The sequence below is a fragment of the Sorex araneus genome, chromosome 8, assembly GCF_027595985.1.
Source record: "Sorex araneus isolate mSorAra2 chromosome 8, mSorAra2.pri, whole genome shotgun sequence".
Lineage (NCBI taxonomy): Eukaryota > Metazoa > Chordata > Mammalia > Eulipotyphla > Soricidae > Sorex > Sorex araneus.
The window spans coordinates 278,746-483,782 of NC_073309.1; the positions used below are offsets into that span (position 1 = coordinate 278,746).

Here is a 205,037-nt window from a genome sequence, read left to right on the forward strand (position 1 = left end):
CGGCGGGCAGATAGCGCGCCTCCCCAGGGCTCCTTGTTCCAGCCGGCGGGAGAACCCTCCCCTCAGCCTCGGGCCTCGCGGCTCCTCATCTGACTGCACAGGGGGGCTCTGGCCCAGTGCCCCAGTGTCCTTGTCCCCTCGGGTCAGGGCTGGGTCAGGGCTGCTCGCTGACCGGCCAGCAGGGCTGGAGACGCAGCCAGGCAAGGGTCCTGCTAGAAGAGGCTGACCTCACCCTCAGGTGAAGCAAGGGCTGGAGACAGAACCCCAGGGGTCCCCACTGCCCGTGGCGCCCACCTTGGCGAGAAGGAGATGGGGGGACTCTGAGGAGGAAGCAGACCCCGCAGGAACACTTCTGGGGGCCCTGCTGAGGGCGTGGTGTGAAGGGCCGGCCACAGGCAGCTTCCCCCCGCCCTGGCACCCCTGCACTGGCCCCTGGGACTCGGCCGTCAGGTGCATGCTGGAGACAGGGTGAGAGCCACACGGCTAACCCTGCACACGCATCAGGCGCTGCCGCAGTCCCTGCAGCCCGACTGTCCTCTGGATCCACCCTCCGTGGCCCTCCCAAGGCTTCTGGCACAGAGAGGCTCAGAACCGGTGCCCAGGAGGTGCTCGCAGCCCTGCCCTGCGTCCACCGTGGCCAGTGCTGCAGTCTGTGACCACGTCCGGCCCTTTGCGGAGTTCCTGCCTTTGGGCTGGGCGGGGGTGGGGGGGTCAAGATGCTACTGCCCAGACCTGGGCCTTGCCCTCCCCTGCTACGTGGGGGCCAAGGAGCCAAGGAGGCGCTGGCCTCCGCTGCCCCCTGCCAGGGGCTTCTGCATAGCCTCAGGGAACTGCCTGGGGCCTTTGACGCAGTAGAGCTCGGCCCCAGAGCCAGGCAGGGGTCCTGATTATCTGTTGCTATCTCCCACTGCCCCACCTATGGGTCCTCGTCTGACCTGGCACAACCTAGGGTGTGGACCCCAATTACAGCAGGTCCTACAGGGCAGTGAACCCGGGTCATGTCCTCAAGGCTGACGGCCTCAAGGCTGGGCAGGGCGTGCCTGGTCCATCTGGGAGGGAGACGGGGCCAGCGGGCAGTGGAGTTCCCGCATCCCACTCCATGGCTGCAGGGCATTTCTCATGCCCCTCAGGTCTGCCCATGCTGCCAGGGCCCGCTCCCCCGCCCTCGCCCAGACTGGGCTCTGGGGTGTTGTCAGCAGGGTTCTGGGCTCTGGAGCCCCTGAGCTGAACCATCGCTGCTGGCTCCGAAGCACGTCGCCAGGCACTGGGAAGCGTGTGGGGCAGCAGCAGGACCTTTGTCGGCCAGAGGGAGCCTTGGCAGACAAGGTCGCAGCCTGCAGCACCTGTGCATGGCCAGGAGGAGCACCAAGCCTAGCACTGCCTGGTGATATTGGCTTGTCCCCGTCCCGTTGCTGGGGTCTGAGAACCCAGAGAGCACATTTACCTTTGTCTGCCAAGGGTCCTGGAGAGGGCGTGAGGAACCACTTCTGGGAAGTTTCCGGCCAGAGCAAAAAAAAAGTCTCAGTGAGGGATCGAAAGCAAGAGTGTGACCGATTTTGGCTCAGGACTTGCTCCTGGCTCTGTGCTCAGGGGCACTCCTGGTGGTGCTCAGGAGACCATATGGGGTGCCAGGGATTGGACCCTGGTCAACAGTATGCAAGGCGGGTGCTCTGCCCACTGTACTATCTCTCTGGCCCCCAGAACACGACCTTTGTCCCTGAAGTGTAGGAGGTGTGGCCTGGCCTCTCCCCAAGGAAAAGCACCCACACTGTGGGTTCATTGACAAATGGTTCCCTGCCACAGGTTCCCCCAAGGACTGGGCAAGGCTCAGAGCTACTGGAATGTGGCCACAGCAAGTGGACTTTGGACGCAGTGCCACCCCAGGGCTCTCCTTCTCTGACCTGAGGCCTTGTAGAATGCTCCAAGCCCGGCCTCTTACGCTGGACAGCCCTACTGGGCCCTGGGGTCTGGCTCTGCCCCCCTCTGTAGAGGGTCACAGCAATTTCGAGGCACCACTTCTAGATGGTGGGTGAGGGTCCTTGGGACCACCCGGCCGTGCACCGTGGGAACTAGCCCAGCAGCAGCTGCCACCCCAGTGTGTGAGGAGCAGAGGGGCCTGCTGACCAGAGTGGGCTCTGAAAGGGCAGTGCTCCGGGCGGCAGTGGCCTCGGGGGCCCGCTGCACGGCTGGCTGGGGAGCTGTGGGGGTGGGGGCACCTGCCAAGCAAGGAGGTTGCTGGAGCAAAAGCGTTGGGTGAGACAGACTGCGGAGAAGGGCTGGGTGGGTGGAGGGGGTTTGCCTTTGACATGCAGGGTACAGCCACTGGGTCTTGTAACTGCTCTGTCTCTGCTCCTTCTCCCAGAGAAGGTTCCCCTGAGCTAAACCCACGTTAGAGACTCCTGCCCGTGAGCCACGGAATGGTTGAGCCAAGTACAGGAGGGTCTTTGCCTACGGCTGACCTGGGTTTGATCCCCGGCATCTCATAGGATCCCCGAGCCCTACCAAGAGTAATTCCTGAGTGCAGAGCCAGGGTTATGGGTGTGGCTCAGAAAACAAAATAAAACAAACAACCAAAACACGGTTGAATCTGGTTAGATTAGCATAGCCGGGCAAATATCTGTGTTGGCCCTGATCTCCTGAGGAATGCTGGTTTAAGACAATGTGGGATATGCCAGAGAATCCGGTTTCAGTCTGAAGCAGGCAGACAGGGAAGGACACGCCCCTCCATGCTAATAAGCATGGGAACTAATAAAACCATTTAATAATAAAACCTAAGGCTGCCTGGATCCACCTATGAACATAGGAATGAAGGCCTGATAAGGCCTTCACCTGGGGAGGCAGAAGCGGGGATGAGTCTCTGTGTTCATTCGCAATTCTCAGGTTCTTCAATATTTTCAAGAATGAAAATATTGAAAAACAAAGCTGCTCAGACTCAGAGTTGAAAGTAGAAAAGTTTATCGAAAGGGAGCTTCCTAAGTGGGGAGGGCTTAGTACAAGACTAAGTTAAAAGAGAGTTTTGCATAAGCCTTTTTTTTTTATTTTTGTGTCACACCCGGTAATAAACAGGGGTTCCTCCTGGCTCTGCACTCAGGAATTTCTCCTGGCGGTACTCAGGGGACTATATGGGATGCTAGGAATCAAACCCCAGTCGTGTGCAAGGCAAACACCCTACCCACTGTGCTATTGCTCCAGCCCCTTGCATAGGCCTTTTTTTCCTATTTATTTTTTTAATTGAATCACCATAAAAAAAAGTTGCAAAGCTTTCAGGTTTAAGTCTCAGTCATACAATGATCAAACCCCCATCCCTTCACCAGTGCACATGTTCCACCACTAAGAACCCCAGTATGCCTCCCATCCCACCACCCATCTGTGTGACTAATGACCTTCACTTTATTCTCTCTATACTTTGAATACATTCAATATTTCAACAGAAAACTCACTACCATTATTTGGAATTTCCCCCCAACAATCAAACCTGCTGAAAAGGCATCATTTAATAATTTGTTTTCCATTGCTGAGAATGGAGAATATATGAGCTCGCACAGCTGCAACAACAGCCGCGCGATTTTGGATTTCTGATATTTAAGTAATCAAGTCCAGAGAGATTTCTGCCAGCAGGCGCGTCACTGCAAGCTCGTACCTCTGGTTAGTGGGCTCTATAAGATGGCAGTTGCCATGTGGCCACCGCTGCCGTCGTTGAAAGAAAATACCGAGAGAGAAAAACCTTTCCCCTCCGGGGCGGCGTGGGATCGTAGCTCAGTTCACAGTCTGGATGCATTTCTGTAGGAGGCCGCTGGGTGCCAAAAGTGGTCAGTAGGCCTCCGGGATCACAGTCTTTTAGGAGCAGAGGAGCTGTTTCATGTGCGGCCACTCTGGACCTCGTCTGGGCAGTCAGTGCACAGGCCTTTTAAGGACTCCTGCGTCCCTTATCCATTGGCAAGTGTTTACAGAAGATGCCAGAAAATCACAATGATGTCTAGCTGGTCTAAATCTCTCTGGGCATTTCCCCCTTATCTTAGCCTCCCTGTCAGCCTCGGCTCCAGGTCAGAGTTTTACGGTCCTGGAAATCTCTATGACCACTGAGGCAGGATTTGGGGAATGAAATCTGTGTCAGGTGAATGGGAGAAAGGTGACAAGGAGGAGCCGTGGCTTCCTTCTTCACTGGAAAAAGGAAACAAATCTTACAGGCCTTGTGGGCCTTGTGTGAACACACAAAAAAGAGGAGAGAGGGGGTACCACACTGCGGGCACAGGGCAGCGGGGCTCTATCTCTCCCGCCGCCCGTGTTCGGTAGTCTCCAGCCACTTCCCCCACCCCAGGGAGGTTGATGGCGATGATGAGGCAGGCGAAGGAAGGAACGGAGCCAGGCTGGTTGGTCTCAGGTGCAGTTTATTCCATTCCCATCTCCATTCTCCTCTGATTCTCCTCCTGCTTCTTCTTCCCCCAGGCTACTTCATTCTCCTTCTCTGGATCTGGATCTCAATCTAGCTTCTCCGGATCTCGCACTGGGACTCGCCCCCAGCCCACTCTTTCGGCTTAGTTAAATCCCCAAGAATGAGGGGTTGGGGCTTACACACAGGTGTGGTCACCATCAATAGGGGTAAAGTTCTTTCCCTCAGGGGATGCTGCTTCCAGGACAGATTCTCTTTTAGCAGGACACCCACCCAAGAGCAGAGTCCCATGGGTGTGTTTCTCCTCTCCTTGTCCAACTAACATATAAGCATTCATAATATTCATCATTTTGTATGGACATAGCAAGAGATGCATTAAGCTTATAGAATTACTTTCCTGGGGTCACCTCGATCTCAGACTACAGTGCTCAGGCCAGATTAGTCTTTCCTATCCCTAGTAGAGACCTAGTCTCGTCATTGCTTTTGGATCATGACATGACATGTCCATGACCAAGCTCTTAACATATAGTTAAGCATTAGGCACTTTGGCCAGGCCCATCTCGATGCCAGGGTAGCACATAACTCACCGCTTGCCCTGGGTCCATCCTGTCCCTCGTCGGGACCCTGCTTTTGGGGATGCTAGGAAGTAAGGGCAACTGAGGCTTAAGTCGGGAAAGCAGATACCCGGGAGTGAATAATATTCAAAGCCAATTAAATCCCATGTTACCAAAGCATATTAACAACTGTCTTTCTTTGTCCATACAAAAAGGACATTGTTTTAAAGTAAACTATTCAAAAGACACAAGGAGAGGAGAAAGGCAATATTAACTTACAATGCAAGTTCACTGTCCTAGCAAGGTCTGACCTTACAAATTAACAGAGTCTGATTAGGGGGGAAAGCTGATTAACTGGTTGGGGAAGAGAGCATAGAGAAGTGATTACAGATAGACAAAGGAATGGGAGTGACTCGGGAGCACTTTGATGGGTGTGACCCGGTAAACCTAAGCTCCCTATAGCAAGGGGAACAGGACATACCAATGTTGTCTAAAATTGTTTAGAGATTATTACCAGATAAACCCAAACTCTTTGTGACAAGGCAGAAAGGACAAACCAATGATATCCTACAAGGCCTAATTGCCAATTATCTTAGTTTTCCCGTCAGCCTAGACTCCAGGCAGTTTTATGTTCTGGGAACCCTGGGAGTGCTGAGGCAGTCTTGGGGGCGGAAGGCGTGTCATGTTGATGGGGGGCAGATGGAACATCTGGGGAGAGAGAGCTGTGGCTTCCTCCTCACTGGCCAGGGGAAACTGAGGCTTCTTCTCCCACCATCTCAGACCCAGAAGATGCTGAATCCCCCTCCAAGAGAAGTTCCAGTGGAATGAAGGCCAGGAAAGGAATTTCTAAGAGACCCCACTCTACCTTTTGGCAGCCCCCCTAACAACAGACTCTTAACTAAGTAGAAGCCCACGGGGCAGTGAGGGAGAAAGCCGTAAAAGCCAACTGGAACAGAGGAAGGGCACAGTCGTGCTGCCAGCCCTCCCGAATCTCCCCTCTTGAGATGTGGACTTTCATTACAATGCTGAGATGTGTGCGGGGGCTACCTCTTCCCCACACACGCACAACCTCTCAAAAACTCCCAAATAAATGCTTGTTTCCTCCTGAAACTCTTTTCTGTGTGGCAAAGGCAGGAAGCGGAGAGGCCTAGGTAAAATCCTGCCGGGTGTGAGGCTGAGCCTGGACACCCCTGCTGTGCCTTTGGTGGGGTGGAGGGAGAGGGAACGGCAGAGCCCTTTCTCAAGGTTGCCTCTCTCCTCCCCACCCCCAGCAGTCACCGGAGACCCCAGGGCACGAGGTTCCTGAGGCTGTTTGCTCCCTGACTCCAGAACACCTGCTGCAAACCTGTTCACGGGCGCCGAATCAGGCAGAGAGAAGGGTACTGGCTCGCAGAGTCCCCACTTAGGGCTACCAGGTAGCACCCCTGCACTCCCTACCCTGCTTTGGCTATGGGGGGCAGCCCTGAACGCGTCACCTGCAGGGTCCCGTTGGTGAAGGAGCTGGGCACAGGGTGGGGGAGGGAGATGATGGTTTTGGGGTGAGCTGAGCCGGGTGCTGGTGACCTGGGGCCTTGGGGAGGTGATTGGGCGCTTTCTGGCCACCTGGCCTGGCCCAGTCACTTACTTCTCTGGGCTGAGGATGGGGCGGTCTCTCTCACTTCCTGGGAGCCGTGGGACCCCCCCACCGCTACGTCTGCACACCTTCAGGGGGCCGCTGGGAGCTCCCGCACTGGCCTTTGCCCGGAGCTGTCCAGCCTGGTTTGAGCCTGTCCTGCCCTCACTTCAGGGACCCACTGCCAGCTGTTCTCGTCCGTCCCTGCGACTCCCAGCACTCAAGTGGCCGTGGCTGTTGCGGAGAAGCTTCTGGGCTGAGAATAGCTGGTCCGGGCAGGTGGGCGGGGGAGGGAGGCGACGAGCTGGTTTTGCCTGTGCCAGGGTGTGCCAGGGTGTGCCAGGGAGAGCGCAGGCACCGAGGAGCTGGCGTGCACCAGCCCGGCCCCTGAAAGGGAGACCAGGAGACAGAGTGCCCCGGGCAGGCTGCAACCCGGGCTTCTGTTCACCCCAGAGGGCCGACCTGGAATAACCCCTCAGCCGTGCTCCCTCGAGGCCAGAAGGAAATTCTTATTCCATTTTCTGGGTTTTTGTTTGTTTATCTGCATTGCTAGGAATTGAACCAGGCCTCACACACGTGACACTCGCACTCCACCCAACCCCGACAAAACAGACTTTTCTCCTGTTTTGAGAACTCTCTTGGCACGCAGAGTCCGGATGTTGATGGGGCCCCAAAGGCCAGGTCTGAGCGCACGAGCCTCAGGCTCATTCCCTGTTGTGCCATGGAAGACTCATTGCCGTGGCCTCGCTGACCACCACACACAGGCTGGCTGCAGGCCCTCCTGCCACGCTCCCCACACCGCGTGGCCCCCCACTGCATGTCCACCCACACTGCCCACACTGTGTGTCCACCCACGCTGCCCACACTATGTGTCCACTCACGCTGCCCACACTGCGTGTCCACCCACGATGCCCACACTGCGTGTCACCCACGCTGCCCACACTGCGTGTCCACCCACACTGCCCACACTGTGTGTCCACTCACGCTGCCCACACTGCGTGTCCACCCACGCTGCCCACACTGCCCATCACCCATGCTGCCCACACTGAATGTCCATCCACGCTGCCCACACTGCGTGTCCCCCACGCTGCCCACGCCATGTCAGGTGACCTGCTATGGGCTTTTGTGGCTCTGTGTCCCACAGGCCTGTGACTAGGACTTGGACCCATCTGCAGGGTGGGCAAGAACAGTCAGGAAGGACAAGGGTGCGGGCGCCTTGGGGGAGGGTGGACGGGCCGCAGTGCCGCTCCTGCAGGCGGACAGCCCACTCCCAGGCAGCCTGCCCCCAGCAGCAGGAGGTGGGGTCCTGCAGGTGAGCAGAGGACTGGGGCCCAGGGCTGCTCTTGGTTTGGGCTTCAGCTTGGAGCACATCCGGCAGTGCTCCGAGCTGACTCCTGGCTCTGTGCTCAGAGATCACTCCTGGCGGGGCTCAGGGGACTCCAGTGGCACCAGGGATGGAGCCAGTTCAAGTATGTGCTGGGCTCTTACCCCTTGGCCCCTCTCCCCTCTCCCTGCTCTGTCCCTCGCTCTCCCTCCCTCCTCCCTCCCTCCCTCCTCCCTCCCTCTCTCCATTCCTCCTCTCTTTCCCTCATTCCCTCCCACTCTCCCTCTCTCCCTTCGTCCCTCCGTCTCCCTCCCTCCTTCCCCGCCCCCCCTCCCCCCCCCTTATCCTTCCAGTCACAAGGAGAGGCCACCAGCGCCACCTTTAGTGGGGTTTGATGTCTGCCTCTGACCCCAGCCCCTCCACGTGGGACTGTGCTCTGCCCCCCTGTATTCCATCTCCTAATGCACAAAGTGGGGGTGGGCTGGAAGCAGATCAGAGCCAACGCAGTCACAGGGATCAGCATGGGCGCAGCTCCGACCCAGACCAGGGGCCCGGAGGTCCCTTCCACAAGGGCTGCCCCAGGGGCCCGATTCTGGGCTGGAGGGGCCGAGCCAAGGCTTGTCCCACCCTCAGAAGGACAAGGGTTTGTGAAAAGGCCTGTGGGTGCCGGAGAGACAGCCCGGCCCCCGGCTGCTCCAGCCCTGTCCCCCACGCCTTGTCCCGTGAGCTAGACTGTCCCAGGCCTCTTCCTCCAGGCGGGGATCGCAGGAGTGGGGCCTGGGCTGGGGCTGGAGCCAGAGCTAGCATCTCCGGGAGCGTCCCCATGGCCGAGTCTGACTCCAGGGAGCAGTGAGGGTCCGGCAGTGCTCTGACGGCCATCTGGGAGACCAGACGGGCCAGCCGAGGGCTTCGTGGGCGTGAACACACGCTGAGGTCCAGCTGGAAGAGGCTCTCTGGCCAGAGGCACTGGCAGCTGCAGCCCAGATGTCCACCAGCTTCCTAGGAAGGGCAGCCTGGGCCTGGGTACACCAGCAGGGCCACCCCCCACCCCGCCTCACTCCCAGCTCCCCTGCACTAACCCAGGCCTGCCTGAATGTCCTGTGGACAGTTTTCCACAAGTCTTCCAGAGCATTCTCCAGGGACTGTCGGCCACCAAGCTGCTCCCCCTCTCCTGACCCCGTGTCATCAGGCCAGTTAAGATACGCATGTTACTCAGGGCCCCATGCAGCTCACGCAGCCATGATGCTGGCAGGACTAGCATTTGGGAAAGAAAGACATCGGGCTCCACAGAAAGGGGAGGCAGCCTGCGAGCGGCCCCTCCGTTGCTGAAGGCCCATGATCCCAGAGGCCAACTAACTACTTTCGGCACCAGCAGCTTCTTGCAGAAATGTCTCTAGACTGTGAACTAAGCTGAGGCCCCATGCCGTCCTGGGATGGGAAAGGTCTTTCTCTCTCAGCTTTCCCTTTCCCCAGCGGCAGCGTGGCGACCGCCATCTTATAAGGCCCACTAAAGAGAGGTACGAGCTTGCAATGATGCGACTTCTGGCAGAAATTTTCTGGACTTAGTTACTAAAATACCAGAAATCCAAAACCTTATGCTCTTCATTCTCAGCAATGGGAAACAAATTATCAAATGCTGCCTTTTCGGTAGTCTGATTGTTGGGGGGAAAATCCAAATAAATAATAGTGAGATTCCTGTTGAATGTGATCAAAGTATAGAGAGAGTAAAGTGAAAATCATCAGCCACACAGGCGGGGGTGGGGGTGGAATGGAGGTATACTGGGGTTCTTGGTGGTGGAACATGTGCACTGGTGAAGGGATGGGTGTTCGATCATGGTATGACTGAGGCTTAAGCGTGAAAGCTTTGTAACTTTTCACATGGTGATTCAATAAAAAAATTTTTTTTAAAGAAGGGGAAGCAGACTTTGTAGATTTGATATGTCTCTCAGCATGTGTGTGCAGGTGGTGAGTCTGTGCCTGTATGAATGCATGCACCTTGCACATGTGTTCCATGCCATAGCACATACATGCGTATCCCTGTTGGTGAACACATGTGTACATGTGCATCTATGTTTGTACACACATGTACACATGTGACACTATTGGTGTCCACATGTATATGCATCCATTCTTTACACATACATGTATGCATCTGTGCTTATGAGCATGTATGTACACATGTATCAGTGGTGCATATGTATGTGTGCATCCATGTGGCCTTGTATGCACATGCATGTAGAATACATGACGACACATGCAAATGTGTCTGCACATGAATCACTCTTCGTGCATACATGTACAAATGTGCATTCTTATTTGTGCACATAATTACTTATGGGCATATATGCACCTGTGCGTATGTGTATCCATAGATACACAAGCATGAACTGTACACGGCATGTACATGGGTATGTTCATGTTATTTCACAATCATGTACATCAATGTTTCTGCACCTACACATATAGGTGGTGCCCATGTTGATGTACATACATAGCACATGCCTATCCATGTTAGTTCACATGAATGCACATATGTGAATCTGGTTGTATATGTGCAAGTACACATGTATTCTTGTTAGTGCACACAATATATGTGTGACCGATGTTCTTTGTACTGGTATGTGGTTTCTGCGTACATAGTGTGAACCTGTGTTTCTGTACATGCAAGACTGTGGGTCTTTATGTCTGCATGTTTCCCAAAGTCACAGACAAACCTTTGTCATGATGGAAATTTATTATATGTATCTTTGGTTTTATAATTGATTTACAGAATGTACTTTAAAGAGATGATTTTCCTGTGAGTGGAAAGTTTTAAAGATGCCACTCTGGGGGCTGGAGAGATAGCACAGCGGGTAGGGCGTTTGCCTTGCACGCGGCCGACCCGGGTTCAAATCCCAGCATCCCATATGGTCCCCTGAGCATGGCCAGGGGTAATTCCTGAGTGCAGAGCCAGGAATAACCCCTGTACATCGCCAGGTGTGACCCAAAAAAAAAGCAAAAAAAAATAAATAAAAGATCCTTAATTTTGAGTAAAGTCCTTGGCCATTTGTAGAACAAATTGCCACAGTCCAGCTGAGGCAAAGGTTCAGGACCCCTGAAGGTGGCTGATGCAGTCAGTGAAAGGACACAAACAAACCTTTTCTTTTCTTTTCCTTCCTTCCTTCCTTCCTTCCTTCCTTCCTTCCTTCCTTCCTTCCTTCCTTCCTTCTTCTTTTTTATTCCAGGCTTTTTTTTTTCTTTTTGGGTCACACCCAGTGATGCTCAGGGATTACACCTGGCTCTGCACTCAGGAATTACTCCTGGCGGTGCTTGGGGGACCATATGGGATGCCAGGAATTGAACCCAGGTCGGCTGAGTGCAAGGCAAATGCCCTCTCCGCTGTGCTATCACTCTGGCCCCACAAACTTTTTCAGGTGTTTTATTCCTTTTTGTGTCTATATTTATATTCACTTTCTACGTATGCATCTACGTATGGGCTGGAGCGATAGCACAGCGGGTAGGGCATTTGCCTTGCACGAGACCAACCCAGGTTCTATTCTTCTGCCCCTCTCGGAGAGCCCAGCACGGCAGAGCCTGGCAAGCTCCCCGTGGCAAGCTCCCCGTGGCATATTCAATATGCCAAAAACAGTAACAACAAGTCTCTCCATGGAGACATTACTGGTTCCAGCTCGAGCAAATTGATGAGCGAGGGGATGACAGTGACAGTAACAGTGACATACGCATCTAATTTATGACTTCACAACAGCAGGAGATTAGACAAGAAGCTTTCAGTCTCGCTTGCTGTGGTTGTGCAGAGTTAAAAATAAGTTGCTCAAGCATAGCATGCAGGGTTCACAAATACAACTCATAAATTATGTCAAATTAGCACAAAGCACTCATTAGACATTGGTTTATAGCTAACTGTATTTTGAATAATATTTTTCATTCCATATCCTAGGAAACTTTTTAAGGTTTTCAGGAAATCGGGTCCCTTCTTTCTTGTTAAACTGTAATCAACTCTTTCCCCACCAACAATTCTTGCAAGATCAATCTTTTGTTTTATATTTAACAAACACCACAATGGCCTCCTGCACCTTGTTCTTTGCCAAAGGTGTGTCACATATTTAGTCATTATGAATTCGGGGTTCATAGGGGGATTTTTAGTTTCTGTTTATCTTCCACTTTCTGGTTGCCTAACGCACTGTCAGGTGTTTGTGAAATGTTAATGCACATCTCTGTAAGCCACTCACAGGTTTCCTCATAGACCCATCAAGTTTATATCCCGTCACATATTTTGCAAGGGCCGAGTCTCCAAGCATCATTGCTCTGGAACTCCAGGACTAAACATGCAGACACTCACGGAAGTACAGTGACTCCAAGAATTGGGGGGGGGGGGCAGGAGGCCGTTGCCTTGTTCCAGGAAGAAGCATTCTCTGAATGTCCTTCCACCATGCGTGGACCTTGTCACACTGCAGGGCTGCTAGACATGGCAACAAGTCTGAGGCTTCATGTACATAGAGGCATGCAACAACAATAACAATCAGAAGAAATACTTCAACCAATACTCTAGAGTACAGCTTAGTCATGCAAAATGAAAGATCACGCTGGTGCCTGAGATCTGGCTTTTGTCATTCTTGAAATGTAGGTTTTTATTTCTGATTTACAAGTGTTTCCTGGCTTGTGCTTGTGTTAGGATTTGAGAAAAGGTGGCTCTGAAGCAGTCCTTAAGTACCTATATTATTATAACTATGCCATCAAATATCCAGAAAATGGAATAAGAGCCTTCTGTCAGACTTTGGTGTTACCAGACAGCAGCCCGACACAGGCTCTCGCAGAAGGGGCTCCCCTGAAGGAATAAAAGGGAACAGCATTAGTCCAGTCCCCAGGAGCAAAACCTGGGCGAGAGTTTGAAGTTGCTGCTCCCTCCTGCATATGCCTTCGTGCCTTTGCTGCTCACACAACCGCCTCAGCAGCCGCCTTTCTTTGGGGGAGTGGGAGCTAGAAATAATGAAATATTACTGCCTTATGCCAATTAGAATTTTGAAGTTAGAAAGAACTAAAAGTACTGAATCCTTCATGAGTTGAGAATACCATGAAAACAAAATATGTATTTATTCTAAAAAGAAAATTAAGAAATAATATTTTGGTATAATATTTTGGTATAATACTAGGATTTGACCTTTAATGAAAGAATGATATTTGACCTTTAAAGTGAACATAAGTAATCTAAAACTTTATCCTTTTCTTTAAACTATGTTATTTTTTTTTCTTTTTGGGTCACACCCGACGATGCTCAGGGGTTACTTCTGGCTCTGCACTCAGAAATCACCCCTGGCGGTGCTTGGGGGACCATATGGGATGCTGGGAATCGAACCGGGGTCGGCCGCGTGCAAGGCAAATGCCCTACCCGCTGTGCTATCGCTCCAGCCCCTAAACTTTTTTTTTTTTTTGCTTTTTGGGTCACACCTGGCGATGCACAGGGGTTACTCCTGGCTCTGCACTCAGGAATTACCCCTGGCTGTGCTCAGGGGACCATATGGGATGCTGGGATTTGAACCCGGGTCGGCCGCGTGCAAGGCAAACGCCCTACCCGCTGTGCTATCTCTCCAGCCCCAAACTATGTTATTTTTAAGGATTGATTTAAAGACAAGTGTTGCGAACACTTTTCAAGGCTTCTGCTGCATCAGCCAACACTGCTGCTCTTCTCTCTTTGAAGTCTTCCTTTATCACTTCTCTGCACAGCTTTGCGAGCTCGGACGTTAGCTTGTGGTTGCGTGATATTCATGCCAAAACACACTGGCGAATGAGCTCGAGAGTTTCCAAAGACAGGCGTCTGCTTGTGGCTTTCCCACTCTCGGCATTCCTCGAGCAGTCATGGAGGTGCTGAAACAGTCAATCGTATTCCTCGTCGATGTTGTCAACGACGACATCTTCCCACGTTGCCGCAATAGTGCCAAAGAGCGCCCAGTTGGTGGTCGTTCTAGGAGTTCTCTTCTTAAACTTAAACTTTGCATTCCTTTCTCCCCACTCTGTAAAGTAGAATTTTGCACAAAGGAGACGGTGGTCTGATCCCATCTGGAATTTTGGGACAACAGTGACATTGGTCAGGCAAAACCTTTGATTGAATATGATGTGGTCAATTTCATTGTGGAACTGTCCACCGGGTGACACCCATGTCCAACGTTTAGATTCGGTGTTCTGGAATTGTGAGTTACCATGGATGGTCTTGGTTGACATGATGAACTCAGACAGTCTCTAACCCTATTCATGGGTCCCAATGTGGAGTTCTTCAGGCAACCTTCTCGGTCCTATCTTGGCATTAAAATCACCAACAGTGATCTTGTAGAAGGTGTGTTCTTCTTTGTAGAACTTCTCCAGCTCCATGTAGAACTTCTCAATTTTTTCTTCATCGTAGTTGGATGTTGGTGCGTAGACGATGAAGAGAGAAACTGCCAGCAGTGAGCCACATCTACTCAAGTGTAATCGTCCTATTCTGGTTGTTAGGCATTCGAATGAATCAATGCTCATGGCCAAGTTTGTCTTGACGAGGACACCGACACCACCAACGCCTCTGTTGTCACAAGTTCCGAGGAACAGTTCTTCTACAGTGTCAAAAATGGCGTGATTCCTTCCTTTTAGGCGGAAGATGAGGCAGGCACTGGGTGTCGCTTCTGACTCACCGCTGTTCTCTCGAGCCCGGGGACAAACTGGTCAGGAAGCCGCAGTGCAGCCATGGCCTTCAAGGACACAGGCAAGACGCCGGTGGAGCCCGAGGTGGCCATCCACCGCATCCGCATCACCCTCACCAGCCTCAATGTGAAGTCACTGGGGAAGGTGTGCGCCGACCTCATCCGCAGCGCCAAGGAGAAGAACCTGAAGGTGAAAGGCCCGGTGCGGATGCCCACCAAGACGCTGTGCATCACCACCTGGAAGACGCCATGCGGCGAAGGCTCCAAAACCTGGGACCGCTTCCAGATGCGCATCCACAAGTGCCTCATTGACCTGTCCCAGTCCCGAATCCCGGAGCCATGTTAGTTGCTGCTCAGTGTCGCCAGGGCTCCATCTGGAGAAGGTGTGCAGGCGGCACCTCCTCCGTCCGGCTCCCCGGTGTTGGACCAAGCTCATTGAGGCTTCGTGAGAGTTCAAGATGCTGCTCTAATGTTCATTGATTTAAAGAAGGCCTTTGATTCTGTTGAGACTGAAGTGGTCATCAAGGCCCTAGCCAAACAGGGCGTTCAAACTCAGTACATCAAGATCTTCTGCTAGCTGTATGACAGATTCACCACCAAGATCTTACCATTCTACAATGAAGTGATTGTTGACATAAAGAGAGGGATTCGGCAGGGTGATACTGTAGGATGACATTGCTTTGTCCTTTCCCCCCTTGCCACAAGGAGCTTAGGTTCATCCCAGTCACACATATTAAGGTGCTCCTGAGTCACTCCCATCCCTTTGTTTAGCTGTAACCACTTCTCTATGCTCTCTTCACCACAGTTAAACAGTTTTTCCCCTTAATCTGACTGTTAATCTGTAAGGTCAGACCTTCCTAGGACACTGAACTTATATTATAAGTTAATATTGCCTTTCTCCTTTCCTTATGTCTTTTGAATAATTTACTTTAAAGCAATGTCGTTTTTGTATAGACACAAGAAGACATTATTATGCTTTTGTAACTTGGGACTTAATTGGCTTCGAATATTATTCATTCCTGGGCATCTGCTTTCTCCACTTACACCTCAGTTGCTCTCAGTTCCTAGCACCCCAAAAGCAGGGTTCCGATGAGGGACGGGACGGATCCAGGACAAGCAGTGAGTTATGTGCTACCCTGGCATCGAGATGGGCCTGGCCAAAGTGCCTAATTCTTAACTATAAGTTAAGAGCTTGGTCATGGACAAATGCTGTCATGATCCAAAAGTAATGATGAGACTAGGACCCTGCTAGGGATAGGAAAGACTAACTAGCCTGAGCACTGTAGTCTGAGATCGAGATGGCCCCAGGAGAGCTATTCTATAAGCTTAATGCATTTCTTATTGTGTCCATACAAAATGATTAATATTATGAATGCTTATATGTTTGCTGGATGAGGAGAGGAGAAACACACTCATGGGACTCCGCCCTTGGGTGGATGGTCCTGCTGAAGGAGAATCTGTCCTAAAAGCAGCATCCCCTGAGGGAAAGAACTTTACTCCTATTGATGGTGACCACACCTATGTGTAAGCCCCAACCCCCTCATGCTGGGGGGATTTAACTAGGCTGTAAGAGGGGGCGAGGGAGGGGAGCGAGATCCAGAGCCGGGAGAGAAGCAGAGAGAGAGAATGAAATGAACTGATCGAGCAACCAGTTTGGCCTTCTTCCTTCCGTTGCCTGCCTTTGACCAACAGCCACACACAGTGGCTCCAGAGCACTGAACGCGGGCGGTGAGACAGAGCCGCCCGGAGAGCCCGCGAGTGCACACACCCGTTGGCGTGCTATAGTTTTTTACATGATACCATTTCTTCACTGAAACTCTTCAGTGCCACCCTCGAGAACATCATGCGATGACTGGAATGGAAGGAATGAGAGTGAAGACAGACAGTCGGCAACTACACCACCTCTGCTTCGCTGATGACATTGTTCTAATAACACCAAACTTGTCCAAGAGGCACAAATGCTGGCCGACTTTGACCACGAGTGTGGAAAGGTCGGACTGCAGCTGAATCTCACCAAAACAATGCTCATGAAAAACGAACTAGTCCCTGACATTCCATTTGCTCTCAATGGAATGAACATCTCTGAATGCAGCAGCTATGGGTACCTGGGTCAAGAACTCAACATGAGGGGCTGGAGCGATAGCACAGCGGGTAGGGCATTTGCCTTGCACGCAGCCAACCCGGGTTCGATTCCTAGCATCCCATATGGTCCCCTGAGTACCGCCAGGAGTAATTCCTGAGTGCAGAGCCAGGAGTAACCCCTGTGCATTGCCGGGTGTGACCTAAAAAGCAAAAAAAAAAAAAGAACTCAACATGAGGAATGACTTGGCGCCAGAACTGCGCAGGAGGAAGAGAGCACTCCTTCAAGAGCGTCGAAGAAGTGGTTAAGAGGCAAAAGAACCTCCGGCTCCAGGCACATCTTTTTGACTCCACCATTCTTTCTGCACTAACATACGCCTCAGAGACCTGGGCCCTATGAAAACAGGATGAGAACATTATTTGGGTAACCCAAAGAGGAATAGAAAGACATATGCTTAGAGTATCACGTTTCACTCAAGTGAGAGAAGGAATTCGGAGTTCCGACCTCTGTCAATGATCAAGAATCAGGGACGCTGTCTCGCTTGCCAAGGCATCAAAAATCAGGTGGGCCGGACACGTAATACGATTTAGAGATGACCACCGGACTGGAGCTGTTACCAACTGGATTCCACGGGACGTCAAAAGACCACAAGACCACGTGGTCGCCCACCTATGAGATGGTCAGACTTCCTCATCAAGTCCCTGAACGAACGGTTTGAGGCTCTTCGTGTTCCTGGAGCGAGCAGATACCAATTGGGCTACACTAGCACGCTACAGGGATGAATGGAAACATTACTGGCACCCACTCGAGCAAATCGAAGATCAATGGAATGACAAGTGATACAAGTAGTTTTAAAGACATGTCATGTCTATCCTCACAGACCCCCCCCCAACTGTCTTCACAGACTCTTTGGCTCTCCTCAGACCCCAGTCTCCTTGCAAATACCCAACTCTCTTCAGCTCTCATATATCCCCAACTCTCCTCCTCACAGATCTCTAGTTTTTCTCACAGACCCCCAACTCTCCTCACAACACCCACAATTGTCCTTGAAGACCCTCAGCTCTCAGCTTTCCTCACACACAACCCAAATATCCTCAAACACCACAGTTTTTCTCAGAGATCCCCCAATGTTCCTCAGTTGTCCCCCCAAGCTCCCAATCTCCATATAATTCCTAGCTCTCCTCACAGACTTCCCAACACTGATCACAGATACCCAGCTCTCCCACAAACCTTCCAGCTTTCCTCACAGACCCCTAACTGTCTTCACAGATCCCCAGATCTCTTCACAGATCACCCAACTCTCATCAGTTACCTTCACAGACCCCTAACTCTCACAAATTCTACTCTACCCCAAAAACTCCTCACAAACCCAACTTTCTTCACAGAACCCCAACCCTCACAAAGACCTCCCAAATCTCATATACTCTCCAGTTCTCCTGACACAAACCTGCAACTCTCTTATAGACCCCAATTCTCTCTCAAAGACAAACAGCTCTCACACAGACCATCAACCATTCTAAAAAAACCCAAAAAACAAAAACCACCTTTCCTCACAGATCTCAGCTCTTTTCACAGACCCCCAACCTCTCCATGGCTCTCCCCACAAACCCTCAATGTCCACACAAGTTCCCAACTCTCATCAAAGTTATCCATCTTTCCACACAGGCCCCGAAGCTCTGATCAAAGCCCCCCCAAATCACACCACAGATATCTCCAGCTCTCCTCACACAGACCTGTAAGCCTCCTCACAGACTTCCCAGCTCTCTTCACAGGCCCTCACTCCAGCTTACACGTGAATGCCCAGGTGCTGCAGGGCTATCTGGTGCTCTCAAGCAGCCCCCAATGCTGTGTGGTCCTGATTTGTGGGCAGAGCCCCAGGGTTCGGCCATAGGGGGCAGGAAAGGAACAGCCCCTGTGGCCAGCAGGCCCATGTGGCAGAGCCGCTGGAGAGATCCTAGGCCCCTAACCGGCCCTTGAACACAGAAGGGTCCTTTGAGATCCCATAGCCTGTGCCCACCCCAAGGCCTCTGCTTCACAAGCGTCAGTATGCCTGAGCCCATGGGCACATGCGTCCCACCCGGCTGACCCTCACACCCTCCAGGATACATGGCAGGCGGATGCAATGTGACTGGGGTCAGGGAAGCAGCTGGGGACAGGCCCCACCTATGAGTGAGCAATACAGACACACAAAACAGGCCCATGTGCATGCACACTGATGTGCCTACATGTACACGAAAGCACATGTGTACACACGTGGTGTTATGGTGCATTACGTAAACATGCGTAGTAACATGTGCGTGTGTGCAGACACACGCACGCATGCATGTGGGCTATGTCATGCACTGTGTGGAACACGTGTACTGCACCGTAGGTGTGTACCCGTGTGCAGCGGCACGTGGGTTGCACGTATCTGCGGGCAGAGTGGGCGGTGGGCCCCGCTTGCAGTTCCCCCATGCCTCGCCAGGGGGTGCAGGCCGGTGGCGCCTCCGCACGTGTCCGCGGCCTGCCTCCCACCCAGTGGCGTTAGCGGGGCTGAGTGGTGGGAAGGGACACGGGAACGCGGGCCCACCTGTGTCCATAGGCAGAAACACAGAATGACAACTCTGACTCATAGCAGCCCCTTGCCTGCACCTGGGTAGGCCTTGGTGGGGTGAGGCCAGGGGTCTCTGCAGGCCACTGGTGCCCAGAGTCAGTGTCCAGCAGGGTTCTGTGGCCATGCCTGGGCCCCAGACGAGCCTCATCTCAAGGAAAAGGCAGGCACCGGGGCAGGGATGCCAGCACCGTGTCCGAGTGGCCAGGCACCGTGTGATACGGAGGGGGCCTGGTTGCTGGCCACCTGAATACCTGCTAACTACCCACCTGCCCAGCATCTGGGGGGCAGCTAATCCCGGAGGTGCCCCTTATGTCTCCTCTGGGGACACTTCCTGCGGCGGTCAACATCTGCAAGTCCTCCCTGGGGTCCGGCTGGGTACCCAACCAGAACCACACTTGGGTAGTGTGGGAGACCCTCTAGACCCCCAAACCAGGCCCACCCAGCTGCCCCACTGCAGCAGAGGGGGACGGGTCAGACACTCGTCCACTGCCCCCTGCTGGCGGCGCTGGTGCACTGCATGGCAGAGCCGGCCAGGTAGGGCCAGTGAGGTCTGGGTGCAGCCAGGAAGCAGCCAGCTGTCCGCCCGGAGGGGCTGGGCAGTGAGGCTGAGGCAAACCCACGCGGTGCAGGGCCCGACCTGGCCCTCCCCATTTCAGCTGCTGGGTCCTGGACCCTCCACCAGCCTTCCCGCAAGGCTGGCTGGGCTGGTGCGTGGCGGTGACAGCCCACTGCCCCTGCCTCGGGCCCAGCTGGCACAGGTGAGCAGCTGAAGGGCAGAGTCTGTGGGACCCCATATGCTGGTTCCTGGACAGCAAGGAGCCAGCTCCACCCTCCTGGACCCTGTTTGGGAGCCCTGGCCTGGTGCCCCCTGATCCTGGCAGGGGACCCTCCCTCTTCTCACTCCCCTAACCTTCCCCCCTGGCCCCAGACACAGCCAGAGGTGGGGCACACTGCTGACATCTCCATGATGTCCAGAGAAGAGACAGCTGCTGTCCTCGGCCAGTGAGACATTCAGCCCTCCTGGAGTCGCGTGGTGGCCAGGTTACCATGGTGATGCCTATTATCTCTGCCTAACGGGAGATGAATCAGGAACTAAAATTAGCCCGCAGGGAAGGAGAATGGGCTTGGGGGAAGGGGCTGGATCAAGGCCGGGATAGCCCCCCCAGATGGAGGGTGGTTGGGTGAGGAGACGGGGCGGGTGCCTGGTTTTCCCCCAGAACTCGCAGTTGAGGAGAAAACTCTAGAATCTGCCCAGGTCTGGAGACTGCAGGAAGTGCCGGGCCTGCCCCCCTGACACGGCTGGGCAGCCATTCCTCACCTGTCTGGGCAGGGCTGCCTCAGGCCTGCCTTGCTGAAGCGGCTTCAGATCCCTGCATGGGTGTGTGGCCACACAGGGTCAGGACAGAGAACAGACACCAGAGTTGCACACACACTTTATTAGCTGAAGCAAGTAGGTCTGGGTGTTTGGGGAGGGGACACAGACAGGCTGTGAGGAGCAAGCTGCCCTGGGGACCCCCTAGCATCCCTGGCTGGGGCCCCCACATGTCCAGTCCCTTCCCTGGGGCTCCCCCAGGACTGAGCAGACAGCAAGCCACAGGGGTTAGGGGTGGGCAGAGGCTGTGGGGCTTGGGCTACTGGGAGGTGGGAAGTGGCCGCCAGTGGCCCCTCCGGCCCCCGTGTCCTCCATGGCCTGCATGCGGAAGCCACGGGGTGGCAGCCCTTTGTGGCTGTAGAAGTCCACCACCTGCTTGGGCACCTCGGCCAGCACGCACTTGGCCAGTGCGGCAGGGGACGCCTGCAGGGAGGGGACAGCGGGCACAGCTAGGAGTCAGGGTCTCCTCGTCCCCACTGGGGAGACCCCAGCTCATCCTGATGGCCAGAGACCTGGTGGAGGGTCCACAGCCCACAGTCCTGCCAGCAGGGAACTGCCGTCCGCACTGACCCTGGGACTTCACCCCAGAGCTTCAAGCAGAGGCAGAAGCAGGACCCATCCCCACATGCAGCGAGACCACATGTGTGAAAATGTGCACACGCCTGTATATGTGTACATGCATGAATAACCTGTGTGCGCGCATGTCTCTATGCACCTGCATGTGTGCAGTACCACCCTGTGCTTGTGTACATGTGTACACACATGTCTATGTAGCTGCATGTGCATATATGTGTAACTCATGTACATATGTGTGCATGCATGCCCTGTGCACGTGTCTGTGTGTGCCTGTGGATGCACATGTGCTCACACATGCATGCATCGCGTCATGTGCATGTGTGTGGGTGCAGAGTTTCGTGCACACATATGTGTGTTCTGATAGGTCTGCATGTGTGGCCCCACAGGCAGCCTGCGGGCCATATCTGCATGTTGTGTATGCCACACTCTGCCACCAAGAAGGCAGGGACTGCAAGGGCCAGGCCTCCTCCCTCAGTCCTGACCGCTCCCGACAGTGCTCTGCACTCACGTTCTTGAGCTCCCGGAAGGGCACGAACTGCACGATGTCTCTGAGCGCGGGCTCGCCCCGTGGGGACCGCAGCACACCGTCGTCACCGTCCAGGATCTGCATGTCCGTGAAGTCAGCGTTCCCCACGCCCACGATGATGATGGACATGGGCAGGTGGGAGGCGCGCACGATGGCCTCCCGGGTGTCCGCCATGTCCGTGACCACGCCATCGGTCAGGATGAGCAGGATGAAGTATTGCTGGGGGCACAAGAAGCAGCGGCTGCAGCCCCCGGCCAACAGCAGGACCCCTGCACCCCGCTGGCTGGGCGAGCTCAGACTTGCAGCCTCTTCGGAACGGCCACCACCCACTGCCAGTCACCTGCAGCCTGTCTGGCCCTGAGCCACTCACTCCCAGGCCAGAGTGCTGGGGTCCTGCCGAGGTCAGCGGCCAGATAAAGGGGGTTCCCTGAGGGCTAGGGCACTCCATGCCACACAGCCTGGACTCATTTTAAATGCAAATGCCTCCTGAGCGCCCCACCCCATGTAGATGATGAATAAAGGTACTTGGGGGTGTTTCTACAAACCTTAACCCAAAGAGAAAGACAGGCTACGGGTGAGACCCAGGCCGGCTGCCCACTGGCTCTGGCCCGCTGAATGGACCAAGCCGCATAGGGCCCAGCAAGGGCCAGCAGCCTCAGACCTTCCTTCTGCAGGGCTGCCTGCCTCCCGCACCCCTCCAGTTCAGTTCCCTGGACTCTGGCTCCAGCACCCACTGGGGGTGCCAAGCTCTGCTTCCTGCCAGCCTCCCTGCCCACAACATGTGTGGTAGCAGGACACAATCTCATGGGGGATGCGAGGCCTCCCTGTCACCAGCATGCCCCAGGGGTGACTGCTCAGGGACCCTCCAAGGGCTTCTGAGGACATGAGCACCACCGGCAAGGGCCTAACTCCTGCCTACGGGACACACTGCAGCAGAGACCAGCCAGACACAGCAGTGGCACTGCCACTGGGGCAGGGAGGCCACAGGCTGCCAGCAGCAGGGCACCGTCCTGTCGCGTCTCGGAGGAGAGGGACTTGTCCACTCCAAGGTGCTCTGGGGCCCTGCTCATCTCCTGGGGGATTTCAAACTCACATTGACAATGAAACTCTGTCTGGGACTCGCCCCCCCCCCATGAGCACTGGACACGCTGCCTGAATGCTGTCCCTGATGGGCAGGGCTCTGCGCCAGGAAGAGTGGCCACAATCATTAATGGCAAGAAAGGGAGCTGGAATGTACTGAGTATCCGAAGGCTCTCGGTGCAGATTTCCTGAGGAGCCAACGTGACAGTATGGCAGGTCGGGCACTTGCCTTGCACACAGCTCTCATGAATTCTAGCCCTGGCATCTCACATGGTCCCCTGAGCCCCACCTGAGCCTGCCAGGAGTAATGCCTGGAGCACAGTTGGATATGGCCCAAAAAAACAAAACAAAGCAAAAGTTAAAGAGAGTTCCAGTTTCAGAAGGGATTGCACAGCACTGTGGATTTTCTTAATGATACTAACGCGTACACTTCACAATGATTACAACTGGAAAGTCATGCTGTATGCGTTTTACCACATTACAAATAGTTGCCAAACTTGAAAAAAATGCATGTAGGGGCTGGAGCGATAGCACAGCGGGCAGGGCGTTTGCCTTGCACGCAACCAACCCGGGTTCAATTCCCAGCATCCCAGATGGTCCCCTGACCACCGCCAGGAGTTACTCCTGAGTGCAGAGCCAGGAGTTAACCCCTGTGCATCACCGAGTGTGACCCAAAACTCAAAAAACAAACAAAAAAATGCATGTAAAGTCACAATAGCCACGGAACAGTGGAAGGCAGACACGCAGACCGAATACAGGACACATGTGGCGGAACATGGGACATGAACATGAAACACAGTGGGGAAGCAGCTAAAACCAGCAGCGGTGCGGGGGACCTAAGCAGAGAGCACTGAGGGGAGCTGGATCCCACACCACCACACGGCCCTGTGGCCCCCACGCGGGGGGCGAGATGGGGACTTGAACCCAAGGCGGAGAGTCCCCAGGGAACCCTGAGCAGGGGCAGGGCACAAAGACCTTCTGACGCCCAGGTCGGGCCTGCTCCCAGGCCCCTCCCCAACCTCGCCCCGCCCCGCCCGGCCACGCCCACCAGCCCCGCCCCCGCCCCACCACACGCCCGGCCACGCCCTTCCCTGCCCCCGGCCCGGCCCGGCCCCGCCCAGAGACCCATCCCGCCTAAGCCCTGCCCCCGCGCCCAGCCACGCCCCCGCCCGGTCCCCGGACCCGCGCCCGCCCCGCCCAGCCCTGCGCCGGGAGCTGCGCCCGGCACTCACCGAGGCCTCCCTGCTGCACTCCTCAGCCGCGGCCGCGCGGGCCACTTTAGAGATGATGGGGGCCACGTTGGTGGGGCCGTAGAGCTGGACCCTGGGCAGGCAGTTCCGGTAGGCGTCCACCACACCCTGGATGCCTGCGGGGGCGGAGGGTGAGCCCGGCCCGGGGGGCGCCCCGCCCCCGCAGGCACGCACCTTCGCACTCGTCGTCGTCAGGGTTGAAGTTGATGGCGAAGTCGTGGGACACCTGGGGGCACAGGCAGCTGCCGTGGGGGCGCCTCCCACCGCCGGCCCCGGGGAAGGGCTGCCCCCCGCCGGCGGCCTACCTCGTACTTGGGGGGGATCCGTGCTCCAAACCCCAGAGCAGAGAACCTCTTGTCACTGTGGAGCGCAAACGGGGAACCGCTGAGTCAGCCCCCCCCCAGCTCTCCCCCTCTCCCGCCCACGTGCCCCACGTGAGACCCCACCCAGTACTGCATCTCCCCACACAAGACACGCACCCAGTGCCATGCGCCCCACCCAGCACCGTGCTCTCACTGGGTGTCTGCACAGGGTTGAGAGCAAAGTTATGCCACGGAGAAACTGAGGCACGAGCCACGAGGAGAGCCCCTGAGGGGTCGGCTCCTACCTGTCACACTATTGGGAGCCCCCAAGGGTGGGCTCAGCCATGGCCAAAGGCATAAACAGGCCACACAAGAGTGACATGAAGGGATCTCTGGGGTCAGCCCTCCCACAAGACCCTCTGCTGCTGCCTCACATGTGGGTGTGGGGTGTGGGGTGTGGGCAGGGTGGGTAGGGATGTGGGTGTGGGGTGGGGCTGTGGGCTGTGTAGGCTTGGTGTGTGGGGCTGTGGGGTGTGGAGGGCTGTAGAGTGTGCTGTGGGCTGTGGTGTGTGTGGTGTATGGGCTGTGGTGTGTGGGGCTGTGGTGTGTGGTATGTGTGGGCTGTGGTATGTGTGGTGTGTGGGCTATGATGTGTGGGGGTTGTAGGGCTTTGGTGTGGGGAGTGGAGATGTGTGGGCTGGGGGGTGTGGGCTGTGGTGTGTGGGCTGTGAGCTGTGGTGTGTGGGCTGTGGTGTGTGGTGTGTGTGGGCTATGTGGGCTGCGGTGTGTGGGGCTGTGGTGTGCGGGCTGTGGTGTGTGTGGTATGTGGTGTGTGGCGCCGTGGTGTGTGGGCTGTGGTGTGTGTGGTATGTGGTGTATGGGCTGTGGTGTGTGGGCTGTGGTGTGTGGGCTGTGGTGTGTGGGCTGTGGTGTGTGTGTGGTATGTGGTGTGTGGGCTGTGGTGTGTGGGCTGTGGTGTGTGTGTGTGGGCTGTGGTGTGTGGGCTGTGGTGTGTGGGCTGTGGTGTATGGGCTGTGGTGTGTGTGTGGGCTGTGGTGTGTGGGCTGTGGTGTGTGTGGTATGTGGTGTGTGGGCTGTGGTGTGTGGGCTGTGGTGTATGGGCTGTGGTGTATGGGCTGTGGTGTGTGGGCTGTGGTGTGTGTGTGGGCTGCGGTGTGTGTGTGGGCTGCGGTGTGTGGGGCTGTGGTGTGCGGGCTGTGGTGTGTGTGGTATGTGGTGTGTGGCGCCGTGGTGTGTGGGCTGTGGTGTGTGTGGTATGTGGTGTGTGGGCTGTGGTGTATGGGCTGTGGTGTGTGTGTGGGCTGTGGTGTGTGTGTGGTATGTGGTGTGTGGGCTGTGGTGTGTGGGCTGCGGTGTGTGGGGCTGTGGTGTGTGGGCTGTGGTGTGTGTGGTATGTGGTGTGTGGCGCCGTGGTGTGGGGGCTGTGGTGTGTGGGCTGTGGTGTGTGTGTGGGCTGTGGTGTGTGTGTGGGCTGTGGTGTGTGGGCTGTGGTGTGTGTGTGGTATGTGGTATGTGGGCTGTGGTGTGTGGGCTGTGGTGTGTGTGTGGGCTGTGGTGTGTGGCTGTTGTGTGGGTGTGGGCTGTGGTGTGTGGGCTGTGGTGTGTGGGCTGTGGTGCGTGGGCTGTGGTGTATGGGCTGTGGTGTGTGTGTGGGCTGTGGTGTGTGGGCTGTGGTGTGTGTGGTATGTGGTATGTGGGCTGTGGTGTGTGGGCTGTGGTGTGTGGCTGTTGTGTGGGTGTGGGCTGTGGTGTGTGGGCTGTGGTGTGTGTGTGGGCTGTGGTGTGTGGGCTGTGGTGCGTGGGCTGTGGTGTATGGGCTGTGGTGTGTGTGTGGGCTGTGGTGTGTGGGCTGTGGTGTGTGGGCTGCGGTGTGTGGGGCTGTGGTGTGTGGGCTGTGGTGTGTGTGTGGTATGTGGTATGTGGGCTGTGGTGTGTGGGCTGTGGTGTGTGGGCTGTGGTGTGTGGGCTGTGGTGTGTGTGTGGGCTGTGGTGTATGGGCTGTGGTGTGTGGGCTGTGGTGTGTGTGTGTGGTATGTGGTATGTGGGCTGTGGTGTGGGGGCTGTGGTGTGGGGGCTGTGGTGTGTGTGGGCTGTGCTGTGGGGTGGGGTGGGGGGCTGGTACCTGTCGTAGTCCTGGCAGACCTCACCCACGGCCACCAGGGCCTGCAGGTACTCGTTGGGCTGGGTGGGGCTGATGTGGTGCAGGGAGCAGCTGTTCCGAGGGTCCCCGTTGGATGCTGTGAAGTCGATGGCCACCTGCAGAGCCACCACCGTAAGCCTGGGGGCAGCCAGAGTGGGGCCCCTCCCTCCTGGAGAGCGAGTGCAGGACCAGCTTCGTCCTGCCCCTGGCCCTGTGGGGAGCCTCCTGCCTGGGGCGACTCAGGGACGCAGGGTGCAGGGGAGGGCGGGTAGCTGTCTGTCTGTCTGTCTGTCTCCGCCTTCCTCCAGCCCTGCCCGCCCCCGGACACCCCTGCTGGCAGCTCGAAGCCAGTGTCAGGAGAGGACCCAGGAAAGCCCCCCACCTGAAGGTGGTCTCACTGTGCCCCCAGTGCACACCCACTCGCCCCCGCCCTCCCTCCCCTGCAGACCCCCAGGACCCCGCTCCATGGCTGGGCTCACCGTGCAGTGGATCTGGCAGCCGCCCATGATGTAGTCCAGGAAGGAGTGGACCCTGTGCAACTTCCAGACAAGGGTGTCAGCACAGCCTGTCTCACCAGGACCCCGGGGCCCTGACCCTTCCCCCGGACCCCCAGAGAGCAAGGGAAGGCCTGGAAGTCCGGGAGTCCCCTGTCTTCAGGCCGGGCTTCACTCACCTTCAGTTGGGCCAAGATGACCACCCCGGAATTCTTGTAGTGACGCTTCTTCTGCTTGTACTTGGGGTTCACGCAGCCCCACTGCGCCTAGGGGTGGCAGGAACAGGGCCCAGCCCAGGGGGTCTGGGGGTGGCAGGAACAGAGCCCAGCCCACGGGGGTCTGGAGGCAGAGCCCGCCCACGGGGGTCTGGCGGGGCAGGGGCAGAGCCCGCCCACAGGGGTCTGGGGGGGGGCAGGGGCAGAGCCCGCCCACAGGGGTCTGGAGGGGGGCAGGGGCAGAGCCCAGCCCATGGGGGTCTGGGGGTGGCAGGAACAGAGCCCAGCCCAGGGGGTCTGGGGGTGGCAGGAACAGGGCCCAGCCCACGGGGGTCTGGAGGCAGAGCCCGCCCATGGGGGCCTGGGGGGGCAGGGGCAGAGCCCGCCCACGGGGGTCTGGAGGCAGAGCCCGCCCACGGGGCCTGGGGGGGGCAGGGGCAGAGCCCGCCCACGGGGCCTGGGGGGGCAGGGGCAGAGCCCAGGCCCTGACTCTGGGGCAGACAGAGCCCCCGGGCTGTGGCAGGTGACCTCACCTGGCCGCCCTGGAACGCCTGGTGCATCTCCTCAAAGGTGGTGGTGAATTCCCCAATGAAGTCGTGTTTGCCGCGGGAGTCATAGTCCCACACGAGAAACTGGAGAGCGAGACCCTCAGAGTCGCCTCTGCCCCGCGCGCCCCTCCCCGCGGCCCGGCGCCCACCTTGAGGGGTCGCGTCTCCTGGCAGCTGCACAGGGAGCTGAGGGTCACCTTGAATGGCTCCCACTCGGGGTTCAGGTCGTTCTTCACCACCTGGGGGGAGGGGCTAGCTGAGGGGCTGGGGGAAGCAGCCCAGCGAGTGGCGGGTGCTGGCCCCGTGGAGCCCACCTCTGTCCGATACACCAGCTGCTCCGACCCATCATCGTTGACCCTGAAGAGCTCCAGGAAGGGGTCCGACTTGCTGAAGAGGTCCTGGGGGCAGAGCAGCGTTGGTGAGGGCCCGCTGCCCCCTCGTCTCTGTGCACCCCTGGGTCTATGGGTGCGAGTGTGGGAGAGCAGGAGACACTGGGGACAGCCAGAACTGACCTGGCGGGGGGGGGGGGGGAGCCTGTCCACCCCGCACCCTCCCGTCCGCACCTTGTCGTCCAGCTTGCTGGCCCGGAAGCAGAATTCCACAAAGCCGTTGTTCCCAGATATGTCCTCTGCGGTCACCTAGATAATGTGGGGCTCAGCAGGGTGGACAGGCCTGTCCTTGCTCGTCCCTCCCTGCCCTCCCTGACCACGGCAGGCCCTGTCCGCACCGTGATGGTGGACTTCCCAGCCTTCCTGCCGAGCTTCAGCAACAGCGGGAGGGTCAGCTTCTTCTGGGCCACGATCTGGGTCAGAACACGGGTCTGAGAAGGGACTCTTGCCTCAGCCTCCCTACACATCCCTGATCCCCAGGGCCACTCTGGTGACACGGGGGTGCAGAGAGGAAGCAGAAACCCCCAGTCACAGGTCAGCAGGCAGGTTGGGTCAGCCCCCACGTCACACACCACAGCTCACTGGAGTCCTCTGTGGGGAAGTGGGGGGCAGCTTCGAGAGTGTTACTTCCAGCAGGGGCTTCCCCAGTGCGGCCCTCCAGCCCCCAGCGAGAGGCCAGAAGGAAGGTCACTCCAGGACAGGCCAGTCCTGCCTCCCTGGGCCTCAGCTCGCAGGCTGACATGACAAGCAGACAGACACATTTCTACACAGGGGTGCCGACACATGTGTCGTCATTGGCCTTGTCATTGTGGGTGCCTTGAGTGGATGTGTTGTGTGTGTTTATACACACGAGGACTGAAGTACCAGGCTTGTCCGTGATGTGTGTGCACGCACATTGCTACATGGAGCCGTGTGTATGCATGTGTCTGTGGAATACTGTGTGTGACTGTGGGAAGCCATGGGAGGTGTGCATGCATGTCTATGAGAACTGTATGTGAGCACATGTGTCTGTGCATGTGTCTGTGAGAGCCTGGCGTGTGTGTGCACGTGTGTCTGTGAGAGCTGTATGTGAGCACTGTGTGTACGTGTCTGTGAGAGCCATGCGTGTGTGTGCACGTGTGTCTGTGTGCATGTGTGTCTGAGAGCCGTGTGTGTGTGTATGTACGTGTGTCTGTGAGAGCTGGGTGTGTGTGTGCACCTGTCTGTGAGAGCCATGAGTGCGTCCATCTCTGCGTGTCTGTCTGGCTTGTGTCCTTGTGTGTCCACGTTTGCTGAGCCTGTGAGCTCCTGAGGGGAGCACCGCCAACGCCATGGCGCCTCCTGTCTCAGCTCGGACCAGGCGGCAGTGGGATGAGCCAGGCGGGCCTCACGTCTGCTGAGAGGCTGACACAGAACGTGCTGTGATTCACGGACACCAGCTCACCGTGCCGGAAACTCTGCGGGGAGGGAAGAATGTTCCAGCGCCTGGGGTGCTCTCAGTGGCTGCCCCTGGTCTGGAGGGGGGCTGTGTGCGGGATCAGTCTGGGGCATTGCGTCCCTTGGTCTGCCCTGGCTGTCTGGAGCCAGCTTGTTGCCCTGCGGATCCCGCAGAGGGTGCCTGGGCTGGACAAGTGGAACTCGGGGACAAGCCTGGGCAGCCGGGGCTGTCCTGGACACAGGCTGCAGGAAGGGGTTGTGCGGGGAAGGCTTGTCTGGTACTCCCCAGGCTCAAGGCGCAATGCTTTAGGGCCACACCCAGCTCAGTGTCCCCCGCAGCTCCAGGAGGGAGCCCCCCCCCACCTGGGTGACACCCAGAGCGCTTTCCCAAGGATACAGATTGTTTAAAATTACAGACCTAGGGGGCCAGAGCGCTAGTACGGCAGGCAGGGTGCTCACCCTGCACACGGCCAACCTGGCTCCTGTCTCCAGCACCACGTGTGGTTCCCGCGCCCACCAGATTGATCCCTGACGCAGAGTCAGGAATAAGCCCTGAGCACCACCAGGTGTGACCCCCCCCCCAATAAAGTATAAAAAATAGTTTTCAGGGGCTGGAGTGATAGCACAGTGGGTGGGGCGTTTGCCTTGCGCACGGCCGGCCCGGGTTCGATTTCCAGGATCCCATATGGTCCCCCGAGCACTGCCAGGAGTGATTCCTGAATGCAGAGCCAGGAGGAACCCCTGGGCATTGCCAGGTGTGACCCCCCCAAAAAAAACTAGTTTTCAGAGGAGGGAGTATGAGCCAGGCATAGCTGGGGCTCTCAGCCCCCTCGGCCCAGCCCAGCAGCCTGGGCGCCCGCCCACCTGCCCGGGAGCCTGCCCACCTGTCCCAGAGTACACTCCATGCTCCCCAGGAAGTCATCCTCTGCACAGCCCGGGGTGCCAGCCCCGTGGGTGTCGTACACCTCAAAGCGCAGCCTCTGCACCTCCTCGAAGTAATAGTCCAGCGTAAAGGCCTTGGAGAAGACGGGGTGCAGGCAGCTCCGGACCACCTCCGTTCTGTCCACCTGCAAGCAGCCAGAGCGAGGCCATGCCATGTCTCTGTGCCCCTTGCCCAGTGCGTCCCCCTCCCCCCTCGGGGCTGCAGCTATCTGGCCCCACTACACTGCTCCAGGCCATCACAGATGGGGGCTGCGGTGGGCTCCAGGACCCTGCAGGGGGCACCCACAGTTGGTGTTTCTCCCAGCGCATGGGGTCAGCACGCCCTTCCACGCAGCACAGGGCAGCAGGTGGGTATCACATAAACCCCTGCACCCCGGAGGAACCTTGTGCCCCGAACGCCTCAGGACCCCGCTGCAGACTGGTCAGCCCAGGATACCCTCATGGCCCTCACCTCCAGGCTCTCCCACCCTGCCAGGAGTGCTGGGCGGGAGGGACCCCATCCAAAGGACAGCCTCTCCAGCCCGCAGCCCTGTCTCTCCCTTTGGGCGGGACCCCGCTGTCACGCTGACCCGCAGGGGCGGGGGTCGTGCACAGAGAGGCCACAAGCCAGGCCCCGCCCGCCTACCTCACACACAGACCCGGCTCTGATGGACGCAGGGGCGCTGCCTCGAACTGGACCTGGCAGAGGCCCTGGGGGTCGCTAAGCGGCGGGGCGGCGGGGTCCAGGCCCCACCCCCCGGCGCGGCCCCCTCACCTGCATCCCTTCCGGGACCCCCGCGCCCCCGCGCCCACCTGCACCCACTGGCTCTGGCCGTGCAGCAGCAGCACCACGCTGGGGTCCGACTTGGTGAGCGGGTCGCGGTCCAGCAGGTGCCGGCAGCTCAGCCGCAGCTCCACCCTGGAGGCGAGGGGCGCGGGCACCCCCGGGGGCACCCCCGCACCCCGCGCCGCGCCGGTGCTCATGCTGGCCGCTGCGGACCCGCCGGCCGGCGCCGCCCGGGAGTGACGGCCGCACGCGTGGCCGCTCCCCGCACGCCCGCGGGCGGGGCCACACGTGGCTGGGGCGGGGGCGGGGCCACACGTGGCTGGGGCGCGGGGGCGGGGCAAGGGAAATAGGGCGCGACCCCGGGAAGTGCGGACGGAGGAGGGGGCAGGCGGCAGAAGGGGGCACAGTGAAGGGGGGTCAGAGCTGGGTGGGGACTAGGCCCGGGAGGACCCAGCTGGGACGGGGTCTGGGGAAACGCTGATCGCGTCCCTGGTGGCTGGTTCCCGTCAGAGGCTGGTGCCTCCTCTGAGATGGGTTTGGGGACACACCTGGCGGGGCTCAGGGATCACTCCCTGGAGGGGCTCAAGGATTACTCCCTGGAGGGGCTCAGGGATCACTCCCTGGAGGTACTCAGGGATCACTCCGGACAGGGCTCAGGGATCACTCCCTAGAGGGACTCAGGGATCACTCCCTAGAGGGGCTCAGGGATCACCCCCTAGAGGGGCTCAGGCATCACCCCCTAAAGGGGCTCAGGCATCACCCCCTATAGGGGCTCAGGGATCACTCCCTAGAGGGACTCAGGGATCACTCCCTAGAGGGGCTCATGGATCACTCCCTAGAGGGGCTCAGGCATCACTCCCTAGAGGGGCTCAGGGATCACTCCCTAGAGGGGCTCAGGGATCACTCCCTAGAGGGACTCAGGGATCACTCCCTGGAGGGGCTCAGGGATCATTCCCTACAGAGACTCAGGGATCACTCCCTAGAGGGGCTCAGGGATCACTCCCTGGAGGGGCTCAGGCATCACTCCCTAGAGGGGCTCAGGGATCACTCCCTAGAGGGACTCAGGGATCACTCCCTGGAGGGGCTCAGGGATCACTCCCTGGAGGGACTCAGGGATCACTCCCTGGAGGGGCTCAGGGATCACTCCCTGGAGGGGCTCAGGGATCACTCCCTGGAGGGGCTCAGGGATCACTCCCTGGAGGGGCTCAGGGATCACTCCCTGGAGGGGCTCAGGGATCACTCCCTGGAGGGACTCAGGGATCACTCCCTGGAGGGACTCAGGGATCACTCCCTAGAGGGGCTCAGGGATCACTCCCTAGAGGGGCTCAGGCATCACCCCCTAGAGGGGCTCAGGCATCACCCCCTAGAGGGGCTCAGGGATCACTCCCTAGAGGGACTCAGGGATCACTCCCTAGAGGGGCTCATGGATCACTCCCTAGAGGGGCTCAGGCATCACTCCCTAGAGGGGCTCAGGGATCACTCCCTAGAGGGGCTCAGGGATCACTCCCTAGAGGGACTCAGGGATCACTCCCTGGAGGGGCTCAGGGATCATTCCCTACAGAGACTCAGGGATCACTCCCTAGAGGGGCTCAGGGATCACTCCCTGGAGGGGCTCAGGCATCACTCCCTAGAGGGGCTCAGGGATCACTCCCTAGAGGGACTCAGGGATCACTCCCTGGAGGGGCTCAGGGATCACTCCCTGGAGGGGCTCAGGGATCACTCCCTGGAGGGACTCAGGGATCACTCCCTGGAGGGGCTCAGGCATCACTCCCTGGAGGGGCTCAGGGATCACTCCCTGGAGGGGCTCAGGCATCAATCCCTGGAGGGGCTCAGGGATCACTCCCTAGAGGGGCTCAGGGATCACTCCCTGGAGGGACTCAGGGATCACTCCCTGGAGGGGCTCAGGGATCACTCCCTGGAGGGGCTCAGGGATCACTCCGGACAGGGCTCAGGGATCACTCCCTAGAGGGACTCAGGGATCACCCCCTAGAGGGGCTCAGGCATCACTCCCTAGAGGGGCTCAGGGATCACTCCCTAGAGGGGCTCAAGCATCACTCCCTAGAGGGGCTCAGGGATCACTCCCTAGAGGGGCTCAGGCATCACTCCCTAGAGGGGCTCAGGCATCACTCCCTAGAGGGGCTCAGGGATCACTCCCTGGAGGGGCTCAGGCATCACTCCCTGGAGGGGCTCAGGCATCACTCCCTACAGGAGCTCAGGGATCACTCCCTGGAGGGGCTCAGTGATCACTCCCTAGAGGGGCTCAGGGATCACTCCCAACGGGGCTCAGGGGAGTACCAAGGGGCAGTTTCAGCACCAACTTCCTTCTCTCAGCCCCACCTCCATGGTCATCCAACCAGGACCACGGGCAGCTCAGGGGCGGCAGGAGCCCAGCTGACCAGGACATCCTGCACATCTGGCCTCTTGGCTGGAGAGGGCAGCAGGCGTCAGGGGCCACAGCCCACAGGACCATCTGCTCCAGCAGAATCAGTCGAGTAGCTGGTGGGAGTCAAAATCTCCTCCTGGCTCTTCTCTTTGCTGGCGCTGACCCGCTGAAGGGTCCAGATGAGGCATGTGACCAGGTGAGCGCCTCCTGGTGGCCAGATACACACCTGCCGGGTCGCAGGTGTGGGCCCAGGGTCAAGGCCAAGGACAGCGACCCCCAGACCCAGCAGCTGGACGGGGCTCTGAGGTGCCTGGGAGTGCCGGCATGAGGCTCCCCCTTTGGGTGGCACAAGCAGGAACTCTTCCCGCCGGACCCCAGGGGGCCCCTGTTCTGCCAGGCAGACACCATTCCCTCCATGCAAATGAGGGAAGAGGGGCCTCCCGGGTTCTGGGGGTCACCACAGTGGCTGGAGCAGCAGGCCTGCAGGTGGGAGGAGGGAGGGGAAGGAGAAGAGAAGGGGGAAAGTGGAGGGAGAGAGGGAGATAAGAGGTAAAGCATGACCTGATGGGAGGGATGAAGGGGAGGAGGGAGGGAGCGAGCGCAGGAAAGCTCTTTCCCAGGAGCCCTGGGCTGGCCTGGGGGTGGGGCTTCCCACGGACCCTCAGTGACCGGCCCCCAAGCAGCAGATGCAGGAAATGAGACACCTCGGAACATTCTGTTACTGTGCAGAAACGGATGACACATGTTCCTTGTTGTTGGAAAACCAGCAAGTGTAGATAAGGAACGAAAAGGAAAGCTCCATTGCGGACACCAGCTCTATCCACACCCGTCCCTCCGGCTCCTTCAGAAGCCCTGACCGTCCTCCCCAGCACCCCTAGCTGGACCCCTTGGTGGGGTGGGGTCTGGTCACTGCATCCCTGTGCTCTGACCATTTCTTCTCTCCCTACTCTCTGCGCCTGCTGGGTCCTTAGGCTGTTGCAGCCCCTGACCAGTGACCTTCTGGCCTGATGGGGTGTCCTGCCCCTAGAGTCTGGCTGAGGGCACAGCTGTGGATGTCCTGGGGACAGGCTAGCTTTGGCTCAGAGCAGCATGTGTGCTGTGTGGACACTGTTTGTGGATTGCTGAGAGGCCCACCTGGTCCTGTGGGCAGCTGTGGGCACGGGTCCCTCTGGGCCTCTGAGGCTGGTGGTCCCTCCTCACCATACTGCCTCTCGGGGTTGCACACAGACCACCATGGCCAGCCTCAGGTCCCCCAGGCCCCCAGCCAAGTGACAGGGTCTCTTCTCTTTGGCAAGATGAACACAGCCTGCAAGGAACCCGGTCATGGGGCTGGAGTCATAGCATAGCAGGGAGGGCACTTGCCAGGCAAGCAGCTGACCCACGGTCCAATCCCTGGCATCCCATATGGTTCCCCGAGCACATCAGGAGTGATCCTGAGTGCAGAGCCAGGAATAACCCCCAAGCACTACTGGTTGTGGCCCAAAGACAACAAAACAAGGAGGAAGGTGGAGTCAGGCTGCGGTGCAGAGAACCTTCCTTAGGAAGAGGCAGGGGAAGGGAGGTGCTCGCGGTTATAACGGGGCACCAGCATTTATGATAGTGCTCCTTTGAGAACCACTGGGCAGGGGCATACTCAGTGGCTGCAGTGACCAAGCTCCAGAAGTCGTCCTGCTCTCAGGCTTCGGGGTCCTCTGCTTGCTGGACACAGCCCTGAGGGTCCCAGCTCATGAGCCACAGACAAGAGACAGAGAAGGCAGACAGGGGGCTGAGCAATAGCACAGCGGGTCGGGCTGTGTTTGATGCCCAGCACCCCATACGATGCCCTGAGCACTGCCGGAGTAATTCTTGAGTGCAGAGCCAAGAGTAGCATTGCCTGCTGCCAGCATTGCCGGGTATGACCCCCCCCCCCAAAAAAAAGATGGACAGAGAGGAAGAAACTGAGACACAGTGTGAGGGGCCAGCCTCACCTGCCTGCTCTCCTCTGCCCAGTCGGGCGGTGGTTGCTGGGGGCTCCCACACGTGGGACCAGAGTCCGACTCAGGAGGGGCTGCCCCAGCTCTTTTCCTGCTCCCCAGTGCAGCAGGCGTGCTGGCTTTGATGATCTTCTCCACACCTTCCATCCGGGCCCAGTCTTCCCTCTGAGCAGCTGCGTGCTGGGGGCGGGAGGCCAGGGCTGCGGCCTTCACAGCCAAGCCCACAGAGGTAGGCACCCTGTGAGGAAGGAGACCCTGGCTCACCTGGCTGGGTCTGTTGTCTTCGGAGAGGGACATAAGGGGACTGTGCAGCCAGCACTTGACATGGCAGGTGCTTAGATTTGGGGACCAGCCTGTCCTCAGTCCTGGGTGGGGTGGTGTGAGGTGAGCCCAGGGAGAAACAGGAGGCTTCTCAGCAGATGTACTGCCTACTCAGTCCCACTCTGCAATATGGCGTACACGGCAAACACATCACCCCTTCCTTGTGACCACTCCCACCATCGAGTCCTCCAGACACTGTTAAGAGTATATTTAAGGGTGGGGGGGGGGGCAGATAGCAGTTACATATGCCAACCATAGACCCAGGTTCTGCCCCCCAAGCAACACCAGGGGGATCCCCGAGAGCAGAGCCAGGAGTAGCCACTGAGCATTACCAGGTGTGGCCCTAAACTCAAACATCGAATTTTAGAAAAGGGGAAACGTAGCAACAGTATTGCGGGTGAGGGTACTTGTCTTGCACACAGCTGAACTGGGTTTGATCCTGGTCTCCAGGAATGACCACCAAAGTGACCCAAAACCAATTAAAAAAACTCATTATGATGGGGCTGGAGCAATAGTACAGCAGGTAGGTCATTTGCCTTGCACAAGGCCGACCCAGGTTCGATTCCCAGCATCCCATATGGTCCTCTGAGCACTGCCAGGGGTGATTCCTGAGTGCAGTCAGGTGTGACCCAAAAAGGAAAAAAAAATTCATTAAAATGCGGTCCCTGAGCTGTCATATTTCATTCTCCTTCCAACAATCCCCATGATCCTATAATAAACCGCAGAAACTCAGCCAACAGAAACCCGAGAAAGCATGTTTTGGGCCAAAGAAAGTCCAGGGGCTTAGGTGCCTGCCTTACCTGCAGCTGAGCCCTCCCACAAGGTCTCCTCACCCAAGGAGTCCTCCAGGCCAGTACACTCTCGTGGCCCCTGCAGCCCACCAGGGATTAAGATCATGCCACTGGGCCTCAAGGACCACGAAGGCGGAGGATCTGCTGGGGCAGGTGGCGTGGAGGCCTCAGCCTGTGCCCGAGGGGGATCACACACACCTGGCAGGCTCGCGGGCACTGCGGGGTGCTGGGTTTGACCCGAGGTGGCTGGGGCTCTTCCTGCCGTGTTGTTGGCTCGCAGGCACTCCCAGTAGCCCCCGTGCAGACCACGCGCACGGGTGCCTGCTGTCCCACAGGTAGGACAGGAGTGTGGGGACCAGGAAGGGCAGCCCAGGCTGGAAGCACAGGAGGCCTGACCTTGGCCGACCCACAGCACCATCTCCCGAGAAAGCAGGCCCCGAAGCCTCCACAAGAAAGTGCCCAAATAAAGCGCGCGCACAGGGCCTGGCTCCAAACACGGACTTTATTTCTTCTTCTCCACATCCTGCTCGGCGGCTTCCTTGGCCCTTTTTGCCCGGATGCCGAACAGCCGGGCATTGGCTCGGGCCATGCGGAGGCTGGCAAAGGCCTTGAACTTCTTCTCTTCCTCTGTGATTACCCTGGCCTTCTCCTTCTTGTAGACCTGCGGGGGAGGGGGGGAGACGGGGTGAGCCCGGCTCGCGGGGCAGGGGACGGCTTCCCGGTCACCCCAAGGCCACCCACAGCCACTCACGTTGCGAATGGGCATGACGGGGCCGGTCAGCTGCGTGGCCAGCTTCAGTTCCTCAGCCTGCGGGAAGAATCGAGGGGCCCGTGTCATCCAGGGAGGCCGACTGCTGGGGTCCGGCGGCGCCCCGTGCCCGGCCCCCCGCCCCCGGCCCGGCACGCACCGAGCTGTCGCCCTTCTTGGGGGCCGCGGGCCGGCGCGGGAAGAGGATGAGCTTGGAGCGGTACTCCTTGAGCCGCTGCACGTTGGCCTGCAGGGACTCGGTGGACTTGTTGCGGCGCCGCGGGTCCACGGCGATGCCCAGCGTGCGCGCCACCTTCTTGTGGATGCCGGCCACCTGCGGGCGGGGCGCGGCGCGCGGGGTGAGCGGGGGCGCGGGGCGCGCGGCGCGCGGGGCCTGCGGCCCGGGCGCGGCCGTCAGCGGGAAGGGTTCGAGCTGCTTTCAGCACGGCGCTCAGCGATTCCGGAGACTGTCATCACGCGGCCGCCCCGACCCCCGGCCCCGACCCCCAGCCCGCCCCCGCACTCACCCGCAGCTCCTCCAGGCTGAAGCCGCGGCCGGCGCGCACCTTGGTGTGGTAGCGCACCGTGGGGCAGCGCACGACGGGCCGCACCGGGCCGGCCGCGGGCCGCGGGGCCAGGCGCCGCGCCTTGGCCTGGCGCGCCTTGCGCCTGCGGACCTTGCGCGCCGGCTGGTTGAACCACGTGGCCACGCGCCGCTGCCAGTCCTTGTGGAAGTGCGGCTTGAGGATCATCCCATTCCGGCTGGGCGCCATGGCTGCGGCGGGGGCCTGCGCGGCGGGGACGGAGAGTCAGCGCCCGCGCGGCCCGGCGCGCCCGCCCCGCGCCCGCGGGACCGGGACGGGCGGCGGGCGGCGGGCGGCGGGGCGGGGGCGGCGGCGGCGGGCGGCGGGGGCGGCGCGGGGCGGCGGATGGCGGCGGATGGCGCCCGGCGCCCGCACTCACCTGCGCGCTGGCAGAAAGGCCGGCCGAGAGTCGCGGCGGCCGCGAGGCACCCGGGGGCGCAGCGGGCCCGGCCAATCAGGAGCGCCGCGCGCGCCGGCCAATGGGCGCCGGGCTCCGCGGAAGTGACGTCCGCTCCCGGCGGGCCGCGCGCGGGCCAGCATGGCGGCGCGTGCTGTCGCGGGACGTGGCCTCGCCCGCGGGGGCCTGACTCCGTTTCTCCGCGAGCGGGAGCCTCGGCCTGAGCCGCCGGGCCCGGCCCGGGCTCCGCACCCTCCTCCCGGAGCAGCCCGAGCGCTCCCGGCGGCCGAGGGCGGGCTGGGCCCGGGCTGCCTGCCGACCCCTCGCGGGGCGGGCAGTGGCGCAGACTCGGGTACCTGCCCGACTCTCTGCGGCTGCCGACCGGGAGGGGGGCGTGTCTGTAGGTTCCAGGACGCCCCAGGCCCCGGCGCGGACCGCACGCAGCCCCTCCCGGTCTCCTCGGGGAGGTTGTGCAGGTACTTGGAGGTTTCCAGTAGCGAACAGCAGTGGACTAAGACTCGTATGTTAAACTCTACCTTCAAATATTCCGTACTTGCCAAGCCACTCCAGGGTTGTTAAATGGACGAGTTTGCTTTAAAAATTCATGCTGGGGGGCCGAAGCGAAAACACAGCGGGGAGGGCGTTTGCTTTGCGTTCCTCCGACCCGGGTTTGATTCCCAGCATCCCATAGGGTCCGCCGAGCACTGCCAGGAGTAATTCCTGAGTGCAGAGCCAGGAGTAACCCCTGAGCATCGCTGGGTGTGACCCAAAAAGTAATAAAAAATAAAAAAAATAAATCATGCTGGGGCTGGATTCTCCAGGAGTAGGGTGCTTACCTTACCTTTGACTCACTCCACCTAGACCCTCACCACGTGTGGACCCCCAAGCACTGCCAGGAGTGATCCTGGGCTCCACTGGATGTGACCCAAGTCTTTCCCCAAAACGAAAATAAACCTGTGTGTCCCAGATCTGCACCCCCAGTGCAAAGATGGCCCCTGAAGCAGTGTCAGACTGCTGTGCCCAGTCTCCCTGCTGCCTGACCTTTGGAAGGACACAGGCAACTGCCAACGGTGTGGCCCCACCTGAAGACCTCCACAGGGGGGGCTGGCGGCTGCCTGGAGACAGTCTAGGTGTGTCCTGTGCTCCTGTGCCCAGGTCATGGCAGAGTGTGACTCCGTGGAGGAGGCCGTGAAGGGAGGGCAGCTGAGCCATGTCCACAAGGGCGGGTATCCAGCTCGCCTGTCCCACACATAACTGGTTCACTGAGACTCTGGCATGTGAGCTGTCAGGGAGTTGAGGGCAAGGGAGGGGGCCGGAAGGATAGAGCAGGTACTGATCGCCTAGTACGTGGCTGACTCAGTTCGATGCCTGGCATCCCATACGGTCCTCCAAGCTCTGCCAGGAAGTAACCCCTGAGCATGGCTCGGTGTGACCCAAAAAGCAAAAAAAGTAAGACCAGGGAAGAGTTTACGGAGGGGATTGGACACATCCACCATCAGCACAGCATAGACACCCGTGTGTCCCCAAGTCCCATGATGACCTTGGGCAAGGACCTGAGGTCAGGTACAGAGAGGCCCTCCCTCGCCCACCCACCGAGAGCCCCACCCAATAGTGTGTCCCAGGGCTCCTGAGTGGAAGCTGCCACATGGTCCGGTCAGCCCACAAAATGGTGCTGGAGCCAGAGTGATAGTATAGCAGGAGCGATCACACACACACACACACACACACACACACACACACACACACACACACGAGTAATTGCAGCTCTGAGGGCCAGCAGCCAGACACACACACACACAAAATGCAGCTCTGAGGGCCAGCAGCCAAACAAGGCAGCAGCAGGGAGAGACACGCACACGTGCTCACACACACGCACACACACAAACAGGGTAAATATGGCTCTGAGGGTCAGCAGCCAGCCAGTGGCAGCAGGGAGAGACAGGCCAGAGGCCCAGCAGAAGTGGGAGTCTGTGGCAGGACCATTAGCCACTATACATTCTTCACCCAGACTTTATTTGAAAAGGCTCACACAGGCCCCCCGACCTGCCCTACCTGGGCTGCAGAGTGGGACAGGGCGTGAGGTGGCCACACATGGCAGGTGGTAGTCTCAGCTCTGGGGCCCAGCCTGACGCATGCATCTGAGGACAGCCCAGCTCAAGCAGGCTGGGGTTTCTGAGGTCCTGTGAGCAGCGGGCACTTCCCTGTCCCAGGCAGTGAGGCTGAGCATCATGGGGATCCGCTGTGGGGGCTGTGGCGGCTCTCGCCCTCATCCCCAGCATCCTGCCGGTCCCTTTCGGCATCGAGCCAGCGCTGCGGCGTGATCATCTTCTTGGGGCCGTGGGGAGGCGGGCCGACGAGGGCCTCAATGTCCTCATAGTTGATGACTTCCTTCTCCAGCAGGGCGCCTGCCAGCTAGAACAGGCAGGCAGTGTGAGCACAGACAAAGCCGGGACAAGAGCGCTTTGAGTGTGGGGAGGGAGGGCTGGCAGCCCCGGACAGAGCCCTCTGCCCATCTGGGGGTCCAGCCCAGCTGCTGCTGGAACTTCCCTCCCTCCCTTCCACGTCGCTGCTATTGGGAGACGATATCCGTTTCCTGCGTGCGGGAGGCTGGGCGCTGGGCCACTCCCTGGAAACGGGAGGGATGGGGAGCTGGCCGTGAGGTTTAAAACTTGGGCTTCACGGTCTGGAAGGGAAGGTGGTGTCTTTCCTGTGCTGAATGGCTGGTGCCACAAGTGCTGGGACCAGGGGCCGCCCCGCCCACACAGGTCCACAGAGTCCTCACCGCCTGCAGCTTGTCCAGGTTGTCCTGCAGCACCTGCTCCGTGTGTCTGTAGGCCTGGGCCACCAGCAGTCTGGCTTCCTGACGGTGGAGAGGAGAGATGGTCGTGGCTGCCAGACAGACTCCGAGGAGGGCACGTTCCCGGGGTCCCAGGATGGGCAGGGGCTGGGCACTCACATGGTCCATCATCTGCTGCAGGCCCTGACTGAAGGGGCGTCGCCCGATGCCTGCCACAGCCTCCCGCGCATCAGGGAAGGACACGGGCCCAATGCTTGGTGCCATCCCAAACTGCCGTACCATGGAGTAGGCGATGCGGGTGACCCTCCTCAGGTCATCCTGAGCCCCTGGGCATGAGGGCAAGGACAGGCTGCTTTGTAGGGCTCAGACCCTCACCCAGGACTCTTCTTTCTTCCACATGGGCCCTGAAGGTGCCTGGTGCCAGCCATCGTCACTACTCCTGACCTACTCCCCAAAACTGACCCTAAATATACTCCTTTGATCACAACAGGGACTCCCCCCTCCCCCCGGTGCTGGGGGACAAAGGAAGGTGCTTCGTCCTGGTGAGCAGCAGGCCAGGCCCTGTGCGGCCTTAGTCTTCTGTGCAGGACACCAGGGAGGAAGTGCCACGTGGTCCCTCAAGCATTGGTGAGCATCGTGACCTCTGAGCTCCCAGTCGGGAGACCCTGAGCACTGCTGGGTGTGGCCCCAAACCAAAATAAATTATTATTTTTTTGTTTTTTGGGCTACACCCAAAACCAAAATTAATTTTGTGTTTGGGGCCACACCTGGCAGTGCTCAGGGGTTACTCCTGGCGGGTTTGGGGGGATCAAACCTGGGTCGTCCATGTGCAAGGCAAGTGCCTTACCCACTGTATTATCTCTCCAGCCCCTAAATTTTAAATAAAAAGTAAGGGCTGGAGCGATAGCACAGCGGGTAGGACCTTTGCCTTGCACACGGCCGACCCGGGTTCAAATTCCAGCATCCCATATGGTCCCCCGAGCACCGCCAGGAGTAACTCCTGAGTGTAGAAGCAGGAGTAACCCCTGTGCATCACCGGTTGTGACCCAAAAACCAAAAAAAAAAAAAAAAAAGTAAGAGTGAGCTGGAGTAATAGCATAGAGGGTAGGGCATTTGCCATGCACGCAGCCAACCTGGGTTCCATCCCCAGCACCCCATCTGGTCCCCAGAGCCCATCAGGAGTGATCCCAGAGCAGAGTCAGCTTGGAGCCTCACCAGGTGTGGCACAAAACGCATCCCACCAAAACAGTGCATACTGGCAGGCAGGCAGGGCTGGGAGCACAGCGAGCCCACCCGGGACGCTCACCAGAGGTGACCTTGTTGAAGGAGATGGCTTCAGCCGCGCGGCCGCCCAGCGCCATGCACATGCGCTCGAACAGCTGCTCCTTGGTGAAGAGGTGTTGGTCGCGGGGCAGCATCTGAGTGAAGCCGAGCGCGGCGTTGGTGCGTGGTGCGATGGAGACCTGCGGGTGGGTGGTGGTGAGCCAGACCGGGAGGCACAGGGTAGGTTCCTCAGGTAGGGGCCTGAGGAGGCGCCAGCCCGCTGGGGGCACCTGAAGAAACTCCTGAGCCTGACAGATGAGGCAAGTGTCACTCGAGGAGGCCGGCGCCACTGGCCATCACCACCCCTCACCTTCGTCACTGCCTCCGTGTGCTCCAGCAGCCAGCCCACCAGCGCGTGGCCCGACTCGTGGAATGCCACCACCTTTTGCTCCTCCTTGGACAGGATTTGGCTCTTCTTGGCGGAGCCTGAGTGAAGTAAAGAGGCAGAACTCACACATGGTGCCAGCTCACACCATCCTTTTCTACCACGGGGCGCCCGGCTGAGAAGCCACCCCTCTCACAAAGCCCCAGGTGGGGCCCTGCATGCCACTGCACACGCCTACTGCTCCCCAGGGGCAGGTCTGTAGCAAGACTGAGCAGCTCAGTTCTCTTCCTGAACACACACACGTACACAGACACGCGCGCACAAACACACACACACACACACTCAGATACTCTGTGCTATGCCTCCCCCCTCTCCCAACCTCTGCTCCAGATCCTTTGCTGAGTCTCAGCGTGGACCCTGAGTGGACAGGCACTCTGATGACATGGGGCCATGGAAGCTTCCAGACACCTCTGAGCAGTGCTCACCTGCCCCCACTCTTGGTTCCCAGCTCATGGAGCTCCAGCACTAGAGAGGGGCGTCGTGGACTCCTTGGCCTTCCTAGGGCCCATCCGTGGGGGCTCTGTGGGCCCTGCCCGTCCGTGGGGACACTGCGGGCCCTGCCCCATCTGGGGGAGCTCTGCGTGCCCTGCCCCGTCTGGGGGAGGCCCAGGGCTCCACTGGTTGCACAGGCTGGCGGAAGGTGCTTTTGCTTCTGTTGGGCTTGTGTCTGCTTTACCCTGGGGGCACTGCAGGTGCCAACACTGTCCTTGTTTCTCTCACGTCTGCCTCCGCCCAGGACTGCCCCTGGCCTGCTCTGCCCATCCCACCTTCTCTAGGGCCCCGTACCAGCAATGACTCGCTCCACGGCGTACTCAAAGTTGGACGTGTGTACGGCCGAGTGTCCCTCCCGTGCGGCGTGCAGAGCTGCCTCATTGCAGATATTGGCGATGTCTGCGCCTGTCACAGGTGGCCCGTGTCCTCAGCAGGCACAGGGACCCGGGGTGGCCCGTGTCCTCAGCACAGGATGGGGACCCCGGGCTTGCCTGTGTCCTTAGTGTGGGGATAGGGGCACGTGCAGAAAGGCGCAGGTGGCTTGTGTCTCAGAGCCTGAGGCCACATCACAGCCACCAGGGCCTTGTGGTGCCGTCACCCTGTCTTGGCCATCATGTCCAAGGGGTCTCAGCACCGAGTCTCGGCTCTGTCAGTGGCAACAGAAGGCGGCCCAGCGGCCAGGAGACTCGTGGCTGCTAATGGAACAGGAGGGAAAAAAGCCCCTCACAAGAGGGTCTCTGAGGGTCTCAGGGACTGACAGGGCTGCGGGCCCCCACGACAGTGTGGGGCCTCTGAGGGATGATTCCCCGGGAGGGGCTGGCCCGGGTGGCAGTGCTTGGGGAGCCTTGCACCCACATACCACTGAAACCGGGCGTCAACTCCGCGAGGCGCTGTGAGTAGAAGCCGCTGGTACGAAGCAGCTTTAGGCTCCGCAGGTGCTGCTCGAAGATCTCCCGCCGCTCCTGCAGGGGCGGGGCTGGTCAGGACGCACAGGGCTGGGGACCAGCAGCCGCCTCCCGGCCAGCTCTCCCTCCAGCAGCCCCTGGCACCAGCACCTGCCAGGCCCCAGAGCAGAGAGGGCTGAGAAGACAGTGTATGGGTCAGGGCGTTGGCCAAGCGCGCGGCCATGCCGGGTTCGATCCCAGCACCCTGCCAGGAGCATGGCCCGAGACTGCGGGGTGTGGCCCCCGAACAAACAAAAGCGAGAGGTCCCGTCCTTGGGCCCGTGAGGCAGCAGCACACCTTAGTGAGAGTGACGGCGGAGGCTGCCCTGCCACCGCCACCACACAGGGCTGGGGAGGCACCTCCTTGCGCCCTTCCCCTGCCCCGCCCATAACCTAAAGCGATGGAGCCCCCAGACTCCAGCTGGAGGAAGTGCCACAAGCCCCAGCAGGACAGGCTGAACCAGAAAGCAGTCTCATACTTCCCTCCTCGACCCGGACTTAGGAAATTTGCTAGGAAAGTCCACCCAGCCCCGTCCGGCCGAGCCCAGGCGTGCTGGCCGGGACGCCACCTGTAGTGTGGGGAGGTCGATGAACACGTGCCGGTCCAGGCGACCGGGCCGCAGCAGTGCATTGTCCAGGATGTCAGCACGGTTGGTGGAGGCCAGCACGATCACATGGTCTGCAGTGCCCATTCCTGTGGATGGAGCGGGACTCACAACAGTGTCCCGCTGGGGAGGGGCGAAGCAGGCAGTGTCTCTGCAGGGAACGGCAGGTGTCTGCCACCCAGCACCAGGCTGCCCAGAGACTCCACAGAGCCCTCCGCATCCGCACACCAACATCCTTGGACTGAAGACGACCAGCCAGATTCTGGCCACTGCCCTGCACAGCCAGGCGTGGACACTGGGGGAGTCTACAGCAGGGACCATAGCACAGCAGGGGGCACCTGCCCTGCACGCAGCCAACCCTAGTCAGATCCCTGGTGTCTCATACGGTCCCCTGAGCACTGCTGGGAGTGCCCCCACAAAGAAAACCACAAAAACTCCCCAAAACAAAACAAACCAACAAACATACGAGCGGTGACAAAAAAGAAAAACTGCCAGCGACAGTCCACACACTTGTTTCAGCCTGCACTAAAGCAGGGGACGCAGAGCTTCAGGCACGAAACAGAAGTACATGACCTCCTGTTGGCCGAGTCTCCCTGCACAGCCGTGACGCGTGCTGAGCTAGGCCCCGGTCGGTGCAGGGGCCACAAGCGGGCGGGAGAAGCTCACTGACATCCCCAGATGGACGTGAAACTGACTCCTGCACCAGTCCCACTTACGTGTGGGGCCACGTCAGCCAACCACAGTCACACGCCCCTGGGGGCTATGCCGACCACGCATCTGAACCACTGCAGTGCCTGTGGTCACCCACAAGGGTCTTTTCTCGTGAACTCAGGTACTCCCCAACTTGGAAGGACACCAAGTGTCCCCTGTGGACTTGGTCATGCAGGCCGCCCCAGCTGATCGGAAGGTTCACGTCCATGCAAGGGCTTCCCACACCGTCCCCTCTGGTACCCAGTGAATGAAGCTGCCCTCAGATGGAACAAGAGTCCTTCAGACCCGCCGCAGGCTGCGACGCAGCTGTGTGGACACACAAAGGCCCAGTGTGCTGCACCAGCCCCGGGCAGCCCGTGGCGGAAGCGGCCTGGAGCACACAGGAGCGTGGCTGCCACAGGCCTTGCCCAGGAAGTGGCACTGCAGGGGTGTGCCAACGTGTCCGCAGAGACGAGCTGCTGGGAGTCAGTAGGGGGGTGGCCAGCAGCGCTCGGAAACCACAGCTGGTGAGAGACTGCAGGTGCGTCAGGGCAGCAGCAGCAGAGCCTGCCGGGGTCGGCCCGTGTGGAGCCCAGCGCCACCGCGGTGCCCTCTCCTCTCCTGACAGGATGGCAAGCAGCAGGCACGTCAGCACGCTGCTCTGAGCACGGGGGCCAGAGCAGACACAGGACTGAGCAGCACAGGGGCAGGGGCCAGAGATGACCTCAGACCCCTGCCTTCCCTTGCCACTGTCACTCCGATGGTCTTCCTTCCGCTCTCCAGTCTGTCTGTGCTTAGGCCACACCCAGCTCTGCGCTCAGGGTCACTCCTGACAGAGCTCTGGGACCCATCTGGACCTGGTGCTCAAAGGATCCCCCCAAACGTGTGCCGTCCACCGAGTGCCTCCCAGCTCACTGCCGTATCCCTCAAGCTGTGTTCTGAGCACAACGGAAAGACAGCTCGTTCCGCAGGGTGATGCCACTCCCAGCCGTTACCTGCACACAGCCCCCAGCTGTGCAGGAGCAAAGGGAGTGGGCAGCCCTGCCCCAGCACCAGCCGGTGGCCACTCACTGACCGTCCATCTCCACCAGCAGCTGGTTGAGTGTCTGCTCCTCCTCAGTGTTGGAGAAACCAGACATGGTGGTGGAGCGCTTCTTGCCCACGGCGTCAATCTCGTCAATGTACACGATGCAGGGTGCCCGGGCCCGGGCTTCCTTGAAGAGGCTCCGCACGCGTGCAGCACCGAGGCCTGTGCTCACCACAGGAGCAGGCCAGGTCAGTAGGGGACAGAGAGCTTCAGAGAAACCCCACTCCCCCCAAGCATGCGCCATGGGGCACAGGACCCACAGATACACCCCCCAGAGCATGAACCTAGGGACCCGGGACACTGTGACCTCTCTCTGGGGCGGGTATGTGTGCCACCCACCTCCAATGACCTCCACGAACTCAGGGCCAGCCATTGCCAGGAAGGGCACTTGGGCCTCTGTGGCCACTGCCTTGGCCAGCAGCGTCTTCCCACAGCCAGGGGGGCCGAGCAGCAGTGCCCCCTTTGGGACCTTGGCACCGAGCTGGAGGAAGCGGTTGGGACTCTGGAAGAAGATGGGGCACAGGACACGGGCTGGCTGGGCTCTGGCGGGAGCCGGCAGCTGAGGAGGAGCCCGTCCTGACCACTCAGCACCCACCGCACCTTCAGGTAGTCCACGAACTCTTTGACTTCCAGTTTGGCTTCATGCATTCCCGCCACATCTTTGAAGCTGACCCCTTTCCCCGACTTGCCATCGACGATGGTGAAACGAGCCATTTTGAGCTGGTTCTGGGCAGGACACAGACAGGGCAGAGGCGTGAGTGCGCCCCAGCACACACAGGAGAGGCTATCATCACACCCCTCGTCACGAGCAAGCGGTCTGTCCCTTAGTCAGCTCCCGGGGCCAGCGGACTGGTGACCCTGCCGGTCCCAGCTGGGGCCCTGGCACCACTTATGACCTCGAGCTTCATCAGGGTAACCCCTGAGCAGACTCAGGACGAGTCCCTAAGCACTGCTGGGTGAGGCCCAAACACCACCCCCAGAAGCCCAACTCCTGGGTCAGAGAAGGGCTCAGTGGTAGAACAGCTTCACTTCCATGAGGCCCTGGATTCCATCCCTGGCCCCACAATGAAAAAATTTAAATACAAATTTCCCCACACACTGGGTAACTGATTTTGGTCTTCTTTGTTCTGGACCACAGCTGGCTATGCTCAGGGATCACTCCTGGCAGGCTCAGGGGATCATATGTGGTGCCAGGGATTGAACCCAGGTTGGTAAGAGCCCTACCCGTTGTACCATCGCTCTGGTCCCCATCCTAGGTTGTTTATATCTTGTAGAAGTCAATGTTTTCTGTATGCTTCCTACTATAATGCTATCTTTTTGGGGGTAGTCCTGTTGCCCAGAGAGCTCTCTGGTGGGAGATAGCTCTGGGGTTGGAGAGTATTTGTAAAGTGTATTAATTGATTTTTTCAAAAAGATTTCTTGGCCTCTTTCTGAAAGTGGAAACTGAAGTACAGTGACTCCCAGTTGCTATGGATCTAGCAGTATAAAGGCCCTGTCAGGGTGCAGGCACCTTCCCCATGAAGACCATGTGGGTCCCACCACTCACAAAAGCACCGAATCCTCCTTCCCGTCCTGTCATTCCAGTCAGACGGAAAATGTACCACAGGATGGCCAGGCCCACAGCAGTCATGCCCACGGCGTACAGCGCACTGCAGGGGAAAGGGAGCTCAGCAGGCATGTGACCAGAATGTACCTAGTTTCTTGGAGTCCAGGAGGAACTAATGGACTCTTCCTCCAGTGCTCATGTCTTCCTGAATCATCTGGAAACAGTGGCCACAGCACCAAATCCAGGAAGCCCGACCACACAGCCAAGCAGCAGTTTCCTTGAGACAGCCAAATGAGACATCACAGCACCCATGCAGGGCACTGCCTGCACAGCTGTCACACACATCAGTCACGCACACCCTGTCACACACCTCAGTCATGCACACGCTGTCACACACCTGAGTCACGCACACACTGTGACACATCAGTCACACACATGCTGTCACACACGAGTCACACACATGCTATCACACACATTGGTCATGCACACAGTCACACACACCAATAATCACCCACAGTTGCACATCCACACACATGCTCTCACGCATACACGCAGTCACACATGCTTTCCTGCAGGCATACACGCTATCAAGCATATGCACGTACCCGCTCCCCTGAGGCAGCCCGAGGGCCCCTGCTACCATGTGCTACAAGGGAGGTTAGTGACCGCCCAAAGGCCCCACTTGAGCCGTGCCGTGGCCGCCAGCAGTGGCCGTGGGTGTCTCCCGAGGGTGACCACATACTTCCCAAAGAAGCCCGTGCGCTTGTAGGTCACAGGGATTCGGTCTCTGCCTTCGATGTTCAGCTCATCTTCAGCGGCTCGAAGCTTCTCTTCAAACTTGTCAATGTTTGCCACCTGCATCCGGTACGTCAAGGCCAGGCGCTGGGTGCAGTGAGCAGAGGTGTCATGAGCACTCCAGGGCAGAGGCTGCCACCCAGACACGGTGCTCAGTCCCTCCCAGCCCCCCCACTCACCGGCCGCCCGAACACCACGGCTCCGGGGTGCAGGTACACCTCCACCACGTCACTCTCGGGCACCACCTGCACGCGCTGGACCTCGCCCTTGGCCAGCATCTCGTGGACGAAGTCATTCCAGGAGATATTGCCCCCGCTGGTGCTCAGGGCGTTGAGCAGGCTCATGACCACCGCGATGACGAAGAGAGTGCGCAGCCGCTCGCGGTACATCTGGTCCTCCCGCTCCCTGCGCCGCCTCCCTTCTGTGGAGGGGGCAAGGTCACACGTCTCAGTCTGCTCCCCAGAAACAGAAGTGAAAGACAAAGGCACATGGGCAGGTGTCTCCTGACTGGTTCCCGAGAGCAGGGCTGCAGACATACCCTCATCATCCTCAGGGCTCTTCCCCTTGCCCTTCTCATCACCCTTTGTCTTCTGCTTCATCCTCGAGGTTCTAAAGTAGTAAGTGCCACCTACAAGAAACCAGGGAGGGCACTTAGGGCACAGCCCAGCGACACGGGGCACAGGGCAGGAAAGGGCACCCTCGAGTGAGCAGCCCAGCAGGCGAGAGAACTCTGCAGCCATAGTGACGGCATGTCTCCGGGTAGGGAGCACTGCTGGGCGAGCCAGGGCGGCACTCTGGGGCACTGTTCTGCCTTGCATGTGAGGCCCACGGCGAGGTCCCTGCAGCCCTCGCAGCAGAAGACTCACAAACACTGGGAACTGTGTCTCTGGCACAGGGACCCGCCTCGTGGCCCTTGAATAGGCTCCAGAAGAACATGCTGCCTGCACCCTCCCACCACCGCATATGCCTGCTGGACACTACGGCCTCGACAAACAGCACGGGGAGGAGGGCACTGGTGTGCTGTCCTGAGGTCTCTGCCCAGAGGCCAGGAGGAACAGGTGTCCCTGAACTGAATTCCCATCAGGAAGAAGTTCTCTGTGCTGTTTCCAGAACCTACTGGTGTGTCATGCACAGTCCCTCAGGATGGGTTTTGGCAGAGAGCCTCATACAGTGCCCGTGGGGATGGAGGGCCACTCCAGGCCCTCGGCTAGCAGGACAGATGGAGGCAGCCCTGCTCAGGGGGCCACTGGGTGCTGGAACCAAACCAGAATCAATGAGTCAAGGCCTGGGTGGCCAACCCAGGCCTACACAGTCCCTTCACAGGAGCCGTCTCCCTCAGTCCCCCAAAGTCGCCTTTATAGGTCCCACAGAGTCCTCATGGTCTCCCAGTCCCTCTCCCAAACCCACCACAGACCTTGCCCATTTCCCACACACACCCTCACTGGAGCTCTGGAGCAGCTGAAAAATACAATGGATGTATTCCAAGCAGCCAATTATTGCTATATACCAGAATCTTTTCCTCTGGTGCTAGGGATATGACCCAGAACCTCATAAACACAAAATGTGTGCTCAACTGCTTGGTTGCAGCCATGGACCTGAACAATTTTAAGATAGTTACTAAAGTAATCAAGAATGCCATGTTGGGGCTGGAGTGATAGTAACAGCGTTTGCCTTGCATACAGCCGACCCAAGTTCAATCCTTAGCATCCCATATGGTCCCTGAGAACTGCCAAGAGTGACCGCTGAGCATCGTCAGATGTGACCTTCCCCCACCTGCCCCCGCAGCCCCCCCTCAAAAAAAAAAAAAAAGAATGGCCATGCAGACTGGTCATCTTCCCTCAAATAAAGGGAGCTCTAGAGCAATTTCGTTTTTCTGCCCAGGTAAAACCAGCAACATTCTCTGATACACTGACAAAGGCTAAAGGGCTGGTCCATCATGTCCACCAGCAAGCACACACCTAAAAGTTTCCACAGTTGCACTGGATTCTGGACCAGATGCTGTTTCAACAACCATGCAAGGGTGCCCTCAAAGGTAGGGGTTAGCAATCGTAGCTGGAGGCTCTGGAAAAAGAAAGGAAGAAAGAACACAGGGTTGGAATGATAGTACAGAGACACAGCTGACACAGTGCTCCAGAGCCCCACTGGGAGAGATCCATCCCTGAGCACAGAACCAGGAGTAAGCTCTGAGCACCGCTGGGTGGGTGTGGCCAACCACCAGCAAAGAATGTAGAGGGTTAGCTTATTCAGTCCCACAGCACACCAGAGCACCACACTGACATCACCTGGAGACATAGTTATGGCTGAGCATTCTTGCAAACTTTTTTGTTTAAAGGGCCAGGGAGATGGTTCAATGCTGAGCACATACTTTGCATGCAGAGGCCCATGTTGGGTGCCTATCTCCACAAGGTCTCTAAGAAATCCCTGAACACTGACCCAGGAATATCCACTAACAACTACTGACCAACCTCATAAAATTTTGTTTTTTCGGGCCTGGAGCGATAGCACAGCGGGTAAGGTGTTTGCCTTGCACGCGGCCGACCCGGCTTCGATTCCCAGCATCCCATATGGTCCCCTGAGCACCGCCAGGAGTGATTCCTGAGTGCAGAGCCAGGAGTAACCCCTGTGCATCGCCGGGTGTGAGCCCCAACCTCATAAAGTTTTTCTTCCCCTTTGTGGCGCTAGGGATCAAATCCAGGGCTTCACATATGCAAAACATGTGCTCTACCACTGAGTCACATCTATGGCCAGAGCATTATTGCAAGGTCATTTTTGTTTTGTTTTTTAGGTCACAGCCAGTGATGCTCAGGGCTTATTCCTGGATCTGTGCTCAGGTATAACACCTGGTAGGGCTTGAGGGACCGTATCTAGTGCTGGGAATGGATCCAGGGTTGACAGCATGCAGACCAAGTGCCTTTACCCCCATACTTTCTCTCTGGCCCTGTTGCAGAGTTTTGGCAAAACATCAAAAGCAAGTGAGCGCGCCAAGGCAACACGCACATGAATGTCGAGCACTGATGCTGCGTGTTCCCCAGCCCATGCTCACGGACTCACTGGGGTCACCCACGTCACACCCAGAGGGAGAGCAGGATGCCAACCTCATCGCCAAAGTCCTGTCACCCTGAGTGTCTGGACTGGAGTGTCCCTGACATCAGCCTAATTCTCTCTACACCTGGGCTGGCAATGACTTTTGATTCATTTTTTGTCTCTCTTTGGCTGACTCCTGCTTTGCTGCTGCCATAGGCAGGAATGGCCCCTGCCGAGTGCTCTTTGGCACTAAGCAGGTCACCTGCCCTTTCCTGAAGCCAAGAAAGGTGCTTCCTGGCCCATGCACCCCGGAGTGTGGGGGGGGCAGTCCCCCCCAGGAGTAAGGCGCTCCTGAGCAGGACCCGCAGGGAACCGGCCCACACCTGCCTCCAGGTGTAAGCTGCCTGCTCCGGCCTCACTTCCAACAAAGTCTCTCCGTACGGGCCAATTACCCAGGCCGAGCCCAGGTCCTCCACGTGCAGGGCTCGTGCTCTACACCGAGCGCATCCTGTCCCAATACAACGTTTTCTTTCTCGGCACAACACCAGACTCTGCACACGTCCGCCCTGGGACTCTGGAAAGGAGCTCAGCAGTCTAAGGTCAGGGCTGCAACCCAGGTGTGATCAGGTCAGGTGACTGGTGGGCGCGCACCCATCACCGATCTGGCCCACGACGTGCAGGCTGCTCCGGAGACCCCAGGGGTCCGACTCCGGAGGAAACGCCGGGGCCTTCGGGGATTTCCCCGACGGGCAACGGCGCTGCGGGCCGAGGGGCGGCGGCGAGAGGGTCGGGGCCGCCCGGGCGGGGCTCCGGGCGTTACCTGCAGGGCTCGGCCTCCCGCCCCAACAAGACCCAGCGGAGGCCTGTGGGCTGGGTACAGCCACGTCCTCTCGGCCCCGGCGGAGCTGCCCGCGCTCCAGCTCCACCACCGGCTCGGCAGTCTCCCGGGCCCCGGGGCCCGATGCAGAGCGCGGAGCAGCAGCACCGCGGCCGCCATGTCGGCGCGGGAACTACGCCTGCGCGCCCGGGGCCTCAGGGCGCCTGCGCGGTCGAGGACTCAGGGGCGCCTGCGCGGTCGGGGACTCGAGGGCGCCTGCGCGGTCGGCGTCTCGGGGCGCCTGCGCGGTCTCAAGTGCCCTCAGTGCGTGGCGCGGTCGGTGGAGCGGCGAGTTCTGCGCGCCCGGCCCGGGTGCCTGCGGGAGCCTTGCCCGGGCGCCGCCGCCGGGCACCGGGGAGCAGGCGGGGCCGAGCGGGTGGCGGGCCGCCTGCCCGGGAAGGCTCCCCGGAGATCGGCCCGTCCGAGGGCCGGGTTTCCGGGCGGGTGACAGGCCCCCTGCGGCCACTGCCTTCCAGGCCTTCTGACTCATTTCTGGTGCTCAGGAGTGCGGTCCAGGAGGTACCGTGGGTGGCGGGGAGCGGGAATCCTTCAGGCCCGAGAGAGCCGGGCGGGGCTGGTCCGAGCCTGCCCACGTGTTTGGGAGCCGGCCGGCCGTATGGCCCCGTGCCAGGCTGGAGGGAGCAGGCAGCCCCCTCAGGTGCCGTAGGTGCCGTAGGAGGTCCCGGGCACCCCCCACGCCCCCCGAAAAAAAAAAACAGCCACAAAGATGTCTTTTTTGTAGTTTTGGGCCACACCTGTGGTGTCTGTGCTCCACATGAGCATGGTAGCTGAGCAGCAGGGGAAACGTGCAAAAGTCTTGCAGGGCCAGGACGGGGACAGTTCCTGGACCCAAGAGTACACCCCTGCAAGGGACTAGCCTTTTTTTTGGGGGGGGGTTCAAACCTGGTGATGCACAAGGGTTACTCCTGGCTGTGCACTCAGTAATTACTCCTGGCAGTGCTCCGGGACCACATGGGATGCTGGGAATCAAACCCAGGACGGCCCGTCCAGCCCTGGGATTAGGCTCTCTCCGGTCACCGTCCTTTCTGGCCCTCCTCTCCTGTGCCTTTAGTCCCCTGTCCTCTGCCCTTGTGTGGGTATGATCCCCAGGGTCTTGAGCCCGTGGGGAGGCTGGAGGAACAGCCTGGCAGGAAGTGGCCACACCCCACCTGTACACTTGGTGGCTGTCACCCAGCCCAGACTGAAGACTGTGGGCCTCCAAGGCTGTGACTGGCAGTGCCTCTGGTCTCTGGTCTGCCTGCTTCCCTCACTTCTCCCACCAACCTGGCAGCTGACAGAGCAGAGCTATGAGGGTGGTGGTGAAGGGTGAGGGGACAGCCTCAGGCCAGAGTCTGGCTTCTTCCTCAGCCTCTGACCTGCAGCCAGGGACCGTCTCATCCAGGCCTCAATTTTCTTGTTAGTAAAACAGGGATAATAGTTGTCTGCAGGAGGAGGCTAATACCAGCCTTAGGTTTGCCCAGGGCACCTGTGGAGATGAAAGGCGATGGCAGCAGCTGTGTCCAGGCAGTCCCACTGGGGCATGTTCCCAAGACACCTGTTGTGGGAACTGGGGTTCTGGGAAGACACTGGATTCACAGTGTTGATTCAGTGACGTTTCCTTGGCCTCAGGTCAGAAGTGGGGCAAAGGCACAGTACCTGTATCAGAGAGAGGGCTATGTGGGAGTCCAGGGCCCCCCCCTTCACTCTCTGTTGCTTTCCTTTCCTGGGTACAGAGTAGCTGTACGATGACCTCGGGAAACCCCTGGTTTGAGGGGCCAGAGCAATATCCCCAGCATCCTATATGGCCCCGGGCCCTGCCAAGAATAATTCCTGAGTGCAGAGCCAGGAGTAACCCCTAAGCATGCCGGGTGTGGCCTAAAAAGCAAAACAAGGGGGCTGGAGCAATAGCACAGCGGGTAGGGCGTTTGCCTTGCACTCGGCCGACCCGGGTTTGATTCCCAGCATCCCATATGGTCCCCTGAGCACCGCCAGGGCTAATTCCTGAGTGCAGAGCCAGGAGTAACCCCTGTGTATCGCCGGGTGTGATTCAAAAATAAAAAAATAAATAAATAAAAAGCAAAACAAAACCAAAATCTCCCCCAAACCCACCACCACCACAATAAAAAGAGAAACCCCCGGTCCGAGTACATGCTGCTTGATCACTGTAGCAGGTGAGATGGAGCCCTTGCCCATCTTCCTTAGCAGGCAGTCCTGCCTCTGTGCTCCCCTAAGGTAGGCAAAAGGTGGCTTTAGAGACGGGAAAGTGGTCTGGGTACTTGTCTTGCATGCAGCTGACCCAGGTTACATCCCTGAAATTGGGTAGGATCCCCTGATCCCCTCTAGGAGTGACCCCCAACCACCACCAGGTCTGACCCAAAACAAAAAGCAAAATTTAAAATAAGTAATGAAACACTTCAGCAGTTTGTAGAGAAGCTCACCTTTGGTCCACTTTTAGTTTTAAGGTTTCTCACTATTCACAATAGTCAGAATCTGGAAACAACCTGAGTGTCTGAGAATAGATGACTAAATAAAGAAATTATGGTACATGTACACAATGGAATACTACACAGCTGTTAGGAAGAATGAAGTCATGAAATTTGCTTATAAATGGATAGACATGGAGGGTATGATGCTGATGTGAAATGAGTGAGGTGAGGGACAGATACACTACATTCATTTGTAGCACACGGGGGGAGGGAGAGAGAGAGAGAGAGAGAGAGAGAGAGAGAGTGAGAGAGAGAATGAGACTATCCAAGGACAGGGTAAACAGTCCAGGAGTACTGGTCAATGGTTGGAAGCTTGCCACATGAGTGTGTGTGGGGTGAAGGGCACTTAGTAAGGAGAAGGGACCAACATGACAATAATAGTTGGAAATGATCATTTTGGAAAGGAACTGAGTGTTGAAAGTAAATGGATATACCTGACAACCTTTCATTATCTGTTGCAAACTATAAGGCCCCAAAGGAAAGACAAGAAAAGTGCCTGCCATAGAGACAGGTGGGGTGGGGTGGTTTAGGGCAGGAGGGAAACTGGAACTATTGGTGGTGGGAAATGTGCATTGGTGAAGGAATGGGTGTAGGAACAACATATGACTGAAACCCAGTCATGAACAACTTTGTAACTGTGTGTATCAGTGTGATTCAGTTTTTAAAAAATGTAGGTTTCTGGGGCTAAAGAGATAGTACAGCAGGTAGGGCATTTGCCTTCTATGTAGCTGACCCGGTTTCATCCTCCGCATCCCATATGGTCTTCCAAGCACTGCAAGGAGTAATTCCTGAGCCAGGAGAAACCTCTGACCACTTCCAGGTTTGGCCCCAAAACAAAACAATGTAGGTTTCCTTGTTACTATCAGGACAAATTTGATGCATCCCATTATATAGCTTTAATTTCTGAAAATTTCCTTTATCTTCTTTGTGGAGCTGAGAGATAGGACAGGGCTCTAGGCAGTTGCCTTATCTATGGCTGACCTGGCTTGATCCCCAGTATTTCATGTTTCCCTGAGCCCTGCCAGGAGGGACTGCACAGGGCCAGAAGTTTCTGAGTACACAGACAGGCTGTGCCTAAACACCCTCTAAAGTGTGTGTGTGTATCTGGTGGGGGAGATGGACCAGGGACTTGCACGCAAAGCAAATTCTATGACAGAATCACACCATTGGTGTAGACTGTTCTAGTCTTTGTGCCCCACCCGGCAGCACTTGAATACAAAGCCTGGACTCAGCCACTGAGCCATATCCCTAGCTTCCTACCCCCTTTTGGGGGTAATTGTGTGGAGGCACACTTGGCAGTGCTCAGGGTTTACTGCTGGTTCTGCACTTAGGATCACTCCTGACAGGGCTTTGAGGGACTATATAGGGTGCTACGGAACCTGGTTGGCTGTGCGCAAGGCAAGTAAACTACCCGTTGTACTCTCACCAGTCCCAAAGTACTTGTCTTGCCTGCAACTCACCCTGGTTTGATCCTTGAACAAGCTTGGCCCCCCCAAGCATCATTAGGGCTAGTCCCTGGACACTGCTGGGTGTGCCCCCCCATTGCAGCAACAGGACTGAGGAAACGGCTCAAAGGGCTGAAGCAAGTGTGTGAGCCCTGGGTTTGTTTCCCAGCACATCATGGTCCTCTGAGCAACACCAGCTGTGTCCCCTGCCAGCCCCTGCCCCCGGTACACACTAGGCTTGGTAAGTAGATCAAAGGACTGGAACTTTGCGCGTGGGAGGCCCAGGTTAGATCCCAGACAAGATTCCTGGCACCACATGGTCCCAGAGCAACAAAAACAGGGATGGTCTCCTATGATCACCACTGAAAGTGACTCCTATCCACCACACAGAACCCTTGAGCACAAATCCCACCCCGCAAAATAAGGGCATCTCACCCTGGAGTCATCCTAGCTAGGTGTGTGCTCTTGGGGTTCACTTGCCCCGCTCTCTGGGCTGCACTCTTGTGCGGAGCCCTCCGTCTCTGGTTGCTCAGTCTGCCTGGAGCTTCTGGGATTGCGCAGGCCAGGACTAGGTGTTTCTCCACTGTGATTCTGCTGAGCCCTTTCCATAACACCTTCCCCCAGACAACAGGTGACACAAATGCAGACCACACTCTGGCCACCCAGCTGTACTCTGCCCGATCCGTTGAGGCACCTGGTCTGGACCATGGGAGCCAGGTACAGCAGACTGTCTCTCAGCATCTCCTAGTAGAGGCAGGGAGAGGGCATGAGGGAAAATACTTGCCTTGCTTGTGGCCACCGAGTTTCACCCCAGCGTGACCAGCCCACCAAGCACTGCAGGAAGCAGCCCCCTAGGACCCCCGCATCTGCTAATACAGCTAAACAGGCAGGGGGGCTTTCCACGCAGGAGCTTCAGGTTTCATTCCTGCTACAACTTCCTTCCCCAAATCTTGTTTTGGGCAACACCCAGCAGTGTGGAATCCAGTACTGTAAATAGCAGTGGTGGGAACTGAATCTGGGTTGGCTCCATCTAAGGCAGCATCCAATCCGCTGTACTATTGCTCTGTCCCCACTTTTTTTTGTGGGACACATCGGCAGTACTCGAGAGTCACTCCTGGCAGGCTCTGGGGAACCATATGGGGTGCTGGGGATAAGATCTGGTTGGTCGCGTGCAAAGCAAAGCTGTACTATTGCTCAGGCCTTCCTCTGCCCAACAGTCACGACGAGAAAAAGGTAAAATAAACTTGAAGTTATTTTATGCAATTGTTCAAGTACTACTTTTTAACACACCTGGCGGTGCTTAGAGCTCACTCCTTGGTGGGGCTTAGGGGACGATATGGGGTGCCAGGGACTGAACATGGATTGCTTGTGTGCAAGGCAAGCACCTTTCGGGGTGAACTCTCCAGTTCCCCACGGATGCCAGAAGGGAACTCGGGTTTCATATGCATGACCTCACCACTTAGCTACATCCCCAGACCCCAGATGCTGTTTTGACATGTAAGAAACAAAAATGCTTACTTCTAATCTAGCTTCCTGTAACTCAGACGTGGTGCTGTTATTTCAGGACTGCCCAGGATGGCGAGCAGTTGGGGATGTCAGGAGCTTAGCGATCATGGTGCCGTCCACACCTAACAGCCACGTGCAAGATCAGTCTTGCAACTTCACTTCAGTGGCCAGCACTTGGTAGAGCGCCTGGCCAAGAGCAGCTCCCCGGTGAACATTCTCCCCTACGTCTTCCCTTTTCTTTGAGGTGGGGGAGAGGGTGGCTGTGCGGGCAATGACCCTGAATCAACTGCACGCAAGGCACGCGCCCTGGCCCTTGTACTATTTCTGACTTTACCGCAGTTTACTTCTACCGGTATGTTTCCTGGTTGTTTCCAAGGCAAGCGGCTCCTGAGTTCCACGGCTCTTTAAGTTGCCTAGAAGGAGCAGCTAACTAGCTAAGGTCAGTTGCTCTGCGAATTTTCCCTCCTGGATCGACACTAAGGGGAGAAAGTGGGGAGAGCGCACTGTACCCCGGGTTAGCGCCGGGCCCCACGTGATGCCCCAGTACCCTCTCCAACCCGACCCCAGAAGCTAATTTTCTAGTTCTTCCCCATCTAGACTGACGCAGCAGGGGAGTGTGCGTCCTGCAGGATCTCACATACAGGGTGTTTCCTGGCCAGCTGGCGCCCAGGGCCACGCCGGGGCGGCCACACACGGCGGACGAGCAGGAGCAGCTGGGCCCCTCCGCGGAGGAAGCCGGGCGGACCTCGCTCGTTCCGGCCGCCGCCGTGGGGGCGGGGGGCTCGCCAGGGCGGCACTGCGCCCGCAGGAGGGTCGTGCGGATGCTGCTGTTCCGGGGCGCCGTCCACGGGGTGCTCTGAGGCGCTCCGGTCCCGGGAGACTCGTTCTGGGGTGCAGTTCCAGGGGCGCTGCTTCGGAGGAGTCGCTCTGAGGTGCTGTTGTCTGAGGGGCTCCCATGGCGCCTCAGCGACGCGCCCGCGGATCCAGGGGCCCGGGCACAGCGTCCGCCGGCCCGCCTCCCGGACCGACAGCAGAGGAGCGCGAGGGCCGGAGACTCGCCCGCTGTCCTCCTCGCCCTCCTCCGCTTCCGGCGCCCGCAGCCCCGCCCACGGCCCGTGTCGCCGGAACTGCCGCCTCTTCCGCTCCAGCCGGCCAATCCGCAGGCCCGCTCCCCAGCGTCCCACCGCCTCCGCGAGCGCCTGCGCGGCCGGCCCCGCCGCCGCTCCCCGGCCGTCGCGGAAGTCGTCCGTCTCGCGGTCGCCCCTCGAGGCGCACTTCCGCTCCGACGCGTGACGTGAGCGGCCCCGTGCCCGGCGCGGCGGGCCAATGGCGGTGGCGGATACGGCGGGCCAATGGGCGGCGGCGTCTCATGCGGCCGGCCCGCCGCCGCCGCCGCCGGGTCCCGGAGCCAGAGGCCGCCCGAGCCGGAGCGCGATGGAGCGAGGGCCCCAGGCGGGGAGGCGCCGCCGCCGAGCCCGCGGCCCGACGCCCCCTCAGTGAGCTCGCGCCCCCGCCGCGGCGCCCGGCCGCTCGGAGCCGCGCCGCCGCCGCCTTCGCGCCCGGGCCGCGCGGCCGGGAGACGGGCCGGGCTGCATGGCCTCGCCCGCGCCGCGCCGCTGAGCCCGGAGCCGCCGCCGCCGGTGAGCGCCCGCCGGGGGAGGGTCGCGCCGGGCCGGGCCGGGCGGGGCGGCCGCTGGGCGGGGGCCGGCCGCGGGCGGGCGGGGGGCGGCGCGCGGGGCCGCGGCCTCGCCGGCGCCGGGGACGTCGCCCACAGGCGCGTTTCCGTCCCGCGTTTCGTCGTGCGGCGCGCGCGGCCGCCTCATGGGCCGCGGGGCGTGCGGGGCGCGGGGCCGGGGCGCGAGCGCGGGGTGCGGGTGCGGGGTGCGCCCACGGCCGCCCGCGCCCCGGCCCCGCGCCCGCCGCGAGCGATTGCACAAGTGCGCCGATAGTACTCTGAAACTGGAGTTTAGGGAAAAAGAGGAAAAACATCTTGCTCAACTCCGCCGGCGACCCCGAGCCGGCCCGCGCGGCTCCCCCGCCTCAGCCGCGGGGCTGCCCGCGCAGCCCGCGCTCCCCGCGGGCCGCCTCCGAGCGCGGCCGAGGGACAAAGACGCGGCCGGCGCTCTGTGAGGGCCGCCGGGGCCCGCGGAGCCGGAGCCGGACCCGGACCCCAGCCTCTCCTCGGGGGCGCCTCCCTCGCCGCCCCGCCCGCCTCCCCCGGACAGGCGCCGCGGGGGCACGGCCGTTCGTTCCGGACCGAACTTCCCAGGAACCCGGCCCGTGTCCGTGTCCGAGGAGAGACTTGACAGGGGCAGGTCCCGGCCCACCGCCCGGCGCGGAGACTGCCTGCCATGCGGGTGAGGAGGCCGCCGGCAATTAACATAATTAGAGCGTGCCTGCAAAGGCAGTTCCCAGCACAAACTGCGTTTGTTGCCAAAATAAGTGTCTCGATCTGTGCGTTAGCCTGTGTCAGCCCTTCAGCCCCTCACGGGGCACCGGAGCGGGCGCGTTTCTCTTCGTGGTGACCGGGGTGCTCGTTAGGAGGTGAACGCGGTGATGCGCTGCTGCTCCAACCGCCGCTCGCCGTGCTGGTTTATGACTGTTGTTGAGTCAGTACTTTGCGGGGATGGAGTCTGGCCTGCTTGAGAAACCTTAGGCCCGAGCGGGTGGGGGCCCGCGAGGTAGGGCAGCCCGAAAGACGTTTGCCTTGCACGTGAGCGACCCCATTTTGTCACCTGAGCCCTGCCAGGAATGACCCCTGAGCCCCGAGCTGGGAGTGAGCCTTGAGCACGACTGGGTGTGGCTCCCCGAAGAAAGGAAGAATGGTGTGAACTCCCAGAACCAGACTTAACTGCAGGAAGTGTGTGCCACCTTATGTTCTCTCGGAGTCGCTGGCCGTGCTTTTAGTTAGTTCCGTGTTTCCAGTTGAACTCTGGGGGGGTGAGGGGGTGGTCGGTGCCCAGCTTCTGGGACTCTGGCCTTGCTTCGAGGGTGTTGGCCGGCCAGGCTTTCAGGGTCAGGAGGCGCCCCTTCAGTGCCACTCCTTCCAGCCTGGTAGGCGGGCTCTGTTTTAAGTGGCTCTTTGCTGGATGTGACTGGTATCTTCATTTGGTCAGGCTCAGCTCTATATGCCAGTGGCTGATGTCGTTATTTTTCTGTTTGCCTTAACTCCTCTTTCTCCCTTTTAATCTTCCTTCCTTCCTCACCGGCAGTGTTCAGGAATCATTCTTGACTGGGCTCAGGGGATTCTAGGGGGTGTCCAGTATCAAACGACTCTGTGTAAGGCAAGCACCTAACTCAATGTACCATCTCTTCGGTTCTCTAAATTGTCTTTAACTTCACCTTTGAACATCTTTGGTGTTTTACACTCATGGTAAAACTGCAGAAATTTTAGTGATAATGTCCCAAATGATTATTTGCTTTACCCAGAATGCTGACCTCTTAGGTTTCCTAGACCTCCATTCAGATCCTGTGACATGACCCCTCGTTGAAGGCCTGGCTGCATTTCCTGGATGAGGCCATGTACGTTATTTCTTTTTGGGGATGGACTCGTGGAGATCCTCGGGGCTTACTCCTGGCAGGTTGGGGCGGGGGGGACCTTATGGGATGCCAGGAATCAAACCCGGGTTGGCCATGTGCAAGGCCTGCCCACCTTGCCTGCTGTACTATTTCTTCGGCCACTCATGTGCCTTACTTTTGAGTGGACATGAAGCATAGTGTCTGGACCTGGTTCTTTTCAGTGTCACTTATGCATGTTTCACTTCCAGCTACCTACCTTTCCCTCCTGGGAAATAAAACTCAGAGATGACACTTTTCAACTTAGCCTTTGTGCTGAGTTAAATGTGCTGCTTCTTTGTTTTGAGGCCATACTTGAGGTGTACTCCAGACTTAGTGCTCAAGAGATCATGAGGTGCTAGAGCTTCATTGTGCAAAGCACGTGTTCCAGCTGCTAAAGCCATTTCCCAGTTTTGTTTATTCAGTTTTAATTAAATAAAATTTTTTGGGGGGGACCACACCGAGCAGTGCTCAGGGCTGACTCCTGGGTCAGCACTCAGGGATCAGATCACTTCTGCAGGCCTTGGGGGATCATAATATGGGGTGCTGGGAATTAAACCTGGTGAGCCACATGCAAGGCAAACACTCTACCTGCTGTACTATCGCTTTGGTCCCTGGTTTTAATTTTTTCGGTTCTTCCAAGCAGCAGCCACTCCCATTGATACTGGCCTATTGTTGCTTGGGACCCTGGTGCTGGAGGTTGCGATGTGCGGGGGTGGGGGGAGCCTGGGGGGGAGGAGATACTGTGTTATGCCGGAAATTGAGCTCCGGATCTCCACAGTCCATGCATGTACCCCAGGTGCTCTTTTCCCAACCCTAATATTGCTTATCCTAAGTACTTGGTCCCTCTGAATACTGCCACAGAGAACTCAGTTGACAAATATATACTGAAGAGTTTATGGCTGTCCTGCTGGAAGATTTGTGAGCTTAGTGTGATGGTGACTGCCTCCTGGATTTGCCAGAACCCAGTTGGAATGGCAGTACTGCAGAACTGGCTCAAGATACACTTGTTGAGGACTGGGGAGATGTGGTAGAGTGCATACCTTGTATGCCTGATGCTTTGAGTGTGGTCCCCAGCATCCCCCAAAAAGTCAACCATCCAACCTACAAAAACAACAAAGAACCATTTGTTGAACTGTGGGCTTTGTTGTTCCTTGCTTGCCTGCTTTTATGTTTGAGCCACACCTGGTGGTGCTCAGGGGGTCACTCCTGGTGGGGCTCATGCCTCTTGTTGCCTTGTTTAAAGCTCTTAAAGATGGCTGGAAAGATAATGCAGCAGGTTTTTTGGTTTTTTTTTGGGGGGGTCACACCCGGCGATGCACAGGGGTTACTCCTGGCTTTGCACTCAGGAATGACTCCTGATGGTGCTTAGGGAACCATATGGGATGCTGAGAATCGAACCTGGGTTGGCCATATGCAAGGCAAATGCCCTACCTGCTGTGCTATGGCTCCAGCCCCAATGCAGCAGCTTTAGGCACTTGCCTTCATTTAATTACCTGCACTCCCTACGGTTCTAGAAGTAAGCCCTTAGCACTATCTGGTGTGGCCTTAAAACAGGAAAGCCATTTCGTGGAACCAGGGAGATAGCTCAAAGTGGGTGAGGGCATGCGGAGGCTGAATTCAGCCCCTGGCTTCCTAAGCACTGCAGGCTATGATCCCAAAACTAAAAGCAAACAAACTTAAAAAAATTTGAAATGTTTGAGCAGGAATTTTTTTTGGGGGGGTGGACGTGTGGGGACTGGGGACCATAAGCAACTTAAGCAACTTCCAGTTGCCAGGATGCATGCCGGGTACTAGGGGTTCTTATACCACATGCTTGCAAGGTTGGTGCACTGAGGCATGGTGCCATTCTCTGGGCACTGCCACAGAGTCTCATTCAGCTTGTGTGTATGTGTCCCTGTGAGCATGCACACCAATGGCCTATCAGGCAGAGTGCTCGACTGCTGAGCTGCATCCTTGGACCCCAAGCCGTTCTTGAGTTTAGAATCAGGAGCATTTTTGTTTGGGTTTGGGGCCACATCCAGTGGTGCTCAGGGATTTCTCGTGGGTCTGCATCTGGCAGCATTCCTGGTGGTGCTAAGGGGACCATATGGGGCACTAGGGTTTGAATCAGGGTTGTTCATGTGCAAGGAAATGCCCAACTCACTGTATTCTCTCCAACCTTTATGTACATAACTGTAAAACAAATGATGAAAAGCTCGGAAGTTCCTTATTCAAGTTTAAGGTTGTCTACATTCTTTTTCTTGCTGGTGTTTTGGGCCACAACTGTATGTACTCATGGCTTCTTCCTGGCTCTGTGCTTAGGGATCACTCCTGGGAGTGCTCTGGGTACCATACATGGAGATGGTAGGGAATGAAACCCTGTTGGCTGCTTGTAAGGCAGTGCCCTAACCACTACTAACAGCCCCAAATCAAGAGTTTTTATCTATATGACTTACATTGCTTTCTTTACAAGTGGGCCTTTACAGCCTAGAACGTTGATGGCATCATTTTCAAATTGGACAGAAGATCTTCCAAAGGGAAGATTAAATGGGTAAAGAGGATGTGTTCTGTTAAGGAGTTTTCGTGATGTTCCTCTAACTCTTGTGTCCTTTATGGTGCTGCTATGGGGGCCCGAGAGATCGTAGAGAGGGTTGAGGTGCTTGTCTTGATTGCAGGTGACCCTAGTTCCATCTTGGCATTGCATTTCGTCCCCTGAGCACCACTGGATGTGGGTCTCCCCAGGCTCCCAAAAAACAAAGAAGCAAACAAGGTGTTGTGCCCTAAAGGTTAGGCTGAGTCTGGCCTGCTGGCTGTACATTCAGTCACCTGTTCTCTGTGTACCCTGATTCAGGTCTGGTACTACAGTGGGATCCTCTTTTTTTGGGGGGGGGGTTGGTTTTGGTTTTGGTCCCCACCTGGCATGGCTCAGGGATTACTCCTGGCTCTGCACTCAGGAATTACTCTTGGCAGTGCTTGAGGACCATATGGGGAACCTGGGATTGAACCTGGGTTGGTTGCATACAAGGCAAGTGCCCTACCCACTGGACTATTCATCTGACCCTTTTATTGTTTCTTGGGTGGTCATACCCGGCAAGGCTCAAGACTTAATCCTTCACTCAGAAATCAGTCTTGGAGGGCACTGAGACCATATGGGACTCCAGGGTTCAATCTTGGGTAGGCCACATGCTAGGCAAGAGCCCTCCCTGCTGTGTTAGAGCTCAGGTCTCACAGTGGTGCCCCTTGGAAGTTCCTGCACTGTAGTTTATTGACTTTGAAGCTGTTGTGATGAGGCTGTAATCTCAGTTCAGATTTATTTCACTGGAATTGATACATTACCCTTAACATTCCTCTTACTCCTCATACCTTTTGTTTTTGTTTTAGGGGTCATATCTGGCAGTTGACAGAAACTACTAGCTAAGTGCTTGGGTTGTTCCTGATGGTTCTGGGTTCATGCTGTGCTAGGGAATGACCCCTGGGTCTACCACATGCAAAGTGCACCACCTTCTGAACTTTCCCCCTTATTCCCAGGTTTAGTATTGTTTTGGAAGGATTATGTCTGGCAGTGCTCAAGTATCACTCCTGGTAGTATTCAGGAGATCATATATGTATGCCAGGAATTGAACCTGGGTTGGCAGCATGCAAGGCAGACGGCTTACCCACTCACTATTCTATCTCTTCAGTCCCTGGTTTTTGGTTTATTCCTAACTGCACTCAGATCACTTTGGAGGGGTTTGGGGCACCATATGTAGTGCTGGAGGTTGATCTCGGATCTGCTGTGTGCAAGGCAAGTGCCCACTTGTACTAATTCTTCGGTTTCTGTTCAATTTGGGGGGGCAGGAGGCACCCAGCAGTGCTCAGGACTTACTCTTGGCTCTATGCTCAGAGATTACTTTTGGTGGAACTTATGCTGTGGGACCATATGCTGTGCCGGGGATAGAATTTGGGTTGGCAGCGGGTCAGGTACGTGCCTTACTTGCTGTACTATTTCTCCGGCCCTATTTTCCAACTTTTAAAAACAAACCTGTTTTGTGATTGACAAGAAGTTTGTTCTGCGGGACTAGAGAGAATACAGTGAATAAGGCTCTTGCCTTGCACGAGTCTAACCCGAGTTCGATCCACTGCAGTCCATATGATCCCTGAAGTACCACCAGGAGTAATTCCTGAGTGCAGAACCAGGAGCAACACCTGAACATCGTTGGGTGTGGCCAAAAAACAAAAACAAAAACCACAATAAACCCTAAAAGTTGGCTTTGGAAACAAACTAGTCGAGTGTTATTTGGAGAATACACTTTAGTTTTTTGGTATGGGAGTGTGGTGCATGGCTGGTGGTGCTTAGGACTTACTACTGACTCTGTGCTCAGGGATCACTTCTGATGGGGCTCAAGGGATCGAACTTAGTTTTTGGCTGCAGGCAAGGGCTTTACTTGCTGTGCTATTGCTCTACCCCTAGACTTGAGGTCTTGGTGTTGGTAACAGTGAGCTAGATATCTGTGCTGCTAACTCTGTAGATCACAAGGGTGAAAGGAATTTGGGCGGGGGGGGCATTCAAAGTCCTGACTTCAGAAATCCCACAGTCCTGAGCTGGGTCTGTGAATAGTTGAGTGAGTTTTCATTGGAAAAGCTAAGCTGGCATCTAGTATGACAAAGATTTTTCCAGGGTTGAGAAGGCTGAAAGTTGTCTCCCTGATGACCCCTGAAAAGTCCTTTTGGTGCATCTTCCCACCCCAGGCTGTGCTGGAGGTGTTGTCGGAAGTCATGTTGTCTTGAGTCCTGTCCTTTCTGCCTGGCTGAGGACAAACTTCAGTTTTCAGCCCTGCCCTTGGCATCTGGGCAGTGAATTATTTATTACTCTGAAAATCGGTAGGCACTCCTGTTTCCATTTGCGAAGAAGTTGCTCTGCACCTGTCCACTCTACTAAAATGCCGGCTTTTTCTCAACAGAAAGCATTTCCGACCACTTATCCTTTTTTGGGGGGGAGGGGTCAAGGTTAACTAACATTCACACCCTCCTCTGCAATTCTTCAGTTCCTCAAGTCGGACTTTTAAGAATGGCTGGAATTGAAATTGAACTTGTAAAGGGGTAATAATAGGCTTTATTGTAAGTTATTTTGTATCTAAACTGTAGTAAACACTTTTTCTCTTCTGTTAACAAGTGTCCTTTTCTATACTCATTACTGCGGCATTGTGCAGACCTAGCTGCTAAAGCCCCAGAATAATGAAAACTGAGTACGGTGTTTGGCTTAAGGATTTTTTAATTAGCTGTGGGGTACCACACCCAGTGATGCTTAGAGACCACCAGGCCATCCTCTGGGTGGTGCAGGGAAATGAATCCAGGACATTGCACGTGCAAGGCTCTGCTTTACCATGTGAGCCTCGTCATAATTCTGTAGTTCTGATTTTGTGTGTGTGTGTGTCCTGCCTCTAGTCAACAGACCAAAGACGTTCATCTAATTTGGGGGGAACCCTGTGACTGTGAGGTCAGATGGTTGTGCTGTGTCAGCTGGTCTGGGGCAGAGGAGGCCCTCCAGCGGGAAGGGAGCTGGCCTGGCCAGTGCAGCCTCACATCCTGTGAAACAGGAAGTGAGAGCAGAACCAAGAGGAGAAACAGCTAAGACAGCTCTGGAAGGACCCAGCTTATGGGAACAACCTGTAGGTCGGCGGGGGTGGGGTTACCTAGGGAGGCGATGAAGGCAGGGGTTGGTAGACCTTGTTATAGTTGGATGATTTGCTCCTAAAAAATTGGTGCTGTAGGGCTGGATTGATAGCACAGAGGGTAGGGTGTTTGCCTTGCATGCAGCCGACCCGGGTTCGATTCCTAGCATCCCTTATAGTTCCCTGAGCACCGCCAGGAGTGATTCCTGAGTGCATGAGCCAGAGTAACCCTTGTGCATCGCCGGGTGTGACCCCCCAAAAAATATTGGGGCTGCTTGTGCAGGTGAATAGTCCATTTGAAGTCTTTCTTTCTTTCTTTCTTTCTTTCTTTCTTTCTTTCTTTCTTTCTTTCTTTCTTTCTTTCTTTCTTTCTTTCTTTCTTTCTTTCTTTCTTTCTTTCTTTCTTTCTTTCTTTCTTTCTTTAATTGGGCTGCACCTGGAAGTAATGGGGGTTGTTCCTGGTGTCTGTACTCAGAGGACTGTGAATTAGCGGGGGTTATATGCATGCAAGGTAAATGCCGTATTCTCTCATTTCCTCCATTTGAAAGTTAAAGTTTCTAGCCTAGAACTTCCTCTGTGAACCGTGCTAAGATTCAGAATGTATATCTCCTCTCTCCTCTTTCTGCCACACCCAGCAGTGCTTAGGACATACTCCTGGCAGGACTCAGAGGACCACATGTGGTGCCAGAATTGAACTTGGGTCAGCTGTGTGCATAGCATGTGCCCTTCCAACTGTCCTATTTCGCAGCCCTTTTTCTTTCTTTGCCCTCCCAAACAATGCTCAGTGGGTCCAGTCAGGCCTCATTCTTAGCCAGCCTCACCTGACATACCTGACATTCAGCTCTTGGGTCCAGTGGCCAGTCTCAGTGGTGTTCAGGCCCCAGGTTTCAGCATGCAACACCTGTCTGTTAGCCTTTGAACACTTCTCTCAAAGTGGTGGCATCTTTTTGTTTGTTTGTTTCGGACTACACTGGCAATGATAGGGGTTGCTCCTGGTGGTTCTCAGGGGCTCAGGGGACCATGTGGTTCTGATGAATAAATCCAGGGTCCCGGATTGCAAAGGAGAAGCTCCACCCTGTTTAATAATGGTTTGGGGCTCAAAATGTTTTGTTTTTCACGGCTGGATAGATAGTACATGGTCCCCCAAGCACAGAGCCAGGAGTAAGTCAAGTGCCACTGAGTGTGACCCAAAACCCAAAGATTTCTCCTCCTTTTCCTCTTCCACCTCCTCCTTCTCTTCCCCTTCTTCCCCACTTCATCCATTCTCCCTCCCCCAACTACCCACCTCCTTCTGAGATGCTTAGGTCTAGGAGGGGCCCTCCTGGCAGCTCTTTGCCCACTGGGCCCAGGGCAAGGCTGAGGATGTTGACACTGCCCAGGCCCTACATGCTGGGATGACCCAGGACACCCCAAGGCGCTGCACTTAGTGCTCAGAGATCATGTGGTCCTTGGGGTCAAACTGAGGTCAGCCACATGCATGCACGACACACGTGCTTAACCCCTGTACTGTCTGTGGCTCCTCAGAATTTTTTCTTATGGATGGCTTCCTCATAACATTTGAGAAAGTTTATTTTAAACTGTATTATGTATGTTAGAGTTAAACTAGAAAAGTGGTGTTTGTTTTTTCTACATCAAACTTTGGTACTCTTTTTTAAATTAAAAAAAAATTTTTTTTTTCTTTTTTGGGTCACACCTGGCAATGCACAGGGGTCATTCCTGGCTCTGCACTCAGGAATTACTCCTGGCGGTGCTCAGGGGACTATATGGGATGCTGGGAATCGAACCCGGGTCGGCCGTGTGCAAGGCAAATGTCCTACCCGCTGTGCTATCACTCCAGCCCCTAAATTTTATTTTATTTTAATTTTTTTTTTTTTTTTTTGGTTTTTGGGTCACACCCGGCGATGCACAGGGGTCACTCCTGGCTCATGCACTCAGGAATCACCCCTGGCGGTGCTCAGGGGACCGTATGGGATGCTGGGATTCGAACCCGGGTTGGCCGTGTGCAAGGCAAACGCCCTACCTGCTGTGCTATCACTCCAGCCCCCAGTCCCTAAATTTTAAATTTAAAAAAATATTTGGGCCACATTCACTTCCCCCTGCCAGTGTGCCAGGGACCCTATGTGGTGCTGAGCCTGGAGGGAGGGCAGGCAGCAGAGGACTTGCTTCCTGGAACAGGCAGAGCTTAAAGACTGTGATGGGCAGCGATTCACATCAGCAGGCATTTAGTTTTGTCCTTGTCTTCGAGGGTTTTTTTGGGGGGTAGGGTCATATCTGGTGGCTTTTACGGGGCCATGCAGTGTCGGGGTGAACCTGAGCTCTTGCATGAAGGAAGCAAGTGCTTCAGCCCTTTGAACCATCTCCCTGGCTTCTCAAGGGTGTGGAAGAGCTCTTGACCCAGGATGTTTGTTTTTTCAGTTTAGATAAGGAGATGTGGGGTGTCAGGGAAGCAGGCAACATGCTGGTGGAAGCAGTTTGGAACCCACCCAATTTACAGTGTGGTATTTACCTAGATGAGGGTTAGTTAGGCGTGTTTTGTCTGTGTGTTTGATATGCGCAGGACACACACTGCCAGATACCTAATTGATACCCGGGTGAAAGAAAGATCTATCTCAAAAGTTCGAATTTGAAAAAAGGACTCAAGTGAAAGGGAAGAATTGGCCAGAGTCATTCTGGTTCTTGCTTGAAGCCGCGTGTGCTGTGGGCACAGGGCGGGGTGGCCTCCGCCTCCTTGTTCCATCTACAGCATCACAGGCCATGTTGGGAGAGTGGCCACCTCTGGCCAGACCAGTCCTCTTTTTACTGGGCTTATCCATCATAGTGCTGTGGTTATGCATGGGGACACCAAGAATGCTGGCCTTTCGTTTGTGTGGGCATAGTTGGAATATCTCAGGCCATTAGATTCTGGGAGCCTCTGGTTGGGGCACTTTCTCCTCTGAGGCACTGTTTTCTGTCAGGCATGAATCACATTTAATCACAGACAAACATGGCTGGGGGTGGGAAGCAGTGACAGAGCTCAGGGGTAGACTTGGCTTACATGTGTGAGGGCTTCAGTTTGCTTTTGAGACTGCAAGATCCCAAGACAGGAGTGATCCCTTGAGCACACATCTGGGATTCCCCCACCTCCCCCGCCAAGCACTGCTGGGCGTAACATCTACCACATTAAGTCAGACTAGGAGGAAATGGGCATAGGGTAGGCTCCTTGGTAGAATGCATGCCTTTCATGGGCAAGGTACTGCTTTTTGCTTTGGTGGATATATACTCAGCAGTGCTGAGGGGTGGCTCCTGGCAGTGCTGGGAATCAAAACCTGCTTTGCTCTGCAGAGCTTGGATGGAGTCTGGCGCTCCCTGCTCTGCCATCTTTTCAGCCTGAGGCCTGACTGGATTGGTTCCTGGTTTGCCTGTCTCCTGGGCATCCCCTTGGAAAACATGAAAGAGATGGCAGGGGCAGGGGCTAAGGGTTTTGACAGCCTGAACTTCACAGGGGCTCAGCAAAATAAGAGCCATGGCTAAGAAAGAACCTTTGTATGACTATACACTATGGCATGTTGAGTGTGTGTGGGTGTGTGTGCATGTACACACAGGTGTATGCTGACATGTTCCACACAGATGTGCACTGATATGTGGGGTGTACTGATAATGTGGGGTGTGCACTGGGGTATACACTGATTTATGTTGTAGACTGCTGTGAGTGTTGTACACAGGCATATACTGACGTGTGGTATGTACTAATGTGTGCAGCACTTGCGTGTATGCTTTGCTGGGGATTCAACCAGGGGATTGTGTGCACTCTGGTTTCTGCTCTGCACTGAGTCTCATCCTTGGCCTCTTGGGGTATACTGTTCCTGGAACGCCCCACAATAATGCTCAGTCCCCTCCCCAGCCCCCACACTCTGAAAGATCTTTGTCCCCTCACATGAGGAAGTGAAGGTTGTTTACATCGTCAGACACCGCAGGCCCCTCCAGTCTCTTCTTCCCTGGGTAGAGGTGCCAGGTGAGAGGGCCGTGGGGGAGCAGGACACTCTGAAGGCCTGGCACCCATGAAGCTGGTGGTTCTCCCTTTCTGTCCAGTGACCTTTGGAGCTGAGCTCCGTGAATCAGGGCACTTGAAAGTCACTGAGCCCCAGGGTTCTGCTCCAGGCCCTTGGGTAATATTGGAGGCTGTGTCTGTGCCCTCATACCCTGGATTTGAACCTAGGACTCTCCCTTTGAATGGCTGGTTGCCTTTGCCTTCAGCTATGCTGGCCCAGTTCTGTCCTTGCTTGTTTGAAGGCTCACATTGTGTGGGGTGTATACAGATGTTTCTGGGGTGTACACTGATATGTGAGATATGTGCTGACGTGTGAGATGTGCACTGGCATGTGTGAGGTGTGAATTGACATTTGAACTGATGTGTGTGAGGTGTGTACTGACATTTGAGGTGTGGAGGAGTTTACCAACATGTGCGGGGTGTATACTGTGATGTTTGTACTGATGTTGGGTAAGGTGTATGCTGACTTGTGAGGTGTGCATTGACTTTGAGGTGTGCACAGATGTGTGAGGTGTTTAGTATTCAACTGTGTGGAATGGAGGTGCAGCAGATGAGTCTCTGGCAGCTTCTAGGGTTCTATACAGGAAAGCTTTAGTTTTTCTGGGAAGGGGTTTGAACCACACCAGCTGGTGCTCAGAGGACTCCTGGCTCATTACTCAGTTGTGTCTGCTGCTTAAGGACTCCAACATGAGTAATCCAGGGCTCCGACCTGGACTTCCAAATACAGAGCGTAGTGTGTCTGCTCCCCGCCCAGTCAGCCCTTCTTGAATGCCTTCAGATGTTGTGGAAGTGGTTGAAGCAGGTGATTTCCTGCTTCCTGCAGGGCCTGCTGTGTCTTCTGCTTTGTGTTTATTGTTATTTTTGTTGTTACTATTTTTTTGTATGTGTGTGGGGTACACCTGCTGTGCCAGGGATCACTCTTTGAGGGGCTCAGGGGACCTTGTGCTGTGTCAGGGATGAAAACCCAGGTTTGCCAAGTACAGGGAAAGCTCCTTAACCCTTGCACTATCTCTCTGGCCCTCTGGAAACTGACTTTAGACTTAATTTTTTTTGCTTTTAGGATCACACCCGGCAATGCACAGGGGTTACTCACTGGCTCTGCACTCAAGAATTACCCTTGGCAGTACTCAGGGGACCATATGGGATGCTGGGATTTGAACCCGGGTTGGCCGCGTGCAAGGCAAACGCCCTACCCGCTGTGCTATCGCTCCAGCCCCTGACTTTAGACTTTAGACTGCTCAGGGATGGTTAGAAGTGTGGGTGTGTCAAGGAAAGGGGGTTTATAGCAAACATAGTGAGCTGTACCAGCTATTTATTCTGAGCAAGGCCTGGTTCTTGGCCCACACCTTCTTATTTGATACAGGGTTTTCTTTCCTTTTTTTTTTTTTTTTTGTCATGCTGGAGGTAGAACCCAGGGCCTTAGACGTGCACAGCAAGTGCCATAGTGGGGTCTCACACTGGTGCCCATCACAAGCCATACCTTGAAACTTGCTTTGTGAATGTTCTGTGTCTTAACTTCCTGAACTCTTAATTTTTACTTCTGAAAATGTTTAATTTGGTCATTAGGTTTATTAATTACTTTTGTGTTCGGGGGGCGGGGGTGCTTGGACCAAACCTGGCAGTGCTCAGGGCTTATTTCTTCCTCTTTGCTCACTGGTTACTCCTGGCAGATCTCGGGGCACTATATATGGTGTTGGGAATTGAACCTGGAAAAAGGCTGGAACTCCCTCTGCAGCTTCTTTCCATGTTTCTTTTTCTTTTTTTAAAAAAAATTTTTTTGGTTTTTGGGCCACACCCGGCGATGCACAGGGGTTGCTCCTGGCTCTTCACTCAGGAATTACCCCTGGCGGCGCTCAGGGGACCATATGGGATGCTGGGATCAGAACCCGGGTCGGCTGCGTGCAAGCCAAACACCCTACCCACTGTGCTATCACTCCAGCCCCCCATGTTTCTTTTTCTTTTTCTTTTCTTTTCCGGCTTTTTGGGTCACACCCAGTGATACACAGGGGTTACTCCTGGCTTTGCACTCAGGAATTGCTCCTGGCGTTGCTCGGGGACCATATGGGAAGCTGGGGAATTGAACCTGGGTCAGCCGCGTGCAGGGCAAATGAATACCCTATGCGCTGTACTATTGCTCCAGCCCCCTCTTTCCATGTTCCATGTTGCTTTCTCTCAGCAGGAAGTTGTTCCTCAACAAGATCTTTTATGTTTTTTTTTTGTTTTTTTTTTTTTGCTTTTGGGTTCACACCCAGTGATGCTCAGGGGTTACTCCTGGCTCTGCACTCAGGAATTACTCCTGGCGGTGCTCAGGGGACCATATGGGATGCTGGGAATTGAACCCAGGTCCGCTGCGTGCAAGGCAAACTCCCTACCCTGCTATACTATCGCTCCAGCCCAGATCTTTTATGTTTGGAGCACCAGCAAAACCTGATGGCAGGGGAGGTGGGTGGTGGGGGTGGGGAAATATAGTCCATGTGTTAATAAGGCCTTGTCTTTTTTCTTTTTATTTTTTTATTTTTATTGAAGCATTGGGGGCTGGAGCGATAGCACAGCGGTAGGGAGTTTGCCTTTCACGCGGCTGACCCGTGTTCGATTCCTCTGCCCCTCTCGGAGAGCCCGGCAAGCTACCGAGAGTATCGCGCCCACACGTCAGAGCCTGGCAAGCTCCCCGTGGTGTATTGGATATGCCAAACACAGTAACAATAAGTCTCACAATGAGAGACGTTACTGGTGCCCGCTCGAGCAAATCTATGAGCAAGGGGATGACAGTGACAGTGATTGAAGCACCGTGAGAGCAGTTACAAAGTTTCTGGTTTAAGTCTCGGTCATCAGTGATGAAACACCCGACCCTTCACTAGTGCACATTTTCCACCACCAAAAACACCAGTATCTTACCTATCCCACACTCTCCCCCTGCCTGTGTGGTATATGATTTCCACGTTAGTCTCTCTCTACTTTGATTACATTCAGCATTTCGACACCAAACCCACCATTATTATTTGGGATTTTACCCCAACACTCAGATCTGCTGAAAAGGCAACATTAGACAATTTGTTTTCTACTGCTGATTATGAATTGCATATGATGGTGCAATAGTGGCCACACGATTTTGGAATTCTGAAGTTTTAATAATCAAATCTAGAGGGATTTCTGCCAAAAGCCACTGTGTTCCGAGGTTTGTTTCTGAGTCTCTGGGATCATGGCCAATAAGCAGCTTGATCAGCAGCCAGAGGATTTGTTCATGGGTGGCAACTTGGGGTCTTGTGGGTGGGGGGAGAAGCACCAGCTCTGCCCGCATCCCATGAGGCCCGGCATTCCTCATCACTGTGGGCCCCTCCCTGGTTGTCCCTAGGCCTCTGGAAGATGGTGGCGGCGACTGAGCCGTCAGGAGAAACAGGCCAAGGCACAAAACCCATTCCTACCTGTGGTGGTCCGGCACCGGAAATGTAATGCGTAGTCTGGATGCATTTTTGCCAAAAGCCGCTGGTTCCGAGCTTTGTTTCTGAGTCTCTGGGATCATGGCTGATAAGCAACTTGATCGGCAGCCAGAGGGCTCTTTCGTGGACGACAACTTGGGGTCTCGTGTGTGTGTGGGTGCCAGCCCCCATCCCATAAGGTTAAGCCCTTGTCTTACACACAGCTAATTTGATCCTTGGTACTGTGTGGTCTCTGGAGCCCCACCAGGATCAATCCCTGACCACAGCAGGGTGTGGCCCCAAAATAAAAAGCCAAAATATCCTACTGAGAGGACCAGGAGATAAGTCAACTAACTGGCTGAGGGCAGGCTTTTCCTGCAGGAGGCTAGGGTCAGCCCTGACACCTCACTACTTGGGAGCATTGGAATACCAACTGAGCAGCAGCTCCTGAGCCCTGCTGGGTGTGTCCCCAAAAGAAAAAGCCCGGGACCCTAAAAAAATCTTACTGAGAGAAAACACAAGAAAAGAAAAAGAGAAGCTGAGGTGATGACTTAAAGGGCTAAAGTGATGCTTCACGTGTGGAGGCCTGGGATTGGGTCCCCAATAGCCCCTCCGGCCCTGAGCACCCCCTAAGGGAGTTCTCCAGGGAGCCAAGGAGGGCGCTCAAAGGGCCTGGTGCATGTGCATGTCCTGCTATCTGGGCGCATTTGAGCTGAACCTGCAGCGCATGCTGATGGTCCAGTGAGACTGTGGGCTCCCTGGCCCACCTGCGTGTGCAGCTGCAGCTGTCCACACCTCTGCATTACACGACAGTATAAAAACCTTAAGGCTGGAGAGAGAGTACAGTGGAGAGGGCTCTTGCCTAGAACATAGCCATCCTAGACCCAATTTCTGGCACCCTATAGGGTTGCCTGAGCCTTTCGAGAGCGACTATTGAGTGCAGAGCCAGGATCATCTCTGAGCATAGCTGGATGTGTGGTCCCAAAACCAAGTCAACTTCTAGGACTGGAGAGACAGTACAGGAGGAAAGGCACTTGCTTTCTATGCAGGTGGCTGCATTGACAACGAGCCCCAGCACCCAGTATGGTCCCCTGAGATCTGTTGGGTGTGGCCCTAAAACCTCAAACATTAAACACAAAAATAAATCTATGAACGGAATTTATACAAGAGCAAATATTAAGTGCTGATTAATCTAGGGAAGTAGATTTTTTTAAAAGGCTGCTTTAAATAGCCTTCAGCTTTATTAAATGTCATTTCTGAGTAGTGAGTTATTTTTTTTATCGGGTCACATTTGTTTTATCCAAGAGGCGGATGTATTTTATGGTGAGTGTTCTTGTAGTGGGGCTGTTCTGAGGCCACTTAACCTGAGCCCAGATGTTGTGCACGGGGTTCTCTCGCTCTAGCCCCTGAAAGGACCTGCTGGGTGGATTGGCAGCTGTCCAGTTCTGCTCTGTTAGGCACGGTTCCCTTTGCCCTCAGTCTTGGCCTGCCTGAAGGAACTGGGTGACAAGACTTGAGTCTTAGGAGGTTCTGTTTGGCTGTTTGTGGGAGCAGACTACAGAATGTGAGGATATGGTATGTACTTGTGTCCCACCCCCAAACGGCAAGAGGCCACTGGGTAAGAGGTTATCTGGAGGCTGCTTGGGGACTGTCCCTCTGAGAGCTAAATGTGGCTTCTCAGGGCAACGGATTAGAGAGTCGCCTTCTTCCCCCAGAGATGTTTGTAGTGGGATATCTTGTCAGATGGTCTGGAAGGGCTTGACAAGAAATTCAGTTTTTTGTTTTTTTTAGGGGGGTCACACCCAGCAATGCACAGGGGTCACTCCTGGCTCATGCACTCAGGAATCACCCCTGGTGGTGCTCAGGGGACCATATGGGATGCTGGGATTTGAACCCGGGTTGGCCGCGTGCAAGGCAAACGCCTGTGCTATCACTCCAGCCCCAAGAAGTTCAGTTTTGCTTGGCTCATTTGCTTCTCATGTCATTCCGTGTGCCAGACCCTGGCTGTAAAACCAGGGTCCGGAGTTTTGGAGGAGGATGTCTGTCCACCTGCATGGTGCCTTGAGGCTCAGGTTGGTCTGGGATCTGGCTTGTTTCTGAGAGGCCACACAACCCACTGATCTCCCAGCTCTATGAGACCTCTTTCACCTTTGGATGTGATTTAACATTCTTGAGTATACTTGCTTTGCATGTGTAAGGTCCTGGGTTCATTTCCTGGCACTGAAAAACAATTGTGTCCCCCCACCCCCAGAAAAAAAAAAGACCCTCATGTTTAGGTGTTGTGGTCTGCCTGCCCGCCCCCAGCCCCTTGTCTCTCCCCACCCCCACAGTGCTCAGGGATCAGGATTGAGGGACCCTGTGTGGTGTGATCAGACTGGATCTTCCCGGTTTGATAGTACCAGGCCTTACCTCTGTGCTATCTCTCAGCCCTGAATTTCCATTTCTCTGAGCCTGATTTAGCCCATCGTGTGTGTGTGTGTGTGTGTGTGTGTGGTGTGTATACACCACACTGTGTTTTTCCCTTGAAGCTGCAGGACTCAGGGGTGTCCTGCCAACTTTGTTGTGTGTGAGCAGCTGTGGGCTGGATGTCAGTGTCTGGCCAAGTTTCTGCTTTTACTTCTTTGGGTGACGACCCAGAAGTAGGATTGCTGAGTCATATGATGATTTTGTGCTTGGCTTTTAGAGGAACTGCCCATCTTTTCTCTCAGCATCGATACTAGCTGCTCTATATTTTACTGTTTGGTTTTGGGGCTGCACCCAGTGGTGTTTAGGGCTCATCCTGGCAGTGCTCGGGGGATCCTGTACCAGGAATTGAACTGGGGACAATGCATGTAAGACTATCACTTTACCTCGGTGCTCTCTCTCTGGCCCTTGTATTGAGAGCACCTGAAACATTTTGAGGGGGGCTGGTCCACACTCAGCAGTGCTCAGGGGCTGTCCTGGTTTGGGAGGACATGCAGGCCTTCAGCATGTGCTCCTTACCCAGTGCTGTCTCCCTGGCCCATCATGGTATTTTTAATAAAAATGCAGAGCAGTAGAGAGTGACTAAGAAATGAACTGCTGTAACAGTCACTAGATGCAGCAGTGAGCGTTTCTTTACCCTGATGACTGTGTTGATTTGGTTCAGGTATTTAAAAACAAATTATAGGACCACGGAAACTTCAGCCTGGCCGCCTCATACAGGCTTCTGTATTGTGGTTGCTCTTTTACTGAATTCTGATAAACACTAATTCCCTATCATGAATACATAGTTTAAGGAAGAGGGAGTGTGTGTGTGTGTGTGTGTGTGTGTGTGTGTGTGTGTGTGTGTGTGTTTCGACCACACCTGGCAGTGCCCAGGGATCACTCCTAGTGAGGTTCAGGGGGCCATATGGGATGTGAGGAATTGAACCCTTCAGCTGTGTACGAGGCAAGTGCCCTACTTGCTCTCCCCCTCTTTTCCTCTTTCCCTCTCTCCTCTCTCCCTCTCTTCTCTGTCGCCCTCTCCCTCAAAGGACTTTATAAAAAACACTTCTGTTGGATCTGGCACTATCCCTGGCCCAGGAGTGCTCTGATTTTACTGAGAGAATATGATTTACAACCATTTCTGTATTATTTCATACTTAACATGCTAATTTACCACCCAACCACCACCCAGCTGTCAAACCTCCATCACTTTCCTGAGGTCTTTCTTCTCTGTCCTCTTTGCAGCCACCAGAAGTACATTTTTTGCTGACATTGGGCAGTGCTCAGGAGCGACCCCCTCAACCCCTAGCGGTGTTTGGGTGGAGGAAAAGATGTGATGTCACAATCAAATCAGGTTGAATTGTACACCAGGCAAGTGCCTTCCTTACCTGCTGTGCTCGTTCTCTCTCTGCCCCGCTTCCGCAAATATTTTTTTTTTTTTTGGGGTCACACCTGGCGATGCACAGGGGTTACTCCTGGCTCTGCACTCAGGAATTACCCCTGGCCGTGCTCAGGGGACCATATGGGATGCTGGGATTTGAACCCGGGTCGGCCGCGTGCAAGGCAAACGCCCTACCCGCTGTGCTATCTCTCCAGCCCCTCCGCAAATATTTTTAACTGTTGATTTGGGGACTATAGAGATGGCACAAAGGCATGTGGAACCCTCAGGTTCCATCCCCTGCACCACGTGGCTTCAAGCAAACTAGCTCTCAATTTCAAAATGTTCTTAGGGAACTGGGGATGGGGCTCAGTGATAAAGCACTTGCCTTGTATGTATGGGGCCCTGGGTTTAGTTCCTGGCATCACCTGATTCCCTAAACATCACCAGGAGTGACCCCCAAGCTGAGTGTGTGGTGCCAAAAAGAAAATCAGTTGTGAGAACACTGGCATTTCCTGTGAAATAGGTGTTTGATGTTAGAAGTGGTTTACTGATTTTTGTGTCTTTTGGGTCTGTGTTTGCATCATGAGGGCTTGGCTCTGCGAAAGACTGATTTGGGTTACCTCCTAGTTTTCTTTTTCCATTCATGTTTAGGTATGAAAATATTGCTACATAGGGGTTGAATAGGTAGTACAGCAGGTTGGGTATTTGCTTTGCACACTGCTGACCTGGGTTCTGTCCTTAACCTATATGGACCCTGAGCTGTCCAGGAGTAATTCCTGAGCACAGTTTCAGGAGTAACCCCTGACTGCTGTCTGGTGTGGCTCAAAAAAAAAAAATATCTTGTGAAATAGTCTCATACTTCATACTGCTTGCATCTTCTTGCTCAGGTAGAAGTGATTACTGTTCTGGGGGCCCTCCCACACGTGCCTAGGACCTGTGGCTCAGTGCGAGGCTCACAGAGGTGCTGCTCAGACCCTGTGGCGCAGGGATTTTCCCAGCCACCTGGCAGTGCTGGGGCAAAGTCCTCCTTCAGCAAATCCGGCCAGCTGTGCCCAGGATGGCACTTTGCCCAACCCTCCCAGGCTGTATGTGGGGTGTGCTCGGAGCAGAGCACCCCCACCCCCACCTGGTCCCTGTGCCACAGACCTCAGAAGGCCCCCGTGCAAGGGCGCACATGGGCAAGTATGCTGTGTGTGGTGGGGGCAGAGTCTGTCCCCAGTTTCTCTGAGGCCAGATTTGTTGGTAGAGTGGCTTGGGGAGGAAGGAATCAGAAATGTGTTGAGAAGGACTGTGGTCAGATTCAGAGTGAGGATACCCAGAAATCTGTCAGCTTGCTGACCTGCTGTGGCTCAGGTTTGCTGTTGTGGGTCTACCTCAGGAATCTGAGTGATGACCACCCTTTAAGTGTATGGGGCTTGCCTTTTTTGTTTGTTTTGGGCTTGTCCATACCCTATGGTACTCAGGGCTTACTCTGGGTTCTGTGCTTAGGGATCACTCCTGTGGGGCTTAAAGAAGCAGACCATGCCAGGGTTTGAACCCAGGCCTCCCACATGCCAGTCCTGCTGAGCCCCTTGATGTCTTATGACCCTTGGAAAACATTTGAGTCTTGAATTGTGTGAGCCCATGGAGGTGGCCCTGTGCCCAAAGCTGGGCTGTTCTGGCCTTTGAGAGAAGCATCAGAGTGGTGAGCCTTCCGGAATCAGCTGTGGAGTGGTGGGGCCTGTTGGTACCTGCAGAGGTCTTTGTGCCCTGTCTGTGTCCTTCCCTGAGGACGCCACACTCTGATGGCGACAGGACTGGAATCTGACCCTCTGAGGAGGGCTGGCAGGGCTCGTGACTGCCTAGAGAGCCGGCCAGGAGCCCTTCTTGGGGAGACCCAGTCACCCCCAGGCAGGCAAAATCTCTTGGGCTGCCATAGTGGACTGTCCAGACTGAGGGGCGGCCCTGGCCCTTCTGGTTCCCCTTCCCTTAGTGGGCATTGTGGTGCTGGGGTTGTGTGGAGTTGTGGCACAGTGCCTGCCATGGAGCCCCAAGCTCCTGGTCCTGTAGCTGTTGGCTGTTTTTGCTGCTACTGCCACCACCTTCACAGTGAGGGCCAGGTTTCTGACTGACCTGGGGCTGACTGGGCCTTGGGGCTGTTTATGAGCCACAGCTTCTCCACAGCTGCATCCAGGCAGCAGCACCACCTTTACCCTGAGCCGAGCTCAGTGACAGGGCAGGGTTGGGGGTAGAAGACAGTGGACAGTGTCTGAGGTGATTTCAAGGTCCCTGGATGGAGCTTGTCGTTTGTCTGGCGTGTCCCTGTCGGTTCTGATCAGCTGTGGATGTCAGTGCAGAGCAGGCTCTGATGTGCATGTAGGTCTGGCCTCGGTCATTGACTTGCTCTCCTGGGGCAGGGCCTGTGCTGCTCTGGAGCCGCAGCACTGCTCCATATGGCGTGTCGTGTACATGGAACAGCTGTCAGACGTGGGGTGTGAACAGTGGAGGCTTGTTTTAGAATCCAAGGGAAAATGGTTACTTGTGAGGATGGTGTATAAATAATTAGCATTAATGCTATTGATACCATCTACCCATCTACCTCTTTTTTTTTTTTTAATCAGAATGCGTTTCCTGGCTGCAACTACATTGTAATGGAGAATAATTTTCATGTAAAACCGGTTGCTTTATATTTTCTTCTTGGTTGCTATAGAAACAGTCTAGTGTGGTAGTGCTACTCAAGTGCCAGGTTACTGCCTTGATAACAGCTCAGCTCCCCTTAGCAGCCTAGTGGTGTCAGGGGCACCCCTGGCCTTTCCTTCTTCCCACCCTGCTGGCTGTGGAGACTGGAAGGAGTGGGCTTCTCTCCCCAGCTCAGGTGCTGGGCGCCTTTGTTCTTTACCCTTCCTCCCTCCTCCCCTCTCCTTCTCTTCCTTCCCTATTTCCCTCATCCCTCCCCTAACCTCCCTTCTCTTTCCCTCCCTCCCTCCCTCCCTCCAGCCTTGTCTAGAAGTGTTCTGGATTATTGGGAGCTCCCTGCTGCCGCCTCCTTCCTTGCCACCCTCTGTCCAGCAGGCTGGGGCCAGGGCAGTGACAGCCCTGCACGTGCTGGGAGGAGACTCGACAGAGTTCACGGACTTCCTGCTTCAGACATTTGAACATACATTTTGTCCCTTCACCCTACTCTCATGCTGAGCTACATCTCTGATAAACCAGATTATTGTGTACTATATAGATCAGTAAATTTGAACCTATTGTGCTGAAGTTGGTAGCAGACTCTGGAGAGCAACATTCTGTTAAACACTTCTGATAAGGAATGGAGGGGTAATCTAGCAGGTAGAGCATTTGCTTTGCACATAGCTGACCCAGGTTCGATTCTTGGCAACCCATATGGTACGGTGTCAAGCTCACCAGCAGTGATCCCTGAGCACAAATCCAGGAGTAATCTCAGTACTGGGAATGTAACACACAAATCTAAAACAACAGTTCCAGTATAGTAATCGCTGACAGCTATGAGATCAATTCTAAAGAACTTGTCTAAGCTTGGTTGGCATGACCTGAGTAATAGGTTGTGAACAGCATAGGGAGCCAGGCACTTGTGCGCGCTCGCTCTCTCTCTCTCTCTCTCTCTCTCTCTCTCTCTCTCTCTCTCTCTCTCTCTCTCCCCCCCCCTCTCTGTGTTGGGGCCAGCTCTGTACAGCGCTCAGGGGACCACTTAGTGTTGGGACCCTGCCAGATCTCCCACACGCTAAGTCTGCTCCCGAGCCCCAGTGCTCCTGCTCTCCTAAGCCGGGCTCTGAAGGGCCTTGTGCCTGTCCCCTTCTTGTGAGCCTTTGCCCCTTAGCTAGGTACTGCCTGGGGCAGGAGGGGGGAGGGGGCTCCGAGTGCTTCTATGGGTGGCAGAGCTGGTCTCTCCTGCCCGCATTGTCATGGGTCCACTCGTGAAGGCTGCTCTCGGCTCCCCCTGCCCAGCCTGGCTTTCCTGGGCTGTGATGTTGGGGCCACCACTCCACACTGTGCTCACTGGTATGCCCTGATGCAGAGGAGCTAGTTGCTGCCCTTTGATTGTGTGGGGAGCCGTGGTCAGGGATCCCGTCTTCAGGGAAGTGGTCGGGAAGGTGCTGGCATGCAGAGGCCGACCTTTCTGCACTGCAGTGGGGAGCCATACCCCGCAGTGTTTGGAACTCTCCTGGCGGGACTCAAGGGGCCAGAAGTGCCAGGGAAGCCAACCTGGGGCTCCCACATGCTGGCCTGTCTGTGCTCCCACGCTCAGGCCTGGCATTCTTCTGAACTGGTTTCCCTGGATTCTGGACTCTGGAATATTTTCCACCACAAGTTCCACAGTGCACCACTGTAGGACCTGTGCTGGGGCAGCACCTTACCAGCTGTGTTGTCTGCTTGCCTGCTCTAGGGGTTCTGGGGAGGCAAGGTGTGGTCGGGAACCAGCTGGGCAAGCCCCTGGAATGTGGTGCGTCTCTGAACCAAGGAAGCCGAATTGTCTCTCTATTCCTTACTGCCCTAGGCAGGCTAGTACTTCCCAGGCTCAGTCTGCTGTGGGCTCCCTGGGCTCCACAAAGCACTTCAGACACTAGCTAGCACCAGCCACTTCCTTCCCCACTTCACGCTGTCCCCTCAGGCCAGTGCTGTTTCCTGCATTTCCCCCCTTGTCACCAGTTCCTGATGATCTGCACCGCCTCCACAGCCACAGCTGCTCTGAAGGGGAAGCTCTGGCTTCACCCCAGTTTGGGCTTCCCTGCTCTGTGGGTGGACAGGAGACTCTTGGCCCTTCCTGGTCAGCAGGCCCCAGCGAACCCTCTCCATCTTGTGGACTCCTTCATCCTTGAAGGTTAGTCTCCCTCTGCTGTTGCTTGTGTTGGCTGTCTTCTCCTTCTCGTGAAATGACACCTGTTAGGTTCTCTGGCCTCCCATGCTGGTGCCCTCATGAGGAGGCTGAGGCTGAGCGTTTAGTGGGGTGCAGTGTTGAGGTGTTCTGGCCCAGATACATTGCCTCAATTCAGGAGCTGGTAGTCCCTCATGGGGCACCCAGTTTTGTGCCCAGACCCAGCACACAGATGCACACACCGCACTTGGAGTGTCTCAGGGTGGTGTGGCTCATGAGGCCATGGCACAGGGAAGATCTGCTTTGACTCTGAGCCTGGACTCAGGGCAGCACCTGCATTATTGCAGTCAGCACTCTCCTTTTGGGTTGGGAGAACTTTCAGTGGGAGTCACCTGTGTCCGCGGGGACCTGGGCTAGCCCTCAGCTTTCAATGTGCAGACTCACTTTCTGTCAGTGTGGGCTGGCTTATCCCTGTCAGTGGGAGACGGGGCTATTTCAGTTACATCATCAGAGGGGATGGCACTTGCCTTGCATTTGGCAGACCCGGATTTGATACCTGGCACCCCATGTGGTTCCCCAAGTCCACCAGGAGTAACACCCCCTCCAGGAATTAACCCTGAGCATTGCTGGGTGTGGCCCCCAAATAAGATAAGTGTCAGATAGTAAGGAGGTGAGGCATCTGCCTTGCAACTGGCTGACTATCACCGCATACAGTCTCTCAAGCACCATCAGGAATAGCCCCTGAGCACTATGAATTGTGGCTAAAAAGATAATTGAAATAAGGGGTTTAAAACAAAAAAAGAAGAATGGGGGCTGGATCGATAGCTCAAGCCGGTAGGGCATTTGCCTTGCACATGGCCGACCCAGGTTCGATTCCCAGCATCCCATATGGTCCCCTGAGCACCGCCAGGAGTAATTCCTGAGTGCAGAGCCAGGAGTAATCCCTGTGCATCACCGGGTGTGACCCAAAAAGCAAAAAAGAGAGAGAGAGAGAGAAAGAAAGAAAAGGAGAGAGAGATGGCTCAGCTGGATGAGTGCAGGCTTTGTGTGATGGAGAGACCCATGTCCTTGTCTGAGCCTAACTGGGACCACCACATGTTCCCTGAACACTGAGTCAGGAGTAGTTAAGGAAACACTTCTGTCTCTCAGTGTTGCCAGTGTTATGTGGACAGTGTCCTAGAGGTTCTGGAGGTTAGTCCGGTCGGTGCAGAGCTGGCCAGTGTCCCTGCCTTGTCGTCTCTGGGTGTTTCCTGCTTACAGGGAGCCTCACCTCAGTCTCTCCCTGGGGCTCACCACACTCTTGATCGTGTGAGGTGGCAAGGGGTTGACTCCTGTCCAAGGGATGGATGAGGTGATTGACAGGGTTGGGTTGGGAGGTGGTAAACCAGGGCTGGACCAGGAGGTGGCCAAGCAGCAGTCAGAGCCTGGGGCTGGAAAGTGCTACCATTTCCAGCCTGGCTGTAGTTTGGTTGAAGAGAAGGTTGGTACTTAGGAGTGGAAGGGAGACTGGTTCTCTTGCTTTCCTAGGGACTGTGTCCGCTTCTGGTACAACCAGCAGCTTCTTTTTTTTTTGCTTTTTGGGTCACACCAGCGATGCTCAGGGGTTACTCCTGGCTTTGCACTCAGGAATTACTCCTGGCGGTGCTTGGGGGGCCATATGGGATGTCGGGGATCGAACCCGGATCAGCCGCATGCAAGGCAAACGCCCTACCCGCTGTGCTATCGCTCCGGCCGCCGGTACAACCAGCTTCTGTGCACCTGTTCCATGTGTTGATTTTGGTACTTGGGCTATACCTGGCAGTGCTTAGGGACTGTTAATCCTGGCTCTGGGCTTGGGGGTGATCCCTGTGGTGGCCAGGAATTCTGGTGTCAGGGATAGCAGCTGGACCTCCTGTCTGCAGTGCTTGGACTTGCACATTGGGCTCTCTGCCATACACACCACTACTCTGGACACATGAAGTCCATGGCTCTTTGCCCTGGGCCTGCCACTTGCTCACTCTCCTTTGACTTCATGGCTGACCTTACCTCGGCCAGCAGCTCACGCTCTGTGCTGTGTTGTTCTGAGGGTGGAGGTGGCATGCAGAGCATGGCTCACTTTTGTCACCTTCTAGTTTCCTGACAAAAATTGGGATTCTCGGGGCTGGAACAATAGCACAGCGGGTAGGGCGTTTGCCTTGCACGCAGCCAACCTGGGTTCGAATCCCAGCTCCCATACGGTCCCCCGAGCACAGCCAGGAGTAATTCCTGAGTGCATGAGCCAGGAGTAACCCCTGTGCATTGCCGGGTGTGACCCAAAAAAACAAACAAACAACAACAACAAAATGGGATTCTCTCAGCCTCTCAGGACTGCAGTTGTGTTTTGTTAAGAGTGTGACATCTGGGGGACTGGAGCGATAGTACAGTAGGTAGGGCATTTGCCTTGCACGCAGCCAACAAGGGTTTGATTCCCAGCATTCCATATGGTCCTCCAAGCACTGCCAGGAGTAATTCCTTAGTGCAGAGCCAGGAGTAACCCCTAAGCTTCGCTGGGTGTGACCCAAAAAGAAAAAAAAAAAAGCGTGACATCCAGGGCTGGAGTGATAACACAGTGGGTAGGGCATTGCTGGGTGTGACCCAAGAAGAAAAAAAAAAGTGACATCTGATTCCTGGATGCTGGCATTTCAGACAGCTTTCTTTGGATGTTACTGACACAACACACTAAGTATGCAGTTGACTAACTTAGGCCTCAGTCTACTCCACGTCAGGTGTATGGTGCATGTCCCCCTGCTCCCCAGTTTCATGGTCCCTCTGTTATTCTGCCCGTCTTATTCCCTGTGTACATTCTGTCACTGTAGGGTGGTCACATTTTCTGGGACTTCATGTACCAGAGCTCTTTCTCTTGTCTTTATAGCTGTCCAAAGTCTGTTCTTGTGAAAGTTGTTCTGTTTCTCAGCTCTGTCCCATCGATTCCTCCCCACCCCTTGATGTTGGTAACCAAGCCCAGGACCTCCCCCATGTAGAGCTCTGCTGCCAAGCCCCGGACCTGATTTAAAGACCGTTTCTCCCCCCTTCTTCCATTGTGCTGACTGAGGAACGCACACACCTGATCAGAGTGCATGTATGATGCTCAGTGTGGAGCAGCGGGTGCAGACTCCCACAGGAGCCTCATTCCTGAGGCCCTGTGCTTTCTTCTTCCCTGCCCCTCCTGGGGTGGCTGCATGATCATGGTGACTTTTCCTTCTATGGTTGGTTCTTCAGGTTCTTTAGATGTTCCATATTTCCTTAGAAATTTTATCTCCTCTTTTCCCCTTAGTGCTGGGCTGTTGGACTGTGTCTCAGGCATGCCAGACATACTCAGCCAGTTAGAGGTTCTAGAATTGACATGTCAGACAGTTGAGCAGTCTGCAGGGGTCTGGGTTGGCGGCTCAGAGCCTGCTGAGTTGGAGGGTGTGGCCTTTTCCCTGGTGTCTGCACCTCCTTCAGCGGTGACCTGTGGGTCGTGCGGGCTGCGTGCTTCAGGCCTGCGGTTTCTCAGACTGATGAGTGCTGCTCATCGGTTCAGGGACAGGTTGGATGCTCTCATTAGATTGTTTATGTGAAAAGATTGGTGTGGGAGGTTTGGGGTTTGAAGGTGCTGGGGATGGACTGGGGCTGACTCTGCAAGGCAGCACCTTAACCCCTGTACTCTGAAGTGCGGCAAAACATTTTTTAAGTGCACATACATATTTATTAGATATCGAGACCTGCTGTTATGCAGCCTTATCTGGTATAGAGCCACTTGTTGTGGTGCTCGGAAGTGGGGGGGAGGTTGTATATAAGAACCACAGACAGGCTCCTCCCACTCAGCCATACCCACAACCCCTCCAGCCTCCCCCCTTCCAAGGGCTGCTGCAGTGCTGGGCGTGGCCCTTGTGCTGTGGCTGGCTGCATGCCCATCGCGCTGGGCAGCCCTTGCTCTCTATTGCCTGCTGGCTGTAACATGTTAGGGACTACATTGTGGTTCTGGTCACAGATGTCACGGGGGCTGCACTGGCCCATCAGGTGGTGGCAGAGATGAGGTACTTATCCTCTACTGCCAGGAAGCCCTCTGGCATGCTCCCCGACCCCGCAGACTGCCTATCACCAACCTTATGCCCTGAACACGGAGTGCTCTGTTAGGGGTGGTGGCTTTGTTTTCAGGCAGAGTGGGGCACACCCAAGGGTGCCCAGGCTACTCCCGGTGATGCTGAGCAGCCTAGTGGCACGGTGGGCATTGGGGCTTGTGGCCCTGAGTGTTGTGCTGCTTCTGTGGACATGGTTGGTAATTTTACATTGTCTTGCTTCTATCTAGATGGTTTTTTGCTGCCCACAGGTGAAGGCACTCCCCCTCCCCAATCCCTTTGACTCCTCCCGACCTGCTTGTCCTGCCTGGTGTCTCCAGCGCTGCCCTATCTGCTCTCTGGTCTGGTGTGCCCCCTAGCACAGGTTTCCGCTGGAGTGTTTCTTGGTGGTATCTTACACTGTTAGAAGCTTCTCATCTACTGTGTGGATCACCCAACCTTGCTGTGCCTTGCCTGAATTTCAGATGCTGAACCAAACTTCTGCTGTGAGGGATTAAAATCTACTTGGTTCTCTATGATATACTTGGCTGTTTTTGTTTTTGTTTTGATTTGTTTTGTTTTTGGGTCACTCTTGCCTCTGTACAGGAATCACTCCCTGATGAACTCAGGAGACCCTATTAGGTGCTGGGTATTGAACCTGGGTTGGCTATGTGCAAGGCAAGTACCTTATTTGCTGTATTCTTCTCCGGTTCCCAATGCTTGGCTGTCATTTTATTTATTTTTAATTAAAAATGGGGTGGGGGGAGGGCACAGAGCAATAGTGCAGCAGGTAGGACGTTAGCCCTGCACAGGGCCAAAGCGCATTTAGTCCCTGGAACCCCGTATGGTCTTACAAGCCCACCAGGAGTAAGCCCTGAGAAACGCTGAGTGTGGCTCATAGACAAAAACTGGGTAGCGGGTGAAGAGATAGTACAGGGGTTAAGGCATTTACTTTGCATGTGACTGACCTTAGTTTGATCCCCTGCATCACATAGAACCCCAAACACCCCCAGGAGTGATCCCTGAACTCAGAACCAGCTATGAGCCCTGAACACTGCTCGATGTGGGCCAAAATCAAGCTAAAAATTTTCAGTTTGTAGATCATGGGCTTCCTATGCAGAGTCCAGGGATGTGGAGCCATTCTGGCACCGGCTCAGCCATGTGGGCTACTTGTTCTGTGCTCTGGGCCCCTAGGGGCTGTGTCAGAAGTGTGGATGCCATGCATGTGATGCCGCCCTGTGCATTGTCACTAGCCGGGCTGGACCAGTCCCAGGTGGGTGCTGTGCTGTTCCTGAGAACAGCAGAGGAGGAGAGCTGCTGTCTGGGCTCCACAGTTCCCTGTGGCTCACTCTGGGCCAAGGGTGTGTTTCCCCGTGTTGTTGGGAGCTGCTGCAGAGGAACGAGGCTGGGTGAGGCATGGCCTCCTGATGTGAAGGAGGTGAAGGCAAGGGGGCTTCTGGGTCTGACTACTGGGAGGGCACCCCACCCACAGTGGGCCCTCCTGGCTCCCCTGAGCTCAGGGAGCAGCTCATTATCCCTCCTTTGACCATTACTTCCTTGGAGGGGTGTAGCCCCACCCATGCTAGTGTGTGGCCATTTCTTGTCACAGTTCAGCTGAGGCTGAAGGGTACGCAAGTTGAGCGTTTGAGTTGAGGGGTGATCTGTCTGTGTGGGAAGGGAGAGCAAGTGCTACTGTATGTGGTTGTCTTGCCAGCATCCCTTAGCTTTAGAACTCCTCAGTGAGCTCCCTGGTTGAGGTGCTGCCGGTGGTCTCTGGGTGACCTGGTCCCTATGCCCATCAACAGCCTTTGTTTCTGGAGAGATAGCAGGAAACTTGATATTTTTTGGGGGGGGGGGTGTTTGTTTGTTTTTGGACTGCACCCAGTGATGTTCAGGGCTTCCTCTTGGCTCTGTACTCAGGAGTCACTCCTGGGGAACTATAGGGGAACAAACTCGACTTGGCTGTGTGCAAGGCAGAGGTGTGAGACTCAGAATTGGAAGGTCTTTCTGGGTAGAGGGTCTTGGGAGTAGGCAAGTGTTCTCAATGGGGGCTTGAGTGAGAGTCGGACATGTTTTTTCAAACATAGTTGCATCCTGAACAGACAGCCTTTTTGGCCACAATTATTTTTAAGTTAAAAACTTTTTTTTTTTTCTTTTTGGGTCAGACCCAAAGATGCTTAGGGGTTACTCCTGGCTCTTCACTCAGGAATTACTTTTGGTGGTGCTTGGGGGACCATATGGGATGCTGGGGATCGAATCCGGATTGGCCGCGTGCAATGCAATGCCGTACCTGCTGTACTGTCACTCCGGCCCCTTTAAGTTAAATCACGAATCACGAAATCCCCATTAATCTTCGATTTCTTGAGCGGGCTCAGTAACCTCTCCATTCATCCTTTCCCTGAGATCTTAGAAGTCTCTCTCGGCTTGGTCCTCTCAACGATGTCACACTGGAGGCTCTTTCAGGGTCAGGGGAATGAGTTAAGTTAAAAACTATTAAAAATAATATTCTTTTTCTTTAGTTTACCTATTTATTCGGGCCCTACCCTGTGGTACTTGATTACTCCTAGAAAAGTGCTTTGGGGACCATGTGGTGCAGAGGAATGAACCGTGGCCTCCTGCATGTGGGGCTCCAAACTTGAGCATCTCCCTACCCTCTGCCTTCCCCTTTTGCTGCAGTTACGGGCTTCAGTGGTGACGTATCCTTAGCTGCAGTGCTGAGGGGGCACTAGGCACATAGCGGGATGGAGCAGGGTTCAGACTTGTGGCCTTAGGTTGCAGTTGCTCTGCTGGGAGCTGACTCCTGGGGCCCCCACACCCATCTTTTGACTTGTGCATAAGAAACTTGAGCAGAAAATTTTTTGTCAACAGAAAGTAGCAGCCCCAATGTTTACCATGGTGGTATGTGTTGTTTGAGGCGGTTCAGGAGTCCAGTGTGAGCAGCTCTGGCTGGCTCTGTCAAAGAATCTGAGGGGAGCGACTGTTAATGAGGTCAGCAATGCTGCTAGGGCCCTGATATCTGGCAGCAGCTGCCAACCAGGGGGAAGCTCTCACAAAGGGGGTCAGAGACAGGAAAGGGGCTAGGAGGTAAAAGTCAGTGTTGCCTACATGAGAATTTTTTTTTCTATTGTTACTTGGTTTGGGGCCGCACCCAGTGGTGCTCAGAGCTGACTCCTGAGGGCTCTGTGCTCAGGGATCGTTCCTGGAGTGCTTGGGGTGCTGGGGATCAAACCCTGGTCAGGGTTCTGCAAGGCAATGCCCTTCCTACAGTACTACCGCTCCAACCCTGAAGATCTCTGTTTTTAACTTGTTTTGTTTCTAAGCCACAGGCGATGGTGCTTGGGGGCTGCTGATAGTTTGTTGCTGGAGGATTCCTGGGTTCCTACTGACTGTTTCCTATGTGGCCATTCTTGTGACATTCTTGTCCCATTGCCTGCCCCAGTGGTCACTGCCAGTCCTCTCCAGATCCAGCAGTCTCTATCCTGTCTGCTCCCCGAAACCCTGACCCTCTTCTGGAGGAATCTTTTTATCTCTGGCTCATGCCACAGCTCACCCTGCTTTCCAGGTTCAGCTGGGAACCTGGCCAAGTTTCCCGTTTTGGAGGAGGTGAGTGGTGGGTTTGGGCCACACCTAAGTAGGCAGGCGCTGTTCTGTGCTCAGGAAACCGTGCAGTGCTGGGCATTGAGCTCAGGTTGGCGGCATGAAAGATAGCTGCCTTAACCCCTGTGCCCTCCCAGGTCCTGGGTTTCTTTGAAGGGTGATGAAAATTGAATTCTTCATAGGGACAGATCATGTTTCTGGGCTGGGAATGGGACATAGTGGTGGAGCACTTGCCTTGAGAGTGGGAGAACCTCCACAGAAGACAAGCCCTCAGTCACAGCTGAGTGAATGGAAAGGCCATTGGGTCCCTGCCTTGACTCTTGTGTTCTGAGGGCTGTGTGTTTGCTGTAGGGGACACAGCTCAGGGTCTCAGTTCTGACTCCTCTGACACTGGCTTTGTCTCAGTTCCTATTCTCTGACCAGGGGACCCCTCATCCCATGCCACCCTCCCCCCCTTTATGTGGTAAGTAGCGTCTTACTGCTTGCATTCATCTTAAGGACCAGCGTCAATATCGCTTTTTCAGCATCTTTTCAATATGCTTATTGGCCATTGTTACATTTTTGGAGAAATATTTATTGAAGCCCTTTGTCCTTTTTTTTTTTTTTTTTTGGTTTTTGGGTCACACCCAGTGATGCTCAGGGGTTACTCCTGGCTCTGCACTCAGGAATTACTCCTGGCGGTGCTTGGGGGACCATATGGGATGCCGAGGATTGAACCTGGGTCGGCCATGTGCAAGGCAAACGCCCTACCCGCTGTACTATTGCCCCGCCCCCTGTTTTGTTTTGTTTTTAAATGTAGGAGTACTGCTATTTATTCAGCCATTGATTAAGCTGATTGAATTGAGCATGAACTCCACATTGCTTTTTAAAAAATTTTTATAATTATCCATGAGGTAGACCATTACAAAACTGTTCATAATTGGGTTTCAGTCATACAATGACCCAGCACCCATTCCTCCACCAGTGTACATTTCTCACCACCGATGTCTCCCATTTCCCTACCACCATCCCCCAATTGCCCATGCCCACCCCCAGCTTCCCTCTATGAAGGAAGAATTCCTCTTGCTCTCTCCTTTTCCTTTGTGCATTATGGTTTGCAGTACAGGTGCTAAGGGGTCATGGTGTTTGTTCAGGGCATTTAGTATTTTTATCAGGACAGTAAGGCTGGAGTAGCTTTTTAATTGGGTGTCAGCTTTGAGGTGTGGATGTGACTGCCGAGGCTTCTGGAAGTACAGGGAGGTGTGGGGAGGTAGCCCATCCCAGAGAAAGCCTGGAGGTTTCAATCGCAAAACCTGCATACCAGAATTTTTAGCAGATTATGTCTCGGTGAGATCCATCCTGAAACAGTAGAGTCAGACCAAGGGCATGGTGGTGAATTTGGATTGTGGGAGCGAGCAGCTGCTGTGGACTCTGCTTGGGCAGGTTCCAGGCTGACCACCTCCCTCCGATTTACCCTGGTCTGTTCAGCCTTGTGTGGGTTCGAGTTTAACTGTGGCTTTTGATCTCTTTATTTATGGGTCTCTGGAACAAGGCCAGTAGAAGATCTCACATGGTGGCACTGGAGTTGGTTTGTGGGGGTGACTGCCAGTACTTCCAGGAGTATTGGGAAGTGGAGGGAGGTAGCTTATCCTTACTCTGAGAAAGCCTAGAGATTTCAGTCACAAAACCTGCATACCCAAATTTTCAGCAGATTATATCTTGGTGAGACCTGTCCTGAGACAGAGGAGTCAGGCCAGGGGTATGGTGGTGATTTTGGATTGTGGAAGCAGGCGGCTGCAGGGGGCTCTGCTTGGGAAGACTCCAGGCTGACCTGCACCGCTCTGATTTACACTGCTCTGTTCAACCATGCGCGGGTCTGAGATTAATTGTGGCTTTTGATATTTATTTATGGGTCTCTGAAATAAGGCCAGTAAATAAGTTTGTATATCTGAGCCAGAGGTGGTTTGTGGGCGTGGCTCCCACAATGGCTAACTTTTGGCTATTTAATTTCTTGGTAAGCTTGGTCCCGAGTTGTTGGGGTCCGGCCAAAGGCACAACGGCAAGTTTGGGGTATTAGGAAGCCTGAAGATGTCATCAGGCTGCTGATGCACTGACCCCGTGGGTACAGGTTGACCTGCTGGCGGTACGATACCTCCTGTCCATTTGTTCTTTATATATTCTGACTCCTGGCCCCTTTTCTGGTGGACAGAGATTCTTCTCCCAATCATTGGGTTGCCTTAATTAACAGATTATATTCTTTGTTGCACAAAAGGTTCTTATTTTTTTGGTGAGATTTATTGCTTATGTGTTTTTGGTGCCATAGTACAATAGAACTTTATTTTTTTTTAACTTTGGGAGGTGGTTATGTGTACCTGATGGTGCTGAGGGCTTACTCCTGGCTCTGTGCTCAGGGATTGCTTGTGGTGGGCTCTGGGAACCATATGGGTGCTGGGAATTGAACCTGGTTTGGCTGTGTGCAAGTCATTGCTCAGGGTCTGGAGAGATAGTACAGCAGGTAGGGTGCTCGGGTGCTCGCTTTACAGATGGCCGACCCAGGTTTGATCCCCGGCTTCCCATATGGTCCCCTAAGTCCCCCAGGAGCGATCCCTGAGTTCTGAGTCAGGAATAAGATCCCAGAGCATTGCCAGGTGTTGCCCAAAAACAATCAACGAAAAATAATTTGTTTAGCTGTCTCTGTGGCCCGTGATTCAAGTAAATTTTTTTTTTTTTCTTTTTGGGTCACACCTGGTGATGCACAGGGGTCACTCTTGGCTCTGCACTCAGGAATTACCCCTGGTGGTGCTCAGGGGACCATATGGGATGCTGAGAATTGAACCCGGGTTGGCCGTGTGCAAGGTAAACGCCCTCCCGCTGTGCTATTGCTCCAGCCCCCTCAAGTAATCTTTTTGTTTGTTCGTGTTTGTTTTGGTTTTTGGGTCACACCCAACACTGCATTCAGAGAGTACTCCTGGTGCAACATATAGGATGTGGGGGGTCGAATCCAGTTGCCGTATGCAAGACAAGTGCCCTCCTCACTGGACTATGCTCTGGTCCAAGTAATGTGATGCTAGAATTCGTCCCTTTGCGTCCCTCTTTCTGAGGGACCTGCTGCTGTTACTCTTCTTCCCCTCCCTTTCTTTCCTGTTACTGCTGATTCTGGCCAGGGTCTGTACACAGGTGGTTGCATGCTCACACACGAGGTTGTGGTGCTCACATTTGCATGGTTGTGTATTCAGATGGTTATGTTCACATATGATTTTGTGCTCACATGATTACCTGCTCACATGGTTGTGATGCTTACACAGACAGTTGCCTGCTCACCCATATGTGGTTGTGTGCTCATGAGGTTGTGGACTGTGCATACATGAGGTTGCTGTACTGGAGATCACACATTTTGGTGTGGTCCTGGGGATGCCAGACAGCGAAGTTGCTGGGCTTTGTGCCTGGGTGTGTAGCACGAGCAGGAATCCCGCTGAGCTCCCCAGGCTTGCTCAGACTTAGGCTGACTGCAGCTCCCATACCCCTAACTTAAGTGAACTGCATGCTTTGCAGCAGAGGCTTGGGTTCGATTCCTGGCATCATGTGGTCCTCAACCCAGCCTGGTATGACCTCCACAGCATCAACCAAAAAGAAGTCTGTGCCGTTTTAGGTTCAGAACATGACCCTGCCGCACTCATGGCCTGCATCTTTCTCTTGGGAGACACTACTTTCCCAAGAGTGTGCCTTAATTTCCAGATGCTTTACAGATATTTAGATATTTGATTTATCAGTTCTCTCAGGGTACTCTTATTCAAGTTTCTTGTGCTTGGGGTTGAACTCTTTTGGTTTTTGTTTCTGGACTGCCTTGCTGGCTTCCCATACCCCCTCCCTCCCACTGACCACAGTCTCCTGCTCCCTCCACCCCCACGAGCCTGGGGAGGAACACCTGGATGAGCTAGGCACTCCTGTGGGACTGAGGGGCCAAGCGGGGTGCTGAGGATTGAACTGCACTGCAAGTGCCCTGCCCACGTCCTCACTGGCTCCCTCCCTCTCTCTACCCTTGGCCGTAATTTCTTCAAGTAATTTTTATATGCCACCCTCTTCCACTGTGTTTATATGGGACCACTTAAAACCCACAGGGGTGTCCTCATCATTTGTCTTTCCTTCCTCTGTTACAATCTGGACACCTTCTGTTGCTCTTCTCCAGCCCACTCACTTCCATAGTGTCTCACATCTTGGGCATTTCTGTTCTAAAATTTTTCACCACAAAGATTGTAGCTTTTATTTGGTTCCTGTTTCACATCTTCCACAGGTGTGGGTGCAGTGAGTCTAGAATGTTCCTGATTTCGCATAATAACTGTTTGGTTTGTGCCAATTCTGGTTGGATGATTGATTTCTTTTTTTTTTTTTTTTTTTACATTGTGGTTCATGCTTTGCGTGTTGGGTGATTTTTGGCTGTGTCCCAGACATTGTTAGTTCACCTCGTTTGTTGCTGATTATTTTTGTGTCACTATAAATATCTATGGGCTTTGTTCTTGAACGGGGTGTATGTCTGTGTGTCTGACCTGTGCATCCGACAGACTCCTGGCTCTCATCATTTTATCAGGGATCAGTCTGGGTTGGCCAGTGCAAGGCAAGCACCTCACCACTCTGCTATACCCAGAGGTGCTCAGAGTTCATTCCTGGCTCCATGGTCAGGGATCACTCCTGGGGTTACTCAGAGAGCCATATGTGGTGCTGGGGATTGAACCCAGGGCAGCTGAGTGCAAGGCAAGTGCTTTACCCACTATACCATGTCCTCTACCTTATCCCCTACCACTGTTTTTAAAAAACATTGCTGGTTCGGGGCTGGAGCAATAATAGCACAGCAGGTAGGCATTTGCCTTGCATGTGGCTGACCCAGGTTCGATTCCCAGCATCCCATATGGTCCCCTGAGCACCGCCAGGGGTGATTCCTGAGTGCAGAGCCAGGAGTAACCCCTGTGCATCGCCAGGTGTGACCCAAAAAGCAAAAAAAAAAAAAAAAAAAAAAAAAACCGTTGCTGGGTATATTTATTTGATACTGGCTTTTGGGCCACCCTCAGAGGTGCTCAGACCTTGTGGTGTCAGGGATCAGCTCTAACCTCCTTGTGTAAGCATAATCTCAGCCTGTTGAGCACCCTTCTGCCCTAAAACTATTTTGGATCTCGGATCACACCCAGCAGTATTGAGGGGCAACACCCATACAATGCTGGGTTGGGGATGGGGTGGAGGCTCCCAGTGGTGTTGAGGGGCCCTTGGCACCCTGCCCTCGAGTGTCTCCCAGGCCCCAGTCAGGATGACTTCTGCAGACCTTTGGGGCCTTCCTCTCACCTCTGCCTGATGAGCTGCCACATTGGCGTGTGTGGTTCCCTGGGTTTGTTGTGGGTGAGACTGGTCCCATCACTGCCTCCTGGTTTCCTGCCTCCTGTCTAGGGTGAAGGGGAAGTGAATCCTGCCCCTTCACCCTGTCTTGGCCAGCGTATAATCTGGGGTGCGGCTAGCCCCATAGTTTGAGTTTCTTCACCAAAAGTTTAGGTTTAATGATGGATAACTTGACGTTGGGGGGGGGGGGTTCCTGACAGATAAGGTGCCAGCAGCCCCAGTATATGCCCTTCCTGAGACGTTTGGGATCTGCTTTCAGGAGAAGCTTTGATGTTTCTTTGCTGCCACCTTATAGTGCTCAGGCAGTGTGCATGCTAACAACATGATTCAGTCAGTACAGGGATATTTTGGGGGTGAGACAGTTTTGTGGGCCACCTGTGGTGGTGCCAGGGGTTGAATCTGTGATTCTCAAATACAGTGTCTGCACTGCAGCCTACTCGCTGTCTCCCCAGCACTAGTCCATGGGCTTGTCTCTCATGGCACCAGAACAGTCCCAGTGCCCAGCCCTGTGGTAGTGTGCCCAGTGCCCGGGGGGGTGGTAGCCCCCCACTGTCTTACTAAGGGGCCCTCACAGTCCATCTCGCTACTCACTGGCTCTGAGATGTGCTGCTCTCAGCTCTGGGGGCCAGGAGTGATGGCCTGGTGGGTCCGAGAGACAGTGATTGGGAATGTGGAGTCTATTTGAGACTTGCTACTGCAGGAGATACAGTAGGTTTTCTGTATGGAACTGTGACTGAATGGAGCCGTTTCTAGGTCACGGATGATGACCAGAATGTATAAGCAAGCCCAGAAATAGCCATGTCAGCGAGAGTGCCAGGCGTGTGCCACTGTGAGGGGACATTCTGGATGTGGGCAGCCCCAAGGGTGGCTCACTCAGACCTGCTTTGCGTTGTGCATCTCTCACGGCCCTACTTAAGTCATGATGGCCCAGTGGCTGTAGCCTGGCTCTGTCCCGATGGCAGTTTTAAGGCTATGCTGGGATGCAGGCTCTGCCCTCTGGTGCTTTTGCCCACGTGCACACAGACTTGGGGGGGTTAGAGCACCAGTCCCGGGTGGGCAGGCAGTGAAGCCACCACTGGCTGAGATGCCAGAGAAGTCTCCCTGATCCTTCATTGACTGGGAGCCACTGGGAAGCTTTGGGTGTGAGGCACATTCCCTCCCCAGTGTGTGCTTTCCCCCAAGGTAAAACATGGACCGACGCTTGCTCCTTTAGGACCTGGAGCAGCTCAGGCACTGGGGCTGCTGGCACCTTAGTCTGTGATAGAACTGCTCTCCCCACCCCAAGTTATCCAGAAGTAAGCCTAACTTTTGGTGAAAAAAAACCTCAAACTGTGGGGCTAGCCACACCCCAGATCATACGCTGGCCAAGGCAGGATGAAGGGGCAGGACTCACCTCTCCTTCACCCTGGACAGGAAGCAGGAAACCATGTCTCGACACCAAGCAGGAGACGGGAGGACTAGGCTCACCAGTCAGGGGTTCCCTGATTGCGAGTGGTCTCGGGCACCACACATGCCATTGTGATAGCTTGCCAGGCAGAGGCTACGGGCAGAAGGCCTGGGGTCCCCCTGTGCCCTAGGTGTGGCCCCAGATCTAGGGAAATTCAGCCCCTTACTATCGGGCCACACCGAAGGACAATTCTGTGGTCCTTGGTTTGTCTGTTAAGCATGTCTCTAGTCCCAGAGACAGCTGTGTGTCAGGCACCTGCCTGGCCCCTCAGACTGCTGTTGCCCTTGGCCTTTCCTCTGCTGTTTGCATCTTTGTGATGTTTGGGGGCCCTACCAGAGTGCTCAGAAGTGCTGGGGACTGTGTGGGGTCAGGGCTGGGGCCTGCAGGTGCTTCCCACCTCTGGCTGCAGCAACCTTGCTGCTGTCCGCTGCTGGACTGTGTGTGTTGTGGGGTAGTGGTGAGCTGTAGGGGGCAGCCGGCACTCTCTTAGGAGACTGAGTAGGTGAGGGTGGATGGACTTGTGGGCATGAGACCTGCAGCTTGTTGTGTGTTGGGCGGAGTCTTGGCACCCAGGGGAATGGTGCATGGGGTCTTTGTGGTCAGTCCCCTGAAGTGGGCAGAGGGGGTAGCCCCCCTGTCTGTGTCAGGTGCTTGCTTTGGTGCTGCTTTACGTTGAAGTCATGTCACTCACAGGACTCAGGGCCCCGGCTTGTTTCCACTGATAGTTTCCTGTGACAGTGCTTGGTGCTTGTACATGTTCCCCATGAGTGAGTCCCCACCATCCTCCTGACCCCCTCTTCTCACAGCCCTTCAGCGCCACCACCAAGCCTCTCCACTTCCATTCACCTGGACCAGGTGGTCCCTAGGGGAGCACTTCCCAGCAGTGTCTGAAAGCCACTGCACTATCCCTGTGGCGTGTGCGGGTGCCCCTGGGTCTGCATGGCTGGATGCATGCACATGTGTTGGCATGCCCCTGTGCCAGTTGGTCCTGATCACCATCTCCCTCTTCCATTGAGGAGGCTGTTCCGCTCTTCAGTCTTCTCTTTGCTTTGCTGATTAGAAACACAAGAATGAAGCAAGTGAGTGATGAGGATTGGTGGCTGCTGTCAGAGCAGAGACTGATGTGATGCTGGAGGGGAGGCCTGGGGACACCTGTGCTGGAAGCCAGCCACAGGCCTGCCAGGTGCTGCCAGGTGCTGCTCCCATAGGAGGCTGCACCTTTGCTCCAGTGCTGAGCTCTGGAGTCTGCTCTGTCCAGTGATTTGTTCTCATATTGTAGGTGGGCAGTGCTGAGGCTCACTCCCAGCTCTGTGCTCGAGGGATCACTTCTGGTGGACTCAGGGGAGCAGAGTTCAGGTATCGAGTCTGGGTTGGATGCTTGTAAAACAAGTGTTTTCCCTGCTGTCTCTCTGCGCGCCTCCCCCGCTCCCACTGGTCTTGTTTTATTTTTCAAATTTGTGTTGTTTTTGTGCTTTACCCAGCAGTACGCAGGACTTACTCCTGAGTCTGTGTTTAGGGATCATTCCTGGTGGGTCTCTGAAGACCATTTGGAGTGCTAGATATCGAACCCAGGTCATCCGTGTGCAAGGAGAGCCCCCCACCACTTTATGGTTTGAGAATCTGGTAATCCCACAGCTGGAGGGTATTTTTGTTTTGTTTTGACAGATAATGGAGGCTCAAGTCCCAGATCTTCACCTTTGCCTAGGGTCTGTCTTGTGGCATGTGGGGTTCAAACTGCAGACCCTCAAGAATCCCTCCTTTTTGGGGCTGGAGCAATAGCACAGCGGGTAGGGCGCTTGCCTTGCACGCGGCCGACCCAGGCTGACCCAGGTTCGAATCCCAGCATCCCATATGGTCCCCTGAGCACCGCCAGGGGTAATTCCTGAGTGTAGAACCAGGAGTAACCCCTGTGCATTGCTGGGTGTGACCCAAAAAAGCAAAAAAAAAAAAAAAGAATCCCTCCTTTTTTTTTTTTTTTTTTTGGGTCATACCCGGCGATGCACAGGGGTTACTCCTGGCTCTTCACTCAGGAATTACCCCTGGCAGTGCTCCATATGGGATGCTGGGATTAGAACCCGGGTCGGCCGCATGCAAGGCAAACGCCCTACCCACTGTGCTATCACTCCAGCCCCCCTCCTTTTCTTTTTAAGAAAAGTTTTGGAGGCCATACCTGAAGTGCTCAGGAGTGGCTCCTGGCAAAGCTCGGGATCCTATGCAGTGCTGAGGATTGAAACCTGAAGATTATGCCGTATCTCCAGTGTTCTTTCGAGCCTCAGACATCTTCCCTTGAACTGAGACATCAGTGTGGGTTTTGCTGACCCTTCTATCTATTTTCTGCAATATAAGGGCCTCTTACAAGCCAGGTCCCAACTCAGTCTGGCCCTGGCTTATTTGTATGATTTTGAATCCAGAGGCAGGAAGTTGACTTGTCTGATGAGTCTGAACTCTGACAGGAAGTAAATAGTTGTGGGCAAAAGCAGCCCTGGATCTAACTACCCTTGCTCCTGCCCCTGGGGACGGAGGCTGACTGCTGTGATGACCTTGGCCTCAGGCTCTTATCTGAGGTGCTCACACCCCCTTCCTCTCTCAGTAGTTGCTAGAGGACACTCGCCTTAGCTGTGGCACCAGTGCCAGAACTGCATGTGAGGTTCGTGCCCAGACAGGCTGGGTCTCCTGCAGCAAGGCAGCACTGACAAGCTTTATGACCTGTGGAGGGTGGTGAAGCCTCCAGCCAGGACCAGGCACACGAGTCATCCCCCACATCTGTCTCCTGCGTGGAATCCTGACTGGAATGTCACAGCATTAGTGGGAAGCTTGAATGGGCCCCAGCACTGCCCATCTCTTAGCCTGGGACAGCCTCCTAAGCACTGGAATGAGCTAGGCAATGACCCGATGGGGCAGGGTGGAGGGATTGTGGGCAGGGCCTCAGTGAGAGGACAATCCATGGGCATAGGCGTCCATACAGCAGGGTTGTGGCAGGGCGGCACCCGTGTGTGTGTGTGTGTGTGTGTGTGTGTGTGTGTGTGTGTGTGTGTGTGTGTGTGTGTGTGTGTGTGTTACCCAGAGCAGTACCGTGTGTGTGCATTATCTAGAACGGCAGCCATGGCCTGACTTCATGAGGGATTTCTGTGTGGCACTGCAGCAGTCTGCCTCCTGGAGCTGGACTTGCTGTCAAGGAGTGACCCAACAGCATCTGCCTCAATCCCCAAGTCCCTCAGCTCCTTCCTACTGCCTCTGGATCTTTCTGCAGGAACCTTGCACGCCGAGAAATCCAGGGGCTGGTTTGCTATGCTTGTGAGCCCCTGGCTTGCTTCCTCTTCCCTTGCTCTGGGCTCAAATGGCAGATGTAGTCCAGGTATGGGATAGAGCAGAGGGCAGGACTGGTCCCTCCCTGTAGAGTTGACACCACTCTGCTCTCCCTGCTTACCCAGGGTGGTCATCAGGGGTTCACTGGCAGGATATCTCTATGCTCAGCCTTCCCTGATGCATGAGAAATTGCTTCAGTTCCCTTTGTATTCCAAGTTAGAATTCGAGGGGACAGGAAGTGACTCAGGGCTGGTGTTATGCTCTACTTTGCTCTGCTTGTCAGAGGCCTGGGGTTCAGACCCCCAACACTGCATCAGGTAGCCCCTGATTGAGTCCCAACCTCTTAAAAATTAGAAAATGACAGCAATGAAGTGATTCGGGGAAGAGTAACTGGAGCACACTCTGGGCGTGAGTATTTTTCTTACTGATAGAATCTTTTGCTGATTTGTGTTTGTTCTTGATGTAGGGACACACCCGGTGATGTTTGAGAGGTGACCCTGGCCCAGTGCTTGGGGATTGAACCCAGGACCTCACACTGCATGAAGAGGGCTCTGCTCTGACCCACACCTGGTCCATCCTTCTCACTGTTCTCTGGATATGGAGTGACTGTCAGGCATCGCTGCTCCCTTGATGGAAATGGGAAGCATCACAGGGCTGTATGATTGTGAATTTTACTGCTGTCTTATGTTAGAGCATTAAATTACTGAACTCCTGGCCTCAGTAGAAATGAGTTAACAACTGGTTTCAGATTTGAATTGACCCAGTGCTGGTAGGCTGGGAGGTCCCTCCTGCACCCTGTCTGCCCAGTCCACTGCAGGGAGCGGGCACACTCCACAGTCATTTGTTCTGGCTCACCTCTCACCTTACATGCACTCTTGCTTCCTGTAGATGCACTAAAATCTGCTTTTTTTCCCCATGTGGCATCCTATTTTTCTGTCTTTTTCCATGTAAAAGATGAGCAAGTATCCTTGTTTGTAGCTACAGAGTCTCCTGAATCCGTCTCCTGCCTGCACAGGCTGGTCAAGAAGGCAAACAGGTCTGGCAGCTGTGGGTGGGTAGGGTATTGCTTCAAGTGCTCTCCACGTGCAGCGGGCGGGGTGCACACTCATCCTCTCTCCATGCGTGGGGAGACTTGCCAAGTACGGCTGAGTGGAGCTGGGGGAGGATGTCTGTGCTCTCTCCTCTCTTCCTCTCCTTCCTTCTTTCTCCTCTCCTCTCTTCCTCTCCTCTCTTCCTCCTCCCCTCCCCTCTTCCTCTCCTTCTTTTCTCTCTTTCCCCTGCCCCCTTTTTCTTTCTGTCACTCCCTGGAACCCAGGATGGTTGGTGTTTTTTGACTAAACGTGAACAGGCTTATTTCAGAGAGTGCATATCCACACACTCATAGTTCCATAAGACAAACTTGTGTTTCTCCTTGTCCTGAAAGGCAGTGGAGGGCAGAGCGGGACTGGGAGGGCGTGCTGCGGGAGCTGCCTGTCGTGGGATTGCCCAGTGATCATATGGTGGCATTTCTAGAAGAAGCTGGAGCTCTGATGGGTGGTGGTGGAGGTAAGGGGTTGAAACAGGTCTGAGCTTTGCCTTGTAAGGCTCCAGCCACCTCCCGAAGCCACATGGTCTGGCTTGGAAATGAATTGTCAGTGTGTGACGTCAGTCCAGTGCAGTGAGAAGCAGCACTCATGGGAGTCAGGGTCTGTAAGAGCTGAAAGAGACAGACGGGGTGTGTTGCAGTGTTTTCTTGACTCAGCTCATCTGAGGAGAGTGCTGTGGAGAAGGAAGTTAGAGAATGTTGTTACCAGGCGGATTTATGATGGGGGTTTCCATAGTGTTACTGGCTAGGGATTGCACCTCAAAAAGGGTTTTCTAAAGTGGAGGGGGAAGCATAGCACAGTAGAGGTGGGGGCGGTGATATGGCTGGCTTTGCCTGTGGCCAGCCTGGGTTCAATCCCTGGCACTCCATGTGCCCCCTAAGCCCCACCAGGAGTGATCCTGAGTGCAGAGCCATGAGTAAGCCCTGAGCACAACTGGGTGTGGGATCCCTTGCCCCAAATTAAAAAAAATAAACAGAGCAGAGAGCATCTCCTAGCTGAGGGCCATAAGATGAAAATCATATAAATGGGACCACAGCACAAGGTGAGGGAGTTAGCCAGTAGTCAGAGTCACAGGAAAGAGCAGGTCAGAAGGGGAGTGTGGTGGGGAAAAGGTCGAGAAACTCGGACCAGGATTATATGCTGGTCAGTTGGTCAGGACTTTGCCAGAGCCTTGGTCAGTCCCTGGCACCTGGATAGAGCTCCCCAGCTAACAGAATGGAGTGAGTGTGCGTGTGTGAAGGTGTATATGAGTGTGTATGTTGGGTTGGAAATAGGCCCATTGTTAGCCTTTAGTGGGACCGTCACCTCCCACTGCTCAGGGTGCATGCATGTGTGTCTGGGGTGAGGACCCTATGCTGTGGGTCCACTGTGAGCTATGTGCTTGATCCCCGAGCCTGCTGTGCGCATTGAGGGGAGCCCAGACTTGCTGGGCTGGTCCATCCTGGTGCTTCCCCAGGTGTCATCTTTCCTCTGTTCCCTCAGCCTTCTTTATCCTCCACCGAATTCTGTGCTGGGGCTGAGATTTGGCTCACTGTGTACCTTTGACACTGTGTCAGAGCTGCACACGGTGCTGTATGAGCGAGTTCTAGCTGTGGAGTGGCAGGCGTGTGCCCCGTGGGGGTGCTGGCTGGCCTCACCTGATACTGGTCATCCTGCAGGCAGTACCAGGGGCTGGTGTCTGGGATTCCTGTTTCCTTGGTAACGACTTGTGCCTTTGAACCAGTCCCCGGTCTGTACTTTTAAAAGTGTATTTTGATGTTCTGGTTTTTGCTTCCAGTGCAAGGAATTTTTAAACTTACAGGCTTTTAATTTGGTGTTAATTTTCACTTGAGGGGGTGAAAGTGACTGAGAACATGGCTGATTTCAGGATAGCTGTATGAAGTGAAGGGCTGCAGCTATTGCCTGAGGCTAGAGCTGAGGCACCTGAGACCTTATGGCAGTCTGGGCCTGGGAAGGTTTCTCACACATGTGCTCTCATCTTATCTTTTATCTTTATTGAATTTTTGGTTGTGTTTAGGGGTCACTTCTGGTGGGGATCCTGTGCCATGCTGGGGATCAGACCAAGAGCCTTATGTGGCGCTATCTTGTTGGCCCCCTTTTTGCTGTCTCTTTGCCAATTCTTTTTTTTTTTTTTTAACTTTTTTTTTTGCAGGAAAAATTTTTTGTTTTTATTTTTTAATTTTTTATTAGTGAATCACCATGAGTTACAGTTACAAACTTATGAGCTTTCATGTTTGCATTTTGTTTTACGTCCCCTCCACCAATGTTCCCAGTATCCCTCCCACCCTCCCACCCCATCTCCCCCACTCTACCCTACCTCTGTGGCAGCATTCCTTTTGTTCTCTCTCCTTTTGGGTGTTGTGGTTTGCAACAGAGTTTTTGCCAATTCTTAATAAATTTTTAATGTTTTTGTTTTGGGGCCACACGTGACAATGCTCAGGGGTTATTCCTGGCTCTGCACTCAAGAATCACTTTTTTTTTTTAAATCTTTTCTTTTTGGGCTACACCCGGTGATGCATTGGGGTTACTCCTGACTCTACACTCCGAAATTACTCCTGGCAGTGCTCGGGAGATTATATGGGATGCTGGGAATCAAGCCTGGGTCTGCTGAGTGCAAGGCAAACACCCTACTGTTGTGCTATTGCTCCAGCCTTTCAGGAATCACTCTTGGCAGTGCTCGGGAACTATATGGGATGCTGGGAATTGAACCCTGCATGTCAGCTACATGCAAGGAAGCTCACCTTACCTGTTATACTTTTGCTCTTTTCCATCTCTGCCAATTATTTTAATTTATTTTTTTGGTTTTGGGGCCACACACACCAGTGCTCAGGGGCTTACTCCTGGTCCTGTGCTCAGGAATCACTCCCAGTAGGTTCTGGGGATCCATATGGACCAAACCTGGGTCACGTGTAAGGCAAGTGCCCTACTGGCTCTACTATCTCTGGCCCCTGGCCCAGATTCTTAAAATAATTTTTTGACTTGTCATTTGTTATTGGATAATGGAATATATTCTGCCTTTGGATTTGCAAGTTCTTAAACATAGTAAAGCCTGTTTTGAGGTTTTTGTTCTTTTCTTCTATTTTTTTTTTTTGCTTTTTGGGTCACACCTGGGGATGCACAGGGTTTAATTCTGGCTCTGCACTCAGGAATTACCTCTGGTGGTGCTCAGGGGACCCTATGGGATGCTGGGAATCGAACCCGGGTCGGCCGTGTGCAAGGCAAACACCCTACCCACTGTGCTATTGCTCCAGCCCCTGTTTTGAGTTTCTTTAGTCTCTTCAAAGTGAAAATTCATCTGGATATTTCAGGATACTCCCAGAGGATCTTAGTTCATACCTGGTGTAGAGAACTTGCTTTTCCATTATCCCTCTTCATTTTCCCTTCTCCAGTGGAGATGTTGGACCCCATCTTCTCCCTAGCACTGCATGATCCAGTGCTTGCACCACCTGGCCACTCCCAGCTGTGTGGGTGTGTGTGGACAGTGGACTGGGGTTCAGAAGATGGAGTCTGAGACCTCATAAAGATTGGGCGTGCACTCAGGGCCTTGACGCCATCAGCGTGGCCCTATGGGCAGTTTTTATTGAGAACAAAACTTGCTCAGCACACATGTACAAGTGCACCCCACACTCTTCCTTTGAGTGTTTCTGTTTATGGAATCCTGAACATTCCTTTTTCACTCTGGAGGATCAACTTGTGTGGGTACAACACTTAGCCACAGAGGAGCGCCTGGGCAGCCTTTGCCGCGAGCACTTTGGATGGATGGACTGGAACCTTCATTTGTGCTTGACATGGAATCAGGTTTTTCTGGTTCCATGTAGTTCTCTCCTTCACACACACACACACACACACACACACACACACACACACACACTTACTTTTACATCCATAGCCTGACAGAAGCTTCTTGTTTTATTTTGGGGTTACTTGATCATGATCAGGGCTTCATTCTGGCTCTGAGCTCCAGTATCACTTCTGGTGGGCTTGGGGGGCCTCTGTGGTGCCTGGGATTGAACTGGGGTTGGTCACTTAAAGGCCAGCCCCTTCCCCACTGTAGTTTCTCTCTGGCCCCGAAGCTTCTTGGTTTAAAAGATCACACTGAATTCTGGAGGACGCTGTTTGTAGGAGCTCCTCTCTGCCCCTGAAGTCCAGAGCTAAAAGAGGAGGGAGAGTGGGTGCCGAAGAAAGCGCCCAGGGGGCCACAAGGCCCTTGGGAGTCTCCAACTTTGCAGCACAAAGCTGCAGAGTATCTGCTTTCATGGCCTATGTCCAGAGACCTGTGCCTGGATCGTGGGGGGCAGAGGGGGGGCCCTGTTCCCCGAAGACTGGCGATCTGGAGCAGGCTTCCTCTGTACTCTGCTTGTCAGTGTGTGCCTGTACCTGGCCCAGGAGTGAAGACTGGAAGGATGCTCATGGGGGTGGGTTTGAAGTAGCCAGGGAGCTGTGAAGGGACCAAGTAGAAGTCTTGTGTCTGTAACAAGATCCCCTAGCCCCTGTCCCTGCCTCACCCCTGTGTCAGCTCGCCTACATCCCCGTATCCGTGCTTTTCTCTGGGGCATGGAGAAGCACAGTTACCAGCCCCAGGGCACAGTTCATGGCGTCTTCCTAGAAGTTGAAGCATTGATTTGGTATCACTGCCTTCATACATAAGTTTATTTATATCTAAATATTATGTGTCAGACCCTTCTTGTACAACAGAACATAAGGGAGACATCCACGACATTGACAACTATCGCCCAATCTGCCTGCTGTCTGTCGTCTACAAGTTGTTCACTTGTGTCATCCTGAATAGAATAGGCAGAACACTAGAAGAAAGACAACCATGTGAGCAAGCCGGGTTCCGAAAAGGATTCAGCACGATCGACCATATCCACAGAGTGACCAAACTCATTGAAGTTCCATGAGAATTCAAGATGCCACTCTGTCTAACATTCATCGACTTAAAGAAAGCCTTCGATTCTGTTGAGACTGAAGCGGTCATCGAAGCCCTAGCCAAACACGGCGTTCAAACGCAGTACATCAAGATCCTCCGCGAGCTGTATTATGGATTCACCACCAGGATCTCACCATTCTACAAAGAAGTGATCGTTGACATAAAGAGAGGGGTTAGGCAGGGTGCTAACCATTTCACCAAAACACTTCAGTTCCACCCTCGAGAACATCATGCGATAACTGGAATGGGAAGGAATGGGAGTGAAGATAGACGGTTGGCAACTGCACTACCTGTACTTCGCTGATGACATTGTTCTCATAACGCCAAACATTAGCCAAGCGGCACAAATGCTGACCGACTTCGACCGCAAGTGTGGAAAGGTTGGACTGCAGCTGAACCTCAACAGGATGATGCTCATGAAAAACGAACTGGTCCCTGACACTCCATTTGCTCTCAATGGAACGAACATGTCCGATTGGCGCCAGAACTGCGCAGGAGGAAGAGAGCAGCATGGAACACCTTCAAGAGCATTGAAGAAGTGGTTAAGAGGACGAAGGACCTCCAACTCGGGGCACATCTTTTCAATAACACCGTTCTTTCTGCACTAACGTACGCCTCAAGAGACCTGGGCCCTACACAAACAGGATGAGAACGCTGTTCGGGTATCCCAAAGAAGAATCGAAAGAGCTATCCTAGGAGTATCACATCTCACTCAAGTGAGAGAAGGAATCTGGAGTTCCGACCTCCGTCGACGATCAAGAATCAGGGACTGTCTTGTTTGCCAAGACATCAAAAATCAGATGGGCCGGACATGTAATGCGATTCAGAGACAACCGCTGGACTAGAGCAGTTACCGACTGGATTCCACAGGATGTCAAAAGACCACGTGGCCGCCCACCAATGAGATGGTCAGACTTCTTCATCAAAACCCTAAATGAACAATTTGAGGCTCTTCCTGTTCCTGGAGCGAGCAGATATCATTGGGCTACACTAGCACGAGACAGGGACAAATGGAGACGTTACTGGCGCTCACTCGAGCAAATCAAAGATCAACGGGAAGACAAGTGATACAAGTGATGTGTCAGACCAAAACCCCTTCTGTTCACCAAGAGGAATGGGGCTTGAATGAGGAATCAAGGCAAGAGTTTTCTTTGGATTGTGCCTACATTTGTCTTTTGAGTTACCACCACACTCCCTTTTGACTGCTGAGAAGTGGGGCTGGTAGCACTGTGGTTCCTGTCACATGTGACCAGGTGTCCAGCTCACACGTGACCTGGTTTCCAGCCCTGCCTCTGGACACTGCACACACACACACTGATACACTCATACAGCACACTAGTATACACACACAACACAGAAGCATTCACACACCCACATACTCCCGTCTCTCACACACACTACACCCTGGCTCTCCCCTGTCGTCTCTGTGGACATTGTGGACAGAGGCTGCTCACCTGGACTATAGTGTGGGTCTCCCATGCCAGTCAGACCAGAGTTGGAGTGCATCGGTTGATTCTGGGTGGCTGGTGCTCAGGGTTGCTCTGGCTCCGTCCTTAGGAGTGACTCCTAGCTTGGGGTTATAAATTCTGGGATTGAACAGGCCTCATGGAAGGCATTGAATCAGAGTTTTATTCATGTAGAGAAAACAAGCATTTAAGGGTAAACTCCCCTTCCCCTCCCCCGCCCTCTTCCCTCCCTGGATTTTTTTCCTTCCCTTCCTCCCTCCCTCCCTGTTTTTCGGGCCTAATCTACTGGTGTTCAGGGAACATGGTATTGCCTCTTCAGCACACTCTGCTTTTCTTTCCTTAAGAAAACCTTTGAGTACATTTGGGGCCCATGTTCCAGCAGTGCCCGTGAGTGGGTTCTGATGTCTGCAGTCACTTTAATCCCCAACCACTTGAGCAACCTCTTGTCATTTCCAGTCGGCCTCATCCTCCTCCACCCCCACTTTTCTTGTCTTTGTACTTTGGGTACATCCAGTGGTGCTCAGGGGACCATGTGGCATGGATGAAAGTAGGTGCCTGACCATCTGAGCCCTGTCCCCACTGTCTTTCAGGATGAAATATCTGCTCCTGTGCAGGCCCATCCAGCTGAGGGATCAGCCACGGGGACATGGGGGCCCAGACCCTGTATGTGATGACTGCAAAGGTGTCTTACTGCCCATGCACCCCCACCCCCACGCTCTTGGCCTGCTTTGTGACCTTGTGACAGTGTTGAGACTCGGGAGGGTCCTGGCACAGTCCCTGGGTGTGCCCTGGGGAACTGGCAGGAGAGCACAGAGGATGGAGATGGTGTTCTGCAGGTAGGCCGGAGGGTGAAATGGTGCTCTCCTGCCTTCAGCTGTGGCTCGTCGATCAGCCAGACCTTGCAGAAGCTGTGAGCAGGTCACTTCTCAGTATCGGGAGGTGAGATAGGGGAGAGAGCGCCTGACGCTGACAAGTGAGCACTTGGGCTGTACCACTCACACAAAACAGAGACATTCGTGCACACACTCTCATGCTGCAGGGACCCAGACCCTCCAGCACAAGGGTCTGGCCGTGTCGGGGGACTTCCTGCTGGCAAGGAAGCCCCCACAGGTGGGGCTCTTACTGGGCAGTATGCAGAGGAGCCATGGTCTACATGGGGCCCCTGTTATACCCCGGGAGCTGGTATATCTATGTCAGGGTGGGCTGCGTGGAGGTAGAGCCAATAGGAGCAGATACTCCTGAGCATGAGTGGGACGGGTGAGGAGAAAGGCCTTCCCCATGACAGGAAGTGGAAGCATACCTAGTCAGATTTGGGAAAGCAGGGTGTTCTCTCCCAGGCCTGGGGTATGTGGCTCAAAGGATCCTTGCCAGCACTTCAGCCAGGGAGGGCTTACCCACTCAGAGATGCACGGGCTCAGGGGAGTCGACGCAAGGGCCCAGGCTTGACCCCTGGCTTCATAGGCTGCTGGGTTGCCCCTCTCCAAACAAAGCAGGGCCCTGAGGCCTGTGCTGGCTTCTGGGGAGGCTTGGGCAGAGCTTGTACTGTTCCTGATGGAATGTCTTCAGGAGTTGGCAGATGGTCTCAGAGTATGTGAGAGCTGTGCTTGCTTTTGGAGACGTCCTTTCATCAGTGAAGTGCACCAGGATGGCCTTGCCTGAGTGTTGTTCCATGGAGACACACGTGCCAAACCCAGCTCAGTGTCTGGCTACAGAGTTGAATGGTGCATGTGCGCGCGCACACATACATCCCCTACACTCACACACTCCACACCCCACATACTACACACGCATGCACATACAGGTGCAGGTCTCTGCAGAGTAGAGCAGAGCACACTTGGCTCTGCAGCCTGGGGAAGAGTGGTGCATTTTGATGGAGCGTGGTTCTGTTTTGTTTTGGGGCCATATCTGGTGGTGCTCAGGGATCACTCTGGACAGCTTGCAGGGACCCTGTGTGGTGTCAGGGATTGAACTTGGATCAGTGCCCTGCTTCTGTACCATTTCTCTGGCCTCCTTGTGCCCATTTTAAAGGAGGTGGTATTTGGATGGGTATTGAAGAATCCTAAACTTTTAAAACTAAAGTGATCCTAGCGATCAACAGCTCTAATCCCATTTTTCTGTGGCTGTAAATGTGAGTTTTTGTCATCTGCATGTTCCTTTCTGTGTCTTCTGTGCCCGTTTCCACCCCCATACTTAGGAAAAATCAGAACAGTTAGGTACAAGCAGCCAATGCGCAAGTGTTAGGTGTCTCAGGTCTTCTCGCCTAGTAGTTAGAGCAAACCTTTCCCATACTTCCATCCTGTTTGCAGGTCACTTGTAGTGATTGGGGTGTTAGTGGGAGACTGTTCCCAGCTGAAGATGCACATGGGACACTTCCTTCCTAGGGCCTGGCTGCTTTAACAGAATGTGGCTGTTTCTCAGTGTCAGGTGGGTTCATCTGAGTGAGCGTCTTCTCAACATTTCATTTCTTCTGCTCTTGTTAGAAAGGGTGGCCCTTTTGGGGCTAGAGCAATAGCACAGCGGGTAGGGCATTTGCCTTGCATGCGGCTGACCCAGGTTCGATTCCCAGCATCCCATATGGTCCCCTGAGCACTGCCAGGAGTAATTCCTGAGTGCAGAGCCAGGAGTAACCCCTGTGCATCGATGGGTGTGACCCAAAAAGGGGGGGGGGGAAAGGCCCTTTTCAGCTCACTGTGGACAGTGGTGGGCCTGGAGTCGTGCATTATCTCTTGGTCATTGCAGGTCATAGGAGACAACGCTTGCTGTGTGCTGAGTTGTACTGGTGTTTGCTGCCCCTGAGGGCCTTGGTGGTCTGTGATCAGGATTTCAAGTGTGAGAGATGTATTAGCCCAGCTCCTGGAGGACTTGTACTGTCCCGTGATGGCAAGGATCAGGGGCTGTGCACTGAGAGAGCACCCACAGGGAGGATTCTGATGTGCGGCCTATTCCTGCCTATGAAAGGTCCAGTCACCTGCCCTCACGCCCACGGCTTGTGGCACATGGTCAGGGCCCACAGGTCCACTCTGTGTGCAGGTCAAGGAGGAGCATTTCCCTTGGCTGCTCTGTCCTGTCGTTGACTGGGGGAGACACGCTGACTTTTAGGTTCTCCTCCAGTCTTTGGGCATTGACATCCCCAGCTGAAGTAGGGGGTGGGGGGCAGTCCCGTTATTCCCACACAGCCAATTCAAACAACCGAGAGACTTGTCCTGTTCCCAGAAAGGGTCAAGATGGGTAGTGGTGGCTGTCAGTAACAGAAGAGATAGGGAAGGTCTTTCACAGCCACTTCTATGTGACTGGGATTTTTTTTTGGAGGGGAGGAGCTTTTGGGGTCATAGCCGCCGATGCACAAGGGTTACTTCTGGCTTTGCACTCAGAAATTACTCCTGGCGATGCTCAGGGGACCATATGGGTTGCTGGGAATCAAATCTGGGTCGGCCGCATGCAAGGCAAGCGCCTTCCCCACTGTGCTATCACTCCAGCCCCATGACTGGGAACTTTGAGTAGTTTCCAAGCCCTGTCCTGGGAGTCCCAGCCGTGAAGAGAGTCATGCCTGTGAGCTCCCACCTTTCTTGTTCTCAGAGAGCATGGGGGGTGGCTCTGTGCCTCGCCCCATGTCTGCCCACTCCCTCATGAGGTTGTGAGGATGGAGGATGTCCATGTGAGATAATTGGGTAGTGGGGGAGGGCAGAACTACAGCACAGGGGAGCTACCTGGGTTTGCCCTCCGAGTCCTGCCAGGAGTGACCCCTGAGCAGGACCGGGGGTAGCCTCACAGAGCAGCAGTAGTACCAGGCTCCTGGTTGCTAGGAGGCCTGGAGCCCTTGGTGCTATGCCAAGGGCTGGCTCCCCACAGCACTTCTCCCGCCATTCTGCAGGCAGATGTGGGAACGCCTGATGGGTGGCCGCCTATGGGAGAGACAGGGGTATTCTGTTAATACTCACTTAATGCCAGAGTATCTTGGAGCTGTCCCGGGAGACCTCTGCATAATCAGCGCCAGCCCCCCACCCTCAGAGGCCCCCTTCTCGCCCTTGCGCTCAGGGAACAGCATGAAGTAGACACTTGGTCATCAGATTTGCTTGTGGTAGAAGTTTGAGAAGCTTGTAATCAACACTGGCTTTCAAGTGATTTGTCAAGATTGTTTTGAGTTTTTTACTGTTTTTACTTTGGATTTACCTCTGTATTGTTGACACTGCTACAGTTTTATGTGAAAATACCTTACAGAGAGTGTGTTTTCTAACTTCTAGTGGTGCATGAATGGACACAGCAGTCCAGCAAGGCTGCAGGAAGCGGCTCTGGGTGCGTCCTGGGAGCTGAGGGCTGTTGGCCTACGTGGAGTGTGGAGCCACTCTGTGTCCTGTCCCACCTGGTCAAGAATGTTGAAACCTTTACCCCCCATCCTGTTGTTTTCATTTTATGATAAAGTGGTTTTGTCAGTGCTTTGCTGTATAAATGGTAAATCGGATGCGTTTTAAGTTTCATGAAGAGACACAGATGTACTCAGGCCATGTCCAGAGGAAGCTCACTTCTCATTTGTCTGAGACCCAGCATGTCAGCAGCTGCCCAGCAAGTGGGTTGTGCTCTGGAGGAAGCATACAGTGGGCCTTGCCATGACACCTGAGCACCAAGAGTGTGGACTGTCCTGAGGACCCCTGCCTGGTTGGGGTACATATTCTGCAGGGCCCTGGAGAGCTGGCCTGTATGAAGGAGTCCTCTTCTGGGCTGGGGGGAGGCGTGCAGAGAGAGCCCAGAGGAACCGCATGATGCTCAGGGTGGGCAGAGGCACACTGATTTGTTTTTTGCTTATTTCTGGGCCACACCCAGCTTTGCTCTAGACTTACTCCAGGCCTTGCACTCAAAAATTACTCCTGGTGGTGTTCAGGGGACCCTGTGGAGTGCTGGGGATGGAACCCTGGTCGACCGCATGCACGGCGAGTGCCCTCCCTGCTGTGTATCGCTTGGTTTAGGGATCACTCTTGGCTCAGTGCTCCTGGTTGCTTCCAGTGGTGCTGGGTGCCTGTGCCCTGCCAGGGAGGAAGCCAGCCCCTTCCGTGCAGACCTGTCTTTGTGAGCCAAAGGGAAAGTTTAGATTTTCCTGAGTTTGAGAGGGAGTCTAGAGCGGTGCCAATAGCTCATCTTGGAGGGAGGAGCAGTCATGGAAGGTCTGTTGCCATGCCTGCGGCAGGGGGTGGGGGCAGGGAGGGCCATCTCAGAGCTCCCTGTGCAACCCCAGGTCAGCTGGACCAAAGCCTGAGACACCTGCTTACCTGTCTGGAGTGACCTGGACTAAAAGCGAAGCAGGAGATAATGCTGGTCATCTCAGGGGAGGGGGACGGGGAGCGTCTGGGGGTCTTTCGGGGAGAGGTCTCCGGGGGAGTGGGACAGGGGAGGGTTTGGAGTTTCCAGGGAAGGGGGACAGGGAAGGCTTGGGGATCCCCAGGGGAGCGGGACAGAGGAGGGGGAGAGCATGGGGAGTCTGCACAAACTAATCTCTTTCCCTTTTGCAGGGCCCCCTCAGCAGCGTCCGGACATACCTTTTGGATTTAATTGGGTTGTCGTCAGCCTCAACTTTTAGCTATGGAATCGGTGAGTCTGGTCTTTTTCTGTCCCTTTGATGGGGTGTGACATGAGCATCGGAGTGATGCTTCCCCCTGCTAGTTGCCTTTCTTGGACTGTGAGGCCTGAGTGTGGTTCTGTCCCAACGTGGCTTCACTGGGGCCTGGCGTTGGGAGCTGCTGCCTGGAGTATGGGGGGTGGGGGGGCTCTTCTCAGGGTTCTTTCCATGGACTTCTGTCCCCACTCTCTGGGTCCTGCCTTGGGGTGCTATGCTTTGTGCTACACCAAGGGTGTTTAACAGGTGAGTGACCCTGGTCTGGCAGCAGAGTGTTGCTGCGAGTGTTTAGTGCTCCCAAAGTTGGAGCCAGGCGTGTAGTCAGTGGAGGAAGAGATGCCTCTACTCGGTTCTGATTCCTTGTCCCCTGAGATTCCTGGTCATTTGAGATTGTGGGGACATGACTTCTTGACGCAAGTCTCTGGGTGACACGCATGTGACTCTTGGATAGTGTCATCTCTGTCAGGCTGGCCAGTTTTCAGTGATGCATGGTTAATTCCGTGTGTTTACTGTCGAGCAGATATAGGCTGGTTCTCTGTGTGCACCATTGGGCAGATGTGGGCTGTCTCTGTGTATGCACCGCCGGGCAGACATGGAGACTGATTCTGTATGTGCACCGTTGGACAGACCCAGGCAGACTCTGGTTCTCTGTGCACGTACAGGCTGACACTGGTTATGTGTATACACAGGCAGGCAGATGTGGGCTGTTCTGTATGTGCAGTCAAGCAAACATTGGGCTGGGTTTGTGTGTGTACCTTCAGGCAGACACTGGGGTGGGGGTGGGGTGTGCGCATGTGTGTGTTTTGGGAGCAGCTTTTTAAAACTTCTGCTTTGGGGCCACATCTAGTGGTACTCAGGGCTTACTTGTGGCTCTATGCTCAGGGGATCCTTTATGGTTCTGGGGATTGAATTTGGGTCAGCCGCATGCCAGGCAAGCACCCACCTCACTGTCCTCTTTGATCCCCTGGGAAGAAAGCTTTTGACCTAAGTTCTCCCTGTTTCTGCCACCAAGTGTCCATGCTCATTTTCCTGCAGACCTGGACACGAGGGCAAGGCTGGATGGAAAGAAGTCTCAACTGCCTCTGTCCTCAGAGCAGCCTGGTTGAAAGGTGCTGGGGAGAGTGATGGATTCCTTGGCCCAAGGGTGTCCCTTAGGCCTGCCTCCCAGGGTTAGGGGTAGAACCAGTTGATTGGACACGTTTTGTCCTTATAGGTTGGCACAGAGAGCAGCCAGATCCCATCCCCTACCCACCGCCCTGGGGGCTGTGCTCTGACTTCCTTTGGAAACTTTTATTTTGCTTTTTGTTTTGGTGGCCAGTGGGTCACACCCGGAGATGCACAGGGGTTATTCCTGGCTCTGCACTCAGGAATTACTCCTGGCAGTGTTCAGGAGACCATTTGGAATGCTGGGAATTGAACCCGGGTCTGCCGCATACAAGGCGAACACCTTACCCGCTGTGCTAACGCTCCAGTCCCCTCTTTTGGAAACCTGATGGTGATCTTGATTCATTGCCTCGAGGGGGAGGGGGGTTACTGCATCCTTTGGCCACCACCCGCGGCCAGGTGTGTCCCTAGGGAGAATGACATGAGTTCTTGAAGCTCTTTTTTGCTAGTGTTGGGTGGGTTGAGAACTAGGTCTGTGTTTGTTTTTTTTTCCTCGGTTTTTTGGGGGGTGGGGGGTCAGTCAACACCCATTGGTGCTCAGGGTTCATTCCTGGTGGAGCTCTGGGGATGGAGCCTGGGTTAACTGTATGTGAGCACAAGGCCTTCCCTGCTGGGTTCTCTCTGCAGCCCTGTGACCTCTGTGACCTCAGGAGATGGGGCCGCAGCTGGAGCACTGACAGCAGGTATCACAGCCTTCACAAGTTTGGACCATGAGGAGGCAGTTCTGCCATTGACAACTTCCGGTTGGACATGGCCTTCCTGATGGCTACAAGCAGTGATCATTGCCCAGAGGTGAATAGGGTCAGGATCATGGCCAGGCAGGGGTGACTTGCTGAAGGCCCTCCATGACTTCTGGAAAGAGAATAGAGCTGCTGCAGGTTCTCTCAGTTTCTGTCATTCCTCATGTCGCTGACCAGTAAGTGCTCATTGTCACTGCTTAGGGTGAGGTAGGAACTGTTGGTCCGATATCAGACTCCCGATTGCTGAGTGATCTGGGCTCATCTGGCTCCATTTGTGTCACCTCTCATGGTCTTGCCTCCTAATGGGAGCAGGGAGCAGCAGGAAGTGAACGGAGTAGTTGTACCCCTGTCCTGGGGGCTGTCTGGCCTGCTCAGGGGCTACACAGTACCTGGAAGTGGACCTGGGGCCTATGCTCAGTCTCCCTAGCTGCTGGCTATGCTTAGCCCCATTTCTGGGTGTGGAGCTGAAGGGAAGAAAGGGAAAGCCAGGCTGCATCTGCTCCCCGGGGGCGAGTGCTGGCTCCTGTCCCTGTGCCCAGTCATCTGCAGGGAGCCACCCTGAGCTGCCTGGGGGCTGTCTCTGCTGAGGCCCCAGCGTGGGGTGCTCTGGCTTGAGCAAGCAGAGCAGGTGGAGGTAAGTGAAGGAAGCAGGTTCCCCCCACACCCTTTCTCTGTAGTCCTCCCCTCTACACAATCGGGGCCCAGCAGGAGCTACTGCAGACAGGCTGAGGTCACCCCACCACTCTTAGTGTAGAAGGGAGGACTAGAGAGAAAGTGGTGGGGTGACCGCAGCCTGTCTGCAGTAGCTTTTGCTGGGCCCTGAGATTCAGAGGCAGGCAGTGGGAAGGCCCTGGAGTTACAGGTTGTATGGAACTTTCAGGTCCTAACGCCAGTTCATTTGTCTTTTTAACAAAAAAGCTCTTGTTAGAATTTAAAAATAGGTAATAGCACATTTTACCTCATTATCAAAGACATATTCAAAAGCTTATTCCAATATGATTTACTGAACTTAGCAGTGTAATGATTTTCCGTTCTAGAGGTGATTTTTGGGTAGATTCCCTGTAGCTACACATGGAATATTAGTTGTCTTTTAGGTTCATGTAGGGTTTTTTTATTAATACTAAAACTGATGGCCATATTCTAACATTTGCCCCAGAAGTCCTTTTGTTCTCCCACAGTTCTCACATTACTGAGGGTCTGGGGAGGATGAGGGCCAAGCCGGGGGAAGGCAGCAGTTCACATGGCCCTGTATGGCAAGTGCCCGGTGGGGACTGGGCAGAGTACAGACACCGTGAGACAGGCCTGTGGGCTGCTGGCAAGTCCAGGCCCTTCTGTCACCCACTTCTCTTGTTTACCACAGGTGCCTGTGCCTCCTGACTGGGCCATGGACACACTTCTGAGTGTCCTGGTCCCCTTCCTTCTCAGGGTACTGCTGTGGCCTGGAGGACCAGGGGCAGCACTTGGAGAGACAGACAGACACGGACAGAGAGATACTCTGTCCATGCCTCATGAGGCCCCCAGCTGAGATGTCTGCTGAAACAGCCTCCCTTGCATCCTGCCTGGGCGTCTGTAATGCGTCCTGGAATCGGCTGCAGAGGGTGGCCTGTGTGTCACCCAGTGCTCTGGTGGAGGCCCTGGCCAGGGGCAGGTGCCAGCTGTTATCCTGTGGGGTCTAAAGTGTGCTCAAGTGTGTGCAAGCTTCAATGGATGGGGCACTGTGGCTGGCAGCGGGCATGAGAGAGGTAGGGTGGGGATGGGGCCATGGGACTGCTCTGGAACCCCTCTTCTCTCTGACACCTCTGCTCATGGCAGGCGGGAAGGGGCGGCTTCAGTGCGGCCTGGATCTGATGGCCCAGGGCGGAAGCAGAGAAGCATGTGACCTTGACCTCGCTCCTTGCCTGACTGATGCCCTTCTTGGCCACTCTCATCTGTGCCGACCCCTTGGCTCTGCTGGCACAGCTTTCTTGAGACCAGAGTGTTGAGCACTGTGTCCACACGGCCATAGCTCCTTCGTGGCCCTTCCCAGGCCAGTTGCAATTGGAAATGCAACAATGAGATGCCGGTTCAGATGTGACCATATTTTATTTTATTTATTTTGGTTTGGGGGCCCCTTAGCTTACTCCTGGGTCTGTACTCCGGGATCACTGCGGGGGATTTCGTGGCACCATATGGGATTTGGGGAATCACACCGATTGGCCACTTGCAAGGCAAATGCTCTACCCACTGTACTCTCTCTCCAGCCCCCAGGACCAAATTTTGTTCAGGAAACTTCACCAAGCAAATGCCAACCCCTGAGACCCACTCTCAGAGGTGGCCACAAGACCATCTCAGGTGGGAAAGATCCCAGCTGCCGGTTCCTGGGCCCAGTAGCATGACTGCATCCTCGCCCCGTGACCTGCTCAGCTTCTCTGGACAGGGCTGGGAGGTGCCTTTCCCCAGGCGGGCCATGATAGACCCCTCTGGGCTCCTATGCCCGGGGACAGCTGTGAGGAAGAGGCCACCTCTGGCCAGGGCCTGCACTGCACCTTCCTGGGAGTCCCTACAGAGTATCTCCTGTACTTGTCTGTCTTTATGTATAGCTGCTCTCAGTGGCCTCTGGGCCAATACTGGGTGACCAGTGTTGGTCCTCTTCACTGCCATCAGCGGCCTCCTGTGTGCCGTGAGCCCGCGCTCTGCCCAGGATGTCTCAGCTGCCTGTTGTGAGCACTCCCAGTAGGTGTCTGGGTGCCAGGAGGTGGGCACAGGGAGGTTGGGGCAGCAGGGGACGGTGTGACCTGCAGCAGCCCCCAGCCAGCAGTTTAGGAGGTCATAGGAGTGGACATCTTCCAGATAACCCACATGACTGAGCCAGGGCTCAGTGTGTAACTGGTCTCTTCTGCTGGTTGGAGCCATGGAGCTGAGCTTCAGAGGGAGACCGGACCACAGTGACTTCTGTGCTTCCCTCTACTGGCCTGGGGCACCAGGGCAGGACCTCCCAAGGCCTCTAGACTCTCAGCCCCTTGGAGTACTGACCACTTTGCAGTACGTTGATTCTGGACCCCACATCTCTGGCAGTGGCCTCTGTCCACCTTTCTTTCTCATAGGACTGACCCTCATGGCCAGCACCAGCCAATGGCCTTGGCTTCACCTGTGTCTGCAGAGACCAGCTCCCAGAGAATGCCACACTCACCTCCTGGGTGGGTCCCGGAATTTTTTGTGGGGAGGGAGGGAGTGTGGAGACAATCTGGCAAACGGCACTGTCAATAAAGTTAGATTTCAAAAGGAAATAAAAATCTCCCATAATCCCACTACTTGAGTAAATATCAGTGTTAAAAGTGAGAGTGTTTTGGAGCAGGAGAGACAGCACAGTTGGTAAGGTGCTTGCCTCCCGTGCACATGGCCGACCTGGGTTCAGTCCTGGCACTGCATTGGGTCCCTGGGCACAGGGCCAGGAGTAACCCCTGAACATTGGCCGGTTTGGTGTGAAAGAAGTGTACCCATGTGTCCTGCCCTCAAACCCACATGGGGAAGGAGAAGGTCCCTTCCTTATGTCCTGGGCCCTTTCTTTGCTCAGGATTTCCTCCTGACTATGCTCAGGGATTGAACTCTGGTCAGCCATGTGCAGGGTGGGTGCCCTACCTGCTGTGCTCTCGCTGTGCTGGGTCGTTTTCAGATCTGCGGTGGCCTTTTGTGAGACTCTTTGCTTCCCTTCCCTACTCCTACCCATTTCCACCTACCAGCCTCTTGACTCTTTCTCCTGGTTTGCTTGTCCTGCAAGTTGAGATCCAGCCAGATGGATATTGTGTTCTGGATGTTGGCTCCTTCTGGGTCCTTGGAGACTGTCTGAGTCACCACGTGACCTCAGAGCAAGTGGCTGCCTGCATGTGTGCAGGGCGGTGCTCTTGGGCATGTCATCCCGCCCTCTTCCCCTCTTTCTCTGAGAGTAGCACTTGCCCAGGCCCCTTAGGCCAACACGTCCTGTCCCCACGTGCCCTGTCCTGGCACAGGAGGTGGGCACAGGGGCAATGCTGTTCCTCAGAAGCATGTTCTAGACTCACTGCTTGGAGGGGGCTCTGGAATAGAAGCAGAGACACAGAAGCTGGGGCCATAGTGTCGCTGCCGGAGCCAGGCCCCGAGGGCACACAGGTGCCACATGGTGCAGCCGTCACTGCAGGCACCCAGGGCAAGACACAGGGTGGGGACCAGAAAGGAAACAGCCCATCACACAAGCTCATCTCTGCTTGTCCTCTCTGAGGCCCGATGATGTCTGGGGGTGGCCAGACCCTGTCCCTCTTGAGAACTGGGACCCACTATTTTGGTTTCTGTTATCTTCCAACTTGCATCCCAAGTTAATCATTTCCCTTTTGTGGATCCTCCCTATTTATGACCTAGATGATCTTTGTCCACACAACTGTCTCACCTGATGGCTGAGGTCATAGGAACATGGTTCCAGGTGGCAGGAGGCCTTTGGTCCTGCCAGAAGAGCAGGAAGTGGCCTGGTGAGAGACAGGGACAGCCTCCTCCTGAGCTGCCCTAATGCCCTTGGCAGCTCTTACGGCACAGGGGGGCACCCAGGGGGACTGGTGTGTCACTGATTTCATTGGTGGTCACTGGGAGATCTCTTATCTGGGGAAGCTTGAGATGCCTGCGAACGTATAAACAGTCTGTGTTGTCAGAAAGGAAGTCACAATGCAGGATGTGCCATCGAGACACATTCTTGGCTGAAGACCCCTGGGGATGTCTCCTTGGAATCTGCTGATGGAAAGTCCTCCTCTTGCCCCTCCAGACACTTAAGCCAAATGTTCTAACCAGCTCCTTCAGTGGTCTCTGCTGTCCCTGGGGCCTGCCCAGTGGGTGGAAAGAGCTGGGACTGTCCAGAGAAGCATGGACTCAGCATCCTCTGGGAACACCTTCTATGTGCCCACCCAGAAGGTGGGTTTCCAGGGGTGCTGAGTGAGTTTTTCTGTGAGGGGGGAAGTAGGCCAAGTCCCCGCAGCTATAGTCAGAAGGCTGGGACATAAGGGATTATGCTGGCTGCTTACCTGGGATGTTTCTTAGGAACCCTTTCATTGGCTTTCTAGCTAGCTGAGTGTGTGAGAGCTGGAGCCTGGCTGGTGCCCTGCGATGGAGCCCCATCCCCTGGTGTGCTCCTAGCCCTCAGCCGAGGCAGGAGCACTGCCTAGTTCTGGGGGACATCAGACCCAGATGATATGTGCCTGTCAGCTGTGTGTGGGGCCCCAGGTAGAGGGGCAGGCAGAACCCACTACCCTCCCATCTGCCTGCTGGGGTCAGGACCTTTGCTTGTAAAGGGTGCCCATTCTGGGGCAGACGGGACAGCAGGAGGGCACCTGCCTTGCACACAGCTGACCTGAGTTTGATCCCTGACACCCTGTAAGGCTCCACAGGTGCTGCTGGGGGTGGCTCAAGAAAAAGGGGAAAAGGGAGTAAGTTCTGAGGCTTGGGGAGACAGACAGGGAGCAGGGCTGTGTGGAGCCCCTTGCCGCTCCCACCATGTTCTCAAGACTGGAACTTGGTTTCTGGACTGAGTGGAGGTTCAGAGGCTCTCTCCCCTTGCTCTGAGGAAGCTCCAGAGGACAGACTAACTCAGGGTGCCACCCAGCATGCATCCATCTATGGGATGGTGTAGCAGAGCCCTTGTCCCCATGTGCTTGCCACCTAGCCCAGACAGCGTCCTCTCCTCCTGGACTCTGCAGCTGCCAAGATGCTTCCCGCCAAAGCCTCTGGTTCGTCCTGGGGAGTCAGCAGCCCCCTGCCCCCCACCCAGTGAACGTCCTGTGCTTCACCACCCCTTCCCAGCAGAGACCATTTACAGCCCAGAGCGTACAGGAATCAGCAGGCTGCTTGGGCACCTGCAGGCTCAGGCCCTGACGGACTCCAAGGAAAGGAGTTAAAAATGGCACCCTCACTCTGCAACTGGAGTGCCAGAAATAACGTCTTCACAGTGGATCTCTTGGTGGGAAGGAGGAGTCTTATATCTACTCATTTATATTTTTGGAGCTGAATTGAAGCTTGAGCAGTTTGGAGATGCAGAAAATAGAGTGTTTGGTGAAAAAAGATGAAGGTGTGTGTTTTTGAGAAATGAGGGTTAGAAACTGTGAAATGTTAAGTTTCTACAGAATGTTTTCTCTTTCTAAATTTTTTCCCCTTTTCTGTTTTCAAAGTGACTAAAGAGTCAGTCACAGTTCCTGTTGTATCCTGAGACCTGTTTCACTAGATAGGACCCAGGCCCACAGGTGCAGCTGGTTGGGTGCTCTTAGCGCTGCTTGTTTTCTTGCCAGCTCTGAGCCCAACTGTGTTCTGCGTAGGATCCGTTTGTGCTCTAGCAGACGAGTGCCCCTGCAGTCCCATTCTCCCAGGAGCCTCCCAGACACAGACGCTGCTCACTTCAGGAGCCTGGCCCCAGGCAGGGCTGCCCTTCCCCAGGGGTTCAGCCTCGTTGTCTATCAGTGTGGACAGTACATCATAAATTTGGTCTGGGAGCAGAGAGAGAGGACAGTGGTAAAGCGCTGGCCTTGGACACGGTTGAATTTCTCCCGAATTTCTCCACCTGCCTGAAACAGTTCTACTTGCTGCCTGCTGCTCATGGGTCCCGTGCCTCCCTTGTGTTCCCTTGGGTGCTCCCCTGTCCCTCCCCACCTCCTGGACAGAGATGGCAGGTGCCTTCCCGGTGGTCCTGAGACCTGAATGTCCCCTTATTGGGCGCATCCTGGACCGGGGCACCAGCCGCTTTCCTGTGGATCCTGGCTTGTCTGAAAGGAGCTTCCAGAGTGCTGAGCAGCCTGCCCTGGGCCTGCTGCCTATGCCATGCCTTCAGAAAGCCCTCACGACGGAGACTGAAGGTACCCCTTCTAGGAGGCAGGGGTGGGGGTGATGGTGCGAGGCCATGGGAGGGCTTCTAGGAGGAACTGTGCATAGCACAACCGGGAGAGGGGAGAATGCCCAGCAAAGAAGCTCTTAACAGATTTCATCTTTCATTGGTGTTATTTTTCCCAACTTGTTCACTGTCCCTGCCAGTAGATTTCCTCTTGGGACTTGAGAAGTCTGAGTAGGAAACTCTACTCCCTAGAGAAGTGCTCACGGCCAGACCCCACCTTGCTTTGTACTGTTGAGCCTCCTGGTAACTACTGGGACCCCACAGGATGGGAAGGAATGGGACAGGTCCCTTTCCAAACCGAGTCTAGGTCTGGCTCAGTGGGAGGGAAGCACAGAATATACCAGAAAAGAAAGAGCAGTCCTGGGCCTCAGGAGTTCCCGGGGGGACGGAGGGGTCTGTGGTGGCAAGGGGAGGGCTCCCCCCCGGCGCCTGGATCCAGGGCTTACCAGGCTGACCCACTGCCTTCCTGAGTGGCTCTGCTGACCAGACCTGCCAGGCCCACACCGGTGCTGTCTGGCCTCTGGTCTGGGGACTGCCCCACACTAGAAGGTAGGGGCAGGGTGCCTGGGTGTGAGCCTGTGCCCTCAGACTGACAGACCAGAGCTAGAAGGGGCTGGGCTGGTGATCAGGGCAGCGCCCCCGGGCTCTGCTTTGTCTGCTTCAAATCCCTGCTCTCCTGGGGATTCCTGGGCCTTTTGCTGGAGACACACCCACTTCCCCAGCGGGGTAGTGCTGTGGGATCTGGCAGGCCTCTACTCCCATGTGGCCCATGACATGGGCCCCCTTGCTCTCTGGCCCGTCCGCGGGGTGGCTAGATTGCTGTGGTGGCTTTCTCTTGAAAGAAGAGCTGCTGGAGGCCACCTCTCGCCAGAAGCCTGCCCGCACCCTAGCTCTGCAGGCCAGCAGGAAGGTGAGGCCATGGGCCCTGTAGTGTGCCCACCTCTTATCTCCCTCAGAAGCCCGGCACAGGCTCCCACAGGCTCCGGGCTTCCTTCTGAGCCCAAAGGCAGTTGTTTCTCTCTCCCTCTCTCTCCCCTTCTCTCCTCTCTCCCCCTCTCCTCTCCCTTCCTCTCTCTCCCTCTCTCCTCTCTCTCTCTTCCCTCTTTTTCCTCTCTCCTTCTTTCCCTCTCTTCTCTCCTCCCTCTCTCCCCCTCCCTCCCTCTCTTCCCTCTCTCCTCTCTCCCCCTCTCTCAGCTCTTTCCTTCCTCTCTCTTCCCTCTCCTCTCTTCTCCCCTCTCCTCTTTCTTCCCCCTCTCTCCTCCTCTCTCTCTCCTCCTCTCTCTTTCCCCTGGCCTCTCTCTTCCCCCTCTCTCCCTCTCTTCTCTCCTCTCTCTCCCCCATCTCCCTCTCTCCTCTCTCTCTACCCCTCTCCTCCTTCCCTCTCTTTCCTCTCTCTCTCCCTCTCCTCCCTCTCTTCTCCCTTCCCTCTCTTCCCTCTGTCCTCTCCTTCCTCCTTCCTCTCTCTCCTCCCGCTCTCCTCCCTCTCCTCCCTCTCCCTCTCCTCTCTCCTCCCTCTCTCCCTTCTGTCTCTCTCTCTCTCTCCTCTGTGTGTGTGTGTGTGTGTGTGTGTGTGTGTGTGTGTGTGTGTGTGTGTGTTGCCCTCATAGGCATCTGCTCCAGTAGCCTCACAGGTCAACCACAACTAAAAAGTCTCTGGTGCTTGCTCATAGACAAGTGAACTTTTTGTTTTTTTGGGCCACACCTGCCGGTGCTCAGGACTTTGTCCTACACCTGCACTTAGAGATCACTTTTGGCTGGGTTTTGGGGACTGTATGGGAGGCCGGGAATTGAATCTGGGCTAGCCACGTGCAAGGCCAATGTCCTCCTGCTGCCGTATCTCTCTGGCCTTGTTTGTGCCTAAGGAAGCTGCCCTTCTGGGGTCCACACAGCAATGCACACTCCAGACCACTCTCCAAGGGTCCGACCCACATCAGCAGTAGCTGTGCGTGATCTGCCCAGGGCTGCCCGGAGCTGTGACCCACAGAAGGCACGGGTGGGGAGAGGTTTTCCTTCCCCCTGGAGCCTGGGCAAGATCCTGGAGTATGTATGCTTCCTGTGTCAAGAGGGTTCACACGAGCAGCTGGCGAGGGCATCCCCCAGCTCTGCCACCACACACACCACATGTCATAGTTCCCTTTAGCCCTAGAGATGGGTCTGTTCACTGCCACATGCCAACCTGCATTCAGTGCAGCCATGTGCTGCCACCTTGCTGGAGTCAGAGGCCAGGCTCAGGCCTCCCTGGAGAAGGAAGGGTCTTTCCGGGCTGAACCATGCAGTGTCTGTAACCGTTCCTGGTAGGCTGGGGCTACCCCAGCGTCGGCTCTCTTCCGTCAGGTTCCGCTCTCAGTGGGTCTCAGGGTGCTGAGAGCAGAAGCGCCTCGTGCAGGGCCTTGCAAAGCCTCTGTGCTGGCCTCAGCTGATGTCTTAGGGACGCTCACTCATGTGGGCTGGTGCCTGTGGTGTGGAGCGAGCTGTTGGGGCCAGCACAGCTTCCCTAGGAGCCCCTGGCCAGCTCAGCGCCCTCTACAATGACTGGACCTATATGCCGCAGTGGGAGCCAGGGCAGCACCTTTGCCCTTCGTGCAGTGAGCCACAGCCTTCAAGTATGTGAGTCGTGAGTCCCCAGGTCTTTGAAGGCCCTGCCTCATGTCTGGGCTGCAGGTACAATTGCCACAGAAATGTCTCTGTGGCAGTTGTGCCTTTCCTGCTAAAGATTCAATATTCAAGGACTGTGAGTCTGAGGAGTTCCTTGCACACACCTGACATCACATCCAATGTTCGTGAGCCTGTGGAGAGCAGCCTGTTCTTGGCTCCTGGGAGCTCCTTCCACAGGGCTCCTTCCTGCCCATGAGTATAGGCTTGGCTGCCACATACCCGGGCCCCAGGGCAAGGGGGTGGCAGGTACTTGGAGCAGCCAGCTCAGTGTTGTGGAACTCAGTCGCTGGGTTCCTGAGGCAACACAAGGCCTTCAGCACCATGGTACTGCTTGTGTGTGTCCCAAGGGCTTCCTGGGCAGTGCTATGGGGGTTGCCTAGCCCTGGGGGGAGGGTGGGGTGGCCGCCATCAGCGACCAAGCATGCAGATGAGCACTCTGCCCTTTCGTCCTGGTTCCACCTAACCTGCCTGGCTCCCAGTGTAGTAGAGCAGCGTGTGAAGGCCGTTGGGTATTTTTGTTTTGGGGTCCCACCAGTTGGATCTCTCCTAGTGATGCTAGGGAATCATATGGGTTGCCAGGGATCAAACCCGGGCTGGCCTGTGTGAGGTAAGCACCCTTCTGGGCTCTTGAGGGGCCAAGTAGCCTTGAAGCTGAGCCTGGAGGAAGGGGCTGGAGGCTCAGCTCCATGTCCAGCCTGTGCCCAGATTTCTAAGGTTCTGCATGAAAACTCATGTGTGTTCTTGTTCTAATTCCTTCTGAGGTGCTCTTGCGTGGTTCTCGTTTCCTGAGCAGGAAGTGAGCAGAGTGCACTGTGCATGTTCTCTGATCTCCAGCACCCTGGGACCCCTTCCCTAATCCCTGCCCGGCCTGAGTATTGCCAGGAGGACCCTTGGGCCCCTTGAACTCTGCCTGGGAGTGGCCCCAGGTGTCACATTCTCTTGTTGGTTGTAACACACACAGATAGAATTCACTGGACCAAGATGATGCAGTCCTGAGGATGGAACACAGGTGGGTCCCAGGGGACGGGACATGTGCAGTGCTAGTGACACCGCTCAGGCCCTCCCACGTGCAGCAGCTGCTCTGCCTTGGGGCACACCTTGGCTCTGACAGTGACCCCCCCCCTCCCAACTCTGGTGGACAGACATACTCTGAATTTTCTTGCCTGGTGCACCTGCATGCAGTGTAAGCCCACTTGTTAGAGCCAACCCCAAGACTAGCTTTATTTGTTCTGTTTTAAATAAAATCTAGATTGCATAGAATGTTCTGAATGTCAGATCTGAGTACATATAGTTCTGTTTTTTCCTTTACATTCTGCACCGTATTTTTTTTTCTTGGTTTGTTTTTTGTTTTGTTTTGTTTTGTTTTGATTGGGGGTGCACACCCAGCAGTGCTCAGGGCTTAGGGCTTACTCATGAGACCCTATGCAATGCCAGGGTTGAAACTTGCTGTGTGTGAGGCAAGTGCCTTGGCCCTGTGCTAACTCCACACACACTCTTACACTCAATCTTTGCGTCTTGTCTTCCTGCACTGGACCCTGCAGCTTGCCTCACTCACTGCCTGGGGGTGCGGGGGTGTCCTTAGCTTCCAGAGGAGTGGAAGCTGGTATCAGCCCCTTTTCAGGGTCTGAGCCGTGCGCAGGCTGCATCCAGCCTGTGTTTTCCTCTCTTCTCCCTCTCCTTACAGTTGGCCACGGTACACGCAAGAACTTGGTCTCCCACTCTCAGCCACGCTCACATGACATTTCATCACTGCTTCCAGGGCCTGTAACGCAGATGCTTCCCCAAGATGAAGTGGCCTGTTTTCCGTGGCTCGGTTTTCTTGGGGCTCATCAGGGTGGAGCCTCTCCCAGGCTCAGACCTGCTACCCGCCTCCCGCCCTCTTCTCTTGGAACTTTCTACCTGTCAGTGCCCGCCTGGGCTGTGAAGCCAGGTGCTGAGTCAGTCTCAGGAGCCCTGAAGGTGGGGTCCATCCCTGCAGTAATTCTGCAGAGGGCGGCCAGCACGCCTCAGGCCCTGGTGTGGGATGAGGTGCGGTGGGCTCTGAGACCATTCCACCTGCCTTGTGCTGTCGGCTGCTTCTGTGACGCTGCAGTGTCCCCAGGAGCAGAGCCTGAGCATCTTGACCAGTGACCAGGGAGGCAGGAAGGGAAAGAGAGTGTGGGGACAGGAGCCTGGACCTGTACACTTCTTTGCTTCTCCCGTGGACACGTCACAGAGCACTTGGTCTCCCAAGGGGCCTCGACAGTGTGGGGTTTTGGGGGTGGTCGGCTTTATTTGGGGGGCGTCAACCCCCAAATGCTCAGGGACTCCTGGCTCTGCACTCAGGAATTACTCCTCACCATGCTCAAGGGACTCTATGGGATGCGGGGGAATGAACCCGGGTCAGCTGTGTGCAAAACATATGCCCTCTCCGCTGTACTATTGCTCCAAGCGGGGGTTTTATTTTTTGTTTGGTTTTGGTTTGGGGGCCACACCCAGCGGTGCTTGGGGGCTTCTCCTGGCTCTTCACTCAGAGATCATTCCTTGCTTGGGGGACCATATGGAATACTGGGGATCAAACTTGGGTCGGCCACTTGCAAAGCAAGTGCCCTACCCACTGTACTGTCATTCCGATTCCAATGTGTGGGATTTTGAGTTAAAAATAATTCCCGAAGCACAGGCTGGAGGGATAGAACAGCAGGTAGGCACTTGCCTTGCTTGTGGCCTACCTGGGTTCAATCTCCAGCACCCCATATTACCCCCCAGGCACCACCAGGAGTGACTGAATGCAGAACCAACAGTAAGCCCTGAGCACTGCTGTGTGTGTGGTTCCCCAAAGCAAACTCAGCACGTCAAGTAGATCGAATCCTGTGTGTTTGGGACACCATGTCTCACCCTTTACCAGGTCTGTGGGTGTGTGGAACCCCTGGGCACAATTGGGGCGCATCCTGTCACCTGCTACCTAGGATGGGCTCTTACCTAAGCAGTGGGCCGCAGCCTGGACAACACCATGGGTGGCTGTGGACTCCAGCCCTCCCCGCCACCACCACCACACACACACACACCTGCTCACTCGCCAGGGTAGCCTGTGTGCAGCCATGCTCACCTCCCTGCAGGCCAGCAGAGACAGCGGAGCCTAGGGGAAGCTTGGTGTCCTTGAGTGAGTTCCTTTCCTCTTTCCTGAATGCTGATGTTGGCTTGTTTCTGTCCTTGGAGATCGCCTCAGGGCACTTGAGGCCTGGGGTTACGCTCAGGCCCTCACACTGGTCCTGGTGCCAGCAGGGAGCAGCCCCAGGCTTTCTGCTCTGCACCTTTGTTTGCCTCCAGGGCCTTGTAGTTGTACTTTGAGCTGGCTCTGTTGTGACCTGCTTCCTGCCTCTGGGAAGCTGGTGTGTGCTCCAGGCTCCTCCTCTTCCTCCGCTCTGCCTCCCAGAGACCTTGGCCCAGCCCCCAGTGGCCTCCTGTGTGCTGTGTGCATGTGTGGGGCACAGACCAGGGCTGGACTCCACAAGGGGCTTGAGAAGGTTGACACCAGCTGGTGTCCCATCAGCACTTCCCGGCTACACCCCCAGGAATGTTCCTGGAAGTAGGACCTTTTTATTTAGTTTAATTTGGAGGCCATACCTGCCAGTGCTCAAGCCTTACTCTTGGAGCCTGTACAGGGCGCTGGGTCAGAGAGTGCAGGCTGGGACCACAGTCATGGGCAGACAGCCCTCACTGGAGACAGGGATCTGGGCACCCAGTCCCCTGGAGGGGACCCTCAAGACAGGAACGAATCCAGGGTGCGTGTCTTGGGTGTTGTCCCCACTCCACCTTAGAAACTGAGCTAGTTGGAGCACAGGGGGTGGAGGCACCCTGGAGAGCCCAGCACGGGGGTCACCGCAGTTGGGAGTGTAGGGGGTGGAGTGGTCCCAGGGGGACACGGCCGAGAGAGGCTGTGCTGTGTCTTGTGTGGCAGAGGGGATCAGTTTCAAGGCCCGGGGAGGGTCATTCCCCTAGTTCACGGTTTGATAAATGCATGTAACCACCAGCTCTGGGGTGCTTGACCAGCAGGCCTGGCTCCTGTGCGGGGATCAGCTGTGGGCTCCGGAACCCCACTAGAGAATGGAGTTCCTTCCCATGCAGCATTGTACAGCCCAGCCATAGAGCTGTTCTGGACCTCTCCCCTCAGGATGTGGGGGTGGGGCTGGGATGGCTGTGCCCAGCACAGCTGCTCAGCTGACGGTGCCTTTCAGTGAAGGGCCACCCTTCACCCCATGTCATGGTCAGGTCGCACACATAGACACACCTGCAGACAGTGGCTGGCACGTGCCCTAGGTTTGAGCCGAGCTCACGGGCACCTCACCTCAGGTGCCTGCATCCAGGACCAGGTCAAGCTGTGCTGGGAGATGTGTCCCCTGCCGGGCATCATGGGCTTGTTCCTCTCTCCAAGTTGGAGCGTAGGCCTGTGGCTTGCAGAGCTGGCTGGACTGGCTATCCCTTCCAGTCCTCTCCCTCTCCTCTTTCATCTGTGGTTTTGAGGGCTTGGGCCACACCCGGTGGTGCTCAAGTCTACTCCTGACTCAGATCACTCCTTTAGTGGTGCTGGGGAGCAGCCCTGGTGCCCTGGACACCAAGGCCCTGTCTCCTGTACATGCTTCTATCCAAGGGCATTGTTGCTTTCAACCACATTTAATCCATCGTAAGTGTAAAAGTGTAAGTGGGGATCAGTGTCAGCTGATCGGAGGAGGATTTTTCCCTGGTTCGTGGTTTGAGAAATGCACGTGACCGCCAGCCCTGGGGTGCTTGAGCAGCGGGCCTGGCTCTTGTGCGGGGTCAGCTGTGGGCTCCCAAACCACAAGGCCAGGGCTTGGTTCCAAACAAGGTGTCTGAAGTTGCACATCTGCCTGTCTCCTGGTGGCTGGGTGCACGCCTCCCCACTCAGAGCCCAAGTTTGCCTGATCACCTTCTCATCAGCAAGTGCTCAGCTCCATGTCCACTTACACCGGAGCTTGTCCTGCTGTGGGCAGGCAGCATCCCTACTCCTTCCGGGGTCCAAGGGACCAGCCCAGGGAGAGGCAGTCTAACCCCTTGTCCTCCCTCTCTCGGCTTGGCGTTGGGGGTGGTGAGAGCGCCCCCTGGTGGCCCCATGAGCCTTGCCAGCAGCTGTGTCTCCCTTTCTGTTTCTGGCTATAGTTCTGTTGGCTGGTCTGTGTCTTGTGTTCCCTGGGTGCACAGTTTAGTGCTGCACAGAGCCTTGTACAGGTGGGACCGGCAGCAAGCTCCTCTGCATCCTGGCTTGGTGATTGCTCACAGGGAATGGAGGCAGTGGGTACTCTGGGCCAGGACATGCTCTTGGGTGGACACATGACTGCACTGGCGTGGCTTCCCTCCTGGCAGGCTGTGGAAGGCCTGCACCAGCACCAGAGCCAGGCTCTGCTCACTCTCAGTGCGGCACCCATACTCCGTGCTGGCCTCTTTCCGCCTCGTTTTTTGGGGTTTCCACAGCACATGGGGTGGAGGGTGGTGGAGTTACCCAGACACACGCCCCAGAAACAGACTCCCTACATGTGGTGGGAAATCTGCATGGGCCAGTGTGATTGCTGTTCAGAGCCATTTGAACAGGGCCAGCCAGCCCCTTTTTGGGCCATGGTCACCTGCTGGGGGCAGCATATGCTGGGTTTTGTCAACCACTTCCTCTCCTCCCCCCTGCACTTTCCACCCCCCTGCCCCACTTTTTGGAGTGGACATTTGGCCACACCCTGTGGTGCTTAGGGCTGCTCTGGGCAGACCTAGGGCTATGCAGTGGCAGGGTACTAGGCATTGACTTCCAAGATCCAGGCTGGATGGGCGCCAACCCACATGCTGCCTCTGCCTTTTCAACATACTGGCTGTGAGAGGCAGCATGACCCTCCCGAAGTATTTCTCCAAAAGGTGACACACATACAACATCCCCAGGGACCCCTTCCCCATCCCCAGTCTGGAGCCCCTCCCTGACCTTCTCTGGATGCTTTCAGAGATGTGTGAGCTCCAGGGTCCTTTTCCCAGCTCTCATGGATGAAACTTGAACAGGCATTGAGCATGTACGTGTGTGGCACATATGGTGTGCATGTGTGGTATGTGTGAATGTGGCGGGGGGTATATGTGGTGCATGCACCTCTGTGGTGTGGGGGGTGCCCATGTGGAGTGTGCCTGCTCAGTGCCCACTCTGGGGCACTTACAAACTGCAGGGCGCTCAGTCCGGGCCATGTCTGGGTCCAGAGGGGCTCCTGGCAGATTCTGAGTCAGAGCCGTGTGTCCACTAGTTGTGGACACAGGCAAGGGGGTGTGGGGAGCCTGGTGGAGGGGAGAGGCTGCCCCTGCTCCTGCCCCTGCCCCCTCCTGTGGTTCCACTCACACACCACATTGCACCCTGAGGCCACTCCCTGACACCGAACTTGCCAGCCCAGCTCCGCGAGCATTACAGGCTCTCCCCCCTAGGAAGTTCTTATTCTACAGAGACGGGTCCCAGCCGGCATCCCTTCTGGCAGGCCCCATGGACTCTGCAGGGTGCCTGGGATCAAACCCAGACCAGCTGTTCACAGGGAAACTGCCTTAGCCCTGTGCTACCTGTCTAGCCCCTGGCAGTATGATCAAAGCGTGCAGTTTCCACGTGGAGCTAATTTCCTTGGACCATCACCTCCTGGTGCTCAGGTGTCAGCATTGCTGAGACCCGGACTCCTCTACCTTGGCCTCCCTGGCCAGGCCTCAGCCCCAAGGGTGGGCTGTGTCCCTGAAGGAATCTTGTTTGGGAAGTTGTTGAACCAGGGCTACTTCTGTCCTGATTCTCGGAAGCAAATGTTATCATTTCTGAGTGTCTGCTTGAATCTCCCCTCTTCTCTCAGAGGTGCCTGCAGTGTCCCAGCTGTGGTGCTTAGTAAGCCCAGCTCTGGTACTCACATGCCCAGCTGTGGTTCTTGTACATTTGTTGGTGGTGTCACACATGCTTGGCTGTGGTGTCGTGCACGTTTGGCTGTGCTGCTAGTTGTACACTCGGCCGCCCTAGCATGTGGGCTGGTTCTGGTAACTGACTTGTGGCCTCACGCTGTCTGCTAGCTATTCTCCCTCTCTCAGCTGGCGCCTAGGTGGGGTCTGGCACTGCACTGGTGGTCCTCAAACCACCCTGTGTACCCTTCGATGCATCCTTGGGAGGGTGCTCTCTGCTGCACCTCCTTCTCGCAGTCACTTGCTGGGAGGGCCTGGACTCTTGGTTCTGTCACGTGTGAGTGAGAGCAGCCCACAGACCCTGGTCCCTACTACCGGCTTATCCCCTGAAGGTGTCTGGCTGGAAGCCTGAGGGTATGCCCTCTCGAGACGTCAGTGTGGGGCCACTACTGCCACCCAGCTCCTGCCCGCCTAGAGAGTCCACCAGCGCATCCGGTATGACCAGGAAAGGCCGTGCCATGGGCGCAGGGCCCATGCATCTATGTGCCTGCACAGGGCAGGTCTGTGGTATGGCCCAGGCACCTCACATGTAGTCTCAGTTCTGTGCAAATCTCAGAGTAGCTGCTGGGTTGGGTGCAGACCTTGGGCACCTCTGTGCCGTGTCCTTTCAGACACGCGCCAATGAATGGCTTGCCCTGGGGGGGTTGCTGCTGTTCTGGAGAGTGTTCTAGGCTTGGAAACGACTAAAGACGAAGGTGACGTGACCACAGCAGGCCCAGGAAGGAGATCTGTTCAGGGATCTGGCATCCACCTCATATGCGTGTCCTCAGGGCTGGGGCAAGCCAGGGGCAGTGGCCTGAGGTCTGTAGTCCGCACGCCCTTGATGGGCTGTTGAGGGCTCTTGGTGCTGCCCTGCCCCAGCCACTCTATCCTCTACAGGTTAGGCCCGGCCTCTGTCCTGGGAGCCATGTGCTTCCCTCCCAGAGCCACCAGGGGTCATGGTCACGGCTGGTGGCAGCACAAGTGTGGGGGGAGTGATCCTCCCAGTCCTAGACAGGGGCCAAGCGAGTGGGTCTAGTCAGCATGTCCCAAGGCTCTGCAGAATGAGAGGCCTCACATGGTGGGGTATCCTGGAGCTTCACAGTCTCACAGGCTGGTGCAGTGGTACAGGATCGCCATGGGTACAGGGTTGGTCCACCGCTCCTGAGCTTAGTGGCATGGGTGGACACATGCTGGCAGGGGCCCTCTATCTCTGTGTGGTTCCCAGTATCGTCTGAGAATCAGGAGATAGTGCTGGCTCGCTGCAAGCCCACCACGCTGGGGTGTGCTACCAGCTCCCTGCTGGCCATGGAGCTGGGTTGGCAGAGCCAACAGTGCTGACCCTCTGCTCTGCCCCGCAGACGGGTGAGGATGACGCGGTGGCCGAGTGAATGAAGAGTGAGTGAGGAGCAGAACAATGCCCAAGGGAGGGTGTTCTAGAACGTCACAGCAAGAAGAGTGTCCCCTCAGCAACGACATGGTGGAGAAGCAGACGGGGAGAAAGGTAGGTCTGTGCCCCATGTGTGAAGGGGGTTTCTGTTATCGGGGTCCACCTTCTGTATGTGTGAAGCTCACTGGACCCATTGAATGTGGAGCTCATTCAGTGTGTGTGTGTGTGTGTGTGTGTGTGTGTGTGAGAGTTTGTCCACCCTCTGTATGTGTGAAGCTCACTGGACCCACTGTGTGGAGTTCCTTCAGTCTGTGTGTGTATCCGTGTCCCAGTCAGACCATGGTCGGGGGGCGTGGGAAGGGGCGGGATCAGTCAGACCCCGTGTGTGTGTCTGTGTGTGCGTGCATGCAGCTCAGACCCAGTGTGTGTGTGTGTGTGTAAGTAGTGCTCACTCAGACCCAGTGTATTTGGTACTATAGTTCAGTCCTCAAGCACTGCCAGGTGTGACCCAGACTCCCTTCCCAATGAATTCACCTCTTGACTGGTCACCTGCCTTGCCTCTAACTCGAGGCCCCTTCCCGCCTGTGTACCAGACATGCGGGGGGAGGGTGCAGCACTGCCTGCCTGCAGGGGCTCCAGCCTGGTCCTTTGAGAGCATGTGGCCAGCTGTCCAGGTTTCATGCTTCAAGGTTTAGAATGAGAACGCCTGAGAGCAGACCTGTGGCTAGGGTGTGGCGCAGGTTGGGGCTGCAGGAAATGTCCCAACGCTTATGTGTTCCTGGGAGGCCCCATAGTGTCTTGGGCCTGTGCTGACGCAAAAGTGACAAAGGCTGGTGGGCCACAAGTGCTTTCCTCCTGTGAGGGGCACGCGTGGCCATGCACAGCTGCCACTGTCTCACCTGGCGAGGAAACATGAAGGTGGCCTTTTCTGTTCCAGGATAAAGATAAAGTTTCTCTGACCAAGACCCCAAAGCTGGATCGCAGTGATGGTGGAAAGGAAGTGAGAGAGCGCACAACCAAGCGGAAGCTGCCCTTCAGCGTGGGCGCCAATGGGGAGCAGAAGGACTCGGACACAGGTACCCACACAGGGACCATTCAGGGCTACCCTGCAGCATTGCCCCCTGATCCCCTAATGTCAGAGATCCAAAGACGGGTCCATTTCAAAGTGGAAATGCTCCCCCACCCCCACACATCCGATCTGTCCAGCCTCAAGCCCCCTGCTTCGTCAGATACATCTGTGCCTCCTGTCAGAGGGGAGACATGTTCTGTCAGGAGCAGCAGCTAGGGGATCTCGGAAGGGACCCGCTGCTCTGGTGTTTCTCTCACTCCTCCGGCTCCCTGTGGGGACACCGACATGGGCTTCCTCAGAGTGAGGGCCAGAGGCCTCCCTCCAGAGTACGAGTTCACAGGAGGAAAGACACAGACCCTGAGCTGGTGTTGGCAGGAACAGACAGCCGGCAGAGGTTCCACAGAGAGACAGCACCCACGGAGCTGGGCTGGACTGCACTGCCCGCTCCTGTGTGTCGGGAGAGCTCACGCGTGTACGCCAAGTGTGCGGCAGTTTGTCATGGCCCTCTGGCCCCAGTTCACAGCTCATGCTGTGCTAGGCCTTTGACCCGGTCTGTCCCCACAAGAACCCTTAGGCTTGGAGACACACATGTACCTCCTGCCCTGGATAGGGTCCTGTCCACCCCAGAGTGTCCCCTGCCAAACTTGGACCCTGGCGATCAGTGATAAGCTCAGAGGGAGCACTGAGGGGCCTCGGGCGTAGGAACAGGGCAGCAGAGACCATTCCCTGCTGAGCTACTCAACTTAGCAGGTCTTGTCCATTGACGTCACTCAGGTGTCCAGACCATGCATGTGGCTCTGTGGACACATGTCAGACAGCTGGAGGGTGCCTGGGTGCCACCTTGGGTGCAGATGGCAGGGTGTACTGACAGAGTGCCAGGACAAGAGGGTGCCCGGCTCTTGGGGTGAGCAGAAGGGCAAGGAGGCCAGTGAGCTGGACTCTGGTCTGTGAGCAGGAGGAGGGCGGCAGCAGAACTCCAGGAGCCTTTCCTGGCTCTCAGGCAGCACCAGCCTACGGAGGGGGGCGGGGCATTGCAGGCTGGGACCCCAGGGACGTGAACAAAAGGACGCAGGCCTGCTGGGTTGAGGTCTGGACCACCCCCCCCACCCCCGCTACCATTTGCTTTCCACACAGAGAGAAGCCTCCAGAGGGGCACGGCAGCCACACCCGCGGCCTGACCAAACTGCCAGGGTGCATCAACCTCTGGCTGTGTTTCTGATTGGGTCTTACGCAGGGTGGGCGGGGTCCGGCTTCTGATTGGGTAGCACTTGGGGTGGGTGGAATCTGAGTTCTGATTGGGTCGTAGACAATGTTTCGGCTTCTGATTGGGTAGCAGACAGGGTGGGCAGGATTTGCAGAGCTGCTGCCCCGGAGACAGTGTTGGGTCCGCTACTCTGGGCAGTGTCACTCTGGTCATTGGGTGTGAAGTGCCCGGTTGCGGGGGCGGAGGAAAGGGCGGACGCTGTGCCTGGTGCTTGTGCAGGCCCTCCTGGTTGCACACTCTCAAGCCTCTGCAGGGAGCATTCGCCATGGGGTGGGCTGGGCTTGGCTCTGGGTAGGCCTGTGCCCCATGACTCTGCCCGCTTCTAGGGTGTGTGGCTTGGATTAGAGGCTCACCCCATCTGTTGGGAGAGCATGGATGGGAGGCCCTGGTTTCTTGCCGTGCTGTTCTTCCTCCGTTGTATAAAGGAAAGCTCTGTGGTTGGCACCTCTGTGGGAGGTACAAGCCCAAGGGAGATGAAGTGGGCTGGGGCATGTCCTGAGAGGTGCTGACAGTGCAGGCAGTGTGAAGTGGTCCCTTGAAATACAGGGTCAACACTCTTCGCTCTTCCCAGACTTGGTTCTGGAGCATCCAAGATATGGTCAAAGGAAATGCCTGTTCCCAGAAAAAAAATGAGAGCAGGGACATAGGGACAGCTGTGCATGTGTCAAGGACCCTACTCAAGGGCTTCTGGTGTGCTGAGTAAAAGCAGGCTCCTGCTACTCTACCTGTGCTAGGCACTGTGACCTTAAGACCCCCAGATTGTTGGGGTGTCCCATAAGCTCTGTCCAGGGGTTCCCAGGGCACTGATGGAAGAGGCAGAAGAGGTCAGCTTGGTTCCCTGTCTGGGGTCAGGGAAGGCCAGGGGGGCCTGTAACCCCTCACAGTTTATTTACTTTCCTATTTGTCTTTTTGTTTGTTTTTGGTTTGGTTTGGGGAGTGACCCCATGCTGTGCTCTGGGATCACTCCTGGCAGTGCTGGGATAGAGCCCAGCCTGCGCCCTGCATTTTGAGTCCCCTGCCTGACTCTGCCTCCTGAGTTTCTTCTGCTTGAGGCCAGCTGTTGCTGGACAGGGCTGAGCGGGAGTGACCAGCAAGCCACTGGCCATGTCTCGTTCGTGCTCTGTGTTAATGCCTCTAGATGCCTCCAGCCCAGTCCCTGCCATGGCACCTCAAGGCCAGGTCGCTCTCCGAAGCGCCACGGCCTGCAATGAAAGCCCCTAGAAGCCAGAAGACGGGTATGGTCCTGCCATGGAGGCACGCATCAAACACGCCCTACTGGATACCTGTCCTGTGCCAGCCAAGGTCCTGAGGGCACAGAACAGTCTGGGGCCCCCTGGAATGCTACATGGTTGTGGGCCCAGCTCAGCACAAGGGCACTGGACAGTTTCAGCTCTCTGGAAGAGGGGTGCTGGGGCTCCCACAGACGCTGGGAGCTAGAAGGACTTTTCCTGGGACCTGGAGCACAAACCCACCCTCCCTTTCTCCCTGCCATGCAGAGAAGCAGGGCCCTGAGAGGAAGCGGGTCAAGAAGGAGCCCGTCACCCGCAAGGCTGGACTGCTCTTCGGCATGGGGCTGTCTGGGATCCGTGCCGGCTACCCACTCTCTGAGCGCCAGCAGGTGGCACTGCTCATGCAGATGACGGCCGAGGAGTCGGCCAACAGCCCAGGTGAGGTGGGGCGGGGCAGCCACTCGGGCCCTCCTATGGGTGGGGCTCCTCCTCTAGAGGTCCAGTCCCCAGGGTGACGCCCGTCTCCTCCTGACCGCAGTCGACACGACACCAAAGCACCCCTCCCAGGCGACAGTGTGTCAGAAGGGGACCCCCAACTCCGCCTCAAAAACCAAAGACAAAGTGAACAAGAGAAATGAGCGAGGAGAGACACGGCTGCACCGAGCCGCCATCCGGGGCGATGCACGGCGCATCAAGGAGCTCATCAGCGAGGGCGCCGACGTCAATGTCAAGGACTTTGCTGGTGAGCCTCTGAGCCAGACCCTTCCCTCACACCTGTTGGGCCCAGGAGTGGTGCCGCCACCTTCTGAGGGACACAGGAACCAGGCCTGAGCTTGCCAAGTGGAGTGGAGATGTGAGGTGGACAAGCTTTCTAGGTCCTTCCATGGTTCTGTGGCTCCTATTCCTGCCCGAGCTTAATTTCGCTCCTTCTTAGGAAACGCTCTGTTCCCGAGTAGAAATTGTCCAGAACACTTAGACTTGGACCTGCTGTTTGGTCTGTGATGCATGTCCCGTGGCATATGTGGGTGCATTGAGCCCCAGGTGGTGTCACCTGTCCCCACTGCACTGCACTCTGCCAGCTTCCACCTCTTTGCAGCGTGGGAGGCTCCCAGGCCGTGGGCAGAGGTGCCACACCAGTACACACTGCTGTGCCCTTGGTGGCAGCACGGGGCCACAGGGCAACCCTCTTGGACTGGGGCACCCCCTAGGGAGTAGGTGACAGAGCCCAAGTGTCTGCTTCCAGGCTGGACAGCACTGCACGAGGCGTGTAACCGGGGCTACTATGATGTGGCGAAGCAGCTGCTGGCCGCAGGCGCCGAGGTGAACACCAAAGGGCTGGATGACGACACACCGCTGCATGATGCCGCCAACAACGGCCACTACAAGGTGGGCCTGGGAGCACAGGACCCTGTCCTGACACTCAAGCAAGAGGCCAGGCTGCGTCTTTAGAAAGGTTTCCTGGCCTGCTGGGTCAGCCCCAGCAGCTGGACATCCCTGGGCAGGTAGATCCGGAGCTCTGTGTTCCCCAGAGCCTCTGTTCATTCTCCACAGATGCTAATAAGCGCAGTGAGAGCTCAGGTCCTGAGAAAAAACGGCCAGGGTCCGGGCTGTGGCTTCATGGGGGAAAGTGCATCTTTCAAGGGCATCAAGGGACATGGGGACCAGGGTCCTCCTCTCTGCACAGGCCAGAACTGAACGACAACACAGGTGACTGCAGGAACAGTGACCCTCGCTGGCGAGGGGGGTGAGTCTCAATTGGTCTAGCAGAGGCTCTGCAGGTGATCCACTCTCAGACAGGACAGGGCTACCACACAGTCACCCTGCCAGTGTAAGATGGGGCAGGGCCACATGCTCCTTCTGTCTGACAGTGCCTGTTCTCGGACACGCTGTCCCCACCACAGTGGCTCCCTGAGCCGCTCCATGTGGGCAGTGAGAGCCAGCAGACATAGCTGTCACGCTGCTCTGCCCCCAGGATGCTATCTCTGCTCAGCACATGTGGGTTGTTTGTAGAATGTTCTGATGTACCTATTGCCATTGTGCAGGTGGTCAAGCTGTTGCTGCGCTATGGTGGGAACCCTCAGCAGAGCAACCGGAAGGGCGAGACACCCCTAAAGGTGGCCAGCTCCCCGACTATGGTCAACCTCCTTCTGGGCAAAGGTACCTACACATCCAGCGAGGAGAGCTCCACAGGTGAGTGGTGGCCTGCCAGGCCCACTCCAGACCCCATGACTCCATCCCTCACCTACCTCTGACACGTGTCCCTGTCCCCACAGAGAGTTCCGAGGAGGATGATGCCCCGTCCTTCGCACCATCCAGCTCAGTGGATGGCAACAACACGGACTCTGAGTTTGAGAAAGGCCTCAAGCACAAGGGCAAGAATCCAGAGCCCCAGAAAGCCACAGCCCCTGTCAAGGATGAGTACGAGTTTGACGAGGATGATGAGCAGGACCGCGTCCCTCCAGTGGACGACAAGCACTTACTGAAAAAGGACTACAGGAAAGAAACGAAATCCAATAGTTTTATTTCCATACCCAAAATGGAAGTGAAAAGTTACACCAAGAACAGCACGATCGCACCAAAGAAAGCCGCGCATCGCATCTTGTCAGACACGTCCGACGAGGAGGAGGTCAGCGTCACTGTGGGGGCAGGAGAAAAGCTCAGGCTCTCAGCACACACAATGCTGCCTAGTAACAAAGCCAGGGAACCTTCTAATGCCAAGCCACAGAAGGAGAAGAATAAAGTGAAGAAGAAGCGAAAGAAAGAAACAAAAAGCAAAGAAGTTCGGTTTGGGAAGAGAAACGACAAATTCTGTTCCTCCGAATCCGAGAGCGAGTCCTCGGATTCTGGTGACGACGACGATGATGGGGACTCGGTGGGCAGCTCGGGCTGCCTCAAGGGCTCCCCCCTGGTGCTGAAGGACCCTGCCCTGTTCAGTTCCCTCTCTGCTTCCTCCACCTCCTCCCATGGTAGCTCCGCCACCCAGAAGCATAACCCCAGCCACTCGGAACCACACGCCAAGCACTGGCGGACGGACAACTGGAAAGCTGTTTCTTCTCCTGCTTGGTCAGAGGTCAGCTCCCTCTCGGACTCCACACGCACCCGACTGACCAGTGAATCTGACTCCTCCTCTGACGGTTCCAGTGTGGAGTCGCTGAAGCCCGTGAGGAAGAAGCAGGAGCACAGAAAGAGACCCAGCCTACAGGGCACCCTGGCCGAGAAACGTGGTGCCTCACACACCAGCAACGATGGTGCCATCCCCAAGCTGGACAAGGAAGGGAAGATCGTAAAGAAACACAAGATGAAACACAAACGCAAAAGTAAGGAGAAAGGGCTGAGCTCAGCCAGTCAAGAGCTCAGACTGCGAAGCCTCACCTATGAGCACGAGGACACCCGGCCGAGGCCAGAGAAGGGCCTGCTCCTGGACCCCGACATCCCCACCGAGAGCAAGCTCAGGGCATCGAAGCACGAGCGGGACCACTTTAAGAAAGAAGAGAAGCTGAGCAGAATGAAGCCAGAAGAGAAGGAGTGGTTCTTCAAGGACGAGCTGCTCAAAGCCTCCAAGGATGAAAAGTCCCTTAAGAGAATCCGAGACCTGAGCCGGTCCTTCCGCGAAGACAAAGAGCGGCCCAGCAAAGGTGAGAAGGAGAAGGCAGTGAAGGAGAAGTCTCCCAAGGAGGAAAAGCTCCGCTTGTACAAAGAGGAAAGGAAGAAAAAGTCCAAAGACAGACCCTCCAAGTTAGAGAAGAAGAATGACTTTAAAGAGGACAGACTTTTAAAAGAGAAGGAGAAGGCATTCAAAGAAGACAAAGAGAAACTCAAGAAAGAAAAAATCTGCCGGGAAGACACTGCCTTCGACGAGTACTGTAACAAAGCTCCATTCCTGGAGAGTGAAGACACCAAATTCAGCCTCTCTGATGACCAGCAGGAGCGCTGGTTTTCCGACCTGTCTGACTCATCCTTTGACTTCAAGGGGGAAGACAGCTGGGACTCACCTGTGACGGATTACCGGGACATTAAGAGTGAGTCTGTGGCCAGACTGATCCTGGAGACTGTGAAGGAAGGCAGCAAAGAGAAGCGGCGTGAGGCACGGGCCCGCGACCGGCGTGAGCCTACAGAGCGCCGGGCTGACCGAGACGGTCTGCTCCGGAGAAAGGAACGGGACTATCTAGACAGGAGCTGTGAGAAGAGGAGGGAGCCTGCCGAGAAGCACAAGAGCAGTGTCCCCAGCTACCTCTCTGAGAAGGACCGGAAGAGGAGGGAGTGCGCCGAGGGCGGGCGCGAGACCTGCAGGGACAGGAAGGAGCTGCCCGAAGGTGCCAGGGAGCGCAAGGACGGCAGGTCCAAGGCTGACGATGACCTAAAGGAGCTGGGCCCTGATGGCACTTTCAAGGACAGGCCCGACTGCGATTTTGGCAAGAGCCTGGAGCCCTGGGAGAGGCACCATCCTGGCAGAGAGAAGGAGAAGAAGGAGAAGACAAAATTGGAAAAGTACAAAGACAAGTCTAGTGACAAAGAAAAAAGCGAGAAATTCATACTTGAAAAATGTCAGAAGGACAAAGAATATGACAAATGTTTTAAAGAGAAAAAAGACACTAAGGAGAAGCATAAAGACCTCCACAGCAAAGACAAAGAGAGAAAAGCTTCTCTGGACCAGGTGAAAGAGAAAAAGGAGAAGGTGTTTCCAGGAACCCTCTCTGATGACTTCTCCGAGAAAAAGGATGAGAAGAAAGGCAAAGAGAAAAGCTGGTACATCCCCGACATCTTCACCGACGAGAGCGAGGACGATAGAGACGAGTACCTGGGGGCTGGCGAGGGGCCCGAGAGGGAGGACACACGGGAGCCGGCCCCTGCAGACCGGCACCGGAAGGGCTCCGCTGACCGGCAGCACGCAGATCGACAGAAGGAAAAAGAGCTTCGAGAGAAGAAGAAGGACAAGGGTGTCGCGGAGGCTGGCAAGGACAGGAAGGAGAAGGGCTTCGAGAAACACAAAGAGAGGAAGGACAGAGAGTGCGTGGACAAGTACAAGGAGCGCAAGGAGCGCACTTCCACAGACTGCGCGCAGGAGAAGAGAAGCAGACAGAAGCCCCCCGAGAAGGCAGAGAGGAAGGCCAGCGCTGAGGACAAGGCCAAGAGCCGGCACCGCGAGCGGCCCGACAGGGACCACTGCCGAGGGGAGCGCAGGGCGCCCCGGGGTGGCGAGCCAGAGCGCAGCCTGCTGGAGAAGCTGGAGGAGGCGGCACTGCACGAGTACCGGGAGGACCCCAATGACAAGGCCAGCGAGCTCTCTTCCGACAGCTTCCTGGACCGCACACAGGACCCAGCACTCAGCGCCCTTCTGGACGTGGCCTTTCCAGAGCCACCAGAAGAGAAGGCCAAGGAGAAGGAGCGGCTGCGACACTCTTCGTCGTCCTCCAAGAAAAGCCATGACCGAGAGAGGGCAAAGAAGGAGAAGGCCGAGAAGCGGGACAGGGGCGAGGACTGCAAGGAGCTCGGCAGCCGCAAAGACTCAGGTCAGTATGAGAAGGACTTCCTGGAGGCAGAGGCATTTGGCCTAGCCTACAGTACCAAGGCTGACCTCGATGATGAGTTGGAGAAAACCATTGAACTGTTCTCCGCCGAGAAGAAAGAGAAAAGTGATGCGGAGAGAGAGGCTTCCAAAAAAATTGAGAAGGAGCTGAAGCCTTTCGGGTCCAGTGCCATCGGCCTCCTGAAGGAGAAGAAGCGGAGGGAGCGACACCGGGAGAAGTGGAGGGACGAGAAGGACAGGCACAGGGACAGGCATGGTGACATGCTCCCGAGGCACCACAAGGACGAGCCCAAGCCTGCAGCCAGGGACAAAGATGGCCCTGCCAGTGCCTTCAGGGCCAAGGACGAGAGCAAGCTGAAGGAGAGGCCCCGAGAGAACCCTGACAAGGACAAAGGGGACACAGCCAAGATGAGCAACGGTGGCGAGCGACTGCCGCCGTGCCGGGAGCAGGGCCGGAAGGACGCACGGCCCCGGGAGAAGCTGCTGGGTGACGGGGACCTGATGATGACCAGCTTCGAGCGGATGTTGTCCCAGAAGGACCTGGAGATCGAGGAACGGCACAAGCGGCACAAGGAGCGGATGAAGCAGATGGAGAAGATGCGGCATAGGTCTGGGGACCCCAAGCTCAAGGAGCGCACGAAATCCACTGAGGATGCACGCAGGAAGAGCGTGGACGTCCCTGCCAAGAAGCCACCCCCAGGGCCAGACCCCGCAGCACAGAAAGAAAGGAAACCCAAGGAGCCAGGGCTCCCGGCTGCCGAGCATAGGCCCCACCCTGGCCCTCCCGCCACCGCCCCTGATGCTCGGGACTGGCTGGCAGGGCCACATGGGAAGGAGGCCCTGCCTGCCTCCCCCAGGCCTGACCAGAGCCGGCCCACGGGGGTCCCTACCCCAGCCTCGGTGCTGTCCGGCCCCAGCTACGAGGAGGCCATGCACACACCACGGACCCCATCCTGCAGCACGGACGACTACCCTGACCTCCTGTTCGACTGCACAGACCCCCCGCCCGCCTCCAGCACGTCCGCCAGCACCGGCTCCCCGTCCTTCCTCGACAGGTTCTCTGTGGCAGCCAGCGGCATCACAGAGACCCCTAGCCAGACCCTCTCGAGGCCCGTGTGCACGAACCTGTACCGCTCGGCCTCCGTGGATATCCGGAGGACCCCGGAGGAGGAGTTCAGTGTTGGGGACAAGCTGTTTCGGCAGCAGAGCGTGCCCCTCGTGTCCAGCTATGACTCGGCAGGGCAGCCCGTGGAGGAAAAGGCCCCTGCTCCCCCGGGCCCCACAGACAAATTCTCCTGCCTGTCTCCAGGCTACTACTCCCCTGACTACGGCATCCCCTCCCCTAAAGCGGACGCTCTGCACTGCCCGCCTGCAGCCGTGGCCACACTCGCCCCCTCTCCAGAGGGTGCCTACGCCACCTTGCAGGCAAAGTCCCCCCCTCCTCACAGAGACACACTCTCGGCCCCTTCCATGGAGGGGACCCTTCCCCCAGATCTGGGGATCCCCCCAGATGCCACGGAGGACCAGCAGGCCACCGCAGCAATCATCCCCCCGGAGCCCAGCTACCTGGAGCCCTTAGATGAGGGCCCCTTCACCGCTGTCATCACGGAAGAGCCTGTGGAATGGGCGCACCCGGCTGCCTCTGAGCAGGCCCTGGCCTCCAGCCTGCTGGGGGACCCTGCAGAGAGCCCCAACCCCTGGCCTGTGGGGCCTGAGCTCCTGCTCAAATCACCCCAGAGGTTCCCAGAGTCCCCAAAACCTTTCTGTCCCACCGATTCCCTCCACCCTGCCACCTCGGGGCCCTTCGGGGCCCCAGAGACCTCATTCCCTACTTCCCCCATCTCCTACCCTCTGGCAGTCCCCGAGCCAGGGCTCCAGGGCAGCAAGGATGAGGCAGTGTCTGCAGTGCCTGCGGCCCTGCCCCCCGCAGAGGAGCCCACGCCCTTTCCCCCACCCTCCAGCTTGGACTCCTTCTTCAGTAACTGTAAGGCGCTGCCCGAGACACCCTCTGAGGGCCCCCCAGAACCCTCCTGTGTGACCACTGTGGCACAGGTTGGGACTCTGGGGGCTCTGGAGAAGAACTTTCTGGAAAATGGGCACAGGCTGGCTGCCCTTGGCCAGGTAGAGCCTGTTTCCTGGTCTGACGCTTTCGCCAATTCTGAAGATGACTTGGACCTGGGACCCTTCTCCCTGCCCGAACTCCCTCTTCAGACTAAAGACGTCTCTGACGTCGAGACGGACCCTGTGGAAGGGAGTCCCCTCATCCCCCCAGAAGGCGCGCCTGCGGGGGCACCTGTGTCAGGGAGTGGTACTGAGGCTGCCTCTGAGGGTCCGCTCCCCCTGCCGCCTGAGCAGGTAGCTGCCCGGCTGAGCCCTGAGCCCGAGGCTTCCCAAGGGCCGGCAGCGGACACAGAGCAGGAAGGCCTGGGGGAGGTGGGGTCTGGGTGCGAAAGGGGGGCCCCTGAGGAGGCCGAAGCCTCTGTGGCTGAGCCATGTCCCACAGGACAAGCTGAGGAGGACGCTTCTGAGGGCCACGAGCCGTTGGTTGTGTCCCACTGCGCCCTTGAGGCCTCTGAGGACACGACAGATGGGACTCAACCTCTTGGCGGGGCGGGATTGGAGGGACCCCCAGGTGGCACCCTACCCGAGGCTACAGAACCTGAACCCAAACCCGCAGCTGAAGCCCCAAAGGCCCCCCGCGTGGACGATGTCCCCCAGCGCATGACTCGCACCCGGGCCCAGATGCTGGCCAACCAGAGCAAACAGAGCTCGCCCCCTTCTGAGAAGGAGGCCGCCCCCACCCCCCGCACCAAGGGCCGCTGCCTGGAGGAGGATGAGAGCCAGGCCCAGCACCCGCGCAAGCGCCGTCTGCAGCGCTCGGGACAGCCGCTGCCACCGCCACTGCCCACAGGCACGCGGCAGACGCGGGAGGTGATCCAGCAGACACTGGCCGCCATCGTGGACGCCATCAAGCTGGACGCCATTGAGCCCTATCACAGCGACAGGGCCAACCCGTACTTCGAGTACTTGCAGATCCGAAAGAAGATTGAGGAAAAGCGCAAGATCCTGTGCTACATCTCCCCGCAGGCACCGCAGTGCTATGCCGAGTACGTCACCTACACGGGCTCCTACCTCCTGGACGGCAAGCCGCTCAGCAAGCTGCACATCCCCGTGGTGAGTGCAGGGCCGGCCGCCCATGCTCATCTTCCTCTCATCCCCCCACACAGGCTGCTTTTCCCATGACCCAGGACCCTGTGTCTGCAGGCCTGGTGTCCACCCAGCCCTGAGGAAACCCGCATTCCGTTAAGCCTACAAACCTCCTGCACAGGGGTGCCCAGCACGTGGGCCCTGGAGATGAGGGTGGGGTGGAGAGGGGCTCACAGGGCCGGGACAGCCTCATCTCGGGGGGTGGGGGGGGCAGGCATGTGTCTCCCACGGTCTCTGAGCAGAACTCAGGCCTCCTGCCGCCCAGGAGGGGCCGGGGCCGGGGGTTGCACTCCCAATGACTTGGGGGCACTGTCTCTGGGTCATAAGTGTCCGGGGTTGTGAATATGAGGCCAACTCCCAGAGGATGTAGGGGACGTCACCATAGCTCCTTCCAGAGTGGCTGGTCCCGGGGCAGCTGTCAGACCTCATCTCTCCCTGTGGCTGCAGATCGCACCCCCACCCTCCCTGGCGGAGCCCCTGAAGGAGCTGTTCAAACAGCAGGAGGCCGTGAGGGGGAAGCTGAGGCTACAGCACAGCATCGAGCGGGTAAGGGCTAGTAGACAAGGCCAGCGGGTGGTGGGCAGTGGGCTGGGCCGGCTGTGCTTCTCGTCCTCACTGGCTCCTCCCCTCCAGGAGAAGCTCATCGTCTCGTGCGAGCAGGAGATTCTCCGCGTGCACTGCCGGGCAGCAAGGACCATCGCAAACCAGGCAGTGCCCTTCAGCGCCTGCACCATGCTGCTGGACTCAGAGGTGTACAATATGCCTCTGGAGAGTCAGGTGGGTGTCCAGCCCTCCCTGCCAGCAGGTGAAGGCTCAGCACAGCCCCTCCCGCCTCCAGCTATGGGCACCCATGCCTCTGTGGGTGAGGCTGTCCGCAGGGTCTCCATTCCATCACAGCCCGGGGTCAGCTGTGTCCCGACAGTCACTTCTGCACAGCCTTGCCCTCTTGCTGTCAGTGAACATGGGGTTGGGGAAGTGGGGGGCACATGTGGTCTGTGACCCAGCCCAGAGGCTTCAGGCACTGAGCCTGACACTTGCAGGGGACGGCCCCTGTGCTGCACAGCCTTGGGCTCTCACCCTCCTTCCTCCTCCTCCACCACTGCATTCTGCCTGTCTGCCTGGGGCTCAGGTCCCCACCTAGAGCTGTCCTGGCTGCCCTGGCCAAGGGTATGTACGCAGTGGACAGAATCCTCAGTGCCCGAATGTTCCGCGTCCCATCTGCACAGTCTCAGAATCTGACTTACATCCCCATCCATATGTGGAACTTTAAAGTGGAACATTCGTCAGCAAACTAAAAAGCAAAATTCTTGGGGACCAAATGAGCTCTTCACAGAGGGAGCCTTTGGAAACTTTTTCTGCCCAAGAGCAGCCCCTTAGCTGCATGTGGCATGGACTTTCGGCTCTGGCAGTTGTGATGGCCGCCGGCCACCCTGGGTGGGGGGGCACCCAGCATGTCAGCAGCAATGTGTGCTCCGTCCCTGCCCAGCACTGCTGGCCGCCATTCCCATGGCATGGAGACTTCAGCACAGGCCCCTCGTACCTCTCAGATGCCTTCACGAGACAAGACTCACTTTGCTCACACACTTAATCATGAACTCCAAGTGGACATGTGACCAGCCTTCCTGAGCATGCAGGCATGGGTGTGTGTGTCTCTCCTCTCCCCCAACACACTTCCTGGCGGTGCCCAGCGTGGGCCATGTGCCTCCCCCAGGCAGCCCAACAAGGCAGCGTGTCCACGGGCACATTGCGGGAGAGTGAGCCCTTAGGCCACCCACCTCACCGCCGCCCGCTGCTTCTTGGACAGGGCGATGAAAACAAGTCCGTGCGCGACCGCTTCAATGCCCGCCAGTTTATCTCGTGGCTGCAGGACGTGGACGACAAGTATGACCGCATGAAGGTGAGTGCACTGGCCTGGCCCAGCACCAGACACTAAGTCGAGCGGAGCCGCAGGGAGCCGTGGCCTCCTGCCCACCCCATGTTGCCTCCTTAGAGTGTCTTCCCTCCTGTCCAGGTGTGCGGGAGCAGCTCCTGTCAGCAGCTGGCGGTCAGACCTCTGTGGGACCCCGCCCTGAGACCTCCTCACAGGTCACAGCACCCCATCACCGCTGCTCCGCACGTGCTGAGAGGGCAGCCAGAGGGTCGGGCAGAGTAGCGGGGATGCAGCCAGGCCGGCTCGGTGCCCAGACCACTCCACCACCTGGGGCTGTAGCCTCGGCTCACAGACAGACTCAGAGGGAGAGGTCCTTATGGAATGTCGGGCTTAGCCGAGCAGTTAGACAGAGAAGGAATAACGGTGGGCAGTGCAGAGGGGGCTGTCCTGCAGGAATGTCTCAGAATTAGACGCAAGCCTCTGAGAAGGGGTGGGCGCCATCTCCTGTGTCTGGAAGGCTCCTGTGAGCAGCCAGGCTAGGGGGAGTAGGGTGCCCGAAGCCATCAGTTGTGTGACCTCTGTCAGTCAGAGGGAGCATGGCCATTGGGCGGGGTGCGGTGCCACGACTGAAGGCCAGTCAGGTAAGCCCAGGCCCCCGGGAGGGGTGTGGTGCCAAAACGCAGGGCACATGCCACAGTCATTACGTCTGGAATCTTCCCTCTCCATGTGTATCTGGGGCGCTAAGGGATTCGAGGGCTTCTTGCCCCCTGAGCGCAGTCCCAAGACTTGCACCTCTGCCATCAGCCATGCTCCCTGGCAGCTCTGTGTCCCCCGGTGTCCCTCCGGAGCCAGAGACAGATGTGGGGAGGGAGGGACTGTGGGCCAGACCCAGACGGTCAGCTAAGGAAGACCAGGGCCAGGAGACAGGTGCTGCCCCTGGCAGGGTGGACACGCCCTCACCTGGGTGCCATCTCCCCGCAGACCTGCCTCCTCATGCGGCAGCAGCACGAGGCGGCAGCCCTGAATGCCGTGCAGAGGATGGAGTGGCAGCTCAAGGTGCAGGAGCTGGACCCCGCCGGGCACAAGTCCCTGTGTGTGAACGAGGTGCCGTCCTTCTACGTGCCCATGGTCGATGTCAACGACGACTTCGTGCTGCTGCCAGCCTGACCCAGCGCCCCCTCACCACAGGACACAGGCCAGGGCCACATGCCCACTCGGCGCTGCTGCCGCATGCCCCAGGCTGCGTGGAGAGTGGAGAGCAGGCACTCGGCAGCCCGGGTCCTGCTCCCAGCCAGCGCGCCAGCGACTCAGGAGCTGCAGACGAGACCCTTCTCACGACTTCCTGTTCCATTCTGATCCACTAAAGGAAATGAAATCCGGGCACCTGCCCCCTCGCAGCCGCCTCCAGCAGGTTGGAGGGCCAGGAGTGCGCTGGGCCGCAGCCTCAGACCAGGGCTGGACGCTGAGCCATGCCCTTGGGAGCAGGGCGTGGCTGGGCCGCCTCCTAGCCCCGCCACAGGGACTGAGCCAGGCTCTCCGGTGGCGTTTTTAACGGAGTCAAATCCACGTGGTTTGTATATTTTCCTTTAATCTTGGGCATTTTGTTTCTCTTTCTGAGAACATAACTTGAAACACTACGGAGCCAATAATCATATAAAAAGTGTACCCGTAAACGCTGTACAGTTTTATACACATTCACAATGTACTTTTGCTGCCTTCTAGATAATTTATTTTGCAACACATTACTGCACAGTTGTAAATAACTTATGTACTGTAACATCACTTCAGTTATGTGTAAAGAAATAAATAAATTAATTACATGCTCTCTCTTTGTGCCCTCCTGGGCTGGGTCTAACTGGGACTCCTGCCTCTCCTACAAACCCATCCTCTGTGTCCTCAGCCATGGGGCGCTGCACCCCAGGCAGCACAGGGCCTAGACAGCAGGAAGGTGGTCAGCATTGCCCTCTTCTGGGGACACGTGTGAGATGCAGCCAGTGTGGGGCACCCACAGGGAGGAAGTGCTGGGAGCATAAGCTGAGCAGGTTCTATTGGGCAGCTGTTCAGGGTGCCAGGATGTCTGGACAAGGGGGCTGAGGCCAGTTTCCCTCCGCCAGGTTGGTCACACACACACGCACACACACACACACACACACACACACACACCCTCTGTGCCCCCACACCTCCCACCTCCCCTGACACACACACACACACACACACACACCCCCTCTGTGCCCCCACACCTCCCACCTCCCCTGACGATGTTGGCGTAAGATAGGCCTACCTGGCACCACACAAGAGCTGTCCTATTGACTCAGCTGGGTCCTCCTGGTGAGTACTGGTTTGGGGCACTGCTGCATCCACCTGAGCCCCAGAGCAAATCCCAGGACCACCCAATGACTTCAGCATGGGTCCTCCTGCAGGGATGCCGGCCCAGGATCAGCAAAGCTCCCAACACTGAGGTGGCAGCCCTCAGGGGCTCGAGGCAACATCGCTCCCTCAGGCCCCCGTTCCTGGGTGCAGAACAGGAAAGGGAGCACAGGCTGTATCTCTGTGCTGAGCTCCAGACTGCTCGAGCACCCTCACCGTCAGGCATCACATGACCCAGATGGTTCTAAAGGCATCATGGGGGAGGAGAGACATGGTCCCGGATTAAAGCACTTATTCGATCCCTAGCACCACATGTGGTCCTCTGAATCCTACCAGGAGAGACCCCTGAGCAGAGTCTGGGAATGACCCAAACCCAGAACAATAAAAACATGGAAGCTGTTTCTCCATTTCCCTGGAAAGCAGGGTGCAGGAGGGCACACCCAAAGCCACCACATGATATCGATGTGAACAGAAAGATCAGCAGCTGCTGTCAAGGGAACTGTAGCCAACCTGGGGGGCACAGCTGTTGCCACCAGGAAGAATAGCACCCCACAGGAAAGCTTCAGGCCTGGCCAACGCTGAAGGCCCTGCAGGCTCACACATGACACTGGAATCCTGACTGTAGGAACTCATGCTTGCTCCGTGCCCTGTGCCTGCCTTCCCCAGCAGGCGCATCTCTGTAGAGCACTGGCCTGTCACACAGGTGGTGAAAGGACACCATTATATCTCCTTTAACCCCACTGGATATTCTGAAATCAGGCACACATCCAACTAGGCCAGCAAGAGGGTTGGAGCCCTCGCTGCCCCCCAGACCTGCACATACCTGAATCAAGCCCTACAGAATCACGTAGGTAGGACCCTTTCCTGTCCTGGCCAACGGACAGGAAAGTCTCTCAGGGGCCCCAGACCTAAACCTCTGGTAGAACACAACTCCGTATGCAGCCTCCTTCCGCCCATGTGCCCTCCCACACACACACACACAGGTCAAGGGAACAGCCACCTGGTGCCATAAGGAGGCACCGGGGGACGCCCTCCTGCCCCACCACCCCAGCCAGGAGCAAGCTCTGAGCACCAAAACAACAAAAATTAAATAATAAAAACAGTAAGAAACCAAAATGGGCAAAAAACATCTAGACATGTCTAGCTCACAGATACACACGGAAACACTGGGCACTCAGCACTGGGATGAAGAAAAGCAGATAAACATAGCATTGCCAGGACAGTTGGGAGACTTCTCTCCAAGGCCTGGTCCAAACTTGGAGGACAGAGTTCCAGGAGTGGGTGGTGGGTGGGGACTTGCTCTAGGCGGGGAATGCAAGGTGGGCAGGAAATGCAAAAGAAATTTTTTTGCATAGAAAATGCTTCTTGGGGCTTGAGCAATAGCACAGCGGGTAGGGCATTTTGCCTTGCACGTGGCCGACCCGGGTTCGAATCCCAGCATCCCATATGGTCCCCTGAGCACCGCCAGGGGTAATTCCTGAGTGCAGAGCCAGGAGTAACCCCTGTGCATCGCCGGGTGTGACCCAAAAAGCAAAAAAAAAAAAAAAAGCTTCTATGGAAAGTGTCAATTTCTTAAATATGAAAATGTAGATTAGGTACTTGCTTTGTACAGCTGCAGCACTGGTTCGAATATCCAGCACCACATATGGTCATGAGCACTGCCACGGGTCACTCTTGAGAGTCAAGAATAGTTCCTGAGCACCATAAGTTGTAGATCCAAAACCCCAAAACAAAAGGAAAATGGAGTGCTGGAAAGAGTTCCCCAAAATGAACACAAGTTTTTCATGCCAACCTGAGTTTGTTAGCCCTGAGCATTCCCAGAACCAACCCCCTAGCACAGAGCCAGGAATGGCCCCTAAACACCACTGGCTGTGACCCCAAACCAATGATAGTAAATTCTAAAAGTATAAGCGGGGTAAGGGATGAGAAGTACAGCAGTTCGGGTGCATGCCTACAATGCTTCCGACCCAGGTTTGGACCCAGAGCACATGGTTCCCAAGTGTGGTCCTACATACAGTCCCTGTGGCACTAAGGTCTCAGCCAGAACTGTCACAGCAGCAAGAAATAGGTTAAACCATCAGTTGCAGACAGCATAATTTACTGGAAAAAACAAGAGATTCTACTGGGAAACAATGAAATGGCAGCTGCAGAATCTGCTCACAGGATGCAGCCTGGACACAGGCCACAGTGAGAACAGAAAAAGTCGCCAGAATCCCCTTCAGAGTTCCGAGGGGATATGGGGAGGAAGCATAGGCCACAGCGGAGGAGACACGGGATGCAGGAAGGGGCCACAGAGACATGCAGGCCTGGTTGTGTTGGACCACCTGTCCAGCTGCTGGCACTATGCTGCCCTCCAAAGGGATCCCAGCACCACCCGCCCTTCCTTATAAAAACATCAGCACCACCTCCAACTTCTGCCTGTGCCCGTGCCTACCAGTTGCAATTCTTTCAGTTCTTCCCAAATAAACTCACTTTACTGTAGATACGCTGGCTTTTGTTTGGTTCCTGAGACACACCCGCCATGCTCAGGGGTTTTTCTTATCTCTGCACTCAGGAATCTCCTGGAGGAGTCGGGGGACCATATGGGATGCTCAGGATGGGACCCTGGGTCGGATGAGTGTAGGGCAAGCGCCTTACCCTCTATACTATCATTCTGGCCTCATGGATTTTTAAATTTTACTTTAAAGTGAACTCTAAAATAAAATGAAAATAGGGACTTGCACATATTTATAGCAATACTAATCACATTTATGCCTAAAGTGAACACACAAAACTGTCAACAAATGGACCAGAGGTGACATCTGAGCAATGGGATTTCACTCAGCCACAAAAAGAAATGGGATCCTGGATCACGTGAAAATTGTCATGCTAAGAGGAAGAAGCTGACAGTATGCTACAGGGGCCCAGGTGGTCTAGGTTGGGGGAGAAGGGGCGGAGTCCAGGGAGTTGATATTGGTGCCAAGCTTTTTCCACCCATAATAGTGCTCTGAAACTTGATATAAAGATAGTGGTACCATAGAATGTTCGGGGTTTTTTATGTTCCATCAACGACACCAACTTTTCAAACAAATGATTTTGTTTTGTTTTGCTTTGTTGGGGGTGACACACCCAGCGGTGCTAAGGAATAACTACCGGTAGTGCTCGGGAGACCGTATGGGATGCTGAGGCTCGAACCCGGGTCAGCCACGTGCAAGGCAAACGCCCTCCCCGCTGTACTTGCGCTCTGGCCCCAACAAATAGTAATTCATAAATTCAATCAATTTCCAAGTATTAAATGGGATGCAGGGTAGTGTGGCTTGGCGGTAGAGCATTTGCCTTGCGTGCAAGAGAAGTGTTGTGCCCGCACAGCAGCTTCACAAAGCAAAGGGTGGACACAACCCAAACAGGCACCGCGCAGGGTCTGTCCATCCTCACCGAGGACACGAATGCGGAAAACGAGTGTGACCTGCGTTGTGCCAGGAGTGGCCCAGAGGGGCTCAGTGGACCCTGACCGCCAAAGAGGAAATTTCCTGGGGAAAATCACGAGGATCCCCCCCACTCCTAAGCGCGGAACAGCGGCCAGGGCAGCCCTCGCTCCTGTCCACGCTCAGGGCGCTGGCTGAACGGCCCGTGTGCGACAGGGCTGCGGGACGGACGCCTGAAGCCGCACCTTTGGCCACTCACTCCCAACCGCCAGGTGGCAGTAGGGCCGCGCAGGTCCGGGGGACTGCGGGGGTCCCGAGAGCGTTAGGACGTGGACCCCAGTGCCCGGCCAGCAGCTTCTGGGCACCGGAGTCCACGCCCTGCACCGCACCTCCGGGAAAGCCCACAGGCCCCACCCCGACACGCCCCGCCCACCACGAGGTCAGGCCACGCCCACACCTCGGCGCCCCGCCCCCACTCGAGGATGCGGGCCTGTCACGCGCGGTGGACGCAGCCGGACCGCGGCGCGAGCCCCTCCCGCAACCTCGTACTAGCTCCCAGGACGGACTCCTCCCCCTGCCCCTCACCTGTCCAGAGCCGCCTTGCCGCGCCGTCAGTCCCGCCCCAAGAGCCCGCCCCAACGCCCACCTCGGGTTTGTCCCCGTAGTTTGCCCGCACAGGCCCAATCAATGCCTCGCCGACCCCTCTGCCCCCAAGTCCTGCCGAGCGCCGGTTCCAGGCCCCGCCCCTGCCCCGCCCTCGCCCCTCAGGCCCCGCCCCCTCCGGCAGGCCCCGCCCCCGCCGGCGCCTGGCGGGGCTCAGAGGCGCTGATGGAGCGCGAGGGGCGGCTGCTTCGTGCGGCGGGCGGCTTCGGCCGGGCCCGGCGCCTGCTGGCGGCCGCGTCGTGGCTGCCGTGCGTGGCGCTGGGGCTGGCGCTGGGCTCGGAGCCGCTGCTCTACGCGCTGCCCCCGCACCACTGCCGGCCGGACCCCGCGCTGCTGCCGCCCGCCCTGCGCGCCCTGCGCGGGCCCGCGCTGCTGGACGCCAGCGTGCCGCGCGTGGGCCCCGGCGGCGTCCCGAGCCCCTGCCTGCTCCTGCGCTACCCCAACGGCACGCGCCCCTGCACCCGGGGCTGGCACTACGCGCTGCCCGCCGCCGGCCTGCTGAGCAGCCCCGTGACCCAGGTGGGACCCGCCGCCCCGCCCCCTGGAGACCCCTCCTTGGTCCCCGGTCCGCTGACGCGCCGCCGCCGCCGGGCTCTGCCCGCGCTCCACTAGGTCGCCAGCCCGGCGGCCGCGCTATCCGCGGACGGGGAAGGTGGTGGGCTGGACGCTGCTGCAGGTGGTGAGCTGGGCCTCGGGTCTCGGTGCTCAGCCAGGTGAGGCCCAGCTCCAGGGAGGGCCTGTGCCAGCTGGGGTCGCCGCTCTCACCCAGCAGCCTTGGCCAGTACCTCTGCCCCACACCCGCCCCCGCTTTCCTGGGGGAGTGAGGGTGAGGAAAGAGGGTTGCCACATTCCTGCCAGGACCTGCTGGGCCTCTCCGCCCCCCTCCCCTGCCCATTTCATCACTGCAGGCCCCCAAGAACAAGGCTCTTTAGACGGAGGCGAGAAGCTGCGGGTGGGGGCACTGGCCTGGAGCTGCCTGTTCCCGGACCACTTGAAATGAACAGGCTGGGAAGCCCTGGGCTGTGGCCCGCAGGGGAAACTGAGGCAGTTTGGACCATCCCACGCAGCCTTGCCCAGACCTCAGGGGGAAGCTGGGAGAGCCCTGTCCCCAGAGCAGCTGCCAGGACGTGGGTCCCTCTGGCCTGTGAGAGAGCCCTGCAGCCCCCTGTCCTCCCTCCACAGTGGAACCTCGTGTGTGAGGACAGCTGGAAAGTGCCTCTGCAGCACGCGAGTCACCTCCTGGGCTGGGTGCTGGGCTGCGTCGTCCTGGGCGCAGCCTGTGACCGGTGAGCAGCACCCTGGGCGGGACAGCATGTGGCCGCTGCCCGCCGCCCTGACCACTGCCCTATCCTGCGCTGCTGCCCGTAGGTTCGGTCGCCGTGCTGTGTTTGTGAGCTCCCTGCTGGGGGCTGCAGGCCTGGGGGCCACGGAGGCCCTGGCCAGCAGCTTCCTGGCCCTGCTGGTCCTGCGTCTGCTCCACGGTGGCACGCTGGCGGGCGTGTTCCTCGCCCTCTACGTGGCTCGTGAGTGCTGGGGGTGCCTGCTCAGGTGGGGGTGGGCATCCTGGTCATCAGTGCCTGCTCAGTGCCCTCTGCGCAGGCCTGGAGCTGTGTGACGCCCCCCACCGCCTGGCCTTCACCATGGGCGCCCGCCTCTTCCTGGTGGCCGGTGTCCTGCTGCTGCCTGGCCTGGCGCTGCTGGCCCGAGACTGGCGTCTCCTGCAGGCCTTCAACGCCCTGGTCATGGGACTCCTGCTGCTGTTCTGGGGGTGAGTGTGAGTCCAGGACCTGGGCCGGGGAGGGCCTTACCACAGTCCCCCGGTCACCACCCAGATCACCACCCTGGCCTGCCCTCAGGTTCCCGGATCTCTTCCCGGAGTCTGCGTGCTGGCTGTTGGCCACGGGGCAGCTGGCCCGGGCTAGGAAGATCCTTCGGCGTTTGGCAGAAGCCAGTGGGGTGGATCTGGAGGACAGCTCGGAGGAGGAGGAGAGTTCCCTGACCACTGGTAGTGACCCTGCTCCCACCGGATAGCTGGCAGGGTGGGTGCCACGAGGCGTGGCTCTCCCTCAAGGCCGTGTCCTGTCTGGGTGCAGACCTGGACGTGCTGTCCGCAGGGGCCCCCCGGCACCACTGTTTCCTGGAGCTGCGCCACACCCGCGTGGTCTGGAGGAACGGCCTCATCCTGGCCTTCAGTTCGTGAGGAGGGCAGCGAGAAGGGCGGGAGAGGATGGCCGGGCCCACCTTCCCTTCACCCGGAGGCCTGGCTGGACCCCAGCTCTCCCCTCCCTGCAGGCTGATCGCTGGGGGTGTCCGTGCCAGCTTCCTGCACGGCCTGACTCCATCATCACAGGCCTTCTACCTGCCGTTCTTCCTGACTGCTGGTCTGGATGCGGCAGCTACGCTCCTGCTGCTGCTGACAGCTGACCGCTGGGGACGACGGCCACTGCTACTACTCAGCACCTTAGCCACAGGCCTGGCCTCCCTGCTACTCCTCGCCGGGGTCCAGTGTGAGTACCATGGAGGGGCGGGTCATGTCCCATGGACACCCACGCGGTCAGGGGCAGGCCCGGCTGAGCTGGGGGTGACCACCGACAGTGGCCCACCACTGGAGGGGGAGAGCTGGCAGGCTGGCCCCGAGGAGGGTGCTGGGGTCTCCCTAACCCTTGCCCAGGAGCACTGAGGACCAGGCCCTCGGTGGAGGGGTCCCCGGGCACTCCGAGGCCCTGTGGGAGCCGGGCTGCTTGTCCCCAGACCTACCTCGCTGGACGGTGCTGCTGCTCTCTGCCCTGGGGCTCCTGGCCGCGCAGGCCCTGTGGGCCCTCAGCTGCTTCCTGGCCGCAGAGGTGCTGCCCACCGTGCTCAGGTGAGTGCCTGCCCTGCGCGCGCCCGGAGGGAAGGTGTGCCCGGCGCGCGCGCCAACCAGCCTCGCTCTCCCGCAGGGGCGCGGGGCTGGGCCTGGTGCTGGGCGCCGGCTTCCTGGGCCGGGCGGCCGCGCCGCTGGCCGACGTGCAGGGCCGCGGCGGCTTCTTCCTGCACCACGTGCTGTTCGCCACCTTCGCGGTGCTGGCGCTGCTCGTCGTCCTGCTGCTGCCCGAGAGCCGCGGCCGCGCGCTGCCGCACTCGCTGCCCGACGCCGACCGCCTGCGCCGGCCCCGCCGCCGGGACGTGCCGCTGCTGCCCGCGCCCGGCCGGCCGCCGTCCACGCCGCCGCGCTAGGGCCGGCCATGATTAAAACCTGTGCGACACGCCCCGCCTGGACTGTCCCTCCGCCGCCCACCCCCGCGCACCGCCGCGCGCATCACGGGACACGTGGGCGCTGGAAAACGTTTTATTGCTCTCGGCAGAGGGTCCGCGCGCGCCCTCACGAGGGGCCGTACAGGTCGGCCAGGCGCGCGAAGCGGGGCCCCCAGTCCCGCAGGCAGCTGTAGTCCTGGTCCTCGTCCCCCAGGCTGGACAGGAGCGAGCTCAGCGTGCCGGCCACCGAGCCGTCGCCCTCGTAGTCGTAGATGAGCGCCGTGTCGTAGGGGGGCACGCTGGGGTCGGTGTCGGCCGCCTGCAGGCCCTGCGGGGGCGAGGCTCAGTGAGGGGGGGTGCCCGCGGCGGGGGGTCGGGTTGCTTGGGCAGATGGGGCAGGGGCGCGCGCGCCCGAGGCACCTACGTCACTGATGAACTCCTCGATGTCCCCGGGGTCCGCGGGCAGCACGCGGGCGGGCTGGGGACCCCCGCGGCCCAGGGGCGTGTCCCTGCGCAACGGCGCCCGCCCCAGCCGCGCGCTTGGGGCTGGGAGCCCGGCCGGGTGGCGCAGCTGGTCCATGTCGTAGGCGTCCTGGGGTCCGAGAGGGACTGAGTTGGGGGTCACAGCGGGGGTGTTTTCTCCCAAGAAAGTGGCCATTGGGGTGGGGGATCTCTGGGGCAGAAGCGGCCGGAGGCCAGTCGGGACCCAGAGTGCTGGGAGTGGGGGTGGGGCGTCCCGGGGGGCCCTATCCGGAGAGGCCGCAGCCTCCCGCCCCCGCTCACCTGGTCCTCCTCCCCGCCTCCCTGCTCGTCATAGTTGAGGATGTTGTCGCGAAGGTCGTCCCTCAGCCCACTCGGGGGCACCTTGTCCCACGAGCGCTGCCGGACGCGCACCAGGAGGGCGGCGAGCAGGGCGAGCACTAGGCACACGGAGGGAAGCGTGGGGCGCGGCCGCGGGGTACCGGGCAAGGAGGGGCTGCGGGGGAGGGGGCTTGGCCACTCACGGAGCAGCAGGATGAGGCTGGCCAGCACCACCACCAGGGCAGCCAAGCTGACCCCCGCGCCGCCGGCCCGCAGCGCCGAGGCCCCGGGCAGGCAGGTGCCGTCCTGGCCACAGCGACACACGCTCACGTTCAGGGCCTGCTCGCGCTGCAGCGGGGGCTGTCCCGAGTCCTGGAGCAGCAGGCTGAGGGGGTGCAGCCCCTCCTGGACGCGGCGCCGGAGCTGCAGGCGGGCGTGGCTCACTGCGGGAAGGGGGGCACTCACTGAGCGGGACTGAGCCTCAGTTTCTGCTCCAAAACTGCCCTGGAGTCCGTGTCGCACAGTGAGGGCCAACAGACCAGTGACCCCAGCGCCCAGTAACCAACCCCACCCAACCCCGTGCCACGCTCCGGATCCCAGGCTGGGAAGCTTACTGTTAATCTGGCTGAGGGTCCAGTTCTGGGCCAGCCCTGGCACCCTGGGACTCAGCTGAAAGTGGAAGGGGGCTCCATGGGGAGGCATGTCCTCGTCCACGGCCCCCAGAAGGAGGCCAGAGCCCAGGTCAGGGGTACTGCACAGGCTCGCTCCTGCCAGGGCCAGCTCAGGGGCATGGTCATTGACCTCCAGGATCTCGATGGACAGGGTCCCGGTGGCCGTGCTGGGAGGAGACGCTGTGGAAGAGAGGTGGGTGGGCCCTGTGCTCTCAGAGGCCCCTCCGGCCCCCCGCCTGGCCACAGCACCGACCATCGTCCTCCACCAGGATGACCGCTCTGTACCACCCGCCCTGGAGGAAGGGCGACTGTGGGCTGAGTTCTCTCTGCGTCTGGATGCGGCCTGTGGCCCCGTCCACCTGTAGCCAGTCCTCGGGGTCATAGTCTTTGGTGTACCTGTGGGCAGAGGAGGTTCAGGTGGCCAGTCTGGGCAGGGCTCTCGGAGCTGTGGTCTCCCATGAACAGCCACACACATGCAAGCAGCCCCTGTCCTCAGAGCCCTCGGGAGGTGGTCGGACGTCTCCACGGGCCCCCAGGACCTACCGGAGCCTCTGCAGCTGGTGTGTGTCGGGGTCTCGGGCAGAGAAGGTGGCCACGGGCGTCCCTGGGGCTGCCCCCTCAGCCAGGCTGGTCCGCAGCGGGTTCTCCTGGAACACTGGAGGCTCGTTCACATCCTGCACACGCACGCTGACCCTGGCCTGGCCCCGTTCAGCCCTGGGCGTGGCCGCCTGCAGGGGTGCCTCGTTCTGCACCCCGATTTTGAGGTAGTGGTGCTCACAGCTCTCATAGTCCAGGGGCTGCGGGGAGAAACAGCTGGTGCAGAGGGCCCTCTGGCGCCCCTGCGCTCCCCCCCCACACTGACTCATGCGCTTAGCCTGGGAAGATGGGACCCTTGCAGGGGTGACAGGTGGCGGGTCCTGCAGCTCAGCCCCTACTCTGACGGCACTCCGGGTCCCGGCGGCTAGGCCGGGGACTCACCTTCACCACGGACAGCACGCCCTCATTGGTTTTGGGGTCTGTGCGGATGCTGAACTGCCCGTGTGGGTCCCCCTCCAGGATGGTGAACCTGGCTGCCCAGTTGGGGGAACCAGGCAGGTCCTTGTCCTCCACCTCCAGCCGCCCCAGGTCCACGCCGCTCACGGCCTCAGTGGCCTGCATGGAGAACTACGGGGCGGGGTGGAGCAGTGCCCTGATGAGGGCCAGGTACTCCCAGGCCGGGGAGGCCCCTCCCAGCGCTGCCAGCCCCGCCCCGTTCACACGGCCCGCCTCCAGGAGCAGAACTGCATGGTACCTCATCCCTGGTGAAGCTGGGGGCGTTGTCGTTAATGTCCTCGAGGGTTATGACGGCTGAGGCGGTGGCCGTGAGGCCGTCCCCAGACATATCTGCCACCTGAAGGGTCAGGTTGTACACGGCGACCCCCTGGGGGGACGGGACACCGCATCAGGTGGGTGGTCTCTCCGAGGCGGGGCTCTGGCGCGCGCGTGCGCGTGCACGTGTGAGTGTGTGTGTGTGTGAGGGGCCTCACCTCGCGGTCCAGGCCCACTTGCACAGTGCGGATCTCCCCCGAGACCCCGTCGATGCTGAAGAGCGCAGCTGCCCCCTGCTCCAGGATGGAGTAACGCAGCACTGCGTTGTCTGTCTCGGGGTCATCGGCGTCTGTGGCCTCAGCCCTGGTCACATAGGTGCCTGTGAAGGACAGGCACATGGGTGATGCTCGTGAGACACCCCACGTCACAGCTGCGTCCTGAGCAGGCATGTTGCCCAAGTCTTCGCCTGAACTCAGATGCAGATGCACACACATGTGCAGAGAGCATAGCAATGCAGTGTGCACATGTGCATGTGTGCACATATTGTGTGTACATACCACCACATGCACCTAAAGTACACAGCCCACTTGTACCAGAGCACCACACTCACACGCCTTCCTGCACAGCAGTACCCCCAGTGTGTACACACATGGCATGCAAACGTGTACAACATACTGCGCGTGCACACGTGTATACACACAACACACACATATTTACATACACACACATGCACACCTGCCACCCTGCCTACTGAAAGATCTGGACTGTCAGTGGCCACTCCTGGGTCCTCAGCAGCCTCAAGGCCCGTACAGAGTGACATCCAGGAGCCCTGGGGGCAGGAAGGGGCAGCACCCCCGCTCCTCACTGATGTCCGCGTGGCATGGCCGGGGCACGTGCCGGCTGGGGACGTGTGCCCAGAGGCCTCTCCCCAGACCAGCAGCAGCAAGGGGTGGGAGCACGCGGTGGACACACACAGCAAGGGGTAGGGACAGGGCCCACTCAGAGAACGCTCAGCTCTGCTGTGGATTCCTGACACACCCGCCTCACGCCACGGCCGGGGAGCTAGGGGAGCCCCCACATGAAGGACCATCCTGCTGCTCATGTGGGCTTTCAGGCACCGCACCTCCTCCTGAGGCCCTCCCAGAGACAGGGCCCCGGGGTCTGTCTGCCGGCTCACCGGGCTCGGCGCCCTCCAGCACGCGTCCTGTGAACACTTGCTGGCTGAAGACTGGCCGGTTGTCATTCTGATCCACAACCACGATCTCCAGGTCCGTGGGCTCTTCCAGGGCGGAGCCTCCCAGGTCCAGAGCAAAGGCCCGGAGCTACCAGAGCAGGGACAGAGCCGGCAATGACCCAAGCACAGCGGCCACCAGCAGGGTGCGCCAAGGGGCAACAGGCACAGGCTCACCGCGGGAATCGCTCACTAGGGGAGGGAGCAGGGACAGGCCCCACGAGGCTTGGAGGAGACCAGGAGTCCGCGGGGAGCTCAGGGAGCTTCCGACTCTGCACTACCCAGACCCCGCCCCTGAGGGGGCGGAGACGCGGGCTTCAGGCCCCGCCCGGCGGAGGCGGAGCCGCGGACGTCAAGCCCCGCCTCTTAGGTGCGGAGCCGAGGGGTTCAGGCCCCGCCTCTCAGGGGCGGAGCCGCTGCGGCAGGCCCCGCCTCTCAGGGGCGGGGCCGCGGGCGCCCTGCTGAACCCTCGCCCGCCCCCGGGCCCAGCCCGACTCCCCTCCCCGCGGCCGGGGGCAGCGCACCCTGAACCGGTCCGTCAGTTCCCGGTCTAGCACAGCGTTCAGGAAGACCCGCCCCGAGAACTTGTCGATGGAGAACACGCCGCGCGGCTCCTCGTCCACGCCGGGCCCCTGGATGCTGTAGATGACGCCGCCCAGGGGCTGCTTGTCCGACTTGATCTGGAGGGCAGGAGGAGGGTAAGGGGCGTCACAAACGGCCCCCCAGCCCCTGCCCGCCCGCCCGCCGGCCGCCTCACCTGCACCAGGGGGTAGGGCAGGCGCTTGTGGTTCTCGGACACGCTGATGGGTGGGATGACCCAGGCCCTGCGCGCGCGGCCCTGCGCGGGTGCGCGGCGCCACAGGTACAGGGTGCTGGGTCCGCTCGGTCCAGGCGTCCCCTGTGACAGGCCCAGGCCCTGCTGGAGACACACAGCACTGACGCCCAGGGCAGGTCCCTTCCCACCTACCCCCACGTGCGGCCTCTCCAGGGACCAGGAGGCAGGGCCAGAGGTTGGGACTCACTACCCAGAGGCAATTCTTCCCCCAGACATGAAGGGCAGCCAGGAGCAGCTGGGCCCGGGGTAGGAGCTGAATTCCAGGGTGGGTGCCGGCGAGGCAGAACCTGGGGTCCATGTGGTGAGGGACTGAATCCCTGGGGGTCTCCAGAGGTCAGAGGAGGGTCCTCACCCCATGCCCACCCAGCCCTACCTCTGCATTACAGGAGAGGACAGGGCCACCGGGTCCCCACCCAGGGTCAGGTGTCCCTGGGGGAATCCAGCAGGCCCCCTCCACAGTGGAAGGCCCTGGGGGGGCCTCAGGGCAGGAAGTGCCCCCAGCCCGCCCTGCTTGCCTCACAGGCAGGCCCTGAGCTGAGCCCAGCACGGCCTCTCCACGGGGCAGATGGCATCCTCACACCTGTCAGCAGTGTTCAGGGGCCAGCCTGCTGTGAGGACATCCCTGAAGGAGGAATTTGCGTCCCACCCAGCCAGAGAGCAGTGAGACTGCTTGACCTCAGGGTCCGGGAACTGTTTTAGAAGTGAGCAGCTGGGCATGTCTAGAGGGAGTCCAGACAGGCATACTCATGCTGCACTCAGCCACACAGTCACAGTCACACACACACAGTCACATACTAACATGCACATCCACGGTCACACACAGTCACACACACAATCACATATTCACGGGGTCACACAGCCTCATACACATAGTCACACACATAGCACATACTAACGCACATAGAGCCACACACAGTCACACACATTCACATACACACATATATTCAGTCACACATTCAAACTCCCATACACAATCACACATATTCACAAACACATGCACACGCATTCAGTACACACATTCACTCATACACATTCACATACACATTCATGCAGTCACATATGCACAGTCACACATGCACATACAGTCACATATGTGCGCACATATAGACATGTACACAGTCATGCTCTCACAAGCACATACACATGTATATGCACACTTGCATACACACATGCACGCACACACACATGCACATGCACGCATGCATGAGCTACAGCTCTGGGACCTGCACTGCTTGGGCAGCTGGTTGGTGATGACGGGTGACAGGGCAGTGGGGCTGCCTCTCAGCAGTGCTCTGCTGAGCACTGGGTGGCACTGGGCCTTGAGCGAAGGGTCTGAAAGCCTATAGATACCCACCACTGCCCCTCATGGGGGCAGCCCCCAGGCCCCAGAGTCTCTGGCCTTGGCCCAAGCTGGGAGCTGGGCAAGACGACCACCTCCCCAGGCCCTGCCCAGGCCCTTTCCTGGGTACTTCTCTGTGTCAGGAAGTCCGTCTATGGCAGTGGTCACCTCCTATGGCTGGGTGAGGCCGAGGAGATGCTGCCCACTGCCCTCAGAGTTCAGGGCCTGAGTTGACCCTCAGCCTTAACCTGCCCTGGGGCTCATGACTTTCTCCAGCCCCACTGACTAAATCCAGCTGCTCCCAGACTCCCCTGTTACCACCAGTTCCCCGTGACTCTGGAAGTGGGGTCCTGGGCTGCACGCTGGGCCCTAAGCTGGCCTGCTCCTGGGAGCTCTGGGAGGGACATTAGAGCTTCCTCTCCAACCAGCGGCACCAAGAGGACGGGCCAGCCCAGGGGCAACAGAGCTGAGTGTCGGGGACCCCTGAGCGCTCCTGGGTTGGCAAAAGTTGCAGGAGGCGCCCCAACTCTGGAAGGCAGCTGAGCCGGTGGGCGCCCACGGGGGAGATGGGGACTTCCCCTGGTGGCAGGGAGGGGGTCGCCTAGGGGCAGGTGGGGCTTCCTTGGGAGCAGATGGAGGCTCCCGGCCAGGGGGCAGTCAGGGTGCGTCTGGGAGGCAGAGGGGGGATGGAGCCCTTCCGAGGCTGGGGTGCAAGGCTGGGCTGCCTTTAGGGGGACAACAAGTCTGACCTAGGACCCAAGAGAAGGCTGGGGTGTGGGGGCTGGGGGACAGGTCAGAGCCAGAGTGTCTCAGGAGGGCCGGCGCCCAGGCCAGCCGCATTCCTGGAGGCAGGGGCAGAGGCGCAGGAATGCAGGCCTAGCCCGCACCCCAAGCAGCGTCCCCAGCTGCTGCGCTTCAGGGGGCCCTGAAGCCTGAAACCGCCTCCTTGCCATGCCCCAGGACTGGACCCCACACCATCTGTGTTCCTAGGGAAGGCGCCCAGCTGCCCGGGCTAGCAGGCCTCCCTGGCCGAGCCTCGGGGCCTAGCCAGGCTGCCTGTGTCCGGGAGGGCTCAGGCGACACAGTCCCCCCGAGCCAGCCCGAAAGCGGAGCCCTGGGGAGAGTCACAGACGTCTGGGCTGGGGCAAGGGTCAGGGGCATCTGCTGCGGGGTCCAGTCCCCAGCATCCAGAATGGCCTTGCTGAGACTGTTGCCAGAAGCCCAGAGCGGGACATAGTCCATCCGTGGTACCACACCCCTCCTCCAGGGGTAGGGGATAGTTTCCCCACAGGACCCCCGGCCTTCCTGGAGGAGGCAGCAACTGGCTGTGTGGGTCCTTCACACGAGCTGGACGAACCCCAGCTCTAACGAACCCCAGCCTGGGCCAGGCGTCGCTGTGGAGAGGGCCCTGCTCTCCTGCCCCGTCCCAGCCCTCCTGGGCCCTGGCTGGGTTCCTGTGATTGATCCGTGCAGCCCCTTTCCCTGGGAACCTCAGCCAGTGCTGGCCCCAGGGTGCTCTTGGGTCCCCAAGCCAGGCCAGGGTCCTGGGAGGCGCGGGGGAGGGGTGGGGGGCTTACCTGGGCCAGCAGCCCCAGCAGGAAGAGCAGCACCGGGTCCATGGGCAGCAGGATCGGCGGGCAGTGTCCCGCGCGATGACCAGGGCGCCCGCTGAGTGACAGCACGTGTGGGGGGCGGGGCGCGGGCTGAGTGACAGCGCAAGTGCAGTCCCGAGCGGGAAGGGCAGAGTGACAGGTGCAGCTGGGGTGCAGGCGGGGCGAGCTGGGGGAGGGGCCTGGCAGGCGCCTGGGGCGGGCGGGGCAGGGCACGGGGCTGCAGCCTGGCGGGGCAGGCTGGTTCCATCAGGTCTGTGTCCACTTGGCCTGTGGGTCGCTCTCCTGCGCGGACGGTCAGGCCCCAGCCGGCTCCATCCCGGCAGGACTCACTGCCATGTGCCCAGTGGAGACCCCTCCCCAGGGCCCTCCCCAAAGGCCCCTGGCAGCCTCCTCCTGGCAGGGCCAGCTCAGAGTGCGGCTCACTCTAGGCTGCTCTCCAGGCAGATGCCGATGTGCCTGTGAGGGGAACATGTGTGAACACTGGGAGCATAATGTGTGCTTGTGTGAGCATATGTGTGAGCATGTGCATGAATGAGTGTGTGTTAGCATGTGTGTGCCTGAGAGCATGTGTGAGAATGTGTGTGTAAATGTGTGAGAGCTGAGCATGTGCATATAAGAGCACATGTGACTGTATGCACATTGAAGTCACGTATGAGCAACACTGTTAGAGTATAGTGAGCATGTGCAAGGGCATGTTCATGTGTGTCAACTTGTGTGCGTGTGTGTGAGTGTATGGGCACATGGGCATGCATGTGCATGTGTGTGATGTATGTGAGGGTTGTGTGTTCTTGTGTGGGGGCACACGAGCATGCTTGTGCATGTGTGTGACGTGCATGAGAGCTTGTATGTACGTGTGTGGGAGCACACGACCATGTTTGTGCATGTGTGTGATGTGTGAGAGAGCTTGTGTGTATGTTTGTGGGGCACATGAGCATGCTTGTGCATTTGTGTAGTGTGAGAGAGCCTGTGTGTATATATGTAAAAGTGTGTGGGTACACAAGCGTGTGTGGGCATGCCTTCTTTGTGCTCCCTGCCCGGCCCAGCATGGACAGGTGGACAGGGCATGGATGGGCACTGCGGGAGCCCCAGGTTGCCCGGCCAGCAGGGGCAGCGCCATCTGTGCCCTCGTCCTGGCTGGTGTGGGTGAGGCCAGGCTGCAGGCGGGTGTCTCCACAGGGTCTGTGTCTGGGCCTCACTATTTGCAGTGCAGGCCCACAGACCCCCCAAGGCCTCCGAGGTGGGGTCATATAGGTAGGCAGTGTCCCGGGACGGCTTCAGGCCCTTCCCCAGCCCCCAGAGGGAGCCCGTGCCCCTCTCCGGGTCTCCCCACTGAGACCCTCAGCTCTGGCCAGCTGCCCCGACAGGCCAAGGGAAGCTGCTTTTTGTCAGTGTTTTCTTTTTTGGGCTACACCTGGTGGTGCTTAGAGGTTACTCCCAGCTCTGCACTTGGGGTCCCTCCTGATGGGCTCGGGGGACTCTATGCTCCTACTCTGGCCCCACAGAAGAGAAACTGAGGCGCCAGCCCTTCCACACCAGGAGGAAAGGACGTGAAGGTGCAGGTGAGCCTATTCAAGGAGGGGCAGGGTGGGCCCAGGCTGGGCAGCGTTGCCACCATGCGTGGCCGTGTCCTGGCAGGCTGCCAGGATGAGGACCTTGACCTGGACTGCGTGTGCGGAGCCTGGACACGCTACCAGGGCCTTTGCTCAGGAAGCGCCTGGAGTGTGGCCAGCAAGGGGCAGTGTGGCTGCAGTTTCAGAGGGTGGAGGAGCAAGAGGGAGGGACAAAAGGGATAGGGAGAAGGGGGACAAGGGGGATGTGGGACTGGGAGGGGTGGAGAGAAGAGAGGGGCAGGAGGGGAGGGGAGGGAGGGAGAGGAGATGGTGCAGGGGCCGGGTGCAGCCGCCCCACTGAAGACCCCTCTTCCCTCCCATCCAGCCAGTGACCTGCTCCTGCAGAGCTGGCGACGGGGCGCTCATGACCACTGAGCACATGCGTGGGACCCGCTGTGGGCTTGAGAGTGGGTTGTGGGTAGGACCTCAGAGGGCACTTGATGCTTGTTCACTCCACAGTGCTCACCCGGGGGTCACCCCAGGGGCAGGCGGCGCACCCTGAGGCTGGGAAGCGACTGGAGAGCCATGGGACCCGGGCGTGCTGTGGGTGCAGGCGGCCCCCAGCAGGTGCCCACCCCGTCACCCTCCCAGAGGCGGGCCATGCCCGGTGGGGGGTCAGCACGTCCATCCTGCTGCGGGGGAGTGGCAGGCAGTACCCCCGTGGGGTGGGGTCTGGCCCACCACCCCATGCAGTTCACCTTGCTCCAGCACAGGATTGGGGGGTGGGGCGCGGGGCTCTGAGCTCCCGGAGTCTCCCCTCCTTGGGCCCGTCACGTGAGGCCTCAGGCAGTCACCACTCGGCTCACAGGTCACCCCAGTCTCTCCTCTCTGCCTTCGAGGCCCAAGTGGGAAGGTGGGCGGCAGAAGGGCGTAAATGCTCCTTGAAGTGTGGCACCATCTCAACTCCTGCTTCACAGAAGTCGCCCTGAAGCCATCCCAGTTATGCAACCCAGCCCGCCCCGCCCAAAGGCTCCACTCTCTGGAGCCTCGCCCCCGCCCCCCCCCCCCGCCCGCCCAGAGGCCCCGCCCCCAGAGGCTCCTCTCTGGAGCCCCGCCCCGCCCAAAGGCGCCACTCTCTGGAGCCCCGCCCAGAGGCCCCGCCCCCAGAGGCTCCGCTCTCCCCGGAGCATCGCCCCCGCACCACCCCCCCCCGCCCCCGCGCCCAGAGGCCCCGCCCCCAGAGCTCCTCTCTGGAGCCCCGCCCCGCCCAGAGGCTCCGCCTCTGGAGCCCCGCCCCCAGAGGCTCCACCCTCTGGAGCCCTGCCCAGAGGCCCCGCCCCCAGAGGCTCCGTTCTCTGGAGCCCCGCCCCCGCAGAGGCTCCGCTCTCTGGAGCCCCGCCCCGCTAGAGGCTCCACTCTCTGGGAGCCTCGCCCCCCCCCACCCGCCACCTCCCGCCCAGAGGCTCCGCTCTCTGGAGCCCCGCCCCGCCCCGAGGCCCCGCCCCCAGAGGCTCCGCTCCCGAGAGCCCCACCCCCGCCCAGGAGCCGCGCCCTCACTCGACGCTGCCCGCTGCCTCCTCCCACAGCAGGGCTCCAGCCGCTCCCGCTCGACAGAGGCACGGCCGCCCAGGTGGAGGCGCTGTGCCAGGTGGGAGCCGGAGGAAACGATAGGGCTAGTGTCGGGGGAGGTACTGCCTAGCGGAGCCAGTAGTCTCCCTGGGCCGGACCTTGGCTTACGGGGAGGGGATTCCCCAGCAACCCCCCCCACATACATTCCAGGCCTCTGGAATACGCTGCACCCGCAGAGACCAGTGCAAGTGCACCTCTGAGTGCTCCCTCACAGCTCCGGCCTCATTGCTCCAGGCTGCCGCTCAGGCTCTGGGGTCGCCTGCCTCCACTCGCGTCTGACCCGGCTACGGTAAGACGACGGGGGCTTGGGAGAAGCCTGTGGGGACGGGCGGGGTCTGTGAGGATGGGGCGGGGCGTATGAGGCGATGGGGCGGGGCTGTGAGGCGGTGGGGCGGAGCCTCCGAGGTCCTGGGGCGGGGCCCCAGCACAGCCCGTCGGTGGCTGAGCTTAGGAGCCCGGCAGGCTGGCTCAGGGCTGTGAGAGCACACAGAGAATCAGACTGGGGAAGGGGCTGGAGAGATAGCACAGCGGGGAGGGCGTTTGCCTTGCACGCGGCCGACCCGGGTTCCATCCCCAGCCTCCCATATGGTCCCCCCGAGCACCGCCAGGAGTAATTCCTGAGTGCAGAGCCAGGAGTAACCCCTGTGCATCGCCGGGAGTGACCCAAAAAAAAAGCAAAAAAAAAAATCAGACTGGGTAAGGGGCAGGAAGAATGTGGTGGGGGCAGTGTGGTACTGGTTCATAGGACTGGGTCACTGCTCAGTGTGGCTCGGCAGAGCTGAGACATCAGAACTGATGATCCTGACCAGCACCCCTCCCCCTCCCATGGGAACCTGGCCATGCCCAAGCCCTGCCGCCTGCTCCTGGGCTGAAAAGTGGGCTGGGGCAGGGCAGGGGACGGCAGGAGACTCGGTCTCCCTCTGCTGCGGACTCAGCCCAGGACACTGAAGATGCACAGGCCAGCCTGTGAGGGCGGTGCACCTGGGGGCTCCCACCCCGTCTCCCACACCTCACCAGAGAGGTGATGGAGACCGAAGGGGCTGGGCCTCGGGGACTGCTGCCAGGACACCTGACTGCTGGGTCTCACACTGCGAACAGCTAACCTGGCACCTGGGCTGGCCGCGAAGGTCTGCCCTGAGGGTGGCAGAGGACGTCTGGGCGACCACTGGCCTGGGGTTCAGGCAGGAGAGTGGCGGGGGGAGCACTGCTTGCAGGTGACCTCCCATGAAGCCACGAGCAGCCCTCACGGAGCCTGGGCCTCCCGGCCCTGCCTTTCGACATTCCCAAGTCCCCAACACTCCTGGAGCCCTGGAAGGCCGTGGCTACACAGCACCCCAGCCAGGCCCCTGCAGGCCTCAGCAGCATGAGCTGCCTGGCAAGGGTAGGGCCCTCAGGGAGAAGACTGGATGCAGACCGTATCTCCGGACAAGACGGAAGGTCCTGGCAGTCCTTGGAAGCTGTCGCGTCCCTAAGCAGATGGGCAGACATCTCCAATGAGGAGACAGCATCCAACTAGCCTTTATAAAGTTGTATTTTAATTGTCCTGGTTCTCCCGTATGGGGTCAAACGCAGGGGCTCAAGCATGTCTGGCATGTGCCTGGCCACGTGAGCACCCTCCTCGGCCCCTGCCTGCTTACTGGAGTTGTAGCTCCATGAGGCGTGTGTGAGCAGGGGCAGCATGGCTGTGACTCGCATGACAAGCTAGCAGCAGGCACACTCTGGGGACAGGCCCCACCCCAGCCCAGCGAGTAGTCAGTGCCACCATGCCAAGAACAGTTTCCCTGTGGCAGCTGCCCCCAGCGCAGCTGGGCTCCCCAGACCACACCCAGGCTCCGCCCGAGCACGTGCGTTCCCTGGGCACCTGCCTGGCTCCCACCTCTGGCGGCTTGTTCACAGAACAGTATGTGAGAGAAACCAGGCTGGAGGCGATGGCCACGTGCCCGCACTGCAGAAGCTCCCGACTCTGCACTGGGCACAGGGGCAGCAGCAGGGTGGGGGTGCCGGACTCGTAGTCTGCTGCAGCTGTGTCGGGGCAGGGGGGGCTGGGGTCCCTCTGACGCGGAGTCCACGCTGGGCTGTCACATGCCTTCCTGGGGAGAGGTGTGGGCGGGCAGTGCCCATGGGAGACCCGCAGGTCATCTGCGGGCTTGGGGATGCAGGCACGGAGGCTCCCTGGAGACCAGTTCCTGCCCGTCACGGGCCGGGGGCCTGCTGGCCAGGGTAGAAGTGCCGCAGCAGGTCCTTCTTGTTCACCTTCCCCATCTGGTTGCGCGGGAGCTCCCCGACCAGCAGCAGCTCGGAGGGCACAGCGTACGGGGCCAGACTGTCTCTGCGGAGACGAGCAAACGAGCCAGTGACCCTGGGTGCAGTGGCCTCAGGGTGGCAGCCCGCTGGCTATGCCCGGCAGGGGCCCAAGGGCGTGTGGGGAAGCCTGGGAGTTGCTGGACCCGCTCACAGCCGTGAGGAGGAGGGTGCTGGGTGCAGCCACCCGGGCCCCAGGCCCTTGGCCCTGCGTGGTGGACCCGCCCACTGCTCTACTCTCCACTGCAGGGCAAGATGGGGCCTGAAGCGTGGCCATGACGCCCACCGGCCGAGGGCCCACACAATGGAGAGGATCTGTAGCCTAGCCTCCCTTGCCCACTGAGCACGACCCCCCCACTGCCCACCCCCACACACCATCTGCACCCCATGTGCCACATTCTGGCGCAGGGGGACCCTGGGGAGTGGGGCCAGGGTCCTCCCCAGGTGGAGCCCTGAGGGCTCTGTCTCGGGGGAGGTCGGCAGGTACCACCAGCCTCTGGAGGCCCTGGTGGACCAGGAAGTATGGAGTCAGGGTGCCACGGAGCAAGGGCCTTGCCGCTTCCAAGAAGGGGCCCTTTGGGGAAGCGGAGACTGGGTGTTGGTGGGCCTCCAGTGGGCCCATTCAGGGACGCCGCAACCTTCTGGCCAGTGTCGGCTTTAAGGCGCCTCAACTCCCACTCCTGGGCAGTGGTGTCCCAGCACTGAGGGTGGGGCAGTGGCCCCCTCACCGAAGGCCTTTTCAGGGCAGCAATGGGAGCACAGTCCTGACAAAGCCTCTGTGGGGACATGGCCCTCATGTCTCGCCCGGGAGGGCAGCCAGCAGGACAGAGTGGGCACTGGTACCCACACACACAGCTCCCAGAAGCAGCCAGAGCCACCAGAGGAAGGGGCCAAGGAGTTGGCCTTGTGTGAGGGCAAGGATGGGCAGGGGACCCCGGGGCTCACGGCACAGGCCACGCCAGTGCTCCACCAGCACAGACACCTGCTAGTGCAGCAGGTCCTGGTGCCCGGCTGCTCTGCCTCACGGCAAGGTGTTGCCCTTACAGCTCCAGCACGAGCGCCAGTGAGGCAGGAGACACCCCAGAGGCTGAGAGAACCTGAGATCTCTAAAAGCTGCCTCTGGGCTCCTGGCCTTCGAGTGAGGCTCAGGTCTGCCCTGGGACTGGCCACTGCCAGCACTTGGGAATCTGACCCCGGGTGACCCTGGGTAGCCCGTGTGGCACTGCCTCGGCAGAGCAGGCCAACACCTGCTCTGGGCACTGAGGGCTTGCTCCCTCGTCTGCTGGGCTCCCCCAGGAGTGCAGCACAGCTGAATGCCCAGTACATCCAATGGCCCTTCCCAGGGCCCCGCTGCAGCCCGACAGCTACGCCCGGCCCTGACCCGGGGCCCCGCTGCAGCCCCCGACAGCTACGCCCGGCCCTGACCCGGGGCCCCGCTGCAGCCCCCGACAGCTACGCCCGGCCCTGACCCAGGGCCAGCAGCACCAGCTCCACCAGTTCCCGAGGGAGTCCCTAGGCCTTGACTCGCCGTACTGCCAGAACCTCCATGTCCATCTCATCTACTGCACAGCCCTCTCCATGCCCACATACTCACTCCTGAGCACTTACCGTGCCCACGCCTTGAGCTCCTGGTGGGACAGGGAGTGTCCATCCTGTAGGGTGACCACTGCAGTCACCCGCTGGCCCCAGGTCATGTCAGGGACACCGATCACAGCCACATCTGGGGAGAGGGAAGATTGGGTTGCTGTGAGGATGGCAGAGGCCAGGTGGGAGGTGTCCCTGGTACCGTTCTGGGCAGGTTCCACTGAGCACATGCAGCACTGTCCACTCAGGTCAGGACCAGCTCTTGGTGGGCATGGTAAGGCTCCCCGCCAGGGGTTGAGCCCGGCAGCATGAGGGGCTAGAGTCTGAGTATGGGAGGGACAGGCAGGTGTGAGACAGTGGCCCTGGAGTCGGGGACTCACCTGTGATACTGGGGTGCCCCAGCAGGACGCGCTCCACCTCTAGGGCGCTGATCTTGTAGCCCCCGCTCTTGATAATGTCCACAGATGTGCGGCCCCGGATCCAGTAGGCGCCGTCCTTGAACACGGCTGTGTCACCTGCAAAAGGCTCTGTCACAGGAGGGCCCTGCCCAGTGACCCTGCCAGGGACGTGGGGAGCAGAACTCCTCTAGCGGGCAGGAGGGCTGTGCCCAGGTGCCTGTATTCCTGCATCCCAGCAGGACTCGGGCAGTCACTGGGAAGGCGGGGGTGGGGACAGCCCTGCGTCCCACAGACACACCTGAGACCATGAGGCCTCCTGGCCACCCTCCCCCAGGCCCTTTCTGTTGGGGGGGTCTGGCCCCAACACCCAGGCTCAGTCTCTGGGGAATCCCCAGGAAAGAACCTCGAACCCTTGGACCAGAGCAGTAGCACAGCACGTACGTTTGGTCCCTATCATCCCATTTGGTACCCTGAGTACCGCCAGGAGTGCACCGCCAGGAGTAAGTCCTGAGCACCATAGGGTGTGGCCCAGAAACCAAAAAGTGAAAATGAAAAGCTGCAGCCACACCCACCTCCAGATCTGCACCCCCAGAGCCACCACGGTCGAGTGAGAGGCTGCAGGGGTGCACGCAGGGTGTCTGGACCCGTGTGTGTCCGTGTGCTGGTGTCTGCATGCGCAGTGTGGGGGCGGGAGTTCTCAGGAGCGTGTGCATGTGCGTCCCTGGCAGTGTACACAGGTGAGTGGGCGCACAGTGAGACCCTTGTGTGGGAACCGCACGGGGATGGAGTCACTGCGCTGGGCAGGGGGCTGGAGGGCAGCATGGCTAGGCACACCTGCAAGCCCAGCTCACCCTGGGCCTGGGCCTGCCTGGGTCAGCCAGTGTCCCACCAGCGCACCAGCCTCTGCTGGAATGAGAGCTGGGGTCCCCACGCCTGGTGCTGCACTTGAGCCACGTCTGCACTGTGTCCGTCTCTTCCTGCCGGAGTGAGGCCACGGCCTGCCAAGGGGTCCCAGTAGATCCATAGCCACAGGCCCTGGGAGCTGAGCCTGTTCCAGGGGTCTCCTTGTCAGTCTTCCTGCTTGCCAGCATGTGCACGTGTGTCCTCTGACACCCCTCACCCACCTCCCACTGCTGCCTTCTCAGAGGATCTGCACAGATGTCACCCAAGGGGGCGTCCTGCCTGCCCCAGGCCTGCTCTCAGTTCTTCCAGGCTTCCTTCCCCGGGGCCCAGTCTCCATGTGGACCCAGGCCAGCAGGGTGGGCCCTCTTGACAGTGCTTGCCCACCGTCTTACTTCGGAACAAGGCATTGATTCTGGCCGGGGTCCCTGCCCCCGCTGCCCCCCGAGCACAAACACAGATGTCCGAGCTGTCGTGAGGCCCTCCAACATGCAGGCCGTCACTGTCAGTCAGCCCCACAGGCTCGTCTCTGGCTGGCTGTTCTGCGTTCCTGGTGCCTGTCCACAACCCCTCTGTGGTCTCAGCATTACACAGGGCCAGGGCAGACTAAGCCATGTCCATGTACCGGCAGCTCAGGTGTTGGGGGCAAGCAGGCCACGCTCCGGCCATGCACCAGCTGTTGTGGCGATGGGGAGCCCCTCCCGGGCACAGGAAGCAACTAACCTCTCTGCTGTGCTGTGCACAGGAGCTGGGCGGCTCCTACGGCCGTGCATGGCGTGGGAGCTGGCCGAGGAAGGGTTAAGTCTGCGCCACCAGGATTCTGCAGGAGCGGCAGCTGGGAGAGCCCGGAGCTCCTGGCTGCTAATGGCCTGTGACCAGGCCTTCCCCCAGAGAGCCAATTAAACTCAACACTCCTTTCTGTTTGCAGCATATTACGATGAAATTAAGTGTAATTTCTGAATCACCTTCTCCTAAAGACGCCTCCCCACATGATTAATGCACGCTACAAAGATATTCATTCCGAGTGGGGGCCCTTTTGGCGGCTGCTAAGCCCCACTCCCCACTGGACCCTCAGCTGTCCTGTGCTCCTGCTGTGCAAATCTCTGAATCGAGCATAAAAAGGGGTCATGAGTCAGTCGGGCCGACCGGGCCATGCAGCACGGCTTGCATGTACAGAGTCTCACAAATGCTTGGCCGACTGCTACCACACTGCCCCAGGTCCCTGGGGAGTCAGAGGCCAACGCTGTGCTCTCTGCCCAGGGCATATGAGACACATGCCCGTGGGTCCTACATGACGAAAGGTGGCCAGCGGGCAGACGGGGACACCTGCCCTCAGGCCCAACCCCGGGGGGCTTCGCTCACACTCCTCTGGGACCACCGGCAACAGGGCCCCTCCTGTGGGGAACGGGGTCCAGGCATGGGGCTCCCACCTGTCTTAAACCAGCCGTCCGGGGTGAAGGCGCTCTTCGTCTCTTCGGGCCTGTCCCAGTACTCTCGGAAAACAGACGGGCCTCGGACCAGGAGCTCCCCCTCCTTCTCTGCGAAGCCGGGCAGTACCTAGACAAAGGGGCGGTGACCCGCGCCGGCACCCCAAGTGTGCCCTGACACCACACCCCATGCACCCTGAAATCCCAGGGAGGGCCCGCTGGTCTGTGGAGGGGGCATTCCACTGTGTCCTAGGGGCTCAGTGACACGCTGCCACCAGCTCCCAAGGAGGGCCCCGTGGGCCAAGTCCCTTATTTCTCATACGAAAGCGAAGACAAAGCCAGGTCAACACGGGGGGCAGCAGCTGCCAATGGGGGTCAGTCTGGGAGGCCACAGCAGCCTTGCGCAGGGGCACACAGCTCCCGCACACCCGAGCCAAGGGGCCAGTGTGGGCCAGCCTGAGTCGAAGCCAGCAGGAAGCACAGTGCTGAGACACAGCACCTGAGCAGAGCCCAGGGTGGTGGGGGGCAGGGTACACAGGCAGTGTGTGAACCCCAGGTTGGGTCACCAGGACAGCCAGAGACAGGCACACAGACACTGATACATGGGCACAGACACAGACAACGCACATGCATGCACAGGACACACCGCCGCAGACACGGCCAGGTGGGGCGTGTGAGGGTCGCCCAGGGCAGGTGGGGAAGGCAGCGGCACCTCCCAGCAGCTCTGCCACCAGCATCCGGGGCCTGCACACAGCACACAGGCCGTGTCCATCTACATGAACGGGGAGCACCCAGGGCCACGTGGCCACCAGCAGAGGGACAGAGTCCACAGTGCTCGGGACACAGTTGGTCATGTGGGAAGTACGGAATGTGGCCATGTAGAGCAGGCCTGGAGCCCGGGCGGAACCAAGTGGGGCAGCGGGAGTAACCCCTCGCTGCCTCTGAGAGCAGGGTCCAGTCAGGGGCGCAACAGCTGCTCCCAGATGCTTCCTGATGGGAACGGGCGGGCCCAAGGCTTGGGGCTCTCTTCCCGCACTCCATGAGTCAGGGGCTGAGGGAGCCAGGAGCTGTTGGACCCGGCGGCCCCGCCCCCCAGCCCCCCGGGAGAGCTGGAGCCTCACCCCTCCATGAGGCACGGCAGGGCTTCGGCAGAGGCGACCCGTGGGGGTCTGGCTCACCTGAGTGCCCTCCTCACTCCCCTCTGCGTGTAGCACGTACTGGCCGCTGTCTGGCTGGGGGCTCTCGGAGACGATGCGCACCTGGACACCGGGCAGCGGGGTGCCCACCGAGCCTGCAGAGGAGGGAAGAGGCTCAGGCCTCTCCGGACAGCACCGCCAGGACCGCAGGGAGCAGAGTCCTGAGGGCACAGCTCAGAGTGCCGGGGGCCGCAGCTGGTGGCAGAGCCATCCCTTCCTGTCCCAGAGGGTGCAGGGCAGGTCCTGCCTGTCCCCCAGCCGCCCTGGACATGCCCCAGGCCCTGCTGCGCAGCTGAAGTGACGTGCTCCTGGCTGGAGTCTCAGCCCAGGGCCCCGACCCTGCCCTCCCAGCTCAGAGTGCGCGTGGCCTGCTGCTTGCTGTGACGGGGAAGACCCAGAGGTGCTCCTTCCTGCAGCTGCTGGCCAGAGAACGTGTCCTCAGGGGGCCCCACACTGTCCACTCTGGGAGGGTCTCAGGCCACTCAGAGCAAAGGGGATGACCAGCATCTGGCCAAGCAGCTTCCCGGCTCCTGCCCCTCTGGCCCCTCTGGCCCCTCTGGCCCCAGGCTGGGCCGCCGTTCCCTCTCAGCGACAGTGCTGTGGAAGCCGCAGCTGCCCGCCCACTCCGGCCAGTGCCCCTGTGCCCAGGCGCCCTGGATTCTCTCGACAGCTAGCCCCACGCTAGCTTCGGCACCCACTCTGCTGCCCAGCCGTGGGTGGGACCCCACCACCTATACCCCATGCAGAGGCTGAGGGTCACGCTCTGGCCTGGGTCAGCGCAGAGAGAAGTGTCATCTCACTGCCCACAGTGTCCACATGCTGGAGCACAGCATCAGGACCAGCCCTGCAGTCGAGCCGTGAGTGACCAGGACCCCAGGGCAGCCCCGTGGAGGAGCACGCTCCTCACCAGATGCGGGGCATGCGCACCACAGCTGCAAAGCAAAGCACCAAGTTGGGGGCAGGACGCCGGGCAGGTGGCGGGGGCCAAGAGTCGGACCCCCAGCACCACCCACGTGCACAGAGGCTCCGGTCACTGCAGCCAGTGTGAGACACAGTGGGTGTGTAGGAGCCCCCCATCTCTCAGCACAACAAAGCAGAGAGCAGAGACACTCAGCCGCATTTCACGGGCCAGCCGCAGGCAGACACTCCCAGCGTGGACTCCGAGGACAAGCCACAGGAGAATCTGGGATGGACAAAAGCTGGCCACATGCTGGGAGACGGGTCACAGGCTTTCACACCTCCCAGCGCAAAGCCCCACACAGGGCGGGTGGCGTGAGCAAGCCAGTGGGGACTAAGGGACGGGCACTGGCCGTGCAGGAGTGGACATGCTGGGTGCTGGGCCAGGCTCTCGTCAACTGCTCAGGAGAAAGTCCCCACGCCCCACCTGCCAGCCTGCCCCCTCCTATGTCCCCAGAGAAACGACACTCTTGAGAGCAGCACTGGTAAGGCAGCAGTTCTGAGCAGCCGGCTCTGCAGCCCCTCGTGGCACCGACCTGCAGCCTGGCACTGGGTCTCCCGCCCCGTGGTGAGGATCTGGAGCATGCACAAGCAGCCAAGTCCCTGAGAGAGGACATGGCCGGCCCGGGTGACTTGGGCTCTGACCTGGCCCTGGAAGGGACGGCTGGTTCTACAGAAAGGCTGCCAGTGGGGCTTGGGGACTCTGCAGCCACATGCCCAGGTGCCCGCTAAGACACCCACAGCTTCCAGATGGTCCCTGGTTCTCAGGCAGAGGAAAGGACACAGGGCACCTGCCTTTACTGCTTGACCCGCAGCTCAGATCCTTATCACGGGGCGGGAGACGCAGCGCCAGGAGGGTCTGCAGAGCCGGGCACAGAGACAATGGCAGTGCTCAGGGGGCTGGGTCAGGTCCCTGAGTGCAGCCCTCAGCTCCAGCGGCTCTGTCTGCCGTAGAAAGGGGACGAGGGCCGGGACAGGCGAGGTGGCAGGGGGCCACGCCAGACGGGGCCGGTGCCGGTGTGGGGGTGCAGCTTGGCACCGGGCCCCGTGGAGGGCGCTGGTGTACCTGGCAGACGAGTGGCGTGCAGGGGGTTGGACAGAGCCATGCCGATCTCCGTCATGCCATACCGCTCCAGCAGCGTGTGGCCGGTGATGCGCTGCCACCTCTCCAGCACGGGCACGGGCAGGGCGGCCGAGCCCGACACCATCAACCTGCCCGCAGGACAGCGGCGACTAGCGGGGCCAGCCCAGCCCGGTGGGAGGGAAGGAGGCGGGCAGGTGAGAGCAGAGGAGGGGGAGGGGGGCCACCTCAGCACACACAGGTGGTGGCTGGCACGAGGGAGAGCACGGCCCCCAGGGCTGGGGGAGCGGGGGGGGGGGGGGGGCGCCGCAGGGCGTGGAAGCTCTGGGCGGCAGTGCACCCCTCACCGGATCTTCTCCTGACAGACGGCACGCACAAAGTCCTGGACGTGAGGCTGCGTGAAGTGCCTGTCGTAGTAGTCCATCAGCTTGGCGTAGATGGTGGGCACGGCCATGAACACGTTCACGCGGGGGCTCTCGGAGCTCAGGAACTGTTCCCAGACCTGGAGCAGAGGCAAAGGTGGCAGCACACCGGCAGGGCGGGGCGGGTACGCCGGGCAGCCAGGACCTCTCTGCAGGAGAGGAAGCCGAGCGGACACTGGGCCGGGCCTCCTGCAGTCAGGACACCCCCCTATTGGCAAGCGCCTGCCCGCTCTCCCCAGCAGTGGCCCCACCTTGGCCTGGACTCTGGGACCTGCTCGCCCCCTAGTGAGCACAGGACAGGGGCTGATAGGGGTCCCCCACCCCCACCACCCTCAGAGCACACAAACCCCTAAGGTCAACCCTACGGACACTCAAAGCCACTAAGGCCAGTTGCCTGGTGTGGCCATTCTCGTCCCCCAAAGGCCCTCCCCGGGAGTGGCTCCTGAGACGGGCTGCCCACAGTGCCAGAGGTGTGCAGGGCCTGCTGCCCACGGGGGAGGCAGGACGGGCCCTCGGATGCTGGTGGGTTTGGGGTGGGGCAGCGCTCACCTGTTGGGGGCTGAATTCGGGCAGCATCACGCAGGTGGCGCCCACCCAGAGCGGGCAGAGCAGCTTGTTGATGATACCGTGGACATGGTGCAGTGGGAGCACGTGGAGAATCACGTCATCCTTGCTCCACGCCCAGGCCCGCACCAGCCCCGTCACCTGCGGGCACGCACAGCTTCAGCCCTCAGGGGGCGTGCAGGGGGGTCGAGGCTGCAGGGTCAGAGGCCCCGCCCCGCCCGCCGGCCCCGGGCCTCACCACAGCCCTGATGTTGTGGTGGGTGCTCAGGACGCCCTTGGGCCTCCCTGTGGTCCCGCTGGTGTAGATGATCATGGCGCCCCGGTCTCTCCAGTCCCGCTCCGGCAGCAGCTCGTCGCCCGGCTCTGCCGAGGGGCGGTCGCCATCGGCGGGCGGGAGGGGCAGGAGCGGGACGTCCAGCTTCTGGGCCACGGGGCGCAGCAGCGGCTCGAAGCCCGGGCCCGCGATGACCAGCGCGCTGCGGGAGTCCCGGATGAAGTACTCCAGCTCGGCGGGCGGGTGCTTCCCGCAGAGCGGCACGGCCACGGCCCCGCTCATCCACGAGGCCCACTGGGCCACCACGTAGGACGCGTCGTTGGCGCACAGGAAGGCCACGCGCTCCTCGCCCAGGTCCCCGCCCGCGGCCCCGCGCAGCGCGCACAGCTGGCGGGCCAGGCGCAGGCTGCGCAGGTACAGGTCCCGGTAGGTGTGCCGGCCGTGCTGGTCCACCAGGGCCAGCCGCTCCCCGAAGGCCGGGGCGCGCGTGAACACGGGGGCGCTGCGGTCCGGCGGGCCGGCCCAGTGCAGGGCGCGGCCTCCCCGGGGCCTCCAGGGTGCTGGCGGGCGGGCGGCCAGGGCCCAGTGCCGGCGCACGGCCGCGAGCAGGCGGGGCGGCATGGCGGGCAGCTCTGCTGACCTGGGCGGGAGCAGGGAGGCCGTCAGCCCCGGGCCCGCAGGGCGGGAGGGCGCTGGCCTTGCACCCACCCCACAGGGCCCCCTGAGCACTGGCAGAGAAGGCCCTTGCCAGACGCACTCCCCAGGCCACTCTCAGCCCCAGGAGAGTCCTTGAGAAGCTCGACACCTACGGGGCTCGGGACTCTGCTGCCCGGCCCGGCTGACCCTAGCACTGCCCGGCCCGCCCGAGCAGTCAGGGCAGTGCACTGCGGGGCGTGAGGCCACCCGGGACAGGAAAGGTGAGTTCAGGGACACACCGAGCCCCAGAGGAAAACCCAAGGGGCAGCCATGAGAGCTCAGTGCCAGGGCGAGGCTGAGGGTGGGCAGCAGTGGACACGGCCCCCCTCCCACCCACCGGCCCGGAGAAGGTGGGGGGCTGCAGAGAGGTGAGTGGGCCACCTGGACAGGCCCTGCACCCGCTCCCTGTCCACTCTGCCCGGAGGCCCCCGCTCCCCAGTCCTGCCCGCGTCCCTCCCCCACTCCCACACGGGCGGGGCGGTGGGCACAGCCGGGCGTGGCGGGGCACTGGGCTTCCCGGCTGGTGTGGCCGCCGAGGACAAGCCCTGCCCGCTCCCGAGACCCACTGCCCCGCCGGCGACCCCACCCAGCGACCCCCCTCGCTCACAGCTGCCCTCAGCGGTCACTCAGGAGGGGACGCCATGGCGGCCCACTCAGGACGGGACACGCGGGGGCACACTCGGGAGGGGACACGCGGGACGCACACTCGGGAGGGGACACCGTGGCGGCCCACTCAGGACGGGACACGCGGGGGGGCACTCTGGAGGGGACACGCGGGGGGACACTGGAGGGGACACGCGGGGGGACACTCGGAGGGGACACGCGGGACGCACACTCGGGAGGGGACACGCGTGGCGGCCCACTCGGGACGGGACACGCGGGGGCACTCTGGAGGGGACACGCGGGGGGCACTCTGGAGGGGACACGCGGGGGGACACTGGAGGGGACACGCGGGGGGACACTCGGAGGGGACACGCGGGACGCACACTCGGGAGGGGACACGCGTGGCGGCCCACTCAGGACGGGACACGCGGGGGCACTCTGGAGGGGACACGCGGGGGGACACTCGGAGGGGACACGCGGGACGCACACTCGGGAGGGGGACACCGTGGCGGCCCACTCAGGACGGGACACGCGGGGGGACACTGGACGGGACACGCGGGGCGGTCACTCGGAGGGGACACTCGGAGGGGCCGCGCGGGGCGGTCACTCGGGACGGGGTCCGGGCTCCGGCTCACCTCTCGGCTCCGCGACTCCGCCCCTGCCGGAAGCGGAAGTGCTGCCCCGCCCCCCGTCCCCCCCCCCCCGTCCGACCGTCCGACCGTCCGTCCGTCCGTCCGTCCCCAGTGGCCGAGGCTCGGGGCGTGGGTTCCGGGGGCAGGGACGGGAGCCGGGCCCCGTCCTCACCGCGGACCTGGAGGCGGTGTCCGTGCTGCCCGCGCCGCGGCGGGCGGGCGAGGGGCCGGACCTCGGGGACACGCGGGTCCGGGCGGGCAGAGGGCAGCCGGCGCGGCGGCCAGGAGGGGACAGCTGGGCGGCCCGCCGCGGCGGTGCGGGCACTTGGTCCGGCAGTGTCCCCCTCCTGGGCAGCTCGGACGTACACGGCGGGTGGCCAGCCCGACTCCGCGCGGCCGGACCCCCGCACCCCTCCATGCGGGCGGGGGCAGCGTGGGGATGGAGGCCGGAGTCCACTCCCGAGGGTCCTAACAGCCTCGATCATAGCGTGGAGCCAGGAGAGTGGGAGCTGCCTAGACCCTGGCTTCCCTGCTCGGACTCCCCCGCAGGTGCTCAGCCAGAGCCGGGAAGCCTGGGCCCGGCAGGGCTGGAGCCGAGGGGGCTCAGAGCAGAGGCCGGGTCTGGGCGCCCTAGCCCGAGGGGCAACACCTCCAGGAACCGTTCCCGGGTTCTCCCGGGTTCTCCCGGGTTCTCGGGGTCCACCCTCGGGAGAAAACCCTTGGTTTCCTGGTCTTCACTGGCGCATTGGCGGAGCTGCCATCGGTGAGGTGACAGGGTGGCAGGCATCCTGGAGTGATTCCCGAGGAGGGCTGCATCCGCCGGCCCAGAGCCCTGCGGGATTCCTGGGAATGAGCACCGCCCACAGCGAGAGGCATCTGCTCTGGCTGAGCTCACTGGGCTGGGGTCCCCTCAGTGCCCACCGGCAGCTCAACTGTCCCAGGAAGGCAGACGCATGACACCGAGATGCTGCCTCTCACCACCACCCCGGGCTTCAGGCAGTGGGTGCCCCCAGGGCGTGGTGGACCAGCTGGACAGTGGAGGGAGCTGGGGTGGGCACCTGGAGGCACGCAGGCAAGGGCCCTGGGCACGGGCCGCCTCCTGGGCGCTCCCAGCAGGCAGGCTGCGTGGCGATGGGGCGGGGGCTTAGCGTGTGCGTGTGTGCGACAGCGCCGGTCTCCAAGACAAAAGCAGCAGGCTGTGCTGTGAGCAGCTCTGTCCGTGCCAGCTCCAAGCTGGCACCACCGCGTGGGGACAGCAGGAAGAGGAGAGGGCGAGGTGCGCAGGAAGAGGCTGAGTTTCTGCCAGCGGGTGCACGGGCAGACTCAGACAGACGCGCAGGGGCCGGGTGCTGGCAGCCGGCCTGGAGCAGCCGCCACTTGGCAACAGAACCATGAGGACCAGCCAAGCGGGCATGGGGGGGCGCAGGTAGGCACCGGGGCTGCCAGTGGGGCGGGGACCGGGGTCAGCATGGCCCTCCTCACCCTGAGGCCCCCTGCGGGCCGTATGCCCCGGTTTAGCTGCTACTGTGTCTCAAGTTTGCAGAGGGGTCTGCCCTCTCCCCAGGGGGACCGTCCATGTCCAGACCAGCCTCTCGGCCAGCCGAGGACTCAGGTGGGGCTTGGGAGGGCTGACGGGGCAGGCCACCGGGCATGGGAAGCTTCCCCGTGCCCCGCCCTCCACCTGCCCACGTGCTGGCCACCCGCAGCCTGGCACAGTGGACCCAGCCAACACGGCTTCCCCGGGGAGCCCGGCAGCAGTGCCAAGAAACCAGCTGCCAAGCACCTGGGCCAACTACAGGGAGGCCAGCTGGACCCCCAGGACAGGAGCCTGGGTGGGGGCAGCTGTGGGTGAGATGGTCCCCACACGCTGAGCTCAGAGCCTCCGGCGTAGGCTTGGGGCAGGGGCCGCAGGGGCCCCTGGTGCAGGACGGGGGACTGGGCACCTGTGTGCTGGCAGAGACCGTGGCAGGGCCTGGGGCTCTGCAGGGCAGTGGCATGTGTTTGCAGGGGCCAGGACACAGGCTGAGCCTGGGGGCCAGAAGAAGGCACTGGGCAGCACTGGGCTCCCTCTGTGAGCTGAGTCGCTCGGGATGGCCCCCCGGGGCAGACAGGCCCTGTGATGCTCTGATCTGCCCACACACCCCAGGGACAGGGGGCCTGCTTGGAGCCCAGCCTGACCCCAGCCAGCTCCTGTGCTCACCGTGGCGTCCTGCCTGGTGTTTGTCCAGTCTTGTCCCCACCCCCACCCTGTTGCCCACACGGCCCAGTGAGTAGCCACGGCTGGTCCAAGGAGCAGTGGGTATCGGCGTGCAGAGCAGCCTCTGCTGTCTGCACACAGGAGGGCCAGGGGAGGGCCCTCGCAGCCCCGGCCCCGCCGAGACTCAGCAGCAGGGCTCGCAGTGGGCTTCCTGCTGCCTCTGGCTCACAGGAACACCCCCCGCGCCTGGCTCTGGGGGTTCAGGGAGAGGTGGGCAGGGCGTCGGCAATGCAGGGGGCCTCCCGGGGACTGCCTGGCCTGGTCTCCAGGTGTGGGTCCCAGCACCCCCACAGCAGCTGCTGGAGCCAGAGGGACCCCCCAAGTGTCTCAACCCAGCACCCTCCAAGCCCCCGGAGCCTGGCTTGGAGTCCTGTGGGGTGAGCAGAGTGACCAAGAAGAGACCCCCAGTCCTGCGTGGGGCCAGTGTGGGGACTCCAGCCACACCCATGGGACCGTTCTCCCCTCAGCCTTTGCAGGGTCAACCCCACATTCACAGAGCAGCGGAGCTAAGGGGCAGCGTCTGCATGGGCAGGTGGGCTGGGCCCGGGCGGGGTGGGCCAGCCTGCACGCCCCACTCCACTGTGGGACTGTTTCCTGCAGCTGGAGAGTCGGCAGCCCCCTGTCTGCCCGTGGCCTTCCCCACAGGCTGTCCCACTGCCCCTAGCACGGCCCCCACCCTCGGGACCCAAGGAGTTGTCAAGTAGCCCCCAGGCCCCCCTCTCCTGCCCCAGGAAACCTGGCTGCTCCTCGTAGGACAGAGGCTGGAGGGGTCAGGGTGAAGGGCAGAGTGCAGAGTGGAGGGTGCAGGGTGGAAAGTGCAGAGTGCAGGGCGGAGGGTGCAGGGTGGAAGGTGGGGGGTGGGGCTGTGTACAGGGCGGAAGAAGGAGGCTGAGGGTGCAGGGCAGAGGCTGGAGGTTAAAGGTGCAGAGTGAAGGGTGGAGAGTGCAGGGTGGAGGGTGGAGGGTGCAGGGGGGAGGTAAAGGGTGGAGGCTGAGGGTGCAGGGTGGAGGTTTAGGGTGCAGGTGCGGGGCGGAGGGTACAGGGTGCAGGGTTCAGGGTGGAGGGTGGGGGCTCAGGGTGCAGGTGTGGGGCGGAGGGTACAGGGTGGAGGTTTAGGGTGCAGGTGCGGGGCGGAGGGTACAGGGTGGAGGTTTAGGGTGCAGGTGCGGGGCGGAGGGTACAGGGTGGAGGTTTAGGGTGCAGGTGCGGGGCGGAGGGTACAGGGTGCAGGTGCAGGGCAGAGGGTACAGGGTGCAGGGTTCAGGGTGGAGGGTGGGGGCTCAGGGTGCAGGTGCGGGGCGGAGGGTACAGGGTGGAGGTTTAGGGTGCAGGTGCGGGGCGGAGGGTACAGGGTGGAGGTTTAGGGTGCAGGTGCGGGGCGGAGGGTACAGGGTGGAGGTTTAGGGTGCAGGTGCGGGGCGGAGGGTACAGGGTGGAGGTTTAGGGTGCAGGTGCGGGGCGGAGGGTACAGGGTGCAGGGTTCAGGGTGGAGGGTGGGGGCTCAGGGTGCAGGTGCAGGGCGGAGGGTACAGGGTGGAGGTTTAGGGTGCAGGTGCGGGGCGGAGGGTACAGGGTGGAGGGTGGAGGCTCAGGGAGCAGGATCGAGAGTGCAGGGTGCAAGGCCCGGGGGCACTGTGGAGGTGGAGGAAGCATTGTGGGCATTGCACGGGAGGGTGGCTCTGGTCACTCCTTGAGGCTGGAACAGCCTCGGGGACCCCCCCAGGCTTCTCAGTCCCCCTGTGCAGGTGGGGAAACTGAGGTAGGCTCAAGGTGCCTCTGTCTGGGGTGTAGTGGGGCAGGCAGGGACCCGCTGGCCTGCCATGGGCACCCTGAGCTGGGGGGTAAGGGGTCTGCCCGCCCCTCGTGCAGACACACTTGAGGGGCTGCTGTGCAGGTGCAGGGGGCTGGGCCGGGGCCTCCCTCCCCCACCTGGGGGCAGCCTCAGGGCTGCAGCTGTGGACCCTCTGACCGAGGCCTGTTCAGGCTGAGAATTTGCATGTTGATTTAGCCTGGAGTGGGGGCTTACCCTGCCCCTCTCTACCCTTCCCTGCTCACCACACAGCTCAGGGCGTCCAGACCTGGGGGCCCAGGCCCCAGCAGGGGGGCGGGGGGAGGAGGGCGGCAGTCTCAGGCCTGGAGCAGGGCTGGTGGCCCCTGGGCGTGTCCTGTGCCTGCCCAGCCCAGCAGCTCAGGGGTCCAGGCCCCTCAGCCTCCTGCAGAGACACTGCACTCCCCCCCAGCACCAGGGGGCTGCCGGCCACTCCCTCCTAGCCACAGGATCAGGGCCATGGTGGCCCAGTGCTGAGCCAGGCACAGAGCTGCCCCCCCACAGGTGGGCCAGGAGCTGAGAGTCAGCAGAGCCCCATGGGGGGCAGGGCCGGGGGTCCCGTCTCTTGGGCCCGGGGACACCTTTCTCTGGGCTGGTTCTCTGGCTCGGTTTCCTGAGTGCCCGTCCACAGCCCCTCCTGACCCACTGGCACAGTCCACACAGGACCAGCTCCCCAGGGAGGAAGCACCACAGTCCCGCTGGGGCCAGGCGTTAGCAGCCCGGCCGTGGGAAACTCGGGGTCAGTCTCTGAGCACCTCTCCCGGGCGCCCAGCACCTGCACACTGTCCTCCTGGGGTGGCCGGGTGGGGATGCCGCCTGCGGCTGCGCAGGGCGCCCGGCACGAGCAGGGTTAAGCGCTGACTCCCCTTTGTCTTGCTGTGCATAATGGGCCCATTTGCATACTGCAGTGTGTGCGCAATTAAAATGAACTTTTAATTTCTTCTAAGTAAATTACTTCTTGCCTGTACGTGATGTGCTGTCAGAATAGTGGCGGGGCCTGAACCAGGGGGCAGCAGGCAGGGCCGCAGGGACACGAGGCACAGACTGCCGGACAGGCGGACAGCAGACAGGCAGAGGGAGAGACAGACTGACCAGTGGATAGTCTCTTAGCCTGACCAAGAGAGCATGAGTGCAGGCAGACATGCAGGCGTGTGTCCTCTCAGACACTCGGACCCGGCCGTGGGGCCGAGTTGGAGTGGGCTGGCAGAGCGGAGGGGGTACAGGCTGTCCCAGAGAGCTGGGCCGCCCGTAGTCCCTCCTCCCACCGGGCCTCAGGGCCTCACAGAGCCCGCACCACACAGAACAAGGCCCACGTGGCCTGGGCCTCAGCCAGACCTCTGCCTGCCGCCCTGCCTGCCCCTCGTCTGCCCAGAGGCACAGCTGCACAGGGGCTACGTGACACCCAGCTCGGGCGGGGGGGGGGCTGTCAACCCTGACGTGGAGAAGGGGCTGAGCTGGACTCCTGACCAGCTGGACGTGTGCCCCATGGGCTCGGCTCCTGCCCCGTGCGGCCCCCTCTGTAAGGGGGGGCTTCCTCTCGCCCGGGGGCTGGCCTCCCGGGCAGCTGAGAGCACGCGTGGGTGCGGGCGTGGGCGTGTGCCCGCGCCCAGCTTCCCCATCACTGAAATTTACATTGAACCACAAATTAATTTCATAATTTTCTCCTCTCTAATTATGCCAACATCTGCTGCGAAGCCAAGCTGTGTGCATGCATGCTAATGTCCTCCCAGCTCCCGGCACCGCTGTCTGCACTGAACTTTCCAGTAATTATCGCCGGGAGAAGATCTTTCATTCCTGCCGCCTTTCGAGAGAGGGAGAGACGGAAAGGAGGAGAGAGACAAAGGATGGAGGGAGGGGAGTGGGGTGAGGGCAGAGAGGAGGGGGAGGGGAGGAGAGGCTGAGGCAAGCGGATGCTGAGGAGCAGAGTGGCGGGAGCACCAGCCAAGCAGTGCTCCGTGCCCATGTTTGCTTGGCGCCTGCAGTCTCCGCCTCCCCCACCCCCGTGCTCGGTCTCTCACCGCACCCATGCTCATCCCTGCTGGGGTGCTGGTCCAGTAAGGGTATGTGGGAAGGTGTCACCTGGGCCGCCCCTCCTCCCTCCACTGCTGTCCTCAGGGGTCAGACAGCTGGGCAGTCAGCAGGGCGGCCACGGGCATGCCTGGGTGTAGGGTGGAACCCCAGGTGAGTGCAGGAGCCCTGTGTAAGGTCTGAAAAGGAGCACGTGCGGGGAACGCGGGCACGAACCTGTCACGTCAGCATGTGTGTGTGCAGGGCGTGTGCATACCTTGTTAGCCCACATGTGTGCAGGGCGTGTGTGCGCAGGGCATGAGCACAGGTGCTTCCACATGAGCCCTGCTAGTGTGTTTATTGCTGCACACACATGTGCTGGCGTGTCTGAGCATGTGAGGGCATGACAGGGATGTGGGGAGAAGCACTCGGGGGAAGTGGTCCCTGCAGAGCCCCCTGGGGTGAGCCCTGGGCTTGCATGGACGTCTGGCGCGGCGCACAGGCAGGTGCGTGCTGCCCGCAACATGTCTGACCACGCTGGTCTGTGTCCCTGCGTCCAGCCTGCTCTCGGCTGAGGTGGTGGCGGTGTCTCCGCCCAGCTGCCTCCCGGCTCCTCGGGGAAGCTGCAGGCACTCGGCAGCCACCCAGCACCTCCCGGTCCTTCCTGCCCAGCCCCAACAAAGCCCCCTGGCAGCCGGGTGAGCCCTGGAGTCTGCTCGCTGCTCGCAGCACCCAGGGGTGCTGCAGCTGCCTCCAGCCTCAGGCTCTGCCTTCAGGGGCTGTTTCTCCCACCGGCTCCTGAGCAGTGGACACACTGTGCACCCTGGACACGGAGGCGTCTGTCTAGGTCTCCAGGCCCTGCTGGACACTGATGGCCCCACCTGTCAGCCTGCAAGGACAAGCCCTGCAGTTCTGGGTCCCCTCTGCTGGGGCCAGGAGCCTCTGGCCAGGCCTCCTGGCAGAGCTGTGTGGGGGCAGGAGGCTCCTCACCCGCTGTGGGACCCCCACCCTTCTCACTGGTGCTGCCTCTGCAGGTGGGCGGCTGGGGGCCTAACTCAGCAGCTGCTGCAGAGTGGGGGCGGGGCGCAGGGGCACCTGCCCAGCTGCCTGAGGCCACACTGCGGATGCTGGCGGGGGCCTCTGACGTGGTAAGAAGGAAGAACCCTTTTCTAGCAAGGCACAGTCTCGCCCACGCCTGTAAGGGACCCCCGCGGCAGGACACGAGGCAGCCCGGGGGCACTGTAGAGCCAGCATGGCAGAAGCCGTGGTCCAGCCCTGGGGACCGCGTTGCCACAGCGGCTGGACTGACCCGCGGCGTGTTTGTGCCTCACTGTCCGGTTGCTCTCTCCACTTCCCACACCGCAGGGGTGAGGACACAGGACGTCCCACTGGTGACCCCGGGAGTGCACAGCCCTGTCTTGCTCTCCTGGCCACCACCCTGACGGCCACAGGCCCACAGCCGTCCCTCCTGAGGGGAACTGTCCAGGAGGCTTGGTGTGTCCACGTCGTGTCCATGCCCATGGCTGTCTCTGGGCTGTGTCCATCTGAGCTCTGCCAATGGCCGCACTGTTTTCTCCCCCACCCACGGAGCAGGCCCCAGGCGCCAGGGCACGGAAGGGCCTCGAATCACAGCTCTGTGAATGACGTACCCACCCCCTGGCAGGGTGAGGGCTCCCTTTGTCCTGGGCACAGTCCCAGCTGCCAGTGGCCTGCTGGGGACATCACACATACCCACACTCACACGCACTCACACGCACTCACAGCCACAGCACACCCGCTCACCCACACACCCCCCACCTACACTCCCACTCATATCCGCACTCACACACTCACACCCCACTCCAGACAGCCCAGTGTGGAGCGCGGGGCAGAAATGAGGCACGGGGACCCCTCTCCGGTGCTGTGCAGTGGCTCCAGCCCTGATGCAGTTCTCTGTCGAGACCAGGGCCGACACCGGTCACCTCGCCCCTCCACCGTCCCCGGCAGCCACAGGGCGTGGGTGCCACACTGCGGAGGGTGCTCTCGCGGAGCCCTGGGGACGCGTCCACCCCAGCCGCTGCCTCAGGCCTGCTGGGCTTGCAGGGGGCAAAGTGGACACGTGGGCGGCCACTGCCACAGCAGCTCCCGAGCCCCGCCCCAGAGCACCCTCCTCTCAGGTGTGGAGGCTTCACTCCTGCGGCGGCCGCTCCCCCCACGCGGGCTCGAAGCCTGTGCAGCCCCGTGCGGCTGGGGTTCCTATCCTGCTCATGTTCTGCTCGTGGCCGGCACCCTGGGCTTCTCGGCCGCCAGGCCAGCAGCTAACAGCTCATTTCCCTTCCCTTCTTCACAGTTCACCTGGGTCCCCAACCTCCCCTTCTGTGTCTCTGCCTCTGTCTGTCTGTCTGTCTCTCTCTCCCTCCACCTCGACTTTCTTCCTCCTTTTCCTTCTCGTGGTCTCCGTGGCCTGGCTTTCTCCCGTCTCACCGTCGTCCTCTGCAGCCAGGCTGCAGTCACATTGGCACTCAGCTGGGCAGGAGCACGGTACAAGCATCCCTCGCCGAGGTGGACACAGGCCTCAGGGACTGGTCACCCCCACACACCCCACCTCTCGAGCTGATTTGTGGGGGCCAGACTCAGGGGGAGTTTGGCCTCAGGGGGGCCTCAGGGCTGGAGGGCCCTTGGGGCCCCTGCTCGAGCCTGCGCCCTGCAGTGCTCCAGAGTCCCACTGGGTATGGGGGTTAGCACCAGCCTGCAGTCACAGGGTCCTGGTCTGAAGGGGCCCCCACCCCAAGCCCGCTCCCAGCCTGAGAGTGATCTGAGGTCCTCCTCCGGCTCCCACAACACGGCTCAGCGGTGCCTCCCCGGCGATGCAGCCGCCACACAGCTTGGCCTGGGAGAGTAGGATCCATCTCCCCACTTACTGGCCAACACCTGTTGCAAGGGTCATGGCCAGGATGGCCCAGGTCCAGCCTGGACCTCGTGCCTGTGGGGCTCCTGCTCACCCCACCGCCTGAAGTCTTCACTCTGGCCCAGCCAGCACAGCCCTGTGGCCCTCCGAGCGAGGTCTGTGCGGAGGTGGAAGGAGAAGGGACAGGCCAGGACGGGAGGGCAAGAGAGGAACTGGGCAGCGCAGGGCCAGGCTGAGAGGGCGGGGCCGGGCTTAGGGGGCGGGGCTCGGCTGGGAGGGGCGGGGCCAGGTAGAGAGAGTGGCGACCGGTTGAGGGGCGGGGCTAGGCCGAGAGGGGCGGGGACAGAGCGAGAGGGGGCATGATGAGGGGCGGGGCCAGGAAGAGAGGGTGGGGATAGGTCGAGGGGCGGGGCTAGACCGAAAGGGGCAGGGTTAAGGGCGGGGCCAGGTCGAGGGGCGGGGGTAGGCCGAGAGGGGCGGGGCCTAGACGGAAAGGCTAGGGCCGGCCTCGAGGGCAAGGGCCATTAGGGAAGGGAGCATGAGGGGCCCCTTGGGTCCCTTGAGACTCGCCCTCTGAATCTCAGGCATCAGATCCTGCCCAGGTGGCAGTCGGTGGCCTGCAAGGGGGCTCGGCTGGAGCATAGCCAGGCCTAGGTTAGGGAGGAGGCAGTGTCGCGCAGGGTCCAGGAAGGCTGGCCCCTGGGCCAGGAGGCTGAGTGGGTGTCCGGCAGCAGGCCTCCTCTGTGTGTATTTCAGTCCCCTCAGCTCTTCACAGCGACCCTCCCGGGGACCGGGGACAGAGCCTAGGGTGCAGTGAGGGTCCCCACCCTGCAGGGGGCGCTGGGCAGGAGGTCGGGCCACTGCCAGCAGCCAGCCAGGGCGAGGCCGGCCGGCGAGATTACAGAGGGGCCCTCCTCCCGTCCGGCGCTGCCCCCAATCACAGCTGCCCCTGAGGCCCCTCTGTGCTGCCCCACAAGGCCCGGCTCGGCCATCTGGCCCGTCCACCAGCGTGCCCTGCCTCCACGGTCACACGGCACAATGCTGCCATCCCTCTCCAGGCTTCTGGGGATGGCGAGGACACCCCGAGGGCCGGGGCGGAGATTGATGGCCAGGAGGGGGCGCGGGACGGTCCTTATCAGGCCGCCACAGGCACAGGCCCTTATCTGCAGCTGTGCGGCTCTGCTCTGTAATCAGCAGAGAAGTTGCTGCCGCATATTTCCATTTTTATCTCTTTTATTTACTTGGTTTAATGCCTTTCGGGAGTATTTTCCAGCCTCTGCCAGGCAGCCCTCAGCTCTTCCTGCTGACCCTGCCCCCCCAGCCGGCTGTCCTGCCCAGCCTTCCTCCCCCCAGGCCTGACTCCCCTCTGCAGGCCAGGCAGGGACTGAGGAAGGACCCTGGTCCGGCCCCAGCGTGGCCCTGTGCTGGGAACCAGGGTTATCGCGCAGCCACAGGAGGAAGCGGGACTTCCGAGTGGTTATCCGTGCAATCACCTGTGGGACCAGGAGCCCAGAGGCCGGCCCGAACTGCACCAGGCTGACCCAGGCACCGGGTCACAGGGACTGGGGAGGGCGGGCTCAGGCCCCGCCACCGTGTCACCCCAATACTGGAAAGCAGGAAGGAGCCTCCTGGGCGGCCTGGGCCGGCTGAAGCTGGACGTGAGAGGGGTGATGCTGTTGACCCTGTGGTCGCTGGTTCCAGCAGCCAGAAACCACGTGGGGGGGTGTGCCATGATGGGCCCTGCAGGAGCCGATGACTGACCCGTGGACTCCAGGCCAGGGAACAGCAGACCCCACGGCCACTGGCCGAGTGCTCTGGGGACTGCACCCACTTCTGTGCCACGATCCCACTGGCAGGTGACAGCCAGGAGGGGCGGGACTGGAGGAGCACTGACCCCAGGCTGAGGGACAGCTCTCCTTAGGGACAGACACCAGAAATTCTGCTAAGGGACACACACAGTCACCGTCTCACCTCTGAGAGCTGAGCCACTGGCAGGAAGACCCCAGCACACAGGGCAGCTCCCCACAGCCCCCTTGCGTCCACCCTGGGTCAGGACCATCCTGGACATCGTGAGCAGCCAGGACTCAGCACCTCTCAGAGCACAGAGGGGCCAGGAGGGTGCCAAAACCCCCCACCCCACTCCCCATGGACTCAGATGACCACTCGGGGACCCTCTACTTGGACCAGCAACTCCTGGGGGCCAGGACCCTGCACAGGAGCAGCTGAGCTGGGCGGGCCTTCGGGGGTCTCAGTGGCTATTGGCTGACGGGTGAGGGGGCCCATAGCCGACCCCGCACAGGTGGGCATGGACCAGCTCTGGCAGAACCAGGCCACTTGCCACCCCCCTGCCTGGTCCCCCAGGGAGTGCCTGAACACTCTGAGGCCAACCTGGGGAGGCAGGTTCCTGGTCAGCCAAGGGGGGACCCTGGTTTTTGGGGCTGGACACAGAGTGAGGGCAGGTCCAGTTGGGCACAGAGAGACCTGGGCAGGGGCCTCTGAGCAAGAGGAGTGCCCCCCACAGGTTCCTTCCAGGGCACCCCTCTCCCCCACCCCCACTCCCGCACCAGGTCCTGCCCTAGTCTCCAGCTCCAGGAGAGGGACGTGGAGCAGGGTGGCCCCGGAGCTGGACACGGAATCACTACGTGCAGGAAGATGGCTGGGGAGTGACCACAGCACCACCAGACCGACTCCAAGGGCCTCTCAGAGCAGCTTTTCCTCTGACCAGGAGCCTAGCCCCTCCGCTCACACCCAACCCCGAGGCTGATTCTGAGTCTGCCCAGATGGGGTCAGGGGAGAGGCCAGCCGTCCTCAAGGACAGGGGCCCTGGCCCTCTGCCCTGCCGGGGCTGCTGGCTCTGAGCCAGAATTCTGGTCCCGCACAGAGCAAGACTGACTGCGGGCAAAGGCACTGTGGCCTTGTCCCGGAGCCACAGGGGCTGGCCCGGGGGGCTCCTGGCCCTGCACTGCCAGACCGAGAGTGGCCAGGGGCAGCCCTCAGCCCCTACCTCATCCACGAGTGAATAAAGTGTGACGGGCATGGGAGTCAGGCCACTGCCTCAGAGGCTGGTGGGAAGAGCGAGTGGTCGTGCTGCGGGGTCCTGGTGGAGCGTTCGGGCGGATGCTACCCCCGTCCATCCACCTGCCCCCCCCCCGCCCCGGCACAGCAGGGACAGGGCCTGCCTGGCCGAAGAGCTCCCCGCTGGCTCACCAAGCGGGCCCACCACCCCAGGTCCTCACAGGAGGGAGGCCCACGGCCGTCTCCGAGCCCTCTGGTGTCCATACACTCGGCCAGTCCTGCTCCTGATCCCACGTCGAACACCCTCGTTGGGGGCTGGCCATGGGGTGGACTGAGGCTCAGGGCCCCGAGGCCTGACTGTGGGCTGTGGCCTCACAGCACCGGGGGACCCGGCCCAGCCTTGGGCCCCAAAGCAAGCTTGGCCCTGGACACTGGGGCTGGCCGCAGGACCCTGGCCCTGGACGGTGGGGCTGGCCAGGATCCCCCGCAGGACCCTGGCCCTGGCTAGCCTGATCTCACCCCAGGGCTCTGTGGGCAGGCCCAGCTCACGTGGCCACCCAGACCCCCAGACTCCCAAGCTGTGCCGGAGCTGAACAGGTGGGCTCAAAGCAAGAGGAAATTTGGACCCCTGGGGTCCAGCCTTGGAGTAGAGAGTACTCTCCTAGCTACCCATCAAGCGACTCGGTGAGTCGGGGGAGGGAGAGGGGCGTTGGGGGCCTCGGCCAGCTGGAAAAGTGACCCCCGTGAAGCACACCTGGGCCCCTGGGTGGCCAACAGGACCAGCTTGGGGTTGGCTGGACTTGGTCTGATGTCGCTGCACAGAGGGCAGGCTGGGCTACCCCAGAGAGACGGCGCCACTCTCTGGGCTTGGTCTGGCCAGGCTGCGGGGGACAGGCCCGAGGGTACTGGGCTAATGCCCCCAGCCCCTGCTCTCCCCTCAAGCCCTTGCCAAGTCTACACGAGGTGGAGCCCAGAGAAGCGGGGGCAGACCAGACAGTGCAGCGAGCAGGACAGGGGCCTGGTGAGTCCCCAGGACGAGGACGGGGTCTGCTCTGAGCTGGGCGCAATGCGTCTGCCAGGGCCCCAAACCTGAACACAGCCCCTGGGCAGTGAGGCCTTGCCCCGCACAACTGTGGGTGCCAAAGGGGCCAGCACGAGTGACTCAGTGTGGGGTGTGAGAACACAGACTCTGGAGAGAAGAGACTGACACACACAGATGACACATGTATGTGTCATGTGCACATACATGTATACTGAAGCACACACATACACACATGCAGACACATGTGTACCAAATGCACGCAGGGGCATATGCATGTATATCATGCATGCATGTAGACATGTGTGCACACATGTATACGTACATGAGTCTACATATGTGTGTATACACTCAGGCACCTGGTATCTCTTGTGCTCCTAGAAACAGAAGCAAACCCTGTCACCACCTTCCTTGTGTGGGGCCTGGCGGGTCCCTCCTCCCCTCCCTCTTCCCTCCCCTCCCTCCTCTTCTCCCTCCTCCCCTTTATTCTCTCTCTCCTCCCCTTCGTTCCCTCCCTCCCTCCTCCCCTTCCTCCTCCCTTCCCCACCAGCCACAGGGCCCTGGAGCTGGAAGGTTCTGGAGCTCTTCATGAATACAAGCCCCCAGTCGAGCGGACAGTCCTGGAGACAGTGCAGTGACCCCCCCTCTGTGGGTGCACGAGGGAGGGGGAATCCCCGGAGAGAAGAGACTGGCACACACTCACACCCGGCCCCCTGACCAGGGCAGCCCAGCCGGGTGCTGAGCACGGAGGGGGACTGGGCTCTGGCCAGCGACGTGACTGGGCTCATCAGGGTGGGTGGGTGCACACTGTGCCATGAACCCACACCCGGCTCAGCCTCATGCCAGCCCTGCTGGACCCCTCAGGGCAGAGAGTGAGGGCGGCTCTCGTCCGGGCCTTGACCCCAGCCCCCGCTTCCCAACCTGCAGTGGCTGAGGCCTGACAGCCCCGAGTCGAGTTGGCCACTGGCAGCACTGGACAGCAGCCAGGCCCACGTGGCGGGACGGGGGGGTCATCGCAGCCTGGGGGCACTGCCGTGGGGCAGACCAGGGTCTGAGACCCCCGCAGGCTCGGGGCCGCCGCCTCTCCATGGAGCAGTGGGGGAGGGGGCCACACGGGAGCCAGCCCCGGGCAGCAGCAGGCGGGTGCTGCTGGCACGGAGCCCGGGTGGCCCCCACCCCAGGGACAGATGGCCTGGCTGCTGGTGTCAGGTCTCACTGCCGGTTCCTCTGGCAGCTGAGAGCTCTGTCAACAAACCTCAGACCTGGCCCCTCACAGGTGCCGTCCCAACACCCCTGCCCGGTGCCCTGGGCGGGGGCCAAGGCTTGGAGAGGAGCCCTAGTCACAGTGGGGTCTGCGGCTCGGCACTCGGACCCCCACCTCCTGCTCTCTCCAAGGTGACGTGGGTGTGTCCTCTGCCCACTCCCACCCACACCGCTCAGGCCTCTGAAGGGTCTCCAGTGAGGGCATTTGCTCTGCACTCCGAGCAGCCTCCGGGCCCGGGCTTGGCCAGAAGCCCTGCGCGTGGAGAGGGGCTGGGGCTCGGGCCCAACCGCCACAGAGCAGCTGCCACCCACCACCAGCCTCATCTCCTCAGCCAGGGCCAGGACCAAAGCCTGCTGTGCTCGGGGCTGCCAGGCGGTCTGGGAGAGCCAGATCTCTTCTCCCTGGGACTTCTGACTGGGGCGCCCCGACAGGGATCTGATCTCCCATGGGAGGGAGGCTAGAATAAGACTTGCAGAGACGTTCCAATTAATAATGTACTGAATAAAACACATCCACCCACCACCCACCCATTATCCACCATCCACCCACCACCCACCATCCACCCACCACCCACCCACCATCCACCCACCATCCATCATCCACCCACCATCCACCCACCATCCACCATCCACCCACCATCCACCCATCATCTACCATCCACCTACCACCCACCATCCACCCACCAACCACCATTCACCATCCACCCACCATCCATCCATCCATCCATCCATCCATCCATCCATCCATCCACCCACCATCCACCCACCATCCACCATCCACCCACCCACCATCCACCATCCACCCACCTACCATCCACCATTCACCTACCACCCACCCATCCACCCACCACCCACCATCCACCATCCATCCATCCACCCACCACCCACCATCCATCCATCCACCCACCACCCACCATCCACCACCCACCATCCATCCATCCATCCATCCACCCACCATCCACCCACCACCCACCATCCACCCACCCATCCACCCACCACCCACCATCCATCCATCCATCCATCCATCCACCCACCATCCATCCATCCACCCACCATCCACCATCCATCCATCCATCCATCCACCCACCATCCATCCACCCATCCACCCACCACCCACCATCCATCCATCCATCCATCCATCCATCCGCCCACTGCCCACAACACACCCAGTGGATGCTTCTCTGTGTCAGGGGATAAGGCAGGAATAACACACCCACGTCTGCTTGGTGCCCTCTCCTGCACAGTCCCCAGTGGTCCCCGTCTTCGGGGTCTTGCTTGCTGGCCACAAGCCCTCTGCCTGGTGTTCTCTCTCCTCATCCCCAGCAGCGTCCACAGATGAAACCCACCTGTCACCTGCACCAACCACTTCCCTGGGGACCACCTGTGGGCGTTGCTGACCCACACAGATTTCAGGGCCTAGGCCACACCTGGGGTACGCCAGCAAATATCTGTGGGAAGGAGGGGGCTTGGGCAGCTCAGCCGGGCCAGGAGGGCCAGGGCCCTCTCCACAGCTCCCTGAAGCCCCCCAAGCCCCTGAACCGTCCCAAATCCACCTTCCTGCAGCAGCCCCGCTGACCCCGTGACCCTCCCTCGGGGCCCCTCCGGGCCCCACCCCCAGCTGCAGCCACTTCCTCGATGACTTATCTCTCGGGCCAGCGGTGCTGAAAGCCGCAACCAACGTCCGCTTCCCCAGGAGCACAACTGCCCAGCGGGAGTGGAGCAGCCAGGGTCCCTGCGGCCACCGTGGGCTGGGGGCTCAGCCTCCGCCCCGGCTCTGCTGGCTTCAGGGGGCCCGGCCTGGGGTCCTGCAGGTGCCTGGGCTGGGGGGCCCCTGGGGGCCTTCACTCCCCCCGCCCTGTCCTATCCACTGTGGAATAGGGGGAGGAGGCAGCTGAATCACGGCGGGGCGGGCCTCTGTCCAGGACTGAGCCCAGCAGTGCTGTCCAGACACGAAGGGCCACCGCACCAACTCTCCAGTGGAACCTGAGCCCCAGCTCAGGACCCAGGAGGCCAGTGGGCAGGAGGTGCAGGGTGCTCGGACACCAGTGCTCAGGAACGGGCCCCCAGCAAACAGCGCAAGGGGCTCAGGGACCCAGAGGCACAGCGGGCCAAGTCTTGGAGCTTCTGGTGAACACCGCGCCACAGGCCAGCAGCCAAGTGTCCACTGGTGTGGCCTAGGGGAGCTGTGTCCCCTGCGGCTCTCCTACCCCAGGAATCACCTGGGCTGGCAGGACAAAGCTGCTGCTCTCCTGGGACCCCCAGCTGGGGTCTGGGATCCCCAAGCCCCTGGGAGACCAGCACAGGGGGTCTGTTGTCACCTCAGGGGGCTGGGCAGCTGGAGGGGCCCGGCCGGGCTCCAGAGCTGGGCGGGGTGCTGGGGGGCCCAGAGGCCCAGCACACTCCCCGCCCGTGGGGGAGGCAGCTGGACTCTGCCCCTGCCCCAGCCCCAGGCAGACGTGGGGCGGCTCCAGGAGGGGAAGTTGTCGGAAATTCAGACCGGAATGGCCAGGGAAGGCCAGGCGGCCAGGGCACAGATGGTTCCTGTTGGGGACTTGGGGTGCAGCTGTGCCGGCTGCTTCCCTGTCCCCTGACACACTATCACGGTGTCACAGCTGGCTGCCTCGCCCTGCAGGCGGCCGGGGACCTCCCCCACGGCCACCGTCACATGTGCCTGCCCGCCCCTTGCCCAGGCCGGCGGGCTACAGAGCTGCAGGGTCCCTGCGTCCGTTCCCAGAGGCCCTCGGGTGCCCCAGGTGGGGACCTGCCCCTGCCCCTGCCCCTCACGGCTCCTGGCTGCAGGGTCCCCTGCAGGACCACCGCCCGCCACCAGCACGTCCGGGAGGGAGTGCCCTGTGTCTGGCCCCTGCCCACATCACAGAGTCCCGGGAAGTGCAGCCAGGTAAGGCCGGGGCCGAGGAGTGCGACCCCGCGACCCCGGCTGCGGGAGCCGTGGCCGGCGCGGATGGGCTCAGCTGCTCAGTGGCGCAGGTGCCAGGTGGAGCTGGGGGCCAGTCCAGCCTCTGGGGCAGGACGGGGGTCAGTACTGCCGGGAGGGCCCCAGGGGGTTCTCGGGCAGGACCTTTTTGGCAGTTACGGACTCAGGGCCTTGTCCTGAGGAGTCAGTTCTAGGGGGCCTAGGGCCCAGGGTTGGAGGTCAGAGGTCAAGGGTCAGATTAGACTGGCATGAGGGCCAGGTCCACCTCCCTGTGGGCCCCAACACGAACTCTTGCTCCACATCCTTGGAGGCGTGCAGAGGGGCCTGAGCCAGGACGCGGGCAGCTCTGGAACCTTCCGCAGCCCCCCTGCCATGTGTGCAGGTCAGAGGCGCCAGTCGTGCCCGAGTCAGTGTTCAGAGAGTGCAGGACGCTCCTGCCCCGGCACGGGGGGCTCCCAGGGGCTCCACACCCACGCCGGCTGCGGTCCAGGACCTGGGCCTCCTCTGGGGAGTAGGGGCCCGGGCCTTGGTGTGGCCAGGGCAGCGTCCGCCCCACACCGCGGCAGGGAGTGGCCTGGCCCTAGGGTAGGCCCAGGGTGCGAGGGACCTCTCCGAGGCGTGGCCGGAGCCGTAGGCAGTGGGGGGCCCAGCCCTCTGCAGAGAGCCGGCTCTGTGCCCCAGGGGTGGCCGTGGCGTCCAGCAGAGGGGACGCACGTGGTCACACAGAGCCACAGGAAACTGCCTGGCCCGGGAGCCCGGACACGGTGCTGTGCAGGGCAGGCCACGGGGGAGGGACACAGCTGACCTCAGGCCCACCCAGCTGCCCCGCAGCACCCTTCCTCGTCTGTGCCGGGGTCCAGGCAGGGGTGCGGGGCCTCGAGAGGGCCAGGGACTCAGCTGCCCAGGCCTCCACAGGCCAGCCCCCGGGTCTTCACACACGGGTTCACAGGGTGGGGCCGGCCACCCGGAGGCCTCATCTCCCTTGAGAGATAAGGGGCTGGGGTCAGCTCTGGTGGTCACTGACCTGGGACACGGCTCAGCGGGGCAGACCACACCCCGGCCTGCCTTGGCATCACTGAGACCCAAGGGCCGGCATGTGGGGTGGCATCCAGAGCCTGGACAGTTCGATGGCCATCAGGAATGAGGACACAAGACTGCAGACCCTCCTCTGAGGGGAGTGAGAGGGAGGAGGGGGACTGTGGAGACCGCCAGGAGCAGAAGTGGCGCTCAGCCCACCTTCAGAAGCTGGAGGAGTGGGTGGGACAAGGCCCCGGGAACAAGGCCTATCTGGGTGGCTTCCTGGAGGAAGTGGTGTGGGTGGAGGCGACTTTCACTTCTCCACGTGTCCTGCGGCCTCAGGTTGGACAGCGGGTGGTGGCCCCCTCACACTTTCACTTCCGGGATCACCCTGGACCTAAGGCCCCGCCCCCCACGCACGGGCCTATGTGGGCAATGTGGGGATGAGAGCACAGCTTTATCCAGGCCAGAGCAGCTCTGTGGTGTGAGGCCGGGGTGCCCACTGGCCACTGGCCCCGGGAGGCCGTGCACACCGACAGGGCCACACGGCACCGAGTCGCTCCTGTGGGACCTGGCCACCAGGAAGGGCTCAGAGGTAGCTTGGGGGGCCCAGCAGGGAACTCGGGCTGCAGGTGGGTGCCCCAGGACCAGCTGGCTGTCCCTTCGCACGCGGGGCCTTCGGAGGGGGGAGGAGGGGTCCGGCCTGGTGAAGTCACACCGCGGGAGGCTGCTGGGCACACCCAGCCCTTGCCCCCGGCCTGAGGAGTCGAGCCCACGGACCTGAGGCAGAGATCTGTGCGGGCCAGCAGGGTGCTGGGCCCTGGTGCGGCTGCAGAAGCCGCTCAGCAGTGGCCACCGCTGCCTGCCTGGCTCTGGGGCTGGCCAAGTGTGAGGCCTGACTCAGACGGGGGGGGGGGGGGGGCTGCAGCACGAGGGCGGCCTGACCTCGTGTGTCCGCTCCTGGCTGGGCACTCGGGGGCAGTGAGGGGCTGTGAGGAGACCAGCCCCTGCTCTGGGCTGCCAAGGGCCCAGGCCACAGGTCTGGGGAGAGGCGGGCCCCACGCTGGACGCCCCCGTGGCCTGCCCCCGTGACCCACATCCCCTGCGGCCCCACCATCTTTCTGAGCACAAGAGCGCGGCTAAGTCTGTGCTCCTGGCCTGGCCCTGGGGCTTCTCCATAGCCCCAGGATCCGGCTCCAGGTTTTCCTACCAACAAAAAGCCTGAAGACTACAGACACACTGGGCTCAGGGTGCATCCCCTCCCGGGCAGGGCTGGCAGGTGGCTGTCCGGGGCCCCTTGTATGTGACAAACACATACACACACGCACACACACAAATGCACACACGCACACACATACACACACGCACACACAGAAACGCACACACGCACACACATACACACACGCACACACACTCACATGCATACACACATGCACACACACAAACGCACACACGCACACACATACACACACGCACACGCACATACACTCACATGCATACACACATGCACACACACAAATGCACACACGCACACACATACACACACGCACACACACAAACGCACACATGCACACACACAAATGCACACACGCACACACATACACACACACACGCACATAGACTCACATGCATACACACATGCACACACACAAACGCACACACGCACACATACTCACATACATATGTACAAACATGCACACACACAAACGCACACACACATACACACACATACTCACATGTATACACACATGCACACACGTTCACACTCACATGCACACGGGCATACGCACGCACATGCACACACACGCAAATGCACACACATGCGCGCACGCACGCACACACACACACACACACACACACCACTGTCTGGAAGGAGGGCCCAGCTGGGGGCTGGGAGCAGCCGCTTCCTGTCGAACTGAAACTGGCAGGTGTTTCCTGACGCCTGTGAGGGGCATCGAGGCCAGCACCCACCCCCACCTTGGCCTCCCTGCCAGCCTGCTTGGGGCCTCTGCTCCTCCCTGGGAAATGGGCATGTGGGTCCCACCGGGGGGGACAGGGTGGGTGGTCACCCCCCAGCCACGGCTGCCAGTCCAGCCCGAGCCCTGATATAGGACACCAATGGTGAGTGGGACCAAGGGGATAAACGCTGTCACCGTGTCCCCAAGCAGGTGACACCTCGGCAGGCTTTCCCTCACGGCTGAGCCACAGCTGGGCGGGACAGCTCTGAGGCCACAGCTGGGTAGCCTGGGTCTCTGGCTGGCCTCGGCCTCCTGCAGGGAGACTGCCAGGATACCCAGAGAGCCTCTGTGCCCACCTCTCGTGCAGTGGCCGGCCACGGTCTGGGCAGTGGTTCTGGGCTCTGTCCCCACATCACATGGCCCAGGGCCCTGAATACGGGGCCCTGTCAGTGGGATGGGAATCCAGGAGGCCCTCAAAGGGATGACTACCCTCGGGGACCCCTGCCCAGGTGGCTGTGTGGGCCTGTTCCTGGCTCTGGAGAAACTGCGGTTCCAGTGAACGTGCTTTGTGCCCTGTGGCTGTGGGTGAGGGTTTCTGAGCCCCATGGTCCTGGAGAGGGGCACGGGGAGGGGCTTCTGCCCTGGCCTGGCCTGTGAGCCCCTGGGGCAGGAGCAGGAGGTGGTCCCGGCTGCTTCCTGCTTCTGGAGCAGAGCAGGGCTCTGGGGGAGGGGGAGGGGGCCGAGAGCCCCAGTGGGCCCTGGCAGCTCGGGCCAGGGAGGGGCTGCCTGCCCGCACAGCCTCACCTCTGCCGGCCGGAGTCCTGGGAAGTGTGCGGGTGAGGGGCCGGCTGCACCAGGAGCCCAGTGCGGGTGCCCGCCAGCACACCTGGCCCACTTCCCCTTTCCACGCCAGCTTCCCGTTCCCGGGCCGCAGAGCCCAACTTCTGCTGTGCTCTCGGCTCCTCCAGGCTATTTCGGGTCATTCCACAGGCTGTGTGGGGCTGCTGCTCAGGGTCAGGGTCGGGGGCTCCCCCCCCACCGCTGCCCGCTGGAGGGAGCCCAGGCCTGGGGGCAGCTGTGCAGTCAGGGCCCCGTGGCAAGGGGTATGAGTGTGGGCGTGTCTGCAGCACCATGAAACTGCCCTCCCGGGGCATGGCAGCACAGCCAGGGCACACACCCCCCGGGTGCTGGCACTGGCCTGCAAGTCCCCCGGCTGCCTCCAGCCTACAGCCCGAAGCGCAGGATGTGGGAAGACTTGATTTTAGAACCAAGGGCCCAGCGTAGCGCTGGGCAGCTTCCACGGCCCCTGGAGGTCGGTGGGGGCAGCAAGGAGCCCCGAGTCCACGCTGTATCCCGCAGGCCCCATACTGGGTCCCCAGACAGTCGGGCAGGTGGGTCCCCCGGCACTCCCCCAGCAAACACACGTGATTGGCGGCAGGCATGGCTGGGCCACCGTGCTCTGCCTCTGACCGGGACCAGCTCCCGAGAGCCCCCGGAGCCCACCAGTGGTGGGGTCGTGAAGTCCTGTCCATGGGACACCTACACCCTCGACTTTGGCCACATGTGTCCAATGACACGCCTATCACACGGCACCACCACGTCCTGACGAGGACAAGCAAGAGCTGATGCCGAGACCTGGAGAATGTGCTCCCCCGAGAGCTGAGAAGTGAGAGGTGGGGGTGAGGGGTGAGAGGTCAGGGGTGAGAGGTGAGCGGTGTGCACGGCGGGGGATGGCTAGACATTCCCCACAGACACCCGAGGTGCTCACTTGCATGGGAGCTCTTGGGTGGGGGGCTGATGTCAGCAGGAGCCCCCACCCACGCTGCCCCGCAGGCTCCCGCTGGGGCACACATGGGCCCCCCCATGACAGACTCAGGACCTGTCCCTATCTCCAGGTGTGGCCACCGGGCAGGTACTGAGATCGGCTCTGGGAACCCCCCGGCCCAGTGTCTGGGGGCCGTGTCCACTGAGTGCCCTCCTGGCTGGAGCCCCGTTTTCTCTGCTCAGTCCTTGGCCCGTTCTCAGGGGGCACCTGTCCCCTCTGGGCTCTGGGACCCCCGCTTACCTGTCCTGACTCTGCCCAGCCCTTGACGGAGCAGCTCCCGGCCCCCTTCAGGCCACTCTGAGTCTTGGCTGAGCTTGCTGGAACTCTGTGTGTCCAGATGGCTGGTGGCATTGGTGGCCGGTGGCTTTAGAACCAAACTCATGTAAGTGTTTCACACGTGGCCCTGGAAACTGTACCTTCCCTCTCTGAGTCACAGCCAGGCCTGGGGCACCAGCAGGTGGGCCAGGGCCTCCTGGCGGTGGGCCGGGGCTCCTGGCCCCGCTCCCAGACCGTGCTGAGGAGATGGCACTCAGGCATGGCTGTTTCTGCCACTGCCTGATCCCAGGCCTGGCCACGCTCGTCACAGCACTATAGGTCAGCTGTGGAGCCCCCTGCAGCCTGGGAAAGGGTGCAGCTGCCCCTGGCCCTGCCCAGTGCCCCGGGGGTCCTAGGAGGGCGGCTGGGCCCGTGTCCATCCCCGACGCTCAGTTTCCCTGGCGGGCTGGGGCTGGAGGGAGTATAGAGCAGCCAAGGGGGCAAGGCCCCGCAGTCGCTGGACAGGTGCTTGCCCACGTCCCCCACAGCACCCGGACCGGCTGGCCGCGGGCGGGC

At 58.6% G+C, this 205,037-nt stretch overlaps 8 protein-coding genes across 10 annotated transcripts; 3 read left to right on the forward strand and 5 right to left on the reverse strand.

The window, feature by feature from the left end:
* The first annotated feature begins 14,574 nt into the window (after positions 1 to 14,574).
* LOC101559006 (40S ribosomal protein S20-like) lies at positions 14,575 to 20,227 on the forward strand. The gene is made up of 3 exons (XM_055145557.1): positions 14,575 to 14,869; positions 19,878 to 19,938; positions 20,150 to 20,227. Exons 1-3 carry the CDS (start codon positions 14,592 to 14,594, stop codon positions 20,225 to 20,227), a joined length of 417 nt encoding a protein of 138 aa, XP_055001532.1. The 5' UTR covers positions 14,575 to 14,591.
* Positions 20,228 to 20,642: 415 nt separating this feature from the next.
* On the reverse strand, positions 20,643 to 31,517 carry CPNE7 (copine 7). 2 transcript variants are annotated; one of them, XM_055145561.1, is made up of 15 exons: positions 31,285 to 31,517; positions 30,435 to 30,617; positions 28,473 to 28,547; positions 28,309 to 28,383; positions 28,060 to 28,143; positions 27,943 to 27,984; positions 27,731 to 27,829; positions 27,162 to 27,248; positions 26,968 to 27,027; positions 26,471 to 26,604; positions 24,331 to 24,385; positions 24,200 to 24,251; positions 24,008 to 24,141; positions 21,678 to 21,914; positions 20,643 to 21,016 (listed from the first exon to the last, which is right to left on the reverse strand). In XM_055145561.1, the coding sequence occupies exons 1-15, from the start codon at positions 31,453 to 31,455 to the stop codon at positions 20,822 to 20,824; spliced, it is 1,683 nt and encodes a 560-aa protein (XP_055001536.1). In that variant the 5' UTR covers positions 31,456 to 31,517; the 3' UTR covers positions 20,643 to 20,821. The 2 variants fall into 2 exon arrangements, with proteins under 2 accessions (XP_055001536.1, XP_004600855.1); XM_004600798.2 differs by having other exon boundaries at positions 27,895 to 27,984.
* A 5,692-nt stretch (positions 31,518 to 37,209) lies between these two features.
* Positions 37,210 to 38,554, reverse strand: RPL13 (ribosomal protein L13). Its single transcript, XM_055145781.1, has 5 exons — positions 38,438 to 38,554; positions 38,002 to 38,262; positions 37,635 to 37,808; positions 37,478 to 37,534; positions 37,210 to 37,387 (listed from the first exon to the last, which is right to left on the reverse strand). Exons 2-5 carry the CDS (start codon positions 38,245 to 38,247, stop codon positions 37,229 to 37,231), a joined length of 636 nt encoding a protein of 211 aa, XP_055001756.1. The 5' UTR covers positions 38,248 to 38,262; positions 38,438 to 38,554; the 3' UTR covers positions 37,210 to 37,228.
* Positions 38,555 to 40,447: 1,893 nt separating this feature from the next.
* SPG7 (SPG7 matrix AAA peptidase subunit, paraplegin) lies at positions 40,448 to 53,165 on the reverse strand. The gene is made up of 17 exons (XM_004600800.2): positions 52,964 to 53,165; positions 51,078 to 51,180; positions 49,658 to 49,747; positions 49,299 to 49,540; positions 49,067 to 49,206; positions 48,325 to 48,427; positions 47,379 to 47,504; positions 47,118 to 47,280; positions 46,767 to 46,940; positions 44,966 to 45,090; positions 44,312 to 44,414; positions 43,747 to 43,857; positions 42,886 to 43,001; positions 42,559 to 42,715; positions 41,412 to 41,578; positions 41,238 to 41,315; positions 40,448 to 40,867 (listed from the first exon to the last, which is right to left on the reverse strand). The coding sequence occupies exons 1-17, from the start codon at positions 53,138 to 53,140 to the stop codon at positions 40,682 to 40,684; spliced, it is 2,361 nt and encodes a 786-aa protein (XP_004600857.1). The 5' UTR covers positions 53,141 to 53,165; the 3' UTR covers positions 40,448 to 40,681.
* A 6,640-nt stretch (positions 53,166 to 59,805) lies between these two features.
* On the forward strand, positions 59,806 to 150,320 carry ANKRD11 (ankyrin repeat domain containing 11). Of its 2 annotated transcripts, XM_055145025.1 has the most exons (14): positions 59,806 to 60,097; positions 114,482 to 114,560; positions 134,301 to 134,443; positions 135,267 to 135,405; positions 138,159 to 138,329; positions 138,430 to 138,633; positions 139,135 to 139,277; positions 139,934 to 140,081; positions 140,165 to 146,592; positions 147,073 to 147,171; positions 147,259 to 147,402; positions 148,430 to 148,522; positions 148,637 to 148,710; positions 149,477 to 149,664. In XM_055145025.1, exons 3-14 carry the CDS (start codon positions 134,357 to 134,359, stop codon positions 149,517 to 149,519), a joined length of 7,773 nt encoding a protein of 2,590 aa, XP_055001000.1. In that variant the 5' UTR covers positions 59,806 to 60,097; positions 114,482 to 114,560; positions 134,301 to 134,356; the 3' UTR covers positions 149,520 to 149,664. The 2 variants fall into 2 exon arrangements, with proteins under 2 accessions (XP_055001000.1, XP_055000999.1); XM_055145024.1 differs by lacking the exon at positions 148,637 to 148,710 and having other exon boundaries at positions 59,809 to 60,097; positions 149,477 to 150,320.
* Positions 150,321 to 155,094: 4,774 nt separating this feature from the next.
* Positions 155,095 to 158,145, forward strand: SLC22A31 (solute carrier family 22 member 31). The gene is made up of 9 exons (XM_055145941.1): positions 155,095 to 155,448; positions 156,112 to 156,215; positions 156,298 to 156,452; positions 156,529 to 156,697; positions 156,786 to 156,934; positions 157,023 to 157,125; positions 157,222 to 157,436; positions 157,681 to 157,792; positions 157,869 to 158,145. Exons 1-9 carry the CDS (start codon positions 155,095 to 155,097, stop codon positions 158,143 to 158,145), a joined length of 1,638 nt encoding a protein of 545 aa, XP_055001916.1.
* Positions 158,146 to 158,252: 107 nt separating this feature from the next.
* CDH15 (cadherin 15) lies at positions 158,253 to 165,967 on the reverse strand. Its single transcript, XM_004600801.2, has 14 exons — positions 165,926 to 165,967; positions 162,932 to 163,090; positions 162,699 to 162,854; positions 162,121 to 162,265; positions 161,162 to 161,322; positions 160,927 to 161,055; positions 160,614 to 160,799; positions 160,179 to 160,432; positions 159,889 to 160,031; positions 159,579 to 159,815; positions 159,168 to 159,407; positions 158,947 to 159,083; positions 158,588 to 158,755; positions 158,253 to 158,491 (listed from the first exon to the last, which is right to left on the reverse strand). Exons 1-14 carry the CDS (start codon positions 165,965 to 165,967, stop codon positions 158,291 to 158,293), a joined length of 2,358 nt encoding a protein of 785 aa, XP_004600858.1. The 3' UTR covers positions 158,253 to 158,290.
* Positions 165,968 to 170,653: 4,686 nt separating this feature from the next.
* ACSF3 (acyl-CoA synthetase family member 3) lies at positions 170,654 to 182,218 on the reverse strand. The gene is made up of 10 exons (XM_055146249.1): positions 182,179 to 182,218; positions 180,209 to 180,884; positions 179,956 to 180,111; positions 179,332 to 179,486; positions 178,970 to 179,115; positions 176,929 to 177,041; positions 175,754 to 175,880; positions 173,406 to 173,540; positions 173,050 to 173,161; positions 170,654 to 171,469 (listed from the first exon to the last, which is right to left on the reverse strand). Exons 2-10 carry the CDS (start codon positions 180,863 to 180,865, stop codon positions 171,334 to 171,336), a joined length of 1,737 nt encoding a protein of 578 aa, XP_055002224.1. The 5' UTR covers positions 180,866 to 180,884; positions 182,179 to 182,218; the 3' UTR covers positions 170,654 to 171,333.
* Positions 182,219 to 205,037: the final 22,819 nt, after the last annotated feature.

Bases quoted from the DNA above. Each gene is read 5' to 3' on its own strand.
- ACSF3 (XM_055146249.1), bottom strand. From the start codon at position 180,865: ATGCCGCCCCGCCTGCTCGCGGCCGTGCGCCGGCACTGGGCCCTGGCC. The intron at 175,881-176,928 runs GTGAGCCAGACC...CCCTTTGTCTAG, and splicing joins GGAGTGAGGAGGGCACTCAG to GTACTGCCCGGCTTCGCAGA. The intron at 171,470-173,049 runs GTAAGTGCTCAG...TCGTCTCCGCAG, and splicing joins GAGCTCAAGGCGTGGGCACG to AGACAGTCTGGCCCCGTACG.
- CDH15 (XM_004600801.2), bottom strand. From the start codon at position 165,967: ATGGACCCGGTGCTGCTCTTCCTGCTGGGGCTGCTGGCCCAG. The intron at 160,032-160,178 runs GTAGGTCCTGGG...CTCTGCCCACAG, and splicing joins CACCAGCTGCAGAGGCTCCG to GTACACCAAAGACTATGACC. The intron at 158,492-158,587 runs GTAGGTGCCTCG...TCGCCCCCGCAG, and splicing joins TCGAGGAGTTCATCAGTGAC to GGCCTGCAGGCGGCCGACAC.
- LOC101559006 (XM_055145557.1), top strand. From the start codon at position 14,592: ATGGCCTTCAAGGACACAGGCAAGACGCCGGTGGAGCCCGAGGTGGCC. The intron at 14,870-19,877 runs GTCCCGAATCCC...TCCCCATTTCAG, and splicing joins TGCCTCATTGACCTGTCCCA to CTGCTGGGTCCTGGACCCTC. The intron at 19,939-20,149 runs GTGACAGCCCAC...CCCTGGCCCCAG, and splicing joins GGCTGGGCTGGTGCGTGGCG to ACACAGCCAGAGGTGGGGCA.
- RPL13 (XM_055145781.1), bottom strand. From the start codon at position 38,247: ATGGCGCCCAGCCGGAATGGGATGATCCTCAAGCCGCACTTCCACAAG. The intron at 37,809-38,001 runs GTGAGTGCGGGG...CCCCGCCCGCAG, and splicing joins TCAGCCTGGAGGAGCTGCGG to GTGGCCGGCATCCACAAGAA. The intron at 37,388-37,477 runs GTGAGTGGCTGT...CCTCCCCCGCAG, and splicing joins CCGTCATGCCCATTCGCAAC to GTCTACAAGAAGGAGAAGGC.
- ANKRD11 (XM_055145024.1), top strand. From the start codon at position 134,357: ATGCCCAAGGGAGGGTGTTCTAGAACGTCACAGCAAGAAGAGTGTCCC. The intron at 134,444-135,266 runs GTAGGTCTGTGC...TTTCTGTTCCAG, and splicing joins AGAAGCAGACGGGGAGAAAG to GATAAAGATAAAGTTTCTCT. The intron at 148,523-149,476 runs GTGAGTGCACTG...ATCTCCCCGCAG, and splicing joins ACAAGTATGACCGCATGAAG to ACCTGCCTCCTCATGCGGCA.
- SLC22A31 (XM_055145941.1), top strand. From the start codon at position 155,095: ATGGAGCGCGAGGGGCGGCTGCTTCGTGCGGCGGGCGGCTTCGGCCGG. The intron at 155,449-156,111 runs GTGGGACCCGCC...CTCCCTCCACAG, and splicing joins TGAGCAGCCCCGTGACCCAG to TGGAACCTCGTGTGTGAGGA. The intron at 156,698-156,785 runs GTGAGTGTGAGT...GCCTGCCCTCAG, and splicing joins CTCCTGCTGCTGTTCTGGGG to GTTCCCGGATCTCTTCCCGG.
- SPG7 (XM_004600800.2), bottom strand. From the start codon at position 53,140: ATGGCGGCCGCGGTGCTGCTGCTCCGCGCTCTGCATCGGGCCCCGGGG. The intron at 49,207-49,298 runs GTGAGTGGGGGG...CACTGCACCCAG, and splicing joins CCGTGGTGTTCGGGCGGCCG to CGCCTGGCCTTGACGTACCG. The intron at 43,002-43,746 runs GTACGGGGCCCT...TACTTCACTCAG, and splicing joins CGTGGAGCGAGTCATTGCTG to GCTCCGCCAAGAAGAGCCAA.
- CPNE7 (XM_004600798.2), bottom strand. From the start codon at position 31,455: ATGAGCACCGGCGCGGCGCGGGGTGCGGGGGTGCCCCCGGGGGTGCCC. The intron at 27,830-27,894 runs GTGGGCGCCGGG...CTCGCTCTCCAG, and splicing joins AGGAGACGCGACCCCTCAAG to TTTCTCGTGTGGGACTATGA. The intron at 24,386-26,470 runs GTACCAGCCCCC...TGCGCTCCACAG, and splicing joins GTCTGCCAGGACTACGACAG to TGACAAGAGGTTCTCTGCTC.